This window comes from Vulpes vulpes, chromosome 8 (assembly GCF_048418805.1).
Source record: "Vulpes vulpes isolate BD-2025 chromosome 8, VulVul3, whole genome shotgun sequence".
NCBI lineage: Eukaryota > Metazoa > Chordata > Mammalia > Carnivora > Canidae > Vulpes > Vulpes vulpes.
Window position 1 is genome coordinate 103,821,177 of NC_132787.1, and position 288,358 is coordinate 104,109,534.

Below are 288,358 nucleotides of genomic sequence, written 5' to 3' on the forward strand. Positions count from 1 at the left end.
CAGCAGGTACCATGTGGCAGAGGGTGCAGAAGGTAAGATCTCTCATTCACTCATTAAGTGCTGTGAGGACCCACTACGGAGCTAGGCACTGCCTGGGCCATCAGAATGAGACATGGGCCAATGGGGCTGGAGAGAAAGGAGAGCTAATGACCAAAGTCTCTGGGGCACTGGGAGTCAGTACAGAATACTCTGGGAGGGCACAAGATGTAGAGAAGGGTGCTGGTGCAGGGTTAGCCACCAAGGGGATCAGAGGGCCCTTTGGAATAGGACTTGGCCAGAGGAGGAAGGACATTCCCAACCCAGCAAATAGCACTCAAAAGACCCTGAGATCCTGAGCTTGCATGTAGGAGTGGATGCTTACAGGAGCCTGCAGTTCCTGGGGCTGGTGTTGGGGGGCTGACCCGCCCGATCCAGCACTGGGTACCCTGACAGAGTCTCCTGGGAGCATCCTTCCTGGGGGTTACAGACACTCAGCCACCAGTCAGGAATGGGACACAGCCTCATCCTTGACAGGCTTGGTGACAGCCGGGTTTTTGCCTCCTGTTCTGGAGCCTTGGGCTCATGAAGGAGAGAGCTGAGCCTTTCATTGGCTGTCCTCTTGGTAGACACCCCAGAGGGCAGCAGATCGGGTTACATTCCAATAGTTAACTTCTTTAGAACAGGGCTGGCACTCCATTCAGATCAGAGGACACTCAGATTCAGAAGTGGTTGGAAACACCCTCATTCCTGTGACATCTCTCTGCCATTCCAGGCCTCAAAAGGCAGCCATCAAAGAGACTGACGCCTCCCTGGCCTAGCTCGGTGCCAGACAGAAGACAACATTGAGTTAGGTGATTGCACTTGAACACGAAAGAGGAACAGAGTACAAGCACACACCCCTTGGTCCATGTCCTCTCCCCGGGCCCACTACTGGTCAGCAGCACAGCAGGCCACAGTGAAGGAGAGCTGGAGTGGCGTCAGGACACCCAGGTGTGGGCCATTGCTTACCTGTGTAACTCTGGGCATGTCTCTTCCCCTCCCGGAGTCTTTTTTGTCTGTGAGTAGCCTGGTTAGGTATCTGCCTGTCTGGCTCCTAGACTTACACACGATGGTCAGTCGATAAACCACACACTGGTCAGTGGATAAACAACAGATGTGTATGTACTTTGTGCCTGGACCACAGTGAAGAGATGGTTTCCAAATATCTGTCCCACGCTATTTAGCATGGCCGAGGGCAACAAGCTGACAGCTTTCTTCCCAGAGAGAAGCAGAGCGTGCTTTCCCTGCTGACCCAGAGAGGGGCCCTGACTCCAGGGCCCAGGGAGTATCATCACAAGGGAGTCACAGTCGGGGATCTAGGAAGGTCCCTGCTCCTGGCTCTTCTCTGCTTGCGCAGGTAGCCAAAGAGGCCACATCAGGCCCCTGCGGGGTCAAAGACAGAGAGAAACTCAGAACCCCAGAATGCAGGGCTGGGAAGGACTTTGGACCAAATGCAGCAAACACTGGCTCGGTGCCTCCGGTCTGTACCAGACAATAAGCAGCAGCCTTCTGTGCATTAAATAGTCTATGTGACAAGCCAGGCTGAGACATCAATGTTATCCCCCTGCCTTTTCCAATGTCCACACCTCCAGCTAGACTCTAAACACAAGAACCTGGTCTGTTTTGTTACCACCATCTCTCGAGTGTTGCAGAGATATTCAGGAAAACACTGTTAAATAAAGTGTGGGAATAAATACAGGTATTAGGGACTTTAGCATGCATCGTCTGACTTCCTTGTTTTCATCATTGCCATCGTCACCTCTCTTCTTTCTAGATATGACACAAGAAGTGATGTTTTGGATGGGAGTTTTCAATGAGATGCTGAAGTTCCAATAATTGTTCCCATCTTGAAACCACAGAGCAGCTAGCTGCGAAGTGAGGCAAAGGTCTCCGCAAATCCCAGGATCAGACCATCATCTCTTCCCATCTCATAACTTACACCATCCCCAAAGCCTTGCAGGTGCTCCAAGATTTCGTCCTGGTTGCAGAGTGAGCCAGCAAAGCTTGCTTCTTACCTGTGTAACACATGCAGATGGCCGCTGTCTCTGCCCTCCAGAGAAGGCTGTTTTGTCTATATAAACATCCAACTTGAATAGGGTCAGCCAGAGCACAGAGCATGCTGTCATTAACGTCATTAATGTGCATTAACGGTAATTGTACCACTTCCCTGCTGGAAACACCGTCTTCCCTCTCCTCTCTTCCCACCTCAACCCTGGGAGTTACCAGAGCTAACCAGCACATAGTAAGTGCTTCATAATTATCACCTCTCTTTTTTGCCTAACTGTCAAGGGTAGGCCCTGGCCCATGTCCTTTCCACCCTAGGTATGTCCCCTCCTCTGAATCCCATACAATTTACTCCTTCCTCCTGGCTAGTAACCCAGCCAACTTTAAACTGGGGTATTTCTCCTCTGAGCCAGTTGGTTTCCATAGCTGGTCTGTGAGCTCCTTGAAGACAGGGACTCAGCCTAACGTGCCATAGTCTCTCCATTCTTGTTCCCCAACAACACTGATTTCAGGTCTGGCCTTGCACACAGTAGATGCTCCATAGGTAAGGACCAGGCCTCAGAGCCTTTAAAGATCAAGGCATAATGGATATAGAACTGGCTAGGAAAACAAGTTGGCATTAAGTGTGAATCAGCTCTTAAAAAAAAAAAAAAAAAAAGTCATGAATCAGCTCTTTCTTCTTCTGGTTCTGAATTGGGTTCTGTGACCCTGTCACTCTAATGCCCAATCCCCTTTCCAAGGGGTGGCCTGTGCCTAGCAGGATGCATAGAACATTAGCACTGGCGTTGGATGGCAGTGAGAAAATCTACAGCACACAAACAAAAGCTGAATGAGGTGATGAGGATCCCACCAAGGGAGCAGAATTCTGTCCAATTTGGAGTCAAAATGCATGTAATGGCACCTGGGTGGCTCAGTTCGCTCAGGTCATGATCTCAGGGTCCTGGGATGGAGTCCCAGATCCGGCTCCCTGCTCATCAGGGAGCCTGCTTCTCCTCCCCCTGCCCCTCCCCTGGCTTGTGCTCTCTCACACACACTCTTTCAAATAAATAAATAAAATCTTAAAAAAAACTAAAACTAAAACAAAAACACACGTAAAAGCCAGAAAGCCAGAAGTCAGGCATCACGAGCTGTGACTAGATAGACAAGGAGAGGGCAGCCAAAGCAGAGACCAGTGAGCTTTGTAGCACCTCTTTTGAGGGGAATGGGGGCTGGGGCTCAGCCCAGGTGGATGGCTCAGAGTCTGAGGACACCCACACAGGCCTCCCCAGCTTCCCTCGGCTCACTGGTATCCAGACAAAAAGGGAACAAAGCAGTGGGCAAACAGAGGTTCCTGTTTCCCGCTTCATTAAAACTGTGTGAGTGCCTTTTCACTCCCAGAATCCCTGTCACATTCTCGGCTCAGGCTGTGTCCAGGGCCCAGCCCCTGGCCCTCGGCCAACTTGCAAGATTCCGTTTCAGTTTGGAGGTTGAAATCTGCCATGTGGTGACATTTGAGTCCAATGGCTTAGGAGCACCGTTGTCCAGAATGCACCACGTCTGCATTTTGTACAAGTGCCCCCTCTTCGCAAGGTGCAGCCTCTGTGTTCATCGAGAGAGGCTAAACACACGAGAATCTTCAAGCCAGAAATTGCCTGACTTCTCCCCGGAGAGCGTCTGCCTGGGGAGGGCAGGGTGAGGCTGCAGACACAGGAACTCATTCATTCACCTCATTCAAAGGCTAAAAATTGGTTCTTTATTCACAACAGGGAAAACCGTCTAATGAGCCTTCTTTTTGTTTTTCAAATCAGATAGACAAGCTGATAACAATTTAAAAAATATGTAAAACGAGACTCTCCAGTTATGGGAGCACAGCCTTGAGCCTCTGAGTTCCTGGCTCACTGAGGAAGTGGATTTGAAATGCAACGAGGAAATGAGGAGGTAAACGTTCGTGTCTATTTTAGATTCCCAGTGAGGTCCTATTTCCTTTTGATTTTGCATAAACAAAGGAAGGACAGTTGTTGGTTTGGTTATTTCAGATAACCCATGTCTTTAAAGTAAATGTAGTTTATCTAAATGGAGATCTAATAAATGACTAAACTTTTCCAAAATGTACCTCCTCAGCTAATGAGAACTGGGGCAGATACCATTTTTTTGAGCAACGACTGTATAACAGGCACTTTCTAAGCAATTAGCATACGTTAGAAATACTGTTGACTGGCTATCTCCACTTCCCCAGAAATTCCATTCCCGAAAATCTATTGCAAAGAAATAAAAGCATCTGTGCTGCAAAGGGGTGGTGTGTGCGTGTGTGTATGTGTGTCGCAGCCTTGTTCTTTGTGGCAAAACCAGAAACGGGGTGAATATCGATAAATAGGGGAACAGATGAATAAAGAGTGTTATTTTCAAATCATGAAAGATGAGGCCACTATTAGAGTCACAGCTTTACCAGAAGACCAGACTGGATTTCCAGAAAGTGTTGTTGAGTAAGGAAAGTAAAATGCATAAAATTGTGGGTAATAGGATCTCTTCCTCAGAAAGACCAAAAGCCTTTTATAGGACTACATATATTCACATGTGAATATCGACAGGCTTTTGGTACTGTAGTATCATGGAGTAAAATACCAATGGTATGTTCTAGGGTGCTCTGGGGCCGTGGGATATGCAGTTGGCTGGGCGTTTAGCAAGAAGCTGCGATGTGAAGAGAGCAGTCCAGAGGGGGAAGTAGGCATCAAACCAAAGAAAAGGGGAAGAAAATAATTTCACCTTGAAGAAATCCACCAGGATGTATAATATAATCATGCTTATGTATTTATGTAAAATCATCTATGCCAGTTGAAAGTAATAAAAAAATTAGAAAAATGAAAATCATATTGAATTTTTCTCAACCTTATGAAACATTCTTTTTCTCATTTTAGAGATGAGGAAACGGGTGATCTGATCTTCCAAAGGGCATCTGATCCTATTTCTAAATTCAGTTCCTGAAATGATGATGCAGAGCAATTGTGGAAAAAAAAAAAAAAAGCACAAAGAGTGAATATAGTATACTCCACTAAAGTACAGTGGAGATTGTAAGAATCCCTGAGACCCAGAGATACTGTCGCTAAAAAGTGGGAATACAGCCCTGCAGACACCTCTGTGTGCAGACACCTCCTTAGCATATGTTGACAAACTCACCGAAGGCAGTCACTATAGAGGTTCCGGGGAGTCATGGAAGGAAACTCATTCTGAAAAGTGGGTAATCCTGACAGGAAATGAGGCCAGTCTTAGAACCAAGAAGGGCACAGGCCTGGGACCTGCCTTGGAGGCTTCCTCCAAGTGGTTCCCGAGGCAGGAACTAGCAGCCCCATTCCTGGCAGGCAGCCAGCCCACCTCCAGCAGGTGTGAATGAGTAATAATCACAGTGACCTCTAGCCTCCCAACAGTGACCTCTAGCCTCCCAACAATCTCTTCCCCCTGAACAGCAGTGAAAGAAGTTAGAAATGGCCCTGGGACAGGAGGAAGACTGTGTCCCCACCCCGAGGTCCGAGAGGACTGCTGTCTGAGCAGAGCCACTCCTGCCACAGCCCCCCACCCCCCATGCCTTCTGATAAGCGGCCATCTGCTTATGTGCATGGAGGGGGCTGGTCCACAAGGGCTGGCACAGAGGTGGCACACAGCTGCTGCGGGCAGCCTCTTCTGAAAGTAACACAGGCCGGCGGGTCCTCTCTTTCCGCTGAAGTGAAGCAGTAGGCCAGGCCTGGATACCACATGGCCAACAAGTAGGGTCCTAAAGATGCTCCCGTGGCCACAGAAGGAACCCCAGTACTTCCTCTGGCTGCCTGGGTGGTCACCATTCAAGAAAGATGAGCCCCTGCTTCAGCAACCACAGTGAGGGTCCCCCGGAGGGAGCCTACAGAAGCTGGTCATCCACAGATGGGGACAGCCTCGAGGATAAGCCAAGTTCCTGCTCTCTGGGAGGTGGCAGCAGGGAGATGCCCGTGAGGACAGATTCGCAGGCAAGTTGTTAGAAATATTTGGGGAAGAGAATCTCAGAGATGGTCTTTCTTCTAATCTGGGTGGGTAGGGGCTCCTGCATGAAGATTCGAATATTAAGGAAGGGTGACTTTATTTTGTATACCAGATTGGTGAGGTGGGAAATGTCAACCACATGGAGAGAGAGATGCGCACATACAAACTACAAATCTTATCGTGTCACTCTCCTGCTTAAAACCCACTAATGGCTTGCTTCGGGGTGAAGCCGAAACCCTTTCCATAGGCCCCAGGTCTGGAGCCTTCAGCCACACACCGCAGCCACGCGGACATCCTCAGGTTTCCAGCCCTTGGTACTTGCTTCTGCTTCTGTTTGGTTGGAACACTTCCTGTTCCAATCATCTAGATAATTCTTGTTCACCCTTAGAGATTCAGCTTGAAATGTCACCTCCCCTGGGAAGTCTTCCTTTGGCCATCTCTCCTCCTGGATTAGATGAAGCCCTCCTGCCCAGGGTTTGGGCAATCACATTGTTTCACTGTCCTTGATTGATGCGTTCTTCTCAGAGAGGGATTCTGAGAAAGTTGTTACTGCGTCCCCAGTGTTTTGTATGTAGTTAGCACATTGACACGTGTCGAATGTCTACATGGTGAAGGTACATGATTTACACAAAGGGATCATGTCTGTACTCTTGTTTGCCTCCAACAATGCTGTGAGCATTGAGCACGGCATTCAAGCACCTCATGCTCTAACCCTCATCAGCTCTACCCCACCTGATTACGTTTTCCTTTTCATTGATGGTGCCTAACTCAGAAGATGAGTTAACTTAGAAGATGAGTTTTCCTTTTCATTATGGTGTACTTATTAAATTGCCCAAGTGAAATGCTGTCTTTTTTTCCCTGCTTGATGGAATGCCTCTCTTCCACCCCTTCCTGGCTAACTCCCACTGACCCTCTAAGGTCCCGTTGACATGTATCTCTTTACGAAGCAGTCTCTGTCTCCCCCAGGCAGAGTAAGTGGCCTCACCGCTGTGGTCTCCAGCACCTTGCTCCTATCTCTTCATGGTTCCTACTGTGTACAGCTATGATGTGTTTACAAACCTGGCTCGCTGACTCAGCTTGGATCATTGATGGTACTGGCACGGTGCCTTCTTCCATTCATTGTCTCCAGCATCTAGTATGGCCTCTGTCACATAATTGACGTTCAGCAAGTATTTGTTGAAGGAAGGAATGATTGAATAGATGCATGAGTAAATAAATGTAGGAAGGAAGTTTTACAGTTTCATGCATAGAAAACTACCTGGTAGGCTGAAAAATCCATTGGAACCCATCCCAATTTACTGCTGCAGACCTCCAGACCCTGTCAGTTGCGATCAGAATCAGGGAAATCATCCCAGCATGCCAGAACTAGGTAGCATTCTTTGTAGCTGATGAAACTGAGGTCCTAAATTTGAAGGTTATGCAGCAAATTACATAATAATGAAATTGGTCAAGATATCAAGATTGATACCCATGCATTCCAAGGGCCATTAATCATCAGGACAAGTTGTCACCTCTCTTTCAGGTAACATGTAATGCACTTTTCATTTCTTTCTTTTTTTCTAAACCAATATTTATTTTTTAAAAAGATTTTATTTATTTATTCATGACAGACAGAGAAAGAGAGAGAAAGGCAGAACATAGGCAGAGGGAGAAGCAGGCTCCATGCAGGGAGCCCGATGTGGGACTCGATCCCGGGACTCTGGGATCACACCCTAGGCCGAAGGCAGATGCTCAGTTGCTGAGCCATCCAGGCATCCTGCACTTTTCATTTCTTAATAAGGTAATAGTGATTCCTAATAATTGTATAGCACTTCATAGTTTACAAAGTCCTGCACAAAACAGCAGCAACAACAAACTTCTGAGCTTGGTATTTGTGATTAAGTAACTCGTTTAGCTCTTAAATGATGGATCCAGGGCTAGTATTCAAGTTTTTTGGCTCTAGAGCCAGTGCACTTTCCAGGATACAATATCTGCCTCCAATATCACAATAAATGGTTGTTAAATATTGATTTTAGGCTGACTCATGGGAAATACCAGCCTTCCTAATGGATATCATCATTTCCTACTTCTAAGAATTTTCTGAAGGAGACAGAGACTAGACTTGTCAAACCTTAGCTGATAAGATCTAAGGTAAGCTACAGGAAGAACCAGAAGTGTGTATGTGAAGCATGTCTGTGACTCTGCATGTGGAATACCTGGTGCTTGAGGGCACTCAAAAGTGTGCATGTGAACAAAATAAGCAAATCCTCAATGCATAGTGTCTGCACAGGTACAACCTTTATGCATTTTTAGCAATGAATTAATGTGCCTTATGTTTAAAAAATTCTCCTATAGGTTTCCTCCATTTAGCCAGGATTTCCATAGGTTGATGTTAAAAAAATTTAAATGTTTTCCAAATAACTAAATCTATTTATTTACACTTTCATTCAATAAGGAACAAATGCCTATTGGTGCCAGATGCCTAGTTCCCCCACGATACAACAGTGAACAAAATAGACAAACCCCTAACCCTAACCTCAAGGAATTTGCATTCCTTTGGGATAGAAGGATAACTAAGTTACATGGTATATTAGACGATAACTGGCATGAAAAAAATATGGTAAGGAAAGGAATGCCGGAGTGGGTGGGGAACAGCAGTTAAAATCAAGGTGTTCAGGAAGGTGGCTTTTGCACAAACCCCTGAGAATAAGAGGCATGAACTGTGAAGATATCTTAGGGGAAATCTTCACCTTTGGGATGAACACTCATAATTTAAGAAGTCAATTCCCACCCACCCCCTAAAATAAAAATAAAGTTTTCCCAAATAGCTTAAATACACTTTGCTGCCTTCCAAGGGAGGGTGTGACAGGTGCTGTGATGGTTTTTTGGACATCTCTGTGACTCTTGGCACCCTACTACCTTACAGTGTAGTAATGACCACAGGGGCTGAGACCATGGAAATTTAGGGAACTATTTGCCCTTCCACCCAATGGCCCCAGGTCTGTCTTTCTTTAGCACTGAATCTGCCACCCAGTCAGCTACTGCAGGCTGCTGACGCAGGCAGTGTCTGTGTATCACCATGCTGCACTATTCATCTGCCGTGTCTAATGTGTCCTTGGTTTGTGACGACTGGGTCCAGGAGAGAACAAGCAGAGCAAAAGCCTGGACTTCCCTGCTGAGCGCTCTAGGGCACCTGCTCTGCCTCCTAAGGGGAAACCCGTTGTGCCTCTTGCTGGCTCTCCATTTCCTTCCAGATTGTCTGAATGCCAAATAGCTGAACTCCTGAATTTGGGAAATATTGCTAATGAATGCCTCATTTTCCTTCCTTTCAGGGCTCAGACCCATTTTCTTTCTGATTTCAACAGATTATCTCAATAGAGGCAAGTTGATGCGTAAGCCCCACCACGGTGGCCGAGACAGACTCTGATGAAACAGTGTTTGGGGAGAGGATTCCCAGAACATGATGCAAGAGCTCCAAGATGAGGAAAGGGGACCCAGAAACAGAGGACAGGGACTGCCTTTATTTTTCTAATCAATACACCTCCTGCACACAACCCAGGACTAGCAAGGAGCACTGTGATAGCTATTATGTGTAACTGTCAGGGGGAGGGGATGAAAATTTCTTTCTTTTTAAAGATTGATTGATTTATTTGGGAAAGAGAGAGAAAGAGAATGCCCATGAGGTGGTGGAGGCGGGGAGAGGGAGAGGGGGAGAAACTCAAGCAGATTTTCCACTCTGGAGCCTGTCACAGCCTGAAATCATGACCTGAGTTGAAATCAAGGGTCAAATGCTTAACCCACTGAGTCACTCAGGTGCCCCAGAATGAAACGTACTTCAATGTACTTCAATAGAAGTTCATGAAAAGTGCTGGGGAGTATGTTAATAAATAATAAATTCTTAGTAAGGAATTTGGGGAGGGTCAGCAGAAGAGGTGGTGTTTGAATACAGCTTCCTGAGATGAATAGACTCTTCATAGGTAAATAAAGAGGAAGCTTTTGCAGATGGAGAGAAGATCCCAGACAAAGGCCTGAGGTGAAGGGGAGTGAAATGCATAGTTTATTGACAAAAAATTGAGAGGTTAAGTAGTAGAACTTAACTTTTCAAGCACCTTTGACCTGAAACCTAGGATCCTTCAGGTAATATTGTTGCCTAAGACCCTGCTTTTTTTCCTTTTCTTTCTCTAAGTGTACATTTTTTGCAACATGTGCAAGCAGAAAAATCACCTGTCAACTAATAATGCCATGGCCCTGGACCTGTGGGTATAGAGAGGAGAAGCAAGGAGCAGGGCTGTGAGTTAGCAGGGGCCAGATGGAGGTAGGCCTTATCGAATCACCAGAAAGTTTGGATTTTAACCCACAGGGCAGTGTTCCCCAAAGCAGACTGTTTGGAGTTGCAGTTTTCAGGGCCATTGCTTGGAGTTCCTAAAGAAAAGTTCTTTGGTCAAATATATTATAGAAAAAAAATATATATATATATATTATAGAAATATGCTGGGCTTGGGGTGCCAGGGTGGCTCAGTGGTTGAGCATATGCCTTCTGCTCAGGGTGTGATCCCGGGGTCCTGGGATTGAGTCCTGCCTCAGGGTCCCCCTGTTTCTCCCTCTGCCTATGTCTCTGCCTCTCTCTCTGTATCTCTTATGAATAAATAAAATATTTAAAAAGAAAGAAAGAAATATGCTGGGCTCCATGAGCCTGGACAGATCTCTTCTCTCTGGAATCCTGGGGCACTGGGGCTCTGTAAGGGGGGGAGGGGAGTGAGGCATTCTCCAAATTCAAGTGACACAGCCTGAGTTTCTGTGTCTGGCAGGATGGAAGCTGCTTGGGACACACTGCCGGAGCTCAACAAGGAGGTGCCAAACACATTTTTGAGCTGGAGAATAGCACCAACCACACAGGGGCATTTTGGAATGACCACTGTGTGAGCCCTGCAGGGAGTGGACCAGTGGTCAGGGGCCACCCCAGAGAGCACCCACTAGAGTCAGTGAGTCCTGTCCATAGCAGGGGCAGGGAGGCTGGCTCATGTCTAAGGACCCCCTCTCAGAGGCCCAGCTTGACTGCAGCCTGCTGCTGACTCCTTTTCACGTCTGGCCACAGCCACACAGCGTGCCAGAGCTGAGCAGCCGCCTCAGGTCTTGGGCTCCTGCTCTCCGAGAGGCCACCCGGCAGACAGAGGTCAGGCAAGCTGAAACTGAAGTTTGTCTTGTGCCCTCGAAGGAATGCTGTTTTTGACAGAGAGGGAAGAGAGGGTGGCGGAATGGAGCTGCAGGCCCCCGCTGGGTAGGAGAGGCTTCTAGAGCCCACCTCTGAGTCTGACTCCCCTATGTAACATATGGGGAAACTGAGGCCAGAGATGAAGGGACGGGCCTAAACTCACACAGCTAGCCATGTTATCAAATAACACTCAGTACTTACTAACTCCCAAACAGTTCTGCATTATCATTCTTCATGTTAATTGTTATTTTTTTTCAAGTATTTTGACTGGAGGTCCAGGACCTTTGAGGGCATTATTCTTGCTCAGCTCCCTTAAAATTTTTTTCTTCTGAATTTATATTTTTGCACCGATTTTTAAAGAATCACTTTCGTTTGATGATCTTGCCTCTGACTTTCCTTCGAACAGATAGATTTTAAAATGCAAGTAGGCTAATGACAGGAACGGGTCCTTTGCCAAGATGTGAACAGTGCCAAAAAGATCCCTTACCAGATGGTTTCCTCACCCCATAAATTTTCCCTCATCCTCAATTTGACAGGTGACCTTCAGAGAAAGGACTCACAAAAGAGAGAAGGCAGTGGCCATCAGGAGAGGAAGACCGCCTGGTTCAGAGGATCTAGCAGAGGAAGCCCGAATCCAAGTAGTCCATTGGCTTCCGGGGCCTAGCGGAAGTCTTATTCCTTCCTTTGTGCAGCGTTAGTTCCCCAGCCTGATGTTCAAGGTCCCTTGAGTTCCCACGGGCAACTTCTGTTCTGGCCAGATGTTTATTCTTGGTCTGAGTTAACCAACCTTTCCCCACTTAATCCCCTCAAGCCTCTGCTCATTGAAGCGTCTTGCTGTTCTGGGTCCTTACTATGCTCTTCAAGTTCCTGTCTCTGCCCTGAGCGTGTCCTTAATGTCTCCAGTTCAAATTGTTTCTCTGGAATGCTTAGTACTTGACAGGCTGTCCAAGCTAGATGGCTCCTTAGGGGTTACTGAGTCTAATTTTTTTGTTTGTTTGTTTTAGAGGAGTGGAAATAGGGGCACCGGATAGGAAAATAATTTGCTTGAGATCCTACAATTAACAAGTGTAAAAACCGAGACTCAAGTTATCCTGATTCTTGACCCATGCTCATTCTTTGATATTAAGATAGTTTATACGATCCATTACACTCACTCACCACTTAATAAGGATTATAATAACCAATATTTTCATACCTAATGCATTAACATCTCATCACTAATCCTCAGAAGTAGTCTTCCATCCATCCATCCATCCATCCATCCATCCATTCATTTATTTATTCAACCTTCCAATGTTTATTGAGGGTCCATGTTCAAGCATGGTGCTAGATCCTAAGTATTATTATTTCCATTTTATAGTGGAAGAACTTGACACTCTGAGAAGTTCCATGACTTGTTCTAATTTACTGAATAAATTGGGTCTCAATAGGAAACAGGACTGATTCAGGTGGTTTCCACAAAGGAGCTCTTTCCAGAGGTGTGGACAGGATTGAAGGAAAACATGACATTTTGAGGCACCAGATGTCAGTAGCAGTGAGAAGCCAGGGCCACAAGGGTGAGGGGAAGACCCACCATTCCCAGAGCCCAGTGAAAATGAGATGCAGTGGGTTAGGGGGCTGTAGGTGTCAGGTGCTGAGCTGCTGCTATTAGAGGATGGGCCAGGGTAGAGGAGAGCACACTCTGTCCCCTCTCCCAATCTCTTTCCAGGGACCCCCTTTGTCTAAGCTCAGCCAAAAAAACATATGGCAAGGAATCACCACCCTGGGGGAGGTGATTCACAGAGGTCAGCCCCTGGGACATGCAGCAGGGTAGACAATGAGTTCAGAACAAGCTGAAGTATCCAGCCTAATGCGCCGATGGATAGCAGGGGACCTAGGATGTCAACTCTGCTTCAGACCCCAAATCCTATGCTTTCTTCTAACGTGGGGCTCGCTTGCATTCATGGCCTTATGTTCATTCAGTCAGTCAACTCTTCATTCTAGCAATAAATACACTGAGCACTAACTCCTTGCCAGGGCCTGTGTCTATGTCTCTTTTCCCTCCCCAAGCAATGAGGTCAGTGACCTTGTCTCACTTGTCTCCAAGTTCCTCAGTCACAGTCCTGGGTGCCTGGTAGGCATTGCAGCTGTTTTGATGACAAAGAGCTCACAAGGACCACTGGGACCTGCATTGGAGGAAGCCACCAGAGCATGCCCAGAGAGCCCGCTTTCACTCTTCAGGGCACGGGGCGGAGTGTTGGTACCTAGGTCACCTTCGTGTTGTTTGCAAAGTGTGCATTATATTTAAGGGCTGAGGGCTCAGAGGCTCTGGGAACTCACCCCCCTTTCTGTGACGCAGTGTCTCGCTCTTAGAACATCTGCCCTCCGCTGTGTCCTTCCTGACACTCAGCTCTCTGCTCTGGCTGCAGAGTCTCCAGCCACTTCTGTGAGGGCCATGGAGGAGCAGATGAAAGCAGAGCTTGCCCCTTCCCCTCAGGCTCACACCTTCCTTGCGTTGCGGTGACAGAGTGATGTATGTCAAGGTTTGGATGGCTTTATCTTACAGGTTCTGCTGGGCTACAGCAAACAATGATTGTGTGTAAGCAGCCCGGCCCTGTTCAAACACTGTCAGTGAGAATGTCAACAAGAAATGGAAAGATTTGAAAGCTGTGCTCATTGGCATTCAGCCTCTGGTAGTTGCTGTAATATTTCTTTTTCTTTCTTTTTCCTCACCACACCACCCCACAAGCCCAGAAAAGTGCAAAAGAATCACAAGGACTATCCCATCCCTTGTTTCTGTTTTTTTTTTTTTTTTTTTAACTCATCCATTTGTAACTATGTTAAAGTAAACTTACAGCATTTAGATGCAATAGTTGATCTTTGTCACTTCATTGATGAAGCCTAGTGAAACCTGGAGGTCATCCTTCCTTATATCTCTCTCCTCTCCTCTTCAACGCCCAGGGTGCCAGCAGGGGACCATGAGAGGATTTAAGAGAAAGGACTTTGGGGGATCCGTGGGTGGCTCAGCAGTTTAGTGCCTGCCTTCAGCTCAGGGTGTGATCCTGGGGTCCTGGGATCGAGTCCCACATCGGGCCCCCTGCATGGAGCCTGCTTCTCCCTCTGCCTGTGTCTCTGCCTCTCTCTCTGTGTGCGTGTCTCTCATGAATGAATGAATAAAATCTTAAAGAAAATAAAAAAGAGAAAGGACTTTGGATGTGCCCCAGAAACCATATTTGGATAGCCCCCTCACATACGTGTCCTTTGTTTTAACACTGAAATCCATTCTACAGAGTCGATCTTACAGATGAAATAGTGGAGTTCAGCCAGGTTGAGTGACTCGCCTGAGGTCATGCAGCCCATTAATGGTGGCATTGAAGCCTGAGCCCCAGTCTCATGTGTCCAACTTCTAGTTCCCCCACTGGGTTTTGGTGCTTTAGCTAAGGGAGAAAAAAGGGCCCTCTCTCCAGTGGTGATCACACCGAAGATCTATCCAACAGGATGCTTCTAGACTCACTTGCTTCCAAAATTCCTATAAAAGGTACTTAGGGAAATGGCCACAAAGAATCCTGCAAATATGAAGGGTTGGGGACCAGGTAAGAGTTAAACCTGACCAGGCTGAACTGCAGTGCTCGGGAAGAACTAGGGTGTTTTCTCTACTAGTACTGGCCCCATTGTTTTCATGGCATGGCATCACTCTTACCAAACCGCATATGAAAGTGGCCTAACTATAAGCCTGTCTATTATGAAATGCCCTTCTTTGTTATTTTTTTTTTAAACAGGCTTTTTCCCTTGATCTCAACTAGGCCTGACCACTTTTCCCTGGCCCCCAGTTTTTCCTAGGTTTTATGCATCTTTTTAGACCTCTTCAGGATTATTACTTTCTCATGAAATTCCCTGTTCCCCATCTGGATGAGGCCCCCTGTTCTAATTCTCTCAGCATCTTATAGTTTTCCTTTGTAGCTCTTATCACATCTCTAAATACCTATTTGTATGGTTATTTACGTCATAGTTGTCCCCTCCATCATATCAGAAGCCTAATAAAGGTCCACAGAGATTATTTCTGTGCTGTTTACTGCTGCGTGACCAGGATATAAATATCTTCACTGAACCTCCAAAACATTACATTGAATGAATAAATGAGTCAATGAAAGAAACAACGCCTGGGATCCCGTCAACTTCTGACAAGTCAAAGGAAACCTGCTTCTATGGACCACCTGCTCAACAGGTTGAATGCTGGATGAGCCCTCTCTTACTTGTTCTCACAAAAACCCAAAGAGAAGAACTGAAGCTCAGAGAGGGAAGTGAATCTGCACACAGCTAGGAAAGGATGGAGCTGGGTGGAATAAAGGTTTCAGGTATGCTCCTCTCTGCCTCCCTGCCTGTCCAAAGAGGTGGCCTGGACCAGCCTGCACTTCTGACCCTACAGCTCTGACTCCTGGCAGCCTGCCTCCTCTGTCTTCACTTCACGGAGGCCCAACTGCATTTAGAGGCCACAATAGCAACTGGAATATTACAAGAGCAACCTTAGCAATCAAAGGGCCACTCTAAAGTCCAGGAAGTTAAAAGTGGTTTCTCATTTCACAATGAGCCAGGCTTTTGTGGAAACTAAGTGCTAGCCCTATATTCTAATGACCAACCACTTTACAGTTCTCTTCTTTGTATGCTTTGTAGGTTTTTAATTACTCATGATCATAAACCACCTAATTACAAATGGTGGCCCGTGGATTGCGAAAATGTCTCCCAAACTGGCCTCCTTCCACTTTGCTTCATCAAACTGCTGCTGAATCCCAAGTGCCACCCCCATCATGCCCATAATTGCTGAGGAGTCCCCCAGTGCCCACCATATGCGGTGACACAATCGGAGGACGGTGGCCTCTGCCAGTATCTTCAATTATGTAGGCCCCAGAGGATAGCAGTGGCTTAGTGACATCATCCAGCATGTCAGTAGAGACTCTAGGCCTTCCCTGCCCCGGCGTCAGCTTACCTCCTCTGATGTCCTTCTAACCACGCATGTGCCTACCCTCTAGTCATCACTTATTTTTCCTTTTATTTACTTCATAATTTCTTTTTATTTACATCATAGTTTCCCGCTGTCCTTGTTTTGCTGGGAAGACTGCTCTCTCTCTGTTTCCGAACCCCACGGAATCCTAAGGACCCAAGTCATATGCTACCTCCTTTTCCTGATCCCCTTGCTAGAAGATTAGCTCCAGCCAGGATCCTTAGAGTTCTGTTAGCATATTATCTGTGAATTTCTTCAGGCACTTATCTTTCTGGAGTTACAATTCTTTGGTTTTTTGCTTGTTTGTTTTTTGGTATATACATTGATTCAACCATTTGGTAATTAAACAAACACTTAAGTACCTATTCAATTACCTTTTCTTGATTGTGAACTCTATGTAGGAAGAATCGGTACTCAGTTCCCTTTTGTATCTGCCCAAGAACCAGGACAATGCTTAAGTTGAATTTAGAAGGAAACAGGACATAGGGAACTGGATTGGAAGAAGTGTGACTTCTGAGGTGGTTAGTGATGGGGGGCGGGGCATGGAGGGAAAGGACAAGGAGGGGGAATTGCATTATCAAAGCCCAGAGGCAGGATGACATAGTTTCTTTGGGGCAACAATGTGTCCCTATATGGTTTAAACTTTGTTGGATGAAAGTGCTTGAAGAATAGAATGGTAGGGAAAGACTCTTCACATGGTGGATGGTAAATGATGAAGTCACTAATTTACTCTAGACAAGCAACAGACCCATTTGGGGGAGATGTTAAAAACACTGAAAGAAAAAATAAAGATATGGCTTTTTTCATGTGAGGTAAGCACCTTGTGAAATATTTTGTTAAAAGCTACAGGGGATCCAGAGCTCAGGAAGAGTCAAGACCTTCATTTAAAGAACAGAAGGAGGATAGGAAGAAGCTTGGTGGGGGAAGAAGGGATGGCATTCCACATGGATGGAAACTTGCTTAACCAAAGAGCAAAGAAGAGAAGAGCCAAGTATGTTCAGTTTGAGAAAAGTAAGGAGGAGCAGTGGAAGAAAAAGTCTTGAAATGGAGGTTGTGGACAATTTGTGGAAAGACCCAGATTCCAGGCTGAGGATTTCATGCATAATCAGAAAATCCATGGGATTTTTGAGCAGGGAAATCACATAAAGCATACCTGAGGCCATTTCTAGCTCACTAATGAGGAAAAGAAGATTGCCTTGTATGACGTCAAGGTATCTTGCCAAACTGGCAGGATGAAAATCAAAGCTGAGCTTTCCAGGGAGCATGTGAGCTTTCCATTTCTTGGGATGACTCCTCTCAAACATATATATGTAGATATTTTTGGACTGATTTACCATTTATCTCCAAGTACACTTTTGAGCTGTGACCAGCTTTATTCTCCTCTATCTTCCGTAGTACACTGGTGAATAATATGTCTTGGACGCATCCAGTATCTTTCATCTGGAGATCTTAAGGAGACTTAATGACAACCAAGCTTCATTATTTCTGTTTTGTGTATGAGGAAACTGACTCACAGAGGGTACAGCAATTTTCTCATTCATGCTGAGAGTTATTACCAGAACCATGAATGAAACTTAGGTTGAAACCCTATTTCATAAACCATTAAACCCTGTATCCTTTATAGGAGTGGAGTTTACTATAATAATGACACCTTTGTCTTGAGAATTCATTCCTTTATTCTATGATTAAATCTTGGCTTATGTGGGGCAGAAGCATCTCACTACAATGCCAGCTTGAATTGTTCTGCAATGCAAAGCGTGATGGGAAACGTTGTTGCATGTTTTGGTGATGCTCAGACCATTCAGAGTTTATTGTTTTCATCCTTCCTCCCATTTATTAATTTATTCATTCCATTATCATATAGCTGAGTCCCTATTACATCATCTGAAAAATGGGCAGAGTAATATTACCATTAGCAAAAGGCTGTTTTGAGAAGTAAGATAATTTCTATGCACATTGTCTAGCACATAGTAAGCCCTTATTCATAATAGAGCTTATTTTAATTAAATAAGTAATTCCAAGTGCCACATGGAAAGACAAAAATGGTTCTTTTGTAGCTCTATTGATAGGTAGTGAGGGTAAGATTGCATCTGAAGGGTGGATTAATTCCTGGGGAAGAGGTTGATCCCTCAAATTAAAAACTGGGACAGAGCAGTTGGGTCTCAGGTAGACCAGAGAGGGGTCGTCTGAGTTTGGACTACGCCAGGAAGGTATTGTTGGGTAGCAGACGTTAAACTGACACAAACTACTTAGAAATGGGGGGGGGGGGGGAATGAAGAGACAGAGAAAAGAAACACACACACAACTCAGATGAAATAGGGTGGAGCTTCTAAGTCCTGTACATTTACCTAGTTGCGGTAGTATCAAAACCTTACATTAATAGGCCAGCCTGTTTAAATTCCCCATATTCTCTGTTTTTATTTCCCCATTACTCTTCTGACAAAAAAACACCAAAACCAAAACTGAATGATAAGCAACAGACTGGAATAAAATATTTGCAAACTAGAACACACATTTTAACATCATAAGAAGGAACATCCATAATGCATAAAGGGCTCCTATAAACCAGTAAGAAAGGCAAATCCGATGGACAGAAGATATAAAGAGGTAACTTCAGAAGAAATAGAGACACAAAATGCTTATCTCTAATATAATGAAGGGAATACAAATGAAAACAAGCTACCATTTTGTTTGCCCATTATATTGGCAAAAATTAAAAAGGCATATAACAGGGAACACTGGCAAATGTAAAGGGATATTGGGAGTTTCTTCTGATAGCAAGAATATAAACTGATGTAGCCTTTTTAAAGAAGGGTTTGACAGTATCTATAACTACTTAAGGTAGGCCTACCTTTTCATACAATTTCACGTCTAGGAAGCTATGTTATTTAAGTACATCCACCTGAGTGCAAAAATTTTGAGAATGTCAACTGCCACAACGTTTGAGAGCCTGAAGAAATACTAACATCTAACATTTATGAGGGCCAGCACTCTTCTAAGCACTGGGCAGCAGTCGATATAAGGAAACTGAGACAGGCACAGCTAGGGTGTGGAAACAGCAGGATCTTAGCTCAGCCTGTCTCCAGAGTTTGCTCTTAACTACAACGCTCACTAAGAGGGAGAAAATAAGTCTGGTGTATTCATACCATAAAACATAGTACAGCAATTCAAAAGAATGAGGTAGATCTCCGTTCACAGACATGGAAACCTCTTTAAGATATACTATTAGTTAAGCGGAAAAAAAAACAAGTTGCAAAGACTATGACATAAGGCCAGATGTGTGGGAAAAATATACATCTGTGTATATATGCAAATACATATATATGGGAATAAGATAAAGGCCTCTACTGACAAGAGAACGTGTGTAGCAAGATTTGGGAGTGTAATTTTTTGAGGCGTGTTTTATATATGTGTGGTTTCTTTTAACTTTTACAAGAATGCATTTGTGGATTATTTTGGTAAAAAAGAACTGTTCTGTTGACCAAAAAGAAATTAAAATAAAAAATTTAAAAAAATAAAAGTTTAACTCCTGTCAAGAGATCAAGAGATCAGTCTTCTTTTTTTTTCCATGTAGACAAGGGTGCAGGTCTTGGATAAAAGTCGTCTACAGTGTGGCCATTTCTAGCCTACGTAGAGGGTGCCCACTATCTGTATCTTGCTGAGCACTACCTATTCTTTTCAGATAAGGTTCTCATGACCAGTATTTGGGACCATGACTTCCTGTTGGCCTACCACGCTCCATAAGAATACTTAGCCAGTTATTGAAAAATTATTTTGGCATCCGAGAACCACATGGTGCTCCTTTTGCTTGGCATATTTTATTGTCTTCAGGGAAAAGGATGCATAGTCATGCATTATCTCTTATTTCGCTTCAGTGCATAAGCAGAAGTGTCTGGCTCACCTTGTTTTCTTGGTGTGGTTGTGGGGGTATGAATGAGTCACTCAACATACAGATTTAAAGGACTTACCTTTTGACCAGAAGTCAGTGTTATTATCGGAGAGGAAAAGGCCGTATTGGATTGTTCAGGGCCTCTTCCTGCCTAAGTCCAGGGTGCTTTAACACAAAGCGAAAGATGACGGCTGCCAGAAGGTTTACTGATTAAACTGCTACTTTTTACAAGGCTAGAGCTTTAGAACTCAGCTGCAGATCTCTGGGAGCTTATCTCTGACATGCCAGTGAGAAAGGTTCTTAAGATTCTCATTACTTAATGGATAGATTATAGCTTTTTTTTTTTTTTTTGGAGTGGTCCATCTATCTCGGTCCAGATTTCCAATTTCTGAAATTCTAATGTTCTTAAGCATCTTTACAGAAAAAAAAAAAAAAAAAATCCTCATTCACTTAAAAAAAAAAAAAACTGCCTTCTCTTGTTCTTGGTGCTCATTTTACATAGTTTTTAAGTAGTGTATACAAACTATTTTGTATCTGTTGTTCATCTCACCTTATTTCCAATACATGTTTCACGTACTTGCCAAAATTTCATGCATTTGACGGAAAGCCAGCTTCCCTGCCAGGACTCTTTCTGTTAATGTGACAGAGCTTGCTCGGATCATTCCCCAGTTGTTGGGACAACCGGGCCCCTTCCCAGGTTTTGGTCTTTATGAACATTCTCTATTAGCCCTGCTATAAATATTTTAATGCAAGTTCTCCTATCCATCCCCCCCCCCTTCCCCCTTGGATTATTTCCTTAGACATCTACTTCCTTAAATGGGTTTACTGGGTCAAAGGGGCTCAATGAACAGTTTTAATAGCTCTTGGCAAATATTTTTCGGATTGCGCCCTGCGAGGATCGGGCCAATGGCACGAGCTGCGAGCCGGCAGGAATGCGGAGGGGCTGCCCCGCAACCTGCCCTCCTTCCGCCCCCCAAAGGCAAGGAGGAGCTGGAGAGGGCCTGGGACGGAGGCCTTTTTCTGTCACCCTTTAATGCTCCTCCGCGGATGGGTGCTTAGGCCCGGGGCCGCGAGAAGACCGCTAGGGACCCGCACAAAGGCTCTCGCATCCCGACGCTTCTGCCCCGGGGGCGAAGCCGCGCTTCCGAGTCCTCCAGTCCGGGGGCCGACTCCGGGGCGCGCCCCCCCGGCCCAGGCAGGCCCCTCGCAGGCGCAGAGCCCCGCGGCGGGGGCAGCGGCCGGCGGTCGCTATTATCCCGGCGCGGGTGATGCAAGGCCCGCATAGCTGCGCGCTGAGTCAGCGGGGGCGGGCCGCCCGCTCCACCCCCCCACCGCGCCGACCCCCCGCGGCAGGGGCAGGGGCAGGGGCAGGGCGGGGGGAGGCCGGGCCCCGAGGCCGCGGGGTCGCCCCCCTCCCCCGGCCGGAGCTCAGGGCCGCCGCGCGCCCGGGAGAACTCGAAGGGGGCGGGGGGGAGGAAGCGGGGAGGGAAAGAGGCTCCAAAAGGAGAGACGCGGCGCGGGACCGACAGGAGGAAACGAAAAGGAAAAAAAAAAAAAAAAAAAAAGAAAAACATGGAGGCGAGGGGCGGCGGGGGCGGGGGCGCACGCGCGTGCGCGCGGGGCGGGGCGGGGCGAGCGGGGGCGCGCGCGGGGCGGGGCGGGGCGGGGCGGGCGGGGGCGCGCGCGGGCGGCCGCGGCCCGAGGGGCTTGTGGGTAGCGGCTGCGCGCGGCCGGAGACGCGGTCCGCGCGGGAGTGTGTGAGGCGAGCGGGCTCGTGGAGCGGGGCTGCCGCGGCGGGCATGGGGCCGGGCTGGCGGCGGCCGTAGCGGCCCGAGCCCGGGTTTTCGGCCTCCCGGAGCGCCGGAGGGCGGGGCGGCGCAGCCCGGCGGTGGCCGCGCCGCTTCCCCCGCTCCCGCCCTCGGAGTCCTGAGGGAGCTCGCGGCGGCGGACGAGCGGACCGGGCGGCGCGAATCTGACTGAGGGGCGGGGACGCCGTCTGCTCGCCGCCGCCGCCGCCCCCGCCGGGCGACCCCGGGCCCCCGGGGCCGGCGCTGAGAGCCGCAGCCGGCGCGACAGGCGCGCGGTGGGCCCCGGCGGAGCCCCGCCCGGAGCCGGCGGTGCGGGGGGCGGCGCTAGGCCCCGGGGCGCCCCGGGCCGGAGCGCGGGCGGCGGCGGCATGAGCCGGGCCCCGGCGACCGGGAAAATGCCCGGCGCCCCCGAGGCCGCGCCGGGGGACGGGGCGGGCGCCAGCCGCCAGAGGAAGCTGGAGGCGCTGATCCGGGACCCTCGCTCGCCCATCAACGTGGAGAGCTTGCTGGTAGGTGCCCCCCCGCCCCGCCCCGCCCCGCGTGCCCACCCAGCCGTGGGAGGGAGGTCTCGCCCCTCCCGCCCCGCTTCCGGCAGCCGGGCCCGGGTCGGAGGCCGGACACTTTCCGCGACCGAGTTCCAGCAGTTGGAGCCGCGCTGGATTCCTCCGCTCCCGCCTCCCGGGGCGGGTGTCACCCCCGCCCGCCGCCCGCCGCCCGCCGCCCCGGGAGGAAGCACCGGCCCCGCTCCCCGCCTCTCCTGGGCCTGGGGGGGGGGGGGGGGCGTCGCCCTGCAGCCTCAGGCCAGCGGCATGCGGCGCCGGGCCGTGGTCGGGGCCGGGGAAACCCGCCGCTCGCCCTCTGGGGAGATGACAAAGAGCCGGGGCCAAGGAATCCGTCCGAGCTGTCGAGGAGAAGGAGTCTCTCCTCCTCGCGGCCCGTCCTTCCTCAGGCAGCCCTGAAACACCCATGTCCAGAGTCAGCACGTAAAGCCTGCTCCCTGGCTCTTGGTTTAAGAAAAGGAGCGGGTCTTAGAAATCAGAAACGCACCGCCGAGTCTCCGTGCGTATTTTCCACGCTTGGCCAAGCCCAGACGATCGTACCGCCCAGGTACGGTGGGACCCGGGTGCCGTGGAGCTGCACGGATGTTCGGAAAGAAGGGGGTGTGGATTTTGACCCCGGGGTTGGAGAGGAAGGTGCAGGAGATGCTCTGGGCAAGGGGGTCACTCCGGAGGACTGGAATTTGCGTGGGCGATCCTTGGACCCTTTGGATGTTTTCTCCGCCACAACTCAGATTTTCACTTGAACTCCCCGCTGGGAGAGACCTGGTGACTGTAAAGCCGAGGAAAACTGCCTCCTCCCTTTCTAGTGATTAACTGACGTTTCCTCCCGAAGTCCTTGGTTATCCTTTGGGGTTTCTGGCCTCGCTGGCGGGGTGACTCAGTCCGCGCGGCTTGGCCACGGGGCAGGACCTGGCTGAAGACCGCCTCTCGGTGCAGGAGCGGGACGTGGTGATGGGCTGCGTCCCGTCCGACGTCCTCGCCCTGGCGTCTCCCCGATTTTCGCGTCAGCGTGTGGTTTGTGTGTTTTCATGGCACCCTGACGCCCTGGTCCCTCGTTAGCGCGAAGGGCATGACTTCGCCTAGGCCAAAGCAGAGGCTCCGGGCTTCGCTCCCAGCGTTTCCACTTTGGCGTTTTGCTAGCAAAACTTTGACCAAAGGCCAGAAAGTTCAGTTAAAAATAGTACCGCAAGTATCCATCAGGTTCATATTCAATCCCAGATAGAAGATTTTAAAGACCCATCACTTTCATCTCTTGGGTCTTTCCTCACGTTAATCAGTTATTCCGGTCATTCCGAACTTGAACCGAAGCGATTTATACCTGTATTGCGTTCACGCGTTCTGTCTTGTTAGAGTATTTTCTAGACTGTTAAAGTGAAGGCTGTTGTTAAAAGTGCAACATTACACGTTTTAGTCAACAGTTTGGTCCATTCATTTATTGGGCGCTCAATACAGCCAAGACACTTTACACTGTTATTAAGGTGATGTATTGTTGGTATGAGAGTTGACAGTAGATGCCGCTGACCGGACAGATTTTGCTATTCCTGTTTTTAGTTGATTAAATATTACGGTTCTGAGTCGAAGTAAATCTTACCAGGCCAAAAATTGTCCCTTACTCTTTTCTTTGGAGCAGTGTTGCAGGGCTTCTATTTCAAATAATGAGCTGAAAAAATTTTAAGACTGTATTATAGTACATTAATTTTAAATTATGTGTATTGCACAAAATAGAATGATTGTGTTTTTTTGTGGTGACATTTACATAAAATTTACCACTTTAACCATTTTTAAGCGTACAGTTCAGTGGCATTAATTACCTTCACATTGTTGTGCAGCAACCATCACCACTATCCAGTTCCACAATTTTTTTTTTATCTTTCCAAACAGAAACTCCATGAATTAATCTTTACGAGAATGTTATAAAAACATACTTCCTGGGCAGCCCTGGTGGTGCAGCGGTTTAGTGCCGCCTTCCGCCTAGGGCGTGATCCTGGAGACCCTGGATCGAGTCCCTTGCTGGGCTCCCTGCATGGAGCCTGCTTCTCCCTCTGCCTGTGTCTCTGCCTCTCTCTCTCTCTCTCTCTCTCTCTCTCTCTCTCTGTGTCTCTATGAATAAATAAAGTCTTTAAAAAAAAAATAAAAACATACTTCCTGAAATACTAATGAAATAAGGGATGGGATCACTTTAAAGATTTGAAACCTTACGATTTAGCCTGTACATCACTGATGATTGTTTAACTGCATATGGCACTTCTTTTGGCTTTACTGTAGAAAATAAGTATTTCTTTCTTTAACAGGGAAAACTTAAGTAATATAGTCAAATGAAAACACAGCCATGAGTCTTAATTACTTCTTTCAGGTGCTCAGAAAGTACCACTTAAAATTGTATACTAAGATGACAAAAATATGGAGATGAAATATACCAGGAGTTACTGTATAATTATTCTTAGAAGGTAAAACTCTCTTTGTAGGAAAAAAAATGTTGCATGAGATTACATGCAATGTGCTTAGCTCAGTGCTTGGTACATAAGTAGTCCTCATTACATTTAGCTCACTGGTGTGCAGTTACCATAGTTAATTGCTAATTGCTTTACATTTCCTTTGAAAAGGAGAATGGTTTTATTGGCAACTCTTTCTTGCTATATAATTTTGAATAAGTAGCATTATAATTTGAATTTACTATCAGAAAAGTGCTAGCAATCATCAAACATAGGTAAGCTGGATTCTAAGACTATGTCAGTGTTAAAAGATCAAATTGTCTTTTTTTCTCTGCAGATGCTCCTTGCTTTACATAGGTCCTTAAATTAATCTGAAGCGAGTGTATCCCTTTTGTGGTTACAGATTGTGGGCTGGTTGGTATTATTTAAAAATGGAGGATTCATCCCCCCCCTCCTTTAAGATTTATTTATTTATATGAGAGAGAAAGAAGAAGAGGAAGGATTGGGGTGGGGGGTTGGAGAGGGGCAGAGGGAGAGGCAAGAATCCCAAGTAGATTCCCTGCAGAGCACAGAGCCCAACTAGGGGTACATCTTACAACCCTGAGATCACAACCTGAGCCCAAACAGGGGATGCTTAGCCGATTATGCCACCTGGGTGCCCCTAAAAGAGAGTTTTGGGAGAGGTTTGTTTCTATCATACTTGTTTTGGAGGAGAGGAACTTCAGTGGTACATTTTTGCAGTGTTTGAAACTTTTTGGTAAACATCCATGTTTTGTTGTCAAGACTCAGCTTCTCATACTGCTTTCCCAAATAATATGGTAAAAAGAATTGTGCTTTAATATGCTGGAGAGATGTCTTTTCTCCTTCCTTCCTTCCTTCCTTCCTTCCTTCCTTCCTTCCTTCCTTCCTTCCCTCCTTTTCTTGATTTTATTTTTTTAAGTAATCTCTACACCCAATATGGGGTTCAAACTCACAACTTTGGGGTAGAGTTGTATGCTTTACCAACTGAGCCAGCCAGGTGCCTCTGAAGATCTTTCTAAAGAGCTGTGCTTTTGGGTTTTAATGTGTTTTACTAAAAGAGTAAATGGGATTCAGGCTTGAGTAAACTGTTTTCTTTAGACCGGTGTTGATGGAGAAAGGTGATTAAAATTTTATTTATGAATTTCAGTGACTTAGTACAAAATGCTTTTTTTGATTGATTTCATTATACCAGTAAACTGTATACACATATTTCTTATCACATTGCTTAGATTTCAGCTTAGTACTGGTTATCTGCCTAAAGTAAAATTTTATGTGTATTTTTTCTCCACTGACAAATAAATGTATTATAAAGATATACAAGTGAAATAGAAAAAAAAAAAGAGAAATTGTTTTATACATGTTTTCCTTTTGTGAAATAAAAGTTGAGTATTTATAGTATAAGGGGGATTACTTTAAAATTTGTGTTTTAATGATCATTAAAGAAAATGAATTAGCTAGAAAGGTTTAAAAAAGTAATGCATGGAATTTACTGTTTAGGTAAAGTTGAACCTCTTTGAAAGTACAGGTCCACAGCCCTCACCTACAATTTTGCTATATAAAGAACTCAGAAAACCAAAATTTTTTTTTTTAAGATTTTATTTATTTATTCATGAGAGAGAGAGAGAGGCAGAGACACACAGGTAGAGGGAGAAGTAGGCTCCACACAGGGAACCCGACATGGGACTCAGTCCCGGGTCTCCAGGATCATGCCCTGGGCCGAAGGTGACGCTAAACCGCTGAGCCACCTGGGCTGCCCGAAAACCAAGTTTTTGATGACTGACTTGATCATGATCAACATCTGACCTGATCTGATGTTAGAATATTTATAATCAGTGTGCCCCTCTTGGTGTAATTGGGATAGCTTTCCTTGGTGAAATATCAAAAAATAAAAAAAATTGAAGTGTTTGATTTCAGGGTGCTACAGGAGACTTGCAAGAGGGTTTTCAGAAGGGCAGCCCTGGTGGCGCAGCGGTTTAGCGCCGCCTGCAGCCTGGGGTGTGATCCTGGAGACCCAGGATCAAGTCCCACATCGGGCTCCCTGCATGGAGCCTGCTTCTCCCTCCGCCTGTGTCTCTGCCTCTCTCTTCGCTCTCTCTGAATGAATGAATAAATACATCTTAAAAAAAAGAAAAAAAGAAAAAAAAAGAGGGCTTTCAGGAAAGTACTTTATATGGTGTGTGTGTGTATATATATATATATAGTATAAGTACTTTATTGCCATTCTAAAATCCAGAAAATTCTAAATTCAGAAACTTCTTGCCAATATAAGTCCAGTGAAGACTTACATACATCTTAAACACTGTAGTTATAAAGAAATAGTGAATAAGTATCTTGAAACCTAAGTTGTTTTAGTTGAGTCCTGATCCAGTAGTCCTCTTTTCCCATTTTGAATTTTGAAATATTCTAAGCATTAAGAGAATATAGCATGAAAATATGAATTATGAAGCATAAAAAACAAGCATTCATGAAATCATTGCCCAATTTAATGAATAGAACACTAGCCTGTTGAAGTTACCATATGTTGCTTCTTGATCAGTCTTCATGCATTCTCTCCTGTTGCCCTGAAATTTTTTTGAGGATTTATTTATTTATTTGAGAGAGAATGTGTGCTCGAGTGAGCAGGGGTGGGGGCATAGGAAGAGGGAGAGAGAGAATCTCAAGCAACTCCCCACTGAGTATGGACCTTGATCTCATGATCCTGAGATCATGATCCCAGCTGAAATCAAGAGTCAGCCGACTCAGCCACTGAGGCGCCCTCCTCCAAGATTTTTATTATTCCCTTGTTTTATTTTATAGGTTACCAGATTTGTATGTATCCCTAAACAGTACTGCTTAAGTTTTACTTACTTTTTTAACTTTAAAAAAGGTTAAAATTTTTATACTATGTTTTGTGACTTGTTTTTTTCAATCAAAGTTACATTTCCCAGATGCACCCACATTGTGGTTAATTCATTTTCACTGCTACCATAAACCAAAGCATATTGCTCCAATCTATTTAATGGATATTTAGGTGGTTTTCTTTTCTGCTATTATGGACAGAATTACTGTGAACAGTACTGGAGCCCATGTGAAGTATCTATAGGCCGGTGTATGTGTTTAGGATTGGAATTGTTGGGTTTTAAGATTCACACACACACACACACACACACACACATACGTGTGTGTGTGTGTGTGTGTGTGGAATTGTTGGGTTTTAAGATATAGATATAAAACAAAATAATGGATAGAGTTTAACTCTTCCACCAACATTTTTTAAAAGATTTATTTGAGAGAGAAACAGAGCACACGCGGGAGCAAGGGAGTGAGCAAGTGCCAGGAGAGGGGCAAGGAAGGGGAAGAGAGAATCTCAGACAGACAACCCCCTGAGCACAGGATCCTGGCATAATGACCTGAGTGGAAAACCAAAAGTTGGGCGCTTAACCCACTGAGCCTCCCATGTACCCTTTCTCCCAAAATTTTATTATGGAAAATTTCAAAGTGTTGTAAAGTTGAAAGAATTGATGCTGAACATCTGTATACTGATCACATAATTAATAGTTTGCTGTATTTGCTTTATTGCATCTGTCCCTTCCTTTATCTATCTCTTGCTATATCTTTTGTTTTTGATTCATTTAAAATAAGTTGTAGCTATTGGTATGCTTCTCCTTTAAGTACTTCAGCATGCACTTTGTTGAGTATAGTTCAGTATTTGTTTAGGCTTTTAATTTTTTAATTAATTTTTTTTGTTTAGACTTTTTAAAGATTACATTTACATACAGTGATACGTACAGATCTTAAGTATACATTGATGGGTTTGACCAGTGCACACACTTGCGTAATGCAAATCCTTATCAAGATACAGAACGTTATTACCAACCCAGAAATCTTCCTTATATGTCTTTTCAGCTAATTCTGCATCCCCTTCCCATAGATTGTATCACTCTTCTGGTTTTTTTTTTTTTTTTTTTTGGTACTAAAGATTAATTTAGCCTCTTGAAGCTCATATAAGTGGAATCCTGTATAGTGTGTACTCTTTTGTATCTGATGTATTTAGCTCAGCATAGTTTTTGAGATTCATCCATGATATTATGTGTATCAGCAGCTTGTTCCTTTCTTATGACTGAGTGGTATTCCAATAAATGTGAAACCAAAGTGTGTTAGCCATTTCCTGTTGATGGATACCTGGGCTGTTTTGAGTTTTTGGCTATTATATATTACATGCTTTGATTCTTAATCAAGCTTGCTAAGAACAATCTTGTATTAAGTCTTTGTGAGGATATGTTTTCATTTTTTTTTAAAGTACCTTTTTTTTTTAAAGATTTTATTTATTCATGAGAGACAGAGACAGAGACAGAGAGAGAGAGAGAGAGAGAGAGGCGCAGAGACACAGGCAGAGGGAGAAGCAGGCTCCATTCAGGGAGCCTGCCATGGGACTCGATCCCCAGTCTCCAGGATCACACCCTGGGCTGAAGGCAGTGCTAAACCGCTAAGCCACCCGGGCTGCCCTCTCTCTTACTCTTTCATTTGCTCTCTCCCCCTCCCTCCTTTCCTCCTTCCCTCTCTCTCCTTCTGTGTTTGTCTCTGTGTGTGACAAAAAGGAAATATTGAGATTCGTTTTTGGTTCATCTTTGATAATTTGGAGAAGTGTTTCAATAATTCCAAGAGGGATTTTATGTTTTGTTGCTTCATTGTGATAAGTTGTTTGTTCAGATAACTAAAGTGCTTTATACCTTTTTTGTTATAGTTAATTGATCACTTATTATTCAATATCTGATTTCCCTTATTCTCTGAGAGTTTAGACTTTTTAGTTGTAAAGCAACTGATAGAAATTTTTTTTTTTCTTTTTTTAAAGATTTATTTATTAGAGACAGTATGTGGGGAGGGGCAGAGGGAGAGGAGGGGGAGAGAAGCAAACTCTACTAATACTAAGCACAGAGCCCAACACGGGGCTCGATCTCATGACCTGAGATCATGACCTGAGCCGAAATCAAGAGTTGGATGCTCAGCCAACTGAAAGACCCAGAAGCCCCCCAAATTTTCTTTTTTAAAAAATTAAATTAAATTTATTTGTTCATGAGAAACAGAGAGAGAGAGGGAGAGAAGCAGAGACACAGGCAGAGGGAGAAGCAGGCTCCATGCAGGGAGCCCAATGTGGGACTTGATCCCAGGTCTCCTATCACACCCTGAGCTGAAGGCGGCGCTAAACTGCTGAGCCACCTGGGCTGCACCCCCCCCCCCTTTTTTAAGGGATTATAGACTTGGAATTGATTTCTAACACATTAGAGTTGTTTTATATGCCAGGGAAATGAATAGTAGAACTTCCTCTAGTAGTACTTTAGATGGAAACAGCAGAACAGAGTTGGCATTATCTTAATTACCTGTGATTATGATAAGGAATGCTTAATACACTAAGTGTTGTCTTATATACTTGGTTTTTGAGCTTATTTGATGAACAGAATATAAGCTCTTTTAGGACATGCGTCTTTTTTTGTTTTATTGTTGTGTCCGGTAAATTTTTGATGTATGAACTAACAGATAATTTTTTAAGTAACAGGAGTGATAACCTGTAGAAATATATTCCTGTTTATTTTTATTATTTTTAAAATAATTTTTAAAAAAGATTTTATTTATTTTTTTTATTAATGAGAGATGCAGAGAGAGAGGCAGAGACACAGGCAGAGACACAGGCAGAGAGAGAGAGACTCCATGTAGGGAGCCTGACACGGGACTCCATCCCGGGTCTCCAGGATCATGCCCTGGGCTGAAGGCAGGCGCCAAACCACTGAGCCATCGAGGCGTCACTATATTCCTGTTTAAAGAGCTTTAAAGTATTCTCCAAATAAACATTTTGATATATGTTCTTGTCACTTATTTCTTACCTATTTGTAGGAAAGAACATAAGTAAACATCTGTATATGCAAAGAGGATACCCTTGAGTGAAAGAATTAATTGGAGGTTAGGTAGGAAAAGTGAATAATGATTTGGACATTTTCTGGATTGTGGTGAAATAATTTGTTTTGGAAAGGAATTAAGCTAATTTTATTCTAGTGAAGTAAAGACTTTGTGTAGGCTGTACAGCTTTTATCATTTATTGAGTTTCATCTATTCCCCTCACCCCCTAATTTTTCTTCTGGTTAAATATATCCAATTCCTTTTTATATACCTAGATGATGCCTGTGTTGAAACAGTGCTTCATATGTAAGGACAGATGAAATGCTGGTTGGTTTGTACATAAGGTGAAATTCTTTAAAATGGTATATTGACTGTTACTAATAGTAGGCAGTATTGATTAACAAAATTAAAAGAAAGCCAGAGAGCATGAGAACTTTTGACCAGGGATCAAGAGTGTTATTATAACTCACTATGAATGACTGTTTTGAAAATTTTTCAGATATTAAGCATTCTGATTCCTAGCATTTTTATGTCGCTTTATTTTATCTTTTTTAAAGATTTATTTATTTATTTATGATAGACATAGAGAGAGAGAGGCAGAGACACAGGAGGGAGAAGCAGGCTCCATGCTGGGAGCCCGACGTGGGACTCGATCTCGGGACTCCAGAATCGCGCCCTGGGCCAAAGGCAGGCGCTAAACCCCTGAGTCACCCAGGGATCCCCCCCCTTTTTTTTTTAAGATTTTATTTATTTATTCATAGAGAGAGAGAGAGGCAGAGACACAGGGAGAGGGGGAAGCAGGCTCCATGCAGGGAGCCGGATGTGGGACTCGATCTCGAGTCTCCAGGATCACACCCAAGGCTGCAGGCGGCGCCAAACCGCTGCGCCACCAGGGCTGCCCAGGGATCCCCTTTTTATGTCGCTTTAAAATGTTCGTTGTTTGGGGGTACCTGGGTGTCTCAGTTGTTGTGTGTCTGCCTTTGGCTCAGGTCGTGGTCCTGGGATCCTGCATGGAGCCTGCTTGTCCCTCTGCCTCTGTCTCTGCCTCTCTGCATGTCTCTTTTGAATAAATAAAATCTTAAAAAAATGTTTATTGTTTGTAATAATCTGTTCTTTATCTAATAAATCCCAATACTTGATTTTTCATGTTCCCTTTGTGTTGAATTTAAAACAGCTATAGAAGGAAGAGAATTAGAGTATGATTTTTCTTCTCCATGTAATAATAGTGGCTGTCAGCAAAGTAGAGCAATACACAGTATCTTGCTTGTAGTAGGTTCTTGATAATTGTTGGTTGAATGATAAATACAGGCTTCAGATGTAGTACAGTTGAGAAGATAGTGTTTCAGTCTCTGATTTGCTCTTAGAATGAGCTCTGAAATAAAAGTCTGGCAGAGAGTGGTCAGCAGGTGTTAAACATAGGTATATTGTTTATTGAATTTATTCTTTTTTTTTTTTTTTAAAGATTTTATTTATTTATTCATGAGAGACACAGAGGGAGGCAGAGACACAGGCAGAGGGAGCAGGCTCCCTGTGAGGAGCCCGATGCCGGACTCAGTCCCAGGCCCCAGGATCATGACTTGAGCCAAGGGCAGACAGACGCTCAACCACTGAGCCACCCAGGTGCCCCATTAGTTCTTTTTATTCTTTTCATTTTATTCTATAATTTCCATATCGTAGAGTTCACCTATTTATAAGTATACAATAAACTGGTTTTCAGTAAATTTATGGAGTTGTGCAACCATTATCATGATCCGTTTTTATTAACCCCTCGGAATTTCCTTGAGCATGTTTGCAGTCACTCCTTACTCCCAGGGAAGCCAACTACTGATACAATTTCTCTGTTTGTAAGATTTTCTTTTTCTTTTTGGAAATTCCATAAAAGTGGAATACTACAGTATTCAGCTATTTGTTTCTGGTTTCTTCCACTTACCATAACATTTTTGAGGTTCATCTGTCTTGGAGCATATGTCAGTATTTTGTTATTTTTTATTGCTAATATTCCATTGTATATGATATACCGTATTTTGTTTATGAACTCACCATATGTGTATGGACGTGTGTTATTTCTCTTAATCTAGATTTTAAGGAGTTAGATTGCTGGGTCATATGGTATACCTCTGCTTAACTTTTTTCCCCCCCTTCTATGCTTAGCTTTTAAGAAACTGACAAACTTTTCCAGAATGGCTGTTTTATTTTACATTCCCACCAGCAATGTATGAGGATTCCAGTTTTTCCATATGTTCAGAGAACACTGAACATTGTACGTCTCTGTGGTGATAACCATGATAGTATATTTTACTAATGATAAATGATGCTGAGCACTGCTTCCTGTACTTGTTTTGTTTTTTAAATTTTTACTAAGGTACTATGAGTCTGATCTAGTAAAAGGAGTTTCACTTTGTATACCACAGGTCAGTTCCAATGTTTAAAAATTGAATATAGATACATATAGATCAGAGAGCCCTATATAGGTGAAACTATCCTACTGACTAGTATCTATCTGAAAGACCTAATTAACACTAACATGTTTTTTTTTTTTTTTAACTTTTTTTTTTTTAAAGCCTTGTGTGGTACCTTCCAAGTAATGAATGTACCTTGCTGAGCTGTGTAAGCTATGATAATGGCTGTGAAGTCTCTACTGGTTGAGTTGTTTGTAAGATACGGATCAAATTTGAATACTTCTGACTTAAATTATGGTCTTTGATTGTTTCTTCATTCTGTTTTGTGTTGATCTTTACTCTAAAAATTTTTTTTTAATTTTATTTTTTTAAAAAAGATTTTATTTATTCATGAGAGACAGAAAGAGAGAGAGGCAGAAACACAGGCAGGGGGAGAAGCAGGCTCCATGCAGGGAGCCTGATGCGGGACTTGATCCTGGGATCATGCCCTGCACCAAAGGCAGGTGCTAAACCACTGAGCCACTCAGGGATCCCCCCATTTTTTTTTTATTTTGAATATCTTGAGTAAGCTTATAAACTGATTTTGTCAACTTGACCCAACATTTATCTTTATAAAACTTTTCTGTTTTACATAAAAAATAAAAAAACAGTTCTTATTAATTTTGTAATTTGGTTCCTGTGAGAGTGGGTAATTATTGGTATTTCAAATGGAATGTGTTACACTTGGCTTTTGGCTTATGCTTTGAGTACCCATCTGAATTATATCATACAGATACACATGTTACTTCTTGTTCATAGGTGGCACTGATACTGATTTGAGGGCTTAAATTATGAGCAGAGTTTTAGAACTTAACCAAGACCATGCTCTTTTCAGATGTAAAAGTAGCTGCTATATATATCCATTCTGTATCAAGATATTACCTTACTGTTTTGCTTTGTGTTTTCAGTGTGATTCTTTTAGAAGTCATACTAAAAGTATGCTTATTGAAATTGAAATTGTTGAGATTTAGTTTATATTGTGTTTTTTGAAATTTCTAAAAAATATTTTATTTGTTTATTTGAGAGAGAGAGCACAGAGGGAGAGGGAGAAGCAGGCTCTGCTGAGCAGGAAGCATGATGTGGGGCCTGATCCCAGGACCCTGAGCTCATGACCTGAGTTGAAGGCAGATGCTTAACTGATTGAGCCACTTAGGCACCCCATATTTTTTGAGTTTTTATTAAAGATAACCACAAATGGGACTTTTGAGCAGAAAGGAAAATTTAGGAAATAATTGTTTCAGTACTTGAGATGCTTTAATTTATTAAGGATGAATTTTTAAAATTTCGGTTATAGTGATATTTATTCTTCTAAAAGGAAAGTGCACTAGGGGTGCCTGGGTGGCTCAGTTTGGTTAAGCATCCAACTCTTGATTTTGGCTCAGGTCATGATCTCAGAGTAGTGATTGAGCCCCGTTTGGGGTTCCATGCTGGGTGTGGAGCCTGCTTAAGATTCTTTCTCTCAGTCTCCCTCTGCCCCTCCCCTGCTCCTCTAAAACAAACAAACAAAAAATAATAAAAGGAGCGTGCAACAGCCAAACTGCAGTGAAGTATGAGGCCTGCAAGAGCTAGTGAAATGTGTCTTTGTATAATGAAGCTCTTGCAAAAATATTTCAGGTATTAAATGTGTAAACATTGGTATGATTTTGAAAAATGTTTCACTTTTTTGGGGTAACTTGTAGAGTTATAGTTTGTGGTACTTGGGCTTTTATATATTTACATATATATGGCATATTTTATTGTGTTACATAATGAATAAAGTTCAAGTTGAAGTTGAATGGTTAAAAATGATGTGTTGTGATTGAACAATATGCCTGTGTTGAAAGAATCAAGATTTAAACATTTTTTTCCTGTATGAATCATTAGATTTCTCTAAGGGCTACTGACAGGTTATATAATCAGCATCTGTGGCATTAGTAAAGACTAAAAGGAAGATCTATCAGAATTATTATTTTCTTTCAGAGATGTATCAAAATTATTTTCTTTCAGAGAAGTTAGCTATCAAGTCAGTATTGGGGAAAGAACTAATGCAAAATTTAAACCGTATTGTAAAATTTAACCATATTGTTGCTATTCTAAATTTAGCAGAGTTTGTTTGGAGTTAACAGAATATTTGGAATTGCTTTTAAATATCTAAAAAATGAACTTTGAATTTTTTGTTGCCTTCTCAATGATTATATTTCTCAAAATCACTGAAATTAATGTGCAAATGAAATTATGATGAACTTTTCTTTGAACTTTATATGCATGGCATAATCTTAGTGTTTGACATGAAATGATTTTTTTGTCTTAACATTCTTTCAAAAAGTAATCTTAAGGAAGCTTTAATAAATGAATTGACAAAAATTTTCCTATTGGCTTAAAATAAAAAGGAAATTTATAGATACAGATATATCTGGAAATTAAAAAACTTAATACCATTATAGTATATTTCTTGGCTCCTTATAGGTCGGTTATTTATTTATTTATTTATTTATTTATTTATTTATATTATTTATTGATTTATTTGAGAGAGAAAGCCAGCATGTGAGTGAGGGGGGTGGTGGGGGTGGTGGGTAGAGGGAGAGAAACTCAAGCAGACTCCATGCTGTGCAGGGAACCTGATGTGGGTATCCATCCCAACACCCTGAGATCATGAGCAGAGTCATGATCACGAGTCAAGTCAGTCACGCATTTAACCAACTGAGCACCTGGGCGCCCCATACAGGTCATTTTAAGTTATAGGTTTTCTAATCTGTATCTGCTAAATCCAGTAGTTAAGACAGTGGTTTAAAAATCTTGTTATATATAGGGTGGCCCTGGTGGCTCAGCGGTTTGGCGCTGCCTTCAGCCCAGGGCATGATCCTGGAGACCCAGGATCGAGTCCCATGTCAGGCTCCCTGCATGGAGCCTGCTTCTCCCTTGGCCTGTGTCTCTGTCTCTGTCTCTCTGTCACTCATGAATGAATAAATAAATATTAAAAAAAAATCTTGTTATATATAGCACTCAACTACAGATCTTTAGAAATACTGATGCCTGGCTTTCTCCCCCTGGACTTTTCAAATAATAGGTATCTGGTGTGGGCTGGAGATCAGGAGTTTTAAAAGTTCCAAAGGTGGTTCTCAAGTGCAGGAAAGCGTGGGAACTACTGAGCTGAGAGGTGCAATATTGTAATTTAAGGATTGGTAGAGAGGGCATTGGGTTGAAAATGTATCTGAGGAAAGGAGAATACTTACTGTTTTTTTCTTTCTTTATTTTTTGTGGCTCACCGAGGCTTGGATGAAGCCAGAAAGTCAGAATTATCTGTTGGAAGCCAGAATCACACCCAGGATACTTGGTGGAAATGGTGTGAGATCCTCTGATTTAGATGGTCTGTAGTGGGGGCAGGAATTTGCATTTAAACAAGAATCTCAGGTGATTCTGGTGCAAGTTAGCTGTGCAGATCACCAAGGCTTGAGAAATTTGTATGTGTTGCTTCTTGTACTAACAAAACCAAAACCAAATAGTCAAGATCTCCTTGGCCCACAGAATTATATATGTGGAAAAGGCTGGCGAATGGAGAAGTGCCAGATTTTCTGAAATATCAAGGGTAATCACATTTTCTGTCTTTTTTTAAAGCTCCATAGGAATCAGACGAAGGTTTTTCTTTTTCTTACTTTAGAAGGAAATTTATTTTGCTTTGCTGAGCTTTTCTGAAGGGAGAATCAGACAAGATAGACCAAAAAGAATTGTAAAACAATTTTTATTGTGATAAAATATACAGAATATACAATTACGGTATAGTGATGTCATTATGTCTTAACCCTTTCTTGAGAAGTATAATCTACAGACACTATATTGGTCTGGAAAATACATAATTTTGGTGTTTCACATTTAATAAATCGCGACAGGGAAATAATGACAGCCTGTTTTATCACTGACAGTTGATTTGATTCAGAAAGAAAAATTTCACTAGAAATATATGGTCCTTCAAAGCATAGCACCTAAAGCAGCATGGTGTGTATATATATATATATATATATATATCTGTGAATATGCCTGTGTTTAAAAAATAAAATTACTCAAAAATGATTCTATGGCCTTTTTAAAAACAACCAAAAAATAAAATGTAAAATATATAAAAGCTTTATATTAAACTATTTTGAAATTTTATTTTCAGAGCAGGCTTCATGTTGATTATATTATATAACAGTTATCTTATTAGTATGTTACTATTTAGATTTTCTTAAATGCACATTCCTTGCAATTATGTCTCTTTACATCATTGGAAATTAGAGAAAATCAGACAGTTTATACACAGTGGATAAACTGTGCCTATTTTTCACTTTCTCGTGTATTTGTATAGACTTCCTTTTGTGTGGCCATTTTAATTTTGGTAGTTAAGAGGTATGTAGTATATTAGAATTTTGAAAAAGTTTTCATTTATTGATTCTTGGGATAATAGTTATAGCTATTAGAGGAATAGCAGTTGTGAGTTTTGTTTTGTCTTTTTTTGAGATTTGAGTCGTTAGCAGCTCACTTTTTGTACATTTTATGTTGTGTGTGTGTGTGTGTGTTTAAGATTTTATTTATTCACTCATGAGACCGAGAGAGAGAGAGAGAGAGAGAGAGAGAGAGGCAGGCAAAGGGGGAAGCAGGCTCCTCATGGAGCGGGAGCCTGATGCAGCGGGTGTTTGATCCCAGGATACCTGAGCCCGAAGGCTGGTGCGTAGCGCCTTAGCCACTCAGGCTCCCTATCTTGTGGTTAATAAAATTGGACACATTTGTGGCCAACGCAATATTAATTAATATTTTTGAGATTATAGAGTGACACATAGTATCTTTAAAACCCTAAAAATTGGGATCCCTGGGTGGCGCAGCGGTTTAGCGCCTGCCTTTGGCCCAGGGCGCGATCCTGGAGATCCGGGATCGAATCCCATGTTGGGCTTCCGGTGCATGGAGCCTGCTTCTCCCTCTGCCTGTGTCTCTGCCTCTCTCTCTCTCTCTGTGACTATCATAAATAAATAAAAATAATAAAAAAAATAAAACCCTAAAAATTTGTGACAGTTTATCACTTAAAATGTATCCATTCTTCCAAAGTTGTTGTCAAATAGATAACTAAAATGTGAAACAAATCCCAAACTGGGTAGTCTTTCTTTCACTGACTAATATACTTTTGCAGTTATCTTTGGAAGTTTGTTATATATCTGATTTATTAACACTTCATTGGAAGTGGTTTTTTTTTTTTTCAATTATTTCTTAAAAATTTTTAAAAAAGATTTTCTTTGAGAGAGAAAACACAAGTGGTGGGGGGTGGAGGGGGTTGGGGGTGGGCAGAGGGAGAAGCAGACACCCTGCAGAGCTCAGTCCCAGGGCCCTGAGATTATGACTTGAGCTGAAGGCAGATGCTTAACTGACTGAGCCCAGGTGCCCTGTTTTTTCATTTTAGAAATATTTTACAATCGGGCAGCCCAGGTGGCCCAGCGGTTTAGTGCCACCTTCAGCCTAGGGTGTGATCCTGGAGACCCGGGATCGAGTCCCACATCAGGCTCCCTACATGGAGCCTGCTTCTCCCTCTGCCTGTGTCTCTGCCTCTCTCTCTCTCTCTCTCTTTCTCTCTCTCTCTCTCTGCGTGTCATGAATAAATAAATAAAATCTTTAAAAAGAAAAGAAATATTTTACAATCTAGTCATTTGAATCCCTACTCCATAATACCTCAGCATTGCATAGGATGTTCCAACATCCTAAATATTTAACAAAATGCAATTTAATTTGAGACTTCATGATTTGTTATGTCCATGCTGAAACAGCTCTGAGGCATTATTTCTATTTATAGCTGTGGAATATATGTAATTCAAGATTGTAACATTTAAAATTGAGTATGAATATGTTTTAATGTTGTTATATTCTCACTAAAGAATTTAGTCATAAAAGTAAGATGTTATATTGTAAAAGAATGCAAAAACTCACCTAAAGGATTTTGCTGGTAGTTCTGAGAGTTTCTGGGGAAAAAACATTGTAAAAGGATATAGTTTTGTAAAATTAAAAATTTTGAAGGCATTCCTGAAGACAGACTTGTTTTCCATATTTAGAACATTCCCAGAATAGGAGAACAACGGATGATACAAATAAAACTAAATTTGGAACTAATAAAAGGAAACTAGTAAAAATTGGCTTATGAAATTTCCTTCAGAGTGAAGTCATAAAGTAAAACACTGGATACATTCTTAAGAAGTTAATTACTCAGTTTTTGGGAAGAGTTGGAAAGATAACTTATATGATGGTATCTGTCTACTTCAAGGAGATGTGAAGATTCAATCCAGTGGGAAACTAATGCTATGTATTGTTCTATAAAGAACTTAAGCTTGTTTATAAACAGTTGAAGAACTATTTGTAAAGTAGTCTCAGTTATATATAAATGTCTTCAAAAAGGTGTGTACATACAGAATCAGTCTTCTGGTGTTAGCCCGTTTCCCAAAAATGGTAGCCCATTATTTGGCACATGTTAGGTGCGCTAAAGTACTAAATCATTGAATAAAAAGTTAGTTGGCATATTTATCTTTTAATTCACTGAGGATAATTAAGTTCTTTGGGTGAATACTTGTTTATATTCATTTTTGGGTTTGTTTTGTTATATTCCTGGTGTCCGTTTTTCCCAGGTAAGGTTTATTCTTTTAGAGTTGGTATGATAGTGACCTATGAAAACAGAGTCTGGTGTTCTTATGTGATGTTAAATTTCAGAAATCCTCATATATAAATAGTAGGAAAAGTCATGACAAAAATTTTAAGCCCTTGCATTATTCACTTGCAAAAATGTTAATCATGCTTTATATAAGGTTTCAAGGAGCAGTTGGGTTTTACCAGCAGTTTTTATCTATGGCTTGAATTTAGCAACTTTTGGCCTTGTTGTAGTAACAAAAGTGGGCTGAGGAACAACTCGGATGAATGGTTTGGAAGATATAAACTGCAGATATTATCCTGTATTACCTCTGATACAGATTCTGGTCCTTAGGCATACCAGGATCTGGCTGACAGAGTAGGCTAACATAAGTCTGTTGTCAACTCTTTAACAGCCTCACGGAATAATAATTTGCATTTCTATAGGCAGAAAAAACTGAATTAGTATCCAGGCATAATTAAAATGAATGTGAGGAGAAGCCTGTATGGTGGTAACCACTATTATGGTGATACATTATATACTTTCCCTGTTGTGGCATTTATGAATTAGGAGATGAATTTTATCTACTTTTATTTATATATCAGTGGTTTTTCTTAGAGTAGAGAGACTTCAGCATAGACTTTTCTATCTTGTGGTTGGATTCTTGTACTCAGGTACCTATCCCTCACTCTCCCATTAGGAGTAAAGGGAAGGGGTTTTTGAAAGGCCAATAGCAAGGAAAAGTCTTCTTTTATTATTTTTTAAGTAATCTCTGCACGCATTGTGGGGTTTGATCTCACAGCCCTGAGAGCAAAAGTTATATGCTCCACTGATGGAGCTAGCCAGGAGCACTGGCTGGAAAGTTTTGAGGGATTTATAGCTCACAGATGATGGGCTTTGGGGAAATACACTTATCTTCAGATGTGAAAAGGAAGAGAGTGAGCAGGACCAGGGATAGAATAGAGGCAGTCATCCTTTCACTGTTAACTGAATAAATAAACCACATTATTTATGCTCTCTACCTCTATCTCTAAGGGGAGACATTCTCTGCTTTGTCTACTTAAAAAGCAAACAAAACAAACTTCATTTTGAAAATTACAAAAGTAATACATGCATATTTAAAAAATTAAAAATTAGGGCAGCCTGGGTGGCTCAGCGGTTTAGTGCCGCCTTCCGCCCAGGGCGTGATCCTGGAGACCAGGGATGGAGTCCCACGTCGGGCTCCCTGCATGGAGCCTGCTTCTCCCTCTGCCTGTGTCTCTGCCTCTCTCTGTCTCTCTCTGTGTCTCTCATGAATAAATAAAAATCTTAAAAAAAATTTACAGAAATGAATATAAAATATCAGTTCTCTCTTAGCCCTTTCTCCTTGATCTCAGTCTTTTGAAACAACCACTTTACAACATCAGTGTATCACATTCCTTGTATTCGTAACAATATATACATGTAACAGTGGTGTATCGTTTTCTTTTTTCCTTGCATATAAAAAACACGAATACTTAGGTTTTTTTGGTAACCAAATGCATCTGTATCATATCTATCATGTTGTATTTGCTTTCTTTATTTATTTGGAGGCCATCCATTCAGAACTTCTAATTCATCTAGTTCTTTTAGGGAGTATTCCATTATCTAAATTTGCCATGATTATTTTACTGTTTCAGCGTTGATAGATATTTAGGTTGTTTTCTTCTGTAATAAACATTGCTGGAGTGCACATCACTAAATATTTTTGTGCATATATGTGAATATTTCTGTAGATTTCTAGATGGGATGGTTAAAGCATTTGTTTATTTATTTATTTATTTATTTATTTATTTAGCATGTACACATTTAAAATTCCAAAATAATCCCAATGTAATGAGAATACACATATTCCCATATCTTTGCTAGGTAAATATCAGCCCTTTACATTATTTGCCAACCTCAGAGGTGAAAAACACCCAGTGTCTCCTTTTATTTTTTATGTGCATTTCTGTATTTGATTACTAATAAGATTGAGTGCTTGTTATTAGTCATAGTTTTAATTTTTTTTTAGGATCCACTTCAAATTTATTTTCTTTGTGAGGTCTTCTCTAATTCTTACTTATCCCTTTCCTTAACTCCAGGCAATGACCCTCTTCTCTGCTCTCACAGTACTCTGTCGTAAGTGATTAGAATCATGTGTTATGATTATTTACTTATTATATACTAGACCAGGAGTTCCCTATGGTTGTGACCATGTAGTAGTCATTTTTCTAGGTTTCGTATCATGATTTATTGGAAATTTGAGAACTAAAACCTAGTTTTTATGGTAACGAGGCATAAATGCTTTAAAGATCATTTCTTTTATCCTTTTAGTTCTATTGAGATATAATTGATGTATAGCACTGTGGAAGTTTAAGGTATACCGCAATGGCTGGAATTAAGCATATTGCAAAATAATTGCCACAATAAGTTTAACATTCATCGCCTCATTTTGCTATGTAGTATTCTTTATGTCTGCCCAGTGTCTGACACAGATCTAATAGCATTTAGTGTTTGATTAGGAAGTTTTGTAAAATGGTTAGTCTGTTTCCCAATTGGGAGTCTATATGTAAGGTTTGCTGCTGCCTTTTTTGGAGGAGGGGAAGGGTTGGCTCTAGTGGTAGTTCTAGTACACGCCTTTATTTTACAAATGAAGGATTAAGTCTAAAGGAGGAACATCTAACCTGGTTAATGAGATATTTTTATTTTTTAATAAAAGGTGTTGTGAAACATAACACAGCTTGAAATGGGGTTGTTTATGGTCAGGGATGAATATTGATTTCTAAGATAGATGGTGAGCTTTTCTCAGTTCTTACAGACCAAGCTTAATCAATGAGGCTTTTGCCTAATAGTCTTAGCATGTAGCCTTAAACCAATACAAATTATCCCACTTCATTTGGCTCCTTCCTGAGAGTTATGATTCATATGATACACTAGACATAGACTTTTCTAGCTGTAGGTACTGGCTGACTCCTGAGAGACCTGGTGTCTTGTCTTTTAGAGAACTCTTGAAACCTGTCCTCTTAGCCATCTTTCCATGAAGTGATCCCACCAAACCTTATCACATTATCCTTTCCCGCCCAAGATACAAGTCATTATACACATCTCTTCTCATCTTTGTTCCCTCACTTACTCCCCTCCTTTTCAAACATGTTACCTTTGTTCTAAGGCTAAATATAATTACATCTTTAAATTCTTTACCGAATGTTACTTTTATCTTTGTTAAGTAACACCGCTGATCTTCCTTCTAAGGGAAATCCCTTCCCTCTCTAGTGGAACTTTCCCTTCCTTTATTCTCTACAGATTCCAGTTGTAGGAAAGTATAGGAAAGTGGTTTCCTGCTTTCTTTGCCCTACTGTGCCTGTAAAACCTTCCTGTTAAAAGTCCCCTTGCTGAGTCTCAGTCTCACGAAGTTGGTGTGTACATCTCTGCTTGCTCTTTGAAGACATGGACTTCTTACAGACTTCCTTTCTGTGTGAGGTTGTGCCATCATTCTAGGTGAATTTAGTGTTTATGTGAACAGAGTACCCGGGACCCTGGCTGAATGAGTTACCTCATTCTAGTGGAGATCTTCACCTAACTCATTTACTTATACTCATGAAATTACTCTGGACCTTACCATTACCTGAAATCAGCTTTACCTTTGAGATCATTAATTTAAATATCTTGCTCCTGAGCTCTTAACCTTTTATTGATGCTTTTGAGATCCGCAATTCTTGACTCCTCTCTCCACTTGAGACCTACCTCTTGCTAGAATTCTGTTTCCTTGCCCTGTTAAATTTCTGTCATATGCATTTGCATTTAGGTTTTGTATCAGTTTGTCTTTCTGGCTATACAAAAGATGTTCATTGAGCACTGATGGAGGGGAAAAAAGTTACTACCCAGATTAAAAAAAAAAAAATCAACTACCCAGATTAGTGATACTGTGAATTCATAGCCTCTATTTCTTTTAAGAGTAGTCCGGATGGCAAGCAATTCTCTCATTCTCCTTAGGGTCCGTTTTAAACGTTCTTTTCTGTCTTTGAGCAAAGTATGCTCCACAGATGGTCTTCTCACTTCACGAGAAAATAGAAGCCATCAAAAGGATATCCCTTAAATTTCCTGTTACTTGACTCACTAGTTTATCTCTTCTGTACCATTTGTTCTTACTTTTCCTTCTGTTTCAGTGGATGAGGTGTCCATCATTCTGTCTCAGGCTGATTCTCCAACTGTGCTTTGGAATTCATTCTTTCCTTCTGCTGATTAATTCTATTTGTCTTTCATCTTTCTCTTAATTTGGATTCTTTTTCATTTGGCTAAACTTGTCCAAATGTTTCACCTCAAACAAATGACCAAATGACCCCTAGAAAGAAATCTCAATTCTTTCTACCTTTTTGCCCCTCCTCTCACCAGCAAAACAAACTGTGCTGTCTCATTTTCTGTTCACTCCTCAGTGCACTATAATCTCCCTCCCAACGTCTCCCATCACTAACACTGCTCATTTCAAGATCATTCTGATTTCTTTTCTCCTAAAACTATCATTCTATCAAATATTCAGAAGTACTTGACACTTCTCAAATTGCTGTCTTCTCTTGGCTTCTGTGACCATACTCAGCATCTCTCGCTGTTTGTCTCAGGTTCCTTTGCTTTCTCTTCCGCTACTAAGTGTGAATCTTGGTTATTCATTCTTACTTTTTTATCATTTGTTGCCTTCTTAAGTTTGTATCTGTTTCTAGGACTTTATCATTTGTCGTTGATTTCCATTTTTTTAAAAAGATTTATTTATTCATGAGAGACAGAAAGAGAGAGAGACTGGGGTGGGGGGAAGGGGGGGAGCAGAGACATAGGTAGAGGGAGAAGCAGGCTCCTCACAGGGAGCCTGATGCAAGGCTGGATCTCAGCACCCTGGGATCAAGCCCTGAGCCAAAGGCAGCCGCCCAACCGCTAAGCCACCCAGGCATCCCTCCATTTTTCCATTTGAAAGCTTGCCTCTAAGCCTTAGGCATCTCCACTCAGATAGCACAGATACTTTAAGATCAGCGTATCTACAACAATATTATTTTCCCCCTTCTGCTTTCATATCTCCTTCATTTTCTGTGGTAAGTGATTCCACTACCTATCTGGCTTGGATCGAGCCAGAAATCTGGCTATTTGGATATCGGTCATCCTTGACTTCACTTTCAGTATCACTAGACCCTGTCAGTGTTGCCTCTGACATATAATTTTTTTCTTTCCCATCTGACTGCTACTTTCCCATTTCAAGTGACCATATTTTTCTTAATTATTACAGGATTCTTTTCTTTGATGTTGTTTTCCTAGCCTTTTCTACTCCAACCAAACTACGTATTATAAGATGTAGATCTAACCCTATTATTCCCAAACTTAAAGTACTTAAATGGACTAATTTCCTATTTATTCAGGGAAAATTTCAAAATGCTAATTTTTTTTTTAAAGATTTTATTTCTTTGAGAGAGCGAGAGGGAGAGAGCACAAGCCATGGGGAAGGGCAGAGGGGAGGGAGCCCTATATGGGGCTCCATCCCAGGACCCCGAGATCATCTGAGCCAAAGGCAGATTCTTAACCGAGTCACTCAGGTACCCCAAAATGCTATGTAATTTCTTACAAGATTGTTAATGATGTGATTTCTGATTTTTCCAACTCTATCTTTTGTAACTTCTCTTCTTCCTCCCAAATTCTACCCATGTTTAAGTAACTTCATTTGAAGCTACTTTCTTCCCATTTCCAGGCTTTTTTTTTTTTTTAACATGTAAGTCTCTCTGCCTTGAATGAAAATGCTAATTCCCCAAGTGTTACTACTATGCAGTATGTGGAAATACTTCTTTTTTTTTTTTTTTTTAAAGATTTCATTTATTTATTCATGACAGACACAGAGAGAGGGAGAGACACAGGCAGAGGGAGAAGCAGGCTCCATGCAGGGAGCCTGACGTGGGACTTGATCCCAGGTCTCCCCTGACGTGGGACTTGATCCCGGGTCTCTAGGATCCAGCCCTGGGGCTGAAGGCAGCACTAAACCACTGAGCCACCTGGGCTGCCCTGTGGAAATACTTCTGCCTCATTGTACTTAGTTTGGTTTGAATTCAGACGTTAGATGGAGAAGACAAATATATATTCACGATGATATTTTTTTAGAAACTGGCTTAATTACTTATTTAATTAGAATAGATCGATGTTTATAGAATTCATAAGAGGATTTCCTTAGAAATTTCTGTTTTGAGAAGTGTGTATAAAATATGGCTAATGGAAAATGGTAATATAAATGCTATATAAGAAACTTTAAGCTAGAAGATATTTTAAATTCTTTGAAACTCATAATGATAAGTACTTAACTTAGCATATTGAATACAGTGTTTTTTATGATACATCATTAAGGTTATTGTCAATAGCAATAATAGTAATATTGTTAGCAAGACATAGTCTCATGCTTGCTTTGGCAGCACATATACTACAATTGGAACAATACAGAAATGATTAGCATGGCCCCTGCTCAAGGATGACATGCAAATTCGTAAAGTGCCTCATATTTTTATCACAATATTGTATACCTGAAACTAACATAACACTGTATGTTAATTGTACTGGAATTAAAAAAAGAAAACACATGTAGTAGTTCTTACTGTGTGTCAAGCACTGTTCTGAAGTGCTTTATTAATTTGTTAGGTTTCTTTTTCATTTTCTAGTCACATCTTTAAAAATATTCTCTTTAGAAATACTTAGTTTCGAACATTTAAGAAAATATGATCCCTTCTAAGTAGAATAGTTAGTTGCCCATTTTTTTGCAAACATAATGAAAAATATGTTACCTATTTTAAAGTCATGTTAAAGTAAAAAAGCCAAGTAGCCTGTATCTGTCAGTATAATCTAACAAATTCAGTAAAAATTTTATTCTGTAGTGAAAAGACTTAATATCTTAGCAGTTTTGTGTGTTGTCTCATTTGATGTAATGATCTGTGAACTAATAGGGGCAGATATTCTTTTTAGTTTCCTGAATGAGGACACTGAAATTTGGAGAGGTTAAATAATTTGCTCAATGAAAAGTAGCCAGTAAATGGCAGAACTATAAAAGGATCTGTGCCTTTAGAGTTCTAAAGTAGTATTCTTTTCTCATTTTTTTTAAGTGGGCTCTACACCCAGCATGGAGCCCAACATGAGCTTGAACTTATAGCCTTGAGATCAAGACCTGAGCTGGATCAAGAGTCAGATGCTTGACTGATGGAGCCACCCAGGCACCCCCTTTTCTCATTATTATGCTTCTTTTTTTTTTTTTTAAGATTTTATTCATGAGACACACACACACACACACACACACACACACACACACAGAAGCAGAGACACAGACAGAGGGAGAAACCGGCTCCATGCAGGGAGGCTGACATGGGACTTGATCCCAGGTCTCCAGGATCACACCCTGGACTAAAGGTGGCACTAAACCGCTGAGCCACCCCGACTGCCCTATTATGCTTCTTTTCTAAAGCAAAAACTTGAAGCTCTGTATAAGAAGTTGGTAGCCATTATTTTTGGACAAGCCGGATAGATATTTTAGAAAAGTAATTAATAACAATGTTCTACATTAAAAGGATTTCAGATTTTAGAATATCTTTTAAATCAGTGATTTTTCAACTTATTCTCCCCCAAATTTTCTTAGATTCAGGTTGAGCTTCTCTAAAACTGATCTTTTTTAATTAATTTTTTTAATGTCTCCGAATGGAGAGAATAATTAACTAGATGATCTACTCTTCCTGGAGGTCTACATTATGATGGATTATTCAAGAACAGTTCATTATCTAATGATCACTTTCTATTTGTAAGTCTCTCAAGGGCTTGTGTGGAACATTTGAATATGGATATGTGTGAAATTCTGCAAATCAGTGCATTCTTCAATGAGGAATCTGCAGTCTTAATCCTAGACTTTCATGAGTCTAATTTCCCTTACTGGCATGCCCCCCCCCCCCCCCCCCGCATTATCTCCCAAATTTTTGAAAAGGATTACTGTAAAGAGAGCTGTTATTCTTCTCAGACTGCTTTCAGACTGCAGGATATCTAAGTGGTGCATTTAAATTGTGATATCTTTGGGGTGCCTGGGTGGCTCAGTGAGTTAAGCATCTGCCTTCCATTGGGCCCCACATCGGGTTCCCTGCTCAGCAAGGAGCCTGCTTCTCCCTCTCCCTCTGCCCCGCCCCCAGGTTCTTGCTTATGCTCTTGCTCTCAGACTCAAACCCAGGAAAGAGAAAAAGAACCCCCCAATTGTTGGTATCCCATGATGAGAAAACTATCATTTTTTTTTTACTTTCTACCACATATAACATTTGAGACATAATCTAGGTGCTTGTAAGAAGTTATAGAAGGTAAAGCTTATTGTCAAGGGGAAAATTATATGATGAAGAGCAATAAATACAGTAATATAAAAGAGTGCCTTACTTGCTATTTTTAGAAATTGTTATTTTTGGAAATAGTAGAAAAGTGCTCTGAAGGATGAGGGACTTGATTTACATGTTGGAAGATGCTAATTATGACAGTGACAACACTGATGACGTAAGAATAGCAGCAGACATACTTATTGTCTCTTGTGGTTGTACATAAATTAATTTGCCCCTCCAAAGGCCCTTTGAAGTAGCTACTGTTACTTTCTTGATCTTATTGTTGAAGAAACTGGGATTCTGCCTTTATGTGTCCACATTCTCTAGGTAGGCTGCACTGCATCCTGTACGGCAGGATGGCAGTAGGTGGTGGAGATTAGGGAGGGTAGCCTTCCTTTGCCTTCTTGGTTGTGTGGAACCTGTGTAGGCTTTTGGAATGACCTATTTCATTATATCTCTGAATGAAAAATAAGCTCTTACCCAGGGCACAGATAAAATGTATTTTCAGTAAGGAAAATTAAAAAATCCACGTAACAGATTTTTTATTGATTAAAAAAAGAAAATACCTGTTTTAACCTTTTTGAGTAGAATGTTTTTTAACCTGTGTCATTTTCATCATATTGTTTTAGGACATTTAATTAAAACTGTCTAATGAGAAGAATGTATAATTATTTTGCATTTAACAATTTTTAGTTAAAACAAATCAAAGACCCAGTCATAGCCTTGTATATGCATGTGTGTGTAAAATTTTATAGTACCACCAAAAAAACTCTGTATAGATGATTAAAAAGTATCAATGGTGTGTGTTATAGAGGTATTGTAGAAAAACCAGCATATAATGAAATATTTAACATTGGAATATAAACATGGACTTGTTTCATTGTATATGGAATCTTGAAAAGTATCATGCTCTATTATCAAAACACGTGAACCGTTTTAGTTGGGAAACTCCTCCCCCTATATTTATTTTGAACATTTCTTTTGATAACACTTCTTCCTTCATAAAAGTAATAACTATTTATCAAAGGTAATATAAAGACAATATAACGAGGTGTTTAAGGACTTGGGGATCTGGAGTTATATTTGGGTTTATTTTCTTGTCCTTACTGTGTCATCTGATGAGTTGCTTAACTTTTAACCTATCAGTAAAATGGAGGATAATAATAGTATTTCCTTTATAAAGTTGTTAAGTTTAAATGACTTAATCTAAACCACATAGTGACAGGCATATTGTAAGCCTTCAGCAAATGCCAGGTTTGTTTGTTTATTTTTTATTTTGTTTTGTTTTGTTTTTGTGTTTGTTTATTATTGTGGCAAAAAAAACCCCACATGACATAAGATTTACCATCTTAACTATTTCTGAGTACAGTTTAGTAGTGTTAAGCACATTCATATTGTTTTACAACCAAGATCCAGAACTCTTTTCATGCTGTGAAACTCTAAACTCCATACCCAGTATAGGGCAACTGGCTACTCAGTCAGTGGAATATGGGACTCTGGTCTCAGGGTTGTGAGTTTGAGCCCCACATTGGGCATAGAGATTACTTAAAATCTTAAAAAACAAATAAAAATAAAACTCCATACCCATTAAAGAACATCTCTTCATTCCTCCTCCCCCAGCCAGTGGCAACCACCATTCTACTTTCTGTCTGTATGAATTTGACTACTCTAGGTACCTATGTAAGTAGAATTGTATAGTATTTGTCTTATAGTATTTGTCAAGACTTATTTCACTTAGCATAATGCCCTCAAGGTTCATCCATCCATATTGCTTTATGTTAGAATTTGCTTCTTTTTTCAACAGTGAATAATATTCCATTGTATGTATATGGGAAATTTTGTCCGTTTATTTTGTAGATGGACATGGGTTTCTTCTACCTTTTGGCTATTGTGAATGATGCTGCTGTGAACACAAGTGTAACAGTATTGGGAGACCCTGTGTTCAGGTTCTTTTCACTGTATATTCAGGAGTGGAATTGCTGTATATATAATAATTCTATTTTTAATTTTTTCAGGAACTACCAGACTGTTTTCCAGAGTGGCTGCACCATTTTACTTTCCTATTAGCAGTGCACAAGGATTTCAGTCTCTCCACATCCTTGCCAGTACTTGTTATTTTAAGGTGTCTTTTATTTTTGCTAATTAGTATGAGGGTCTTCTCATTTTTATTTATTTTTCTTCTGCTTACAGGCTTAAATTGTTCTTTCTCAGATTTTTCCTCAGGGAGCTTAAATTGTTAATTTTAGATCTTTTCCTAAATTTGCTTTTTTTTTTTTTTTTTTTTTGGCTATAAATTTCTTTGAATACTGCTTTTGCTGCCACCCACAAATTTTGAGAAGTTGTATTTTTGTTTTTATTTAGTGACACTTAGTTTTTGAAAGGTATTTTTGCTATCAGTAGTATTCTAGGTGATAGTTTTTGTTTTACTTTTGGTACCTTAAATATGTTGCTTCACTATCTTCTGACTTGCATTATTCTCTGTTCATAATTTTATTTTATTGAGTTTCTTTTTTTTTACTGGCTTTAATCAGTTTGATATGCCTGTTGTTTTCTTTGTGATTCTTGTTTTTAGCTTTGGTTGAGCCTCTTGATCTGTATAGTTTAAGTTTTTATCACATGCAGAGAATTTCTAGCCCTTATTTCTTCACATGTTTTTTCTTCTTTTCTATTTCCCTCTGCTGACCTCTAATTATATGTACTTTAGGTTCCTTCACGTTGACCCACAGCTTGCTGAGAGTCTACTTTTTTTTGGTCTTTTCCCCTATGTGTTTCATTATGGATAATTACTTTTTTTTTTTTTTATGATAGTCACAGAGAGAGAGAGAGAGAGGCAGAGACACAGGCAGAGGGAGAAGCAGGCTCCATGCATCGGGAGCCCGATGTGGGATTCGATCCCGGGTCTCCAGGATCGCGCCCTGGGCCAAAGGCAGGCGCCAAACCGCTGCGCCACCCAGGGATCCCTCATTATGGATAATTACTATTGCTGTGTCTTCAAGTTCTGTTGTCTTTTTTTCTGCAATTTCTAGTCTACTGTTAATCCCATCCAACAGTAATTTTCATATCACAGATTTTTATCTCTAGATTTTTGGTTTGTGTCCTTTTTAATGTATCACATCTCTACTTAACATTTTTAGTGTTTTCTAAATCTTATTTATTGTGATAAAATATACATAACATAAAATTTACCAGTCTAACCACTTGAGTGACACTAAGTACATCCACAGTATTGTATAACCATCACCACAATGTTTTTTTTTTTTTTTAAAGATTTATTTATTTATTCATTCAGAGAGCGCGAAGAGAGAGGCAGAGACACAGGCAGAGGGAGAAGCAGGCTCCATGCAGGGAGCCTGATGTGGGACTCGATCCCCGGTCTCCAGGATCACACCCCAGGCTGCAGGCGGCACTAAACCGCTGCGCCACCGGGGCTGCCCCCACAATCTGTTTTTTTAAGAGCAGTTTTTGTTGCTATGTGTGATTGACCACATTAGTAGTTTCTGTGGCTTATGGGTTGTGAACAAGAGGGGCTTCTGTTTTGGGTAAGAGTCCTTATGGGGAGCTTATGTATTCTTTTTTCGTCATTTCTTTTTAGTGACTGGTGCCTGCTGTTCCACATCATGAGGTGGGAACCTTGTATTTGGGTTGATGGCAACAAAGTTGAGGAGCCTGGATCTCTGATGATTGTGGGAGGTTTTGTGTCCATATCTATCTATCTATCTATCTATCTATCTATCTATCAAGATTTTTATTTATCCATGAGAGACCGAGAGAGGCAGAGACACAGGCAGAGGGAGAAGCAGGTTCCATGCGGGGAGCCTGATGTAGGACTTGATCCTGGGCCTCCAGGATCACACTCTGGACTGAAGGCAGTGCTAAACTGCTGAGCCACCTGGGCTGCCCTATTTATTTATTTTTAATGATACAAATAGCCTTTATTGTTTGAGTGGGAAGTGGAAGAGAGGAGAGGACATGACAACTCCAGCTCCTGGGACAGTAACAGTGATTACATCACTGTTCTTCAAAAGGACCCTTAACTGTTTTAAGGCAGACATAAGACATTAAGGGGCATTTCTGTCATTTGCAGCTGAACCCAAATCAAATTGATACTTATAAATTCCATTACTTCTTTAATATTGACAAAGACATAAGATTTTTAGAAATACGTACCAAAGGGTAACTTCTTTTTTAAATAGCTTTAAAAAAAATATCCATCCAGGCACCCCACTATAGAATTTCGTAATGCTACATTTATTATTTATAAATCCAGCATGATTTTCTCTTTGGTAATTGACAAAGTGGATTTAAATTTAACAAAGAAAATAATTTAAAACTGTTAATACATAATTATTATGTATGAATGTATTGTGTTTTATAGACATTTTATTTTCTTCATGTATTTTTCACAACAATCCTGCAATGTATTATTGTCTCTGTTTACTGATGTTATTGAGGTTTAGAGAAGGAAGTTATGGAACTTGGTAGTAGTGATGGAGTTCAGATTATATTTAAAGTCTATCTGACCCCAAATCACACACTTTTTTTCACTAAGTCCTACTTTTTCTATCATCTGTCTTTTATATCTTTATTTCTGAGACAACTCTGGTTGGTAAATTAATCTCCTAGGAGGTACCCTGTACCAGTGACTAAGTCAATTCTTTCAGGTCACTTAATTCTTTTACTTATTAGCGAAGCATGAGAAGTTAAAATAAACTTTTCTGAATCTGCAAGGTTGAAAACTACTGTAAGCCCTAGACTAGTAACTTAATTTTAAGGTTTATATCATAGATGGTGGTTATTCCAAAGGCCTCAACCTAGCCTTTAAGTCTTTCAGCTGTGCTAGTGTCTTTCATCAGTTAAAGGTTTAGTTTTAGGTATGGTTAGCTTTAAATTACTGTACTTATGATCTGAGGAAAACAGCCGGACTCTTCTAGTCTAAGTTTCTTAATTTGTTGAGAAATTTTGATGCAGTTTTGGTTTTTGTTCTCATTATTTTGTTTTAGCTAACTCGTCTTCTGTAATGACATAGTAGCATTCAGAGGACAAACACATCACACCTTGGGAACAAAGAGTGCCAAGAATTACTTGAAATTTATGATCATATAAAACAAATTTACTTCTTAAATTTAATTTTTGTAATCTGTTATGGCAAAATACTTTTAAAGCCTGGGTGTTCCAGAACCTGTTTAACCTGTTATCTCTTAAGTGAGATGACTGCATACCTGAAAAAATAATTCACTGGTGGAAGAGACAGATGCCAGAACTATTGAGAATAAGTCCTTGTTTGTGTAACCTTTTAGTTTGTCGAATCATTCCTTTTTTGGAGTACAGGAAATTAAATACTATGGAAAAATTGCCATTCCCAGTTGGTCTAATGTTCACTGTACTATAGAATTTCTCTTTCTTTCTTTTCCTTCCTTCCTTCCTTCCTTCGTTCCTTTCTTCTTTTTTTCTTCTAATTTATTTACTTTTAGAGCGAGGTGTGTGTGAAGGGCAGAGGGAGAGGGGGAGAGTGAATCTCAAGCAGACTCCTCACTGAGCATGGAGCCCATGTGAGGCACAATCTCAGGACCCTTAGATCATGACCTGAGCCGAAACCAAAAGTTGGACGACACTTAACTGCCTGAGTCTCCCAGGCACCCCACTATAGAATTTCTTAATGCTACATTTATTATTTATGAATCCAGCATGATTTTTCTCTTTAGTGGATTTAAGTTTAACAAAGAAATAATTAAAAACTGTTAATACTGGGGATTCCTGGGTGGCTCAGCGGTTTAGCGCCTGCCTTTGGCCCAGGGTGTGATCCTGGGGTCCCGGGATTGAGTCCCACGTCGGGCTCCCGGCATGGAGCCTGCTTCTCCTTCTGCCTGTGTCTCTGCCTCTCTCTCTCTCTCGCTCTCGCTCTCTATCATGAATAAATAAATAAAATCTTAAAAAAAATTTAAACTGTTAATACTATATATGCAAATGTATAAATTCTGAATTTTCTTCAGCTGTGTAATCTACTACCCGTTTTGCCCCTTCCATTAACCTCTCCTCTGTTAATTAAATATATGTAGGAATTTTTTTTTCCTCCTTTGCTTTCACAGTGCTTATGTACTTTTCCAGTTCCTCAAGTTTGAGTGCTACCAGTTGGGGGGGTAATTGCATTGAGTAGTTCTTTATTTATTTTATTTTTTTGTTAAAGTGTAGTTGACCTACAGTGTTATGATTCAGGTATACAACATAGTGATTCAACAATCCATTCTATACATTATGCAGTGCTCACCAGGATGAGTGTAGTTACTATCTGTCACCAGATAAAGTTATGACAGTATTATTGACTATATTTTCTATGCTGTATTGTTTATCCCTGTGACTTATTTATTTTATAACTGGAAGTTTGCATCTCATAATCCCTTTAAAGAGAGTTGTCATAGAATGTATCTAAAAATGCCTCTGGCCAGTGTGGTAGCCATTATTACATGTGGCTGTTAACTAAACTAATGAAAGTAAAATAAATTTAGTTTCTCAGTTGCACTAGCCTTATTTCAAGTGGTGGGTAGTCACATGTAGCCAGGGGCTACCATATGGGACAGCACATCTGTTGAGTGTCTGAAATTCTGAAATGCAGCTGATCAGATTGTTGACCTGAAGAAAATACCCAGTATGATTTTTATTATTTTAGTTAATGTCATTTAACTTTAAAATTTTTAAAAAAATATTTATTTACTTATTTTAGAGAGAGAGAGAGAATGTACATTAGTGGAGGGAGGGGTTGGGGGGGATCTTCATGCAGACTCTGCTGAGTCTGATGTGTAGCTCCATCTCAAAACCCATGAGATCATAACTTGAAGCTGAAACCAGGAGATGGACATTTAACTGACTGAACCACTCAGCTGCCCCAGTTATGTCATTTAATAATGTAATTATTAGTCTTATTTCTAGCGGAGGTTGTTTAGAAAAGTGAGGTCTTTCATTTCTCTCAATTCTTAACAGTCTACATTTTGATGAAAGTTTTTTCGTTATATTTTCAGGAAATTTTCAGAGGTCATTATATAGTGTTGTTTAGTTAACAGACAAATGGGATTTGCTCCTTGTTTAAATGGCTTGCCAGAAAATATTACGGATAGTTTGGTAGATGTTTATTACATTTCTTATTATAGGAGTAATATGTGGTTACTGTAGAAAATTGGGAAATGGGGCATCCCTGGGTGTCTCAGCGGTTTAGCTCCTGCCTTCAACCCAGGGCGTGGTCCTGGTGCCCCGGGATCGAGTCCCACATCGGGCTCTCTCCATGGAGCCTGCTTCTCCCTCTGTGTCTCTGTCTCCATCTCTCATGAATAAATGAATAAAATCTTAAAAAAAAAAAAAAAAGAAAATTGGGAAATGTAAAGAGTAAAATATAAAAACTTATAACCACCCAAAGATAGTTACTGCTTCTCTTTTTTTTTGCTATTTTTGTAATTTTGCTAATTTAAGTTTAATTTTTCAGATCATTTTCAATTTTGTCTTTAATGTGATAGCATAAGGATTTTCCTATGATATTAACTTTTTTTCTTAAAGTTCTAAACAAATGTACCACAGTATTAAATGAAGTGGTTTCAATCATAATTAGCTTAATGTTGTTGGGCATTGTGTTTTGTCTGGTAGTGTTCTCTGCTTTGTAGCTCTGATTAAAGGGTACGTTCTGTAACTTCTCTAACTGGAATATAATCCTTAAAATTTTTTTAACCTCTATAGAATGTATTTGGTTTAAGTTTATTTCTTCTACTAGAGTAGAAGCCATGTGAGTTTAGGGACTTGAGTACCTTAGATCTTTTTTGCAGTGAGACAGGATATATAAATAAAGTTATTTTAGTTATATTTATATTTCCAATTTATAACACTGTGCTTGGCACATATTTATTTACGTTTGATGAATTATATTTATTTAGGCGTTATTATTTTTTTTAAAATTCTTTTATTTAAGTAATCTCTACACCTAGTGTGGGGCTGAAACTACTGACTCCAAGATCAAGAGTCACTTGCTCTTCTGACTGAGCCAGCCAGGTACCCCTGACAAGTTGAATTTAGATAAGTGGCTTGTCCATTTTCATAGATTTTGCCTGTAGATGAAAATATGCATGAAATTTTAGTAAAAGAATAATTCAGTTTTTTGGACACATTCTTTGCTGTTAGGGACTAGTCTTATTTGTAATTATGGGTTTTTTCCTTATTTTGCAACTCTTTTCATGGAAGAAAGTTTTTGGCTGTGCCATTTAAGGAGATGAATAATTTTTCAAGGAATTCATATTTAAGCATATTTGCCTGGCTTTATCACATGCCACAATATGGTTTAGCTATTTGAAGAACATCTTTAGTGGCAGACACAAAACAGTGAATCATGGGTGCTGGGATACTGGCCAAATTTAATTATGATGTAGTTTCCTAACTTTATAAGTTGGTTTCAACAATGTTATAATAAAAGGAATTATGAAAAGCAAAATTAATGACATATATAGTTAATATTTTGTTATCTAAACTTACTGGATTTGATGACATATAAAATGTTTAGGATATGAGACCTTATTTTATGTATGACTAGAGCATGTGTTATGTTGAACATTATATTGTGTCACCAAATGTAGTCCTTAACCACTCATTTTAAATATGCTTAATGGTACTGTGTTTCAATGAATGATAGTAAATAAGAAGCCAGTATATGCAAAGTCTGAATCAATTCTTTTATAGAACTATGTAGCCAAAACACATAGTCAAAATTAGTATAAAGAGAGCAGCAAATCCAAAGGCATCTGTGGTAATGTTTTTAATTGCTACACTCGACCATGAGAGCATCATTGTTATTCTGAAGTGCAAATTATTGACTGAATAGTTTTTCCAGTCCATTTTTAGTATCATAATTTGTTTTAGTCATTCAACAATATACCCTTTTCATATTTCCATATTAATACATTTAAACCTATTTTATTCTTCTTAATAGCTCGACAATATTCCATTGGATGTATTTTAAATTATCCATGGCCTGTAATCAAGGACTTTTGAATCATTTTAATTATTTACATCAAGATATCAAAGGATATTCTTACAGATAAATATTTATATATTTATGCAGGTAGTAGGAAAAAGTTAGAATTTATTTTTGTTATTTCCTACGTTTTAATTGGTATTGCATATTTTTACAATAAGAACAGGATACAAATTTATGATTATAATGAAAAACTTCCTTTAAAAAGTCGGTTAAGTACTTGAGGGAAAAAATGAGGTTATTTTCTTGCTTTATAACATGCACTAAAATAAACTCCAAACAATTAAAGGGGATTAAGGCAAAATTAAAAACTATAAACAATGTGGTGCTTGGCTGGTTCAGTCAATAGAATATGCAACTCTTCATCTCAGTGTTGTTCAAGCTCCCTGTTGGGTGTAAGCCTACTTTAAAAATAAAAAATAGGGCAGTCCTGGTGGCGCAGCGGTTTAGTGCTGCCTACAGCCAGGGGCGTGATCCTGGAGACCCTGGATCGAGTCCCACGTCAGGCTCTCTGCATGGTGCCTGCTTCTCCCTCTGCCTGTGTCTCTGCCTCTCTCTCTCTCTCTCTGTGTCTCTATGAATAAATAAAATCTTAAAAATAAAATAAAAAAATAAAAATAAGAAGAGTTGTTATATTAAAAAAAGACAAAAAACCATAAACAAAATGAAGCTACACATGTGCCCATTTGATCTAAACATAATCGATACAAAAGCATCCATAAAGAAAAAAATATCATAGTTTTTATTTGCTGAAAGTGAACAAAACTAAAAGAGAAAGTTAAAAGATAAGAAACAGAAAAACCATATGCCCAAAAAAGGTAGAAAATGCATTAATATTCTTAAAGAGCTTATATAAATTTACTATATAACCTTAAATATCAATAGAAAAATGTTTTATTTTTTTATTTTTTTATTTATTTATGATAGTCACAGAGAGAGAGAGAGGCAGAGACACAGGCAGAGGGAGAAGCAGGCTCCATGCACCGGGAGCCAGACGTGGGACTCGATCCCGGGTCTCCAGGATGGCGCCCTGGGCCAAAGGCAGGCGCTAAACCGCTGCGCTACCCAGGGATCCCTAGAAAAATGTTTTAAAGAATTTAGTTCACTAAAGGGTACAGTTGTATCTAATCTGTCTACAGAATTCTTTTTTTTTTAAATTGTAGTTGATGTACTGTGCTACATTAGTTACAGGTGTACAGCATAGTGATTTGACAACTTTACATGGTATACTATGCTCACCATAAGTGTAGCTACCATCTGTGATCATACAAGGCTCTCATTGTACCATTAGCTATATTCCCCATGCTGTACTTTTCATCCATGTGACTTATTCCATAGCTGAAAGAGTCCCATTTTCCTTCACCCCATTCTGTTGGATTCTTAATTTTCACTCATTTTAAGTTTTAGAGTTTTCATTTGATTGATAAAACTTCAGGTTCTCTGCCAAAATTCTCCCATTTAATCTCGAACATGTTAATAGCAATGATTTTGAAGCTTGCATTAAATTTCTGGATTTCCTGTGGGTCTGATTTTTAATAAATTTCTTTTGGTGAGACACCGGGTGGTTCAGTGGGTTAAACTTGTGACTCTTGATTTCAGCTCAGTTTGTGATCTCAGGGTCCTGGGATTGAGCCTCCAGTTGGGCTCCATGTTCTGCGCAGAGTCCACTTGTCCCTCTCCCTCTACCCTTGCTTGTGGGCGTTCTCTCAAAATAAATAAAATCTTTTAGAAAATTTCTCTTGGTTTTATATTTTGGTTTTATCTTGTATGACTGCTAATGTTTCATTGACTACGGGACATTGTATATGAAAAAATGCTTAGGTAATGTTATCTTTTTTTTTTAAAGGTTTTATTTTATTTTTTAAGATTTTATTTATTTATTCATAGACACAGAGAGAGAGAGAGGCAGAGACACAGGCAGAGGGAGAAGCAGGCTCCATGCAGGGAGCCCAATGTGGGACTCGATCCCCGGTCTCCAGGATCACACCCCAGGCTGCAGGCGGCGCCAAACCGCTGCGCCACCGGGGCTGCCCTAGGTAATGTTATCTTTCTTAAGAGAGGATTTATATTTTCTGTTGGAGTTGAGACAGATCACCTTAATCTCTTTAATAATTGAAGAGATTTGAGGCAGATTTTCAGTCTTTTGAGGGTTGGTCTATTTCTGTGTTTTCTTTATTTCTTTTATCCTGTAGTGTAGCACTTTAGTGCACTGAGTTAAAAGCCTGGACTTTTTCTTCTTTGTGAGTACAAAACTCTAATTTCTGTCTTCCCAATCTCCTAAGAGTTCTTACAGGTAAGCTTTCTTCAGTTTTTCAACTTCAGAGCTGCAGCATGGTAGTCAACTTTAGGCTCATATCCTTGTTCCCACTCCCCATCCCATTTTAGTCTCAGTAGTAGGATTGGCTTGCAACAAATTCATCTGTCATTGGTGGAGGTAGTTATCTCCTTGTTATGTTATCTATATATGTTTCTTTTTAAAGTGTTTTAGGTGTCTGATATATAATAATGTCATTCTGAATGTGGAGGAATTGGAGGAATATGTTAGAATGTTTTATTTATTATTGGTAAAATCTAGGATACAGGCTGAGATATGGGACAGAATGGGCTCATTGTTCTGAATAGATTTGGACTCTTCCAGCAGATAGGTCTCTCACAGAGGTGGAGTCTTCTTTGCTGTGTTTATCAAAAGAATGAGAGTAGATGAGAATTAGTGTGTATAATTTGTAGGGATCAAGATTCTAGAAAATTAGTGTAACTCAAAATAATTATAAATTGGAGTCGCAATCACTAGGTGTCTGTTATATGCAGCCTATGATTCTTCCTTCAATAGATCGTATATTTTTATAAATTATGGCCATAGAGCATGGATTTATAGTTAAGTTGTAATGTTGCACATGCCAGGACGGGAAATACTGTTTTGTAGTCTCAAGAATAATTACAAAATGGAATACTTTGGAATATTTGGTGATGATTGTGTTCTCAATATGATGATCTTTATATGATCTGGTTATTTGTCTTCTAAATTTGGAATTTTTCTGAGTTGGTGACTTATTGCCCTCAGAATTCAGTTGGTATTGCATACACTACAATGACGTTGGCAGTATCTTTCATAAAGTTTGAACCATATGATTAAGCAAGCACAGTAAGTACAGGAATCTCTCAAAACTGCTTGATTTTTTTTTTAACTGCTTGACTTTTAATCCCCAATTCCCACTTTTAACCCTTTTCAAAAAATTATAAGTTAAAACTTTATAGTAACAGCCAAACTCATATTTAAGATTTCCTGAGGGTTGCAATAATACCAGGTAACACTATTATAGTCAAGCTACTTCCCGTAAAAGAAACCAAATTCACCAAATTTTGGAATCAGATAACTAGCATTAATTAAGTGAGAAGGAGAAATAAAACATACCAACACTTATTACAGGGAGATTTGCCAGGAAAAGAAGGTATCTTTAGGCCATCTTAGTCGACTTTTATTTTGCATTAGTTCAGCCCATTCATAAAATCAAAGAAAAAGTTTTGACATAGCTTTTCTATTAAATGGTTGGTTTTGTATTTAGGAATGTTAAACTACATTTTTGTGTTTTGTGTTTTGTTTTTGTTTTTGTTTTTGTTTTTGTTTTTTTGTGGTGTAGAGCGGGGCAGATAAACAAAATAGGTTTCCAGATATAGAACCCTAATTTGTAATACTATTTCTTTTTTTGTTGTTGTTTTCTTTTTTTGTTTTTTGTAATACTATTTCTGTTGGAAATGAGAATTTGTTTTATAAATTTGGATTTCATTGACCATCAAAGAACCTGTTTGGTTGTGAGCTAGATGAGGATCACGTGCATAACTCAATTAATGATTATCAAGCCATGCCTGTTAAGACATGTATGTGTATATACACATACATGTACATAGTTTTTTTGTGTTTCCATTTTTGAAGTATTGGGTTAAATTCAGATATGCTTGTCATTTAGGAATTTCTTTAAGAAAATGTCTGTTTGGTGATTGGTATTCAAGAAAGGAAAGCTTTCTGTATTATTTGGTGGCATAGAAGAAAAACATTTATGAAATGAGATGTTAGTGATTTGATCACTTCATGTATAGGAGCCATAATATTATTTTGCAGATTTTTGGATTATGCCTTTTTAAAAAATATAAACCATTTGATAATTTTTATAGTACTGTAAACTAATTGAGATCATTGTGGTTAATTTACTTATAGTCTTGATAGTTTTTCAAGGAAAAATAGTAATAAAATCAGAGACATGTTATGTTCCTTGGTTTACACCACTGGTTTTATTTGAATGTCTTTTTTTTCCTCCTAGAGAAAACTTGCTTTTCTGTGTATTTATCTACAGTTTTCAGTCAAGTCTGATATGGTTAATTCTTGTCTGTCAGCATTTAGAGTGTTTATATTGAATTTTCCACCTGCTCTTGGTAAATACTGTTGCCTTAGCTGGCTCCAGTAGTGCAGTTTGCTTTCTGATGGAAATAGGTTTGCTCACTAAGCTCCTTAGAGCAAGGACATTAGCTCATTCATTTCTGCTATGGACATATTTGTTGAAATGATACCCCAGAGCTATCAAATGAATAGTAGAGGTCTTTTTACCTGCTTCAGTGTTCCTTGATGTGATTGATAAAGTGAACTTATTTTGTAGTTGTGTCTTAAGTTCTTTGTGTTCCAAGGACTTTGTGTACATTTAGTCTAATAAGTATGTGAATTTAGGAACTACCACTTGTCAGGTCCTGGATTAGGCCTTGCAGTGAACAAAACAAAAATTCCCTGCTATCACTTTACTTTTAATGGGGAGCCAGATAATAATAAACAATTGCCTAAGATAGTAATTTATGGCAAGGAGAAAAAAATTGAAACAAGGCGAATGGTATGAATATATATAGAGTGTTGACAGTACAGATACTAAGGTTTCTCTGAAGACTTAAGACCTGGTGGAAGTAGGAGAATTAGCCATGCAGATACATGGTTCGATCATTTTTGGATAGCGCAAATCCAAAGACCTTGAGTCAGGAAAATGGCTTGGTGTGACATTAAAAAAAAACTTATTATTTGGAAACAGTTTCCAACTTAAGAAAAAGTTGTGTTTTTTTTTTTTTTTAAGATTTTAATTACTTATTCATGAGAGACACAGAGAGACAGAGACATAGGTAGAGGGAGAAGCAGACTCCCTGTGAGGAGCCCCATGCAGGACTCAATCCCAGAACCCCAGGATCACGCCCTGAATGGGAGGCAGATGCCCAATCACTGAGCTACCCAGGTGTCCCCAATTTAAGGAAAAGTTTTCAAACCTTTATATACTTTACTGAGAGCCCTCATTCAAGTTTTTTTTTTCTTTTTTAAGATTTTATTTTTTTATTTGTGAGAGACACAGAGAGACAGAGACACACAGGCCAAGGGAGAAGCAGGCTCCCTGCACGGAGCTCGAGGGGACTCTCCCAGGACCCCAGGATCACGTCCTGAGCTGAAGGCAGATGCTCAACCGCTGAGCTACCCAGGCGTCCCTGAGCCACCCACGTGTCCCTCAAGTTTTGTTAATTGCCCAAATAATATTCTTTAGACCAAAAGGATCTAATCCAGGATCATGCATTGCATCCAGCTCTCATGTTTCTTTAATCTCCTTCAATTTGGAACAGTTTCTCAGTCTTTCTTGGTTTTCATACTGTTTGCAGTTTTGAAGGTTATAAGCCAGTCATTCTGTAGAATATCCCTCAGTTTGGGTGTGTAATGTTTCTAATGATTAGACCCAAGAATTGTATTTTTGGCTGCAGTTTCATAGAAGTGACATTGTATTCTTAATGAATCCTATTTTGTGATAATGTTAGCTTAGATTTCTTGATTAAAGAGGATGTCTTCCCCCTTCCTTTGTAATTAATAAGTATTTATAGGGAGGTACTCTGGGACTATGTAAAATCATGTTTCTGTTCCTACTTTCACCCATTAGTTTTAGTATCCATTGATGTTTTTCATCTAAATTAATTTTTACTATGAAGATTGCCAAATAGTGATATTCTGATTTAATATTTTTTCTAGTTGTGGCTCTGTTGCTCAATGGATAGCTCATTGAACTTTTAATATTTCTAATACATTTTTTAGTTGGTGTTTTACTAGAAGAATTACTTCATATACATTTATTTACATCAGGAATTCTTTTTTTTTTTTTTAGGAATTCTTTTTTTATTCAATGGGTTATACTCTATTACTGTCATTATTTATTTTTTTTTAAGATTTTTTTTTAAATTTATTCATGAGAGACAGGGAGAGAGAGAGGCGAGACACAGACAGAGGGAGAAGCAGGCTCCATGCAGGGAGCCCGACATGGGACTTGATCCAGAGACTCCAGGATCAGGCCCTGGGCCAAAGGCAGGCGCTAAACTGCTGAGCCACCGGGGCTGCCCTCATTATTTATTTTAATACGCAGATTGCCCCACATTTGCCACTGGGAGCCCTTTCAGGCTGGCTTGTTATATCCTTTTGATGTTTTCCCATCAATCTTTGTGTACTTCTTTACTTTTTTTCAAAAAACTTTTATTCAAATAAAACAAGTTCACAGGAAGTTACAAAACTAACACAGAATGGTCCTTTATATCCTTACCCAAATTTCCCTTAATGTTTATGTTTTATATAACTATAGTACACTATCAAGATTAGGCTATTGGTATTGATATGATGCATATGTATAATTCTATGTCATTTTATCACTGTACACCTCCCTACTTTTGCCACAAGATGCTACAGGCTCATTTTGTAATTTTCTTTCTGTAGTCCTGGAATCAGCCATTTCTCTGAGGAGCCTTAATTTTTTTTTAGAGGAGAGTAGTATTTCAAAACCATGTTCTCATTGCTGTTGGAGTATCTATGTACTCAGACTCTTTCAGTGGACAGATGAAGAAAGCATAGGGGTGTGTGTGTACACTTACATCTACATCTGTATTTGTATATCTTTATTAAAAATTATGTATTTTCCCTGATAACTCTAATTCCATCCCAGTACCATTTGTTCATTCTAGCTTTCTTTTTTTCTCATATTTGTATCTCTTCTCCAAGTAGTAAAAACTTGTTTCTGTTATATAGATGATAATTTGCTCAGTTCCTCCATATGTTGCCAGCTCCCCACCCCATAAAACTTGGTTGCTGCTCAGATGTTCTTTCTTGTGAAGGCCCTGGCTGCTTCAGAGCTACCTTCCTACCCAGTTCCCACTTCTTGTGTAGGGCCTCTGTTACGGTTTTAAAACCTTAAGAAAGGCAGTGTGGGGGATCCCTGGGTGGCGCAGCGGTTTGGCGCCTGCCTTTGGCCCAGGGCGCGATCCTGGAGACCCGGGATCGAATCCCACATCGGGCTCCCAGTGCATGGAGCCTGCTTCTCCCTCTGCCTGTGTCTCTGCCTCTCTCTCTCTCTGTGTGTGTGACTATCATAAAAAAATATATATATTAAAGAAAGGCAGTGTGGCTGGAGCAGGTAAGGAGGGCATGAGACATACAATTTAAATTATAAGAAGATTGACTATTCAGGAGTAGAATGGAGATGAACTAGAGTAGAGGGTCATTAAAGGCAGGGAAACTAGTTAGTAGGTTAGAAATAAGAATCTGAGCAAACATAGGAAAAGAAGTGGAGAAGGGAACAACTGTGAGACCAGAGTAGTTCACAGTACAGAAGGAATTACAGGGTGTAAGGGTCAAAGGAAACTTGACTTTCCTAGGATGGCGCTACTTGCCAGATACGGAGTAGGTATGAATGAGAGAATGACTAATTAGGTTTTGGACATGTTGATACCAAGATATTGGTTAAATACTCATTTACACAACAGTTTTGGGGAATATATTGTATGCTTGGAATGTAAATAACAAGTTTTTACCCTTAAGGAAGGTAATAAAAAACTCTTACATTTAAAGAGTTTGTGATCTCCAAACTTTTAATCTTGTTTCATCAGTAAAAGATATATCATCAAATAGATGTGTCTTTATAATTTGTATCATTATATTAAAATATTACATACATTCCAAAATACATATAAAAATCTATAACATTTTTTGAGGTATTCATCTTATAATAGTATAAAAATGTTTTACACAAAAATGCTTAATTTGCCTTAACTGTTTCAGTGATTTAAAGATCAGGTAGGAAGTTCAATTATTTTGCTATTGGGTTTTAAGGACTATAATAATTTTTTTAAAAATTTCATGAAGATGTATGGATACAAGTGGATATATCAGTGGCTGTAGTTACTAAATCATACTATTCATTTTCCAATTCTGCCTACCAGTCCTATGACTTTTTTATGTAGTTGTTAAGGTTCAGTTAGTAAATTTCTGTTTTCCCTAGTGAGGCCAGTATTTAAACCTATGTTATAACAAACGTGGTTAAAACCTGCTGAACATCTTTATTTTTAACTGGGTCAGAAAATTAGGTTTGCAAGTTTTTAAAACACAATGTGAAAGTTAAACAATTTTAATAGGCAAAAGCATGTTATTATCTGTAAAATTCACATATGGATGGAAACATGTCTGGATGTCTCCCTAGTCAAAATACTTTCTCCATGGCAAAAATATCTTCCAAAACGAAAATTTTTCTTTTCTTATTGTTAAAATTCCACTTTTACTTAGACAAAATCTATAAATTTTTTCCCCAGAAATACCTGCCAGCATACTATTAATAGGCACCTGTTATCATGAACAAGGCCACATATTTGGGGTTTTCTTAATAGAAGAAAAACAATAATTCATCTATAAGTTCAGTAACTTTTTAAAGTTCATTGTGACAAAATAGCCAGCAAACTTTTGTATGAATGAAACTTTGTATGAAATTTTATATGGTCGTTCTTCATCTCACTACAAAGAATTGAAAAATTCTATACTTTAACAATCTTATTTTTATAAATTTTACAGTGTTGATGACATGTAGTAAACCTCTCATTGTATAATTTGTTACTCATTTCTTCAGCTTTTCAGTTATTTTTTTCTGTGTGCCTTCCGAAGACACTGGCTGTCAAGAGAATGAACTTTAGTTTTTTGCCATACTGTTTTTCATGATTTTAGCCATTAAAAAAAAACCTGAGAAAAACCAGTGTTTCCCAGTGGCCTCTGGCTGTTTAAAATCTATCATCTTTTTTTTTTATGTTAAAGAAACTAACAAAGCAAAAACAATGAAACACAAAAGAGCCTTCCAAACAATTATCATTGAGTTTAATGAAAACTGGTAACATGCTGGATAGCACTCAGGCATGAAACATTATGCAAAGAATTATAGAAATTTGTTTTCATATTCCTGTTGTTTAGGTTTTAAATATTTTTCTAATTGTGGTGGCTTTGGCTTTGTTAGTCACAGAAATGAAATACGAATTCCTGAAAAGCTTTGTGTTCTGGAAAAATCATGTACCATAACTAACAAGGTTTAAGAGAAAAAATGGGGTAGGATCAGACTCAGAACCTACACAACTTGCAACCAGAATACTAACGAAAGCAGTAACAACTCAAATAAAAATATCAACACAGTTAAATCTTGGCATTTGTATTCAGCATCACAGACATTCCAATCTCTGCAGCCTTAAATCTTGAGGCTTGTACTGTTTTCTTCGAGATTTAGACCCATGAAGGCCTTTACTTTCATACCCTTCTTCATCAGCTTTCTTTAAAAAAAAAAAAAGAAGGGAAAAATGTCTTCTCAGCTTTTTCATCTGTACTTGTAACCTCCCCAGATAGCTTAATGTCATGAACAGTGTAGGGATCTTTGAAGCTACTATTTATATTTTAGGAAGGCATTTCAGGAAGATTTTTAGCTTTTTTCTTAGTGTCTTATATTTTGAAGGCTTTCTTTTTAATTTGAGAAAGCTTGCCCATCATGTGAAAATATTAACGAACGGGGCACCTGGGTGGCTTAGTCAGTTAAACAGCCTGTTCTTGATTTCAGCTCAGGTAATGATCTTAGGGTCCTGTAATGAGGGCTCCATACTCAGAGGGGAGTCTGTTTCAGGATTTTCTCTCCTACTGCAGCTCCCCCCACTTGCTTGCACTCTTTCTAAAAAATAAATCTTTAAAAAGTATATTAACAAGCTGGAAAAAATAATGTATTTTACTTAATATTCTAATTCCTTTCTATCCCAGTTGCATGACATAATTGTTATAGAAATTAAGATTATAATAATGTAATAATTATAGTATTATACATTATTAATGATTATGAATGCAATTCATAATAGCTTTGGCATTTTTAATTTTAGGAGGGTGATATTAACTTGCTGTTGTTTGAGCCTTTTATAATTTGATTAACTGCCATTTTCTTTTTGTTTGTACTATTTGCATTTTAGTATTATCTTAAATCTGTGAATATATATATTACATTCATTTTTCAAATAGCTTTAATTGAGATGTAATATAATAAATTATATATATTTAAATTTTACAGTTTGGTAACTTCGGCATATGTCTTACACCTCAAAATGGAATGTTTTCTCTCTTTCTTTCTTTCTTTCTTTCTTTCTTTTTCTCTCTCTCTCTCTCTCTCTTTCTTTCTTTCTAAAAATGGAATGTTTTAAATCTCCTTGATAATTATTCTACTAGAGAATTTAAAAAAAATTTAGTAGGTAATATCTACTCATGATAAGATGCATGCAAACTGTAGTATATGTCACACTTCAGTGAAAGCTAACAAGAGTGGGATGAAAATTTTGAGGCTAACTGGGAAAAATTATATTTTCTTCCTGTACTTCTGTGGATCATCTTATATACTCCTGTTGAGTACAAACACACACCCAACATGGGAGATTTCTGAGGTTTGTTGGATATCTGGTGGATACTTGGAAATATATTACTGGGTCCTAGGGTAGAAGTAGATAGAATTATCGACCATAGAAGTTGATTCTCAGAATAAAGTCCAGATATGTGTGTGTTTCATTACTTTTTCCCTTTGAATAGGATTTCTCGTTAAGATGATTTAGGTTCAGTGTTTTCAGGTAATTTTTTTTAAGCCAGAGTTACAAATGCATATCTAAATTTGAATGACAAGAAATTCTTATTCCTACTTGAGGTGCTGTTATTGCCAGAAATTGAGCACTATTGCAGAGGAATGTTGTGTGAAATGATGGTTGATAATTAGCTTTTAGAAACTCTAGATTTGTCTATATTTGTTTTTACATTATTTTAGCAGTGAGACCTTTTCTCTGCCAAATAATAATGTATGTATTACCAAAAGGTAAAACAGACCAAAAATAGTGTATTAGATTCCCTTAGGAAGACTTGCTCATCTTTTATGTACGGGGGAAAGTAAATGGACAAAAGAGAGATAGGAGAGATACTTAATTTAAAAGGTTTAAAATGTTTTTCTAATATTAAATTTCTAATTATTTTTTCTAATTGTTAATTTTTTTTCTAATTACTAAAAAATCTCACATGTGTAGAAGAAATGTTGCTTCCTAGGTGAGGATGAAATATGCCTTGCTTCTGTAGTTTTTATTGAGAAGAATATTGTAGTTTTTCAGTAAGAGTAGTTGGGACACTGAGTGCAAAGTTACATATATAGTTAGAAGTGTATACTTTAAAATCAAACAACCACCAATATTTTTTTTGCTGAAGTTTTCTTTCACTGTTTTCTAGTAGTAGTTGTATGGGTAGCAGAAAAAGCTGCTTTTGGTTAGAACTGCTGAGTCTCTTATATACCTAAATGGCTGTCAAAAAATGTTTTTCTAGGGCACCTGGGTTGCTCAGTGGGTTAAGCATCTGTCTTTGGCTCAGGTCATGATCAGACTCTGACTCTGCTCAGCGGGGAGTCTGCGTCTTTCTGTTCCTCTGCCTGCCATTCCCCCTGCTTGTGCACACTTGCTGTCTCTTGCGCGTGCTCTCTCTCTCTTAAAAATAAAAACATTTTTCCAGTATCTATGTTCCTTTTTCAGTTTGTTTTTTTATGGGAATTAAATGAGAAAGTGACTTTCCTTGGCACAAAGTAGGTACTCAGTATAGGTTGATTTCCTAATGTGATTTATGGGTATATATATTTTTGCCCTCTGATTTTCATAAGAGCTTGGTACTTGGTTGTGCCTTTAGAATTTCATTGTTTATATTTGATTAGCAATTGATTAGAAAACTGAGGATAGTGTATGTCTCTCAGTATAATGACCTGATACTGGAATATTTCCAGCAATTGCTTTTTTGTGGGATATGAAATGAAAGATTTAAATGTTTATAGTTTTAAAAAATACTAATAACTATAGTGACATATCAAAATCTAATAAGAGGCAAGGATAGTTTTGTATTAGAAATTTCTTTAATTCCATCTCTTTCACCTGACAGTTCAGCTTTCTACTTCTTATCTTCAGTAGCTGAGGTGGTTTTAAGAGTTATAAGAAATTTATTTATTTTTTTTCACCGGGAAGATGTGATAAAGAGTATAACGTTATATGACTCCTCATTACCCCCTCCTGTCCCAGCACTTCTAGCACAAATAAGGATTTAAAAGTGGAGGATAGGTCGCTATAATAGAAAACTGTGGTTGAAATTTTGCAAACTTGAGGGGGAGTTTCTTACTCATTTTTATCTCGTGATATAATCAGCACCTGAGTCAGGATGAGGGGGGTTCTGAGTATAGTTTGTCAGCCCCATACCCCTCATTCATGTTTTTCATGACATTTATACTACTCTTCCTTCAAACAGAGTTTTAAGGAAATCACATTTGCTTTTTAATTACCTAATTTATATTTTAACATCATTAATTAGTGAGAAATGGGATATATCCAATATGTTTTTGTTAGGAACTTTAATTACAGTTTTGTCTCAATGGAGCTCAGTGTCTTTCATGGCAACATAATTAAATGTGATAATAGCCACAAAAATGTAAAATGCTTAGCAATAGATTTAGCAAGAAATGTATGGAATATATACAAATAATACTTCAGTGGAGGAAATAGAGAATTTAATTTGATGGAGAGATCTGCCTTGCTTTTGGGATGAGAAGTCAGTTCTTGCCAAATTAATCTGTTAATCGCTATAAAAATCCCAGTTCCAGTTTTGGGCAGAAACAACGTTTTTTTGAATTCCAGATAGCTTTCAGGGAGAAAAAGAACATATGATATGTAGGAGGCAGAGAACAGTGAAAAGTTGGAATTTAAAATAGGATGTTTTCAGTAGAAATATGGAGAGCTATAGATAATAATTTTTTTGACGTCTGAATTTATTGTGTGTTCTGTAGTACCTTATATCTTGAACTAGTGAACATTTAGATTTTACTATATTTTATTATGTTACAAAATGTACTACAAAAAATGTTAAAATTTAGAGTAAGAAAAAATAAAGTTATGTAACTCCATCATGGTATCACATTTTCTATATTCATTTTGCATTTCCATTCAAAATTTTTCATACGCATAGTCCCTTGAATAGAATTATCATACATTCAATTTTATACTTTGTGCTTTTCTTTTAATGTTAATATCTTGTTTTACTTCTTATGTAGTCTATAATTGGCATTTTTAATGACTGCTTAATATAGCTCTACCAAGCCTTACTAAAATCTTAGTTTTTCTTTTCCAGATTTTTAGGTTGCTTTGAATTTCTCACTATGATAAATAATGTTACTCCTAACACTCCCAGATTTTAATTGGCTGAAATAAAATTTCAAGCTGTATAAAGTTGAAGGAAGATTAAAAGCTACTTGGGAATAAAATGTTTGTCCAATTGATTACTATAGAAATGCATTCATAACAAAAATAGGTATAGTAACTAGTACTTTTCAGACTTAACCTTTATTTGGCTTCATAAACAATACTTGATTAGTTGTCAGACTAGTCCTGTGATTTAGATGTTGTATTATACAGATGTTGAAAATGAAAGAAGTAAAAGAGCTTTCTTTATGCCATTAAATTAGTAATGGAACTGTTTTTGTTTCCATCTGTTAGAAGCAAAGATGTGCTGATAGATTTAGATGTTAAAGTCAAATATAAAACACTTTTAACTCTACAAGTCTTCAATTATGTAATCCCTAAATGCAAAGTATTTATATGCTATTGAAAATAATGGAAATAATAACTAATATTTGTTGAGTGATTGTTTTTTTGGATAGAGTCTGTTTGGAGATGAAGCTGAAATGTTAACTTCATAACTTGTGGAAATGATCTTCTATATTTAGGTTCTTGGTGGGTGGAAATCATATGGGCAAACTTCTATGTATAAAATGAAAGAAATGATTCTGTTGGTTTAATTAATTAAGCAGTTGACAAGGAACAGAGGTTTGGAGGACTGTTCTTTGTCTCTGAGTGAAAATGTGACCAAGTTGTTTTACCTTCTAGTAAACAAAGTACTAGTAAACAAAACTTTGTTTATATTTTAACTTCAAAATTTGAAAAATGTTGAAATGGCACTATTGTTAGAGTAGCTTAACATTCTCTCTAGATATAAATCCACAAAGATCTAATAAATGTTGCTTTGTGTTGTTGGTGGTTATCTCCAACATACTTCTTTACTATTATTATTATTATTATTGCTAACAGTATTAGTATTTTCTTTGTATATTTGTTACCTTGAATGAACAGGGTTTTTTGGGGGCAGGAGGTTTGAGTTTAAAAATCTATATATGATACTTAATTTTGTGAGTTACAGATATACAAAATATTTTTTAAGTCTGATTTGTTTACAGTCAGTATTAGAATAGCGACTCTATTTATCTGCTGGTAGTTTTTCAGCTGAATACCACTGTTAAATTAGGGAAAGGATTCAGTCAGATGATGTATTAACTATTCTGATAATTTTATAATGGGGAGATAAGTTACTGATTTTCTGTATTATGCAGGGAATAGTAAAATATTACATATTCCTTGAGGAGGAAAACCTTGTTTCTAGAAGAAAAAATACAATTGTTGATTTTTAAACCGAAGTATAGTTATACAAATAAAGTTTGATGTGAACTTCATTCGAGTGTTTCTGAACAATGGATTACAGTATGACTAGTACTTTGATTTGTATCTTCTCATTGACTTAATATTTTTAGGAGAAAACATTTAGAATATAGTTAAAATACTGCAAATACTAATATTTACATGAAGCACCATTAAGTCCAATCCCAACCCTGCTACTTTTAACTGCAATTCTGAGAAATTAAGTTCTCCAAGCTTAATTTCTTCAATTAAAAAAAAATGATGTTAATGCTTAACTTCTACAGTCTACTTGGAAAATTCAGTGAGTTACATGAGGTGATGTTATAGAAAGTGTTTGACACAGTGTCTGTATACAGCTCTTTATACAGCAGCTGCTTTATTATTGTCAACACGGGCACTTCCACCATTAGTACTATTATTAACTCTACACTTAATTTTTTGACCAATTATTTTTCTGATCCTTTGATCAAGTCAATTGTGTGATGCTTTGCACATTCTTTTATAATTAAAACATGCTGTAGTTCATGAGTATCCCAGAGATTCCAGTCTCTTAGCACCAGGATGGGGTCAGGTTGATGCCTGGGAGGCACATGCTATAGGCCCAAAACTTAAGGGAGTGACAAAACCCTATCATACTGAAGATAAATGATATTTTATCACAGTACTTAGTAAAATACAAGAAATTATGATGAACAAAGTATAACAGACAAAATATTAGAGTAAGGCAGGACCTGGAAGAGTACTGTGCTAAACCACATTGATACGTGAGGCCAAAAGGGTGCTAGAGGTCAGGAGCCTGTCCAAGTACAGAGACTTTAGAAGGGCTTAGGATCAAGGAGGTTCACGTTAACCTACAACTCAGAGTTCAGGTTCTAAGCAAGTTTTTGATATAATTACCCTGTTTTAAGTGTTCTAAATATGAATGGTACTATGTTACAAACCTATTACTTAATTACTGTACCATCTAAATTGTTTTAAGGTAGTAGGGAGCTTTAAGAACTCATTTTACTACAACTATAGAAAGCTGAGGATTTATATAAGCAAACAGGAAAACTGTTACTATGCTTCATTAAGTTAGCTATTCAGCATTATATGGTGAAGTTGATTTATATGATACAAAATACGTGTATTTTATCTTACACTTATCCAGTACTCTTTTATTTATTTTCCTTTTTATCCTTTAAATAATAGTTTTTGTTAGGTGACATGATACATTTAGTTCATTTAATTTGTCCTACTGATCTGAGACTAATGTACTTACAAAGCTATTTTAATTAATTAATTTATTTATAATTTATTTATTTATTTTATTAATTTATTTTATTTATTTTAATTTGTCCTACTGATCTGAGACTAATGTACTTACAAAGCTGTTTTGTAAAATAAGCATTAAGGATTTTATTCATCCGATATTGGTAAATGATAGCAGATCAGTTAATATGACTTAGATTGTTGTGAAATAGATGGCGTACTACAAAAATAAGATGGAGTATACTTAGGGTTCAGAAGTTTCTCTGTGTGCATTTAGGGTGGCTTAAAAAATTTTATTTTCTAAGTTGGATTTGTTTGGTCATACTATTTTTTTTTTTAAAGTTGAGTAGGCTCCACTCATGCAGAACCTAGTGTGGGGCCCAAACTCATAAGCCTGCGACCAAGACAAGACGTGAGCTGAGATCAAGAGTTGGACCCAGGCACCCCTGATCCTGCTATTTTTAGTTTCATATTTGTATTTGGAAGTTGTGGTAACAGAAAGAGGAAATGTATTAAAAATTCATTTAAGTAACATTTCCTGGTTACTTATCTGTACAGCAGATACACAGAAATATGTTTCCTATTCTTTTGTTGTCTTAACTTTAAAAACTGGATGTTGTTGTATTCTTTTGGAGGAATAACTTTATTAACTTTAAGTTCAGTAATATTTAGGGGCACCTGGATGGCTCAGTCATTTGAGAGTCTGCCTTTGGCTCAGGGCATGGTCCCAGGGTCCCTGCTCAGTGAGGAGCCTGCTTTTCTCTTTCTCTCTCTCCTTCTCTCTCTCTCTCTCTCTCTTTCTCTCTCTCTCTCTCTCTCCCCCTCCCTCCCTCCCTCCCCCCCTCCTTTCCCCATCCTCCTCTACTCCTGTACATGCTCTCTCTTGCTCTATCTCAAATAAATAGAAATTTTAAAAGTTCAGTAATGTTGAAAGTATAAATGTGTCATAAAATTCTAATGTAATGCCACTCATAAACTGTTGACTTGGGCATTTTTTTTAACCTACCTTATAACTATAGTTTCTATACTTACTGATATGGGTATAACTATAGAACCTAGCTTATATATTGTTGTGAGGACTAAAATGTCAACTTTGTGTAAAATGCTATGTACAGTTAATGCCATAAAGGAGTCAAGAAGAGTTCCTGTTATTAATAACAAATACTGTATTGACCTATTACATAATTTATGGCCAAGTTGAATGCTAGGTGTTATTTAAAGTCTTTGAGTGTGAACCCAAAATAACATCTTAAAGAAAGGTTTGCTTCATTTTTTATTAATTAATTAATTAATTAATTATTTTAAAGATTTTATTTATTTATTCATGAGAGACACAGAGAGAGAAGCAGAGGGAGAAGCAAGCTCCATGCAGGGAGCCCGATACAGGACTCCAGGATCACGCCCTGGGCCGAAGGCAGGTGCTAAACCGTTGAGCTACCCAGGCAGGGATCCCCCTGCTTCGTTTTTTAAATACAAGTCCAGAAGTACTAAGAAGATTTTAAATTAAAAAATTATAATTTAAATAGCTCTGATGAAAGTACTGATGGTATGTATCTACATTACTGAATTCTCAGCCTTGAATAGCTATACTTACCAATCCCATTGACTATGGATCACTCTCTCTTGCTCTTGCTATACTCTACCTGGCTTCCAAATAATAGAGGTCTTGATTTTCTTCTTTCTTTACAGATTCCTCCTTAGCCCCCTCTTCTCAATCTCTTAATATTGGTGTGTCCCAGGGCTCAGTCCCTTGGTCCTTTTTATTTGTCTGTATTCACTCCTTTAGAGATCTTACTTTAGTTTTATAGCTTCAAATACTATCCATATGCTGACAGCTCATAATTGTATACAGTTTTCAGCTATACGATATTTTGTGCGGCATTTAACAATTGAAATTCCTAGAATAGGGTCTCCATCATTTTGCTTATCACTTCAGACATTCCAGGTTGCTGAAGTCTTTCCAGATTGTTTTTTTTGGGATGTGGAGAAGAGGAATGCATTTTATTTGGATATTTTAAAACAGATGTTTAGAAGCGGTTTATAGTGAAAATGAAATCATGTCCAGTACTTCATTCTTTCTTGACAATTAAAATTTAAAAGGCTCTGCATTCAGGAAAGTTAGGAAAATAGGTCATTACATATATATTTTCCACCATGATAATTATAATGGGAGAGATTGAGTGTTGACTTGTACCTGTTTATTCAGGAAGACTGTAGTATAATGCAGTGTTCTCTCTGCCTTCTTCCGATGCTAAGTTTTTCATATATACACATATAGACAACCACAATCCAGTACTGGAGCTGATTCATATTTCTTAACCAGTGATATTAGAGATGTGGGTGATTTAGTAACTGGACAAGCTCTGAAATCTTAGCTTAAGACTTGATTAAAAGCTGTATCTGATCTACTTAGTTATGTAGTTTTGTAAAAAACTTGGGCAGTAAGACGTTTTCCAGTGTCTCTCTTAGGGGCTGGGATTTTCATTTCAGCTACTGTATTCCCAGTAATCAGTCTGATTTTGGCCCTTTACTACACTACATTTAGGCCCTTTTAATTCTCAGTCATTGGTTTTTACTGCTTCCTGCCCTGAAATTCTCTATCTAGATCTTTGTGCCTTTGGCTCCTGTTCATTATTTGGCGTTTTTCTCTCTTGTCCTTGAATATTTTGTGGTGGTGGTGTTTTGTTTTAGCACTTTTAAATGTTCTTTTTAGGGGTGCCTGGGTGACTCAGTTGGTTAAGCGTCTGACTTTTGATTTTAGCTCAGGTCATGATCTCAGGGTCACGAGATCAAGGGCTGCATTGAGCTTTTTGCTGGGCATGGAGCAGGCTTAGGAGTCTCTCTCCCTCCCCCTTTGTCCCTCCCCCAGCTCGTGTTTTCTCTCTCACTCTCAAAAAAAAAAAAAAAAACCAAAACAAAACTTTTAAATGTTATCCTAGTTTTTTGTGCATTTGGAAGTGATGAAAGGGACAAATAGTGTTAATTTTCTTCATTGGTTTGGAGTTTTGGTAGTTTTGAGTTCTTTTTAAAATATCTTTATCTCCGCTTAGTATCACTTTCTAAGAAGAGAATCAGAGTTGAAATCACAGATGTGAAGAAAAAAAATCTTACTACCTAAAGTTTATATAAAACTACATTACAGGGAAGGTCATAGACATAGGCTTTCAATTAAGTCCTGACCTAACCTAGCCATTGGATCTAAGTATTTTTCATGTACTTAAAATATTGGTAGCTTAAAAAAAATTTATAATTTGTTTCTTAATTAGTGATACTGAATAGAATACATTTCAGATGTGAAAATTTATAAATATAAAAACCTCAAGTATAAATGTAAATTTATAAGTATATATTACTTCCTATATTTTCTTCAAATATAAATTATTAGCAGATTAAAGTATATAGTATCATTTAAAAATAGTGTGTAAAAGTAAAACTAAATGCACAAATGAGATAGTATTTGATCTTTAAAAAATGAAAAAAAAAATGGCTTAAAAAACCAAAATGGAATTATTAATGAGTTGAATACTTGCTCTAATTGTTGGTACTGCTGAAAAATCTCTCTGACTTTTGAGATTTTCTTCTTGACTATTTAATCTTCACATAATCCCACATTTTGTGATAACTTGCGGGGAGGATGTGGGTTCAGCAAAGATTCAATCCTTTTACTGATATGAAGCTGTAGTTCTTTTTTTCCAAAGAATTTTTTTCTTCATTGTATGTAGATGGAGATGTTCATGTAGTTAACTTTTATCGTATCTGTATGAAGTGTTCATATTCCATTTGTTTGAAAAGTCTCTGAACTAGAAGAAGGTATTTATTCTTGTAATAGATGCTTTTGCCTTGTCAATTGAAATTTTTTTCTTCTTGTGGAGGTTAATGGAGGTACAGAAGAAGGCTTTCCAAATAAATGTACCTTTCTTTGATTTAAAGTCATTAATTATGGATATATCTAACAATATAAGTGAATCAGATTTTATATTTTAATTAAAGTAGCAAAATCATATAAAAAAGATATAGCAATAATTTGATACTTGAAAATAGCCTACTGTGCTAAAATGCTGGAATCCTTGAAAAATAAGTTCAGCTGTTCTGGAGAGGGGAATTTGGATGTGTGTGGGATCTCAAAGTGTGAATTTAAAAATTTCAACTTCACTGGAAGTTGGATATTTACTATTTTTTTAGTGGTTTTTTTTTCTTTCACTTTGAGAGAATCGAGATTGTTTTATGTCTGCATTAAAGATACCAGTAGGAAAAAAAAAAAAAGATACCAGTAGGCTCTACAGACTTTTGTGATAAAAAGCATTTGTAGTTTACTCTTAACACCTTTCCCCTTTCTAATTAATAAAGAATATTTTCATAAAATGTCAAAATTCTTGAAAAATAAAAATATGAAATATAACTGAATGGTAAACATAGTGTGTGCAATTTCTTTATAATTGGAAATTAAAAACCTCAGATTGCCTCTCTGATTTTCCCCCTACTTGGATACTTTTCCTTTTAGGGAAAAGGCCTCTTTATTTGCTGTTTTATTTTTTGCAATCCTCCAGCTCTTCCAGGCTTCCATTGGCGTTAGTCTCGTTGTTGAGACTAGGCAGATGAGTTAAGTTTATTGGACCTTTAAGTTTTAGGTAGTATTTGCTCTGTCATTTCCTAGTAGCATGACCTTGGACAAGTTGAAGTCACTTAATCTCTCTAAGCCTGAGTTTATTTTTAAAATGAAGAATATTTCTTCATGCCCTCTTTCTTCAGAGTTACTTGGGGATGAAACAGTATATGCAGTAGTGTTTAGTGATACTGTTACCTTCACAAGCATGTCCATTGAGTAAAGACTTTGTTTCTTACTGTTTTTCTTTTTTTATCCCCAACAAGTTGTTATATACTTTTTCTTATTTTGATCATAAATTTACTGTATGCTTGTTTTAGAAAGTATGGAAAATAAAACTTAAAAAAATAGAAATCTGAACAATGCATTATCCCATTTTTATGTTTTTTTGGGGAAATTTATTTTTGAGACAAAGTTTTCCCTTTGGGCAAGGAAAGTTAGTGTCATACCTATTTTTGGATTTTTTCTTTTCTTTGTATGTATTAGGAAAAAATTAATGCTTATTAAGTGAATGGAAATTTCCTTAGTTTGGGTATATTTCTTTTTTTTTATGATGTAAATTTTAGGTTGTACAAGCTTTATAATTTGACATGTGTATACATTCCAAAGTGATCATCACCACAAATCTAGTTACTATCCATCACCATAGAGTTGACCCCCTTTACCTATTTTACTTACCCCCCAATCCCCTTCCCTTCTGGTAACCACCAGTCTGCTGTCTACCTGTGAGTTTGTTTTTCTATTTTGTTCATTTCTTCATTTTTTAAAATTCCATATAATAAGTGGAATCCTAGGGTATTTGTCTTTCTCTGGCTTATTTCACTTAGCATAATATCCTAACAGTCTATCCATGTCATTGCATATGACAAAATTTCATTCACTTTTATGACTGAGTAGTATTTCATTGTATATACAATATCCTCTTTATCTATTCACCTATTGATGGACACTTAGGTTGTTTCCAAACCTTGGCTGTTGTAAATAATGCTGCAATTAGCTTACGGGTGCATATATCTTTTCAAATTGGTGTTTTCATATTATTGAGATCATTACTCAGAAGTATCACATTGTAGTTCTATTCTTAGTTTTTTAAGGAATCTCCATATTCTTTTCCATAGTGGCTGCACCAATTTACAGTCCCATTAACAGTGTGACAGGGTTCCTTTTTCTCTACATCCTCTCTGACATTTGATGTTTCTTGTCTTTGATAATAGCTATTCTAATAGGTGTTAGGTGATGTCTCATTGTGGTTTTGATTTGCATTTTCCTAATTATTAGTGATGTTGAGCATCTTTTCATGTACCTGTTGGCCATCTGTATGTCTTCTTTTGAGAAATGTCTCTTCAGATCCTCTGCCCATTTGTAAATAAAGTTTTGGGTTTTTTTGTTTTTGTATGATTTCTTTATATATTTTGGATATTAACTCCTTATTAGATACGTGGTTTGCGAATATCTTCTCCCTTCTGTAGGTTTTCTTTGCTGTATATAAGCTCTTTGGTTTGATGTAATCCCATTTGTTTATTTTTTCTTTCCCTTGCCTTTGAAGTCAGATACATAAAGATGTCACTAAGATCTATGTTAAGCTTACCACCTATGTTTTCTTCTAGGGATTTTATGGTGTCAGGTCTTACATTCAACCCTTTAATCCATTTTGAGGTAATTTTTGTGTATGGTATAAGATAGTTATGTAGTTTAATTTGCCTGTAGCTACCCAGTATTTTCGACACCATTTATTGAAGAGATTGTCCTTTCTCCATTATATGTTCTTCCATCTTTTTCAGCAACTAATTGTCCATATAGTTAGTGTTAGTTTATTTCTGGGCTTTCATTTCTGCTCTGTGTGTCTTTCTGTACCAGTACCATAGTGTTCTGATTACTATAGCTTTGTAGTATAGTTTGAAATCTGGGAGCATGATATCTCCAGCTTTGTTTTTCTTTCTCAAGATTGTTTTGGCTATTTGGTACCTTTTGTGGTTCTATACAAATTTTACTATTATTTGTTATAGTTCTATGAAGTATGCCATTGGAATTTTGATGGGTATTGCTTTGAATCTGCAGATTGCTTGGGTAGTATGGACATTTTAGCAATATTAACTTCTAATCCATAAGTAGGGAATATCTTTCCATTTATTTGTGTCTTCATTTTTTTTTTTTCATGAGTGTCTATAGTTTCCAGTATGCAGGTCATGCAGGTCTTTCACCTTGGTTAAATTTATTCCTAGGTATTTTATTCTTTTTCATTCAGTTGTAAATGGGATTATTTTCTTAATTTCTTTAGACTGTATTTCTTAAAGTCCAAAACTTGGCGAAATTTGATTGGACATTTGAAGAGAGAAAGGAAGATGTCTGACTAGCAAAAAATAATACTGAATGTATATTTTCTTTTTAAGTAATTTCTATACCCAGTGTGGGGACTCAAACCCATATCCCTGAGATGAAGAGTCACATACTCAGCCAGACACCCCATGGGATGCATATTTTAAAATGACATTTTTCCAGGGGTGTGTGAGTGGCTCAGTCAGTTAAGCATTCGATTCTTGATTTTGGCTCAGGTCATGATCTCAGGTTGTGAGATGGAGTGCAGCCTCGGGCTCCGTGCTGGGTGTGAAGCCTGCTTAAGATTCTTTCACCTAATCACCAAATATGTACATACATAAATGACATTTTTCTATTGGCTAAAATAACAAAGGAAAACATAATAGGATCATTCATATATTTTCTGGCAGTAGGGAACAAGTTAGGGCTGTTGGATATGGAGCCACTGGGCAATTTCATATCAAAGTGGGTGGATTGATATTTAGCAAGAACAACATATGATAAAATTTAAAGACTTTTTTGAATATTTGGAAGTTATAACAACTTTCTTTTTCCTTTTTTGTTAAACAGGATGGCTTAAATTCCTTGGTCCTTGATTTGGATTTTCCTGCTTTGAGGAAAAACAAGAATATAGATAATTTTTTAAATAGATGTGAGTAAACTTTATATTTAATCCTATCACTATACTTTTGATAAGATTAATATTAGAGTCTATAAATTATTAACCTTAAGTATTTTTTAGTTTGCTATTTGATTTGTTTAAAGACTAGCATTCTTTATTTTCAAAGCAAAACTGCAGAACTTAGTTGCAGTTTGTAAAGCAGGTAAAGTTCAAGATTTTGTATGAATTATTAAGACTGATTTCAGGGTAGGTTATTTATGGCAGTTCAAAGAGAACTTTTAAAATAATGTTAACACTATTAAGACTCAGGTTTACATTACCTAGGAGACTTAATGAGCTTTATGTTTGTGTAAATCTAGACATGTCAATCTAGCTAATGAAAGATAATGTGATGACCATTATTGTCATATATGCAATAACAATATTTGCCAGTATTGATGTTGCAGTGAAGATGTAAATGAAGTTGAATTCTAAGAATAAATTCTCAAAATAATTTAATATGTAATTTATATCAACACAGTAAACCTTTTAAGTTGGAATTGTCAGAGACTGGGCTATTTTCATAGTTAAACAATTTTGTCTGTAGTTACCATATCTACAATATGTGATTACTATGCAAGGAAGTAGGCAACTAAAAATTTATTATTAAAATTAGCCTTGCAAGTAATTTCACAGCAGCTCTCTGCCATGATTTAGAATGTACTCTAAGACTGCACAGGTCATCACTGTTTACCTGTTATCCTGCCAAGCAACAGAGTCAGAAATGGAGTAGCTTACCTGCTGCTTTTTGGTAGTCAGTATTTTTTGTTTTATATGTGTTAATAAACCATAGAGTTTTGGTTCTTTGATGTAGAGTTATTATGTATGTTAGATTTTTTTTTTTTTTTTTTTTATGATAGTCACAGAGAGAGAGAGAGGCAGAGACATAGGCAGAGGGAGAAGCAGGCTCCATGCACCGGGAGCCCGATATGGGATTCGATCCCGGGTCTCCAAGATCGCGCCCTGGGCCAAAGGCAGGCGCCAAACCGCTGCGCCACCCAGGGATCCCTGTATGTTAGATTTTTAAACAACCTTTGAAAACTGACAGATTTAGCTAAAACTAAACCTAGTTTCTTTAAGAATCTGTTTACAAATATAGTGATTATTTAAAAATATTGCTTTTAAATACGATCTTTTTTTATTGCAGATGAGAAAATTGTGAAAAAAATCAGAGGTCTACAGATGAAGGCAGAAGACTATGATGTTGTAAAAGTTATTGGAAGAGGTGCTTTTGGTGAGGTGCAGCTGGTAAGAAAGTATTGTTTTGTTCTGTTATTTTTTTATTTTTTATATTTTTGAAGACAGGGTTTTGTGAAATATTATCAGAAGCCTCTGTGTAGATCTTATTTTTCTGCTCAGCCATCCCAGAATTAGTTTTGTCTTGGTCAAGTCATTCCATCTTAGAGAAGCTGAGTGTCTTTATTTTAGAAAGGAGGTACTTGCAAGCTATAAACACTGGATCTCTTCCAGCTCTGAAACACTGAGGTTTAAAATATATTAGGCCAACTTGGTTTCACACATGACCTGCTTAGCAGTTAATATTCCACAAGACCTATTGTGTTTTTATTTAATGTGTTAAGATCAATAACATTTCTGCTTAATTAACTGAGACTTATTTAGATATATTAGAAACCTAACAAAGACATTTTAATATGAAATTTATCTTGGCAGGCAAAAGTGGTACCAACTGGAAATATAAACATTTCACTTATATATTAATGAGGAACTCCATCACTTGAATATGAAACTCCGCTGCTTTTGTTTTTACAAATTATTGTATTTGGTTAAATAATGGGTTTAGATTCTGCTTTTTTTTTTTTTTTTAAGATTTTATTTATTTATTCATGAGAGACACAGAGAAAAAGAGGGGCAGAGACACAGGCAGAGGGAGAAGCAGGCTCCAAGCAGGGAGCCCAATGTGAGACTCAATCCTAGGACTTCAGGATCATGCCCCGGGCCGAAGGCAGGCACTAAACCACTGATCCATCCAGGGATCCCAAGATTTCTGCTTTTCACTCATTGGTGTTCTACTCTTTTTGATGGAGCTTGAGAAAAGCAGTGCTCACTGTTGTCAGCATGGCTTCTCTGGGAACAAGTCATGACAGACTAACTTGTTTTTGTCTTCTCTTTCATTTCTTTTTTCTTTGATAGGTTTATTGAACTTGTAGATCAGGGTAGTATAATAGGTGTGATATATATCAATCAGATATTTGAAAAAGTCTGATGTACTTGAAGAGAACATGGAAAAACGTCAGTGAACAAGGATATGGGTAGGCAGCTTTATAACTAATTTAATAGCTGTATTCTAAGGAGGCTGATGAAGGCATAAATGGTACCTTGGACAGAGATCCGCAGGGACAGGTTTTAGTGTTCTGTCTTCTCCTAGTCAGCATCTTTAATGAGGCATTTATTGTATGGAGGCATTGGTGACATGTTGAATAATTTTGCAAATGAGTTAAAACTGAAGTATGAGGATGATTTCAGATAATAAGCCGAAATCCAGAAATCATCAATTGAGAAGGTCATTGGGCCAGATAGAAGAAGTGAAATTTAACCAGAATAAAGACCTGTACTTAGCTGTGTAGAACTCAAGAAATCGATTCCTTAACAGTAATTATTGTATTTATTATAATTAAAGAACAATTTTCCTTGGATGTAAACCAAGCAAGACTCATTGGTGATTTGGCTGCCCAAAACAGTAAAAAAGGTTTGGATTGCTTTGATTAAGATTTTTTTGATTTTGAGATGACTGGGCCATACTGCATTTTTTTTTTTTTAAGATTTTATTTATTTATTCATGAGAGACAGAGAGAGAGAGAGAGTGGCAGGTTCCCCATGGGGAGCTTGATGCAGGACTGTCCTGAAACTCCAGGATCATGACCTGAGTCAAAGGTAGACACTCAACCACTGAGCCACCCAGGTGCCTCTTTACTACATTTTATTCATTCTGGATGCTCTATTTTGAAGGGCAGATTGATAGAAGGTACTTGAGGGATGAAATGCTCAGGGACTTGAAACTGTGCCATCTGAGGTGTGGCAGAAGGAACTGAGAAGTTAATATGCAATAGATTTGAGGAGTGGGCTACTTTTGATTTTGTTTGTTTGTTTTGTTTTGTTTTGCGTCAGTGACACTGGTGAAGCTTTGGCTAGTAGACTACCCATGGGAAGAGAGTCAGATTAGATTTTGTGACTGTTGAGTTGTGGAAAGCCCTGTAAGATAGGGAAAATAAAAAATAGTTGCATCTTACATCTGCCATAGTCTAACTCAAAGATCATGGTGAGTATAGACAAGATTCTCAATCTCCCTGAGTTAACAAACTATAGAATACAGATGATAATATCTATGTAATGGGGTTCTTGTAGGGGATTAAGTGAATTTAATAAATCTAGGTGTAGTGTTCCCTATTTGTTAACTATTGTTACTATTGCCTATTTGATACATAGATTCATACAATAATACATTGTTTTTTCATACTCAGGATGTAGTGTAAAGATACTCAAATTTGGAGTTATGGTTTTTTTTTTTTTTAAGATTTTATTTATTTATTCATGACAGACAGAGAGAGAAGCAGGCTCCATGCAGGGAGCCTGATGTGGGACTTGATCCCGGGTCTCCAGGATCACACCCCATGCCGAAGGCGGTGCTAAACTGCTGAGCCACCGGGGCTGCCCCTGGAGTTCTGTTTTTGGTAGGAAATACGACAGATCTTAGCTTGTCATGTTTTTATGGCAGAGTCATTGTTCTGTGTTAGGTGAATTTGATCATTCAACTTCAGTAAATTCAAGAAAAGAAAAGGCTTTTATTTTTGTTTTTAATTTTCCATCCCAAATTTTGTTTTGTCCACAAAACATGCAGAAACAAAGTCACATGTTTTTAAAAATGAAAAATATTTTAACATTCCAATTAATCTGATGACCTGACCCAAGAACTTGGAACATGTTTGTTTTGGCTTTAGCTCTCGGTTCTGTTACCTTTGGCGGAGACTTTGTAAAAGGATGAGACTGAAAAGCAAAAGTCCAAGTTCTTCTTCCATAGTCTTTTATTAAAGTTGCTTTGTATGTTGTAGATAAATTAGTTTGACAGATATGAGGGCAGTGTTCTACATTTGGCATATCTTTATGATTATGTTTTTCTAGTCATCTGAAGAAAATTTTACAATAGTAGGTGCAAATTTGTCTTTCCTTGTGAAATACTTTTTGGGCCAAGTTAAAAACACATTACCACAGAAGGCCCGGCCCGCCAGTCAGTTTTGAAAAGAAAATTCTTGTTGTAAAAGTAACAACTTTGGTATGTCACAGTAGCCATACCATACTATTTAAGAGTTAAGAGTCTGAGTACTTACGGTTGAATTCTAACTCTGACTAGCTGTCAATGCAGACAAGTTACTTAATCACTCTATGCCTCAGTTTCTTATCTGTTAAATGATAATGATGATAACACTTATACCCCATTGGGTTACTGGGAGAATTAAATGTATTTAAATTTGGAACAGTTCTTAGAATATAATAAGGGCTTAGTAGATGGTAACAGTTATCCATCCATCAGTGAATATTTAATCAGGATCTGTAATGTTTCAGAAGCTGTGCTAGCCTCTAAAGATGCAAGAGCATAGTTTTGATCTCTCTGCAAGAGGTAGCTTTGTGGAGGAGAAAATAATTTTACTTTAAAGTGCAATATTTTCAAATTATGATAAATACGATGATGGAAAGATCTGGATACTATGAGAAGGAAAATGGAGGGATGTGCTTAATTCAGGTGTGCATATCTATCTCTCTGTGAGAAGATGACATTGGAGTTACGATATAGAGGACAAACAAGGTAGCCACATGAAGAGGAGGGGCAGGGCAAGAGTGAAAAACTGAGGAAATAGCATGTGATGTCATGAGTCAGGAAAGTGTCAAATCATTTAGTTTATTCGAACAGATTTCCTCACCTGAAAAAGGCTTTTTCTTACACATTGTAAAGTTTTATAATTCTATGGGCAAAATTTGTTTAGCTTATTGTCTTTTTTCCTCTCTCTACAGAGGTGATGTATATTTATGTTTTTATGTCACGCATGAAAAGTCTGTGATGTAGATGATTTGATGTCCACTATTGTTTTTGGATTCTACTCTTTTTGGATTATTTATCACATCTCACTTTATGGAAAATAATATTCAGTACAGTATATTAAGAGCAGTACTTTGGAAGAATAGTCAAAGTCAACTACTTTTGTTTCCATTCTACAGTATGTAGATTTCCTATCATCAAAACTTTAATTTCCTTATCTTATAATAGCACTAATAATAGAACTTAAGATTTTTGTGAGAATTAAATTAAGCTATGCATGTGTGATACTGGGACCTGGCACATTGTAGGTATTAAGTAAATATTATCTGTTGTCACTTTTGTCAGTTTCTATGCATTTATGAATTTAGATGTTTTAATTTTAAATAAATAATCAGAAGTCTTGCTCTAATTTTTATATGTATTTGTATGTGTTGGTTCACTAGAGCTTCCGTAACAAGATACCACCAACTGTGGCTTAACCAACAGAAATTTATTTTCTCAGTTCTGGAGGCTACAAGCTTGACATCAAGGTGTTGGCGGGTTTGGTTTCTCCTGAGACCTCTCTCTCTGGCTTGTGGAAGGCCACCTTCTGTTGTGTTCTTTCTTTGTGCTTACATGTGCCTGATGTGTCGCTCTGTGTCCCAATAGCCTGTTCTTAGAGGGACACCAGTCAGATTGGATTAGGGCCCACCCTAATAACCTCGTGTTAATTTAATCACCTCTTTAACGTCCCAGTCTCCAGATACAGTCACATTCTGAGGTACTGGAGGTTAGGGTTTTAAAATATAGTGGGGTTGGGTTTGGACACAGCACACGTTCATTCCATAATTGTGTACATATGTTGGGATGAACTTTTTTAGTGAGGTTACTTTTTGAATAGATATGCGTGCTTACTTTGTTTATGGTTATTCACTTACCTTGAACATAAATAATCCTCTTTGAAAAGAAAGTTACAAATTCTAGCTTTACAAATGTCTTCTTAAGGTAGCTATTTAGTCTTCGTATCTATTAATAGAATATATATTGTTCTTTAATATTTCCTTGGTTAATTGTAGCAGTTTTTAAAAAGGTTCTTAAAATTTATTAGAGGGGGCAGGGGCAGAAGGAGAGGAAGAAGCAGATTCCATGCTGAGCAGAAAGCCCAACTCAGGGCTTGATCCCAGAACTCTGGGATCGTGGCCAGTGCTGAAGGCAGACACTTAACCAGCTGAGCCACCCAGGTGCCCCAGCAAATGTTTATTTAATGTCTGGTACCATTATAAGTACTGACAATACACTGTATAGGTAAACTACTCAGACAAAGCACCTGCATTCATGGAGCTTTTATTTTGAGCTGGCCAGTGTTATAGTTTCAAAAAGAAATTGTGGTCTAGGTTCTAAAAATAGAGTTCTAAGTTAACTTTCTTAAGCATGGTGCATATTTGTTAGGAATTACCTAATTATGACTCTTTATTTGGAGGAGATGTATAAAAACAAGATTTCATGGTTTGTAGTGGAATTATTTTTAGCATTTTTGATTTTGAAGTTGTATCTTCTTATATTGGAGTTGGGGACCTTATCTTTAGCTGGTTTTGTGATGTTACCTACTCATTTTTCTTAACTGAAGCATTCATTGGGGCTCTTGGGTGGCTTAGTCAGTTAGGTATCTGACTCGATCTTAGCTCTGGTCTTGATGTCAGGTTCATGAGTTCAGCCCCTGAGTTGAGCTTCATATTGGGCATGGAACCTGCTTAAAAAAAAAAAAAAGTGCTCATATTTTTCCTAGTGGTAGTTTTATGTAAAAGTATGTAAATTAATATTTGAATGCATTCTCGCTCTAAAAGGTCTAAGTTGCTTAGAATTGGGTAGAATAAAATGTGAAAATCTCCTTTTATTTCATTTTCAAACATAAAGGTAACTAGTCTTTTGGTATCCCTTTAGTGCTTTGATTATTGTAAACATTTGGGAACTGTTAACAAATCTAGGGCCAAATTATTTTCAGTGGATATATATATTTTATTGTAATTGTTTTCATTCTAGGAAGTTAAAACATTTCTCTATTGAGTTATAAAAATTGCATCAATGCCAATTATTCTCCATTAAAAATTCTTTTATTTATACAACAGATATGTTCATAGTAGAATAAGAAAGTAAGCGATCATGATACTTTTTAAAATTCCTGCTTGTCCCACTACGGAGAGAGAACTATTTTTATTACTTCGATATATAGCTTTCTGACTTTTGTTTCTTCTAAAGATATGCATAGCATATGGTTATCTTCTGTGTAAGGGATCATATTATATATGTGGTTTTGTAATTTGTGGTTTTTTTGATGTAATGCTAAATAATAATACACACTTTATAGCAATTACAATATTCCAGGCAGGCTTCATTTTTTTTTTAACTTAATTTTTTAAAAAAGATTTTATTTATTTATTCATGAGAGAGAGAGAGAGAGAAGCAGAGACATAGGCAGAGGGAGCCTGATGCGGGACTTAATCCCAGGACCCCGGGATCATGCCCTGAGCCGAAAGCAGATGCTTAACTGCTGAGCCACCCAGGTGTCCCTCCCAGCAGGCTTCTAAGCAGCTTTTGTATAGTAGATGTTTTGTTTAGATAGATGTTGAGATAGAATGAAGAACCTGCCAAAGTTCTAACTTCCAAGTGGTTGAACTGAGATTTGAACCTAAGGTGAGGATTCGGCAGTTGATTTTCTTTGTTGTATGGTCATAGTCATTTTTCTGTGCCAGTAAATACAGACTTTGTATGTAACCTTATTGGCTGTATGGGATTTCACTCTCTTTACTCAGCCTCCTACTAGTATACTAGTATTCAATTCTTCTTTCTTGAAACACTGTTCTTTCCTATGTTACTGGTTCTTCATAGTTTCCTTAGTGGTTCATTCTGACTTCTGACTTCTAAATATCATAGTTCCAAAGGCTAGGCTCTTGTTTATTTGATCTCTGTTCTCTCTTAAGTCACTCTACTATTGCTGTGGCTTTAAATGTAATCTATATGATGTCAAGGTTCAGATTCATAGCTGCTACTCAGAATTTTCTAGTTTGCTCTCTCAACTCATATCCATGATGGCTTATTTGACATCTCCATTAAGATGTGTCGTATCTAAAACATGTGAAATTAGAATGCTTGATTCTCTCTCTAACTTATCCATAAAGATATAACACATCTTAATAAATGGCTCCACTATCAACCCTGTTGTTCGAGCCAAAAAATTAGGAATCCTTATTCTCTTTTGGTCATTTCTTAAATTTAACTTTCCAGTTAAGTCCTGCTCAGAACAGTTCTCCACTCTCTCTCTCTTTTTTTTTTTTTTTGGCGTTCACTGTTGCTGCTGTTATCCAAGATACTCTTTCCTTCCCAATCAGGTATGAGCATCTCCTTTGTATCTTACTTTGTTTTCCATTTCTGCTGACAATATTTTCATCATTGGATTGTTGAGTTTGGAATGGCAAGTGCTATTGAAGAAACCATCAAGACCATGCTTATTAAATCTGTAATTCATGCTATCCAGGCTCAGGTGGACCCACATTACTGTTTGACTGTTTTCCCCTTACTTGATATTCTTGTATTTTCATGTATCCCTCCTATCCTACTCTCATTTTGAGTGTGGGTATATAGTAGAATCAATTAGGGGCTTTTCTAACATGTTTTGTGTTTTTCTTATTTCCCATCTTATATAATAATATATAAAGGTTAGGAAATACGGATCTATCTGCTAATACAAACTGCTGCCAATTTGAACTTTTCAAAATATATTTATTGTATCTCGTTTGCAATTCGTGGCTCCCTTAACTACTGAATGAAGCATGACCTCTTCATCCTGGCCTTCTGGGTCCTTTTTTAAGATGTCACCAATATTATCTTTTTTTTTTTTTTCCAAATTTTATCTTTTATCCTTATTTTTTGTTATGCTGTTCATTCTGAGCAGCCTACTCATTTCAGAGCATGCTCTTTGTTTTATTGTCTGTTTCTTCAATCACGTTTCACTTTCTGTGTTTGTTTTATTTTTATTTTTTAAAAAAATTTTATTCATGAGAGAGACACACACAGAGAGAGAGAGAGGCAGAGACGCAGGCAGTGGGAGAAGCAGGCTCCATGCAGGAAGCCTGACGTGGGACTCGATCCCAGGTCTCCAGGATCAGGCCCTGGGCTGAAGGCAGCGCTAAACTGCTGAGCCACCGGGCCGCCTTCTGTGTTTGTTTTAAAAGAAAACTTTTTCCTGTTACTTTCTTTCCTACCCTTTATCTGTGTGTGATCTTTCATCAGCATCTTTTAATTTATAATTTTATGTAATTTACCATATTATGCTTTGTACTGTAGTTTCTGTGTATATTTCTTTGGATCCTTTTATGTTGTGAATTTTTTGAGAGTAGGAACCATGTCTTTTTTTTTTTTAAATAAAGATATTTACTTATTTATTTGACAGGGACTGACCACAAGCAAGAGGAGTGGTGGGGAGAGGGAGAAGCGGGCTCCCTGTTGAGTAGGGAGCCAGACACAGGGCTTGATCCCAGAGCCTAAGGCAGTTGCTTAACTGACTGGCCACTAGGTGCTCTGGAGCCATGTCTTTCGAATACTTTTGGCATTCCCATCAGGGGCTCGTAGCTACTTATCTGAAAATAGTTTACCAAATCTGTGGAGATTATCTTTAGTCAAGTACATAGTTTAGGAGCCACGAGAAAGGGAGAGCCCTCACCATGTAGTGATTTGTCAGTCCAGCTGTAGACATTGGTAAGTGATATGTGTATGTAGCTAGATCATATCTGTGATTGGATTTTTCGTGTTTTTTTATATCCTGTACAATGAGGAACCTGAAACATAGAAAGTTTTTATTGAAGTGAATTTGATTATGATCCCTCACGATCCCTGGGCTCAGATGCTTCCTGGGATCCAGTGTGCTAAAGAGATACAGGCTCTGTGACAGGACTTAAGGCAGGTATGAGATGAGGGTCTTGGCTCCCCTCTCTGCCACTGCCTTGCTTTTAATTTAATTGGTTTAATCTGAGCTTCTAAAGTAGAATCAACTAGAAGGAAAGAGTATAGGGGAAATGATTTTCTAACACTTGTCATGTCAAGTCAAATTTTTAGTTCCTTTTTTGGAGCAAAACAGGCTTTTCTCTGGTTACAAAGTTATTTCTGAGTTGCAAGAATTATCTTCTTCCCTCCGTGTTATTGTAATTCCTGTATTCCTTCATTCAGTCTTGGCTGCCACAAGCAGGCATGTGTAGTAGTGAAAACCTTAGCAGCACACACTAACTACTGCTGTCCATCAAGCTGGATTTTCTTATAAAGATAATCTATTGTAATTTTTGATATTAAAAACCAAATTGAAAATCTCAAATGGGGAATTTGGGCTAGAAGAATTCCTGAAAGTTTTTTGTCCACAAATGTTCTATGAGATCTAGGTCCATTTTAGGATTTTCCAAGCATGTCTTGTCTCTAGCTATTAGACTTAGGGATGTTTAATCTACTGAAGAGAATTTTTTTTTTTAAGAAGTACATAATTTGCTATAGAAAATACAAATAGGCAAATATAAGAACATGGAAATCACTCAGAATTCTGTTAGTTGAGATAAAACCCTGTTAACTCTTTGGCCCTTTTTTGGTGTTATATATAGAGAGAGATGGGTGGAGTTGGGAGGAGGCATCTAGAGAATAGGAACAGTTTTTTTTTTTTTTTTTTTTTTTTTTTATGTACTCAAACTGGTGATGTAAGTGAAACACATGTAAAGGTTCATGATAGTATGAACTAAGTTCCATTTACCTATAGTGGTATTAGATAACATTTTCATTGAGTATATTCTATGTGCTAAGTATTTATATTCATAGTCTCATTTTATCTTTGCAACAGTTCTATGAGATTCTTACATAGATGAAGTTCTGAAACTTAGGTTAAGTTAGTGGCCCCATAGTTCATAAATAGCTAGGATTTTCGCAGTTTTGTTGACATCTAAATCCATGCTTTTAAGCAGTACTCTGTACAACGTGGTAATGAATAGCTCCTATATCTGGCTGTTTATCCATCCATATTGAATAGAGAAGGAACAAAGGAGAGTGTACAGAGATGCTGAGGGAGATTATAATAGAATCATTCAGAAAGAGACATCCTGAGGAGAAAGATCAGTGGAAACCAGCTTTTCTAAAGTAACAGCGCTTTATTGTAGTACTTTGTAATATTACGCTAATGAATTTTAAAAGTATGAGGTAGATGTTTGGCATGAATACAACTATTGCCTCTTAATGTTTGTTGTATAAATCAAGTCAAAGGCTACAAGCTGGTGGTTCCTAACTCTTGTGTTTTGAGCCAGTTAAGTGTCCTATCCCAGTAGTTTAAATCAAACTCAGGCCTCATTAACTAAAACATCTAGGCAAAAAATTTTATTAAAAATTTTATAGTTCTCACATAGACATAGCTATAATTTTGTTGAATTTGTTGAATTGGATATTCAGCATTTTGCCAACCACAAGGCAGCCCCACAAATGAAAATTTATACTCTGCCTAAAGGAGCTTTTGAAGCTTTTGAAGTTATATACATGTTTTGAAACATGTATATAACTAATTTTAATATTAGATTGTGGTAAGTACTATAGAAGCACAGAGAGGGAAGTACTGTTGCATAAAGAATCAGCAAAAGTAAAGTGAATAAACATGTTTCTTGTGTTCAGAGAATTATACCTATGATGTGTGACATTTTGTGTATTTGAATGGTTTTTTTGTTCTAGGTTTGTTTTTATTTATTTAATTCATATATAAAAGATTAAAAATGGCGCCTGGTAATCTCAGCTGGTTAAGCATCTGACTCTTGATTTCAGCTCAGGTTATGTCTCAGTGTCATGAGATTGAGCCCATGTCAGGTTCTGTGCTAGGTATGGAGCATGCTTAAGGTTCTCTCTGTCCCTCCCTCTCCTTCTGCCCTCCCCTCCTCAACTTGCACTCTTCTCTCAAGAAAAGAATTTTTTTTAAATAAATAAATATTTAACTATTTTCTGTCAGCTGACAAACATCTTTTAGTTTCTGTTCATAGCTTTGCTTTAAAGAATTTTTTAAAACTCTTGTCACAGTCTGAGTCAAGGACTAGTAATATTGTAGTATATAGTAATTGGCTGACCCTTAATGTTTTATGGATTGCTTTTCTAATGAAATTAGGAAACTTTCACAATCTGATTTGTTCCTGGAATAAATGAAGATTTGAAGAGTGACATAAGTATAGAAGAAGGAGTACCTTAGCAGCCTCTTTCTAATAATACATTAAATATGTTTTTACATATATGTAACATTTGACAGCATTGCTGGAATGAGCATTTGCTTTGAGCTAATTTGCTGATTTGATTCAAACAATTAAAAATCTGTCTGTTGTTGAGGGGATTTCTGGTTTTCAGATGAGAATCCTTTATCCCCCTCACCAACCTCCCAGTTCCCTGCCCACCACCCATGTTTTTATATTGCTTTCACATATGTTTGTTTTCAGCATCTATAAATGTTCTATCAAATAAAAGGAATTGTTATTCCAGTTTAGTAATTTAACTAGATAGTTAGATAAATAGAATCTGTGACCCTCATCATAACATTGACCCTTTGCATATAGGCTTTTATTTAATGTAAAATTAAAGCTTACTGATATACTTCAAATTGTAACATACTTTAAAATGAGAAGTGATGTAACTTATTGATATAATAACCAATAAGTGATATATCTTATTGATATATGATTTATATAATATATAGTATCAATCATTAATTGATCAGGCAGTTTTCCTTCTGGACTGTATTTTCTTTATATCCACAGCATATTTTGTTTATTATATCACATACTGAGAGAGAATGTTAAAATTTCCATCTGAAATTATGGATTTGTTTGTTTCTATCTTTAGTTCTGTCACTTTTTGATTCACGAATTTTAAAGCTCATTTATTAGATGCATACATCTTTAGAATTTTTATGCCTTACTAGTGAATTATGCTCCTTTTATCTGAGTTTATCCCCCTTTTTTCTTTGCTTTGAAGTCTATTTTATCTGTTACTAATATTGCTTTGTCAGTTTTCTTATCCTTGCTGTTTGTGTGGTAAATCTTTTTTTTTGTCTTTTGATTTTCAGTCTGTTTGGTCTTCATATATAAAATATATGAGATAAAGTTTTGCTTTTTTGATCAATTCTGATAATTTCTGCCTATGAGTTGGAGTGTTTAGTCTCTTTATATTTACTCATGTTTTATACTTTTAAAATTGTTTTTTAGGCCCTTGAGTCTGGTTTTCTTTTTTTTTTCCATTTTGTCATTTTTCTCCTTATTCTTCAGATTTGATTTGTCTTCAGGTTTACAGACTTCTCTTCTGTCTCCATCCTTTATTTTTAAAATTTTTTAAAGATTTTATTTATTTATTTATTTATTTATTTATTTATTTATTTATGAATGAGAGACACAGAGAGAGAGGCAGAAACATAGGCAGAGGGAGAAGCAGGCTCCTCACAGGGAGCCTGATGCAGGACTTGATCCCCAGACCCGGGATCATGCCCTGAGCCAAAGGCAGACGCTCAACCGCTAAGCCACCTAGGTGTCCCTGTCTCCATTACTTTATTAAGCCTAGTTTCTAATGAATTTTTCATTTTTGTTATTTTTCAGTTATGGAAATCCAGATTCTTTTTTATAGTTTGTATTTCTCTGTTGATATTCTCCTCTGTTCACTCATTGTGACTACTTTTTCCTTATTTTCTTTAACATATTTTCCTTTAGTTCTTTGAACATATTTACAAGAGATATTTGAAGTATTTGTTAGCTATAAGTCCAATGTTTTGGGGTGGTTTTCTATTGACTGCTTTTTTTCTTTGATGATGAGCCACACTTTCCTTTTGTGACTAATAATTTTTAGAATACATACTCGTCCTTGGAGATCTATGATAGAGATTTTTTGTTAGTTTGTTACTTTTTGTTGACGTGTTGATTTTCATTCTAATAATCTGTCCAATTACCTGATGATCATCCTTAACTTGTGCACACTGAATTTTATACTTCGTCCAAAAAGACCAGTTGTTTCCCAGGTCCTTTTAACTGGTAGAACTGATCCTCCAAACTCTGTTCCCCTTTTGATATTTAAGGGATTGGTGTTACTAGGTTTTGTTAGGTATTGCTCAAGTACCATGCTTTTAGCGCATGGTTCTTACTCCTAAGATGTCTCATTTGAATGCCCAGGAAATAGCAAGGTTTCTCCATTCTTGTTTGGCTGGAAATTGATTGTTTTTCTAATGCTGTTTAACCTCCAGTGTCTCTGTTTTGTTACCAACCCCAGAGCAGTTACTCCGTAGTAAACTTTGGGTACTTTCTCTTTGGATAGTTCAGCCCTTGGCCGAAGACTCACATGATACTTTTAGAGACCTTTTACATAGCTACTTATATTTCCTTTTTCTTGCCCAGCATAGTCCAGCTGCCTCATCTGTCTTGAATTCTGATCCCTGCCTCCTTGATTCAGCAGGACCACCTTACTTAGCTTAGATGATCACTTGTATGCTGGTTGGGATAATGCCTTCAAGCAGAGTGTCTGGGCAATAATGAGGTTGACTTGGGGAATTTTTCTTCTCTCAGGGATTATATAGTCTTGTGCTGCCCAATTTACCAAGCCTGAAAACTCTTGCTTCATATATTTTGCCATTTTGATTATTGCTTACAATGTGAGGGCTAGCTGGTGTCCGTTACTGTCTCATAGCCAAAAATGGATGATTTGGAGTACATGTCTTTATTGTTTCATGCTAAGACTTTTTCTGTCTTTTTTGTGAGTGATTCAACAAATAAAATTCTTAACCTGGGATTTGTTAGGAGAAAAAGTCTCTCTTTGGTAAAAAGGTACATACAGCACTTGTGTGATTTTCTAAAATTTTGTTATATAGTGTCTGATCTGTAAAGTATGATAGTTCTTACATATCTTCTCAGGGAGGACATGAGCATTCCTTTGTTTTACCTTATTTTCATCAGCATAAGTACTGATTTTATATGTGAACAGTACTTGATGAGAGATAAGTAGAAATATTAGCAGTTGGATTTTTCTTAAAACTGGAAATTAGGGATCCCTGGGTGGCGCAGCGCTTTGGCACCTGCCTTTGGCCCAGGGCGCGATCCTGGAGACCTGGGATCAAATCCCACGTCGGGCTCCCGGTGCATGGAGCCTGCTTCTCCCTCTGCCTATGTCTCTGCCTCTCTCTCTCTCTCTCTCTCTCTGTATGACTCTCATAAATAAATAATAAAAAATTAAAAAAAAAACAAAAAAAACTGGAAATTAATAGTTTGGCAAGTGATCAAATAAAAAAGTCTTTTTTTTACAGACATTAATTTGTTCATCAAATATTTAGTGAGTGTCTATTTTAATTGCCATTGTTGGCATTGTATTTGACACTGATGATGTAATGGAGAATAAAATAGGCATGGGTTATCCCTACTTTTATTGAGCTTACATTCTAATGTGAGAAATACACAATAAAGCCAAGGAAACAACATTAAAAAAATAACAAGTTATGGTATTTGCTAGGAGAAAAGCAAATGGAGTTCTGAGGTAGAGAACGAGTTCCTACTTTGGATAGAGTGGTCACTCCTTTGAGAAGTTTATATTTTGGCTGAATGACAGAGCTAGTCTCTTTGAGGGAATGGTGAAGTCAGGGACTGTGATTTATTTTCTGTTAACCTTCCCTGTACCTGTAAAGATACTGAGAAAAGGTATATTAGAGGAATTGAAAGAAGGTGGTAAGTATGGTTGAAGTATGAACAAGGAGAAAAAAATGACAGGATTTAAATTGGGAAGGTGGTTGTAGGCTAGATCACTTAGATATCTGTAGATTTTCGTCAGGAGCTCAATTGCCTCTTCTTTCATCTAACCCTCAGCAGGATGACCATTTAATTTGTTGTACAAATAATGGCATACTTCTGAGTAAAAAGGAGCAGTAACTGAATGGGTGACACTGCTGACCAATGTAATCTGACTCTGTTCTGGGGAAAGCATCCTAATTGTGGCTACACATGTGTAGAAATGACCTAGATAAGTGAGTACTAGCATGGGTTCTGGATGCAGACTACTGTACATTTGTTTTTAAAATTTGTATCTATTTGAGGGAGAGGGAGAGAGAGAGAGAGAGAAAGAGAGAGAAGGTGGGTACCGGGAGGGGTGGAGGAAGAGGGAAAGGGAGAATCTTTAGCACTCTGTACTGAACACAGAACCTGACACAGGACTCAATCTCATGATGCTGAGATCACAACCTGAGCTAAAACCAAGAGTCAGACAAAACCAGCTGCACCACCCAGGTGCCCCAGACTACTGTACCTTTACATCTTCATTTCTACTCGCTCTGTGACCCTCAGCAAGTTCATTTCTCTGTGCCTCAAATTTCTTATTTGTAACATGGGGAAATAACACTTCATTAGGATTGTGATGAAGATTAAATAATGCATTTATGAAAACACACTGTGCCTGGTATATAGTAAGCACCCACAAGTAAATTCATTGTTTTAGCAAATATTTATTCAAAGGTGGTTGTGTACCAAGCATTTTACTAGCCACTATGGATTAAGCAGTGAACAAAACACAAAAATCTTTTCCTTCATTGGGCTTGATTTCTAGTGCAAGAGATAATAAAATAAAAGTAAAAAATAAGGTGTAAGATGGTAATAAGTACAGTGAAGCAAAAGCAAGGAAGAAAGAATGGAATAGGGAATGTGTGGGCAGCAGAGTCTATGTAAATCAAGCAATAGCTTGATCATAGTAGGCCTCACTTAGAAGATAACATCTGAGCAGGGATCTGAAGGAAGTGAGGGCTGATTGCAGGCGAGAGAATAACTCGTGCAGAGATGAAACTATTGGGGTTTTAAAACAGGGGTGACAGGAAATGGTTTATGTTTTTGAAGGATCACCACACGTGGGTAGGCGAGAGTCATAGCAGGGAAGCCAGTTTAGATTATTGTAGGTAATGGAAATAAAAGATTTAGACCCCAGGGTTATCCGAGGAGGTAGTTAGAGATGATTGGATTCTGAAACTATTTGAAGGTAGGACTGAAATGATTTGCTGCTGAGTTTGATGAGCTGTGTGAGAGAAAAAGAGGAGCCAAAGATTTTTAGCCAGAGCAACTAACTAAGAATGAAGATGCCATTTACTAAAATGAGGAAGACTTATGTAAAGGAATAAATTCAGAGGTAAAGATTTGGAATTCAGTTTTGCATGTCCTGTTAGATACCCAAATATAAATGCTAGCAGTCACTATTTTTTATTAATTATTTAGTAAACATTAACTATTATAATCATTAGGTATTTATTGCTCTATGGTGGAGTTTGCTGTTTGGTATATCTAGGATTAAAATGATGGTCAGGGCAGCCCCGGGCATGATCCTGGAGACCCGGGATCGAGTCCCACGTCGGGCTCCCTGCATGGAGCCCGCTTCTCTATCTGCTTGTGTCTCTGCCTCTCTCTCTCTCTGAATGAATAAATAAATAAATCTTTAAAAAATAATAAAAATAAAATGATGGTCAAAGAAAGATAAGTTTTTGTCCTTGTAGAAGTTACAATCTAATAAGGAAGATAAGAATTGATCAAATAATCATATTGTTGGTAGTTTTTTTTCCTTAAAATTAAAAAAGATCTTTTAAATAGGATACTTTGAAAGAAATAAAGATGACTTAACAAAATCACAAATGTCCCTTGATATGTGAATTTGCTAGGTTCTTCTGTTCAGATAGTGAGCAATACATGTACATACCTTGAAAGTTTCTCATTTAACTGTATCTGTTCTTAAAATTGGGTAGCTTAATTACCATAAAGGAATGAAGCTTTATGAATTCATGGAACCTAGCATTTAAAGGTATTGTGTATTTCATGAAATATTTAGGCTGTTGGGAATTTTCTCTTATTTTTTTCCCATTAAAAATGTTATGCTTTTACTTTTTGTTAGCTAAACATCATTTTGTTTTATAACTAAAATCTTTTTTTTAATAACTAAAATCTTAATAATAGAATATAGTATGATCCATTGTTTACCTTTCTCTCACAAAATTATTTTCATGTTTTAAAAAAATCTACAGGTTCGTCATAAGGCATCACAGAAGGTGTATGCTATGAAGCTTCTTAGTAAGTTTGAAATGATAAAAAGATCAGATTCTGCTTTTTTCTGGGAAGAGAGAGATATTATGGCTTTTGCCAACAGTCCCTGGGTGGTTCAGGTAAGCACACAGACTTTTACAAATTTATTTCCCCTTTTTCTTTAAATTAAAATTCAATTTGCCACCATATAGTATAACAACACCCAGTGCTCAGTTTATTTTCCTTTATTTTATCATTCATAAAATATGATTTTTTATACTTAAAGTCCTATAACTCACATAGTAACAATGCATTCATTTTTACTAAGCTTGGATTCAATATACTTGTTTAATGTTCCTAAATAGTATGTCATATAGACATGACATGTAATACTTAAATGGTGTATGAAAGCAAGTATTTGCAGCTTTTAAAAAATTCCTTTATGAACAATTTGATTGGTTACCAGTATGCTGCTATTCCCTGCCTACACTCTCTTGTGATTTACATAATAGGAACAATAATAAGCCTGTCTCAAAAAACCCAAAACTTCCTACAATAAAAATTTTGAAAATTATCCCATAGTCATTTATATATTACCTATAAGACAGTATTGTGCTTCCTAATTCAGCCTCTTGACTGTAAAGTAAGGAATTTATGGTTGTATCTTACGTCCCTTTCAATTATACCCCTCATTAACTTTGCTTCTCTGAAGGTGTATTTATACTAATACCTAATTCTGCACATATTTTTGAACAAATATCGTAAGATTAGAGATGTACCAATGCATGTTCAGAATGTTACCTTAAATGATTTGAGGGTTTGATAATCTTGCTTGTGGAAGGCAATTTGCAGGTAAAAAATTTGCCACATAGATGACTATGTAATTTAAAAGCTCATTACTACTTTTTTAATGATGTTGAGCCCCAGTGCTTTCTCTCTACTTAATTTTTTTTATTGTTGCTAGTGAATAAAAGTTCTGATATGTGTAGCTAAAACTAAAGTTTTTGTAGCAAATTATATATCATGATAGTTTAATTAAGGAATGGTGGTAATAAATTATTCCACTTTTAGCTTTAAATTGCTTTCATAGTAAAGAATCATTGCCTTTTCTAGTTTATCGTTTCATACACTGATGTATTTGATCTTTAATTCGGCTAAGTGGACCTTTATAAAGTGTTCATTGAGATAAAGAGTTAATGGATCTTTGGAAGCCTGTCAACAGTGAAACATTGTAAATTGAAAAAATAACATTATAATTCTGGCTTTCATTTGTTTATCTATGGTAAAGGATATTCCATGCCCATCATTGTATTTGTATGTTTGAAATGTATAACTTTGTGGGGAAACTTGTCAAAATGACTGACTTATTTCTATTTATTGATTTAATTTAGTGATTTTTCAATATATTTATAGAGTTTCACTGTATTTATATTAGTATATTTTTAAAGCTTCAATATATTTATAGAACATTTTGGTGCCTCAAAAAAGAAACCCAGAATCAGTTGGCATTTATTCTCTAATCCTCCCTGACTTCAACTCCTGGCAACCACTAATCTGCTTTCTGTGTATGTGAATTTGCCTATTAAGGGTATTTCGTGTAAATGGGATCATACAATATGTGATCTTTGTGATATCTTCTTTCATTTAGCACAATGTTTTCAGTATTCATTCACGGTATAGCATGTATCAGCCCTTCATTTCTTTTCATGGCTGAATAATCGTCTGTTGTATAGATATCCCACATTTTATTTGTTCATCAATTAATAGACACCTAGGTTGTTTCTATTTTTTGGCTATTGTGAATAATGCTGCTATGAATTCTTTCACATGGATTTTGGTACATATGTTCACACATTTGTGTTAGGGATCTGTACCTTGCAGTGAAATTAATGGGTTATAGGATATGCCTGTAATCAATTTTGGTAGATTATTCCTAACAGTTTACCAAATCTCAGTGCTTATTTTTTTATGACTGTTCAATATTTAAACGGATGAAGGCCCTCATACTTTGTTACAGTACTCTTTTTGGAGATGGCTCTTATCTAACATAAATTATGATACAACATAAATCTTTGACCTGTCGTATTTGACACATAAGATACATTCTTAGTGTGATTTGAATTCCATAGATGAATATTGGCGCATTTAAAAAACTTATTTGCGGATAGAGAAGACTTTTTTTTAAAGCCATCTATTATATTCAGTTTGCTGAATTCAGTTATAAACAGTTGCCTGTTTTTCTAATGTCCATACTTTCATGGTGAACACCTCCTTACTTTTCTGTACAGTTTCATATACCCAAGTAGGTGTGTACCCTTGAATACTTCCAGTTTACTTTTAGATTTTTTTTTTTTTTTTTGATAAAGAGTTTATTTATGAGAGAGACACAGAGAGAGACATAGGCAGAGGGAGAAGCAGGCTCCCCACAGGGAGCCTGATGGCGGACTCCATCCCAGAACTGTGGGACCACGCCCTGAGCCAAAGGCAGGAGCTCAACCCATGAGCCACCCACGCATCCCTACTTTTAGCTTTTTTAAAATTTAAGTTTAGGTATCTTCTTTAATCCTCTCAATCTAGTTTCCTTCCTGTTTTCCTTTTTGTCTCATGAGTTTATTTGTTGAAGAAACCTGGCTTTTGCTGATTACATCCTTGTGTAGTTTAACGTGTTCCTCTCTTGTTTGTATTTTTTGAGTTGCTAACTGATAGAGGATCAGAATCAGGTGTGATTTTTGGGAGAGTGTCAGGACAACTTCAAGGGTAGTGTTTTATTCTATTAGGAAGCTAATGTCTGCTTAATTCTCTGTTATTTTACTAGCTATTTGTGCATAAATCCCAGGTCCATTAATTTATTAGGGATTTTAAAAATGGTGATATTCCAATTTAGTCATTCCTTACACCCTAACCCTGAGTCATCCTTTTTTATTATAGTGACTGGAATATTTCTATAAAGAGAATATTCCCCATTTACTATTTGGTTACCCAGTAGTACAATTCACAGAGGGACAGGATAAATACTTTATTTTTTCCGTGTGTTTACTAGTTTTCAAAGTAAGGAATTAATTTCCTTTTATCCTTAAAGGTGAACAGTTTTGGGGGGAGTTACCAGTTGAACTTAACAGATTTAAAACCTATTGGATGTGTTTTAGTCCTTTGAGTATCTTATTGATGCTCAAATTGTGACACCTTTGGCAAATGATATCCTGTTCAGGTTGGTTCCTGAGTCCTTTGGACATAGATGTAGCAGCCTTTGATACTCTCTGATATAATGGGATGGTCCAGACCAATCTTGTACATTTTCTGTCCTTGACATGGTGGATTAATTGTGCTTTAGCTCCATCTTTTATACGCATATGAATATTTCCTTAGAATAGATTCCTAGCATTGGATCTGCTAGGTCATATAGTGTGCACATTTGACATTTTGATAGTGCCAAATTGCTGTGTAGAGAAAAGATTTTTAACAAGTCTATATTACTCTAATTGTTTATCGTTTTTGTTTCACTACATTTTTAGCCGATACTGGATATTGTAGTTATTTAAAATTTTTGTTGGTTGCATCCTCAAGTAAAAAAGATGTTACTGTGCTAGGTTGCATTTTCTTGGTTAATTCTGAGTTTCAGGACATTTCATATGCTTGTTAGTAATTTGTATTCCTTCATTGCTTATCCCATTTTTCTATGTGTTGTTTTGTTTTTTAAAAATTTATTTATTAGAATACTGATAGACCTTGTATATAAAACCTGTGTTACATATGTTGGAAATCTATTCTCTTGGACTGTTATTTGTTCCTTACTGAGTTTTTAAATATAGATCTAATCAATTCTATTTATACTATATTTTGATTCTTGCTGGGGAATACCTTCCCTAGCCCAGTATTATGAAAACATTCTTTTATACTTTCACTTTTTTAGATTTTAATTTTGGGAGGGGCAGGAGTCTGAGTCACTAGGAACTTATATTTTTATATGAAGTAAGATTTGTTTTTCCCAAATAGGCAGTCATTTTTCCCAATGCTGTTTATAGAAAAGCCTGTTTTTTACATGAAGTAAATGAAATGTTCTTTATATCATATATTAACTTACCATATACATTAATTTCTTTTAACTCTCTTCTATTAATTTGATTTGTTATTTCTTCCTACACTAAAATAACATTGTTTAAATTTCTGTAGTTTTTCATATATTTTGGTATTTGGTAGGGGGCCAATCTTTTCACTGATATCTTCCTCCCTCCCCTCCCCCCTTCCCCCCCTTCCCCCCCCCCTTCCTCCCCCCCTCCTCCCCCCCCCCCCCCCCCGCCCCCCCCCCCCGCCCCAGGCAGGAGGAGAGGGAGACGCAGACTCCCTGCTGAGCAGAGAGCCTGACTCAGGGCTTGATCCCAGGACCCTGGGATCATAACCTGAGCCAAAGGCAGACTCTTAACTAGACCCTCTCAATGGCAGAGTTTAATGGATTTTTGAAACATGGATATTTGCTTTACACTTACATTCAGGTCAGAAAAATGCTGTTGGAACTGTGGGACTGTAGTTTGAGCTCAGAAAATACATCCATTGCCAATTTGTATAGAAGTGGAAATCTCACTTCTGATTTTGATAGCATGGAAAGCATAAAAAGTTTGATGTTTGATGTTGTCATTAAAAATTTAAATTTTATGGGGTGCCTTGGCTCAGTCAGTTAAGCGTTGACTCTAGGTTTTGGCTGGGGTCATGATCTCAGGATGGTAGGATTGAGCCCTGCCTCCAGCTCCATGTTCAGTGGGGAGTCTGCTTGGGGTTCTCTCTCCTTCTCCCTCTGCTCTTTCCCCTTTGCGTGCTCTCTTTTGCTTGCGCCTACTCTCTCTCTAAAATAAATAAATAAATTTTTAAAAAGTGTAGGTTTTGCATATAAGTACTATTTACCTTGTCATTTTAGGTTGTATTAATTAAGAAACGTTAATTAAGAAAGTTATCAAGCCTGCTACTAAAACTAATTTAGAAAGCCTTTCAGTGTTCCATAGTAGTAGTTGAGAGTGGCCTTGATCGGACAGATTTCAGTCTCAGCTCTAAGATTGCAATGAAATTTTACCAGTGCCAAGCCACTGAACTGCTGTGTGGTAGAGTGAGGATATTCAGCATCTATTTCTGACAAAAAATTCACAGAACAGATAATGATAGTTGTTAAGTCCACAAGAGCAAATAGCAACCATTAATACTGCTCATTTATTTATTACACAAGAGATTCAAATATATTTTCCACTGAGTACTTATTGATCTGTATTACAGAGAATAAACAGATTTTAAGTATCACACATTTTCACAAGCTTTGTAAATTAATCCAGTGAAGCCTTTTTCTGTTCCACATATATTTTTACCACCATCGTTTGTTAACACACCTTACCAAATTCTAGCTCAGGTTGTACTCAATTAGTGTTTTCTCAACTTCTTTGAAACTGTTTTTGCCTGTAGTTCATATGTGCAGACTGTTTATAGAGGCTAATTTACTCACATCAAGCTTGGCACTTACTTCTCCAATAACGGGTAATGACTGCATGGTATTAGTAACATCTGTTGGCTCATCAAGAGCCGAGGAAAACCACTCAAAATCATTCGCCTTGTTTTTAAATTGACTACTGATATTGCCACCAGTGTCCTCAACTCTTTGAGCAGCTGTTTTTGAAAGACAGTCTTGCGTTGAGTTTTCTCTAGACGAATTTCTTCAGCTGATGCAATCAAACACAACTAAATTCACCATTGGTAAATATCTGTTCTTGCTTGCCTAATAAATAAGCCATCTGGAAACATTCTTTGTCTTACATACATTTAGCAAATTTTAACATTTTTCCATTGTTAATTTTAATTTTTTAATTTTGAAAACATTACAAGAATCCTTGAAATACTTGATGTACTCCTACCCAGTCTTTTCTCCCTTTTTTCCTTCTGAAAGATAGCTGCTGTCCTAAAACTCAGTGTATTGTTTTACTGTACTCAATCCCTCCATTTCTTTCCTGATTAGATCTTCTATCAACCTCTTATTTTCCCACTTGATTTTGGACTAATTCAAGTTTTTATTTATCTGTTGAGTCTATGTAAATTTTTTAGTGTTAAGATTTTTTGTTTTATTTACAAAATAACACCTTTTTTTGCTTTTCTTTTTAATTTTCTTCTTTTAAAAAAATTTCTTAGCTCTGTTTTCGTGGGTTTATATTGTTCTTTTCTAGTTTCTTTATGTGTCTAATTTTTATTGTCTTTATTTTCCAATGCAGGTATCTTTTTAAATATTGGATAGTGAAAGGATAAAGAGAGATACCTATAAATGCATTTGAAGTTATAAATTTCCTTCTTGAGTTCTGCTTTAATTTTATCATGCTTTTTTTAAAAAATGATTTCATTTATGATATACACATAAATACGTAAAACAAGTACAGAAAGATTTATCACAAAGCAAACACCCATGTATTCACTACCCAGGTCAAAAAATAAACATTGCCATAATAAGTCCAGAGGTTCTCTTGTACTCTTTCCCAATCACTGCATTCATGTGTTCCTCCCAGAATAGCCACTCTTCTGCCTTTATTGGTAATCATTTCCTTGCTTTTCTTTAAGTGTACCACCTAAATCAGCACTCAGGGCCTATAGTTTTCCTGCTTATTGAACTTTTTTTTTTTCTTATTGAACTTTATATGTGGTATCACTGAATATCTCTTCTTTTGTATCTAGCTTTTTTGTTCAACATTATGTTGGCATGAGTGATCTACATTGCTACAATTTATTAATTTCATTGCTGTGTTTTATTCCATTATATGTATTTACCATAATTTGTTGGTATATTTCAAAATTTTGTTACAAGTAATGTAAGTGTTCTTGTACTTATTTCTGTTGGGTTTATTCCTAGGGATGGCATTTTGGGGTACTTAAATCAGTCTCAGTAGGTGGTGACAGCTTCTTTTTCAATGTGGTTATAGAAGTTTAGTTTATAAGTTCCCTTTGTCCTTGTCAGCACTTGGTATTATCAGTTTTAAAATTTTTGGTCATTTTTGTGCATACAGATTGGTGTCTCAGAGTAGTTTAAATTCATCTTTCTCTAATGACATTTCATACCTTTTCATCTTTGAATATATATATTTTTTTGTGAAATACCTGCTTAATTCTTCATCTGTTGATTTAAAATAACTGATTTGTAGGGATTCTTTTTATTTGAGTGTAAGTTCTTGGTTTTGTTCTGTTTTCCCTATGAGTTTGTAGAAACCTTTCCTGTTTGCATTGCTTGCTTCAAGGGTGTGGTTTGGGATATGTTGGGGGGAATGTACAAATAACTTATAAATTTGTGGTTCCTATGCATCGGGGGGGGGGGGGGCGGTCAGTAGCAATTTAGCTTGGTGTTTTTTCTCTGGTCCCAATGTCACTGCTTTAGTCTGGGTGCCAGTAGCACTGCCCCTTGCTGCTTATTAACAAGATGATAGGCGATAGGAGAGGAACAGGCCCTGTTGTAGATGCGTTCACCAGGGACTCACTCTTGTACAGTGCTCTGGTGCTTACTCCCTCTGCTTACAGCCATTGAATGTGGTATCATTTAAATTTTTCTCAACTGCTCCTACCTCTTCAGCTTTCTTCTTTGTAAATTACGTGCAGTAGCTTGCTTTGTTTTCAGAAAGCTGTTTTGTTTTGTTTTTTTTTTAACTATGAATTCTTGGGGGATCCCTGGGTGGCGCAGCGGTTTGGCGCCTGCCTTTGGCCCAGGGCGCGATCCTGGAGACCCGGGATCGAGTCCCACATTGGGCTCCCGGTGCATGGAGCCTGCTTCTCCCTCTGCCTATGACTCTGCCTCTCTCTCTCTGTGTGACTATCCTAAATAAATAAAAAATTAAAAAACAAACAAACTATGAATTCTTCTGTCATTCTTTCACCTTTTATGTCCCTCGTTCTGTTTCTCTTTTAAAATATCTCTATTTAAATAGATTCTTGTGTTTTCTAAGAAAGAAAATGATTCATTTATGTATATTTTGTCAGCATGCAGAAGTAACCATATAAAAAGTTTTGTCTCATACCTGTTTTCCATTAGGGATGTCCAAATCTAAAATCAAAGATTTCATAAAATTCAACCAAAATTCTTTTGGTTGTAAAATACCTTGTATTTTTCAATAGTAATAATTGTTTTGGATTTTGTCCCATTTAAACTTTTGATTTTCTTTCTTTCCTAAAAACTTTTTTTTTTCTCTTCTTGTTTTGTTTTACAGCTCTTTTGTGCTTTTCAAGATGATAAGTATCTGTACATGGTAATGGAGTACATGCCTGGTGGAGATCTTGTAAACCTTATGAGTAACTATGACGTGCCTGAAAAATGGGCCAAATTCTATACTGCTGAAGTTGTTCTTGCTCTGGATGCCATACACTCCATGGGCTTAATTCACAGAGATGTAAAGCCTGACAACATGCTCTTGGATAAACATGGACATCTAAAGTTAGCAGATTTTGGCACATGTATGAAGATGGATGAAGTAAGTAATAAGTTAAAAAAAATGCTAGTTTTTAAAAACAAAAATAAAAGAAACTTCAAATCTCGACTTTATAGTTTTAAACAAAGATAAATTTAGTTTTGCTGTGTAGTGACTTAAAATAAAACTTTTTTTTTTACTGATCATTCATCTAGCTATAGAGTGCTTTATTTCTTATATAGTACTAGATTTGGCAAATATAAGGGACATACGGATACAGATAACTTAGATATCTCCCCATAGAATGGTGACAGGTAATTGCTATCAATTAAAACTAGTTCATGTGCAAAATGATCCAGATGAAGAATAGGACACAAAATATGAATTAAAGGTACATGAATATTATGTCCATCACCATTATTTCTGTATTTTTCCTTTAAAAAAATGAGGTAAGAAGTTTATGTTATACTGTCTGCTACCAACCCTATCTGCATCAACCATATCGAGTAAATTTAATGCCATCATCTATTGTGTACTTTACCTGTTGAACAATTCACATTATAATTAATAGATTCAGTAGTTTTAACCTCACAGCCAATTATGATGTTGATTTATTTTTGTTTCAAAATTTATATCTCTCACCTTTTTCTCTGTAAGTATACTGTATATAATTCTGGCAGTAATTCCTGATGGGGAGAATCATTTTATTTTTATTTTTTTATTTTTATTTTATTTTTTGTTTCCCTGTTGGATCTGGAGGGTAACTTACATGTATCAGACTCTCTAAATGTTAATTATGTTGACAGCAAATTAGATATTTTTTGTATGGTTTTTATAACCTTCCAGTGTGCTTATATATCTAATCATATTTCTTAACAAAAATACCTTTTTTTAACTTTGTAAAAAATTTTTTATTTACATTCAATTAATTAACTATAATGTATTAGTGGTTTCAGAGATAGAGGTTAGTGATTCATCAGTCTAATACGATACCTGGTGCTCATCGTATCATGTGCCCTCCTTAACGTCCCATCACCCAGTGACCCCATCCCCCAACCCTCCTCCTCTCCAGTGACCCTCAGTTTGTTTCCTGTGATTGAGTCTCTTATGATTTGTCTCCCTCTCTGATTTTGTCTTGTTTTATATCTTATCAAGATGTTTATTTTTAATTAAGTTGATTTTCTTTTCTCTTTACCTCTTATTCATGTCACCCATGTGACGCTTTTATAAGCTCAGCTCAGATTTTACCTCATTTGGAAAGTTCTTCCTGATAATCCTAATCTGACTCTCCTATAATAATAATAATCACCATAATCTAATAATCACTCTGGTAATGTTTTTAGTTATTTATAATTTGTGCTGTGTTCATAGGCTGTTTTCATGTATCTAGGTTTGTATGCTGTGTTTGCTCAAGTAAAACTTAACATTCCTTTCTTCTTTGGTCTTCTTCATGTGTATGTCACTGTGTCCATGTTCTGCATACATCAGTCAGTGTTTAATAGATAGAGCATTTGTCCCTAAAGCTCCCTCTTGTGGTGTTTATCATACTACAGTGTGAAATGGTTAATAGTAAAAATTATCTTTATTTTTTTTATTTTTTGTAAAAATTATCTTTAATTAAAATACAGTATAAAATAATTTTCTAATAGAATGCTAAACTTTTTTTATGTCTCTTGTGCATAATGAGTGATGTTTATGTGCTGTGGTTCCATGAGTGTATTCTGATTTTAATTAAAAACTTTTGGGAGGATGTAGAGAAGTAAGTCACACTGTATGTTTTTAGGGTAGGTAATGATGGTTAGGGAGAAAAGGGTATAGAGTGTGAGGAACAGGACAGAATATGGTTTTTCTAGAATAATTTTATAAGCATATAAGTAAATACTAAATTTAGCAATTTAAATCTCTTACATTGTCTCTTTATAAGACAAAGTAAAATGTGGCTTATATAATTTTATTTGCTATTTTTTCAAGTACATATAGCTCAGCTAATAATCCTGCTTGGTTCATCACTTATTGTCATTAGTAGTCAACAGAAAGACTTCATCTAGTTATTTTATGATATTTTCCCTCTTTTCATTTCAGTCTCATTTTCTCTTTCCCTAATAGACAGCTACTGTCACGTTTTTACTATAAGCTCTTGCAGGCTATTAATTTAATGTACATGTGTATAAATTAGAAATAGTATAATAATATAGATGTCATTTTTTTTTTTTACTTCTTTTCACTCAACATTGTTTTGTATCTGTTCTGATATGTGTAAATTAGCTCATTCCATCACAGTGTTCCATAGGATCTATCTAGTAGTTTTACTTATTCCTCCTTGTGTTGGATTCCTAGGCCACATCAGCAACCTGCTACCAAGAGTACTGTGTTGAATGTAGTTAAACATTGATGTTGAATATCTTCAGACATGTCCCATGTGTGTTCAGACAAGGGTTTCCTCTAAATATACACTTATACGTGGGACTTCTGACTTAGAAGATGCATAAGTAAAGTATTACTGACCTCCAGAACGGCTGTAAATGTTATAACCTCTTGTTAACAGTTGAGTGCATTAGAGATCGTGTCTCTCCATGTTCTTACTCAACTTTCCTATTATTCATTCTCTAAATCTTACCAATTCCATTGGTGTAAGGTAATAGTTTTTAAAAATTTTATTTTATAATTAATGATGTCAAACTTTTTTCATATAAGTCAGTCCTTTATCTCATAAATTACTTGTTTATCTTTTAACCTTTTTAAAACCAACTTTTTTTTTTAAACCAACTTGTTGATGTGCAGTTATTCCTTATATAATCTCAGTAGTGATTCCACAGATAATGCTCATGTTAGCTTTGCATTTATGTCTGTTTGAACAGCAATTCTTAATTTTGATGTAAATATATATATTTTTTAAATACTGAAGTTTAAATAAATAAATAAATAAATAAATAAATAAATGCTGTAGTTTAAAAAATATTGTTTTACCCAAGACCTCTATTCTGTAATACTAATGATGAGAACAACTATGTTGAAGAACAAAGGTTTTATTTATTTATTTATTTTTTTTTATTATTTTTTTTCAAAGGTTTTTTTTAATTAAAAGCTATAGTACATAGAATTTATAATTTTGTTATGTTAACTGTTAATGTGAATAGTACTATTGCAAGTTTCAAGTTCATCACATTATTGGCCTTGGTTTGATTATTGTTATGGTTTCAAAGCTGTTAGAAATGTTCTAGTCTTGTTCTCATTCATCTGCATATCGTAAAAGGGATCAGCAAACTGGAGTGCAGGGCCAGATCTGACCTGTGGCTTGGTTTTATATAGCTCCTGTACTGAAAATGTCCATTTTTAAAAGATGGTTTAAAAAAAACAGAAGATATGTGCCCACAAATCCTAAAGTACTTACTAAATATCACTAAAATATTTCCTGGCCTTTTATAGAAAAGTTTCCTAATCCTTTATCTACAATATAGACAGAGTTCTCAAATTACTTTTTAGCTCTTCTGGCTGTGAATAAATGCAAAAATAAAATACAACTAAAAATTATTACCTACAAGGACTAAAATAATTTGTTACTATTACATTTAATTAAGAGTACTGGTTTATGACAGTAAGTTCTCTCATTAATAAATTGTGGTTTTATTTTAGTTTCCTAAATGCTGCTATTCTTTTTCTTTCGGAAAAAAATATGTAGTTATGAGTGAGTGTCACAGTGTAGTATATTTACATATAAATGTGTCTCAGTGATAGCCAAGAAGTACTGCTATTTAAAATTGCTTGCTTAATTAGGTAAATAGAGTTTTGTCTTTGCTTGTCATTATGCATTTCATAGCCACCCTTACCACCTTTTTTTTTAAAAAAAGATTTTATTTATTCATGAGAGACCAGAGAGAGAGAGACAGAGACAGAGACAGGCTTCATGCAGGGAGCCTGATGTGGGACTTGATCCTGGGACTCTAGGATCATGTCCTGGGCCGAAGGCAGGTGCTCAACTACTGAGCCACCCAGGTGTCCCCACCTTTAACACCTTTTAGGGCACATTTTATGTTACTATTTTAGGTTACCTTAAAATAATATAAAGTTTTATTCCTTAATATTCTAATGTATACTATTTGATTAAATTGAGGCTGTACTTCTTTTAAAGTGAATTGATAAATTGTTAATGTTCTGACCCTTCTACAGGTGACACCAGGTTGTAAAATGGAGGCATTTCTACTTGTGTTTCTGGAAAAAAAAATACCCTATTTTCTGCAAAATTATACATTGAAAAGAACTGGTTTATGGGAGCAATAGGGAAAGACCATTCAAAAACTACGAGCTTTTTAACCACAGCCCTAATAAAAGTAATAATTGTTACCCCAGGAGATAACTAGAATTACAGGCAGCTTTTTGTGCCTTGGGCACGATACAGTGCAAATGGACAAGGACTTCTAAACCAGTTGGACTGTTTTTTAGATAGAACAAAGAAGAAGCAGGACTTAGCACTAGCTGAGATTTTTATAAGGTGAAGGATATGCCTGTTTGAGAAAGGAGCCCCCTACTGCTAGCCCCTGCATCCTTAATCATTAAAATGAACTGACTCCTGCCTGGGTAGCAGTCAAGCTGAGGCTCCTAATTCTTCTCTGATAATTAAGAATTCCAGTTACAATTTTTTTTACGCTTTCACAGGAAGCATTTAGAATAGTGTCTTTTGGACAACCTCAGGATTTATGATTGACCTGTTTTGTGTTTTCGTTAAATCTCTCCATTTATAATATTTTGCCCATTATAAAACACCAGATATATTTTAGCAAATAAACATTTAATCTTAATCATTTAAAGTACCCATGAGGAAGCTTTTGAAGATGCTTACCTCTTTATGTTGCTCTCCTGTTAAAACCCTTCTGTAGATTTGCCATCTGTTGAGGAAAGTTCAAATTCCTTAGCTTGTCATATGATCCCTCTGTTTCACCCTCATTCTTTATCATTTGACCTTTTGTGCCATATGGTTCACGGGTCTCAAATTACATGTAGTTTTTATGCAATGAAATCAATTTCATGATTCTTGGACTTCAGATATGTTGTTGAATACAGTTGGCAGATTCCTACTCATACCTTAAAACTCAGTGTAGAGTTTGCTTATCTTGGCTCCCTAGGGTGACTGCTTATGTCCTTTAGATATGCCCTCTTTTTGGATCATTTTCTTACTTTTTAACACTGTAAGTTGTTGAAGACTTACTTTCTTTTATTTTATCTGTCCCAGCTTTGGAATCAGCCACTTCTCCAAGAAACATTTTTTTTAAAAGGTTTTTTTTTTTAAGATTTTTATTTATTTCCTTGACACAGAGAGAGCATGAGTGGGCAGGGTGGGAAGGCAGCAGAGGAAGAAACAGACTCCCTCCCAAGGCAGGAGCCTGACGCAGGGCTCTATTTCAGGACTCTGTCCCAGGACCCTGAGATCATGACTTGAGCCAAAGGCAGACAGACACTCAACCAACTGAGCCACCCAGGTGCCCCCAGAGTTCTTTTATTCAAGAATGGTATTTAGAAATCAGTATTTGAACACTAGATATGCTTATTGCTCCTCAAGTACCATTATTTCTAGGCCTTGTCAGCAGACACATGTATCATGAATCTACTATATGTGCTAGTCCATTTGCACACACATGTTAATGTTTAGTTCTGTACTTACCTGTCTGCATATATAGGGTATTAAAAATCTTGAGTTCATACTGATACTTCTAATTCTTGTTCTATACCACAGGGTTCATTCTAGGCTTCTTCCTTTTTTTTGTAATTTCTTTTGTAGTTAGTGAGAAATCTGGATCTCATTATCTACAGTATATTTACTTGTTCAACTGTAGGGGACACACAAAATTATTTCAGAGTTAACATTTTTTTTTCTTAATATAATAACTGTTTGGGGACGTCTGGGTGACTCTGTGGTTGAGCGTCTGTCTGCCTTTGGCTTAGGGTGTGATCCCTGTCCAGGGATAGAGCCCTGAGATCGAGCTGCATCTGGCTCCCTGCGAGGAGCCTGCTTCTCCTTGTATGTCCTGGCCTCTCTCTGTGTCTCTCATGAATAAATAAATAAAAATCTTTGATTAAAAAAAAAATAACTTGGTTTATCCAGCCTCCAAACTAGGCTGTCTGTAATCTTAATTACAATTTCTTTATTTTTTTTATTTTTATTTTTTATTTTTATTTTTTTAAGATTTTATTTATTTATTCATAGAGACAGAGAGAGAGGCAGAGACACAGGTAGAGGGAGAAGCAGGCACCATACAGAGAGCCTGACGTGGGACTCGATCCCAGGTCTCCAGGATCACGCCCTGGGCTGCAGGCGGCGCTAAACCGCTGCACCACCAGGGCTGCCCTCTTTTTTTTTTTTTTTTTTTTTTTAAGATTTTATTTATTCATGAGGGACAAAGAGAGAGAGAGAGACAGGCAGAGACACAGGCAGAGGGAGAAGCAGGCTCCATGCAGGGAGCCCAGCAAGGGACTCTATCTCGGGTCTCCAGGATCAGGCCCTGGGCAGGAGGCGGTGCTAAACTGCTGAGCAACTCCGGCTGCCCAATTACAGTTTCTTTTGAAAACAATTTTTCCTTTCTCTCTAATTCTTTCCCCAGATCACTACTTTAAGATAACATTTTGTACTTCCCTTGCAACTACTTAGTAGTGTAAGAAAGAAACAAAAGATGTTGATTTGTTTGGAATTCCTGTGGAGTTTACCACTTTTTCCTTCTTCCATTGATGAAGCCTTCTGTATTTCAGAGTTGAAAAATTATCCCTGATTTCTTGTAATCTGGACACTTTAAGGCACTTCGTAATACACTTATCTCCGGTCCTCCCAAAGTTATCAGCAATGAAGTTCTTTTGGTAGCAATTTGTAGTTACTGTTTATATAGTAATAAATGAAGTAGTTGCATTTATATGTGTATGTTTTTACATGCAACTGTTTTTCTTTATCTTTGCTTTTTTACCAGACAGGCATGGTGCATTGTGATACAGCAGTTGGAACACCTGATTATATTTCACCTGAGGTTCTCAAATCACAAGGGGGTGATGGTTACTATGGGCGAGAATGTGATTGGTGGTCGGTGGGTGTTTTCCTTTTTGAGATGCTGGTGGGTAAGTAAATATTTTAACTAGTTCTTTTTTCAAAATCTGTCTCTCATAACATTAGTTTTACATCAAGAATTTGAGAATATAAGGAAGTTAATTGTGTCCCATGAAAGAAGTAGGATTTTTTAAAACTTTGAATTAGTTGTATCATATATGACAGATTATTAACTGGAAAATTAAAGCCAAGTTGTACTGGCACAGTGATTTAGTGGAATATAAAAGGAATAAAAGTATAGTGATAGGAAACAATCCTTCAGTAGGCCTTTTTGTATGAAGAAAATGTTAGAGCAAGAAGCAAGTTTACTGGTGCTGTGGGCCTCTAAGTTTTTCTTGATCAATCGTATTTGTTGTAAATATTTAAGTATAAGGCGGTTAATATTTGTTCCAATAATAGAGAACTAAAAGTATTCTTTAGTTTTTGTAATTACATTATATAATTGACTTTTGTCAACTGTATTTCTTCTATTTACTATTTGCATTTACATATGGTTTTCATTCTAGTAAAATAAATCATAGTTATTGACCATTTGATTATTGGTAAAAGTATTCTATAATTATATTTCATTATCAAAAAACTCAGAAGCAAATTTAACAATTTCTTTTACTTTGCGCAAATCAAAATTTGAAAGGTTCAGGTATTTCAAAACTTTTCTTTATGTAATAGATTTTATTCTTAAGATTTCCCTTTCCTAAGTTATGAGGTCACAAAAATATCTTCTAGCTAAGGAAGCCAATGACTGAATCATCTGGCCTGGGAATGAGGACAGATATAGCCAAATCTGTTTTCTGAGGCAAGGGTGATAAGGCTAATAACACTATATGAAACAACTTTAAAGTTGAAAATTATTTTTAGAAATTGGAGAATTTATTTTCTAGAGGAGAACCCTAAAAAAATTAGTAGTGGAAAACCTGTAAAATCTGTATGATTATTATTATTATTTCTTTAAAAAAAACCAGAACTTTCTGGTATATTTAAATAATAATTAGTCATGGAATGTTTTTGTGGCATAAATTGCCTTCTCTTGGTGACCATTTTGTGTATGTAGTATTGATCTTGTTATGCTTAAACTGAAGACATAGTATGACCTACCTTGTTTTGGGCCTTTATTTTTGTAGTGCATCTCTATATGCAGGCTGTGTTCCAGGTAGCTCCATTCTCCCCGCCTCTGGCCCAATCTGATGATACATTAGGTATATCTTTTGTAATCTTCTTAAAGTAGAATATAGTCTATAATTTGCCTAGACTCTCCAGGAATTTAGAAAATAATAATATTTGGAGAAAGTCACATAGCTCCTTTGAAGGAATCATTTAAATTCCTGCTACTGTTTCCAACTCTTGAGTTGAAATTTTTTTTTTTTTTTTTTTAAGATTTTATTTATTTACTCATGAGAAACACAGAGAGAGGTAGAATGTACACAGGCAGAGGGAGAAGCAGGCTCCAAGCAGGGAGCCCGACATGGGACTTGATCCCGGGTCTCCAGGATCACACCCGGGGTCAAAGGCAGGCGCCAAACCACTGAACCACCCGGGCTGCCCTCTTGAGTTGAATTTAATGACTTTGAATGACACTAATTTACAGTATTCTGAGCCTAATCTGGTGCTTGCTCAGGTTGGTTAGCACTGGACTTCATTTAAAAGCTCTACTGCAGTTAAAAATGGCACTAGAAAAATCTTGAGTTCAAAGAAAGCACTCCTTTGCCCTCTTTGAAGACAAACAGAAACTACCTGAACACCCCTTTTGAAATTTTTGGATTGTCTGATTTGAGAAATTCTGGTTTGTACTCAGGTAACTTATAGTTGAGTCATACTGGCAGGGCCTTTGATTCTTTTGGCTTTTAGATGAGTAGTGGCCAAGATGGTGCCTTCAGCTTTTTCTGTCTTTATTTACATTTCACTGCCTCTTTATCTTAGCCATTAGTTTGCAAGAACACTGCATTTGGGAGACCATATATGTCATTTTCAATTCTAGCTATGTGTCATCTTCGGCAAATCACATGTGAAATAATAGGGCTGGTCTAACTCTTAGAGCTTTACTGTCCAGTTTATCATGATAAAAATGGTTTATGTCTGTACAGTCCCGTATGGTGGGCACTGGCCACACTGAGCTCTTGAAATGTGGCTAGTGTGACTAAAGAACTGAAATTTTTATTTTATTTAATTTTAAATTGCCACGTGTAGCTAGTGGCTACTGCATTGTATAACACAGCTCTAGAGAGTAATCTCAAAAAAGAGATTGATCCAGCTCAAGCATTAGAGGACTCTGATCTATCTGATCCTACTTAGTATTAGTAATCTTTTTATTTAATTATCCAGTGAGTTATTTCGTTTCCCATTGTAAAAACAACAACAAATTCTAGAGTTAGCGTTGATTTTATTTTGCTTTTAAGAGTTGATAGTTCATTGGTATGGTTAAAATTTAAATACATTCACATTCTTGGTATGTTCTGATGTGTTTGGACTGAGACTCCTGGCCCATAGATTACTTGTTCTTCCATGCATGTGACAAATTTAAACCTAACATATTTAAATAATAGTTGAAAAGTGTTTAATTTGCATTCTCTGTTACACTCAGTGTCTTCTTTCTTGGAATTTTAGGGGATACTCCATTTTATGCAGATTCACTTGTAGGAACTTATAGCAAAATTATGGATCATAAAAACTCACTGTGTTTCCCTGAAGATGCAGAAATTTCTAAACATGCGAAGAATCTCATTTGCGCCTTCTTAACAGATAGGTAATATACATTGAATTTCTTAGTAGAGAGCCTTTAACTTTTAAATTTGTAGAAATGAAAGCATAGCTTTTATTTACATATGAAATCTCTTTCTCTTTATCCAAATTGCTTTTAATTCTGGATTAGCCATTTCCTACTGGTAGGCCTGGTGTTGGGTTACTCTCGTCATTATGGGTGTGCAACCCCATTGTAATCTAACTCTAAGCCTACCTTTATGGCTACGAAGAAAAAATAGAACTTGGTAAGATAATGCATTTGAGAGAAATAAAACTTGTATTATTCACATTTTATCCTTTGAAGTGATTAAGCCACCTGACTCTTACTGTACAACTTTTGAGAGACGAGTGTTTTGTGCAGATACATACTTGACAGGTTATAATCTCAAAAACTATTTGTATTTGACTTGGGAGTGCCTCCTTCCCAGCCCTTTTTTTTTTTTTTTTTGCATTTGAATATGAGTAATCTGCCTTGGAAATTCTATATTTGTTAAAACAAAATAGGTAAACAACGCTGTGAAATCTGCCTCAAAAAGGGAAGATAGGAAACTCTTTGGAGTTTCTTCCTTGGCCTTTCTATTCAGTTCTTTCAGATTTGTGATAAGAATCAATCTGGCAAAGGACCAACCTTGATAAGGGGGTGTATGCACCACAGTCCAAACTTTATTCAGCAGCATTATGATTTTAGGGAAATAATTTTTCTTTTTGGAGAAGTTTTACTTATCCATAAATAACGGCATCAGGTCAGATAGATAATGAGGGCATTTCTAGCTCGAAAGTGCTATGACTTCTAGCTTGAAAGTGCTATGCTAACAGACCATATTGTTTATCAGCCAGTTGCTGTCAAAAGCAGTACTACATTGACTATTCTCATGCATTTATATCTTGCATACATTCTGTAGGAAAAAGTCTTAAACGTGGAATTCTAGGATACACACTTTTAAATTGAGTTGGTGTTGCAGAATTGACCTGTAGGGTAGGTACAGCAGGATATATTTCTATTGATGACAGTTACTTTCCTTATTCTCCTCAAACTGAATATCATGATTTTTTTTTTCCATTTGAAGCAAGAAAAGTTATTGCTATTTTTTTCTCATTAGAGAGGTTAATCATTTTGTTTATCAACTATAAGATTTGTTAATTATGTGACTAACAAACAGTCCATGCTGATAAACTCAGTAAATTCTGTATAATGTTTGATTTGGGACTAAATGGATTAATAAGGATGACCATAATTGGTGCTGAAAGGCAAAATATAAAACAGGACATAGTACGTGTTAATAAAAGGAGTACCTACCATTCATGAGAGATTTGCCTTAGCAATTTATTGGGGTGGTGGTACAGTCTAAAGAATGATTGTAGGTAGAGAAAAGATATTTGGAAAAGAATTTAATGCCATCATTATGGCTAGTAGTACTTCCCTCTAAAGTTTATAGGTTTTTCTGTTTATATTTAATATGGCTCCAAGGGCATGTAAAAATGCTTTTTATTTCTATAAAATCTTCATTGAAAACTTTCAAAGGGTCAGAGAATGAAATTGTTAATATTTTTCTTGTATTCAGAATGATAATTTTAGTATAAATGTAGGGATAACAATTATCAGAGTAAAGATAGTTTCTAACAATATATAGTTCTTTTTAAGAATAGATCTTAATTAAAACATTTAAGAGAATTTTTTATTAAAGATTTTAAAAAAGATTTTTAAAAATTTATTTGAAAGAGATTTAATAAATATTTTATTAAAGACTTTTAAAAAATTATTTATTTGAGAGAGAAAACATAGGAGCAGCAGTGGGGATAGAGAGGATCTCAAGCAGACTCTGCCCTGAGTACGGAGCCTGATGCTGGGTTCATTCTCATGACCCTGAGATCATGACCTGAGCCAAACCAAGAGACAGATGCTCAGCCAACTGAACCATCCAGGTGCCCCAGAAGAGACTTTTAAGATAACACTTTTATTGGGGAGACTTCAAATAAGTCTTCTGTGTCTGAAATTAACACTGTCTATTTTACATCCTGGAGCTGGTCATGCAGTTTTGGCACACACAAGTGAATATTTTTATTTGAAAGTTTCATGTGTACTTTTGCTTGATATAAACTACAGATGGAAATACATTTCACTTTTCATAGCATTTACTATACTTTATAGTCCTTTTAATCTAGGGAGATCATATATTGTAAAATTGGCATTGCTTGTTTTTGAGAAAGATCTAAGCAGAAACTTTTAATAACGATATCTGAAAATCATTTGTGATTTTGATCTTACCCAAGATATGAATTTATTTTTTTCATTTTTTTCATAATCTTTTTATAATACAGTCTTTAATTGCATTGTTTAGGGAGGTACGACTTGGGAGAAATGGGGTAGAAGAAATCAAACAGCATCCTTTCTTTAAGAATGATCAATGGAATTGGGATAACATAAGAGAGAGTAAGTCAGTAAATTGAAATATTTCCATTCCATCATGTTTCAAATCTCAGAAATTGATTACTCTTTTGAATTATTAATCATGTTTGATACACTTAATGCTAACCAATTTTAAATTGGTTATATTTCATATTTTTCTGTGGCAGTGTTTATGATTAAATGTTCCTCAGTGTATCTTAAACTAATTTGTATTCATTAGCAGTACTTTTTAATACTTCTATAATAATCAGATTTCTTAATTTCTTAATTTTTTCAAGTTTTTTATGGATCTCAATAATTTTCAGAATGGGGGAAATACCCCTTAATTTGAATATGTTTGAGTTAATAAATCAGTAATCAATATTTATGTAGACCATACTTTGGTGAATACTAGGATAAGCACAATAATTCGTTTTCACCTTGTGTGTATTTGACATTAATTCATTTTGAGAGTAGGAAATATTAACTTAAAGAATTTAAAAAGCCAAAGACTAAAGAATGTGTGTGCAAGTTATTGTTGCTTGCCGTTTGTATACCTAGAATGATACCATATTACTCTCCTTGTGTAATTGACTTATCTATACTTAAAACTGCTGTAATGTAGTAATAAAATACTTGAATAAAATTTTAATTTTTTGAAATGAAAGAATGTAAAACATATTACCAAAATTTTTTATAGGAAATCATAATGTTATTAATTACATATTACTACTGTATAATGTTTGGTATTAATACATATTATTAATAATATGTAATTGATATAAAACAAAATCTGGATGGTTAATGTGTATTTTGATTATGAAGAAAATTATCCATTTCTTTTCTTTTAACAGCGGCAGCTCCTGTAGTACCAGAACTCAGCAGTGACATAGACAGCAGCAATTTTGATGACATCGAAGATGATAAAGGAGATGTAGAAACTTTTCCAATTCCTAAAGCTTTTGTGGGAAATCAGCTGCCTTTTATAGGATTTACCTACTATAGAGAAAATCTGTACGTGACTTGTTAGATTTTTATTGTTTACAGTATTTAGCTGTAAAGAGTTATCTTACCGTGTGAGAAGAAAAAGTGTTAATTTGTTTTAAACTTTTGAGTTTTTAAAAAAAGACTGTCAGAAGTTTTCATTTAATTTCATTTTTTTGAAAGATTTTATTTATATTTATTTGTCAGAGAGAGAGGACAAGCTGGGGGAGTGGCAGGCAGAGGGAGAAGCAGACTCTCCACTGAGCAGGGAGCCTGACTTGGGGCTCAATCCCAGGACTCCAAGAACGTGACCTGAACCTAAGGCAGAGAGGCTTAACTGACTGAGCCACCCAGGCGCCGCTAATTACATTATTTCTGAATGTTACACATTTACAAATGTATGCAAGGCATTGTTCTATATTCTTTGTAGGCACAGAGAGTAAGATTAAATGCCTGCATTTGAAGGAGTTTATCAACTAATGAGGGATGTGAAAGAATAATACAGTCATAATGAAGGGTAGAAAGTGATATTTGCCTTAAGAAAGGTCCCAAAATATCTGAGATGATTCAGGAGGAAAATAAAAGGAACATCTCTGGTGAGGGTAAGGAGTCAGGTAAGACCTCAGGGAAGAGGTGGTATTTGTAAGCTAAGAAAGGGTTTTCAGTGCCCAAGACGTGGGGAGGTTAGGTAAGAGCTGTGAGAAGATGAACAAGGGAAGCAAAGTGTGGCATATTGGCACACATATGGAGCAGAGTAGTGTGGTCTAGCAGGGCTCAAACATAAGATGCATATTACTGTATTACATCATGTGGGGGACCTAATGATGATTTCAAGTTTCTTGCCTGTAATCCCTACATGTAGCACAGAGCCTGGCACAAGGCCAATAAATACTGGTTGCAGTGAGTATGAGTTGTAAAAGATTAAAAACTGTATTGGAGTTGGAGTTCAGAGGAAAAATAAAGCAGCGGATGATGATTGTTGTGTGCTATACTGAGGGACTTTTGACTTTGACAGGCAGTGAGGAGTGAGGCATTAAAGACATTTGAGAAACATATATTTGAGAAACTTCTGGTATTTCCATAATGGTAGGGATGATCAACTATTTTGATTTGCCCAGGACTGGGGGGCTTCCTAGGATATGGCAAGGGACTTTGATGCTGAAACTAAGATCTCCAGCAAGCCAGGATAAGTTAACCACCCTGCTAATGATAGTATTCTAAAAACTATTGTAATGTTCACTAAAATTTAGCCTGGAGAAACTAAAGCATTTTTATAGGCAGCGAGGAAGGACCTTACAGTTAAAGAGATAAATTGACAATTAAATAGAAGTGATGGGGATCCCTGGGTGGCGCAGCGGTTTGGCGCCTGCCTTTGGCCCAGGGCGCGATCCTGGAGACCCGGGATCGAATCCCACATCAGGCTCCCGGTGCATGGAGCCTGCTTCTCCCTCCGCCTGTGTCTCTGCCTCTCTCTCTCTCTCTCTCTCTCTCTCTCTGTGACTATCATAAATAAATAAAAATTAAAAAAAAAATAGAAGTGATGTTTTATGGACTAAGGCCTGGGAATCGAGATGTCATCTTTGAAAAGGAGGAATGATATCTTTTTTCTAGAAGATTTCTAGATAAAATAGTTACAGGAACTCAAAATGAGATGAAAAGGGGCAAAGGATAGCCCATTTAGTAACTCCAATCTCAACAATATTAAAGACTAGAACATCCAATGAGTGGGGAGCAAAAAAAAAAAAAAAAGTGCAGCATTTTGTTACTGAGAATGATAAATGTGTAGAGGGGAAAACATTGCTTCATTTAAAATATGTTGAAGTGAAAAAGAGAAATCTTTGTGGTTGGAATATAATTCTGAGAAGAATTTGGGGCTATTAGAAAATGGATTAGGATGACATGCAAAGGATTTATTTCCTGCCTTTTCTTCTAGGTTATTAAGTGAGTCTTCATCTTGTAGAGAAAATGATTCATTACAATCAAGGAAAAATGAAGTATGTATAGATTTTTACTACTATTTTAGTCACATGTTCAACTAATTTTAGTAATACCCATGTGTTTAAAAGTTCATTTGATATTACTTTTTGAATCAATAGATGTCATTCTTTGTTGTAATACAGTTTATAGGACATTGTAATGATTCATTTATTTGACAGTTATTATTGTGTTAAGATACAGTGGCTAGAGAATTATACATGGCTTTAGGCTTAGTTTTAGTAGCAAAGTGATGGAATAGGTTTATAAACAACTATAACATCAGAAACTTTTGTAATCTTAGTACTATAAAATACTGTAGATAATAAGGTATAAGGGTACGGAAACAGTAGAGGAAATAATATTTTGAGTGTTTCAGAATGAATTTAGATAAATGGTGTTTTTATTGAACTGTTACAGTATTTTATGGCCTCTGTAATTTGTAACTGTTCAAAAGTAAATCATATACACACATACACATTAATAAGGATGCTAAACATTTTTCTCCTTAAAATTTATAGAAAGTAAAAAAGTTGGTTAGATAATTCTGGTACGATTTATTTTAGGAATTTTATAAAGAATACAAGCATTTTAAATTTGTTTTTTTTTTTGTTTTGTTTTAAATAGGAAAGTCAAGAGGTATGTTGATGTCACATATGTTGAAAACTGAGAAAAGCACATCACTCTAGCAATTTTTCGATATAGCCATTTTCCACCTAGCATTTGGAATGCTACCTCTGCCCAAGAGAGAAGTTTCCAACCTTTTTTCTACCAAGTATTTCTTTCATTATTGCCCTTATGGATCTATTGTTTAAATATGTATTATGTAATTTTCTTAGTTTTATTTATCAAGGATATATAACTGATTAGCATGTGAAAACTAGTGTGGTCAAATTATACTAAGGCAGTAGCAGCCAAAAGCAATTAAACTTGACTTGTTCATTGGCCTGTATATTCTTATTAGGGAAAAATAATATTTTTCGCTTAAGATACATAAAATATTTAAGAAACCATCGGGAACCTTATCACTAGAAAGAATAATGGAAAGAATGTTGGCCTTGGAATCTAATAGACTTGGATTGATTTTTGGGATAGCCACTTATTAGCTAAGGAATCTTGGCCCAGTTATTCACCTTTTTTGAATTACATTTTCTTTATTGAGTAGGTACAACACTACCATGTTCTTAGGGTCACTGTTAGGATTAGTGAGACAACATTTGTAAAGTGCCTGCCACAATCCCCTAAGGCACAAAAGGAACTCAAAAAGTTAAGTCCTTTATAAAGGTAATAATGCTCCAAAGATGGATTATTTAATACTTTCTGATTTTAGTTTATTTAAAAATCAATATATCTGGCCTAGAAGAAGGTGTAAAGAATGGCAAGGAAATGACTTCTAAACAGTTAGCTATCATTCATCAAAGAGTTCTTGATTCTAACTTTTTATAGTACTGTTCCTGGCACTGTAGAAAGGTATAAAGAAGAGCTCAAATTCTTATTTTTAAGAGCACTAGTATATTTTTGAGCAAGTTCAAAGTACTGCAGATATTTATTTCAGATATAGACCTTTCATCTTATAAGAACACACAGTGACAGTATTTTTATATAAATAATCTGTGGAAGAACACTGGAAGCTATCCTTTATTCATAATGAGTGAGAGACTTGGTGTTGTAGGAGAATTCTACCAAGTTTAGGGCTTCTCACTCATATATTTATGTAGTGTAGACATGTACATGTTTGCATACATGTGTACTGTGATAGAGACCAAAGTTGGAGAATTTTTTTCCCTCTGTCAGTAAAAGTCACATTAAGAAGGTACAAATCTGTATGTACCATTATAGATGAGGTTATAGTCAGCTCAGAAAATAGCTTGTCATTGTTTTCTTTAAGCTTTTTATGTTTTAAATGTGACCAAACTCTATAGTTTCTTGTTTTCTGACAGATTCAGAAAAAATTATATACATTAGAAGAACACCTCAGCACTGAGATACAAGCCAAAGAAGAACTAGAGCAAAAGTGCAAGTATGTTTTATAGATAATTAAATGTTGTATTTTAAAATTTGTCTAAGCATGTTACTAAAAATGAAGAGTTACAAAGTAATTATTTGGTTATTTTAAAATTTATAGTAAGTAAATGTTTTTATTATGAATTAGAGATGATTTTACTTACTATTTCTTTTGAAATTCTTTAGATCTGTTAATACTCGACTTGAAAAAGTAGCAAAGGAATTAGAAGAAGAGGTAAAGTTGCTCTGTATTTTTATTAACATTTTTCACTACAAGTTTTGATGCCTGACTTACCCTACAGAGTTCTCTTAGAACCATAACTAATACATATCTTGATAATATAGTAAGACCTACCTTCTAGCATTGGTGAATAGAACTAAAACTACAGGGTAACTGTGATGCTATACTTCATTTTGTTGTTTTTACAAACTTGAGTTAATTTAGTATGTTCAGATATTTCAAGTAAAAAAAATTTGCATTTGTATTAATTACTTGGCTTAACAACAGAAAGTGACCATTGTTTCTTTTCTTAAATTTCTGTTGATAACATTTTAGATCCCTAGTGTATATCAAGTGAAGATGGTTCATTGGTGATGGAATATTTCAGAAAGCTTTGAGTAGTAAACAATGAGCACTGTGGTCTTGATAATTTAGGAGAGATGTGCTATTTGAAAATAATGGAAAATATTGTGAGTTTTAACGAAGTAGCAGTTAACAGCTTATTTTTAAAAGTGTCCTTATCTGCTTGAAATACTGTTTTCATTTGATTTTTATGCATACTTTCCTTTGGTAATAACTTTAAGCATTATTTCAGATTACTTTAAGGAAAAATGTGGAATCAGCATTAAGACAATTAGAAAGAGAAAAGGCACTTCTTCAGCACAAAAATGCAGAATATCAGCGGAAAGCTGATCACGAAGCAGACAAGAAGCGGAATTTGGAAAATGATGGTTTGTGGTGTAGAATATTAAATACTTGTCAAGAAAAAAATTAAGTGTGTATGTAAGTGTGTGTTGTGTTGAAGCTTGCCACTGAAATGCTTTTTATCATAGTTAACAGTTTAAAGGATCAACTTGAAGATTTGAAAAAAAGAAATCAGAACTCTCAAATATCCACCGAGAAAGTGAATCAGCTCCAGAGACAAGTAGGTCAATCTCGGTTGTAGTAAAGATATCGAATATTCTTTATGATGACTTCTTTTTTTTTTTTAATTTTTATTATTATTTCTTTTATGATGACTTCTTAATACTAGTTTTAGTTGGCAGTGTTATAAAAAAGCTTTCTTTACCTCTAATTTTAAAGGGAAATCATTAGGAAAATAATTTTAGGTGTTTTTTGTTGTTTTTTTTTACTTTAGTTTATAATGGGGTACTCAATGGAAGTATTTTCATTATATATACCTGTGTTTGTTGTTTGATTGATTTTGAATGGAATAACAGCTGGATGAAACCAATGCTTTACTGAGAACAGAATCTGATACTGCGGCCCGGTTAAGAAAAACCCAGGCAGAAAGTTCAAAACAGATTCAGCAGCTGGAATCTAACAATAGAGATCTCCAAGATAAAAATTGCCTGCTAGAGACTGCCAAGTTAAAACTTGAAAAGGAATTTATGAATCTTCAGTCAGTTCTAGAATCTGAAAGGAGGGACCGAACCCACGGATCCGAGATAATTAATGACTTACAAGGTATTAACGTAGAGATTACACTTGGATTCATCTTGATAATTTGTATTTTGGAAATAACCTTGATATTTGGAAAGAACCTTGGATGATGGATAATGTGTTGGAATAGCATATTTCTGAATACACTACTCTGTTATGTGAAGATTGGGTGTTGGAAATGCATTGCTACAACTTTTATGAATAGAAGGTTTACTTTAAAATAGTGTGAAATATTTAAAGTTGTCAAACCACTTCCTAAGCAATGTTTTGGGTTCCACATGACTTCCCTATAATGCACTCTACCGACAATTATAAAACTGCTCATAAATAACAGCTCCAAACTGTGAGGCAACTTCTGAAATTTTTTACTCTTAATTTGATACACACAGGGACAAGCAATTCGTGGGTTTATTGTTTTTAAAATGTTGCAATTTTAGGTAGAATATCTGGCCTAGAAGAAGACTTAAAGAATGGAAAAATCTTATTAGCAAAAGCAGAGGTGGAGAAGAGACAACTGCAGGAGAGACTTACTGATTTGGAAAAGGTAAAACATGTTCAGCTTTATATTTTGTAAGAAAGTGACTATAGAATTTCAGATTGGAAAATTTAAAATAAGGGAAATCAGTATACTTTCAGTGGATGTTTCTCCCTAGGGATCCAAGGAAAACTCAAAATTTGACTTATAACATGTCTTAAAAATGATGTAAAGTTATCATGGCTTCTGGCATTTAGAAATTTTTCTTCAAAAATACTATAAGGACATCCCAGGTGGCTCAGCGGTTTAGCGCTGCCTTCAGTCCAGGGCCTGATCCTGGAGTCCTGGGATCAAGTCCCACGTCGGGCTCCCTTCATGGAGCCCGCTTCTCCTTCTGCCTGTGTCTCTGCATCTCTCTCTCTCTCTCTCTCTCTCTCTCTGTCTGTCTCTCATGAATAAATGAATAAAATCTTAAAAAAAAAAATACTATAAGCCAGGCATTATTTCTAGACTCTGTGCAGCTAATATGGTATTTTTGTTCTCTTATTTATTCATTCGTTTAAGTATTTAATGTGTCATCTGTCAGGATGCACTCTTTGCCTTCAACAATTTCACAGTTGTGGCACCTGGCTGGCTCAGATGGTACAACACCTGACTCTTGATCTCAAGATCATAAGTTCAAGTGGCACTTTGGGTGTGGAGCCTACTTAAAAAATTAATTTAAAAAACCCCACAATCTAATGAGTATCTTCTAAAGTAATAATAAGGTACACAGATAATTCAACGTGGTATGGTAAATAGAATGCTAGAAGAATGGACCAGGTATATTGGATGCACAGGATAAAGCCCCAGGCTGACAGGGCAAGATTGGTTGGCAGGGTAAAGGCACATTCTGATTTGGGGGAGACAGCATGAGCATAGGTACAAAGGATGAAAAATAGAAAAGGCACAGTTGGTTTTATAATGCAAACTGCTCAATATTTCTGAAGTACAGGGCAAGGGTCAACAAATTTTAATCTTTTAAGGAAAAGACAGTAAATATTTCAGGCGTTGAGGGCCATATGGTCTCTGTTGCAGCTCAGCTCTGCTGAAGTCCATAAAGGAATGGGTGTGGCTTTATTCCAGTGAAATTTTACAAAAATAGACATCAGACCAGAATTGGCCTGAAAATTGCAATATGGTCCTAAAGTTAAGTGTAAGGAATTCAGTAACCAGAATGAAGCTATAGAACTAGGCATGAATATATACTCTCTTAAACTTAGTTTTTCTAGGTGGACTAGCCACTGAAGGACTTTAAGTTGGATCCTCTTACTAGAGATGCATTTAAGATAGATCATTGTATACCATGTGGAGGATAAATTTGAAGAAAACAATATAAGAGGTAGGGAGACTAGTCAAAGGCTTTTTCAGTAACTCAGATAATGAAGACTTAACTAGTACAGTGGTTAAAAGGATGGAAGATACGGGTGAATCAGAAATATTTGAAGGAAGTATATTTGGCAGCACTTAGCGATTGATTAGATGAGATATGTATGTGGTACTTAATTAAGGATGAGTTCTAGGTTCCTACTTTATGACAAGGTATATAATGGTACCACTAATTAAGAAAGAATAAAGGAAAACAGCTCTTTTAGAAGAGACCATGACAAAAAAAAAAAAAAGAAGAGACCATGACAAATCTATTTTAGTCCTCAGTTTGAGGCGCCTGTGAGTCAGCCAAATTAGGATGTTTACAAAGCAGTAAACTATGTTTGTTGAAGCTAGAAATATTTGAGAGTCATTGGTACAGGAGTAGCTGAAGCCCTGTGAGTGAAAGCCTATCTGGGAAGAGATTGTTTAGACCATTGGTTTTTCAGGGCAGAGTAGATTACTCTGTTGGTGGATTGAAGAAAATCATTTTTAGGATTAAAGATGTATTGAAAAATCAAAAGAAATATGTACATTTATGATAAAACTATAGAGAACAAAGAATCAGAAAATCTTTTTTGGGGATGTATAGAAAATTGACATCTATAATTAAATATTCCTAACTTAAGTCTCCTACGTGGAATATAAGAGGGTAAATGGTAGAGGATCCTGAAAATTTATCTTTAGATCCAGCAAAGGGAAATAGTAGATATGTTTTTAAAGTGAGGAATAATGATATAGAAAGGGGAGAAGCTTTGTGGCTGACGAGCACAACCTTCAGAGAACACCAGTATTTAAAGAACAACTGAGAGAAAACTGCATAAGTGACAGAAAACAGGAGAACAGGAAGTGGGGAGCCACATGAGTTCAATGTCAGGTATATCAAGGAAATAGTTTCAGGGGCGACAGTCTAAATGAGATAAGGACTGAAAAGTGTGTATTGAATCTGATGTTGAGAATATCATTGCTTCATCTCTTGAGATCAACCGCTCTCAGGGCAGATCTCCAAACTGTAGAGTGGAGGGATGGGACATGGTGCCACAGGAGATGGATTCCATGGAGCACTTTTATAAGAAGTTTGAGTGAAGAGGGGAGGAAACGTATTGAATGTTCTTAGCCTGTAAAAAAAGAACTTTGTAAGTTTTTGAAAATGTGAGCCAGTCTTTTTTTGTTGTTGTTGATAGTTGCTATTTTAAATCTTTAATAGGAAAAGAACAACATGGAAATAGATATGACGTACCAACTAAAAGTTATACAGCAGAGCTTAGAACAAGAAGAAGCTGAGCATAAGGCCACAAAAGCACGGCTGGCAGATAAAAATAAGATTTATGAGTCCATTGAAGAAGCAAAATCAGAAGCCATGAAAGGTATGCTTTTTTCTAAGAGAGTTTTCCCAGAGCATTGTACTAAGAATTGATTCTGTAGTCCCTTCTTTGATTTTGAAAAATATTTTTTTATATCTTAATTGTCAAATACTGGGAACTAGAAAGAAAAAAACATTGGGGAAGCTTTATATACATATCATTTTTTTAACCTTTTATGGCAGTAAGCTTTCTAAGATAGTAAGGTACAAACACAAAATTATACAACCAAATTTAAGGATCAGGGAGAAATTAATATTTCAATTTTCAGTATCAGTAGTAACAGGCATACAGAACATGAGGTTCTATATATATCTTCAGATTTGGGGGATTTCCTCTTTTTATAATATTCAGTTTGACTTTCACCAGTTTGTATAATGAAATTGTTTCCAGTTTATGCAAGATAAATGTTTTAAAAATAGTCGCTGACCTAACTAGAGTATAAGCTCTTTGAATATTTTGAACTCTGGCATGATGAAAATATTAGCTTAAATTCATCCACTACTAAGGAATACAGGATAAGATAACAGAGTTCACTTATCCACAAACCAGCATGTTTCTTGAAATTGTCTTAGGATAATTTGTTTTCCTAATTGACTGCTTATAATTATGTTGGATTTGAAATTCCAAAGGAAATTAATAAAATACTCTTGTAGAAGATTTATAGAACTCTTAAGCAGAAATTTTATTTCTACTGAAGATAACATTTATGAATAACTTAGCCCCCAAAATAGCTTTTCAATTATTGAATGTAATTAAAATTGGAGATCTTTTTGGTTAAAGTCCGTTTAGTCTAAGACAATAATTGAGGATGTTAAGAGATTAAATGAATGCTTTATTTAAAAAAATCTAATTACAAGAGAGGAAGTTAGTGGGCCATGTTCCCTGTCAGTGGCCTAGAAGATAGAATTGAATTTCTTTTGAGGTATAATTTAGGTGCAATAAAATGCAGGCACTTTCCACGTTTTAATACACACGTGTAACCACCACTCAAAACAAGTTGTAGAATCTGTGTTCTACGCCTCAGGTTCTATCACCTCAGTAAGTTTGCTTGTGCCCCTTTCTATTCTCTGCCCACATTAGGGTGATTGTTTTCTAAATGAGTACATCTGTCCATAGGTTATTCTCTGAAATGACAAAATTGAACCAATTCAGCATAATAGTGCCTACCATTTTTTCAAACTCCTTTTTACTACTGACATAAGATGTATGATAACTTTCATATTTTACATGAGTACGTAAAACTTAAATGTTGTAACTGATACTAAAATCCAGATCTAAAAGCCTTTGGTCTTTCCACTGCATGTCAAGGCTTCCTTTTATTAAGAATATGGCTTACTAATGAATTCACTAGTTATGTGACTTTGTAGTTACCCTTTTTTGTGCATTCTTTCCTCTAAAGAGACAATTAGAGTATTAAGCTGTGAAAACCAAGTGCACTGACAGATGAAAAATGCTTAGAAATATTAGCTGATAATAGAGTAGAATATGAAGAATAGTTTCATTTTTTTACACGCTTTTGAAGATAGTACATTAAAAACTGAAAATACATAGGTTTAAATTTTCTGTATATAACTCTATAATAAATGATAATCAGATGTAAAGCAGTAGATATGAAAGGAATCCACTTTACTTTGAACAGATTTTTCTAATTCGTACATCAAAAGGTAATCCTTTAATGGTAATAACTGAGATTTTAATATGAAATCACTTGCTTAGACAAAACTTTGCCTGCTTTTCAAAAGGCTTTTAAGGGGCACCTGAGTGGCTCAGTCAGTTAAGTATCTGCCTTAGGCTCAGGTCATGATCCTGGGGTCTTGGGATTGAACCATGTCGCTCCCTGCTCAGCAGGGAGTCCGCTTCTCCAGCTCCCTCTCCCTCTGCCCCTCCTTTCTACTTGTGTGCACTCCCTCTCTAATAAATAAAATCTTTTTAAATATATAAAAAGGCTTTTAAAAGCTTTTTCTGATCAATAAAACAAGTTATTAGAAATCACTTAGAAAATACAAGAGAGTATAAAGTAAGTAAAGGTTGACCCTTACTAATCAGGATGATATTTTGTATATTTTCTGAAATTTTTATACTGTTTTGCCTTTTTTTTTTTTTAAAGATTTTTATTTATTTATTCATGAGAGAGAGAGAGACAGAGGGAGAAGCAGGCTCCATGCAGGGAGCCCGACGTGGGACTCGATCCTGGGTCTCCAGGATCAGGCCCTGGGCTGAAGGCGTTGCTTAAACCACTGAGCCACCTGGGCTGCCCTGTTTTGCTTTTTTTCTTTTAAAGTAATACTGTGAACATTTTCCTCAGATCATTAAACATTCTTCTTAAATAGTGAGCACTCACCAAATGCTTTTCATATGCCAGGCAGCATTTAAGTGCCACACAAATATTAACTGAGAACCTTCATAACATCCCTGTGAGGGAGGATGGGTATTACTATTACCATTTTAGAGATGAGATTGAGCCTCAGAGAGGTTAATTAACTTGCCCAGGCAAATAGTTGGGACGTGTCAGAGTCAGGGTTTAACCTCAGGAAGTTTGTCCCTTTACCATTTCCCCAAAATATAATTGCCCTCCTCTGCATAGTAATATGGTAATATGGAAAGAGCTATAGACGTCATAAAATCTATGTGGAATGTTTTAGGGTAAAAAGAGTGACACCAGGGCAGCCCCAGTAGCGCAGCGGTTTAGCGCCGCCTGCAGCCCAGGGCGTGATCCTGGAGACCCAGGATCGAGTCCCACATCCAGCTCCCTGCATGGTGCCTGTTTCTCCCTCTGCCTGTGTCTCTGCCTCTCTCTCTAGCTGTGTCTCTATGAATAAATAAATAAAATCTTAAAAAAAAAAAAGAAGAAGAAGAAGAGTGACACCAAGAGGAACAGAGTATCAGGGAAATGAAATAAATCTTTATCAAAAAGATGTCTATTTTAGAACCATCATTGATGGCAGAATTATTTTATTTCCGTTGGAATGAATGTAATATTGCAGTGCGGTAGCTTTTTCCACAATGCAGATGAAATAAATGCCTGATTTCCAAGCATGAAACGGTTGACATTTCAAACACATTAGCAAGGGTGATGAAAATATTAAATTGGAAATTTTAAAAATGTTTTTAAGCTAGCATCATTTACTATAATGTTTATAGCACTATGCCATGTATTTCATATGCTTCTTTTGTTTGTGGATACATGATTGTGTCCATTTTTGTGGCAATAGAAATGGAGAAGAAGCTCTCAGAGGAAAGGACGTTAAAACAGAAGGTGGAGAATCTATTGCTGGAAGCTGAGAAAAGATGCTCTTTATTTGACTGTGACCTCAAGCAGTCACAGCAGAAAATAAATGAACTCCTTAAACAGAAAGATGTGCTAAATGAGGATGTGAGTATTAAGTTTAATAATGAGTAATAATAGACCTGTGTACTGAATTCATAGTCAACGTAGGTTTATCTGTAATGATGGTTTCATAATTAAAAATTTTTTTCTTATAAAATAGCTTTCTGTGATGTTTAATTTTACTGAATTTAGCTGATATGCCCAATGATGAATCACAATTTAAAAATTTTAAAGTTATTTTTTACCTTAAAGACTATATTTTATTTAAAAATGAGGACATCAGAAGTACAAAAAATACTTTACCATGCAATAAATTAACTGCCTAAGGGCAAAAGTCTGTTTTGCATGATCATATTTGCTACAAGCTTCATTGATAAGAGCGATCAAATAATGACTTATATTTTACTAAGTAGACCATTTATTTTTTAGGTTAGAAACTTGACATTAAAAATAGAGCAGGAAACTCAGAAGCGCTGCCTTACACAAAATGACTTGAAGATGCAAACACAGCAAGTTAACACACTAAAAATGTCAGAAAAACAGTTAAAACAAGAGAATAATCATCTCATGGAAATGAAAATGAGCTTGGAAAAGCAGAATGCTGAACTTCGGAAGTAAGTAAATTGAGACAAAGTTTTATTAATATGTACAACTATCCATATGTAAATTACCTTAATTTTTATTTACCTGGGAATTTTCTTTTGATCATGTCATATTCTTGACCACATTTGCTCTATTTTTCTGTATAATTAATGTATGGAGTGCCACTGTCCTCCTTCAAGATTATATTTACTTCCCCAACAATTATTTACTACTTCTACTTCACTACTACTTCTACATAAAATGATACAATGTTGCTGTTGGAGTAGAAGAAACTGACATTTTCACTTCAAGCTCTTCACACTTTGTCCATGTGCTTTTTTGTTTGTTCCTTCAGTTTCTGGGACTTGGAAATGTTTGATTGTTAGCAAACACCATACAAATTTTTAAATCATTTTTTATGTTATACTTTAGTAGTCTGTTTTATTTGCTTAGAAAATAGAAAACATAGTTTAGAATCCTTTGAAGTGTACAATAAATATACTGTTAAAGTTTGTCCCATTCGGTCATTAGTAGTAGAATCACTTTTTCCCAGTCATGATCAAAGGTCATTTTGAATCCCAGTTATTTGGAAAGAGCATAGGCTTTGCATATAGATTGAGGTATGAATTCTAGTCCCATTCCTTACTAGCTGACCAGCATTGGGCAAAATATTTAATCTCTCTGAGCCTTTTATCTTTTTTTTTTTTTTTTTTTTTTTTAAGATTTGTTTGTTTATTTTAGACCAAGAGAACATGAGTTGGGAGGAGCGGATCAGAGGGAGAATATACTCAAGCAGATTCTACACTGAGTACAGAGTCCCAATGCATGGCTCAGTCCCATGAACCCAAGGTCATACCCTGAGCTGAAATCAGGAGTTGGATACTTAACTAACTGAGCTATCCAGGCACCCCCTCTTTGAGCCTTTTATCATAAGACCTACAAAAAGGGGTAGTAAGAGCTTCCTTGTTAGGCATTCTGGAAGGATAACAATGATTTATTTACAGCATCTAGCACATAATAAACAGTAAGGGCCATTACTAGTACAGCTATTACTGTTAATACTACTGTACTACTACAGCTGTTCCTCTCTTATCATCATTGCTAATTGCTTGCTTTTTACATACCTGTGACAGATCAGTAAACTTGATACTACTTAGGAAAGGATGGTCAAGCATTCCTGTATTGACACTATCTATGTTCAGTAGATAGGATGGATGTTCAAAAAGATTGGAAAGGATGTTCAAAAAGATTTTGTTCTTTTTGCTGATCTGTTGCCTGGGGTAAGCCTAGACTCTTAAACTTGATGAGATTTCAACTTTTGAAAATTAGAACTTGAAACTTGAATGATATTTTGATATCTTTATTTTATCTTTTGTTTTGTTTTCGTATATATAAGCTTTATTATTCTCTTATTTTAGACCTAGCTTTTTCCATTTAACAGAAAACATCTTTCAAGAAGGACAAATCCTAGAGATATATTTTATAACTTCATTTATTTGGAGAGCCTCTGATTTGACTTTTCTAGACCCCAATTTCAGAAAGTACCCTAAGTTCTGGGTTAGAATTCATTGGCCTAGTTCTGATCAAGAATACAAGCAAGCTGTGTATCTTTAAAACAACCTGACTGAATAGATATTCTCCATAGTATCTCTAGTATCCGCAGTATCTATTTCTGACCATAGTGGTTATATGAATGTAAGAGCAGATTAAACATCTAGATTCTTTCCTCTCTTGTTCTAATTATACTGTTTATACCAAATTTATAGTACTTAGTATAAATGCCCCTTGTTTTCTTTGCAGGTACATATGGATCTGTTGTTTCTTAATCCCTAAGTTCCTAAACCTTTCTCCTGAAAGAACTCAAATTTGCTGTCTTAACCTAGTACATTATAAGTTCACTGAAAGGCAACCATCTTTTTTTTTTTTTGCAACCATCTTTTTTTATGTTTTGTTCTCTTCAACCCCTGATTAATGTCTTCTACATAGTATATTCTCAAATGTTGCATGAATGAAAGCTTACCTGTAATGTATAAGGCACTCATAGTCACTGTGGGAGATTCAAAGATGAATACATTTCCTACCTTTAAGAATCTTAGTAGCATCTTATCAGAAGTCACTCCTTAGGGAGAGGTAAGATGGGTACATAAGTAATTGGAATACCAGGATAAAGTAATATATACACGCCATGGGAATTTACATATGAAATACTATGTAGGCTTTAATTTCAAAATGGTTAACATATATATCTTTTCTTCTTTCCAAGATTCCAGTAAAACTTTAGTAAAGGAGTTTTTTAAATGCATAAATCCATATCAAGAGTTACAATGGGTTGGAAGAGAAGAAGTTTATTTCGTTAATGAGGTAGTAGCAAGTGGAAACCTCACGAATGACGTAGAGCAAAGGAAGCAACAGCCAGGAATATATATGAAATAGGATATTAGTGGAGAAGAAAATGTTTTAGTATTCAAGTACCTTGAAGGGGTGGAGTAAGATGTGATGCTATAAATGGAATAATATGCTGGTCCTACTCTTCCTACCAGCCCTTACAGAAATGTCTCAGGCTAGGCACTACCACTACTTGGGTTCCTACAAAGCAGTCCTTCAAAAAAGTTAGGTTTACCCTCTGTAGGTTATTAGAACTGCTAGTATGGAGTCCAGTTATTCTTATTTTGCCTTTTAGGGATCTCTCTGCTTAATGCTGGCTTTTTAAGCTCTCATCTTAAAATGAAACTTACCAGTTAGAAAAACTCTTCCAGGGATCCCTGGGTGGCTCAGTGATTTGGCGCCTGCCTTTGGCCCAGGGCGCGATCCTGGAGTTCCGGGATAGAGTCCCGCATCGGGCTCCTGGCATGGAGCCTGCTTCTCCCTCTGCCTATGTCTCTGCCTGCCTCTCTCTCTCTCTCTTTCTCTCTCTCTTTCTCTCTATCATTCATAAACAAACAAACAAACAAACAAATAAATAAATCTTAAAAAAAAAAAAGAAAACCTCTTCCACATGCATAGAGATTGGTATTTCTATCTCTTCATTTGTAAGTGAATAACCAAATATCACTAAGCATTTGGGGATAGCCTGAACAGTACTAAAGAAAAAGAGTATGATAAAGAAAAAGGAAACACACCCCCAGATGAAAAATATGTCAGGGAAGAAGAGAAATTACTAAATAAAAGGCATAATTTTTTTTAATAAATTTTTTATTGGTGTTCAATTTACCAACATATAGAATAACACCCAGTGCTCATCCCGTCAAGTGTCCCCTTCAGTGCCCGTCACCCATTCACCCCCACCCCCTTGGCATAATTTTTTTAAAAAGCCTACTGGTAATAATTAGTATTAATCAAAACTTCTAAGAGATATTATTTCCATTAAACAAGAACCTGGAATAATGCAAAAAGGGCAGCCAGAATAGGAAGAGTTGTCAAAGACTAAAAAATTCAAAGAAATTTCATCAAATGTAGAACAAGAGGAAATTACATGGAAGATGATGAGGGAAATAGATAAGACACAAGAAACTGTCCCAGGAGTTTGACACCAGACGAAGTCTAGAGAAACTGAGGTGGAGGAAGTTATTAAAGAAATAATAGAAAACTGTTTCCCATAGCTTATAGAGAAGTCTTTAGATTGAAGGACTCAGCAGAAAATAAATGAAAAAAGACTCACTTTTAGAAATGTTCTCATGAAATTTCAAAAATAAGAGGATGGGACTTTTCCAGTTCTCATCACCAACTGGGGAGGTTGTGGCTTATGGTTGATGGAGTAGGAAGTGAGGTGTGGTTATGTGGCTAAAGCCAGTGATACAACTATATTACAGGGGTTTGGGGAGAGGTTAGGGATGTTAAAAGCTGATTTCCTACTCTGGCAGCAGAGAATTGATAAAAAATATTTTAAATTTATATCCAGAAATGAGCTGAGACATGGAGGTAACTGTCAAAAGAACAAAACGCAGAAATGGAACAAAGTAAAATCCTCTAGGGGTATAGGATTAGGGTGTTAAGAGGTGTGGATAAGGAGACTGCTACCTTTCATTATAGTTTTTTCTGTGCTGTCTATACTATTTAATTGTAACCATGTGCATATTATGTGGTTATTTTTTTTTTTAAGATTTTATTTATTTATTCCTGAGAGACACACACAGACAGAGAGAGAGAGAGAAGCAGAGACACAGGCAGAGGGAGAAGCAGGATCCATGCAGGGAGCCCGACGCAGGACTTGATCCCGGGTCTCTAGAATCAGGCCCTGGGCTGAAGGCAGCACTAAACTGCTGAGCCACCCGGGCTGCCCTGTGTGGTAGTTTTTGAAAAATACTTTTTTTTAAATACCTGATAAATGTTAGATTTTTAAAGTTGTATATAAATGAATGCTAGCAGTTTTTCAGGATCATGATAGTAAAAATATACTGGGTTTTGCTACAAATGGGCTTAGCTGATAATGATGAGATCATTTTAAAAATTGACCTTATGGGGTGCCTGGGTGGCTCAGTGCTTGAGTATCTGCCTTTGGCTCAGATTGTGACATGGGGATCCTGGGATCAAGTCCCGCATCAGGCTCCCTGTATGGAGCCTGCTTTTCCCTCTGTCTATGTCTGCCTTTCTCTCTGTGTCTCTAATGAGTAAATAAAATCTTTTAAATAAATAAATAAATAAATAAATATTGACCTTTTATATATTATTAATTAGCATTATTCACATTTTTGACTCAAAAATAAGAATCATTTTTAATAATACACACCTAAATAATAAAATACAGATATAACACAGATAAGTGATATTGAGTGATAACTTTTTTTAAAAAAAATGTTTTATCTATTTATTCCTGAGAGACACAGAGAGAGAGAGAGAGAGAGAGAGAGAGGCAGACACAGGCAGGGAGAGAGAGAGAGAGAGAGAGGCAGACACAGGCAGAGGGAGAAGCAGACTCCATGCAGGGAGCCTGATGTGGGACTCGATCCTGAGACTCCAGGTTCACACCCCGGGCCAAAGGCAGGCACTAAACCGCTGAGCCACCTGGGCTGCCCACTTAGTTTTTTTTTTTTTTTTTTAGTTTTATTTTATATTATTTTTTAAGATTGTATTTATTTATTTGAGAGAGAGCACACAAAGGGAGAGGGAGAAACAGATTCTCTTCTGACCAGGGAGCCTGATGTGGAACTCGATCCCAGGACCTGGGGTTCATGACCTGGGCCAAAGGCAGATGCTTAACTGACAGAGCCACCCAGGTGCTCCTAATTTTATTTCTTTATTGAAGATGAATATACTTACAGGAAAAAAAATACACAAATATAGAGCTCAGTGAATTTTTACAAAATGTACAGATCTGTGCAGTTATCATTTACATATGAACATGAAAATAAGCACTCCTTCCACTCTTGTCATTTTTCACTCATCCTAAAATAACTAATTTTGAGATGCTCTTAATTCTCCTACTTGGTTGGTAGAAATGGCTGATCCTATCAAATGTTTGAGAATATATAATTTAGTATCACCGCTTTAATCACTCTGATTTTAAGACCCCTTTATACTCTGAAAAATTATCAAGAGCCCCCCCAATTTTTGTTTATGTGAGTTATATCTAATGATATTTTTTGTGTTAGAAATTAAAACAAAATTTTAAAACACAAGAGCATACAAACACTAATTTCATTCATTAGCTGTTGGAATGATGACATAATTATATAACTTCAAGAAAAGCCCATACACACTAGTGAGAGAATGGGAATTCAAGACAAAACAACACAGTAATGGTTAGTATTATGAAAATAATTTGACCTTTTGGGTTTTTTAAGGGCCTGGGGATGCCCAGTTGTGCCTTAGGCCACATTTCAAGAGTTGCTGGTTTATTATGCGTGTAGCTTATTTGAACCTTTGCTGCAATGTCCCCACAGAGAACGTCAAGATGCAGATGGGCAAATGAAAGAACTTCAGGATCAGCTTGAAGCGGAGCAGTATTTCTCAGTAAGTTCCCGATACATTAATTTGAAAATTACTGTATTTGTAGAATGTAAATAGTTTTTTTGCCGTAGAACTAGGGAAATAATTTTTGTCTTTAGAATAGATTCTTATAGCAAACACTAGACAGAGATTTGGATAAGATGTTTTGTACCACACAATTCATATAAAAAGAAATAACTGGGCAAATGACGATAGCTTAACAGAAATCTATCATCATTGTTAGAAAAATGGTCCTAAGCACATACCCTATGAAGGTGATTCAAAAAAGATTGCTTTTTGAGGTAGAATTTTCATAGAGAAAGAAAATTGTCATTTAAATGTTTGTACTTTTTCAGATCGGTTTTAAGATATGAAGTAGCAATGTCACCTGTGTTTCATTTAAGCCAACAAAATTTTCTTATCTAAATTAGTAATATTTTTCTTTGCCTCTTTATTTATCCTACCAATCTCTGTTTAATGAGAAACTTCAATCTGATATCCAGTTGAAAATCAAGCTTCTAAATTATTAGTGTAACTTTTACTAGTTAATAGGTTGATTACCAGAAAAGTTCATTCAACTATTAATTTGCTCAAGGGCCCAACATTACTCACTATTCAGGAACATATTTGTATGTGTCCAACTTGACTGTTTGTCTGGATAGACTGTGAATGTAGAAATAGAATCAGTGATGATGATGATAGCGGCAATGATAAGTTTCTGTTCCTGTTTTGCTATTTAGACCCTCTATAAAACACAGGTGAGGGAACTTAAAGAAGAATGTGAAGAAAAGACCAAACTTTGTAAAGAATTACAGCAGAAGAAACAGGAATTACAGGAAGAAAGGTAAAGACAAGTTCCTTACCTCTTTTGTTCATTGTCATGTGCTTTTCTAGAATAGTGCCTGCTGTACTCCAAGTAAGAATTTGATGAAGTGCATTAGACAAAAACTTTGACTTTCTAGTGAAAATTGAATATTAAAATGATGTATCACTAAAATGTAGGGATTCCTTGGCTGCTCAACTGGAGATCACCTTGACCAAAGCAGATTCTGAGCAGCTGGCTCGTTCAATTGCTGAAGAGCAGTATTCTGATTTGGAAAAAGAGAAAATTATGAAGGAGCTTGAGATCAAAGAGATGATGGCTAGACACAAACAGGAACTCACTGAAAAAGATGCTACAATTGCATCTGTAAGTAAAATTTTTAGTTCTTTTTTGGTTTTAATTAAATTACTATATCATCAGTCTTCCTTAAAAGCACTAGGGAAGTACTACAGGTAGAAATGAAAAATCTTATATGCTGGCTATAGAATTTTGAATCCACTGGACCATTAGCTTCTCAGAGTTTGGCAGAAAGAGGCTCAAAAAAGAACTGCTTCCGGTGGCTCTACCTGGTGGTAAATTCAGAGTGAAAGACCTAAATAAAGTGAAGGGGAAATACCAAACGCAGGATTAGTATGTCTTTTTTTTTTTTTTTTTTTTTTTTGGTTAAAGTTTAGTTGAAAAGAATCTTGAAATGACCATGAAGGTTACTCTTATGCAGGTTGAAAAAATTGTAATGAAAATTTCAAAAGAGAAGTAAATGCCAAGTAATTGAATTTGTCATTAAATTGCTATAGTGGTTAAAAAGTGTAGTATTAGAATAAGGATATTTAATCCTGTTCAGTGGAGATGAGTAGGGAGGCCAGAACCAGATTCATGCATGTACAGGAATGTGGTATATGATAGTAGTGGTAATAATAGACACACTGGTGGGAAAGGATTCAGGTGTAATAAATGGTTTGGGATGACTCTACTTTTTTTTCTTTTTAATAAAGATTTTATTTATTCATGAGAGACAAGAGAGAGGCGGAGACCTAGGCAGAGGGAGAAGCCGACTCCCTGCAGGGAGCTCAATGCAAGACTCGATCCCAGAACCACACCCTGAGCAAAGGCAGATGCTCAACCACTGAGCCACCCAGGCGTCCCTGATGACTCTGTTCTTACATAGAGAAGAAAAAAGATCCTTACCTTTTCCAACTAACAAAAATACATTTTAGCTATCTTAAAGACCCAAATATGAAAAAGAAAAATTTTAATTAGAATGAAATCCAAAACTTACGACAACAGAAGACAACAAACAAATTATAAGGAGAAGATATTTGTAATGTATTCATTAAACAAGGGACTAGTATCAGGAACACATGTGGCACTCCTTCAAGCTCACTAAGAAAAAGTTAAACAATCCAGAAAACTGGCCAAAAGAGAAAACCCTAGAAACATAAGCAGATGCTTAACGTAACTACTCTTTAAGAAGGGCTAGATAAAGTAACTTTGAAATACCATTTCATACTCATTACAATGGCAAAATTCAGTATCTGGCTAATTTAAAGTGTTCGAAGGATATATGGGAAATGACATTCTCATTCTCATACAACTATGAGGAGTGTAGATGCAGTATGGCATAGTACAGTAAGTAGTATGGCAATTTTTAATACTTATTATTTTAAGTATTTTAAATATCCCAAATATGACAGTTTAAATATTCACATAATCCAAAGAAAGTCTATGTTATGTTAAGATAAATATGCTGGAGAAATTAAGGCATAATTTTCATAGCAGCGTTTATGTTTATAATAGCAAAAATTCAAATGTCTTATATACAGATGAATGAGTGGATCATTGGTAGAGGTAGAAGATGGAACTACTGTATCAGTTAAAATGAATTAGATCTTTATATGTCAACAGTTTTTTTAAATTTATTTTTATTTTTTTTTTAAGATTTTATTTATTTATTCATGAGGGACACAGAGAGAGAGAGAGAGGCAGAGACACAGGCAGAGGGAGAAGCAGGCTCCATGCAAGGAGCCCGATGTGGGACTCGATTCCAGGACTCCAGGATCACGCCCTGGGCCAAAGGCAGGCGCTAAACCGCTGAGCCACCCAGGGATCCCCTGTCAACAGGTTAATTTTAATACAATGTCCAGTGAAAGCAAATACAGAAAGATACAGTGTGATACTTATGGACAATTTAAAATCACATAAAACCACACTACATACTCTTTTATGTTTTTGCAACAAAAGTATATAATCACATATGGGAAGGATGAACACATAATTCTCAATTTATTTTGGGTGAGAAGGAAAGAGTAGGAGTAGGATTTGGAGAGAATAAACAAGGATGTCAGCTTCTTTAGTAAAATTTTGTTTTAAAATGTTCTGAAAGAAATACTACCATTTTAAAATTTGTTTATTCTGCATGATAAAATGCAGAGCTTTGTTAAAATGTTTGTTTGTTTTTAGTTTATTAAATATTTTTCTCATTAAAAATGCTGCTAAGGGGCACCTGGGTGGCTCAGTGGTTGAGTGTCTGCCTTTGGCTTAGGTCGTGATCCTCAGGCTTCTGGGATTGAGTCCTGCATTGGGCTCCCTGCAGGGAGCCTGCCTCTCCCTTTGCCTATGTCTCTGCCTCTCTCTTCTTCTGTGTGTCTCATGAGTAAATAAATAAAATCTTAAAAAAAAAAAAAAATGTTGCTAAGGGTTTTTGAGAGAAGGGGCAGGTTTTGGCTTCTGGTGCACACGAAATCCAAAATGGTTAGCGAAATTCTCCTCGGGTGAAGTTCCATAAGGTTCCACAAAGCAACAAAGTATAGAAATAGATGTGCTTAGAAAAATAAGAGTTTTAGCAGCATTCTGGTCTCTTTTCCTTTTGAAAGATTGCTTTATAACATAGACCTTGTAAATTGGGATATGATTTTTTTCCACTTAAACTTTTTAGCTTGAAGAAACGAATAGGACACTAACTAGTGATGTTGCCAATCTTGCAAATGAGAAAGAAGAATTAAATAACAAATTGAAAGATGCACAAGAACGTATGTATTAACAAAGAATAAGGTTTATTTTAAATATGCTTAATGTTTTGTCATTTGCTATAGTTATTAATATAATCTTGACATTTCCCTGTGTTTCAGAGCTGTCACGGCTGAAGGATGAGGAGATCAGTGCAGCTGCTATTAAAGCACAGTTTGAGAAGCAGCTGCTCACAGAGAGAACACTGAAAACTCAAGTAGGTGTGATAAACTCTAAAGAGGATTTTGAAATTTTTTTTCATTTCCCTCTTTACATTCTACTTCCAGCATTGCAGACTGTAGCAGACATTGAGTATATTGGTATTTGTGAACTATCCTTGATTTTTGCCTAGTTGAGAGCAGCTAGATTTGGTTAACATTGTCTAGTTCAATGTTTACTCCAGGTTTCCTTAATTTTTCCATATGAAATCACGTTTCCTCTTAGTTTTTTATTGTCATCTGGTAAATTTTTCTGCTTTTAAGAAATACGGAGAGTGAACATTTGCTGACAGCCTGAAAAAGGGTTAGCCTGAAAAAGGGTTAGTCTGTAAAGGCACCTTTGATTATTGACCATCCTTCTGCCAACTCTATGGTAGTGTATACAGCATGAATCTTTGTGGGTCCAGATGCTCAGTTCTCTGGTTGGACATACTGTTTTTTACTTATCTGATGCCAATGCAAATTCTCTTCCTCCAGGATAAAAGTGGATCTGCTTCAGAAAAGTCTCTCTTGGAACTAAAAACTCAAAAGTAATAGAAAGTGACATCAGATCCAACCTGTAAACATTTTAAATTACATTTCTCAGAAAACATGAGTGAAAGCTAATTAAGGTTGGAGAAGGATAAGGAGTAAGGAAGGAGTGTATAATTTAATACAGACAGTGTTTCTCTGTTGCTCTGTGTGTGTAGGGAAGGACATTATTAGTGGTCATATAACTTGCTCTTGATGAACTACCAAGAACCGTCGATATGCTTTATTTTACGTGACTACATGCTTATTTTTATGTTTTTAAGGCTGTGAATAAGTTGGCTGAGATCATGAATCGAAAAGAACCTGTCAAGCGTGGTAGTGACACTGATGTGCGGAGAAAAGAGAAAGAAAATCGGAAGCTACATATGGAGCTTAAATCTGAACGTGAAAAACTGACCCAGCAGATGATCAAGTACCAGAAAGAACTGAATGAAATGCAGGCTGTAAGAATACTTTTTGGACTCTAGATTGAAGATTTCCTTTTAAGAAGTAGAAGTATTTTTATGTTTGCATATATTTTATTGGTTTTAGAACATTTCTGTTACTTCATAATTGTTATTGAATTAAACAAAAATTATGAGGTATATGGCATCCAAATAATTTAATGTAATTTAATCTCTTGTAGCAAATAGCTGAAGAGAGCCAGATTCGAATTGAACTGCAGATGACACTGGACAGTAAAGATAGTGACATTGAGCAGCTGCGGTCACAGCTCCAGGCTTTGCATATTGGTCTGGATAGTTCCAGTATAGGCAGTGGACCAGGGGACGCTGAGGCAGATGATGGGTTTCCAGGTACAGATTTATTTTCAGGTCTTATGTTATTTTTATTAAAAGCCTTTGTCTTAAATATAAAGCAGTTGATTATGTTACGCCCTGAGATTGACTGCTCCTGAGAAAAATATTTGTCATTTCTTTAAGAAAAAACATACTCCTCGGAGTGGGGATTCAAACGATTGTTTAAACTTACGTTATTTATTGATTTTTGACAAAAACTCTTGTGAAAAATTGCTAAAGAAAATTCCACATATTTAGTTACCTAAATTAGCTCTTTATATGCTATAGGTAGCTCTTTTTTCAAATTTTTATTTTATTTTCTCTTAACTTCTTTTGCATTCTTACTTCCTTTTATGTTGGGTGTTTAGTTCATATCACTCAATCACGCACTATGGAATCCATGTCATTCACCTACCAGCGTTCCTCTACTTCTCTCAATATTGCCACTAAGCCTTCCAGTTCTCATATGCTTCTTGACTCTGATTCTGACTCAGAAGAAGAATCTTTGCCTTACTTACCTATTTCATCGGAACCTAATGGTACAGGTGATATCCTGAAAATCTTTCACCTTTGGGGTTTTCCCCATTACCTTTAATTTCAGTCTCTTTGCAAATTTTTTGTAACATTAACTAATATTCACTAACTCTAACAAATTGTTCTGACCTCAGTTAAAAGGAAAATGCTGCATGAACAAAAATTTTTTTAAAGGTATTAGTACCTGGCATTGCTGTTACATTTGATAGACTTATTTTGTCAACACTGTCATTTAAGAGCATATGGTTTTACTGCCTGTATAATCCATATTTAGCCAATAAGAAATTCTTTCTGAAGTTTCATATATTAAGAGTGACAGTACAAAAAAAAGCATGTAGACTGTTTGAGAGCATGTGTGGGATGTATATAGGTTTTCACTAAGTGCTTAGCTAGTCAGCATTGAGTTCAAGACAGTTTGTCGCAGTCTTTGCCCTGAAAGGACTTAGAGTTTAAATGAGGAATCTAGATGGAAAACAAAATTACTGTTTAACTTACAAGTCCATGTAAGTACGGATCACATCTAATGGAAATGCTACAGGAAATTAGTATATGACCAGTTGAATGTAAGGTAATTTAGTCTCTTACTAATTGAATACAAAGTGAAATAGCTATAGTTATTTATTTACATTGTTGTCACCTTTCTCGGGTATATAGCAGCATATAATAACCAATCACATTGAAGTTTTAGATTTTAGCAATAAAATTGAGTCTATTCATTTTGTTGGAGATCATCTAATTCAGTCCCTTAAGTTGGTGTAGGACCATGTCCAGCCAGTTACTTCATATAGGCTGTTTTTAATGACAGCATTTCTGTTCATAGTCTAGAAGGTCGTTGATGAGAGAGGATAGATTCTAGAGTCAGAGTTGCATCCCTGCATGACCTTCCTGTGGCGTTGTGAGGATTAAAGAAAATTGATGTAAAGCATCTAGCACAGTTCATAAGTGATTATTAGAATAACCTCCAGAAATACTTGTTGCACCTAATTATTTCATTGAATGATATTGATTGAATGCCATTGGAACAAATTCTGAGGATTCAGGCAGTTTCCTTTGTTGAACTAGAATTTTCTGATTTTGCTATTTTGGAATTTAGAAATATTTTTATTACATTGCTACTCATTAACCAAATTTGATCTGTAATTTACACAATTTTATTTCATTTTATTTTAGCCATTTAAAAATTCATTTTCTCTGAACACATAAATCACTCACTTAAGATGTTTTCTTTTCAAAGATACATATGCACTATATCTATAATTAGGCCTCTGCCAAAAGGAAAAAGAGTTCTAATACAGGTGTACTAGTGAGAATAGAGAACTACTTCTCTTTCTTGTACCTTTTTCCTGAACTTTGCAGATGCATGAATTTAATCAGCAGGGGGCATTTGACTTTATAAACTATAGATTATGTATTTTCAATGTGCTATAACCTGGATTTTGTTTGGCATTCCATAACTTGCTTATACTGATCCTGCATTATTATAGCCTAGATAATGTATAATGATAAATTCTGAAGGGTATATCTGATTTGTTCTGTGATTTTTATATTAAAATTTTATTGAATTCCTCATTTTCTTTGAAGAATTGTTAAATTTATCCTCATATCTTCTGCTTATTTATAGAATCAAGACTAGAAGGATGGCTTTCATTGCCTTTACGAAACAACACTAAGAAATTTGGATGGACTAAAAAGGTAATTGGTACTTTTGAATATGGTTCTTTTACTTTGCTTTTGGATTAGCTATAGCCATTTTATATTTGTAGTTATAAGATATATATAACTAGAACTTTTAGACACATAAAGCTTTGCACTTCCTGATTTGGAATGATGTGATTTTTTTTAATGTATCTTTGAGAAAAAGAACAAAAATCAAAAAAACTATCATCATTAATGTGTTGTTAATAATAAAACAGGTTTTAGTGTTAGGAAAAACAAAAGCCTATTGGCCTTGGTGTTTTGCCCTTTCATTGGGAAAACAACTGTAGGTATGACAGACCTACTAATTTCTTTTCCTCTGTTACTAGAGTTATCGATATTATGATGTTCATTTTTGGTAAATGTCTTTGCCTGTTTTCAAGATGCTGTAGCAAAATAGACTGGGTGGTGTATGAAAAATAGAAATTTATTTCTCACAGCTTTGGGAACTGGAAGTCAAGAGCAGGATGCCAAATGGTTCTGGGGAAGGACCTCTTATCAGGTTTAGACTTCTTGCTGTGTTCTCACATGAGGAAAGGGACTAGGGATCTCTCTTGAGCTCTTTTTATAAGGATACTAATCCCATTCAGAAGGTCTGTCCTTGCAATGGCTTATTCATTTGCCTTCCAAAGGCCCCTCCCACTAATACCATCTCATTAGGTGTTAGGGTTTAACATAAAAAATTTGGGAGGAACACAGACATTCAAGCCATAGCACTAAGGTTACCTGTGTTATTGGATTTTGAAGCAGTCAGTCCAAAAAATATTTGAATTCATCCCCTTCCCAATTTGCTTATTTAAAATGTATGCAAACTGAATTTATTATTTTAAGGAAGACTTTTCTCAGGTTATGTTGAGAACTTCTTAGTTATTTAACTTAGGTATTTTATATGATTTTTATTGCTATAGAATTTATTTTCAAAGAAAATATTTTCAAAGAATTTATTTTCAAAGAAAATAAAGATATATATTAATTTTAGTCATTAATTCCTTCCCTCCCTCTCTTTAACAGTATGTGATTGTAAGCAGTAAGAAGATTCTTTTCTATGACAGCGAACAAGATAAAGAACAATCTAATCCTTACATGGTTTTAGATATAGAGTAAGTGTTTTTATTAGAATATTTGGAAACTTTCTCTTTTAAAGTATAGGAGAGTGTTGTGACCTTTTTTTGTCAAATTAGTGCTATTTATTAGTCATGTAGTATCTAGATAGGTAGATATGCACTTACAGTATAAGTCCTACTATACTGTTGTTACATTTTCTTATCTTTGCTTCATAGAGATGAAAGTCTGGGATACAAAGTTAGTTAAAACATCTTAATATTTCATGGGTCTTTAGTATGTTCTCTGAAACTAATTAGAAAATTTCTGATTTCCTGGAAATACTCAAAATCTCAAGGAGTAATTGGATTAATAGAACCAAGTTATCTTTGACCCTTCTAACATGGGTCAGAGTAGTCAGTTTTGACTTCTAACAGAAGTATAGGATAACTCATGTAATTTGATCCTTTGGTAATATTTTATTCCTTTATTAAAAATCTTTTATAGCAAATTATTTCATGTCCGACCAGTTACACAGACAGATGTATATAGAGCAGATGCTAAAGATATTCCAAGGATATTTCAGGTAAATAACTTTATTTTGTTTTTAGTTGATTGAATTTATTTTGGTTTTTTCACCTTTAGACTAAGGTTCTCATTATGACAAGACATATCAAATTTCTTTATTCTTGGGCCTTCTTTAGATTACCTTTCAGTTTTAGTCCTGTTTAAAGGTCATTTGTTTTTCTATATCTTTCATACTACTTCCTCTTTTTGGATACAACTTCATTCTTCTCTCCATTTTACTTTTGAAATCTAGGGTGTTTATATCATGTTTCTGGCCTTTGCTGCCCTTTAATTCAAGGTGTGTTATGATATTTATTTTATTTTATTATTTTTTTAAGGTATTTTTAAGTCATCTCTCCACCCAACATGGAGCTTGAACTTACAACCCCAAGATCAAGAGTCACAGGCTTACCAACTGAGCCAGCCAGGCACCCCTATTGGGACATTTTTAAAGCATGAACTTTCTCTTCTGTTTCTGATTTTACACTCAGCTCTCTAGAAAGTTAAAACAGTTGCTTATGAAGTTAAATTCTGTACCCAGTAGCCCTTCTACTTCCAGTTTAAAGGGAAGCCAAATTCTTCCCTGTTCTACTTCCATTTTAAAATTAGTCAAACCAACAATTAGTTATTGAGTTCCTTCCAAATAAAAGCCATTTTGCTTGGAGTACTGTGGGAGAGTTGGCCACAGATTTTCTAATGCTTATGATGTTTATTTGGAGTGTATTATACGTCCTTTTCTCTTCCTCACTTCTCCAAATATATATCTTTCCATTAAAGCTGTGTTTGCAGTTATTACCCACCTGTCTGTTTTTGAGACTTGTAAAGCATTAATTTGTATAATTGCCACATCTTTTTGGGAGATTGTTTTGAATACACCCTTTGAGAAAAATGTTCTAATACCCATCAATTAAAAATTTACCTTTGACCTATTCTGATAAAATTGCTAAAATATAGTAAGGTATCACAGAAAAAATAAGGAAATAAGGAGGCACATTTGAACAAGATAGGTTTTTTTCTGAAATGTGAGCCAAGTGACTAAACTATCCAATGACTTTTCTCATAAAAGTTCTAAGAGCCTACTAATATTTAAACATCAAATGCATTTTCTTCTCATTGAATGATCTGGCTAATTCTATTTTATTTACACTGTAAAAATTGTTACTACATAAAAAATGATTTATTAACAATCACTCATTATTCTTTTTGCTATCTGTAGATTCTGTACGCCAATGAAGGAGAAAGTAAGAAGGAACAAGAATTTCCAGTGGAGCCAGTAGGAGAAAAATCAAATTATATTTGCCATAAAGGACATGAATTTATTCCTACCCTGTATCATTTCCCAACCAACTGTGAGGCTTGTATGAAGCCATTGTGGCATATGTTTAAACCTCCTCCTGCTTTAGAATGCCGGCGCTGCCATATTAAATGTCATAAAGATCACATGGACAAAAAGGAGGAGATTATAGCACCTTGCAAGGGTAAATAGTAATTAACTTGCTCCATCAGTATTATTTATATTCAGATCAATTTAAACATGTTAATTTTTTCTAATATTTCTTTATAGTTTATTGTGATATTTCGACGGCAAAGAATCTATTGTTGTTAGCAAATTCTACAGAAGAGCAGCAGAAGTGGGTTAGTCGGTTGGTGAAAAAGATTCCTAAAAAGCCTCCAGCTCCAGACCCTTTTGCACGGTCATCACCTAGAACTTCAATGAAGATACAACAAAACCAGTCTATTAGACGGCCAAGTCGACAGCTTGCCCCAAACAAACCAAGGTAATAAATCAAAATGTGATTAAAAATTAGTGTCTTTTAAAATATTTTGCTATTTATGTTCAATTACAAATTTTCCTAATTGTAGTGTTCCTTTGTTTGGTATGTTAATGAACCATGGAATACCAAATGTTTGAAACTGTGTGTGTCTCTCATTGATTCAGTTGAATATAGTACAAATTTGTTTGCTAAATCATACACATATATTAAATTCAACCAAAATATATAAAGGGTTCATTTTTGTCACACTTATGTATATAATAAAAATATTTTAAGATTTTATAAGCACACCGACTAATGGTTTAGTTAGATGATGTATATAAAAACTTAAAAGTGTCAGATGCACACATTGGTTTTAATACTGCAAACCTCTTAAACCTCTTTTATGTTAGATGACTTGGGAAGTAGGACCAAAACCTTCTAAAATCTTAATTCACATCTATAAATTTAGAGTAACTTGTTTCTGATTTAAAGAGCAGTAAAGATCAATCTTAAAAATGCAGATATTAACTAATGGGTAAAGTGGGCATTCCTTGTATTTGAGGTGGTTGGGGCTAGGGAGTAATAAATCCTGAGATAATGATGAATGCATGTTTTCATATGGCTGCATTATAGTAATTTCATTCTTGATTCAGAATAACCATTTCTTGGCTTACTAGCTACTATAGCATTTGTAAATACTACTATTCATTGAAATGACCCTGAAGATTGAGTTTAGTTAAAGGATAAAGTGTGTAAGATCAGGTGTCTAATTTCAGGTATCCTTTTTGTTCCCTAACACAGGACCTTCAGTATATGAATAATGATGTGCATTGGCTGTATTATCAGAAATCTTTTCATTCTAACCACAAACATCTTATATGAAACTTTTCTTGAAACTATTATCTCAAGGAAGTAATTTAGAATGACAAAGGTAGAATTGGTGTGTCAGCAGTGAAAATGTTGAATTTTTCTGTGAGGTATGAGAAAACTAAATACTATAAAATTAGTGATTTTATGAGAGTAATTAAGCTGAAGAAACTCAAAGAATTCAAAGACACTGAAGGTTATTCTGTGTGCCATGCGCAAAACACCTAAAAGTTTAAATTTCTGTTATTAGTATTGTGGAACTATTAATGCACAGATGCCCTGCTATTGTAATAGCTCACACTGTCTAGTGCTTTATAGCTTCCAGAGTGCTTCCATAATCTGTTCTCTCATTCAACTTTCTGCATATTCTGTCATTTGATCTTGAAAATATTCCTGTAGAGTAGAATAGAAGATATTACTATCTTTCTTTTTGATTGAGACTGTACAAGGGCAAATAATTTCAGATTCAGGATTGTAAGAACTCCAGTCCTTTAATACATTTACTTTTTGGTAAAGTTTGGATAAGTTAATAATTTCACTGCTTGTGATAACACATAGAATTCGTTCATGAAGCGGATTTCACACTAAGTGAGGCATGTTTTCACTTACCTAACAGTTTTCATGTTCACTGACTTATACTTTGTTATCCCCTTCTTCCCCAGTTTAGCATTTTGGTCTATTGGAGGCACATTTACTTTTTATTTTTGTTGCTTTTTGTCTTGTTTTAGTTCTGGCCCTGCCCTTCGAATCATTCTTCATTGATTTTTTAATACATTTTGCATAGCAACAGTAAGTAATAGGGATTTTTTTTTGTCTTACAACTATGCATGTAGATAAAACTCATATCAAAACTGACTATAAAATGTTTAGGGTATTTATGTGAACATCTTTTGTCTAACATACTCTGAAATTTTAAGCATAAAGATGGGCACATTTAAGATGCAATTTTGCATTTCATTATTGTGTCTGCAGCATTATTTCCATTGTCTTTAACATCTGTGACTTCATTGCTTCATTAATTCCTTAAGTTTTGTCTGTCTGTCTTACATGAATCACTGTATGGTTTGCATTTCGAGTGTCACATTTTAAGAGTAGCATATACAAATTGGAGAATATACAGAAAAGAATAACGGAGTAGTGGGTCATTTGAAAGTGTAGCAAGTGAGGGAACTAAGGATATTTATTCTTCTGAAGAAATTGTTTGGAAGAACAGGAGCTTGTAGGATGGGAGATTGTAAACAGTAGTAAAGATTTAGAGGACTTTTCTGTAGGTGATGTACTAGAATAAGAACAAGCAGAGAGGCACATTTATAACTCAGCAAAGGAAAAGTATCAGGCAGTCACAGATTTCCAAAATTGGAAGACTTGGCTTGCTCTAGAATAGTGAGTGCCTTGTCACTGCCAGTGTTAGTACCTGATTCAGGTGACTGCTTGGTGACTCTAGGGAAGTACCCTCCCCAATTTGTCATGTGTATGTAGTCTAACAGAGAACCGCATGGCTCTGGAGTGTAGTCAAGCATTGGACTTGATGGCCTTTAACATTCCTATAGACAAATGGGTAGAGCTGTGAAAGGATCATCCAGGAACACCTAGGAACTGCATTTCTGGTCGATATCAGCAGTAATTTATTATCTAGCTCTTTGTATTAATCTGGCTTTAGTTGAACTAACTTACATGGTGTCTTTCTTAAGACAAATGTCTGGCTTTGTTAGATATCATCAAAATCATCAAATATATGTATATTTATAGTATACACTAAAACATAATACCTATAAGTAATCATCTGATTTTTTTTTTAACTTTTCCTCAGTGTTTGTCTTTGTTAATGACCACAGCATTACATTTTTTTTTTTCTTTTGGCTTTTGTGACATTCCTGGTTCTGATTCTCATCTTAATTCTTTGCAGTGCTTCCCCTTTTCTGTAGGAGAGTGTTTTAAAGTGATAGCTATTAGGCAAGTGTTAGCTACTATTATAGAAGACAACATTTTTGAGGGCAGGTTATATGCCAGACACTCTTCTCTGAGCTTTGAGTGTACTAAATTATTTATCCTCAGAGCCACCCTGTGATTTAGCTCTTAATGTCTCCATATAACAGACATGGAGACTAAGGCACAGAAGCACTGTGTATCTGAGGTCGCACACCAAATAAGCAGCAAAGCCATGAGTTCAGATTGAGTTCCAGATCCTGCATCCTCAGCTGTAATACTGCACTGCCTCACGGTGATACAAATAGAAATGAATTGACAGTTTATAAAACATAATGTGTAGAAATGCTGTTCCAGAGGAATGTTTTCTTAGTAATTTTGAATTAAAAAAACAATGCTAGAAATGTAGAGAATTTGTGAATAAAATGTTGATTTGTGATAAAGGTAATTTGGAGAGATCCTTAGTTTGTTCCGAAGTAGGACACAGAATGCTGGTCTCTGCTAAGCACATTTCTCTTTAATTATTTTTCTTTTAAAGGTCTCCTTTAAAATGTAATATTTAATCTACACAGGAAAGTATAAAGCAAAAATGTAACAAACACTCATTTACCCAGTTTTAAGATATAAAGCATTGCCAACACAGTTAAAACTTGAGGGTTGGGGGAGCTCTTATGCTATCATTATTTATTTATTGTAGGGGAGGGGCAGAGGGAGGGAGAGAGAGGATTTTAAGCAGGCCTCACACCCAGTGCAGAGCCCAATGTGGGGCTTGATCTCATGACCTGAGCTGAAACCAAGAGTCAGATGCTCAACAAACTGAGCCACCCAGGCATGCCACATTAGCATTATTTTAATTTTGTTCTTTTCCATTTATAGATATTAGAAAATTAACAGACTAATTATTTGGGTAAAAATGAAAAAGATATGTACAACTTGAAGTGTTAAAAATAAATCTATGAAATGAAGTAGAAGAAAATAGGTGAATATGTATCTGATCTTGGATTGGAGAACTTCCTAAGAGTAAAAGCAAAGAAAGAAAGTGATTGAGTAACCAAAAATTAAAGACTTGTAAATTTTAAAAACAGCATGTATTTGCAATGTGTATGAGAAAGATGGGTATCTTCGTATATAGAGTACTTGTATAAATCATTAAGAAAAAAAAGATTGCCTCTGCCCGGTTTAAAAATCAGTGAGGAACATGCAGGCATTACTGTTAAGTATGAAAAAATGATCAACTTGATTATTAAGCAAAGAAGTTTAAATTAAATTAAAAATAAAATGTAAAACCATTTTCAGCTGCCAAACTGGTAAGGATTAAGAAACTTGGTATTGGCAATACGTAAAGAACTGGGCATTGTCCTGTCCTTGCAGAACTCAAAGTTCTAATGCTCCTTCCCACAGCATCTTCGGCAGGAAGTCGCCCAGGCCTGCAGTGTGTACCCACTGATCAACTAAATGGGGCAGATAGAAAATCAAACAGATAGTTACAGTACTTTTTTAAATGTTATTTATAATAGAAGCACGAAGGGAACAAAGGAAAGCATGGAGAATTCTGCCTGAGGCCATCAAGAAACTCCAAAAAGGGAGGTTCCGTCATTTTCTAGGCAAAGAAATAAGGGAACAGACAACGGTAGGCAAAATGTTATGTGCATTGGTACTGAGTTGTCAGAATTACTTCCATGTTATGTTCTGAAACATTGTACTGGCTGGAGTAGGGAGAGAGGGTAGTGACAGGAATTGGCAGAAGAGGACATGGCAGAGAAAGCAATGAGCCAGACGGAAAAGGACCCAGTGCACTACGCAGTACTTTTTACTTTGTTCTCCAGATAGAAGTCTTTCAGCAAGGGTTTGGTGTGTGTTGACTTAGTGAGCTCCTTCTCTAAGGTATCGGTACGACAGTGAAAATGGCAGGAAGAAACCAAGTTAGAGAAAACTTTCTTAGGTTGAAATGACAAAAGTTAGACGGCTGACTGGAAAGGGCTGGGCGGGGGGGGGGTTTAAGGGAAGTCTTGCCAGACATTGTACTAATAGCCTAATGACCAAACTTTTAAAATTTGAAGACTGTGACACAGATGCACACTTTACACACACTTCAAAGGTTTTAGAAGGGTATGAAATGCAGATTTTTCAGAGTTGGGCTTTAAACACCCAGGATGGCTCACTGATCTCAATCTCCCAAGCAGTACCTTAGCTACAAGTTACTGCCTATATGTAAGCCTGGAAAAATGTGATAGGTGTGTAAGTGAATAATTATATCTGTACATTCAACACATTTTGAAATAGAGTAATTTGAGTTGGTTTATTTACTTTTAAGTTAGGGAGCTATCCATCAACATACTCTGTCAGTGATTAGATTATCAGAGTCAAACAGATGCATCGGAATTCACTCCAGATTTTTAATTTAGAAATGCGGATACTTGCACCCCGCTTTCCCTTCAGTCCAGTTATATCAGAATTTCTTGGGATGATGCCTGCAAATATGCATTATAAATAGCATTGAGTGTATACCATATACATTCAGATTTAAGGACCAACTTTAAAGTTGAAGTCACAAATGAGATTTTGGGGACCAGAGGCGTTCCTTGGCATAAGTTGATTCGTGAACCTCACAGTTAAAATAATGAAAAAGTTACACCTGTTTTTTAAAATAAAGATGATAGCAACGTTAGATGATTGGATTGGATTAGAAAGAAAAGACCACATATACCCCTGCTCTAAGTCCAGTTTATTCAGCCAAGATAAATTGCTAATGATGCTTATATACCTGTGGTTTTTCTCTTAATTGTGGTTTTTCACACAGAGCGTCACTGTTGGTGACCCACTAAGCAAATAGTTTCTTGCTAGAATTGAGAATTCCACATTCTTAGTGTTTCTCTCTAAACTGTGAACTGACAGTCTGGGTCCTTTTGTGAAGGGAGTGCTGACAAATGCTGAATTTTCATAGTTCTCAAATCAAACTGGGCATCAGGATGGTTACATCTTCATCTGGGCCCAGTGGGGAGAAGATCATATCTTATCCCCAAATATTACCTGTCTTCAGGTCTCTAGTGTTCTAGAAATCAGACCTGGCTAACATTATATGCACTTATATATGAAAAGAAAGAAGATCTCCCTGTGTGCTACCATCTTAATTTTGACTGTGTTATTATTGATGGAGAGTTAAAATCTCACAGCACAAAGTGTGATTTCTAGACAATTATCATATTAAGCTGCCATTTCTATAGAGTGCTAGAATGTGAATTTGCAAACCTCCTATTGCAGATTGCTTGATTTGGCATTTAAAGACTGGGATTGGTCATTTGATGATGTTGATGGTGGTGATGATGATGACGATGTTTTTGATTTCTGAAGAAATAAATGGGGTAAATCAAAAAATGAAAAATGAGTTATTCCAAGTAGTGCATGTGATTTGCACTTGGGTTTTCATTGTTTTTGACTAGTTTTTAAATTTTGTTAAGTTGTTTTTAATAGTATGTATTTGGAAAATAGTTTTCAAAAAAGTTTCTAACTGAAATTTCCATGTTAAGTTAAAAAAGTGAAGTGCTATGTTCAGAATCTTTATTGGCTATATATTTTGAATACAGTTGGAATTACAATGTTTTATCTTAGGAATGAAACATGTAGAAATAACAAAAGAAGCAATTCTGGTACTTATTGTTCATTCCAAAGAAGCCATATTCAGAGAAGTAAAATTTACAATGTTTTCAAGTTCCTACAACTGTATTAGTTTGTGAACATAGCATGGGATTCCTTCCTCCCTCCCTCCCACTCTCCTTCCCTCCTCCTTTCTTCTCTCTAACGTGCAAGAATTGAAGCCATAAACACTTTGTAAGTCTAATAAGTGCTGTGAAATACTGTTTCTGATTTGGCTTTTCTTTGTGATGCTGTGAGATGTTTTCTCTTGCTAAAGAATGCTATTGATGTGCTGTGAAAGTTCTTGTGTTTGAGGAACATGTAAATAGTTTGGTTAACAGTGGCTAAAGGAGATTTGAGTAAAAACTGAACCTCATGGTTAAACCTTTTTACACAGAATGGATTTAAAAGAAGTAATGTCTGTCTTAACCTAAGTAAGCATATTGCAAAAATAGACTTAAATCATGTGTTATTATTGGTGTTTATAACCAAGATTTACAGAGTATTTTTACATATATTTACTAAAACAATGTGTTTGTTCCCATTTTGTAGATTTAAAAAATGTGGCTAAGGGTCAAATAGTCAAGTAGAACCTGGTCCATAAGCCCACTGTTCTTTCAGCTACAGAAGGCAGCTAGTGGTTAATCTCCAAGTCAAACTTATATTCACTTGAGTTACTTGGTGATGTATTATCTAACCCTAATAGCCAGTTAACCATATTAAAACTTGTGTGTCATGTTTGTAGAAAATATAGGAAAATATAAGAATATAATTGCATGTACCTAAAAATAAGAAAAATAATATAATAAATGTTTTATGCATGATTTAGGTATTAAAAGCATAGAGGTTGGAAGACTACATCATGAAATGATATAAATGGAATGCCTTTTAAAAGAATTTTAACAATCTCTTAAATTATTTCACTATATCAACTAACTTTGTTTTTTCTTTTTTTTTCCAGCTAGCTGCCTTCTATGAATGCAGTCATTATTCAAGGTGATCATATTCTTCCAGTTAAAACAAGACTGAAGTATGATGGGCCAGAATTTCTTAAAAAAGCTATATTATCTGGAGGGACTGATACACACACACACACACACACACACACACACACACACACACATAATTTCCCTTATTCCTGCAATATAAATTATAAATCTTGGATATTTTCTGGGCTCCTTTGGAGTATCATGTTGAACCAACAATGATTGGTTAATAGAGTAAGAATATCATATGCAACTCTTGCAAACTTGTTCCATAAAGCTCTCTTGGCAGTCACTCACACTACATTGCACAAAAGGATTGAGAAGAGTTAAAGCTCAAAGAAATCATCTTTTCAGCTTCAACAGAGAGATTTCACCAGCACATTTACCAGAAGATTCTGGGAATGGATTCCACTACAGTGATAGAGACTGCATCTTTAAGAAGTGACCATTATACTGTGTGTGTGCATATATATGTGTGTGTGTCTCTCTATGCGCGTGCGTGCACACACACACACACATATATATAATAGTACTGTAATACTGCAAGAGGGTTCAACAAATGTCCCATTTTATTTTTTTATACACATTAATCAGATATCATAACTTACTGCAGTTGCAACTATGCACTTGTATAAAGCCATAATGTTGGAGTTTATATCACTCATTTTGTGTATACCCCATGGAGGCTGCATGTTCATGTTTAAGCAATTACTGTAACAGGAGTTTTGATGTTAATTGTATCAATTTCCTAATGCTTCATGATAGGCAACTTTACCCATTTTGAATGCCTTAATTTAATTTTTTTTAAAGTCTCACCCTTTTCTGTATTTTGAAAAAAGAAGTGTTTTCCAGCTCTTAGGATGCAAATTCGCTTTGCAAAAGAAAAACAGTGCACTATTTTTACATGTAATAGTTATCAATGTCAACCTATTTTGATTGTATAACAATTTTTTTTAAAAGTACTGGTGATAGAAACAATAATGGATACTATTGGAACTAATATATCTTTTATGTATATCTATTATTCATCCCACTCTTCTTACAGACCTCAGTATTAGTGTGTGACTGAAATGTTTGCTTTGCTTTGAATTTGCTGGCTACCCTAGATGTATTTTTATTTCTGGTAGAGACATTGTGACTATTTTTACATTTTCACACTCAAGATTCTAAGATTATCTCAAATATAAAGAAAATTAAGACATACTGTAGATATATTTTAAATATTTAAATGTGATTCCTCAAACACACAACTGTATATGGCAATATTTCAGGATTGGGCTAAAACTGGTGACTGGGAAGAACTAGCCTCAGAGGCTCTTAACCTGATTTTTATTTTTTAAATGATGTTAAAGTCATAGGTTATGCAGGACCATTTCTGCTAGATTTCTCATTGTCCCAGAAAAATGTGTTTTGTACTGCTACCATATGGATTAATGATAAGCATCAAGTTAAAAAAATTATGTAGTCTTTTATCAGTCTCTTTATAATACATATACACAGGGTTTAGTGTGATATTGAAATACATCATCTAATAGTTCAATGAAGGAAGCAGACATTTTTCATTGATTACTTTTAGAGTCAGTGTAGAAATGTTTAAAGAGTTAGACCCCCAAAATATAGATACTATTGTGAAAATTGAAGAGTGGCCTTTGGCCTACTGATGTACTAAAACTGAATCTTGTTATTCTCATTATCCCGCCTGCACTCTTCCATGATGTCTGTGCTAAACCAGAAACTCATGTCATTTCCCTCACAGGGATGTTCTGCAGTTCTGGTTTGGGGGCACAACTTTTTTTTTTTTTTTAAGTAAGATATAAAAATGAAAAATATATAAAATTTATATAGAATAAATATTTCCATTCATTAGACTTGTTAAAAGGAGACTGAATTAATATTTTATATAAAGATTTTGTTACACTATGGGAGGTTCTATCATATTCTGAATTGGAGAGTATATATATATATATATATATTTTTAATAAACTTTATTAAGGTGAAATAATTTGAAGTTTACACGAGTAATTGAAATATTTGAGTAAAAATGGCAAAAGTTAATTTTTGAATGCTGTATATATTAGAGAATATGGAGAATCATGGTGTGATGCAACTATACAAGGAAAGTTAATGTGAAGTTTTTTTTGGGAAAAAAAAGGTATTCTAAGGGGTGAAAAAAATCTCTCCCATGGAGATTCTTCACATTATATGGTTTAACATAAGGGTTCAATAGGGTTGTTTCTCCAGCTAATGGAAATGCGCTTAATAAAAATTCTGACCTTGGGTAAGAATTTGCTTTTTACCCTGTTGCTGGTTTCATGTACATACATGAATGCATACACCCATACAAATGTTCTCTTCTCAACACTCATTAAATACAATATTGACTTGGTTTAACAACCTGATTTTGTGCCAGCTTCTTTTTCTTGAGGCTCCAAAGGTTCCCAGATAAATAAAGACCAAAAGTTGCTTATTTCTTCACACCTGATTTCTCCTAGAGCCATAAATACCTCCTATTGAGAACTAAGAAGTAGTGAATACTGGGATTTTCTTAGTTGGATTTTTCACTTTTGTTTAGTGGGGGATAGCAAGACAGAAGTAGAAGGAAAACTGGTGCCGGTATTATTGTTAAAAATAAATGTATAGTGAATGTTTGAAAAGTATTAAAGAAAATATGCTATCTAGAAGCAAGATTTAAAAAAAAAATCTATCTGAAAATTTTAACTAAAGGATACCAAGAAATCTAGAGTAAGGTTAGTGTTTTTAAAACTAACTAGGCTAGAGTCACAAATCTGGCTCTGAAGGATGTCTTTTTTTTTTTTTTTTTTTATCAGTTTAGCTGTAGATCCTCAAACAAACAAACAAACAAAAAAAACCTCTAGGTTGCCAAACCACAATTTAAGAAGTTTTGCTGCTGTTGTTAATCTATTCTTACAGGATTCTCGTGGTAAAATAGAGAAACTTAGACACTATATTACCTTTTTCAAACATGCTTTAACAACATGTTTAATATTCTATGAGAGCAAGTCACTTCTGAGTTTCTCAGTCTGTGTCGACACTGCTACTGACTCACGTCTCCTCCCCTGGAAGAAGGCTGCAGTTTTCCTCTGGCGTGAAGATAACCATAGTTGATTCATAAAGCACTTTGAAAATAGGCACTGTATGACAGTGCTGGATATTATGCTTGGGGGCCTGTCCTCGATTCCCTTCCCCATAATGAGTTTTGTTTGAAATTGTAATAAGTTATGAACTGCATGGTTTAGATAATCATAAATATTTGATCAACTGTCCCCTTTGAACAAAAATCGTACCCCCCTGATTTTTAAAAAAATTTTGTTGCATCTTTGTAGTAATGTAATTGTATTTTATGCCTGCTTTTTATATTAAAAAAATTAAATAAAAGAAATTAAGACATAAGCATTTTCATACTCTTCCTGTGGAATAGTCCTGGAACACTACAACCTCCTAAAATTTATCCCTCAAAATTTTGCCTTCCCTACATGATGGTGTAGCAGAACAAGTCAACCAAGGTTACAGACTTTTGGATGCGCTACCCTGTCATTTAGTCCATGGAGAAATACAAAATAGAATTTCAACAAGGCGTCCGTTGCTGACTTGACTTAGGTATTTTAAGGGACATGCAAATCCAACAACCTCATTTGAGTGTCCGGGATAAGGAAAAGGCACAGAGTGCTGAGAGGTGGTTTTCAAGAAAGCATTTCTCTGGTAATCAGTGAGTTCTTATTTAGGATATTTTTTTGGCTATCATATCTGAGACAGGTTTTTCACTCTGAGCTTCAGTGTTTTCATCTTTTGTAAAACTGAGACTTCCGTTACAAGATTGTTGTAGGATTAAATATGATAATATGTGTAGGATATTTGGAATAGTTCAAATGTTTCCTTTCGTCCCAAAAAGGAAAAATGGGCAACTCTTCACCTAAGATAGTATGTTCTTTAAGCAATGATAAAGTTCTAATTAAAATATACTTAAATATTTGTTGGACTCAAAAATCACATTATTTTTATTTATACTAATGGTTAGATTACGATTGCATATGAAAAAAGATTCACTTGGATTTTCTTTAAATGACAACTATCAGGGGGCCTGGTTGGCTCAGTTAGTAGAGCATTTGACTCCATCTTGGGAACAGGAGTTGGAGGGTGGCTCGGTTGGTTGAGCCAAGAGTCATTTGAGCCTCTGACTCTTGATTTTGGCTCTGGTCATGATCTCAGGATCATGAGGTCAAGCCCCAAGTTGGATTTCATACTCAGCAGGGAAACTGCTGGAGATTTCTCTCCCTTCCCCTGTCCCTGTACCCCTTCACCTGCTTGCAAACTCCCTCTCAAAATAAATAAATCCTTGAAAAAATAAAAAGACAACTATGACTGTAGAAACTACAGAATGAATGATTATTGGTATATACCATGTTTCTCTTCCTGCTGGTCCCAAGCAATAGTTCTAAAATGTTTGACCACAGTTTATATCCTTAAAAAAGCATTTTACGTAACAAAAAACTAATCCCATTAAAACTGAGGTTTTTTTTTTTTTTTAAGATTTTATTTATTTATTCATGAAAGACACAGAGGAGAGAGAGGCAGAGACATAGGCAGAGGAAGAAGCAGGCTCTATGCAGGGAGCCTGATGTGGTGGTACTTGATCCCGGGACCCCGGGATCACGCCCTGGGCTGAAGGCAGGCACTAAACCGCTGAGCCACCCAGGGATCCCAAAACTGACAGTTTTAAGACTCAGCAGAGTTCAGAATATGAGAGTTTATTTTACATAGGAAACTAAAACATTTTCTAATAAACATCGTTTATATATTCCATATAACAATAATGCCATTCAATCAAAGGAAAAGAGTTTAAATTTTAGGCTTTATAAAATTTTGTAGTAAAAAGCTGTGTCCAATAATCTTAACATCGTGTTTAGAATATGATATAATGAGCGTGAAATCCTTAAGAACTTGGCAGAACCCAGCAATACCCTTTCCTGCTTATGTTGTCAATGGACAGGTGTGTTTCTGTTTTGTTTTTTTTTAAAGGTGTGACCCTTTTAAAAATGGCAGCACTCTGCTTGAATCAGAAAGTTCATCGGGACTGCCTCTTAAGTCGAGACTGCAGCTCGTGGCCCGCTGCTTAAAGGCACTGTATGACGTTAAAAGGACTAACTTTGGTGTATGACCTCTGGCCAGCGTTTGCTTGCCTCCTACCTTACTAGAGCCCAAGGAGGTACTATCTTGTGTTCTGATGCGGGGGGGCCAGCCTGTTAAGCTCTATTACAATTAAACAGTCCCAGGGAGCAAACATTAATAATTTACTACAATTCCACTTCCGACTTCGAGAAAAATCTCACTCCATTCATGATCACTTGTGCCATGGAAAGGATTGTAAAAGCCCAAAACCAGAGACAGTTAATCCCGAGGGCCCAGCCAGCAGGGGTCTGAGCCCAGCCGCCACCTCCTGAGGCAGAGGGAGGGGAGGGGAGGGGAGCATTTCTAAACAGGTGTCCACGTGGCTTGTGTCTGAAATACCTTTGGCTTCAAAGTCTCTGAAACAATTGACTAAATTTATAGAAGACCTTGACTTAGCAGTGAGCTTATTTTCCCCTTTGGTTCAGTCATTAGGAGTCCACTTTGTGCGGAGGAGCCGCGCATCCATCACTCAGCCTTTCCCACCGTCGTCCTGTAGCGAAGTACCGTGGCGGTTACCCACAGATTCAAAGCAAGCATGATCACAAATCGCAGAAGAACTGAAATCAATCAAAAAGGAAACGTCTGTATGAACACGTACTGTTTTCATGTCCTAAAACAGAATTGCTTCCTTCCCTGCTCTCCGTGGAAACCCGGTTAGCCACACCCCAGCCTGCCCAACTCGGAACTCTCTTGAACAACTCTGGTTCTAAGTGTTTCTGGGCGGAAAACACTTTACCGTAAGTGACTCGACGAACACTCTCCTGAGGAGTAAGATTTATGAGCTTTAACGTATCCTTGTGGTCGTAAAACATTTGTAAGATTCCAGCTAAACCGTCCTCCAAAGATTATCCCCAGATCGCTTTCAGGAACAGCGAAGTATAACTAGAACATTCTAAGTCTTTCAAACTTCTAACATGTAGGTTTGTTTTGTTGGTTAATTGCAGCTGGACTCTTCCTCCCATAGGGAGAGTCCTTCAGGTCCCCTGGAGGAGACAGACCTGTCTTCCCCTTTCCCCACCTGACCCAAGTTTGTGCTGTGGCCAGAATACTTCCGATGCTTCTCTCAGAGCTGACGGAAGGTACCTAAGCCCAAGACGCGGCCTTGCAAAGGGACAAGCCTATGCACCTCACTGCTCTGTAGGCAATATTTCTCAAATACGGCTTATTTAAAGGGTCTACGTGCCAGGGACCTACATCTAGTCTTCACAGAATAGGTGACACCATTTGTTTTGATCATTTTCCAAGTGATACCCAACCTGGGAGTAGACAACAGCCTAAGGAATAACTAAATCCGTTTTTGCATCCATCCAAGTATTTTCCTCCTCCCCCTTTAAAAAAAAATCAACAAGGACGTGGGGGTCAGATGACTGTCCGCTCAGCGGACCCCATCCTCACACTCCTCCCAGAGCTCCCGTTCGCTCTGTGGCTGAGCCAGGTGTACCCCACTCGGGACCTTCACGGGGGCTGCTCCCTCTCCCCGTCTCTCACCAACCAGCCCATCTCACTCTTCAAACCCGCTGCCCCAGGTCCCTCTGGCTAGGTCAGATCCCCCCTGCCCCACCCCGAGGTGCTTGTCCTGTCCTGCTCTTCCAAAACACATTTCCCGGCAGCCTTCCGTAGCTAGCTGTGTGGTGGCGTCCCTGCCCCCTGCACCCGCTGCGGCGGCGGCACCCTCTATCCCGGGCGCTGCAAGAAGCAGGTGCTTAGTTCTGCGCGTGGGGGCGGACGCCCCGGGATCGAGCTCGCGGGCCTCCCTGTACAGCGGAGCAAGCTGATGTGTGGGACCGTGAGGCCATTTACACATGAAGGAGGCACACGGGGGACAGAATTCCAGAAAGTGGGAAGGAACGTACTGTGCTTACCTGTTAGATCACTGGTGGTCATTAAGGTGGTGATTATTCTTGCTGTAAAAGAAAACAGCAGCATCAACTTGCTGCTCAAGGCATTTTGGTATTTAGCTAACGTCTCTCCATTTTTAAATACAGGAATAATACACGCTGACTGGTTTAAAACGGCTCTGGGGGAGAGAACACTGAGTCAGTACTAGATTTTATAAAACTGCTCAACTCTGGCCATACGTCCTAGCCCAGTGGTTCTGAAGCTGCTCCTAAGAGCAGGAGCAGTGTCTCGAACGTAATTGGGGGCTGCGCAGGGAAACCAGGGAGAAACTGAGCCCCACTCCCATCCTGTGGGCCAAGTCCTCCACCCCAAAAAAGCAGATTTTGAAAATCCCATTTACCTATGGGGCTTCTGGTAACGTTTCATTTAAAGAAAGGCTCCCATAAGCGAAAACCAATGTTTTTAAACGACTAAACGCCACCCCCTTCTTTTATAGGGGTGTTCTAGGTAAAGGAAACCCAGGCCCAGCAAAGGGCATGGCATGATCTTCCTCAGGGTCTAACTACAACTGTTCCATTCAATTCATTTTTCGGGGACAGCACTTGACCTTGGGAACACCAGGAAGCTGTAGTCACGGTGAAGGTGGACATACGAGGGAGACGTGAGCTGGGAGTTCCAGAACGCAGCCTGCACCCCAAGGCTTGCCTTGCCTAACCCTCCACCTCACACGTCCCGCATTTAGGAAATTAGGTTTAAAACCAGTTCATTTCTTTCCATCAGGCTCTAACCCCCAGTTTGTCATCTACTCAATGTGTGTAAGTACTTGTTAAGCACAGAGCGCCGAGCAAAACCAACGGAAATGTATGTGGGCTCTGAAGATTTCCTACAAGAAAATCTAATATGCAGCATTTCAAGATAATACCTGAAGATAAAATTAGAGAGCTAATAAGTAATATATCTAATTAGCAATTCCAGAAACCATATCTCTACTTCAACATTTCCTAACACTTCAACACTTTAAAACTAAAAATAAAACCCAAGAAGCCTTCATTTTAAATAACTTGGGACACAAAGACCCCCTTCCATTAACCCCTGAGACAGAAATTGGTCCTTTAGGACACAGAAGAAATATAAAGTAGAATGCAAATATCTAAAAGTAGTCAACCTAATTAATGTGATAGCTCTGAATTTTAAAAAATTATTCTACCAAAAAAAAAATTTATTCTACCAAAAATAGCATATATGTATTTTGGGTAGTTCCTGCAAGAATCCACACAAATCATGGAATTCTGAACTTGACCTCAAGAAATATGGCTCCAGAACCCCCTCACACACACACATACACACACACACACACACACACACACACAAATTATATTCTTTCTCAAAAGTCAGTGCATGACAGTCATTTCTGGAATCTGTTACATCATAAACATTCACATTTTTATTTTTTTATTTTTTTTTAAGATTCACATTTTTAAAACAAGTTAGTGGATTCAACATAACCTTCTGATGTTTTTCTTTTTTTTTAAAGATTTATTTATTTATTTGTTTGTTTGTTTGTTTATTTATTTATTTATGAGAGACAGAGAGAGAGGCAGAGACACAGGAGGAGGGAGAAGCAGGCTCCATGCCAGGAGCCCAACGCGGGACTCGATCCCGGGACTCCAGGATTGCGCCCTGGGTCAAAGGCAGACGCCAAACCGCTGAGCCACCCAGGGATCCCCACCTCCTGATGTTTTTCAAATAAGAGAGGACTGCTGATACTAGGCCAGATCTTTGGAGAAAGGTGTCCTTTTTACTTTTTTTTCTTTAGCACCCGGACTACGGATCTTGCAGAGGATAGAAAATAATCTGCGTGAGGTGAGAATTGTGAACATGCATATGCTTGCAGGTTCTACCTGAATAGCTTCCTGCAGAGGATTCAAGCTTGCGGGGCTACCTACGACAGGTGGACGGGAAGGTAACGGTCTCCCCAGGGACCGCCCGACGCCCACAAATGCGCCCGTCGGCTGGCATCTTGCTCTTACCCGCACAGGTGTATGACGCGAGGCTCCAGGTCAGGGCGCTCACGGCTCCCGAGTCCTGGGTCCTCCACAGGCACTGGAGCTGAGCGAACTTGCTGGCCGTGCTGATGAAAGTACTCAGATTCTGTTTGCAGGAGAAAAAGCAGAATAAGAAAAGGGGGTACAAGGTTTATTTGAGGAAATAATGATAGCTGAAAACTTCCCTGATCTGGGGAAAGAAACAGATATCCAAGTCCAGGAAGCACAGAGAATGCCATCAAAATCAACAAAACAGGTCAACACCAAGACATACTGTAGTAAAATTTGCAAATCCTAGTGATAAAGAAGAAAATCCTAAAAACAGCAAGAAAAAAATCCTAAAACCAGCAAGACAAAAGAAGGCCCTAACTTACAAGGGAAGACCATAAAGCCAGCTGCAGATCTCTCCACAGAAACCTGGTAAGCCAGAAAAGAGTAGCAAAAAACGAGCAAGTAAGTCAGGAGGCCCTCGCTGAAAAAAGCCAAAGCCCCGGAGACTGAGCGTGCCTCCGAAGCCACAGTCGGGCAAGCGGTGACCAAGCACAAAGCCCCAGTTGCCGCGACACACTTGTTCACAGCCCGCCACTTCCCTGCTCGGAGGGCAAGTGATGGGCCACAGCGGCCCATCAGTGACCACGTCCTCCAGTGCAAAGCAGCGTGGCCACGGTAAAGGCGGGGGACCGAGGGGGCCACCTGGACCCAGGAGGACAGTGAAGAAGGGAAGGGCAGGGAGCGAGCGCTCGCATCCAAGGACAGGGTACCCTGAGGGCTGGGCACAGACAGCTCCGAGGACGGAGGCCAGGTGGGGAGACTGCACCCAGGAGCCAGCGTGGGCACAGGCCAGTGGGGGCTGGGGCGGAGGGGGGGATCGGCGGGCAGAGGGTCAGGTGGCAGGAAAGCCTAGTGGGGCCCTGTTCACTGGTGTCAGGGACATGGCCAGCGCTGCACAGATACCCTCACAGGGCCTGCTGGGTACCCCACCGACCCGTCTTCCAGGAGAAGATGCCATCTCCAGAATCATGAGGTAGTTCTCTTTGGGAGCATAACCAAGGCCTGGACAGATTTAGCAAATAAAAATACAGGACACCCAGGTAAATCTGAATTTCAAACCAACAACGAATAATTTTTAGCATGAGTATGTCCTGCGCTGTATTTGGGACATATTCATGCAAAATTCTTCCTTGTTAATAGGGCAGCCCTCCCTGTTTGCTCTCCATAGGTCACGAGAGAGAACATGGAGCCAAGCTCGCTTTCTGGCAAGGGTCACAGACAAGACGCTGGGGGTGGGGGTCGGGGTGGGGGTGAAGCTCATAAACAGGGGCGTGACAGGCAGTGACTGGGAACCACCAAGACTTCTCCTTTTCCCCTTGGGTGGAGAAGTACACTCCAGTCACTCTGGAAAGAAGCCCTGGCCTCAGATGCTTCCTGACCCACCCTCTGAATTCTATTCTCAAACAATGGGATTTTTTTTTTGCCCTTAACCAAGGAAGGAAAAGAGTACTGAGCTAACCCTTTTCCAAGGAGGGCAAAAAATAGCGGGGGGGTGGGGGAAAGGTTAGAAAAATAAGGAGTAAGTGGCCAATACGCAATTGTCAGCCTGATAAGAGGCTCTTTAACTCATGTCCACTTCTTCATCCTACTACTGTTGGCAACCCCCCCAGCCTGGCTCTCTATGCCTCCCCAAAAAAGGAAGTCAACAGTGTTGCCGGACAGCTAAGTGAGAATAAGGTCTTTATACATTTGGATGGGTCTGTGCTCTCATTCCGTGATGCTTTCGTACAGCTGCAACACCAGCAGGTTAAAGAGTGCGGGGCGGCGCCTGGAGGGACAGACCCCTGCCCACTCTCTCCTCAGGTGTGACTCACTCACCATGGCCAGGTCTATGATCCACTTCTGCAGGGAAAGGACGAACCACGAGGCCACACATCTACCCGGCGCTAAGGGAGACAAGAGGCTCCGCAGGCAGCCCCGACCCCCCCCCCCCACCCCAGCCCGAGCCTTCCCACCAGGACCACGGAGCTTACCCACCACACAAGCCGACCTGGGAATGGGGCTACTAGAGCCTGTCTGATTTGGAAGAGACAAAAATGGCTCAAAAGAACAAGCAGATTATGGAAGAGAACCGCCAAGAGCCCTGTCTGTGGACTGTTGCTGGGGTTCCACCCACCTCATCCCCGACCACGTAGACATGGCCAATGTCATGGCAAAAGTCAAGCATTTACATGAGAAGCTCAACATTATAGGGGAGGCACGTCCTGCAAAACTGGTGCCACGTGAAACTCTCTTCACTGATTTCCCCCTTTCCTGCTAACTCCAGCGTAAATCCGGTTGGTGTCAGCAATGCTAGGACATGGGAGACGGGAGAGATGACAGGGGATTTTTGTCAAGCTCAATGAGGCTATGAGCACAGAGAGTCCAGCTAGCCAAGCGCACACACAAGATAATGGCCAGGAGCCTCAGCTGTGGCCTTGGCAAGTCACCTGCCTTCTTTTGGCCTTGGTTTGCTTATCTGCAAAATGGCCTTAACATTCCTTGTCCCATCTACCTCGGCAATGCCCGGTGGCACACCACAGGGACCCAACAGGTTGCTGTGATTATAATTCATGACATTATTTGAATGAAGGGAGCCACAGCGCCCTGTGTGAAAAGTCGGTAGAACTCGTTCCTAGCAACCTGGTCTACACCAGAACAGCAGCTGGAACGTAGGCAGATGAAATCTTGTTTTTAAAGCACTCTCTAATTCAATTTCTTAAACTAATTTGACCCAATTTTATACTGTTCGTTCCAAACAGATGCTTTACATAACATTTCACAAAACTTGACCAGGAGCAACAGGTGTAGCCAACTCCCGAGTGCCTCAAGATGACCTTTTTATGGGGTTGCCTGATTTACCAAAAAAAAACCAACAACAACAAAAGAAAACAAACAAACAGAAAACAGGACACCCAGTTAAATTTGAATTTCAGATTAATAAAAATATCTTTCAGTACAAGTATGTCCCGTGGAGTATTTGGGACACACTTTGGCTAAGAAAAATTTCACTGTTAAAAATTCACTGTACCCTCCTCCCTCCTCCACCCTGAAGATGTATGATAATCAGCTCAGGCCATTTCACAGATGCGGCAGGATTAAGTGGCTGCCACTCAAAAGGCTTTCGTGGCTTTTTCAGGAATGTGAATTCAACAAGATAACCGAATTTTTAGAGAGGGCTGAAACGAAAGCCAGGCCCTTGTTCACAGAAGATGCTGCGTGAGTGGGCACACGTCTGTGTCACGGCCGGATCCCCACCAGGACCCTTCTGACGTCTTGGGCATAGTTTTCACTTTGAACAAAGCCTTCGAGAACCCACGCTCGCACACAGACAGGCAGTAGCAAGCAGCCTACCGGGTGCCTTAGGGGCACCGTGCTAGTGACAGTCCCATTACTGGGACTTCAAGTACTCTGGGGATGTTTTTAGGGAAGAAGAAATGTCTCCCTTCCCCTAAAGGATAAATCTGGACGAGGTCACCCTAGCAGGGTGCCTCCACCGCTCAGCACGCCAGCAGGGAGGTGCTAGGTCTACAAGCCACTTGGCTGGCTGGAGCCCCGCTGGCACCCTGGTCTTGGAAGGGAGGCCACAGGGAGGGACTGCCCTAGAGCACCTCTAGGTTGCAGAGGTATCTTCCCTCCCATGGAGTCCTGCATTTGGGATCTTTTTTAGGTTAACCCAAAGAACATCTATCTGATAAGCAGCACACATTGCGAGCAAGTACCACCCCGGTCCCATCTGATCCCTGGATGCTGAAGGATACAGGGCGAGGTAGGGCGCTGCCCCTTTCACGTTCCCGTTGAAGTGGAAGACACAGAGCAGAAGGAGGACGTCTGAAAGAGAAAGGCTGGGGTGAGGCAGGACAGGGTGCGAGGGCTGCTGCCAGCCCGGCCCAGGGGGGACAGGGGACACGGGCGTCCAGGGGCTCCGTTACCTTGTGCGATGAGAATGGGGTACTCCAGGTAGGTGAGCAGCGGGTACTCATAGTAACACAGGTACCGGAGAAACACCAGGAAGCTGGGGAGAGAGAGGGCAAGCCTGAGCCCCACTGACCCGGCAGCCGGCATGGGGGGGACAGGGCCCGGAGCACCCAGGAGCACTCCAGAGCACAGGATGGCTTGCAAAATCCTGGAAGCAGCGGGCAGAGCCTGCAGATGCCAAGAGGGGAGATTTCAAACACGAAGGGTGGACTGGTGATTTCACAGGCCCAGTCCTGGCGGGAGCCGGGCATACTACGCAGTGTCAAGTCCCCCTTGCAGAGGGCAGGCTGCAGACCAGGCTGGAAGAGACGGGGCTTCCGGCCCCCCCGCTGGCCTGTCTCCAAAGCTAGGGGGCCCGGGCAGCCCCTCAGAAGGCCGCACATCAGAAGCCACAAAGGCCAAGACAGACATCCGGGGGCGGGCGCTCATGAGGGGCCGGGTGGGGTGGGGTGCAGCCCGGAGCTGAGGAGTTCTGAAGCCAACCAACCACCTGGGTGATCCCTGCGGCCTTCCAGAGTGCGGCCCAGTCAGGGAAGAGCAGCCATCAGTTCCTGAAGAAAATTCTAGCTCTGAGAGCCTGGGGACGTGGGGGAAAGGACCCCAGGACCCCACCAGTCAGGTCCCCAAGAACCTAACTCCCCCAGGTCCTCTTGGAGTCACCTGTGCCATCACCCGGGTTGTCTCCCCAGGTAAACCAGAGCTGCCCTCCCTCATCATTTCCTCAGCCAGGAAGAGGGCTGGGGAGCCTGTGCCCCCCATCCTGTTTCCAACCTAGCAGACACTTCTTGGCTGAGCTGGCGGTGAGGTGGGAGGCTGGCGTCTCCCGGGGGGTGTGGGTCTCCCTAGGCCTGGGCCTCCCTAGTTGTCCTCTTCCCAGGGACCCCAAAGCCCTGCTGCCGTCCAGCTCTCTGGCTTTGCGGCTGGTCACCTCTGGGCTTCAGGGGCCAAGCAGGTGCTCCTCCTGGCCCCTGCCCCGCTGCATGGCTTCCGGTCCTGCCAGGCCTCCAGAACAGCACCCCTCTGTTCACCTCTGCAGGGCAGCTCAGGGGGCCAGGGAAGGGGGGGCAGCTGCAGCCCACCCACCTCTGCAGAGCGGAACACAGCAAGCCTTGGAGCAGACCCTGCTGAATGAATGACCAGCAGGGATACGAGCAGGCTCTGCAGTCTGGGCCGCCAGCACCCACGTCATGGAGGGCACACCTCCCAAATGCAGCCAGTGACCTTCAGGAGAGGCGTGAGACCCTGGGACGTCGGAACCGAGACCACTGCCCGGGATCATCCACACTGCCCTCCACATCTTACAGACCACCTCGGGAAACTGAGGCCCCAGAAGCCAAAGTCATAGGACAACTCAGGGAAAAGACAAAGACCAGAGGCTAAATTTCCTGATTCCAGTGGGGTGCTCCCCCCCCCCCACCCCCGGTCCACCCAGCCTGGGGCATTCCCAGGGAGGCCCAGCTGCCAGGCTGCAATGCTCTCCCAGTGGGACCCAAACGTTCAAGGTCAACCGTCTATCACTTCTGTGGCCTGAGGGTTGTAAGTGTCCTTTTATTTTTAATGTTGCTTTTAATTAAAAACTATATGTTTTTATATGTTTTATGTTTTATATATATGCCAACTATATGTTGGTAAATTGAATTTAAATAAAAAAGATATTAAAAAAATAAAGAAAAAAATTTAAAAAATAATTTAGATACAGGCTTCCGGTTATGGAATGAATATGTCATGGGAATAAAAGGCACAACAGAGGGGGGAAAAACAGTTGAATGCTTGAATGCTCATTACAGTCACGCCCAGTGATGTCTGACCCCCAGCCCCACAAATCTGTTAAAATTCCTGGTCCGCTCCATGGAGTGACTTGAGGTTCTCTCCTCCGCACATAACCTAGAGGTCTGAACAAAAACCACACACGTACCCACAGAGGCAGCAACTCAGGAGTCGGAAGCAGAACCGGGATTTGGAGTGAAGGCTTTTCTAAGGGAATCTTACCCAGAGGCCGGGGCACCCAACAGCCTAGAAGGCAGCCTGCTGGGCCTGGGGGGGAAGCAGGTCCCCCACCCGGGCTGCCCTGTCTGAAAGCCCAGCCGTGGAAGGTTCCAGGGCAGGAGGATGCCCGGAGGAGGGGTGGCGGAGGAGCTGAGTGAGGCACGGGTGCTCTGAGTGGGGGAAGAGCCCCGTCTCAAGAGGAAGTGGAGGAAGCCTCTGCAGGTGCCACTAGGCTGGGAGGTGCCCAGCACAGCCTCTGCCAGCCCGCGCCCCACTGCCTCCCTACCGGGAACCTCCCCGGGACACCCAGACACCTGTGCCAGCAACGGTGAAACAGCAGCCTCCTGGCACGAAGCGCTTCCCACAGTCGGCCTGGGGTCCTATCTGGGCTCCCTCCCGCACCAGATGCTGTGGGACCCCAGCCAGTGCTTCCTGCCCCCGCCACCTGCCCCTCACCTGCCCCACCTGCCCCACCTGCCTGGCCTCCTCCTCAGAGCGGCCGCAGTCGGCCCCTTGCTAAATGTGGAGCCTCCCGTCCAGTGCGGGGTAAGAACTGACACTCCGGGGCACGGCCACTGGGCTCCCAATCCCTGCGCTGGGGATCTAACCTCTCCCTGCCCCGGCTTCCCACCTGGGGAGCAGGGGTAACCGCATCCCTAGCTCACGTGGGTGCCTTAAAAGTGTCACCTAGTCCGGCCCACAGGCTTCTCCCGGAGCCCCCTGCCTGGAGAGCCCTCTCCCTCCTGCGGCCACCTCTTCTCCCTGAAGAGGGCAGGTGACTCCCTCCCCACCACCCCCTCCAGGGCAGACCACGGGCTCCCCAGTCACCTGAATTAGGAAACTGCTCCAAACAGGCGATTATTTATTCTCTTCAGAGACCTGAGGGGCTCTGAAGGCGGATGTACTTGCCCCATGGCCTGGTCTGGGGTCCCCTGTCCCCTCCACGGGTGCATGAAACAAGGAAGGAATCGGGTGGGTGTTTTTGCAAATTGAAGAAACTCTGAGTTCTTTTTTTTCTTTTTTATGAAAAGGAGAGAGCAAGAGCTGGAGGTGGGGCACAAGGAAGGAGAGAATCTTAGGCAGGTTCCACGTCCAGTATGGAGCTCAACCTGGGGCTCGATCCCACGACCCTGAGATCATGACCTGTGCCGAAATCAAGAGTAGGACGCTCAACCAACTGAGCCACCTCGGCGCCCCTAAATTGTAAAAACTTTGAAACACAGACATAAACTGGAAAAAAAAAACCAGCATAATGAGCCCAGGTACCCAGCACCAGCTTCAACAAATAATACTTTGCTACGTTCACCTACGTCACTTCCCTTCCTTCTCTTTGCTGAAGGGTGCAAGGTGCACGCTTCAGGAGGCACTTCTAAAACAAAGGCATTTTCTTGCTGCTTCACACCAACCCACATTAAAGGTCATTTTCCGGTATCATTAAGGTATGGCTTATGTCCCTATGGGCCCAATTCTTAAAAAAATTGGTTTTTAGAATTAATTTGCTGAGATCAGGATCCAAGGAGGGTGCATGTCCTCTGAGGGGTTGTTATGGCTTCTACTTCCCAGGAGATGAAGGGTCCTTCTTCCCCCTCCCCCCTTCCTCCACGGGGACCCCTCAGGATTCTTTCTGGGGGGCTTCTGGAGGCCGCCCTGCCCCGAGTAGGCAGGCAGGCAGGGCTCACTGGGGACAGTCACTGGGAGGCACTGCCCCCAGCACCCGCTCCTAGCTGGCTCTCACCAGAGGAGGCTGGGGAAGGAAAGGGAGAGGAGGGCAGGGTGTGCCAACCCTTTCCCCCACCCACAATATGGGAGATGAGCCTAGAAAGCAGCCAAACCCAGTGAGCGTGGAGAAGGTGGGAGGGCAGGCATGGCAAGGGAGAGAGGCAGGGCCAGGTGACCCCGAGGGCCCTGCTGCTGCGGGGGAACTTGGATGTGATGCTTCACCTTCTAGGCCCCAGGTTCCTACTGTCTACGGATGAACACAGTCTTCCTCCCGGGGTGTCCTGAGGATTGAGTAAGGCAGTGCTCAGCGTCTGCACACAGACCCAGCTCTGGACATGGAACCACTAAGATACAGTGTGGCCGGAGGTGGACAGGAAACCCAGGGACCCAGCCCAGGGAGCCGAGATCACTTCCAGCTGGGGGCGGGGGGATGGCGGCGGAGGCCGGGCCTGGACCAGCCTGGGCGCCCGGCCCCCGCCTCCACGAAGCCCCCCGCGCCGCCCCCTGCGCCCCGACCCCCCCTCGCCGGCCCCTCCTGCCCCAAGGGCGGCTTCTGCCGACGGGCAGGGGCAGGCGCAGGAACGCGGGCAGGCTCCCGGCCCTCCGGCGGGCATCGGGCGCTCTTGGGCTCCCCCCGCACCCCGCACCCCGCCGGCCCCGCCTCCCGAGCCTCAGGCCCCGTCCGGGCCGTCGGCGCCCCCTGGACCCCCTCAGCGCCCCGAGCCCGCGCGGTGGAGGCCTCGCCGATCCCGCTGTCCAGCCCGGGGCCCCGTGTCGGGGGTCGCCCCAAGTCCGCCGGGGGTCCCACTCCCGCCAGCGGCCCAGCTCCAGACCGGCGCGCCCGGGTTAGGACCCCGCCTCTCCCAGCCCCGAGGTCTCTTTCTCCCTCCCCGGCCCCGGCTTCTTTCCAGCCCCGGAGCCCCGGGGTCACGCGGCCGGCGGCCCTGTCCAGGGCGCGCAGTCGCGGGGTGAGAGCGGCGGCGGCTCGCCGGGGGCGCGGGGGCGCGGGGGCGCGGGGGCGCAGGGGCGCAGGGGCGCGCCGGGCTCCCGGGTCCCCGCTGCCCGCTCGCCCGCCCCTTCCAGGCTTCCCAACCGGGTTCTGCAGCTCCGCTCTTCGCGTTCGCATCTCCAAACCTGGTCAGGGCGCCCACCCCGGATTTCTCACGGACGAGCCGCCCTGGCTCCTCTCTGGCTGGCCGCGGCCCACGCAAGTCCTCCTCCCCCCTCCCTCCTCCCTCCCTCCTCCCCCTCCTCCCCCCTCCCTCCTCCTCCTACCCCCCTCCTCCCCCCTCCTTCCTCTCCCTCCCTCCTCCCTCCCCCCTCCCTCCTCCTCCTCCCCCCTCCCGCCTCCCCCCTCCAGAGAGCCCTCCGTCCTCGGGGTCCCCCTCCCCCCACGGGTAACTTTTAAAAGCCAGAGGACCTTAGAATTTCTAGCCCAACCCCTCATTTTGCGCGCGAGGAAGCCGAGACCCGAGAGAAGGGGTGGCGGCGGGGCGCTCCGGGACCATATGGGTCACGGCGCCCCCGGGTGCAAACGGCCCCGCCCGGGGCCGCCGGGTTGGGCTGTGGGTGCCGGGCGGGGTGGCGGTACCGCCGGGCGTCGGTCTCCGCACCTGTAGAATGGGCGTGCGCCGTCGGCGCGGGGAGCAGCGACTCGCCAGGGGAGGTGAGCGCCCCGGACAGTGCGTCCCGCGGCCGCAGAGCGCAGGGGGAGGGCAGCCGCCCGGCCTTACCCCGCCAGCTCCAGAAGTAGGCTCGGGAGGCTGATGCCCCGCGAGCTGCGCGCCGCCAGCACCGCGGAGATCTGCGGCAGCTTGAGCGCCGCGCACACGCCCAGGGTGCTCCAGTTGCAGAACAGCAGCAGCGGCTCCCGCATGGCGCCCGCGGGGCTGGGGGCTCCGGGACTCGGCGGGGGCGCCGCGGCGGCGGGAAGGAAGCGGCTCTGCGCCGGGCCGCCGGGGGCGCCGAGGCCTTCCGCCTTCCCCGGGCGCCCCCGCCCACGGCCCGAGCCGCGGCCCGCCCCGTAGGGGACCGCGCCCCGCCGGGATCTCCGCCCCCGCCCCGCCCCGCCCCGCCCCGCCGGCGCCCCGATCCCTCCCCGGCTCCTCCCGAGTCCGCGGGGTCCCGGGTGCGCTCCGCCGCCCGCAGCCCCGCTCCCCGCCCTCCGCCCCGCGCGGGTCCGCGCCCCGCCCCCCTCCACGCCGCGGTCCTCCGAGGGCTGGGTCCGCCCCTCCCGGGCCCCGCCCCTCCCGGGCCCCGCCCCTCCCGGGCCCCGCCCCTCCCGGGCCCCGCCCCTCCCGGGCCCCGCCCCTCCCGGGCCCCGCCCCCTGCCCCGGGGCTGCGGCTCCGCCGGGCGGTGCTCGCGGGGTGCGGAGCTGCCGGGAGACCCCAGACAGTTCCGCCCTCCCGGCGGTTGCGTGGGTCCGGGCTGAACCCCTTCGCGGGGGTGTGCACCGCTCTGTGGGGATTTTTCACTTCCCAAGCGCTTTTCTTTCTTTGTTCTTCTCACTGAGCGTTGCAGAGATGGAAGCTTGCAACGACCTTAGCGACCCAACTTGGCAGACGTGCGTCCTCCTCGCTTTACCTGGGGACACGGGCTTTGCCCGTCCGTGGGGGCCAGACCCCCGGGTGGTCTCATTCCCTGCCGTCTCCTGCCGCTCGGTGGGGGGGGGGTGCGCCTCCCGGGCCGGGCTTAGCCCCGAAGCCCCCACAAGTCTGGCGCTGGAGCACTGCAGAGGGAACGCTTTTCTTAAGGAGGTGGGTTCTGTGATACAAAGAAGGTAAGACGGACGCGAGCACAAAATGAAGGGATGGAGTGTATTCTCCAAGCTCTCGGGATCGCAGGGGCAGTCCAGGTTCTGAAGCAGGAAAAAAAAAAAAAATCACCAAAACTCAGTGCTAGAATCCACGGTGGCTGGTCTTGTACTGTGAACCTCGGCCAGGCTCCCAGGCTTTCCTTCTGCCGGCCCCACGCTCCTCCGTGCGCCTCCAGCCCTCACCTGGCCATCAAAACCCTTCCCCTGGAAAAACAAAACAAAACAAAACAAAACAAAACAAAACAAACAAACAAACAAAAACCAAACCCCAGAAGTATTGAGTCCTTCCAAAACTAAAGGGAAACAGGATGTTCAGAAGGAGACTTTTAAGAGGAAAATAGTGTGTGTGTGTTTCATCCTTATCTTCTAGAGATCCTGAAATACTTCCAGATGAAATAATAATATGTCTGGAATTTGCTTCAAATAATGGGTGCTTGGGTGGAAGGAAGGGTGGGGATGTAGACGAGATTAGATGTGAGTTGATGGTTTTGGGCCTTGGTTATGGGCATATGGGAGATTACCGTTCTACAATAAAAGTTTAAAAACCAAAGAGAAGACAGGCAGGAAGTGCTGTTACCCTCATTTTTAAGGGGAGGAGTCTGTGCTGCAGAAGGTGGGGCAGCCTCCTCCCACCCATAACCAGCACCAGCTGGAGCCCAACTCTGTTCCCCCAGGACACTCCCCCCGAGGCTGCTGGAAGCAGGGCCACAGGGGTGGCTCCGTGGCTCCAGCTCCCCCGGAGGCAAGGTTGGCTCTCACGCGTTGGCATTGCCAGCCAGGTGTCCTTGCGATGCCCTGACCGAGCCCTGCCCAGACTGTTACCAAGGGCTCAGGCGTCCCTGGGAACCAGCCATTTGCCCACGGAGCCTTACATCCTTTTAATAAATAGAGCATGGTGTTCAGAAACAAAGACCTGGGAGGACATGTGCCTAGTACTTTTGAGGTGTCGGTTGCACCTGCCCCCTTAGGACACAGAGCTGGGGTGTGTGTGTGCGTGTGTGCGTGTGTGTGTGTGTGTGTGTGTGTGTGTGTGGTATTAGTCTGCTTGGGCTGCTTTAACAAAATACCACACGCTGGGTGGCATAAACAACACAAATTTATTTTCCCATAGTTCTGGAAGCTGGAGATGGAAGGTGCTGGCAACGTTGGTTCCTGGTGAGACCCCTCTCCCCGGCTGTCTTCTTCCTCTGTCCTCTCTTGGCCTTTTCTTTGTGTGTGCACATCCCTGGCCCTGGTGTCTTTCTTCTTATAAGGGCACCAGTTCTATCGGGCTAGGCCTCCACCCTTATGACCCCAATTACCTCTTCAAAAGTCCTGTCTCCAAATACAGTCACACTGAGGATTAGTGCTTCCACATGTGAATTTAGGGGTGGGGGACATAATTTAGTCCATAATATTCTAATTCTAATATTCTTCTAATATTCATAATATTCTAATTCTAATATTCTTAATTCTCTGTATATATCCAAATACATGATATATATGATATATGTCACACATACGCATGCTTCCTTCTAACAGAACCCCCGGATTTGGAGGCACACCAACTTGAGAAGCACTGGCTCCAGGACCTACAGAGGTTGACTGCACTCCCTGTGGGACACCTTCATAAATACTGATTCTCTTGGCCAAACTTCTGCTACGCGCATAATGGACCGCAGTCAGGTTAAAATGCCATTCCCTGACATCGATTTAAAATGTGGCTGATCTGTTCTTTGCCACATCTGCTGCGAGAACAAAGACCATTCTCAGCAATCAGGCTTTGGACGGTCAAGGAAATGTCGACCCTGCTCTGCAGGGACGCGCTGCTAGCGTGAAGGGCCCCACAGGAACCCTGCCAAGGGACTTCAATCACATCAGCATAGAACTCAGTCTCCTTGAAAGGAGAAGAAGAGGCTCCGAGTTGACAACTGGTGGGAACCAGAAGAGAACTGGCTACTGTCTGCACCAACTGTAGTCAACTGTAGTCGTGTGCAGAAGGTGATCGAGGGTGTTACTCTGGGCTTCCGGTACAAGATGAGGTGACCGAGGAAGTGTATGCTCACTTCCCCATTAACGTTGTTATCTAGGAGAAGGGTTCTCTTCTCGAAATCCGAAATTTCTCGGGTGAAAAAATACATCTGCAGGGCTCGGATGAGGCCAGGTGTTGCTTGTTCTGAATCTCAAGCCCAGAAAGAGGAGTTAATTCTTGAAGGAAATGACCTTGAACTTGTATCAAATTCAACTGCTTTGATTCAGCAAGCTGCAACTGCTAAAAACACGGCTATCAGAAAATCCGCGGGTGCTATCTATGTTTCTGAAAAAGGAACGGTTCAGCAGGCTGACGGGTAGGTAAGATCTAAGCTGTCCAGCTACAGAAGCAGCAGGATGCCGGATGATTTTTTTTTTTAGACTTATTTGTGATAGTTTAAAGATGCAATAATAGCTGTATTGACTCGGGGGATTTTTCTTTTTTTTTTTTTTTTTTTTTTTCGGGGGATTTTTCTTAAAAAAAAAAACAAACGCAGCTAATCATCAAAATGGCAAGTGCAGGATGGTCTTCTTCACTGTTAGCTGCACTGAGGACCCTGTTGCATCGTCTTACAAAAACCAGGTGGCGTCAACAGCAGACCACCCTCACTACCACCACAGACTTTGGAACAAAAAGCTCAATATAACTTTCCTTTGGGTCACAGAATTGCATGCTTGTGAGGTTGCTCACTATGGAAAATTCAAAATGAGTCTGGGCGAGCCTCCTAGCCAGGGTCCCAGGAGACGACAGAATGTTCTGGAACTTTGAGGGGCTCTGGAAGTTCTCTGCCAAGAAGAGTGTGACGGTGAAGGTCCAGGGACAGACCACACAATCCTCCTCTTTAGTTAGCTTAGTTATGATCACCCGGTGTTGAGCAGCTTAAGGACGAGGAAGCAGGTAGTAGGAAGAGTCTCTGAGGAGCAGAAGGCTCCTGAAGAATCGCCCTGGGAGGGGAGCTGCTGTGCCGTGTCCACCACCGCAGAAAGCTGCCACCACAGCTGCCCGCTGCTCTTGAAGCCGGAGCCTGCCGCAAGCCATCAAGGCCCAGCTGTCCCAGAAGGACCCGCGTTCCTGTCTCTCTGTCCTTCTGGAAGGGTCCTGCCTTCTGAAGGGTGGCGCCTTCTGCCTTCTGAGCCTCCTGGGGGTGCTCCTCCTTGGTAGGAACTAGGTCACATGAGAAGCCCAACTGCCAGGGCATCTGCTATAGCCAGCCTCATTGTTGGTCCGCTGTCACAGCCAGTGACTTCACATGACTGAGTCCTCAGAGCACGACACAATGACTGCAGGGCAAAGTCTGAGTGACAGAGTCCTCAGAGCACGACACAATGACTGCAGGGCAAAGCCACCAGGGTCTGGGGTGCTTTGGACTGAAGCAGCTCCTAGCTGGTTTCCCACCTCTTATCCCTTAGTGCTCTGAGGACTCTGTCACTCAGACTGGGCTCCCAGTGCTCGAGGGGCCCGGGAAGGAGATGGGGGAGCTGGAGAGGCCCCGGGCCCCAGGCATGGGGAAGAGAGTATCTGATTGCAGGGCCAGGGGCTGGCTCTGAGGACCAAGGCTGCAGGAAGTCTGGCAGAGACAGCCACCCCGGCTGTGTCAGTGACAATCTCAGGGCAAAGAGCACCCGCCGACCTCCATGCCCTGTCCGCCTGCCTCTTCCAAAATGCCGTGCTGCTCTGAACACAAGGACTCCGCTGGACTTGGCCCTGGACCTGCAGTTTTGAGTCCTGGGTCCTGTCCTTGAGCGGCTGAGGATGGAGAGGGAAGAGGGCACGAGTGTGCCGGGCATCAGGCAGGGAGCAGGACGCCCTGAGAGAGAAGGGGGCGGGGAGGCGGCCCCCGGGAGCACCCAGGGGGAGCACTTCTGCTTTCCCTGGATTTGAGATGGAGTCTCAGGTATGTCAAGGCGTCATTTCAGTTTCTATCTGAAAAAGGATCTGAAAAGGGATCTACCCGGTTGACTGAGTGTCCCCCACCTCCCCCATGGTTTCGGTAAACTCTGCTAGTTCTCAGATAACACGATTTGGGCGCAGGCTGTTCTTGCTTTCACACGAGCTGTAGGAATCACGCTGGCCTCGGCCCTGGTCAGATTGCTCATCGGCAGACAGTCACCGCTCGTAGGAGGTAAAATAAGGAAGTAAAGAGCTTTCTTACAAACATCAAAGGCTTATCAACAGCACACTGACAATGGTAGAAGCATCTAGAAGTGGAGTGCCTGCTGCGTGGCAGGTGTTTCGCTTTCATTGTGGTGTCCCACTTATCTGCTGAAGCAGGAAGGCCTTTCCCATTCTGTGGTGGTCCACGTTGGAAGTTGCTGGCCCCGCCGAGGGGCTATGGCTCCCTCTTCTCCCTCCCATCGGATCGCCCTCCCTTCCTCCGGGGTCCCCAGGAACAGCTAGAGGAGAGAGTGGCTCCAGCGCGGGGCCCAGCCTGCCCCCACTCTCCTGGCAGTGCTCCCTGCCTGAGGGACCCCTGTAAGACAGAGCTGTCCTTCTGTGGTGTGGGACAAACAATCTCCAGGCCAAGGACAGAAGCCGCCTGGTCTGGGAGTGAGCCAGCTGAGGCAGGGTTGTGGGAAGAGGATTTCTAAGCCTCTCCCATGCTGCTTTGCATGCAGCCTCTGATGTGGCTAATGTGGGTGTGGGGCTCAGGGGCCTTGCAAACCTCTGCTGTCTTCCCAGCGTGAGATGAGCAAGCCCTTCACTTGCCTAGGCCTCAATTTCTTCATTTTAAAATGAGGGGAGTCATACCCACCTCATAAATGTACTGAGAGGTACACAGTAGGCGTCTAATATATGGTAGTTCCTGACTGAGTGCAAATGAGCAGAGTGTTTTGGGGGTTTGTGGCCACCGGCCTTGCTCCTGAAATTGTGAGGAGCCAGTTGCCCAAGGAGGAGTCAAGGATAGGCTCTGCGGGGAGGTGGGGAGTCCCAGCCCCCCTGTGCCAGCCGGGACACCCCCTAGGATGTTGGCCCATCCGACTGGCTGGCCGAGCTTTGGGGCTCCCCTGTATCCTCAGGAGGGTGGGGAGTTGCCGGGATGGGGGTTCTGCGGTGCACACCCTCTGGGATATCTCTCCGGCCCCTAACACGTGTCCCCATCCGGAGGAACTCTGCTTCTTCTCCGTCTACACAGTCACCTGGGTGACAGCCTGTCACAGGAGCCTGACCCCACCGGAGCTGGCCACGTAACATCTCCCTGGGGAATGTGGGGTCGAGCGCTGACCCGTTCCGTCAGCACCCTGGCTCTTCGGTAGGAGAGCCGTCAACTCCGGAGGGCCACGGGTTATGGCCAGTCCCCTGGTCACCATTTTTGTCGGTTTGCTGGTTTGTATTTTTAAGGCTCCCAAACCTACAGAAAGGTTGCAAGACTTCACTGAACAGGCATATGCTCTTCACCGGAGTTTATCAGTTGTTGACATTTTTATCCACATTTGCTTGGTTTCTATTTGTATAGAGCACACATTTTGTGGTTGCCAAACCATTTGCAGGTGACTTTCAGACCTCGTGACACTTCACCCCACATACACCTCTTAGGAACGGGGACATTGCCCTGCGTAACCTTGATAGAATGATCGTGCTGTGCGAATCTAACATCGGTACGATGCTCGGCCTACTATTTAGTGCCTATCCTCTGATATTTAGTCTGCAAAGTGTCCTCTAGAGCTGCTTTTGCTTTGTCGTGAGAGATGGTCCCGACGACGCTCTGCGCTGCCTTTAACGTATGTCGCATCCTCAGCCGTCCCGTGTCCCTTATGACATTGACGGTTGAAGAGTCAAGGCCGGCCGTTTGGCAGAATGGACCTCAGCTGGGGTGTGCCCGGTGTGTCTTCACGATGTGGCTCGGGTTATGGGGAGCGGGGGGAGAGGTGCTCTGTGCGTGGGTGCTCCTCCCTAGCTGGTCCCCTCAGGAGGCACCTGCTGTCCGCTGTCCTCTGGTTGGGGAGGTTAAATTTAATAATGTGGTTAATGGGAATCTCCCAGACTTCACCGTTTATCCCTTCCTAAGAATCTTTCACATAATTCTTTCAACGTCTTTTACTGATTCTTACCTAAATTAGATAAAATGGTGATTTTCTGTTTTCATCATTTATTCTATATTCTTCGGTAGAGAGGAGCTTTTCTTCCTGTACTTAAAAAACTTAAAACTTATTGATATGAACTCATGGCTTCATTATTATTTTTGTTATTATTATTCTTTGATGGGATTTTTGGGGGCTTTGCTCAGAAGCTGTACGGGCTGGGTTGCCGTAGGTGAAGTCAGGTAAGGACATCACTCTGATGCTCACCTTGTCCCAAATTTGGCCTGTGGGAGCCCCTTCGGACGGGCTCTTACATCCATCCCTTTGAGGCTCCCCATCCCGTTTTGAACACTTCCTCACTTTCTGCCACAGGAGGAGGCTCCAGGCTCACTTTGTATGTTCCCTGGACAGTGGGTTGTTGTTGTTGTTTTAATGGGAGCAGAGACGCTGGCTCTGCCACAGGGAGGAGAAAGAGGCAGAGGTGCTCAGAGAAGCAGTTAAAAAGGCGAAGAAGGAATCCCTGAGCCTCAGTGTGGCTCATTAGCCCCTGATTCTAGTTCTCCCTGGCCTCGGGCAGGGAGATGTCTCAGCTCCTCGTTTTTTTCTTTCTTTCTTTTTTTTTTTTTTAAGATTTTATTTATTTATTCATGATAGACATAGAGAGAGAGAGAGAGAGAGAGGCAGAGACACAGGCAAAGGGAGAAGCAGGCTCCATGTAGGGAGCCCAACGTGGGACTCGATCTCGGGACTCCAGGATCACGCCCTGGGCTGAAGGCGGCGCTAAACCGCTGAGCCACCCAGGGATCCCCCAGCTCCTCGTTTCTAACGGCCCTCTTGCCTTTGCTGTGCCGACACGCAGGCTTGGTACCCACTTCTCCTCCTGGCCCAGCCAGCCTCCTTTGTTCTGCTCCAAGCGAGACACTGAGGCAGACCGGCCGGCTGGTATGAGGAGGGGGCCCTGTGATGATGCCCTGCACAGGTGGGCTGCAGAGTGCAGGAGGAGGTCCTTGAGGGGATCTCCGCTCTCCGGGATCCCCCTGCCTTGGGGCCCTCCCTGGCACTGCCTGCCCCATCCAGCAGAAATGCCTGGCCCTCCCCATCTCCCCGAATTTTGACTTTTCCTCGAGGAGCAGCTGGGTGGCTCCTTCTGCAGGAGGACTCCCCCCTCCACCTGCCTTCTCCACTCCCTCAGTGGGGACCTGCCTTCTCCACTCCCTCAGATGAGCCTTCTGTCTGAGGCTGAGGGTTCCTGAGTCCACAGCCCCATAAGCCAGAGCAGAACTGGTGCTTGCCTCTAGCGGGGCTTGTCCAAGCCTAGACAGGACCGAGTCTGGGACATCACCCTTGGAGTATGTCTGGTGTTGTTTTAAGCAACGTACAGAAAACAATTGCCCAAAGCCACCCACGCAAATGGTCAGATCCTCTGCATCACAGTTGGGATTATCACTCAGCCAATATTTGCTTTCTTTTTTTTAAAAAGATTTTTATTTACTTATTCATGAGAGAGAAAGAGAAAGAGAGAGAGAGGCAGAGACACAGGCAGAGGGAGAAGCAGGCTCCATGCAGGGAGCCTGACATGGGACTTGATCCCGGGTCTCCAGGATCAGGCCCTGGGCTAAACTGCTGAGCCACCTGGGCTGCCCCAATATTTGCTTTCTGAGCCTCGTGCTGTGGACAAAGTGTGCTTTCTTGCCTTAGTGAGGCTGGGGTTGGCCGTGTGACTTGTTTGGCCAATAAGACGTTAGCGGATGTGTGCCTATGGAAGCCTTGCGTGGTTCGGTCTGGCTCCCGGTCCCTGGCGCTATGCCCCGAGAACGTGCCCCAGGAAGCTGTGGGTCCCGGATAACGAGAGACGTGTGCACTCGATCTGAAGCTTGGAGCCAAGTCCACGCAGATCCGTGAGCAGGAAATGAAGTGCTGTGTCACACCAGCATGACCGCGGCCAGCGAATGCGCTGCGTACACCCGCACGACTCAGCACTCTCACTCATGCTTGCACGCTCACGGCCGAGCCCTGAGCCGGGGACTTCCTGGGAATCGGACTCTCCTCCCCCGTTTTACAGCTGTGAACACTGAGGCCCGGGGAGGAGACTTGGGTACGGTGAGTCAGGCGCGAGAGTCTGGCTCTTCACTAGCTGTGGGATCCCGGCCGGATTGAATGAAGTCTTTGACTTAGTTTCCACATCTCTCAAATGGTGACCATTCAGTAATGTGCCAAGCACAGAGTTCGCGCTCAGTAGGCACATGGTCTGTAGGCGGCTCTGCTGCCAGGGAGTGGCCGATCCTGCGCCTGTCCCTGGGCCTCCTACCCTCCCTCGGGCACAGGTGGAGAAGTTCTGGATGATTCCCTCTGGTCTGCCTGGGCTCCGCCGGCCGCATCCGCATTTAACCTCGATTTTTCCTACCTCCTGGGAGTTCCCAGTCTATCTCTTGCTTCCATCCTGTCTCTCACATGGAAATAAGACCCCCTCTGGACCCCCTCTCCTGCTGCGGCTGAGCCCAGGCCGGACCCTCCACGAGGGGCCTCCCCAGAGCACAGAGGGCATGGGGTGGGTCTGGGGCACAGGTTCCCAGGGATGCCCTTGCAGGGCCTCAGCTCGGGCTCCTCCGGTGGGCTCCTCCGACTTGGCTCTGGCCTAACCATGACCACCCAGACCATCACTCAGTAATGAAAGAGATGGACAGACTGATGGGGGGGTGTTTACCTCCCAGCAGCCCCTGTGTGAGGACCCACACTTCCCTGCATGATTCACCAGGATGCAACCCTCCCTCCCAAGAGAGGGGCGTCCTCGGCAAACACACCCTCATACCATGGTCCAGGCGCTGCTCTGAACAGTTACACACAGTAGCTCATCTCACCTGCACGACAACCTTCTAGAATCAGTACTTTTATTATTTCTGTATGTGGTAGGCAGAAAAATGGCCCACCAAAGACGTCCGTGTCCTAGTCCCTGGGCCCTGCGGATATGTTACCTTACACGCAAAAGGGATTTTGCAGACATGATTAAATTAAGAACGGTGAGATGGAGAGATTATCCTGGCTGTCTGGAAAGATGGAAGGAGGGAGGCCGAGAGAGGTTTGGAGATTGGCGATGCTCCCATTCTGCTTGGAGAGGAGGGAGTCACGGGCCGAGGGATGAGGGCAGTCTCTCCTCTAGAAGCTGGAAAAGGCGAGGACTCAGGTGCCTTTAGTGGCCAGAAGGAAACGCAGCCCTGTGCACACCTTGATTTCAGTCCGGTGAGACCCACTTTGGATTTCTGACCTCCAGCGCTGTGAGATAATACGTATGTGCTGTTTCCAGCCCCTCGGCGTGTGGCCTACTTGTTACAGCAGCACAGAAGGTTCGAACAACCCGTGCAACGTCACACAGCTGCTCAGAGTCAGGAGCGGGATTTGAACCCAGGCGGTCAGCTCATGACTGCAAGCCCAGGGCTGCCCCTCCTGGGCCTCGAGAGGGGGTCCCCACCGCTGCTGGGTCCAGGGCCACGGACCTGGAGTCCTTCTGAGCTCATGTGTGAAAATGGGCCAGTGGAGCCTCGGGAAGGCTGTGCGGGGCCGGGAGAGAAGGAGAGGCTGGCGGACGCGTGTGGGCTGTTGACTGGGGCCCTGGGGCTGGCCTCCCTCCCCACGCCACCCCTACACCCACCTGGGGCAGGCCAGCCGGCCCTCCTCCTCCTCCTCTTCCTCCTACACGGGCTGCAGCTCGGCTTCCAGCTTCTTCTTCCGGACTCCGTCCACAAAGAAAAAGTCCATGCCGATGAGGGTTTGCCCCAGGGGCGTGCCCACCCTGCTGCCCACAACCTGGTTCGTGGAGTTGGGGACGGTGTCGGAGAAGAAAGGCACGTACTCCGGCAGCTTCACGGGCTCCTTCTTATTGCCCTGGGGAGAGGGGACAGTCCGTGTCACCAGCTGCATGGAATCCAGGGCAGGCCTGCAGGCGGCCAGGACCATCCCGGGGGTGGAGGGGCAGGCAAGGGTGCAGGAAGCAGGTGGCCTCTGCAGGCAACTTCCAGCAGCTGCCACCCCAATTTGGCCCCAGGAGCCCAGAGGGTTACGAGACCCTTCAGCTGAGACCCACTGCACCTTCCTCACCCTGGGCTCCCTACTTCAGATGCTCCCCCAAACCCTCCCCTTTGAGCCTTGGCCTCCAGTGACCCTGGAGGGACCCTGTCTGATTCCAATCTCCATCCCCACCACCTAAGACCCTGCCTCGCCTATGGTGGGAGTGCCTGAGGGTTGGTTTGTTTGGGGGTGACTTCTTCACCTGAAGACTGACACACACACAGAAACGTCCCCAAATCATAACCGTCCGGCTCCACAGGCCTCCACAACAGGTCTGAGCAGCGCTGCCCAGATCAAGAAATCCCACCCGCCACAATCTCTAAATCCCAGTTTTGAACTTCATCTTAATAAGACCTTGGCTCCTGTCTCTCGGGAACGTGTTTTCAAGGTCCGTGCATGGTTTTGGCTGTGACCACAGCCCATTTGCTGTCCTCGCTCCACAGTCCATCATCGTGGGGCTTGTGTGAACGGTCCATGTTATCTACCCACCTCGTGGATGGCATTTGGGTTTGTTCCCAGTCTGGGGGGTCTGAACATTTGCGCTCGTGTTTCTGGTGACTTCTGGGAGTGGAAGGTGAACGAGTGAGTGAATGTATGATGTGAGAATAATCTGATGAGGCCTTGGGTTGGGGGTTAACTCTGTGCTACCCTGGCTCAAATAGAGGTTATGGGACCAGCCAGGTAACAGGATCCTCGCTTTCACGTGGGAAAGTCCGGGCCCGGGTGGCCCCACACCTCTGGGCGCGATGCAGGTGTCAGTGGTCAGGTTGCTAATCCCCAGGCCTCTGCAGGGAGACTCTAGGCTGGAAGCCCAGTCCAGGAGCTCAGGGTGGGACTTCAGGTCTCGGGACCCACACCTTCTCTCCCAGGGCAGACAGCGAGCCCGCAGGCTGGGCACGGAGACGTTAAGCCTTCCCTCAACTTGGCAGGGTGCGGCCACCGTCTTGGTTGACTTGCTACGCTCGCTGCTCATTTTCCAGGTTGGTTCTCTGACCTTTCTTAACAGCCAGACTCATTCTCCCATTTGGTCATTCACCCAACAGAGTGCAAAATATTTATCGGGTGCTGGGGGGTAGGGCATGGCTGATGGGTGGGGTCCCCAGCCGCCACCCGGAGAAACTGGTGGGTGAAACCCGACCTGCGATAGCCAGGGAGTTGGGCAGGATCTGCCAGCGGGTGAGGAACAGGGGGACCTGATCCAGCTCCCCCAGGAAGGAGAGATTTCTCAGCAGGAGGCCTCTGAGCGATGAATGAGCCTGACAAGGCGGAAGCGCATTTCAGGCAGGGGCACAGCATGCACAGAGGCGTAGCTGAAAGGGGCGTGGAGGTCAGGGTGGGGGTGGGGGTGCAGGTCAGATCCTGGGAAGCCTCGTGAGCCACCCTGGGAAACACAGGTGGAAGGATTTTAAGCAGGATTTTAACTCAGGGTCAGTTTTGTGGTTTAGGAAACTGCCTCCGGTAGCGACGCGGAGGACAGATTGGAGGTGGCGCCATGAGAAGCAGGGAATTGGCTTGCGAGGTGGGGTCACCCAAGCTCATCTCCGGGGGGGCACAGCACACAGTGCTCACTCTCCTCGCTGGCATCCTCATACGGGGCAGGACATTTCCGAAGCAGACGTCTATCTTTCCCAGTCGGTTCATCCCCATAAACCCGAGAAACGCTGCGGAAAACTGAATGCTCTACGCATTTTCTTTCCCCCAGACCCTGAGTTTCTCGAGACAGGAAAGTCTATTTTTTTTTTTTTTTTTTTTTGGCCTCTGTACATTCCAGCTTCTAGCACACAGCAGGGCCTCCATCAGCGTTAGATGCAGTGACGCGTCACTGGCCTTACCAGGGGATCATAGTCTTTCAGGAAACTCCAGTGCTGAGCCCTGGAAAGGAAAACACGTGGGCAGCGTTACAGCTTCCCGTGACATTTTTTTCGCAAATGACTTTCTGTATCAAGGGAATGAGTCGATGCCACGGATGCATTTATTACATCACGGAGGAGCTAAAAAAAATCGAGTGCAAGAGACACCCCCAACCAGCCACGTATTTATGGCGTGGCCTCTCAACCAGGCAAGTATCTCAATACCTGATGCTTCCCGGAGCGGGAGGCCTGGCGCCAGAGGAGGCAGCGGCGGCGGGGAAGGTGGGGGTGAGCTCCCCGCGTGCCTCTGCCCACGTGGGAGCCCTCAAGGATTTCGTGAAGAAAAGCCAGGGATCGCTCCCTCAATTTTTTTTTTTTTTTTTGTGGCCTTCCAGTGTGGGCAGCAGAAGAAGGTAGGGATGGGGCAGGAGGCCAGGATGGTGACGATGGGAAGAAGGGCCTTACCTGGGCTGCTAATTTAATTTTTAGTTTAATCTGTTTTTAAGAAGTTGAAGAGTTCTGTAAGACTTATCGTAAAAACAGGTTTTCTCTGCCCCCGATCCTCGAACCCCACAGCCTCCGGTCAGGCTTCCAGCCCTCTGGCTGTTTCTTTGGGCCTGTCACCACCCCATTCCGGAATAATAAGTCTAGGCTACTATTTCTTGAGTTTTTGAAATTATAAACATATCTGTGGACTTTCTCTTGTGGGAGAATTTCTTTTTTAAGATTTTGTTTATTAATTCATGGGAGACACAGAGAGAGGGGCGGAGACACAGGCAGAGGGAGAAGCAGGCTCCCCCGCGGGGGTGTGGGCCTCGATCCCAGGACCCCGGGATCACACCCTGAGCCGAAGGCAGACGCTCAACCACAGAACCACCCAGGGGTCCCTCTCCTGGGAAAATTGATTATGCGTTAGCTCTCCTGCCCCTCTTCCCTTCCCTCATTTCTTCCACAAATGACTATATTCTAGATTTTGGCTGAACCAACATGTATCGTTTATATCCTTAGGATTCTGTAAACACCGTTCACTAAGCGACTATCCTGGATCGTAGGATCCCAGATCCTGACTTGGACAACATGGAATTTTTTTCTAGAGTTATAATCACTTTTTTTCCTTAGCTTTCTGTGTACAGATCACTGAAACTCTCTAGCAAAATCATAAAGCCCCTCCCGGTACGGTCTTCCACGCAGTCAAACCAACAGGTAATCCACGTCTCTTTCCCGCTTCTTCTCTAGAGGCCGCTGTCCCGGATCCGGGGTTGCCCTGCTCCCACCAGGGTTGCTGCCCTGGACCTGCCCTGCCCTCCTGACCCCCACTCAGGGGTTCCCTCTTTTGGGGTCTCAGGCCTTCCTTTGTTGTTTACTCTCCTGCTGTGGAGCACATCCTCCGGGGTCTGTGGATGCCTGCATTTCTTTGGTTCTAGAAAATTCTCAGACACTTTCTCCTCCAATATTTCATCTTTCCCAGCCTTCCCTTGGGAAGCTCTGTTGGAAGGTATGTTGGACCTTCTTGTCCCGTTCTCTAGGGTTCCAATTCCTTTTCCGTCTGCTTCCTCTCCTTGTCTTTTTGGATAATTGTGATGAAGCTGAGTTTATGGTTTCTCACTTCAGTTGTATTTTTTTTTAAGGATTTTTTTTCCTTTCCTTTTAAAGATCTTATTTATTTATCCACAAGAGACACACAGAGAGAGGTAGAGACAGAGGCAGAGAGAGAAGCAGGATCTCTTTCGGGAGCCCGATGCAGGACTCGATCCCAGGACCCTGGGATCATGCCGTGAGCTGGAGGCAGATGCTCATCCCTGGGGCCACCCAGGTGCCCTCAACATTACAGATTCTTCTCTAGAGGTTCTCTTGGATTCTTTTTCAAGTTGCCTCTTGGTTCCCCCTGTCTTCAGCCCATCACCCTCCTGAGACGTTGGGGCCCTCCCCAGCCACCCCTTCCTGGGGACCCTGTTCCCTCTCTGCCTGCCCACTCAACCTCCTCCAAGCCTCCCAGGTGTCCTGATCCCCTCACCCGCCACCACTCCCCGTCTTGTCACAGGGAGCCACGTTTCAATAGCGTTGGTCTTGAACTCACCGAAGGCAGGGACCTTGACCTCAGAGCCACACTAGGACTCAGTGAGAGCCAGTGACGTGGGAGAGGGGACACCGGGTCCCCGGCTTTGTGCTGCTCGTTGCCTGCTCTGCTCGCTGGGGGGCCCTGAGCCAGGCCACTGTGTTCTCGGGCCCTCAGTTTCCCCATCTAGAGAAACCCCGGGGGGAACGGGTGTGTGGAGCACCTCTCAGGGCTGTAGGAGGTAAGACACAGACCTGGTTTCAAGGGCTCAGAGCAAAGAGGAAGGTCAGATGATCTCCCGAATACCTTTTCAAATATTGACGATGTACCAGAAAGATGATACTTTGGATGAGATTCATCATTAAAATGGATTTCACTAGTTCCTCGTTACATTTTTTAAGGCCGCCATTAGAATACGGAATATTTCGTGTGTGGCTCATATGGTGTTTCTGTTGGGTTTCCCTAAACTCTCTCCTCTTGGGGTCTGTGACCCCTTTCTTGTCCGGGGCTCATCTCAGTCCCCTGGAGGGAGTACGTGTGCCCACTGGGTCTAGGACCTTATCTCTGGGGACACGAGGCCCCTTCCAGGGACAGCCCGGGGGTCCCAGCACCAGGTTCTCGGGCCCCTCCTCACTGGGGGTACACACAGGTCGTGAGGGTCACCCCTGTAGGGGGGATGGTCCAGTGGTTCCCGCATATTCAGAGTCATGGCCAGCACCAGCCTTTCGTCTCCCCCTAGAGCGACCCCACGTCCCTTAGCGGTCACTCGCTGCCCTTGTCCCTCCCGTGACGCCGGCCGCCTCCCGGCCACCCCCCGGCTGCCTCCCAGCCCTCTGTCCCCTGGTCCCACGTCCAGCTCTTGACTGCTGATGCTCAGCGGCCTCCTGGGCGGCCTCCCGCCCGCCCCACAGACTCCTCCCGCGGTCCTCGTGGCGACTCGGACCCGGACCCCACTCCCACCTCTGCTCAGGTCTCCGGCTCCTGGTCTCCCCAGGCCCCTTACTTTGTCGACAGCCCTTCCTTGTAAGTGTCCCCTGCACCCCAACCCCTGCCTACACCCCACACACACCCCACACGCACCACACACACCCTCACCCCACCACACACAGCAGGTACACACCTCCTCCACACCAACACCTCACACACCACACACCCTACACACATCCCACACACACCAACACTCCACACACCTCACATACACACACACCCCACGTACACACACCCTCCACACCAATGCCACACGCACACCACATACGCACCCCTCCACACCACACACCATACACATACGCCCCCCACACATAACCCCATACCCCACACACATTCACCCCCACACCCCACACCCTCTCCAAACACACCCCCCCACAGCACATGTACACACCCCCACACACACCACACACAACCTTCACACCAACACTCCGTAAACACCACACACATACCCCACACACTGTGCACACTGTACACACCCACCCTCACTCCATACACCCCCACCCCTCCACACTTCTCACATACACACGTCCTCCACACGAACACCACACCCACCCCACATAGACACCTTCCAGTCTCACAGCCCACATACCACATATGTACACACATATACCCTATACCCCCACCCCCTTACACACCACACACCCACACACCACATGTGTACACACACCACTTCCCCCACACACATCCTGTGCACGTATCATACACACCACACACACATACACACACCCGCCACACCCCCATGCCTCACATATCCCCCCACACCACACACATGCACACACCCCAATCCACCAACACACCACAGACACACCACACACCCTCTCACTCTAATCCATCAGCAGTTCTCATAACGCTACCATGAAGCCATTCCTCGAGTTTTCCCACAGTTCTCAGGCTAGATCACATCATGCTCTTCCTCGCAACCCTTGATGGTGTCTCATTACATTTAAAAAAATATGACCTTTTACAGTATATGACATGTTCCTCCTACTTCTGATCTTTTTTTTAAAGTTTTCTTTTTTTTTTTAATATTTTATTGATTTATTCATGAGAGACACAGAGAGAGGCAGAGACACAGGCTGAGGGAGAAGCAGGGTCCCTGCGGGGAGCCCGATGTGAGACTCGATCCCAGGACCCCGGGGTCACGCCCTGAGCCAAAGGCAGGCCCTCAACCACTGAGCCACCCAGGTGTCCCCTATGTCTGATCTTGAGGCTCCTGTCCCCTCGCCGACTGCCTCAGCCACATGGACTGTCTTTGTTTTGTTCTGTTTTTAAAAACACCAGACTCTCCGTGGCCCCTTCTCACATTTCCCGTCAGCCTCTGGGCCATGTCCTCAGAGAGGCCTCTGTGAGCACCTTGTAGAAAGAAGGCGCCCACCCTCCCCTCGCTCCATGACACTTGCCACACTATTTCTTGTCTCTTGGCTTGCTTTGTGGCAGCCCTGTCCTGAGCTAGGGGCTCCCAGGAGCCAGGTGTTGGCCTGTGTTGTCCCTTGTCGCAGCCTGACAGGAATGTCTGGATTGAACAGATGCCTGAAGGGATGTCTCTCCCTTGGGTCAGAGGGCGAGGGCTCCCCCCGCCACTGCTGCCCCCCAGTCTATCCCTGGGGCTCCAGCTGGAGGGATTATTCAAAGGCAGATGGGACCCCAGAGTGAGCGCTGGGCCACCTGGCCCCTGCCACCTCTCCCTCCCACCCTCGGGCTCCGGTCTGGCCGGGCCATGTTCTCCCCAACTCGTGGCCTGAGCACTTTGACGCCAACACGTTTGCCTGCTTACTCCTTCTCATGGATCTCTCTTTTTCCAGAAGCTTCCTAGACCCCGAGGGTCAGGCAGGTCACTCACCAGCGCTGCTGGCCCCTCCTCTCGGCCTCCAAGAGCTCCCTCCACAGCTGGTCCCGCTGCACACCGTTCGTTCCCAGGGCCGAGCGCTCCGCTTCTGGGGCCTGGGGGGCTTGGCGACCCCTGCCCACCGCGGGGCCACCTCGGGCAGTGCAGGAATCTACGGCTGGCGGCCTGGTTGAGGGCAGCCGGTACCCAGCGGATGTGGTTTTCTGGAACCCAGGGGTGGGGGGGCTCCCCATGGGTACAGGTGTGATGGGGAGACAGAGAGAGACAGAGAAAGACAGAGAAGTGGAGAGATCGAGAGAGATCTCTCTCTCAGCCCGATCTCCTGGACTGAGCCTGGGCGGGGGTCCTCCCCGCCGCCCCCCAGGCCCCAGGCTCGGAGTGGCTGAAGTCGGCGGGGAGAGCGCTGGAGCCGAGCTGTGTTTTGAGCTTCTGCCTGTGTTGACGGTTGTCCAGGGGACGGGCCAGCTCCCAAGTGTGTGTGACATCTGAACCCGGGGGGTGGAGAGACTTTCTGCGTCTGTACCAGGCCCAGCTCAGCTGCCCCTCAGCTCTGTCCCCAGGGCCCCTGGCCCCCTGGCCGGAGACCTCAAAAACAGCATGGGGGAGGGGAAGGGGGCCAAAGCCCTGATTTCTGGGGCAGTGAGGAAAGACCCTGGCTCCTAGACAGGATGGGGGGGTGTTGGGGCCCCGGCCTCCCAATTGCCGCATGGCCTTGAGCTGCTCTGCCCCCCTTGGGGCGTGTGAAAGGACCATAATAACCCGCTCGGCTCCCCTGGGGACATGGGCTCCCACCAGAAGGTGGATGGAGGTGCTTCGTGAGCTACAGAGAAGATGCCAGTGCGATGCTCTGCTTCTCTGTTGGAGGAGGCTGCGGGCACGTGGCAGCAAGGGGAAACTGGTGACACTGTCCCTTCATACCTGGTCTAGCTGCAAAAACCTGGAGGGTTTGCAAAGCACCACCTCCATCTTGCTAAACCCTCCGGATCCCCCAGGACAGGTATTTTGGACTCTGTTCCACAGAGGAAGGAACCAAGGCCCTCGCCAGCAGGATTAGGTGACTGTCCAAGGCCACATGGTTACTAGCCGAGGCTTGGCCTTGAATTTAGATTTTCTGAAGGAATCAAGGGGAACTGGAGGGTGGGGATTCGTGTTCTGAGCCTCTGAATCTGCTCTCAGCCAGTGTGGCCCGAGTGGTTCTGTGGCCCTGGGCCTCTCCTGCTGTGGCTCAGCTGAGCTCCTCGCACACGCCTCCCTCACCTGCTGCCAGGTCTCCCAGCTTCGGGCTGTCCCCTGTCCCTGTCCATGTGGGCAGATTTCCGGATCTTTCCCTGAAACTCTTCTGTGGGCCGATCCAGCTGGGCATGGTGCTCCCTTCTCTGTATAGCTGGAAAACGGGTTCCCCGTCAACTAAGCACCCACAAAGCCCTGCTCGAGGAGGTATGTCTGGCCCCCCAGGGTGTGGGGACGGGTCAGCCAATGCACCTGAGCTCGCACTGGATCTGCTTTCCAGAAGGAGGGGCCAAGGAGTGAAGAGGGCAAGAGGATTTGCCAGGTGGAAAAACTGGGGCAGGGAGGAAAAGCGTGGATGCGGGAGGGAGCACCAGTATTGGGGGGATGTAGAGGGGAGGAGGCGAGGTCTGAGGCTGGAGGGTGGGCCCCCAGGACCACAGGGCTGGTCGGAGCTGTGCCTGGAGTTAGCGCACAAGGGAGAGAGAGACGCTGCTGAGGCAAAGAAGCATCGGGAAAGAAGCAGGGGAGTGACCACGGCCACGGCCCAGGTGAGCGGTGGGGAGGCCCGCACTGGCTTTGGGCCAAGGGCTGGAACAGAGATGGGGTGACAGCGGCCAGCATTTGCCTGAGGAGGCGGCGCCGAGTGATGTGACCTTCTGGGACAGTTTATCCCAAAGCAGAGGCTGGGGGGCTGGTGGGGGCTGTCTGTCCTCTCTCCTCTCTTCTTCCCCCAGAGCTGGGACATGCAGCCTGGCCTTCAGTGACCTTGAAGTTCTCCCAGTAAAGATAAACTGGGTGAACCCCTTGGACCCTGGAACAGGCTTCTTTGGTGGCTATTTTCTTTTCCGTGGATGTGCCCCGGTGCAGCCAGGACAGGCCCCCACTAGTTGCCGAAGAGTGGCAGCTCTGATCTGACCTCCACAAACCTCTGGAAGGGGTCGCATGAGTGTGTTTACAGAGGGCAGTCCCTGCGGCAAGGGACACCTCTCATAAGACGACCACAGGCTGTGGCGTGGAGCAGCTCGGTTGCTCAGATACCTTAGCCCAGGTCTCCTGGCCCCAAGCCCCAGAGACAAGGGACAAGGCCAAAAGGCCAGCAGGGGCATCCAGGATGACCAAGTGCTTGATGTATGTAGAGGCTGAATACTTCTGTGGGGGCTAGTCTTTAATTCAGAAGCCATTTACTGACAGATGGTAGCAGGATCGATAGAAATGTGACAAAGCAAATACAACAAAATATTATTGTAGTGTAATTGTAGAATCAAGGTCATGGGTATATGGGTATTCAAGGTACCCTACTTTCAGTGTTTCTCTATGTTTGGAATTTTTCAAAATAAAATGTTGGGGGCAAAAAGACCTCTGCTGCCAGTCCAGCTGGAACACATTCCGTTTCCTCAGTCACTGACCTGGAGAAGTGTCCAGATCCACTCTGGGTGGTCTCCCTAAGCCCCAGCCTAGGGGACCCCTCCCCTCTTCCTCAAAGAGAATCAGGACTCTGGGTGTCTGTGGTGCTTTGTGACTTGCTGGGTGTCCTTGAGCAAGTCATTGCCCCTTCCACACCCCACACCTTGTGATGTAACTTTACATACAACTCTCCAGGATAGGACAAAAATCCTTGCATTTGGGGGCTACTGGAGCTGTATTTTAGTGGATTTCTCCCATCCCCAAGAAGGATTTTTTTTTAATAAAGATTTTATTTATTTATTCATGAAAGACACAGAGAGAGAGGCAGAGACATAGGCAGAGGGAGAAGCAGGCTCCCCCCCACTGCGGGGGTGCAGGACTCGATCCCAGGACCCTGGGATCATGACCTGAGCTGAAGGCAGATGCTCAACCACCGAGCCACCCAGGTGTTCCCCCCAAGACGGACTTTACCGTAGGTTCTGGTAAATTCTACAGCCTGGGTTCTGGTGTGCAATGACAGGCGGGGTCCCCCTGGGCCAGGTGGTCACAACCTGGGAGGATTGGCCCAGCCAAGTGAGGCTCTGCCCCGCAGGACAGGTGTGGGGGGCTGGCCGGAGAAGCCCCGCCCCTCCCCGTAGGCCCCGCCCCTTCCCCTGCAGGGGCTGCGGTGGGCTTGCCTGCCTGGTTTAGGCCTTCCTCCTGTCTCCGAGATCCACCCCCTCCCAGATGAAAATTTGGGCTTAACACCAACCTCTGTTGGTGCAGATGAGGTGTCCCCCTGCAGACACCCTCAAGGCTTCATAAAAGGTGGTGAAAGCCAAAGGATTCCGGGCCACCGTCCACACCTTCCCAGCTGCTCCTACCAAGTCCCCAGAAAGTTCTGAGATTATGAGGACAGCAACATTCAAGGTAATGTGTGGATCAGCCCACACCCCCTTGTCATCCCAATCATTTCACTTTTGAACAGTCGCTTTTGATCTTACCGTTTGCTCCTTCTTTGCTGTCAACTCACCCACCATTTTGTCTTCAGCTTAAAAAAATTTAACACAGGAAACATCTTTTCATGTTTTTCTTCATGATCTTTATACTTCTCACTTTAATCAGCTTCTTAGAATTGGGGTGTCGCAATTCACTTAGCCATTTTTTCCAGTTCTTGGACATTTACTTGGTTTCCGGATTTAGCATTAGTTAGCTCTGATGGATATCTTTGTGCTTCTTTCTGTTGCATTGTTTCACCAGGATGGATTCCCGGAAGGGGATGACTGAGCCAAAGGATATGGACATTTTATTTTATTTTTAAAAGATTTCATTTATTTACTCATGAGAGACAGAGAGGCAGAGACACAAGCAGAGGGAGAAGCAGGCTCCCTGTGGGTACCCCGATGCAGGACTCGATCCCAGGACCCTGGGATCATGACCTGAGCCAAAGGCAGACGCTCAAGCACTGAGCCACCCAGGCGTCCCAGATATGGACAATTTAATGACACGCAGTCTACAGAGCAGTGTTGCCCTCCAGCCAGGCATGTGTGCGTCAGCTGAGCTGGTCCTGCCAGAACTGGAAGCTGTGCGTCAGGGTCTCTGAGGCCAGCCCCACGTTGGGGGGGATTTTTAAAAAGAGATTTATTTATTTATTTGAGAGACCCAGGAAAAGAGAGAGAGAGAGAGAAAGAGCGAGAGAGCACACATGAGCAGAGGAGAGTGGCAGAGGGAGAAAATCTCAAGCAGCCTCCCTGCTGAGCCTGGAGCCCGACACGGGGATCGATCTCATGACCCCAGCTCGTGACCTGAGCTGAAAGCAAGAGTCAGATGCTCAACCAACTGAGCCCCCCCCAGGTGCCCTGACTGGCCGGGGCAGGTCTCCGTGCCCAGGACTTTCCCTGGGGTCATGTACACACCTCTGAGAAGCACGTCCCCAGATTCCAGAGTCCCAGAGCGCTCAGCGTGAACCGTAGTGTAGCACAGCTTAGGCACAGGGAGCCGCTCTTATCAGGGAATGGAGGCCACCCTCTCGACATCTAGGTCCCCAGACCCCGGGGGAAGGGCTCCCGGCCCTTCTGAGAGTAGTGGTCTCAGGCGCACTAGTAACTGCTTTGCACTTGCATGATTTCACTGGCTAGCACTTAACTACTCCCCATTTTTCCCACGAGCATCCTTGATAATTTACAGCAATTAGGGACTCTACGTTTTCAATACCAATCTAGGCTCTGGGAGATAATTTAAATATTCCCTGATAGATAAGTACATTAAAAATAATAATTGTATGCACTTCAGGTTTGAGAGTGTGCTTGCACGTCTCAGTGAAGTACGACAGCCTTACGAGGGATGGTCGATCATATCTGGATTCGGTGCAGAGCCTGGGTGCTCAGAAAGCCACGCTCCCCGCTGGTTCCATGGGCAGGAGATGGGGTGCCAGGACCGGAACCCCTGCTGACTGCCATTTCTGGTCTTTGCCTAAATTGTTATTTGCAGGGGAAAAGCATCCCACATAAGCAGGTTTACCTTGGCTATCCAAAATATAAACTCAGTGGTTTATATTCTGAAGACCCTGGATCCCTGGGAGTTGGGGGCATTCTAAGCACTGGAAGAAAATATTCTGGGGCATCGTCTTTATTTTCTCTATTCTGGAACTTCCCAGTGATGGGCAGCTGAATGCTTTTCAGGAGAAAGGAGTTGAATGGGGATGACTGCAATGCGCCTCTGGGGCAGCAGGGGACAGCCTGTAGCTTTGCATCCTCCATCAGCTCTAAATTCTGAGATTCCCTCCCATTCTGCGTCCCAGGGCACTGAGAGAAGCCCGGCGTCCTGAAGGCACTCTGGAAATGAGTGTGATGTCCAGAAAAGGTGTCCAGGAAGGAATCCAGCAGTGGGCCTGGGGAAAACCGGTGCTTGACAGAGTTAGCAGCGGCTCTGGGCGGGAGTGAGACCCCAAATGGTTTGCAACAGGTAGAGCCAGGCACCACCGGCCACCTGGAGGACTGGAGGCCACCTGCTGCCACACAGTGTGCAGGAGTGAGAGGTGAGAGGGGGACATGGGGGTGAGGGCAGGGAAATGGGGGGCAGCTATTTACCAGTTGGTATGAAGGGATCTGGATATTTAACAACTGAACCAGTGCTTATAGGCTGGTTATTAGCCTGGGTGAGGTCTGGGGGGGCCTGAAGCAGTGGAGTCAAGATCCCTTCAGCCCAAGTGGCTTCTCTGGTTCATAGGATTGGTGGTTATGAGAACATGAGCTTTTCGCAGATCAAGGAGATGTATTACACTATAACAGCAGATCACGCTGCCTTGCCTTTGGCTCTCTGAGCCCCCATGACTCGCCCATGCAGGTCTGTGCCCCCGGGAGCTGGTCTGTCAGACCTCACTCCTGCTCTAGGTCCCCCAAGCTCCCCAGCTGCTGGTGTGGTGGTGGTCTCCCAGGCGAGAGTCTGGGGGCCGGGCTGGAGCTGGGGGTAGCTGGGCAGGTGGGGGAGAGCACCTGGCCAGGTACAGAGAGTGGGATCTGTGTCAGGCGGTCACATCCGTCCCAGCTCCAGCCCCAACCCCTGGTTGACCATGGGCAAGCCACTTCATCTGTCTGGCACCCTGACTGGGTCCTGCTGGTGAGGACAGGGTGGGAAGGGGGAAGTGAGTGGCCCTGCCAACTCGAGAGTGCACGTCCTCGCTGAGCATGTTCGTGCTCAGTTAGGTTCTTCCAGGGAGAATCGGGTCTAGAATGTGGAAGTGCTGAGGAGGGAGGGACTGGGCATTGAAGTGCAGCAAAGTCCAGTGACCACCAGCAGCTTGACTCCAAAGAGCAAGTTCGTTTGAATCTGCAGACTGAGTAAAGCACATCGCCCTCCCCATGTGCCTCATCCTGTTCCTGGAAGGCCTGCATAGGACAAGAAGTCCGAGCTGGAATTATGCCCGCCTGACTGGTGCCCTGGTCTTTTCTTGCCTTTGGTCCTAAGCTGGGACCCGAATGTACACCATCGGCCCTCACGGATCTCCAGCTTGCCAGCCACACTTCCGGGGACTTGTCACCCTCTGTGATCATGTGGGCCACCTCCTTAGATCGATCTCTGTCTATCTGCCTAACTCTACATGTCTGTATCTGTACATGCTTTTTCTTTAGAGAAACTGAATAATATAGATAGTCTTATTTTCTCTCTTTTACAGATAAGGAAACTAAGTCCAGAGAGTTTAGATGGGGGAGTGGGAACTTCGAGTCAGATGAGCACAGACTCAACCATCTGAAGCCAGCACCTGTCTTGTCAGGTCATGTCATGCCCCGGCACAGCTGGACCAGTAGGGAGCACATAGGCCTAGGCTCGGGGGGTCAGGAAGCTTGCTTCTTCTTCGCAGGAACGGAAGGACAAGTAGTTAATCAGATAGTATCTATCCTAAAGATACAGTCGCCAGGTGTACCTGATGAAACCTCTAACATAAAGAATAAAGACAGGCACCCCAGTGTTTAGAGCAGCCATGTCCACAAGAGCCAAAATATGGAAACAGCCTAGATGTCCATCAACAAATGAATGGATAAAGACAGGGTATGTATACACAATGGAATATTACTCAGCCATCAAAAGGAATGAAACCTTGCCATTCGAAACGACATCGATGGAACTAGGGCATATTATGCTAAGTGAAATACGTCAGAAAAAGATGTATGTCTTTTCAAAGTACCATATGATCTCACTCATATGTGAAATTTAAGAAATAAAACAGATGAGCATAGAGGAAGGGAAGGAAAATAAAATAAGATGAAAACCGAGAGGGAGGCAAACCATAAGAGACACTGAACTCTGGGAAACAGGGTATCTGGAGGGGTGGGTGAGAGATGGGGTCACTGGGTGATGGACATTAAGGAGGGCACATGATATAGTGAGCACTGGGCGTTTTTAAAAAAGATTTTATTTATTTGTTCATGAGACAGAGAGAGAGACAGAGACACAGCAGAGGGAGAAGCAGGCTCCCTGCGGGGAGCCCGATGTGGGACTCGATCCCAGGACCCCGGGATCACACCGTGAGCCAAAGGCAGATAGACACTCAACCACTGAGCCACCCAGGCATCCCGAGCACTGGGTATTATATGCAACTGATGAACCACTAAATTCTGCCCCTGAAACTAATAATACTAAATTAATTGTAAACTAAATTGAGTTTAAATAAAGAATTAAAAAAGAAGAAGGAAGACAATTTTCCCATTGCAAGCCTCTTGAGATGGCATCACCATCTGAGGACCCGAATGAAGAAGCAACAGAAGCTTTTCTAATGTGACCTCGTGGGCCTGCAGTCCGCGGCGCCCGCTTTCTCAGGGGACCCCTGCTCCAAGTTTTGCCCCTAAAAACCTTCACTTGCAATCCATCTGGGAGTTCAGGACATTAGAGCGTTGGGGCCGTATGGACACGTAGCCCATCATTCCTCCCTGCAAAAGCTCGGTGTCGGTGTCGGTGTCGGTGTCGGTGTCGCTGGGCTCGCTGCCGTCGGGTGAACGGACTCTCACTGGGCTCAGTTACGGGCCTTGCTGTTGCCCCCTGTGCTCAGCCACTGGCCGGGTTCCTGGTCTGCTCTGCGGCCTCCCGGTGAAACGCCAGAACCCTACGAGCTGGGAGCACGAGGAGCAGATGTCCAAGGGCCACAGTGAGTGGTCACCTCCCAGGACTCGGGCTGGGGAAGAGGACAGGACTCACAGGTGTCCCCATTCTGTGTTTTCCAAGCAGGAAGGCAGTCGGAGCACAGATGTCTGGATGTCAGGTCTAGTGGGGGGTGGAGGGCGCTGGGACATGTGCAGCCTGCTTGACAGGTGAAGGGACACGGCCCCTCTGGGCCTCGGTGTTGATGTCAAACTGGGTGCTTCCATGCTGTTGTCTCGATTGTGTTCACCCCACCGTGTGGCTGCCGAGGCCGAGGCCCAGAGGGCCTGCCTGCTGTGGAAACTGGAAGGCTGGGCAGCCGGGACCAGTGGCACATCAGATCCTCCCAGGGCCCGAGTTTTTCCTGCCACTCTTGACTCCCTGTGCAAGGGAGATCTTCTCTTCTAAACAAGGGGGCTCGGAAGCTTTGTTGAAGAAGAACATCAGACGGTGGTTTCGGAGAGGAAGTAATATTTGGTCGGGGAGGGGCTGGGATGCACGAGCCAGCTGGAGGGCTGCGAAACCAGAGGGCAGGAGACTATTTTACTTACCAATGGAACGTTCTCAATTTCCTGCCTATTATTTTGCCAGCAGTAGCCTTGCTTGGACTCCCGTAAAGGCCAACACCTGCCTCAGACACGTTGGTTCTACAAACTGGCGCGGAATCTGCACATCCGGAGGGGTCCTCGGAGACCACAGACCCAACCGGGACCTGGGGACACCCCTTAAAGTGTCACAGCTGTGTAGTGGAAAAAAGGCGTTTACTCCGGGTTCCCGACACTAGTGGCATGTTTGAAATTGGGGGCCCTCTCTGTTAGAAGGCCTGGTGCCCCCTGGGAACGGGAACGTGTTTGCACTTGCATCCTGTAAGTCTCCTGGGCACACGTGCACTAGACCGGATGCCGCTTGCATTTTGCATTAAGGCTGAAATTCACTTACAGGTTTTCTGCGCAGAAAGGTGGCGAAATATGTGGTTAAGAGCAAGCACTTAGGGGACAGACCTGGGTCGGAGTGCTAGCTCCTGCCCTCGCTGGCACTCAAATGCCGAGAATAGCTTTGCTTACGTGTAGCATGGGAACACAACTCCTTTGTGGGGTGTTGTGGGGTGGGCCTGGTCTAAATCCCCCTTGGCTGCTTTATCGTTTCCTCCCAAAGCCTCATTCCCCTACCTGGGAAGGAGGTGGTAATAATAGCATAGTCACCCCAGAGGGTTAGAGCAACAGGAAATGTCACAAATTTTGTGTAAAGTTCTTAGCAGACTGCCTGGGGGCCAGAAAGACTAGAGCTGGTGGCCAGTACGGCTATGATTAGGCTGCGGGCCCCCAGGTAGGCTTATCCGCCACGGACGTTCCCGTGGACCCGGCGCTGGGTTTATGGGGTTTGCTGCGGCAAGGGAGGGCGCCCACCCGGGAACTCAAGGCTGTCTTGGAAAAGAGCCTTGTGCTGGGCGATTCTAGGAAGAGTGTTAGTCATTTTTGCAGCTGCGACGCAGCCTTGCCTGGGTTTCTTTGTTTTCTTTGTTCTGGTGGCTTCATCTGTGTCCCATTGGAAAACTTGTTTATCTCAGTTTGCCTGCCAGCCGGGCTAATTTTCACTTGCTCACTGATTATGCAGATCTCAGCTATCAAAGGCTTGGGTTTCATTTAAGCCAACACATGATCGCTCTTCCCAGGCGATCAACGCAAGACTTTCCCGCAGCCTCGTGACTGCCCCGGTGTCCCACCTGCACTCGGCCTTGTGTCTCTACCCTGGAACCCTCTCCTCTGTGCTGGGCTCGCTCTTGTCATTCACTCTCAGCTCAGAAATCACCCCTGTCCTGCCCTCCTCGTGACGAGCTCCCGCCCAGCTGTCTGGCAGTCTCTGTCTCCACTCTGTGACCTCTCATTTGTCCCTCTCAAGCTATTCTGCTCACTGTCGTTTCCCTCACTGGAGGCAGGACACCACGGATGCATCTCCAGCTACAAGGGCGCCTGGCGTGTGCTAGGTGCTTAGTAAACAGTTGTGCAAGGAAGCGAGGAGGCAGGAGTATCCCCGTCCACGATCCTTTCCTGTTTGGCCCGTAGGATTCTAAGGGGCTGGAAGGGGAGCTGGAGGTCATGGGGTCCAGCATCCCCCTGGGGACCGGTCTCCTTCTGCGGCATCCTCACCTTGCCTCCGTTGGGCCACTTCCGTTGCAGAGAGCTCCATACCTTATGACATGCCCTGTGCATTTCTCAGAAGTGCCTTTCTTAGCGACTGAGCTTCACCCACTGGTCTCAATTCTGCCCCCTACAACGGCCGAGAGCAGGACTCACGATGGCCCTCTGAGTGACTGGATGGCTCTCAGGCTTCTCTAAGACGAGCCCCAGTCTCTGGACTTCCCTTCCGTGATTTCTAGATGCCCCACTTTCCTCTCTTTATGTCAAAGACCTGAAAATTTTCACGGGCATCCATCAGTACCCTTGATATTATTTGTGATGTTTTCTGCAGGCGCACAGTTTTGGGGTCCAGCGGGGATCTGTGGGTTTCATTAGCTTCCCAAAGAACCCTCGACCTCAGAGTGGTCCAGAAGCTTCCAGAAGCCCTGCTGTATCTACCTTGTCTCTCCATAGTGCACCGAGCGCCTTTCTCCTTGATAATGGCCACCCACTCTAGGCAGAACTTTCTGTTCAAATGACTCCCTTTTGCCAGTTCCCCGAGTCCTAACGACACTGTTTCTCCAGTGTGTTTGATTTTTTTCTGTGACTGAGAGAAGAGGGCCCCCAAAGGGTAGGGGTTTTTTTCATCTATTTTGAGACTGTGTTGTTAGATGTGTCATGCTCAAGACTGTTAGACCTTTCTGGTGTGCTTTTCATCATTAGATTGGTAAGTTTGCTGTCTTATGAAACACTTGGTCTTTTTTCCTCCTGTTAGAACTATACTCATTTTCTTTTGATAAATATTTGTCTGCAATTTCTTTCTCCATCCATTTTTTAAGTGTGAGTACTCATGTTTTAGGTGTGTCTCTTATAAACAGCATAAGGCTGTCCTAAAGAAAAAAAAAAATCCAGTCTGGCAGATTCTTTAACAACCAAATTTAGTTCATTTTCATTGTAATTATTGATAGTTTGATTTTTTCCACAATCCTATTTCCTCCTTTCTGTTTACCCTGCTTTTCAAAAGTTCCATTACTTCTATTATTTTGAAATAAACTCTATTTCTCTTCTTTAGCTCTTTGAAAATTGCCTGGTTTTTTTAGTGGTTTGTCCTCAACGTATGTATTTAGCTCCATTTAAAAAGATCTGCAAATTTTCTATCCTCCACCCAAAACAAACATTTGGTAATAAAGTACACAAATTTTAGAATGTTCTCACTATAATCATTTACTGAATTTTACATGTTATTTTTGAGGTGTGTATGAGTTTCACTTTATTTTTATTACCCTTTGAATTAATCATAACTATTATTTAGTCAGTACTTGTTCTGCTTTCTGTATATTTACCTTCTTTGCTCATTTCAGTCCTTCTTCTGGGTTCAATTTGCTTCTTTTTGAAATAGCTCCTTTGATGTTTCCTTTACTGGAGATCTGTCGGTAAATTCATTAGTTTTTATTTGTCTGTGAAAATCTTAATTCTTTCCATCACTCGTAAATGATGGTTACACTAAGTATACAGTCCCATTTTGACAGTGAAATGTTTTCTTAGCCCCCTCTTTTAAAAAAGATTTTATTTATTTATTGGAGAAAAATTGAGAACCAGAGAGATCACAGAGGGAGAGGGAAGGGCAGACTCCACACTGAGCAGGGACCCCATGTGGGGCTCCATCCCGGGACCCCGGGATCATGACCTGAGCTGAAGGCAGATGCTTAACCACCAGAGCCACGCAGGCGCCCCTCTTAGCACTTTGAGAATAACATCCCACTGTATTCTGGTTTCTGCTGGCGGTCCACGAACACCCAGTGCCCTGAAGGGATCTGGCCCTTCCTTCTTTTGCTTTCCAGACCTTCTCTTTGTCTTTGGTCTTTTGTCCTGTCATCCGGATGTGAGATCCTGCTTGAGGCTGCGTGTCCGTGGCTCCTGGTCCTTTCATTAGCCCTTTGCCTATTGGCTCTCCTTCATTTCCTCTGTGTTTTTTCTTCCAGAATCTCTCAGATGTAGGGATGTTGGCCCTTGTCGTCTTATTCTTTGTGTCTCAACTTTTCTTTCATATTGTCCATAACTCTGCCTCCCTTATGGTCACTCTGAGGCCCTAGTTCCCATCTGCCATTGTTCAGCTTGACATGCTGGGCTGTTTCTTTTGTTTTTGTTTTTGTTTTGTGTTTAACAAAGAACTGTGGAACGATGTGGACAATTTTCTTGCTAAAGTAAAGATGATTTGGGGGCATCTGGGTGGCTCAGTGGTTGAGTGCTTGCCTTCAGCTCAGGTCGTGATCTCGGGGTCCTGGGATCGAATTCTGCATCGAGCTCCCTGTGGGGGGAGCCTGTTTCTCCTTCTGCCTGTGTCTCTGCCTCTCTCTCTCTCTCTGTGACTATCATAAATAAATAAAGAAAAAAAATATTTTAAAAAAATTTAAAAACTAAAATAAAATAAAGATAATTTGGCCTCATGGCTTCCCCAGGGCTGCTTTTATGGACCTTATCAAAGTGCCATGAAACCAGTCCTAGAGACTGTCCACCGGCTCCCAGCCATTGGCTATTCTTCTCCCTGGTTATTTAAACATGACTGCAAACTGGAATTTTGCTCAAAATTTTGCTCACTCTTGCTCCTCTGTTTCTAAAATTCACCTTTTCCCCATTCTTGAAAACTGGCTGGCATTTTCTCATTCCTCCACCATAATGGCCTCTATCTTCCTTGCCTGGTTGCTTCCAAGCTCTTGCGTTTGATCTGGGAGGAGGCCTTACAGGCTTTTACTCTCCTGGAGGCCACAGCTGCCTAGTTTCAAAAACATGAAATTAGTTAACACGACCAGAAACATTTTTGCCCTTTCTCTCTTATCTGGAAATTGCACTTCCTGTGATGTGAGAAGTCTGGTAATAGAATGTGTGGATCAGAGTTGGAGTTACATCAGTAGCTCAGTCAGGGCATCTGGTGAAGGATGGAGTTAATTTAAAAAATAAGCCTCCATGAGGAATGAATAGGATTCGGGGGGAGACCTCCAGACCAGGAAAGGGAAAGAGAGGTTCGGCAGATACTTAACTCCTTCCTTTCCAAGCCGCATGCCAGACAACCAATCCCACAGCCACTGGGAGCATCAGACGCCGTGGCACGGCCTGAGCAGGCCTGGGAGAGCTGCCTCCAGCTGGTTTTATAACCTGGGGGATTGAATTATTCATCTGACATTTGACTATGCGTTTATCAATCTTTAAAAAAAATTATTTTATTTTGCTTTTATTGCTTTCTGTATACACAGTCCCTGCCCCTTCTGGTTGAGTTTTCTCATCTGTGAAGCAGATGAGGGGTTGTAACCCCGAGTCACAAATCAAAACCACAATGAGATCCCACCTCACACCAGAGAAAATTAACAAGACGGAAAACAAGTGTTGGAGAGGATGTGGAGGAAGGGGAACCCTCTTGCACTGCTGGTGGGAAGCAAGCTGGTGCAGCCACTCTGGAAAACTGTGTGGAGGTTCCTCAGAGTTAAAAATAGACCTGCCCTACAACCCGGCAATTGCACTGCTGGAGATTTACCCCAAAGATACAGATGCAGTGAAATGCCGGGACACCTGCACCCCAGTGTTCATGGCAGCAATGTCCACAATAGCCAAACTGTGGAAGGAGCCTCTGTGTCCTTTGATGGATGAACGGGTAAAGAAGATGTGGTCTATACACAATGGAATATTACTCGGCCATTAAAAAGGACAGATCCCCCCCCCCCCCATTTGCTTCGATGTGGATGGAACTGGAAGGTATGATGCTGAGTGAAGTAAGTCAATTGGAGAAGGACAAACATTATATGGTTTCACTCATACGTGGAACAAAAGAAATAGTGAAAGGGACTAGAAGGGAAAGGAAGGGAACTGAGTGGGAAAAACTAGAGGGGGAGACAAACCATGTGAGACTCCTAACTCTGGGAAACGAACAAAGGGTTGTGGAAGGGGAGGTGGGTGAGGGGATGGGGTGACTGGGGGACGGGCACTGAGGGGGGCACTTGATGGGATGAGTCCTCGGTGTTATACTGTATGTTGGCAACTTGAATTTAAGTTTAAAAAAAAATCCAAACTAAAACCAGGCAGGAGGGGGCCCGGCCAGCGAGAGGCTGACTTGTGTCCTCACGCCGGGGCTCTTGGTGGAGACGGGCTGGCACAGTTAGCTCAGTGTTGGGCTCACATGAATTTTTCCTTTTCCACCAGAAAGGTGATTTTACAAGGTCGGAGAGAGGTGAAAACACGAAGCAGCCACAGGTTCGAAGCGGAGCGAGCTGGGGGTGCGAATCAGCGGTGCTGTTGCAGACCCTTCCTGGACGCTCCTTCTGGGCATATTCCTTAGCCTTCCGGGGAGCCCAGAAGATGGTGGCAAATGCACAACCGGCAATCCCATCACGCAAAAATATTTCTTTTAATATTTTAGTTGGGCATGCAGACGGCTGTTAGGGGCTCTGCTGCTGATTTCCAAAAAGAAGGTGGAGTTCCCGACAATCTGCAGCACATTTTTGACAGGGACTTTCCTGTCATTGTGCACAGATGAGGGTTGCTTTTGGCTCAGGATGCGTGGTGGTGACGTGGAACAATGTTGTGCATCAGAGGGTCCCCGTAGAGCAGTGTGGTCCTCCCGGGAGCTCATCTCCCAGGGTCTTTCTGACAGCACCTTCACCGTGAGGGCTCCCAAGGGGTGCTTCAGAGCCTGGGCCAGGTCTGAGGCCAGGACGTGCCCTGGCCCCTATATCTTCATCACCGTGTGTGGCATTTGCCAATCCTGCACACAGGACCCGGCGAGCCTCCTTGATGCCAACGTGAGCAGGGGCGCTAGCCCAGGGCGCATGGCCTCCTGCTCCCTCGCTTGCACCTCACACCCCTTCATGGCTTGGCGTCTGCCCCACCTTTGTTTGCTCTGGTCACAACAAACCCCTCGTCACTCCCAGGACACGTCCTGTGTGCCTGTAGAGTTGTCTCCATAGAACAAGCACTATCCTTCAGGACTCATCCTGTCACCGTCACTGAGGAGTCCTTGGTCCCCCCACCCCATCGGTGTCTGATCCCCTCATCTCTGGACCCCTGCCCACTGCAGCCTGAGAATTCCTCAGTCTCATTGTCCCTCTGTATTACAGGCATCTGCTTGTCTTTCTCCCCTCCTGAATTCGAGCTACTTGGGCATAGGGAGCTGTGATCCAGAGTTCCTGGGTGTCCTGGTCCCATGGCAGGAGCCTGGCATATAGCAGGGGCCCAACAGAAGATCACCCAACCAGGACGGGCTATGTCAGCGGGAGGAGTTCCCATATCTGCTCATAAACGGAAGCTGGAGGTGGCTACCCCAGGAGCAGTTTCTGGAATGTTCTGAGCCAGGGCACCATCGTTGGAATAAGCCTGACCTTTTATGACACATCTGTGAGGAGAGGCCCTCTGTGTTGTGTTGGGGGCCCGTCCTCCCACACAGGGTGGGTTGCCCAGGAAGCTCATCCTGAGACAGAGAATAGAGTTTGGGACATTTAGTGAGGGCATTGCTCCAGGACCAACGTCTGTGGGAGGAGGGAAGGCAGCCCAGCTGGGAGGGGGGAAAAGTAGGGTGGCGATGCTGGAGCAGTGGGCTCAGCTCATCCAAGGGGCGCTCTGCAGTCAGAGTCGTCCCAAGTCAGAGCAAGGGGCCAGGCCTTTACACCTCCCGTGTTGACTGTCACAGGAGGCAGACTGTCCCCAGGGAGGGGGCATGTCGTGGGTTCATTTGTGTTCTTCTAAAAAGATATGTTGAAGTCTTAACATCCTGTACCTGTGAATAGGAAAGAATCTGTTGCAAACAAATAGCATTTAGATCTCATCTCTCAGAACTGGCAAGTCCTCTCAAGAGCAGTGGATTTTCTGTTGATTTGGAAGGACAAGTCGTGGGGTTAGAGCTGTTTCTTGTCTGAGCACACATGCTTCACCCAAACCCACGAGAGCATGTCCACGCGATTCGCAGTTCTTTTAAATGCTGTAGATTAAATCAGGGCATCAGAGATTGCTGATGCCGGAAGGGACCGTGCAGGTGCTCACCGAACCACCGAGTGGCCCGAGCTGGGACATTACGGTGGGCACTGGTACCTGCTGGTCGAGGGACGGTGTCTGAGGTGTCCCTACTGCGGCCCCACGAGCTGGCCATGCCTGGGGATGGGCTGAGAGCCTCCCCTCTGCCCCAGGGGCTCACCCCTCTTCTCCCAAAGGCCTGGCCTCCCCTCGTCACCTAGCCCTCCCCCTCAGGGAGTGGTGCTATGTGCCCCCAACCCCCCTTGCCAGGAATGTTGGCTGTTGGTGACTGGCAGCCGAGCGTCCTCCTGGGAATCATAGGACGGAGCTGTCCGGCCCAGGCTCGTGTCCCCCAGGGGGCCACCCGCTTCACTGATCGCCGTGGCCATTACCTGGAGGTCTGGCCACCTGCCTCCACTCAGAATGACTTGCGGGCCACCCCGGGCTCCCTCTGATTCTGGCCCTGCCATGCTCCCTCCACACTAGCACAGCACAGGCTCTGGCCTGGGAGGAGGACAGAAGCTCTCAGCTCCGTGCCCCCCTCTGGGTGCCTGGACCCGGGGGAGCAGGACTGGGAGGGGGCTGTGACTCACTGTGACCCATGCCCCAAGATTTCCTCCTTGCAAAGGGCCTTAGGGAGAAGGTTCTCTGGCCTTCCTTTCTGCCCCTTGTAGACTCTCCTCCCGGGGCTCAGAGACCCAAGGTGTAATTAGCCAAGGGCACCAGTTACATTGATCCTTCATCCCAGATGGGCTTCTACTCTGCGGAGGCTATGGGCTTCCACAGAACCCCCAGAGAGGAGGAGAACCCAGTCTCCCCTGTCTCCTGGCTCGACGAGGCTCTTCTGGGGGGTGCAGTCTCTTGACGGGCTCACGGTCAGCCCGCAGACCTCTCTTCCTCCATCCTGAATGTAGACGGTGGAGGAGGGTGGGGACGAGGGAACCCCTGGTCTGCCCTTGAGTGGGTAAAGGCTGAGGCGGCAGGTCTGGTCCTGCCCCTGGGCGGCCCAGTGGGTCTGTGGCAGAAGCCGGTGCCTGCTGCCCTTTGTGGTCTGGGAAGCCCAGCTGTCCCGTACGGGGGAACCGAGCATGGCCCTGGGGGTGCTGAGTCAGCTCCTGCCGGGGAGGCATCACCCCTGGACATCTGCATTTATCAGGCCCCTGTGGCCCAGGCGGGGGTGGGCACTGCTCTTCTCTGAGAATCCAGCTAGGAATCAGGGTGAGAGGTCCCTGCCTCTGTTTCTGGTCCCCCCACCCCCCACCAGGCAGCGCCATGAGCCACCTGGCTTGGAGACCTTGGCCTTGGGAGGGGACGGGTCACCGAAGGCCCCTGCCCACACACCCACCTCCATCCCTTCTTCTTGCATCCACCTGCTGGAACGTTCATACTGGCAGCTGAGGTTTCTCTATCCCACGCCTTCCTCTTTCCTGAAGTGAGACCTTCCCTGGCCTCTGCCGCGGGGCCGAGACGGCCACTAAGGAGCAGGATCTAAGGAGAGAAAGAAATGGGAGCACTTCTCCCTTCCCGGGCCTGGGTACCGAGCCCACACCCCTAGACTGGACGCTCCCCACGGTCAGGGTCCTGATTGTCTTGTCACTGCTCCCGACATCGGGGTCTGGCCTGTGGACAGTGTGCAGCAGGAAGGTGTGTTGGGTGAACTAGCAGCCACCCTCAGGTGTGAGGGGCTACCTGCGGGACCCAGAGTTTCTGCACCCCGATGTTTTCAGGTCAGCTTCAAATGAGAACAGAAATTGAAACGTGCCCCGAGGGACGTCCAGATGGCCCAGGAAGGTATCTCTGGACCCCCGGGAGCCGTGAGGAACACTGTTTGAGAAACACTGTCTATACTTCCCTGTGACGCCCCCAACGACATTAATTTCACACAACACTGTTATTTGGGCTTTGTCCTAAACCAGAAGATTAGGTCGTAAGACTTGGCGATCTCAAATGGAGATCAAATCTGGGGATCAATCCAGAGATGCTCGTATGTCAGGAAGTGTCTTCCTCGTAGCTCAGAGCCAACGAGAGGCCGAGAGGCCGTCGTTGGGAGGATCCTGGGTGTGTCTGGTGTTAATGTGGCAAAGAAGAGGCGTGAGGGTGGATGGTTGACCTGCGCTGGTCATCGTGCCCACCTGTGTTTCTAGAACAGCACGGCAGGGCAGTCGGTCCCACCCCACAAGGGAGCTCTGTGGCCGAGGGACGCTGACCAACGGCGTCTTTCTCTAGGGCAGCGCCAAACAGTAACAACAGAGCAGCGTGGACATTCTCTAGCAGAAAGAAATCCTAACAAGACCCACGGGCTCCGGGCTATCACAGAAGTGTGACATTTGGGACCCTTGGGTGGCTCAGGGGTTGAGCGTCTGCCTTCGGCTCAGGGCTTGATCCTGAGGCCCCGAGATCGAATCTCGCATCAGGTTCCCTGCAGGGAGCCTGCTTCTCCCTCTGCCTGTGTCTCTGCCTCTCTCTGTGTCTCATGAATACATAAATAAAACCTTTAAAAAGCACATTAAAAGCGTGTTTTAAAGAACACATTAAAAAAATGTAACATTTGTCCCCTGGAAGGGAGAAGTGCCTGCTTTTCCTTCAGCTTTACTGAGAAATAATTGACATAACTTTAGGTAAGCTGAAGGTGTGCAGCGTGAGGATTTGATACGCGCGTGTATTTGAAATGTTGACCGCGATGAGGTTCCTTAACGCATCCTTCTCCGGACATAATGCACGGTGTTGCCCTGGTGAGAACGCAGAAGCTCTCCTCTCAGAGCAAGTGTACAGTCAGCGTTACCAACTGCGGTCACCACGCCGGACATTCGGTCCCCAGACTTCAGTCATCTTAAAACAAAACCCTTGGACCAACATCTCCCCCTTTCCCCTCGTCCCCAACACACCATTCTGCTCCATTTCTGTGCATTAGATGGTTTTCTGGTTTTGTTTTTTGTTTTTGTTTTTTTTTTTTTAGATTCCACATATGAGTGAGAATCCAAAAAAAATCTTTCCTGGCTTATTCTACTCAGCACGAGGGACGGACCCTCGAGGTCTAGCCATGTGGAAGCAGGTGGCAGGACTTCCTTTTTCCCCGATGTGTAATACTCCGCTGGTGTATAGTCCTCCGTCAGGGGCGCTCGGGCTGCTTCCAGTCTTGGCCACTGTGACTAATGCTGCACGAAGTCCACGACTTTGAGCAGCGCCGGGCCTTCCTAGAGCCAGGAGGATGTCTCCCGGGCTTCACCCAAGACCTTTCTGGATCCTCGCTCGGAGCCTTGCTGCAGAGAGGAAGTTGCCACCGAGCAGGTCGGGGAAGGGACGTGGGGGACAAGATGTGAGGCTGCCCCATGGGGCGTGGGGCCAATGGGAGCCGCCAGTGCTGGCTGAGCCCCAGCTAGGAGGTCAGGGACATCTCGGAGGAAGGAACAAGGACAGTTTAAGACCTGAACCTCAGGCCCTCACTGTGACCTGCAGCAGAACCCACCCAACAATCGTCGCCCTCTGATGGCTCCGAGTGGACTCTCCAACCGATTGCATAGACAGAGCGGGGAAGGCGCCGGATAAAGCCGGAGATCCACCATCCGCTGAGCATCTACTGACACCACGTGCTCTACCTACATGACCTCACTTCATTTTTCCAACATCCAGTGCGAGGTAAACGTTATTATGTTCCCACTTGACAGGTGGGCAAACCGCAGCTCCGAGGGATCGAGGGGTTGGTCTGGGATCAGGCGGCAGCCCCTGAGCCAGCAGGATCTGAATCTCGTGCCTCCTGTAGCAGACACGTGCTCGTGTGGGGCAGCGCCCAAGAGACCTGCTGTCAGATGTGAGCATCCCAAGCGGGGCTGAGCGCTTTTCATTAATTATTTAATTGATTCACACATTTCCTTCATTTTACACATATCTATAGAGCACCTGCTATTGGCTATACGGGCAGGCCAGATAAAGGCCCACAGATGAGTATCGTGAGCCCCTCTGAGGGCTTCTCTGACATCCCCAGGCGGTTAGGGCAGCGGGAGGACCAGAACTGGGGGCACCCAGCTCCCACGGATGAACCTGCCTGCTTTTCCCATGGGATACAGACTCGCGGGTTCACTCCCTGTGTGTGCGTGGTCCTGGCCATGCACATTCGATGGAATATGACGGCATAATTATAGGGATAGATAACACCCCAAGCTTCCCTAACCACCCTGCTCTAATCATACACAGCCCCAGAACACATTGTAACAATGTGTCACCCATCTCCCAAGGTAGAATGCGCTAACTCTTAATTATAAGCCAGGACTAGAGATGAGTAAATAAATATGCATGCCAGTCTGAATGCTATAATTAGAACTACCATTGGCTAAAGAAAAGTAGAGACATTTTAATTCCAGGCCTCGGCTTGAATGTGGAGTTGCTGCTAGGGAACAGTCCATGTGCATTAACACATTAAGTTCTGAGCAAGTGGTAGTGTCATAAGAAGATAGGGTTTTTGGTTTTTGTTTTTGTTTTGTAAGCGGGGCTGGGGTGCACTCTATATGCCACTTGATGTTTCAATTCTGTGTTTATTGCCCAAAGCTGATGATGATTAGTATTTTTCAGACATTTCTGACAGTCACTTTGAATGATAATTTTGTTTTTAAAGATTTTATTTAATTATTCATGAGAGACACACAGAGAGAGAGAGGCAGAGACACAGTCAGAGGGAGAAGCAGGCTCCATGCAGGGAGCCCGATGTGGGACTAGATCGAGGGACTCCGGGATCACACTCTGAACCGAAGGCAGACACTCAACTGCTGAGCCACCCAGGTGTCCTGATACTTTTGCATAAAATGTCTAACTCGATTTGTATAATGTGTTGGCCCCATTTCTTGGCAATAAGGGGTCAAGTGATGATGGGATGGACCTACACAATCTATTCATACATTTAGTATTTTTTCTCAAGCACCCACCTTATGCCAGGCCCTGTTCGAGGCAGTGAAAGACACACTTCTTGGAGGTTATTTTTTAATGAATGAAGGCAGACGGATAAATAATAAACAGGTATGTAGCTGAGAACCCAATACACACAAAATGTCAGGTGGTGATAAGTGCTATAAAGAAATATGTCAGGATGAAGGGATAGAGAATGAACCACCCCTTAGATGGGGTCCCTGGGGAAGATTCTGATGAAGGACGTCAGGGCACAGACCCGATGGGCATGTTTTGAAAAAAAGCACCCAAGCAGAGGAAAGAGGAGGTGCAAAGGCCCCAAGGCAGGAATCTGTCTGAAGTGTCCAAAGGTCAGCAAGAAGGCCAAGTGTCAGGACATAAGATCAGAGAGGAAGACAGGGCCCCGTCGGATAGCCTTAAGGGCCACAGTAAGGACGGGGATATTACCCTGAGGAAGATGGGAGCCATTGCAGGGTTTTGAGCAGAGGAGTGACATGATTCAACATCAGTTTTATAAAGAATTATTCGGAGGGCACCTGGGTGGCATAGTCGGTTAAGCATCCAACTCTTGGTTTTGGCTCAAGTCGTGATCTCTGGGATCGAGGCTGTGTTGGGCTCCATGCTCTGTGTGGAATCTGCCTGAGACTCTCTCCTTCTCCCTCTGCCCCGCCTCTCATGCTCTCTCTCGCTCTAATAAATCAACAAATCTTTACAAAAAGAAAATTAAAAGAAAATGAAAGAATGATTCTGGTTTTGTGTGCAGGACAGATTTTAAGGGAGAGAGCATGTAAAGAAAGCCCCCCCAGGGGTGGCCACTGCCCCTCTTGCAGTAAGTGCCTCTCTTTGGGGTGGTGTAGCATGGTGGCTCATGAGCAGAATGCTGGGTCCCCATTACAGGTACGTGGTCCTCGACAAGTCGTTGAAAATTTTGTGCCTCATTGTACTCACCTGTAAAATGGGGATAATTACCTTACCGTCCTCGGTGGTTCTCCAAGTGCGGCTCTCAGGCCAGCAGTATCAGTGTCCCCTGAGAACTTCCTGAAGATGCAAATTCTCAAGCCCCACCCCCGACCTGCTGATCCAGAAACCCTGGGGGTGAGGCTGCCAGATAAATGAGCAAGGCATCCGGGGAAATTTGCATTTCAGACAGATGATGAATACTACCCATCCAGTATCTGGAACATTAAAAATATATTGGTCGCTGGTCTGTAGTTCAAGTGTAACCGGGTATCCTGTATGTTCATTTGCTACGTCTGGCAGCCACGTCGGGCCGGGACCCTGTGTCATAAGAGGTCCTCCAGGGGATCCTGAGGGCCGTGGCTGAGAACACTCACGTTCTCATGGTGGTTCTGGAGGCTCACAAGCTTAGCACAGGGTCTGGCAAGGGGCCGGCACTTGGTAGCTGTCACTATGATCAACTGAGCCGTTGCCAGGGGACTTCAGAGCCACAAGATGAAGTGACTTGGCTGAGGACACATGGCAGGTGCGGTGTCTTCTCCGTGTGGGCTCAGGTGCTGGAATGCTTGGCGATGTCCAAAGTGCTCTCATCCGGTTGCCCGAGATCATTCCCCTCCCTCCCTCTGTGGGGTTGATGATGGGGATGAGAAGGACACGCGCACCCCCAGCCTTGGCCCGGGGATTTGGAACTGTGTGGGTTCTCCTGACTCAGTGATGGGGAGCTCTCTAACTCAATAACCAGGGTTTGCCATCTACGTGCTGGATGCCTTGCTAACTACGTGCCTGCAGACACTAGGTTTCTGTTTCTGGATTGTTCTGAGCAGCTTTGCCCAGCTCTTGGAGTGAGGAGACGGTGTGTTGGGACCCGAGAGAATTACCCTTGTAAACGTTAACTTGGTGGGTCAGAAAGTGAGGCTGAGGTTTATACATGAAGATAGCGAGGAAAACGCACTTTCTTGGTCTCTGGGGAAAGCAGACACGCGTGTCCTAGTGATGTTCTGGGAGAAGATTGTGGTCAACGTGTCCAACTGCAATATGCAATTGATACGTTCGAATTAGGTGAGTTTTAAAAGAGATATTTCCTACAAATCAAAACCACAATGAGATACCACCTCACCCCAGTGAGAATGGGAAAAATTAACAAGGCAGGAAACAACAAATGTTGGAGAGGATGCGGAGAAAAGGGAACCCTCTTACACTGTTGGTGGGAATGTGAACTGGTGCAGCCACTCTGGAAAACTGTGTGGAGGTTCCTCAAAGAGTTAAAAATAGACCTGCCCTACGACCCAGCAATTGCACTGTTGGGGATTTACCCCAAAGATTCAGATGCAATGAAACGTCGGGACACCTGCACCCCGATGTTTCTATCAGCAATGGCCACAATAGCCAAACTGTGGAAGGAGCCTCGGTGTCCATCGAAAGATGATGGATAAAGAAGATGTGGTTTATGTATACAATGGAATATTACTCAGCCATTAGAAACGACAAATACCCACCATTTGCTTCAACGTGGATGGAACTGGAGGGTATTATGCTGAGTGAAATAAGTCAATCGGAGAAGGACAGTGTATGTTCTCATTCATTTGGGGAATATAAATAATAGTGAAAGGGAATATAAAGGAAGGGAAAAGAAATGTTGGGAAATATCAGGAAGGGAGACAGAACATAAAGACTCCTAACTCGGGGAAACGAACTAGGGGTGGTGGAAGGGGAGGAGGGCGGGTGTTGGAGGGGAATGGGTGACGGGCACTGAGGGGGACACTTGACGGGATGAGCACTGGGTGTTTTTCTGTATGTTGGTAAATTGAACACCAATAAAAATTAATTTTAAAAAAAAAGGAAAAAAAGACAAAAAAAAAATAAAAGAGATATTTCCATTACAAAGGGTAATCATCTGTTAGTTTAATTGAATTTTCTTTTCTCCCAGCCCCATAGCTGGTAAGGGTGCCATTAGGTCCAGGAAGGGCCACTGTTGGTTCGTGGACTTGCAACCACCTGGAAATCTGGTACAATAGCAGCCTGCTCGGGGGCTGACATGGGGATTAAGGAAGATCAAGTGTGTGAAAGCTCCCAGCCCAGAGCCTGGCACTTAGTAGGTATTCAACAAGTGTTAGGTCTTCACAATCATTCATCTGAACAGCCTTCGTTTGACAACTGCTTTTCTCTGCAGTGGCCAGCACCTATGGTAGGTGCTCATCTGTGTGTGCCGAGTGTGTGCGTGTGCACACGTGGGCGTGCCTCTCACCCAGAAGCATTGCTTGTGGTAATACGACGCTGTGTGTTAGAATGAATGGGAAATGAAATCCCCCCCTTTTTTTTCTTAAGCCTAGGAAGCTAAGGGCTCAGGCCAATGCTTCTCAAGTGGTCACGTCTATAGGAATCACCTGCAGATGTTGTTAAACATCAGATTCTGACTCGGCTGGTCCCAGGTGGGCCTTGAGATCCTGCGCTTCTAACAAGACCCCGGGTGACGCTGAGGTCTGGGACTGGAGCCATACTTCGGGATGGGGAGACGTCCGGCTACCAGCATAGCCCAGAGCATGACTGGTGCGTGCTGTTGCCACGTGGTGGTTACTCAGGTTTAGGGGTGAGCTCTGGAAGGGCAGGGGCTGTCCGAAGAGTTGTGTGCTCCGAGGGTGGTCGACACGGAGGGATGAACAGCCTCGGAGTCTGGCACTCAGTACACAGTTAACGATTGTTCACTGCTTCCAATGACTCACGCAGGAGGAGCCAGTGTACCATAAACCCTGTAATAAAAATTTAGTTTTATCCAACAGAAAGATCATGGGGTAACTCTGATTTTTAATACATCTGTTCTAGTATAGGATTCCCTTTAAGTAGTCTGCTCTTTTTTTTTTTTTTTAGATTATTTATTTATTCATGAGAGACACACAGAGAGAGACAGGGACACAGGCAGAGGGAGAAGCAGGCTCCCTCTGGGGAGCCCGATGCAGGACTCGATCCCAGGACCCTTGGGATCACGCTCTGGGCCCAAGGGAGGCGCTTAACCACTGAGCCACCCAGGTGCCCCAGTACTCTGCTCTTCTAAACACGTTCCAGGGACACATGGGGGGCTTAGTGCTTGAGCATCTGCCTTTGGCTCAGGGAGTGATCCCAGGGTCCTGGGATAGAGTCCCGCAGCCTGCTTCTCCCTCTGCCTGTGTCTCTGCCTCTCTCTCTGTATCATTAACAAATAAATAAGTAAAATCTTTAGAACACACACACACACACACACACACACACACACACACTCCAAGCAGGATTTAACTGATTTTTCAGATTTTAGAAATCGATTTCATGCACAGTGTGAGGCCCCTCCAAGGGCCCAGGGTGGTCTGGTGTTGCTCTCCAGGTGTGGCCTTGGCAGCTGTGCCAGCATGGGAGCTGGTGACATGTCGGGGTACCCTGTTCCACTTCCCCCCTCCAGGTTCCACCGCACGTTCTCCCTCACTGCCTGGTCTCCCTCTGGTGCCCTTGTCCGCTTGGGCCCTTCGCCTGTCCTGATCCTTTCTCCGGGAGACTCAGATGTGGGGGGATAGTGCTCGTCCGCCTGCAGTCCGAAGCCACTCACACTCCCTGTCTCCCCATCCTCCTCTCCCTGGGCTCCGCTCCCCCCAGGAGAGCTCTTCCCAGCCATGCAAGCTGAAAGGGCAGCGACAGCCACTTGTGCCAATCGAGCTGGAATCCACATGCTGTAAGGCTCACCCATTTCAAGTGTACAGGTCAGTGGTTTTGAGTAAATTCACGAAGCCGGGCATCCATCACCACCGCTGAATTTCAAAACACTTTTTTCACCCTGTACCTTTTAGCACTCATTCTCCGTCACCCCCCCCCCCCAAATCTCCAGCAATCACTAATCTTCCTGTCTCTGTGCATTGGTCTAGTCTGAACATTTCACGTAAGTGGAATCCTAGACTATGTGGCTTGTTGTCTCTGCCTTCTTTCTCTTAGCAGAACGTTCTCAAGATCCATCCATGCGGTAGCACAAGTCAGCACTTCATTCCTTTTTATGGGTGAAAATTTCCCTTATATGGATATACATCCATGTTCACAGCACCGTTCTTCACGATATAACAGGGAAGCAATCCCCGTGTCTGTCCATTGACAGAGGAATGAACAAGATGTGGCCTATGCATACAAAGGGACGTTATTCAGCCTTGAAGTGGAAGGAAGTTCCACCATATACAGCAACGTGGATGGATCTGAGGATATTGCGCTAAGTGAAATAAACCAGTTACAAAAAGACAGATACTGGGTGATTCCACTTACAGGAGGTACTTCAAGTAGTCGGAATAAAATCATAGACAGAAAATGGGATGATAGGGTGCCAGCGGCTGCCACAGGGCGTTGGGATTTGTTTAATGGGGACTGGGCTTCAGCTTCATGAGACGAAAGGAGCCCAGAGAAGGATGATGATGGTTGCACATCATGAACATATTTAATAGCATTGGGCTGTACACTCCAAAATGGTTAGGATGGCAAATTTTGTGTTATGTGTGTTTTGTCACACTAAAAATTTTTTTAAAAACTAAGTTGAGGGGGGCACTTGGCGGGATGAGCACTGGGAGTTATGCCAAATGTTGGCAAATTGAACTCCAATAAAAAAAAAATTAAAAAAAGAGAAAAAAAAAAACTAAGTTGAGGGAAAGACAGCAGAGTTTCCATCAGTCAAGCAGGGAAAGGCATATTCATGTTGAACTTGCTAGAATTTGCAGTACTACTTATTTTATGTTATTTTGGCCAAATTACAGACAATGGATGTTTCAGGGGAGGTAGATAGGGAAGCATGGTGAAATCTTGTTTTCTGGGTAGTTCCTGTTGTGAAAATAAAAATGTGTCTGCAGAGCTTATCTATTTAGCAATCTTTTCCTAAGGGAGAGGCTCACACTCTAGTTATAAGAGGGGAAATGTGCTGTAAAATTCATTACTATTAAACCTTTGAAATTTTATCTTGCTCCCCTCAAAGCCGGCATTTTATTGGCTCTGCGCTGCCCAGTGCCTTTATACCGGGGATCTGTGCCGCACAAAACAGAGCAGCTGTCTCTTTCTTGTGTATCCAGCTCCAAAGAATGCAGTGGTAAATTGGATTCATTTCTTTGGTAATTGTTGAAGCGATGCCTGGGAATGTTGAATTCATTATGGTGCTGCTTTACCCTTCTACAGATCTGAAAAACCATTACTGAAAAAAACACAAGCTTGTAATTTCCTTAATTACTCATCTGAGAGGTTCTTCTGTGCCGGGACAATTTTAAAAACTACTGCTCGGGTAATGGTGAGAGATGTGTCAGCTGCATTTACTAAGGTAAATTATAATGATGCAGACATGAGTGGGAGAGGAGACAAAGTGGAAGTAAAATGAATATGGTGGAACCATCCGTCGAATAGCTAACATATGCTCCATTTGGGGGCTCCATTGTGTACTAAAATATATTTTTAAGATTGTAGAATTCATAAGTTTGTATAGGGCAGTGGAAACAAAAAAAAAGAAACCAGAGAGGAACCTTTGGGGTTTGTCAACAGCAAAATGCCTTTCCATTCATTGTACATCTCAAAGAGTTGCACAGGTAAAGACAATGCAGTTTGATATTTGCACCTTTTTCATAAACACTGACCACTCATTCTTAAACAGAGTTCTGGATTTTAAGCAGGCTAACTGAACTAACTGAAATTGTGTTAACATTTTTAAAAAAATATTTTATGTATTTATTTCAGAGAGAGAGAAAGAGAGAGAGAGCAAGCCTGAGCAGGGGGAGGGGCAGAGCAGGGAGCCTGGATGATGGCAGGGCTCTATCCTAGGACCCCGAGATTGTGACCTGAGCTTAAGGCAGATGCTTAACCGACTGTGCCGCACAGGTGCCTCTGATGTTAATTAACATTTTTTGCAATTTCATTAGTAAGAAAAGGGTCATGTGGAAATGAAGTTGCAGTGGATAAGTGTAGACAATGCTCTTTGTCTAGGCAGGCAAGGACAGATCTCAGATATCTTGGGGGAATTTTTAGGGATTAAGAGGGGATCCGACATAGACATTAATCACTTAGCAAAAATGATCCAAAGCCCAGGGGGCATTGGTCAGTGCTGTAGACTGAATGTTTGCATTGCCTCTCACCCCTGGATTCATATATTGAAACCCTAAGCCTCGGTGTGGTGGAATCAGAAGGTGGGATCTTTGGGAGGTGATTAGGTCATAAGGGGAGTGGGGAGCCTTTATTAATGGGATTAATGCCCTTGCAACGGAGGCCCCAGAGAGTTCCCTTGCTCCTTCTACCATCCTCCCAGAAGGAAAAGATTGTCTATGAACCAGAAAGTGGGCCTTGATCTTAGACTTCCCAGCATCCAGAACTGAGAAATACCTTTCTGTTGTTAGAAGTCCCCTAGGCTCAGTATTTGAGCAATGACACCCGAAATGCCCTAAGACAATCAGTACAAAAGGGTCAACATAAGGTAGGAGAAACCCAAGGAAAGCAAATCCAAGTTACAACTCAGAGAATTGCAGAGTAGCTTAAATAAAATAAAAGTTGCAAACTCCATAGAATGAGAAAGTCCAGGATTAGACAATGTTTTTAGCTTTCCCTCAAAGACATCTCGCCATCACTTTGGTCTAGTTCAAAGGTTTTCTCGTGTAAGGGTCCTATCTGTCAAATCTAGAAGATGTGCTCCAATCTCTCTCTTAGTCTGAAAGCCAGGTTAATTTTGGTCACTTCCCAGGTTGATTTGGATTTTATATTTCTGTAGCTCTCTGCTTCCAGCTTCCAAGGAAACAGGTCTGCTGTCAATTCCTCTTTTGCACTCCAGTGTGTGAGTTTTACAAGCAGAGGCCATAAATCATTCACGAAGGACATTCCTTGCTCCTTGAGGGGGAAGACGTTTTTGAATTAGAGATGGATTTCTGCTTGGCTTGGTGTCCTCTCCTGGGTGCTTTTCTGGGTAACAGATCGATCATTTCAATTTCTAGCATTTTCAAGTAATTACCCAGGCCACTGATTTTCAAATTCTTGCTCGCTATGATTCTGAATCATAGCTTTAGTTTTGCAAGAACTTCCAACCTTATGTCCTCGCAGCAGCCAACACAAGTTACAAGTCACATATATCTTGAAAGTGGCTTCAATTCAGTCCTCGTTTCCCTCGTGGTGATTAGAGGTTCCTTCCCACAGTCCCCAAATGCAGGGATCGGTGGCAGTGAGGACTGAATAATCTTGCCAGAGCCCTCAGGTTGAAATTAGCCTCTGACTCCACTGCCCAGACCCTCTGTTTCTTCCCCTCCACTGCCAGATAAACTTATATTCTTCCCTGAGGGTTTCAGTTCAACAATAATTAGGGAGCACCTGTCATGTGACAGGTTGGGTCCCAGGTGTTTAGGTGGTGACCGGAAACTTCTATTTTGTTATATATATAATAAAAATCACACAAGAAGATATACTTCAGTATTACTTGGTGTTTGAAAAATAGACAGAAGTTCCCTTTAGAGCCCAGAGACGTGTGCTGGGGGCTCGGTGGGAGCTGCAGGAGTGGGGAAGAGGCCCGGCAGGTGATTCTGAGGAGACAGGTCAGATGGCCTGGGGGGCCCAGTGGGATTGCACAGGATGGAAGGATAGGGACATAGAGGAAGTAGAAATGATAGAATTTTTATAGCCTTTTGCTAAGAGATTCCATAATTTACCTTCAGCGAACATGCTGGCTAGCGGGTGTTTTTCTGGGGGGGATTGTACGGGTGTGGAGGAAACCGTGGATGGATATATGCTAAATTCTCAACTTGGGTCTGCGGGTGTATTAGTCTCGGTTCTCAGGTCTGTTTTAGGCTGGGTTTTCTAGAGCAACGGAACTCACAGATGCAGTTGTGGGGGGAAGGGGAAAGCCAAAAGTGAAAAAAAAAAAAAGGAGGGAAGAAGGAAGGAAGGAAGAAAAAAAAAAAGACCAACAAAACAACAGTATGAGTGGTTGGTATGACTGACATGTTAAGCATTTCTGTAAAAGTTACATGTGTGTATATAAAAGAGAAAGTTAAGAAAAAGAAAAATAATGAGCAGTGACAAATGTATGATGATGTGTGCAGCACTGTAGCACCATACAGACTAATTTCTCTGGTATAAAAACCCCCTCTGCTCCACCAATTCATTGCTCCCTCCCTCTCTCCTGGCCCCTGGTAACATCTGATCTTCTTGCTATCTCCATAGTTGGCCTTTTCCAGAATGTTACACAGTTGGAATCATACAGCGTGTAACCAGATTGTCTTCTTCCACTTAGGGTTTTCAGGTTTCTTCATGATAGCTCATTTCTTTTTAGTGGTGATAAATAGTCCACTGTCTAGATGTACCACATTTTATCCATTCACCTACTGAAAGATATCTTAGTTGCTTCTATCTTTCGGCGATTATGAATAAAGCTGCCATAAACATTAGTGTGTAGAGTTTTGTATGAATGTAAGTTTTTAATCATTTGGGTAAATACTAAGGAGTAAAATTGCTGGACTGTAAAAAAAAGAAAAAAGAAGAAAAATAGATTTAAAAGGATGTTGGGATCATTCATCTTATCTGACATTGCTTAGACACTCGGGCGGTGGCCTGATAGACTGGAGCTGGGGAACTGGGTGTGTGGGATGCGTCCTGGGCCTCTGCTGGGAGGAGTTCAGGAGTGCGGTGGTCGTCTGTCCGCATCTGCTCACCCAGGCCTGGCTTGCTTTCACAGATTCCATTCCTACTGCATGTTTGTGCCCTACCCCCATTCACTTGTTCACCGCCAGACCCCCAGAGTGATGGTATTTGGAGGTGAGGCCTTCCGGAGATGGTTAGGTTTTGGTGAGATGGTGAGGGTGAGGCCTCACAACGGGATTGATTAGTGCCTTGATAAGACGAAGAGACCAGAGTGTGCTCCCTCTCAGTCATGTGAGGATGTAGCGAGAAGGCAGTTGCCTACAAGCCAGGAAGAGATCTCGCCAGAGCCTGACCACACTGGCATCCTGATCTTGGACTTCTAGCCTCTGTAACCGGCAAATACCTGGTGGTTGTTTACGCCACCCAGTCTGTGGTATTTTGTTACAGCAGAGCAAGCTGACTAAGACAGTTCCCATTACAGTGGAGCTGTAGCATGCAAATAACTTCCGGGACAAGTAGCACAGGGACTTAAATTCACACTAACGTGTAAATGACTGCTACTAGATCTGTGAACTGATCTAGTAGTGGGTGGAGGTGTGGAGGGAACCCTGAGTCGGAAAGGCTTAGAAGAAAGTCTGTCACTCTGGATTGAAGGGTTAAAAGGAGAAGTTATAGAGAAGTTCTGCTGGTCGGGCTGGCTCTGCTAATGAAAATAAAGTACAGATCTGGGTTCAAGTCCCAGCTGTCACTTATTGGCTGTATTGCCTTAGGCAGGTGACAACCTCTCTGGAAGTAAAGGCACCTACATCACGTGGCTGTCTCAGAGGGAAATGGGATTACACGTATGCACAGCGCAGTGTTTGACAGTGTTAGGTAGGTGGGTTTTTTTTTTAAATTGTTTTTTCTTAAGATTTTATTTATTTGTTCATGAGAGACACAGAGAGAGGCAGAGACATAGGCAGGGGGAGAAGCAGGCTCCCTGCAGGGAGCCCGATGCGGGATTCGATCCCAGGACCCCGGGACCACACCCTGAGCCAAAGGCAGACGTTCAACCGCTGAGCCACCCAGGCGCCCCTAGGCAGGTGTTTTTTCCTGTTTTTCCCAAATGGGATGCTCAGAGTTGGCCTCAGGCACCCTTTCCCCCTTATAAATGTGCCCACAGTCCGAGCAGGTGTTCACTGTCACAACTTACCGTTTGTTGGTCTCGCTGTCCTCAGCCTACAAGAACCTGGCAGGGCTGCTCCTGCCTCAGTCACCCCAAACTGCTGTGAGAGATGAGTAGAGCTGAGCACTGGAGTGTGTGTGTGTGTGTATGTGTGTGAGTGTGTGCCAATGAAAGACAGAGTCCTAGTCCAGGCCTTGTCCCTGAGGAGCCTGGAGATCCTGTGGGATCAGCCCACCTCGTCCCAGTGATCTGGGCCCCAGCAGTATCCCTGGGCTGGTCGGTGCTCTGGTCAGCGAGGCTCCCAGCTGTCCAGGCCAGGCCCCGGGCCCTCCCTTACGATCTGTTCCCCTGGCCGGAGTGACTGTCCATCTGCCACCACTGCCCCCCTGATCCTTCCCAGCCCAGCCTTCTCGGCCCCAGGCCATCATGCTCCCTCCTTTGAGAATCCCCCTCTCCTCTCCCCTCTGCACAGGAGATGCTCTTTGCATTACAAAGTCCTGTACCAGGTGAGGCAGGGAAGCCGTGCTGCTTCCTCAGTGGGTGGTCTTCCAGGGACCCAAGAAAGGTGGCCTTTTGTCTTTGTAATAAAGGACTGGCCATTTGGTGTCAAAACTGCCCCAAATCCTGTACCTGTGGTTGGAGATGATGATGGCAGCTGACGTGACCCAAACCTGTGGTTTCATCTGGTTTTGAAGAAGAAGTGCAGAGGGGCCCTGACGCTGCCATTCCCTCTGCACCGGCTCGCAGGCTGCCGGGCTATGCTTGCACACATCAGTTTATTTGCTGTTTTCAGTATTTATTGCCTAATGAAATGACAAATTGCATCGGATGCAGCTGTCTCGTCAATGAGGAAGCAAAGTAATTAAGTGTTAAAATTATATTGCTTCAGTCCCCAAGCTGTGCTTGCTTCGTTGAATGGCTAAATTGAATGGCTATAAAAGATCCCAGTGCAGGCTTGGTAAATGGCCTGTCACATCCTGTAGGAAGGGAACTCCATGGTCAACAAGACCTTCTGGACTTCTCGTGTCAAAATGACAAATGGATCATGCTTTCCTCCTGAATAATGATCATTTGTTACCCGCTGGTGGCAGAGGAACAGGCCAGGGCTGCTCATTTACCTAATCTGCTGAGGATGACTCTGTTGGGGGAGCTGTAAGTTCCCAGGCCTGGCCTGCCCACTCCGGCCCCGCAGCCTCTCTCCATTTCTGATCCTGAGACCAAGGGCCCATTCCCAGAACATGAGATTTTGTTTTGTTTTGTTTTTGTTTTTGATTTGGGAAAAAAAATGTATAACATGATATTGATCAATTTAACCATTTATAAGTGGTGACCTTAGGGGCATTCAAAACATTCCCGTTGCTGTGTGACCATCGTCCATCAACTATGCCCCAAACTTTCTTATCATCTCAAACTCTGTCCCCATCACACCACGGCTCTCCCTTCCTCCTCCCCAGCCCCTGGGAACCTCTATTCTGTCTCCCACCTCTGAATGTGTCGGCTCCAAGCACGTCAGTGAAGGAGAATCTTGCAGTATTTGTCTTTGTCTCTGGCTTATTTCACTGGCCAAGGTCCATCCACGCTGCAGCATCCATCAAAATTCCAGTCCTTTTGACAGCTGTGTGGTATTCCACTAGGCGGGTTTGGGAAAGGATCCGTCTCAGGACCCCTGGCTGGCTCCCTCTCAGGCCTGGGCCCTGCCTGCCCCAGTGCAGCCATCTATCGCTGTGGGCCGTGAGGCCAGGCCTCTCTGCTACCTTCCCCCCGGGGGCACAGTGGACTGCCCCTCCCTCCCTCCTCTTTGGCTCTGGGTCCACGAGCCACGGATGCACTGAGGGGATTGTGGGGGAAATACGGAAGATGCCAGGAGGGAGTTATTTCTTGGATTTTGTGAAATGCTAAGATGCTAACAAACCCTGAGCAGGAAATCTGTTTGCGTTTAGACAACCAGCCCTGCAGAGCGACCCTCTGTGGCTGTTGCCATGGGGATAGTGGAGAGGTGATGGTCAGTCCATCTCGGGGTCTGCAGGGCAGGGGACTGTTGGCTTTCCTGGTTAGTCGGTGCTGGGTTAGTTAGGAGATATAGGGTCGCTCCACGGGGCACACCTTCGCTCTGCGTATCTCTCCACCCTGAACACCTGGGGAGCCTCACCTTGCATGAGAATGTGAGCTGAGTCCTGGCACCCCTGTGGCTATTATGTGACCATGAAGTCACTGCACATTCATCTCAGAAGGAGCTAACACTCCTTCTTGCTACAGGTGGGGAAACTGAGGCCCCGGAAAGCAACAGCAGGTGCCAAGGCCCCTCAGCTGGGACCCGATCATGGTTCCCTTGGCTCTTCTGATGTCCCCTCCACATGGCACGGCAGGTGCACCTTCCAAACTGACAAGCGGGCAGTGGGCCTGGGGGAGCCCGTGCAGTCAGCCGAGGGTCAGGGTGATCAGTGGGGGGAGGGTTGGTCCCAGATGCGACCAGACTGGCGCTCGTTTCCACCTGACACTGAGCATCGTCCCTATTTGGGTCAGGAAGACCCTTTTTACTCCTGAAATATTTAACTGTCCGAAGATGGTGTTGGCTGATGTCATGTTCTCAGAGAATCCCTCATGTGTTATTGTTTTTAAAGGAGAAAAATAACTAAGTCCAATAAAACGTTGTTGGACCTCATTACTAGACGCTGAGGAGGTCACATTAGACATGAGAACACAGAACGAAAGGGGGCCAATGGACTCCCCTCCTGAGCGGAGCAGTCAGGGAACGGCCAGGCCAGTCGGGGTTGGGATGGGGCTCACCGCTTGTGCACCTGCACACTCACGAGGCTTAGCCACACAAAGGTTTATTCGTTCACACTAAACTTCCCAGGTAGTTGGTGTAGACTGTAGTCTCTGTGCCCCCCAAATGCATATGTTGAAACTCGATCCCCAATACGATGGTGTTAGGGGGTGGGCCTTTACCAGGTGCCGAAGTCATGAGGCGGAGCCCCCATGATGGAATCGGTGCCCTTGTAAGAGAGACCCAGCGAGCTCCGTTGCCCCTTCTGCCAGGGGAGGACATGGGGAAGACAGTGGCTCTGAACCAGAGCCGGACACCAAATCTGTGGGCACCTTGGACTCCGACTTCCCAGTCTTCAGAACCGTGAAAGACAAATTTCTGTTGTTTGTAAGCCACTTAGTCTGTGGTTGTCTGTTCTAGCATCTCAAACAGGCTAGGCATTGGGTGACCCAGAGCCGGTGTGGTGGCTGCATGAAGTCAGCAGGGACCCGGCTTCCTCTGTCTTCCATTTAGCTGTGCATCACTTCTGATCTCAGGCAACCTCATAGCCTAAAATAGCTGCTGCAGCTCCAGCCATTACATTCCCAGTTAAAGCAGCAGAAAGGAGAGAGAGAGGAAGAAGAGCTCTCTCAATTGTTTGGGAAGCACTCTGGTCTTCTGTGCCCCCTAGACGGTGAAGGGGCATCTAGGGGTGGGAAGGAGGGGCACCCCCACAGGCATTTCTGGGCGAGGTGGCTCCCACAGGCCACAGGCAGGGTTGCTGGGTGTCAGGACTACGCCCTGAGCAGCCTCGCTCAGGGTGGGGTGTGGTGCGCCGGGGCCACGAAGGGTGGCTGGCAGGGGGACCCATGGCCTGGTTTTTGCCTTTGGGCAGCTGAGCCCCGATGTGAGCTCCAGGTCCCCATACCTGCCCCGGCCTCCCTGCTCCCGTTCTCTGTCTTCCAATTTGGCCCCTGCCTTGCCTGTCCCTTTCTGTTCCTCTGCAGCTCCTCGCTGGCCTCCCCCGATGCCATCTGTCACCACCCCCCAGGTGTCACCCCTCTCAGGTCCTCCCAGCTCCCCGCTCCGCCGCCCCATCCTGCTCACTCCAGCGCAGGCCCCGGGGAAAGGGAGCCCGAGAGGGACCCTGGGTGGATCAGGTGAGTAGTCCAAGGCCCCGGGGTTGTGGGGGTGACCTGACAGGTCATCACCCCCTCTTTCCTTAGATGTGATGCTCCGAGATCTTTCCATGGCTCTCTGTTGCCACCTTCCCAACTACCCTTCCGGGGGCACGGTCACGCATTATCTGAACCACCTGCAGTTTTACACTGGGCCCCGGGGACAGTGGCCAGGGAAACAGCTGGCTCTTTATTCGAGGACACAGCTGCCAGCCCCGCTCAACGGCCGAGGGCTGCTTCTTGGAATAAAACCAGCAGTGGCACACATGTCCCCGGGCGGGAAGGGCACTCGGGGGTCGTGATTACACGAGCGTGCGCGGCGCACTGGGTTCTGTATTCGCCCTTCCTGAGCCGGGTTGGGGGCCGCGGGCCGGCCCGAGGCCAGCTGGAGGCTTGCGCTCTGCAGCCGAAAATAGCGGGAGCTTGGGCCTGAGTTTTCCTTTTCCAGATACGGGCCCGGCTAATTCCCGACACATCAACTTTCAGGGATTTCAAATCCTCAAGTGCTTCTTCCTGAAGGACATAAAAGCTTGAAAACATCTCCTCACAGGGCCCATCATCCGACCGGAGTTCTTCTGGGTCTCCTTAACTCTCCCCCTTCCCCTCTTTTTTTTTTTTTTTTTTTAAAGTAAAATGACATTTATTTTGCTTACAGTGAGACCCTGGAGCTCCCCGGATCTGTCCAGTGTGGGGTGCTGGAACAGCGCTGGTGCCGCGTGCTTGGAGAAGCTGCGCCTCTCGTGGGGATGGTTTGGGTTGGTTCCTGTTGACCTGGAGGGTCGGCCTCTGAGATACCCTCAAGTGGAAAGAGCCGGTGGCAAACACGATAACACGGTATTACTCGGTTTTTAAAGAACAACCTGCAGACTCAGAACCTACAAATGCGTGTGAGCTTGCAAGGACGCAGGGCAGGAAGCGCAAGTGCAGTGGAATCACGTCCTCACTCCATCGGCGGGAGCCAGGGGGAGGCGGTGGGAGTTAGGGAGACGTTATTCCCTGTTCTTTCTATGTTGTTTAATATGCTGCAGTAATGAAATACCAGTTTTATGTTAACTAATTAAATGGATTGCTTTAAAATTTCAAAGGAAGGGTCCTTGCAACCCTGCAATTTCAGTGGTCAGCGTGATCTCCCGCGGATCCGACCCGGTGAACCATGAATCCCTCTAGAGTGGGGGCTGCTGGCTGCTATTGTATGTTTTATGTCTCGGCCCTGGAGTCAACTATTTCTCCAAGGAATGTGGGTCTCTTTCCATGGAGAATGAAATTTAAAAGCCAAAATGCAGGTGCCGGGTGTGCTCATTGCTTTGAGGGTGTTGCTGATCACAGACTCCTTCAGTGGGTAGGACTAGGGAATGTCTGTCAGTCTATTATCTATCATCTTTCTATTTATCAGTCATCTGTCCATCCAACTATTTATCTATCAGTCATCTACGTATCTATCCATCTCTCATCTCCACCTATCATCTATCAATCATCCATCTATCCATCCAACTGTCTACCTATCATCTATATCATCTATCATTTATCCATCCAACTATTTATCTATCCAACTATTTATCTGTCATCTGTCAATCATCTATGTATCTACCCAACTATCCATCTATCAAATCTATATATCATCTATCAATCATCTGTCTATCCATCCAACTATCTACCTATCATCTATATCATTTATCTATCTATCTATCATCTATCTATCTATCATCATCATCATCTCTAGCTATCTATCATCTATCTTCAAACCTTAAGTTCATACAGATACTTTCTGATCCAATTCAACCCCTTAGGGCTGGCTCAAGATTTCCCTCTTTCCAAATCTGTAAACTGACTTCAATGACCGTGAGAAACCTGCCTCCCATTATCCTTGTATGTTTACTTACTAGACCAACATCTTGCCATGTGACCGATCTCTCCTCACTGGCGCTACCTCCTCCCATATGTAGATGCTTCTCTCTTGGACCCTGTGTTGGGCCAGGTTTCCTCACCCTGCTGGACACCCTGCCTAGGCTGTCCCCCACATGGATGTCCTTGTCACCTTGCTTGGGCTCCAGCCCATTGAGCTGGGCTGCCTCTTGCCCCTTCTTCCATGTGGATGGCCCCTGTCCTCAGTTGGGTTCTGATACCTCCTGCCACCCCCATTATGTGGGCATCCTCTATTCTGCTCTATATTGGGTTACCTCTTTGCCTGAATGCCTTCTTCACCTTCTCGGGCTCTGACACCCAAGCGGCCTGCTCCCCCCAAACTTCAATATACCTCTTTTTCTCTGTGATTGGACTCTGACATCTTACCCTGGCCAGCAGCTCCTTCTGGCACTTAGAGGGACACCTGCCTTGCAGCGCCACCTATGGCTTTTTGGACTGAAGTGTTCAGGACAGGGAGAGGGGAGGAACAGGAGCTGTAGACACTTCTTTACCTAAAGTGTTCTCAGCTATTCCCTATTTCCATCCTATCCCTCTTGAGTGGGGGCATCCGTCCAGACATCTGTGATGGCTCCTGCCATGGTTCCTGGTGTTGCCAAACCCATCCACCTGTAGCTGCTTAGCACTGCTTTCATCATTCCGAATAACTCGAGGAATCTACATAGTAGTCATTGTCGAAAGGGAGAAAACAGAATGAAGACAATAACCACTGACAAAATGGAGACAACACTATCATTATTTACTGATGGATGGAGACACACAAAATCCTCAAGAGAATCAGCTAAAAAAACTACCATGCTAGGTACGGGAATTCATTAGGATGTCCATATAAAGAAAAACCCCACAAATTCCTAGGTTTCTTATAAACCAACAGAAACCATTAGAAGGTAAAACTGGAAAAAACTCCTCTGGCAATTGCCCTCATGGTCAGACTTCCATAAAGGCTGGTTGTCCAGAATGTCGGAGGTGGAGCCAGGGTAAGGACCTGCTTTGTAGGACCAGGGCACCCCAATGCATGACACTCAATTTCATGACTTATTTTCTTTTTCCATCTGGGAAGCAAAACAGAGTGCTGTGTGCTGTCATTAAGTGACAGATTGGTGTGCCCCTTTCTAAAAGATAAATTATACATTTTCAGAGCTAGAACATGTGCTATTCACAACAACCCTCTGAGAAATCACTCTGCCCAGGATGTCTGAGTGTTTTTTAATGTTATTATTAAAGTAGAGAGAGAGAATGACCCATGGAACCTACCTCAAATGAGAACATTCTGCTTAGGGAGCTGCATCCAGATGGTGCTCCAGGACAGGCTCTGGGGGTGTGAAGGCAACTCATGAAGAGGCCAGACATTTAATAAGGAAAAGTGGCCCTAGTGCAGGGGTTTGAAGCCATGTGGGCACTGTCTGAATGTTGCTTGGTGTCACCTTGGGTGGAAGGACAGGCACTGGCAATGACACCAGTCTGAGATGAACAGCTGTGCAGAGAGTCTCAGAGATGATCGACTAGGTGTTATGTCGACTCATGCTTTCACTTGTCTCTGCCTTGCTTATTAATGAGGAGCAAAGCAGGCGAGACCCCGAGGGCCATCACTGCTTTGGGAAATATTCTGTGGGGTGTGTTGGCTATATTGTCTCAGTGTCCCTCTTGGGGTTTGAGGAGACACCTGGATGGCCCAGGCACCATCGTGTGGTGGCTTGGGTGACCAGTTGGACAGTGATATTCTCAGATAGGAGTCTAGGAGAAGCACCTGTTGAGGGCAGATGGTGAGTAGGGTCATGGTCAGTTGGGGCACTTGAGGGGTATTCAGGTAGAGACCCGCTCTGGCTGCCAAAGTATCAGTTCCAATTATAGATCCAGGGCCTGGGGAAATGGCTGCAGGGAGGGCTCATGGACCTGGGAGGGGAGTGGCCTCTGTGAGCTGGACTCCCAAGTAGGACCCTGTGTGTTATTCAGCTCTCACAGGCCCCCACTCTAACAGGGGGCTGTGCTGGGGCTTTTGGGTTCATTGTCAACTCAGGCTCCATGTCCACTCATCCTCAAAATTTGTGGCTACTCTCTTCCCGGTATACAGTCATCTGAGTGAATGACTGCATGTCCTTCTGGGGAAGGATTCAGGGGACAGTCAAGGTAAATACTTGTTGTGATGTCATAGGGTCCTTCCCTTAGGGAACTGGCCACTTATTTAGTCAGTAGGTTTTGGATCTGAAAATTGGTTCAGGTCTGGGAACAGAGCAAGGGATCATGACTTTTAAAATTAGAGTGGCCACCCTCAGCCCCTGACTCATTCTTGTGTTTTATTAGATATAAAGTTCAACAGGGCCCTGTTAGCTGCCTGTCAATCTTATCCCCGTGGGCACCAAGTTCTGTCAACCACCTCCATGCCCCCATGTTGGCATACCAAGCTCTGTTAACCAACCCCACGACCCCCGTGTTGGAACATCAAGCTCTGTTAACCATCCTCATGACCCCATGTTGGGACACCAAGCTCTGTTAGCCATCCCCACGACCCCATGTTGGGACTTCTTTAGAGCCCTGTCTTTCTAGAACCAGAAAAATTTTGATTCTGCTTTCTCTCTCCATTTCAGTTACATGCCTGCAGCCAGAATTTGCTCTTTCTCCTGTTGATGTCACAGCTGATGCAAGCTGGTGGCTCCAGGCCAGCCCCCTGGTTAATATGTGTCCTTCTGTCTTCTGAAACAGGCAGCCCAGATGTCCCTTGTCCTGCTTCTGTCCCCATGAGGTGGTGAGGCTGGTGTCCTTGGAAGGCTTTCCGAAAAGCACGTCCCTCCCCAGCAGTACATTCAGCACTCTTGGAGGAAATGTCCTCCCCTCTTGGGGTCTTGGTGATCACAGTCTCCCCAGCGGAGTGTTGCAGCAGGGGCCAGGGCTTCAGATAGAAGACATGATATCATATCATTTATCCATGTTTCTCAGCACCTAGGCTACAGATGCACACTGAATATGGAAGGACCTCAAATGCGTGATGCTAAGTGAAAGAAGCTAGTCTTCCAAGGGGGCGTGCTGCATAATATTGTTTATATGACATTCTGGAAAAGGCAAAACCATGAGGGGGATATCAGAAAGTCATTGTGAGGGGTTGGGGATGGTGGAGTGCTTGACCACAAAAGAGTCACTGAGGGAGTTCTTTCAGGTAATGGAGCTGTTGTCCCCTATGTGGGTTGTGGTGGTAGTTAAATGACTCTGTGCTTTCAAACCTCATACTATTATATTAAAAAAAAAAACCCAAGCAAACCAACAAAACTCACACAACTATCTACTACACTAAAAGATGTGAATTTTGCAGCATTTAAATTAAAAATAAAATTTTAAATGTAAAAGAATACATCACATATACATAAAAGACTCTATACTGAAAAAAAAGAAAATTCACATTTTCAAGTGCACAATGAACATTTACAAAAAGTTTTTAGAACAAAAAGAATGCTCTATTAAAATTTAAAAAGGAAAAAGAATACAAGCAGCATTTTTTATCACAATGCAATAAAAAGAGATATAGTTAATATAGCTAGTTTTACAAATTTTCTACCTCTGTTTCTTTTCCTTTTTTCTTTTTTTTGGGGGGGGGGAGGTGGGAAGAGGGAGACAGAGAGAAAGAATCTTAAGCAGATTCCATGACCTTGAGATCATGACCTGAGCCAAAAATCGAGAGTTGGACACTTAACTGACTGAGCCATCCAGATGCTCCCAGACTTTCTACCTCTTAAAAATCTCTTTGTATCAGAGAGAAAAAACTGAAATTGCAGACTCTTTGGAATGTAAAGATACTAATAATGAAAACACTTGTATCAGATGTATGAGATGTAGCTAAAGCAATTCAGAACTTTAATACATTAATAATAAACAAGTGTGAGTGATTCAAAAATTAAACTTCTAACATAAACGAATAGCAAAATAAAAACAAAATAATCCTAAATGAAACAGAAGGAAGGAGTTAATAAAGTCAGTAACAAAATGAACCAGAAAACATAACAATGGTAGTTAAATCCAAAAAGTTGATTTTTTAAGGTTAAAGAATGAAATAAAAAGGATAAACCATTAGCTAATCTAATCTCTAAAAAGAAGGAAAACACAAATGTACAAAATAAGATATGAGAATGGAGCAATCAAATAAAACAAAATAATTCTGCTCAAAATTATTGGATGGAGGGGCACCTGGGTGGCTCAGTTAAGAGTTCAACTCTTTATCTTCGCTCAGGTCATGAGATCAGGGTAATGCATAGATCAAGCCCCACATTGGGCTTATGGTGGATGTGGAGACTGCTGGACCTTCTCTCCCTATCCCTCTGCCCCTTCCTACTCCCTGCTCACATGTGTTCTCTTTCTCTCTTTCTCTCTCTCTCTCTCAAAAAATAAATAATTATTGGATGGAACCATATGAAATTGTTGATGGCAACTCATGGTCCAACCTACTATTTGTTCAAACTCTCTGCAAATACAGTTGAGCATCTGGATGGGATTATCAATATCCTATGAAATTATGAATGCCTGAGAATGACCTCAGAGGAGCTAGAAAATCTAAAATAGATAAATTATTGAGGACTGAAAAGAAACAATTGTCAAAGAGCTACCTCCAAAACAAATAATACAAGGTCCAGATGATTCATAGGACAGTGATACAAAAAAATTTCAAAAACAGAAAATCCAAATACTGCTTAAACTGTTCCAATGTATGAGAAAATAAAACTCTACATGGAGAGTGGTTGACAAGAGTCTCCACCTAAGAATATTAGGACTCTTGTCATCTAGGGTAGTGCTCTGCTCCCACCTCACCCCCATGCTTTGCTATTGTGAAGAAACCCAGTTGTTTGTCCTGTCCGATATCCCACAGAATGGATTTTGCTGCTTACATCCTCATGGTGTCATTTGACATGTTCCTCTGTCCACTGTTTTTCTCATAAATTGGTAGTTAGATCTAAAAACTTAATCTGACTTCGATTTAATTTGGAGGAAAGTCTGCTCCATAGGGGTGCTATGTATTTCCATCAGGAGACATGTGGTATCTGGTTGTCTGTTTTTGTGATGTTAGCAGTCTTTGATGATGCTTGTTGAGATCTATTAATTCCTTGTAGGTTGCTAGGTGGTAATATTCTAATTTTACCATTTCTTCTTAAGTTGGCATCCTTCAATAGAAAGAAAATTCTTTTCATCAACTATTTGGCTATCCCAAGATATGGTTCATGTGGGAATGGTAGGAAAAATGCTTCATTCTTTATTTTAATTTGCCAGTTTTCCAGAGTTGGTTTCCTAGTATTATCCCAAGATGACCAATGAGGAATTTTGTGTTTTGTTTTCTCAATAATTATGAGATTACTATTTTAGACATATTTGATGTGTTTTCACCTTTTGAAATGATTAATCTTATGCTCAAATTATCCAATATTGAGCTCTTTACTCCTAAATTCATCCACCATGACTCTAGTAATCTTTGATAACTTCGTTGCCTTCTGGTGTGACAGATGTTCTAGGCTCTCCTTCACGTTGCCCGCCCCAGACCTGGAGTTATTTCTCCAAGGAGGCATGGCTTCCTTTTACTGACCACAACTTGGAGCTAGGGGGAGCATCTTATTTCTGGATTAGTCATTGTTTCCAGTTTTGTTCAGTGGCCAGCACCAGCAGATTACAGACCTACACAGTTTTTGCTAAGCTTGTTGATTTTACACTATACTTCCTTCTCCCACTCCAAAAATCCCAGTTTCACTGACTTGAACATAATTGCTTATTTTTTTATCCCATGAATACACACACAGTAGTTCCAGAATAATGCTACAAAAACTATGACCAACAATATGAATAGCAAAAATCAGTTTAAGCTCTTTTTTTGGAGGAGGGGTGTTTCTTTTGTTCAGGAGGCTGTCTCCCACTCAATAGGTAAAATCAAGATGCTATGCTTTAAAGTAATTTGAAATAGTGTTCTTTATGGGGAAGGTTACACCTCAGAGACTTAGAGTAATCTGTTTCATTTTGCTCTTATTTTAAAGTATTGCTTTTTAAAGTTTAATGTTTTAAAATACATAAAATATTTACATACATAAATACATAAAATAAAATACATAAAATATTTATCAAATCTATAAAACAGGTATATTCAAGGAAGTCAACATCTAAACCTGCTCTCTTTATCCTATTCCTTCTCTCTTCCTATAGATAACAATTTTTAAAATGTTAAAAATTGCTTGTTTTTTGCTTGCTTGCTTTTCTTCCAAATGAATTTCATAATCAACTTGTTGAGCTCCAGCAAACAAACGAAAACTCTGATGATATTTTTATTGGATTGTATTTCCCGTCCATAACTTAATTATTGGATCCCATTTCCATCTATTAACATCTCTATGGTATTGAGTTTGCTTATCAAAGAACAGGATGTCATTCTATTTGTTCACATTCTTTTGTTTTCTCAAGAGGGATTTCTTTTTTTCTCATGTAGGTTTTGGGTGTTCTGGAAGACACAGATGCTGCTCAGATATCTTTTCAGTTAGGAACAGGTGGTCAGCTGACAGCCTCCAGCAGGTACTTTTGTCAGGATACGATTTTGTACCCAATTCCAAAATATGTGTGGGTTTCCTCCCACCACACAGCAATTCTCAGACACCAGCTGAGTGTCCTACAATCCACACAATTCTAACACTCCTTACCTGGAGATAGTGTCAGACTCCACAGGGTAAGGACTGCACCACCCTCCCCTCCCTTCAGATGCTGGTAGCAAGTTCAGGTTGTCATCTGGGCTTCTGACCAACTTGCCATAGGTGGGAGGTTCATTCAGAAGGTCATTCTCCTGGGTTAGATTAATTTGCTAGATTAATTAACAGAACTCAGAGAAACATTTTACTTATTGGATTACAGGTTTATTATAAAAGGATATATGGGCACCTGGGTGGTACAGTTGGTTAAATGTCCAACTCTTGGTTTCAGCTCAGGTCGTGATCTCAGGGTCGTGAGATTGAGCCCCATGTCAGGCTCTGCACTCAATGTGGGGTCTGCTTAATATTCTCTCTCTTCCTCACCTCTGCCCCACCCCCCACACTCTCTAATAAGTAAAGAAATCTTTAAAAAAATAAATAAAAAGAGGGCAGCCCAGGTGGCTCAGTTGCTTAGCACCGCTTTCAGCCCAGGGCCTGATCCTGGAGACTCATGGGATCGAGTCCCACGTCGGGCTCCCTGCGTGGAGCCTACTTCTCCCTCTGCCTGTGTCTCTGCCTCTGTGTGTGTGTGTGTGTCTCCCATGAATAAATAAATAAAATCTTTGAAAAAAATAAAAAAGATATAGCTTAGGAACATACAGATGGATGAGATGCATAGTGCCAGGATTTGGGGCAAGGGTACAGAGCTTCCATGCCTTCTCTAGGGTGCCTCTCTTCCTAAATCTCCACGTGTTCTGCAACCCAGACATTCTGAACCCCGTCCTTTTGGGCATTTATAGAGGCTTCATTTTTTTTTTTTTATCAGATCAACTGGCTTTTTTTTTATTATTATTTTTTTTATTTATGATAGTCACACACAGAGAGAGAGAGAGAAGCAGAGTCACAGGCAGAGGGAGAAGCAGGCTCCATGCACCGGGAGCCAGACGTGGGATTCGATCCCGGGACTCCAGGATCGCGCCCTGGGCCAAAGGCAGGCGCCAAACCGCTGCGCCACCCAGGGATCCCCAAGGCTTCATTTTTTAATTATGATTGGTCAAATCATTGGTCATTAACTCCTCTGATTATTGCGTTTGCAATATTCCCCCCACCTCCCAGCAGATTAGGCAGTGGGCCTGACACCTCCGACCTTCTGTTCACATGGATTGGAACCAGCCTGGCAACCAGCCCTGTCCTTTGGTGGGGCTCAAAGTCACCTCATTAACATTACAAAAAACACTTTATTGCTCTCAACACTTAGGAAATTCCAAGGGTTTCAGAAACTCTGCCAGAAATGGGAAGGAGACCAAATACACATTTCTTATTATAAATCACAAAATATCACAGAGTCCACCTCAGCTTTTGTGCCAGTTATATTATTCTCAGGGGAGCCCTGGTCGACTGAGCAAGGCCACCTGAAGAGCCTGGCCACCTCAGTCCGACACAGGACGACTCTAACTCTGGGTGGCAGAGACTGTCTGTCACACAGGAGGGGTCTGAGAGCTGTCCCCTTCCCACCCAGCCTCTTCCTTGCTCAACTTTCTGCACTCCCGACTCCATCTTGGCATCCACTTCCCAGAGAACACAAATGTGACAGACACTTACTGTTAACTTTACACTTGAGTATTCATAGTTTCTTTCCTTTTTTTGCTATATGAATGGAGCATGCTTTAAAATGGTTTCTGTTTTTACATATGAAAGCTATTGATATTTCCATGTTCATTTTGTAACTTGCTACTTAACTCAATTATATTTATGTAGCAGTTTTTCCATTGGTGTTTTGGGGTTTTCCACAGATAAAAGTCACATGATTTGTAGATAGTGAAAATTCTACCTCTTCCTTTCTAATTCTTAAGCCTCTTTTTGTTTTCTCTTGACTAATTGCATTGGCTAATACTTCAATACAGCGCTGAACAGTAATGGTAACAAAAGCCATCCTTGTTCTTGACTTTAGTGAAAATCTTCAAGCGTTTTCCATTTAATGCAATTCTGGATTATAAATATATGTACATATATTATGAAATCATATTAAGAAGATACCTTTTAATTCCTATTTTATTATTTGACATGAATGAGTTTTGGACCTTTATCAAATGCCTTGTCTATGATTTGTTTCTTAGCACTATTAATATTATGGATTGTGTAAATGAATTTTCTGATATTGAATCAACTTTCCATTTCAGGGATGAACTGGACTTGATCATGGTGGATCATTTTTTTAATGAGCTGTTGGATTCTGGCTGTTAATTTCCTAGTTAAGGTTTTTGCATTGATGGTCATCAGCAGGATGGGTCTGTGCTTTTCTTCATCATGTGTATGGCTCAATATTTGAACCTGTGAAAGTCCATGAAGTCACATGGGCCTGAGGCATGGCAATGGCAGTGTGAATCATCTCCACTGGTGCCAGTCTGGTAAGCTGTCATTTTTGTAGAGTATTTTCCATTTTATCCATGTCTTCAAATTTACTTACGTAGAATTCTACATAGTAGTCTCACAATTTTTTTGGAAGTATCTGTTCTAATGGCTATTTCCCACTTGTCGTTTCTAACTTTGTATATTCGTATTTTCTTTCCCATTAGGTTAGCTGATGATTTGCTTTTTTTGTTGAGGGTTTTCACCTACTGAACCAGATTTGTTATTATTACTTCTACTGTTCTTTTTTCTAATTCTTTTAATTGTTTTATCTTTATTAGGTTTTTTTCTTCTGTTTCTTTTAGTTTACTCTCTTATCCGGACTAACACTATACTAATACATGACATTAATATGATATATTTTCCTTTGATAATTGGCTTTTGTGATTCTGATATGTTTTCAGTCCATTTTATTTTCAAGAAGTTGTATAAATTCATTTTGTAGTTTCTGTTTGCCCCAAGAATTCTTTAATAGTATGAACCTTAATTCCAGAGAGTAGAGACTTTCTTGTTTATTTTATTATTAACATCACTGCTCTTATTGTATTATGATGAGAAGGTATTGTTTGTATAATTTCAATTCTTCAAATTTACTAAGATTCCCTCTATGACCTGAGCACATGGTTAATCTTTATGAATGCTCTATGTATCACACTATTAGTTAACATTGTTAAATAGCTGAAGCCAATTAGATGAGAAGGAGAAGTGAGGTAAACAAAGTAGAAAGGAAGAGGTAAGATAATTGTTATTGTCACATTTTTTAAATAATTGTTTAGCGGAAAAGCCCAAAAGAACCAACAATGGAAAAAACAACAACAACAAAAAAAAAAACAAAAAACAAAAAAAGAACCAACAATGAAAAAATCTATATAAATATTAGGTAATTCAGAAAAGCGGTTGTGTAAAAAAAGTATATATATAAATCAATACCCTGCAAATTTAGGTATATATTATATACTAAATATTATATTCTATTTTATGAATAGAATATAACTTTTATACCTATTATATATATATTTTTGAAGCATAGTGCAGGACCAGTTATACAGTCTGTAAACATTTGTGTATAAAACCATGTATCTACCCAGAGATGTTTATCCAAGCAAAGAATGGTGCTGAAGAGACACCCAAGAAGGGGTGTCCCTGAAGAGAAGTGGGAGACCCCAAAAACGTCTTTAGACTTAATGCTAAACTTTAGGACTGGCGGCCCTTCCCTTTGCTCCCTGGAAATATCAGAGTAGCCAGGGAACCAGCACATCTAGAAAGAAAAGAGGCCCAAGAAAACATCCACGAAATGAATGAAAGGAGAATGGAGAGAGGGGTGCATGTGGTTGGAACGCAGAACAATGGGCCTCTCAGGAAGAGAGCAGAGTCTGGGCTTCTCAACCAGAGAAGGCGATGGGGAGACAAGAAGGAAGGTGGGCGAGTCCCGAGTTCCTTCTGCCGGAGAGAAGAGGCCATTTGGGAGACGGGTGACAGCAGTCCGTAAAAGCAGATTTCATCTCTCAAGTTATCTCTGAACATACAGTGTGCGTGCTCCAGTTTTATCGGGAGGAAGTGTGGCGAGCAAGCCGTGCAGTTATGACGGCAAAATTAATGGCAAGAAATATCCTTTGGGGACCATTCTAAGGGCAGAGCTTTTGCTGGGGGAGCTACTTTTGAAAAGGGAAAAATTCCTGCGTTTGCTCTTAAAGCTTTAAAAGCTTTTTCACGTTCTTGCATTAAACAGTGTTGTTAATGGAATGAGAGCTTTTCCCTGCAGTGATGGTCTATTATTGCCTCAGAAACCGGCATCTTTAGAAACGCCGTGCCTTCCCTTTGCCAGCCTTGATTCCATCATTGATGGAGTCACTTGAATTTCTAAGTGCTATTGCCAGGCTTCTTCTTAAATGTAGAGGATGCACAGCCACTAGGAATTATCCTGACAAACTGACGTCTCTGAAGAGAAAGCTAAGCCATAAACCTTTCTGCTAACACTGTGATTGGGCCCAGCAATTTCTCAAGCCTGCCATTTGCTGGTGCTCCCCTGGAAGGCTGCTGGGCTTCAAGCCAGAAGTCTTGAGTTAAGCCCTAGATTCACTGTTAACCTGCTTTGCGATCTTGAGCGTCACCCAAACTTGTCACCTCAGTTTTCTCATCCGCTGGAGAAGGAGAATAAGTATTCCCACCTCACAGGATTGCCGGGAAGATGAAAAACACGATCACATGTGTGATCACATGGTGCCCGGCATGTGATGAGGGTCTGCTGAATTGAAACCTCTACTTCTTTCTAGTTTGGGGCAATGGTCCCCACACAAAGTCCCTTGGAATCATCTGGGAAGCTAAAACCAAACAGAACGAAACCCAAACACAAAATCCTGACCAAGGCAGACCTGGTGCCCGCCCCAGACCACTTTTGGTGGTTCTGGGTTGTGTCTATGCCTCAGCATTTGGGAGCCCGCTGGCCCAGAGTATGTGAAGTTACAAAACTGTGACCACCAGGCCTGTCGCTAGGAGTGTACAGCCCATGATGCTGAGATTCAGCAGACAGCAGACTGTGTTGTGCCGCCACAGCCCTGCGGGACATCTTCCTTAGACTTGATTGTGACACAATAATTTTCCTCAAAATTAAAAATAATCTCAAAAACTGAAATGTAAGTATTACCAGGAGGCAAATTTCCAACAGAAATGTTTTATATTAAATAGCAACCTGATTGGAACTCACACTTCGTTCTCGTGGTACTTTGCCAACTCTGTGAGAAGTTCTCAGGAAAAGGCGCTGGGGGGACAGTGGGTGGCATCCCCTGGGGAAAGCTGCCTGGTGACTCCACACACAGGTGACCTCAGCCAATGTCCTGCAGTCTGGAGGGCGACCTGCACTAGCCAACAGCCCTCCCAGGAGCCAGTCATTCCAAGCATCACTTGAGGGGCCGTTCCCAGACCTGCCCCTAGTGCTTGCAGGGCCCGGCGGGGGCACCGGTGGAGGCCTGCGGTCCGCCCACCTGCTAGGGGTTGGTTGTTAGATAAAGCACATCCCCTCTCCTACCCTGACAGGAATGCCTGGTAGGCAAGGATGGATTTTAGAATTCTTGGTTGGGTGAGTCAGGGTCTCATGTGGAAAAGTGGCCTCATGATGACCTCCAGCCCAGGACTGACCTGAACACCAAGATGTGGCCGATCCTTCCCTCCCTGTGCTTGGGAGTGAGGAGCCTCAGCTGCCCCCAGGCTCTCAAACAACCACCGCTTGGCTCTTCCTGGGCCCCAGAGGTGTGCCCACCCAGCAGGTGTCCCCTTTGGGAGGGTGTGCCTGGGAGCAGACTTGGGGTCATTTGAATGGGAATTCTGAAAGCCTGGGCACCTGGACCACAGTCTGGATTGAGAGGGCCATGAGCTCCAGGTGGGTACCTCTCCTCGGCCTTGGCCCACGGGGAGGGGAGTAGCTGGGGAAAATCAGAGCAGCACCCCGAAAGTGCGGGGCCCAGGGCAGCGCCCATGGCGAAGCTGACTTTGCCAGAGTAGTAGATGCAATGAGAGGTCATCCAGTGCAAAGAGGAGTCACCAAGTGTCCCAGCACACAGTTGATGGCAGTCGGGGTGGGCATTAAGGACTTGTTCCTGGAAGCGAAGAGGCAGGATGAGTTGAATCATCCGAGCAAGGAGGGGAGCAGCGGTGGGGAGGGTGCTTTTGACGGAGGGGCGTCTTATGCCAAGGAACGGAGGTAGGAGAAAAGATACAAAGTCCAGAGAAGTGACAGGTGAGTCTTGTAGACAAGCCTGTGGATGGGGTGGGGACGTAGGGGAGGGTGGGAGCATCGCCGCCTTGATGCTTCACCACACTGAAGAGTGTTTTTCAGGAAATTAAAAACAACATTTTAGAAACAGAAGGAAGGGCGAGAGAGAGCATTCTAGGGGAGTGTATTTTCACAGCAGAAAGCGCTCTGGTAAAATGGCCAGTAGTCCCTGGATTTGCTTATTCTGTGAAACAGCGTCTTATGTTGCAGCACGGATGCTAAAACCGTCTGATGCTTTAGAGGCATCACATTTAACTTTATTTGTTAGTTTTTTTTTTTAAAGCTACAGAATAACAAAGAAACTCCCTTCCTGTAAGCATTTTGTTTTTAAGAGCTGCATTTATTAGATGTCATAGCACTGAGAGTTTTTCACGGGCTTTGCAAGCCGCGATATTGTTCCAAATAAACAAATCCAAGTCTTGCCCTAGGATATTAAGGACAAATAGCACAGAAATCTTTCTTGTTCTCATTTTCATTTATATTATCTGACAGGCTTTTAAGACTGCTTATTGGTGGTATGAATCTGAACAGTGGAGGCCCCCAGAGGGGAGGAAAATGTGAGTTTTGAATATGACTTTTCTACTAAACCAAATGAAATGGAATTTAAATCCATTGTAATAAACTCCACAGGGCACGCCTGTTGTCTTGGTAGAACAGAGCTCCTCTGTAATGACTGTGCTGTTGGCATTCAAAGTCCTTGCTTATGGTGACTAAAAATGAAATGGTATGAGGGGAAAAAAGAAAGAGGTGCTTGGAACCCAGGAGGGGAAAGTGGGCGGCTGGCTCGGTGTTCAAAATCCATCTCTCCCTCCTCTTGGCTAGTTTTTGTCTAGATGTCCACTCGGCCACCGTGGGACTAGAGGAAGGTCGGTCCAGTCACTGAGGTCTCATTCGCCTTTTCTGCGATTGGTTTCGATGGTTTCTCCCCTAGTTGAGAAACAACTCTCTCAGCTAAGAACCTCTTCTAGCCCTTGTGAGAATTGGATGTGATGCCCAGATAGCCGCGGCATCTTGCAACCCTGAGGATAGCTGGCCTAAAGACGGGTCAACCTGCTGAGCATGTCAAAGGGGGTCGGTAGAAAGAACTGGGGTCTTTGAAGATGTTACGGAGTCACTGGGTTAACTAACCGTGGAGCCATCTTGTCTTGGAAGGTTTTATTAGGTAAGAAAAGAACATTCTTCTTCCTATTACTGGCAGCATCCTCACCAATAGGGAGGGAAATACACTTTTTTTAAAAAATAATAAATTTATTTTTTATTGGTGTTCAATTTGCCAACATACAGAACAACACCCAGCGCTCATCTTTCTAATCCCTCCACATCCTTCTTCTGGTTGGATCTTTAGGTGTGTAGTAAGGTCGTAAGTGACCTTGAAAGTGCAGGTGGGGTCTTCTGGAGACTATTGGAGATCTTGACTTAGAAAGGATGATGGGAAATCCATCATTAAAGACAACACAGAGAGGCAAGAGAGGTCAGCTTAGATATCTTATCGTCTTATCAGTATGGTGTAGATTCATACCAGGAGCTACCGTGGTGATATAGAAGGATCGCTGGACTGTTGAGTCCAAAGACTTAGTTCTAGAGTCTGCTTTCCATTACCTGTGTGAGTGCGCTCATGAAGGGCATTTGCCTTCTCTGGACCGCACCCTTCTCATTTGTAGGAAGAAAAGTGTGAATAACACTATCTTTGGGACCCCACCCAGCTCTCACAGTTGGTGATTCTAGAACTCTGCACCCCACTTGTGTTAAGTATGACAGCGTTGCCTAGCTCCTCTCTCAGGCATGGGAGAAGGTCTCTCTCCTCCTTGTATTTCTGGGCTTGTGGAGGTATGTAGCACAGAATAGTTGGACTTGGATTAAGTCCTAATGAGATTCTTCCCTTGGAATTTTAATTGTGTTTTTTTGGAGAACTGAGGTGATGCCTACCTGGGAAACTCAGCAGGGCTGAGAACTATTGTAGGACTATGTTGTTTTTCAAGAATGTTAGTCCACAGGGGCACCTGGGGAGCTCAGTCGGTTGGGCATCTGATTCCTGATTTTGGCTCAGGTCATGATCTCAGGGTTGTGAGTTTGAACCCCACATGCTGAGTGTGGAGCCTGCTTGAGATTCTCTCTCTCCCTCTGCCCCTCCCTCCCTGCTTATATGTATCCACACGCTCTCTCTCACGCTTTTTCTCCCAAAAAATAATATTAGCACATAAATAACGGCTGGTGTGTATAAAGTGGTGCGCAAACTGTCAGGCATTATCCCTCCAGGTGCTGTTTATCTGCATGAATATTATGCCCAGTACCATTGCACAGTGATTTTCTACTTGCTGTGTATTTTGAAGAAAGTTGTTTCAAGAGGCAGCAAAACTCTCGAGAGCAGGCCAGAGTCTCGTTAATCTCTGTTAGTACCTAATACCAGTAACTTAAGAATTAAATATGTGTGAGTGAGAATGATAAAAATGAGGGGAACTGACAGGACTCACAGTCAGTTCATGGTTCTGCGAATGGTGGCCCCTAATGATGTCCCCCCTCATCTCTCACCACTGCCTGCCCCGCTCTCTGCCTGCCAGCCATACCGAGCTTTCTTCCTTAGAGCAAAATGGTTACTCTCGCTCCTGCCTCTGGACATTTGCACAAGCCTTTCCTTTTTCCCAGACCACTCTTCTCCCTGCCACAGCCTGGTTAACTATTTCATCCTTCAGGGCTCAGACTGAACACCCACCTATTCAATATTTACTATCTTGGTCAGTTTGTGCTGTTACAGCAACGCACTGTAGACAGGGTGGCTTAAACAACAAACATCTGTTTTGTACAGTTCTGGAGGATGGGAAGTTTCAGATCAAGATGTCAGATTTGGGGTCGGGTTAGAACCTGCTTCCTGGTTCACAGATGGCAATCTTACTGTGCCCTCACATGGTGAAAAGAGAGAGTGAGGGAGCTGTCTAGGGTCCCTTTTATGAAAACACTAATCCAGGGCACCTGGGTGGCTTGGTTGGTTAAGCATTTGGACTCTTGGTTTTGGCTCAGGTCATGATCTAAAGGTCCTGAGATCAAGCCCTACATCAGGCTCCACACTCAGCATGGAGTCTGTTTAATCCTCTCCTTCTGCTCCTTACCTCCCCACCCCCACCTCCCCGTGCTCTCTCTCTCATAAATAAATATTAAAACAAAACAAAGCACTAATTCCATTCATGAAGGTGGGCCCTCTGTACTTAACTCTATCACATTGGGGGTGTGGTGAGGATTTCAATACATGAATTTTGAGGGGACACACAGTCTGTCACATCTAGAGGCCAGGGCTGGACCCGGAAGCCCTCCTGGACACCCTCACCTCGGGGCAGAGCAATAACGTGCTTGCATGGTTATTGGATTAATGTCTGAGTCTGTCAGGCTCGACTGTCCCTGCAGGCGCTGACCCCACCTGGGGTTCTATGCTGGGCTGCTGACACACAGCTCAATGCCTGCCTGCCACATACTGGACACTCAATAAACTTTTTTTTTTCTTTTAAATGAATGAAGAAACTGTTGAAGAGATTTTGTCATCTAGTCAGCTACCAAGATGCAAGTGGGCTTGTATTATGTAGACCTCTTTCGACAGGGATTTTGAGGGTAAAGGGAGCCCACCCCATGCTGCAGATGTATGTCTGAACACTTGAATGTTCTTTTGTGGTCCTAGGCAGAGATCCCAATCTAAAATATCAGGGATTTATATATTTCAAATTCAAATGTCTTCGATCTTTACTCAGTATTTTGACCTTAAAAAAAAAAAAAAAGTGCCTGCACAAATGCCAGGCTTTTGTTTGTTGGAGAGATGGTGGGTGTTCAAGCCTCAGGAATGAGCCTGTGTATTCTCTGCGTGGGGAGGAGCATGTCAGTTGGCTTTGTTCTCAGTGGGAGATTGTTCTGGAACCCGAGGAGGAGACAGACAGGTATTCCACAAGATTAGTCACAGGAGAACTGTTTCTATCATGTGATTTCTTCCTATAATTGTTCCTAGGAATCTTCTCTGTTTGGAAAGGATGAGTGAAATGAGACGTTTGCTTTATTTGATTGAATGAAAGCAGTTAGAACTTCCTGTAAATTTAGACTTGGGGTGGGGGGAGAATTAGGATGTATTCTCTTTTTTTTTTAAAGATTTTATTTATTTATTCATGAGAGACACAGACACCGAGCAGAGACATAGGGAGAGGGAGAAGCAGGCTCCCTGCAAGGAGCCTGATTTGGAGCTTGATCCCCAGGACCCCGGGATCACACCCTGATCCAAAGGCAGACACTCAACCAACTGAACGACCCCGGTGCCCTGGGATGTATTTTTGATTAAATTGTAATAATCGGCAGACTTCCTGGCCAAAATCTTGCACTGACAGCCACCACATCTTTCCTTGCTCACCAAGGCTGCACATTTCTTTATGTGGTTCTTTCTTCCTTTCAAAAGATAAGATCATTCCAACCTTATGACAACCCCGGGAAGGATGAAGACCTATTTTGTAGACAAGGAATCAGAGGTAGAAGAACATTACACGATTTGTTTAAAATGTCACATCTACTAAGTACAGCAGGGCCTAGACTCTAAGACTAACTTCTTTGTACTGCCTGCTAGTGCCATTTTCATCTGACACCAGGGTGAGGTAGGTGAGGCACAGCAGTGGGAGGGACGAGGGATGGACCAAACCCAGCAGGGTAGCTCAGTCTACAGACGTGTGGCTCGGTACAGACCACAGGAGACGAGCACTGGGGAGAACAGCTGCTGGGAGGGCACCTGAGGGTGGTTGGACTCTGCCCTCGTGGGACAAGGACACCATCTACACAGCTCAGAGAAGGAGGCCGGGTTAATATGGGCACGAATGTGTTTGAAACTCATCCAGCAAGAGTTAGAGCCCTGCCCTAAATGTGCTTCTATGTTTCTACTAATTCAATTTTAACAAATATCATCTAAAAGCTTCGCATCCTGTCTGGGTGGGTTTTTGGATGTATAATTCATATTCCTCCATTCATTTGGCAAGCTGATGCTCTGTATGTTCACGATGACTTGGCAAAACCTATATGACTGAGCCCTGTGGTTAATCTATGTAAACCCACATGTTGTAAATATTGCATTGTTGGAATGAAGTCGGCTTGTTCATTTCTTAAGTGTTTTCTTAAAGTGGTATTGGATTCTGCTGGCTAATATTTTATTTAGCATGTTTGCTTCGATACTCACAAGTGATACTGGTTTGTAGCTTTCCTACATTCCTCCCATCCTTATCAGGCGCAGTATCAATGTTATGTTTGCTTCCTAAAAGGAATTAGGAAGTTCGTCTTCATTTCTAATGCTCTGAGGGAAAAAAAAATCCCTGTATATGTTCACTCTCAGAAAAATTTAAAGGCAGAGAATTGGCCAGTCTTCAAAATAACGTTAAGAGAGGAAAATCCCACCAAATCCAACAACACAATTTCTCACGGTCTTGCCCTACATTTACTGGACCTCAGGTCTTACAACAAGTAAAACCAAGGTAAGAAAAACTGAAGCAAGAGAGAAGACGAGTGCTGGTGAGGGGTCCTGAGGTTGGTCAAGGCCACTATTGGAAAGACAAAACACATCTCAATATGAAAACACAGGGTGTAATAGGGTAGATCAGAAGTGGACTATAGGAAGGGACTCAAAATGATGTGTAGTTTGAAGGATCTGTGTGAAAACACTGGCTTCTGGGTGGAGAAAGGAAACAGGAAGGAGGGAGGAGGGAAGGGGAGAGGAAAGGGGCAAGGAAGGCATCTTTAAAAAACTGAGTGATGGAGGGGGGAAGAAACCAGAGGAGAAAGTTGAAGGTCCTGTAAAACAAAAGAGGACCAAACATGGAAGGATGTGCAAGCACTCCCCTCACTGCCAAACCAAACAAACAAGATCCACTCAAGTATCTGGACCTTCCTGTCCTGACAGGACAAAGTGCCATTCAGCTAGGAATCCAGTAAATCACCACAACACGACTCTGAGAAAGATCAGCGGATCCGTACAGACTTGGCAATGCCTCAGACCAGAAGACAATTCTTAATATGCAGCCACCGAGACAGACTTGACTCAGAAAAATCATAAAACAACAGTTCAAATAGAATGAAATCTGTTCAAATATGCATTTGAGGATAAAACCACTTTGAATCAGAAGTTCAAAAACTAAGAGAGATTTTAAAAGAAAAATACCAAGAAGAAATAAAGAAAAGGGTGATGGAGTTCAGAAAAAAAAAAATAAGAGAGTTAAAAATATTTCAGAAATGCAGAAAAAGTTATAAGATTCTCAAGGGAGAGTATCCTCAAATGCTAGTTTATTAAGAGGCATGGAAGAAAGGCAGAAAAACACCCCCAAAAAAGACTGATATAAAGGTGGATGCAAATAGGATCAGAGAATAAGTTGTGGGAAGGACAAACAGGGAATTACATCTGTGTTTCTGGGGGCCCCGAGGAAAGAAGTAAAATAAGACAGAGCTAATATTTAAAATTAGAATCCAAGAAAATTCGCTGCAAAAACTCCCACTTTTTCTACAAAAACCCCCATTCTAGTTCTATGCGCAAATAGAAGGGGTTCACTGGGTACCCGAAAAACCTAACTCAGAACAATCAACGCCAAGACATATGCAGTGAAACTTTTAGATTCAAAGATAAACAAAATATATCAAGGCTTCCAGCCGAAAGGCACAAAAGCAAACAGATGAGACTGGGATTAGACTTTTCAAGAATAAGGTGCAAAGCCAAGCCAACAGTGAAGCAAGCGTTTTAAAAATAAGAGAAAAAAGGTAAACTAAGGGTTTTCTTTGTAGCCTGGCTGTTCATCAATATCAAGGCTATGAGAAAAACTGTTTTCAACGTACAAGAGCTTTAGGATGCGGGGATGGAGCTCCGTGGCTGAACCCAGGTGAGGGAGGATGGGGCGGAAGAGTGTGGCTTTGGAAGTGGGGTGCGTCTAAGCCCGGCCCAGGGGTTACTTCCTCTCCCTTGAAGAGAAGCTCCATACTCTCACCTTAGGGCAGAAGGAGTCTGGGAGTCACAGAGCAACCCTGGAGCTGAGGGGAGCGATGGCAGGGGAGGGACAGCTGGGAGCAGTGAGGCCGCCCCGCCCTCTGCCCCTGACCTTGGTCCTCAGTCGCCTCCTCCAGGATGTGCCTGAGGATGTGCAATCTCAATAGGCACCCCCAGTGGTTTGGTAAAGGCGATGCCGCTTGGCGAAGTGCTAGCTGGCTCCACCCCCCACCCCCACCCCCCAGAGACTCCTGTGCCCATCCGAGCCTGGAAAGGGCAGCTTTTCATCTGCACATTCCTTTTAAATATTAATAATAGTGAAGAGACATATATTTTCTGTACCTTATGGGAATTATCTTATTAAATGTAGTGTATTTTGCTTAATTGTCTCACTTTATGACATTCTCACAACCACCCTGTGAGGTTCTCTTATTCCCGTTCACAGATCAGGACACTGAGCTTTGAAAGGGTGAAGCTGTTTGCACAAGGTGATAAGGTTCTCTTCATGTAGTGGCAGACCAGGAGTCTGAATCAGGTCTGCCTTTCTCAGAGCCTCTGCTCCTAACTACCACCCTGGACCGCCTGCCACGATGACTGTCCTCAAAGAGCAGGACAGGAAGCCGTTATCAGTAACTACACCTTCGAGTAAATGAGTTCATCAATATTAGCAATTCACATCTTTGTAGCACCTTGCTATGTGCAAGGCACTTTGCTGTATACTGTGCTGCTTGGTGCCCATAACAGCCCTATAAAGTAGGGCACTGAAAGGACCAGGGCATGGGGACACACACACACACAGGATTTTTAAATAAGTAGAAAAAACTTTAAAAAAGACAACAAAGATCTAAATGTGAGATAAGAATCCATCAAAGTCCTAGAGGAGAACACAGGCAACACCCTTTTTGAACTTGGCCACAGCAACTTCTTGCAAGATACATCCACGAAGGCAAAAGAAACAAAAGCAAAAATGAACTATTGGGACTTCATCAAGATAAAAAGCTTCTGCACAGCAAAAGAAACAGTCAACAAAACTAAAAGACAACCTACAGAATGGGAGAAGGTATTTGCAAATGACATATCAGATAAAGGGCTAGTTTCCAAGATCTATAAAGAACTTATTAAACTCAACAGCAAAGAAACAAACAACCCAATCATGAAAAGGGCAAAAGACATGAACAGAAATCTCACAGTGGAAGACATAGACATGGCCAACAAGCACATGAGAAAATGCTCTGCATCACTTGCCATCAGGGAAATACAAATCAAAACCATAATGAGATCCCACCTCACACCAGTGAGAATGGGGAAAATTAGCAAGACAGGAAATGACAAATGTTGGAGAGGATGTGGATAAAGGGGAACCGTCCTGCACTGTGGATAAAGGGGAACCGTCCTGCACTGTTGGTGGGAATGTGAACTGGTGCAGCCACTCTGGAAACTGTGTGGAGGTTCCTCAAAGAGTTAAAAATAGACCTGCCCTACGACCCAGCAATTGCACTGTTGGGGATTTATCCCAAAGATACAGAGGCAGTGAAACGCCGGGACACCTGCACCCCGATGTTTCTAGCAGCAATGTCCACAATAGCCAGACTGTGGAAGGAGCCTCGGTGTCCATCGAAAGATGATGGATGGAGAAGCTGTGGTCTATGTATACAATGGAATATTCCTCAGCCATTAGAAACGACAAATACCCACCATTTGCTTCGATGTGGATGGAACTGGAGGGTATTATACTGAGTGAAGTAAGTCAATCAGAGAAGGACAAACATTATATGGTCTCATTCATTTGGGAAATATAAATGATAGTGAAAGGGAATAGAGAAGAAGGGAGAAGAAATGGGTAGGAAATATCAGAAAGGGAGACAGAACATGAGAGACTCCTAACTCTGGGAAACAAACAACGGGTAGTGGAAGGGGAAGTGGGCGGGGGGGTTGGGGTGACTGGGTGATGGGCACTGAGAGGGGCACTTGATGGGATGAGCACTGGGTGATATGCTATATGTTGAAAATTGAACTCCAATAAAAAAATAATTTAACAAAAGAAAAAACTGAATGCAGCTTTACCCCAAAATTAAATTAAATTAAATTAAATTAAATTAAATTAAATTAAATAGCAACCTAGTTGAACAATAAGTGTGCATTGGGACCAGACGTCCTGTCTGCATAGGACCAGGACAGTTCTGGAAGACACGGACAAACTGTATTCGTCCTGTACTGTCTGAGCTCTGCTTCTGTCCTTTCGACGTGGGATTGTCTTCTTCACCTCATCTGTCAAGACACGCGTTATCCTTCAAGGCTGAACTCAAACACCCTCATCGTTCTTTCAGCAAGAAGGGAATTGCCCCTGTAAATTCCTGAGCACATTGTTTTGAAAGCGAAAATGCATTCACTTTTATTATTTTTGTTTTACTTTTTCAGTTGAAGTCCACAGCGTGTATAAAACCTTAAAATAGAACTTTTAAAAGTTGTTAGACAGGTTGCGACAACTACCAAATCTGCCCGTGACGTCACGGCCTCTTAGATAAATACTTATTTCGATAGGCTTCACCACGCACATATTTTACAAATCCTATTTTTTGAAAGTTGAAGTCTTTATTTTGAGATGATCATACATTCACAAGTTAGCCTATGAAGTAACACAGGGAGAGCTTGTGTTTCCTTTACCCATTTTCGTCCGAGGGCCCAGCAGCACAGCCAGGGGGGTGACAACCATCGATGCCTCCGACTCAGATACCTCGGTTTCACTTGTCCTCGTCGCGTGTGTGTCTATTTAGTTGTGTGCGACCTTACCACGGGGAAGCTCACGCCGCCAAGGCCACGGTCAGGACGGTGCAGTTCCACACTACGTAGGACCATCCCTCCTGCCGCCCCTCCTGCACCCCCTCCCCGGCCCCTGGCAACAGCGAATCTCGCTTCCGTTCTATCCTTTTGCCACTTCAGAATGTGACGCACCGGACCCAACGGGGTGTGACCCTCTGAGACTGGCTTTCTCACGCGAGCACTTTCCAGAGCTGCAGTCGTGCTGGGATACGGCGTCGAGCACGCGGTCGGGTTCCTTACGTCTGCCCTATGCCTCCGTTTCTTCACCTGCAAAACGGGGACAATCCCATCTATGTCACAAGGCCGCGGCCTGCAGCTCGGACTGTCGTCATCTGTCACGACGGAGCTGCTGCTGCCATCGGTCTTGTTGCCTTGACTCCTCCGGCACATCGGGCGGTGAGCCCCTTGCGCCTTCGGCCACACCGAAGTCCTGGCCCGGTCCTCGGTCCTCGCGGCCTTGCTGGGCGGGGGAGGGGCTGCAGCTGCAGGACGCCGACCGCAAGGACACTTTGCTGAGAGGGGACGGCCACTTAGAGGAAGGCACTGGAAGATGGCGCTGCACGGGGCTGGCCTTGCGCTGGGGACCTGGGGACACGCGGTCAGAAAGACAGATCCTGCGACAGCGTCAGAGAGGGGGATGCAGGAACACCCCAGGGAGAGGGATGCTGGGAACAGCCCCAGGGAGAGGGGGATGCTGGGAACAGCGTCAGAGAGGGGGATGCTGGGAACACCCACAGGGAGAGGGGGATGCTGGGAACAGCGTCAGAGAGGGGGATGCTGGGAACACCCACAGGGAGAGGGATGCTGGGAACAGCATCAGAGAGGGGGATGCTGGGAACACCCACAGGGAGAGGGATGCTGGGAACAGCATCAGAGAGGGGGATGCTGGGAACAGCCCCAGGGAGAGGGATGCTGGGAACACCCCAGAGAGGGGGATGCTGGGAACAGCGTCAGAGAGAGGGATGCTGGGAACAGCCCAGAGAGAGGGATGCTGGGAATAGCCTAGAGAGAGCTGCTCCCCTCAGGGAACCACGGCCTGTCACTCCCTGTCCACCGAGGCCTGATTCAGAATTTTCTGTGTGAAAAGGGACGATCCCGAGATGTTACAGAGTTGGACGCTACAGACAACAACTATTATTAATTATTGGAGAAATTTAGGTCTGATGGATTTTTAATCTTATTTAAAGTTCACACCGTCTGTGGAGAGCGGGTAAAAATGCTTTGTTGTTCCATCTGAATCCCCGACGGCCGCCGTCCAACCTCCAGCGCACGTCGGCTCTGCAGTTAACTGAGCAGATACTACAGGATCCATCTGCACAGCGACGCGCTCCAGCAGGTCCAGCCCGCTCGCCGGGGGAGCTCACCCGGCACTTGGAATGCGTCCCCCACAGCACACCTCTAACCGAGCAGAAGCATCTGATCCCCCAGCTGGAGTGATGTAAGTGGAACTAAATATTTTTAAATGATGTCTTGATAGTTGTTGAAATTCCTGAGCCTCTGCTGTGACTTGACAGCTTGGTAATTGCTAATTCGCTTTTATGCTAATTGAACTGGATCCTTCCTGACAGTTTTCATGTTAAGCTCTGTGACTTGCCATGGAGTCGGGGGGCTGCTCCCACGGCCCCCCGCCCCGGGCGCCCCGGACAGGTGGCCGAGGGCCGGCATCTCACCCAGGCCAGACGCGCCGTAGGTACACACTCCGGGAGCAAAACCCTGTGACGGGGGGTGTGATTGTCCAAGAGGGGGCTAGCGATCCTTCGCCCCACAGACACCCCTCAGCCGCCGTCACGGGCGGCCAGCTCAGTGGGGAGAGCAGAGGCTTAGGGTACAACATATTTGCGTTCAACTAATTTCTCTGCCATTTACCAGCTGAGTGACTTTGGGAAAACGGCTTCACCTCCCTGGGCGTGTTTGCTCATCTACAAAATGCAATTAATGTATCTGCCTCAGGGTGCTGGCGTATTTGAAGAATTAATATGCTTACGTTTTTAATTATTTTTTTAAAGATTTTATTTATTTATTCATGAGAGAGAGAGAGAGAGAGAGAGGCAGAGACACAGGCAGAGGGAGAAGCAGGCTCCATGCAGGGAGCCCGACGCGGGACTCGATCCCGGGTCTCCAGGATCACGCCCTGGGCCGAAGGCAGATGCTCAACGGCTGAGCCACCCAGGCGCCCCAAGAATTAATATGTTTAAAGACCTGTGGCTGCGAACTTACGGCACATGGTATTCAAGAGACCCCAGCTCCATGTTTCTCCTCTTACGCGATCGGGACGCTGTTTTCCGCTGTTTTGTTCCATCCCTTCCTGTGCTAAGCACGGAGATGAGCAAGCAGGGCCTCCACCTGCAAAGGTCCACGGGGCCGTGGGGGCAGGGGTGACACGGTGGCACTTGCTGCCGGTGAGGCTGAGGTCCGACTTCTCGGGGGGGCCCTTGGCACCCGGGTGGTAGCGAGGAGGCCGTCAGGAAGCCTTCGTCGTGCGCGTCTCTACCCTCACCTTCTGTTGCTCTCTTTCCGGAAACAAATCCTCTCCTTCATCTCCACACTCAGTTCTGGGGCAGGAAACAGACCCACGGGGGAGCATCTTCCTTGTTTCCGAATGTGCTTCTTCTCACAATAGGAACTTGGAATAAAATCGTGTCGCGTGGAGAAGTGTAGCAGATGACCGCACACGAGCATAAAAGCTCCCTTCGTATCCTGCTGTTCATCATTTGGGTTTACGGGTGCCATTTGCCAGAGGTGGCGGAAAATTAATTTTGGTCAATTTGGGGTCTCTTCCTCCACCCTGGGGAGTATCCAGGTACCAGCGGACTTAGTACTCGGTGTTCTGTGTCCGCGTGGATGCTGCTCTGTCTCCGTCGGCCCGCATGGAGGGCCCTGGAGGTCGGCTTGCCCAGGAAGCCTCCCCACAGCAGGGACCTGCCACTCTTCGGGGCCGTCTATGACCGGGTCACCCTCGACCGCAGGGCCAGTTGCTCCCTCGTTGGGTCCTCCTGCCTCAGGCCTCCTTGGCAGAGGGATCCCATACATCTCCCTGGGGTTTGGCTTAGACCCTGGCCTCTTTGATCGCACTTGGTTGCAACTCTGGACGTCTCCTCACTTGGAACAGAACCAGACTCTACACCTGTCTGTAAAGCCAGCCTTGACAATCACTTTGGGGCAAAATGTAGGAAATAAGGCAGTCTCTTCAGACCCCTTCTTTCCACCACTGGTCCCCCCAGCAATAGGTTCATTCCAAACAGAAGAAAATGGGCTTGCTGTCTCCTCGTCTTGCTCCAGGCAGGCTTTCTCTGTAGCAGGTGCGTGCACTGTGTCTCCGGAGTGTGGGTTCGGGGCGGGAAGAAGGGGAGACCCAAGAACCTCCTGCAACTCTCCCTCCAGTCTACAGCAGTAAACACACCAGCTTCACATTTCTCCTTCTCCAACCACTCGTTTCTCCTCATTTTCTAATTTTAAGAGGTTTTTTAAAATGCCTGGGATGATTCTTTTTTTAAGATGGAAATATAAATCTTCTTGACACAACGTGGAATTTTAACCACAGAAAAGAGCACAGCATCTTTCCAGAACATATTTTGAGAAGGTGGCTTTGCCTCTTCAATCAGCATTTTCCTGGGGAGCTCCCCCCAGTCCTTCCTCCATTCCCACTTCTCAGCCAGGGCCCTCCTCCCCCAGGAAGCTTTCTCTGGTTGCCCAGGAAGCGGGGAGGGGGTCTCGTGTGTGCGACCTTGCAGCACCCCCTGTCTGCACCGCTGTCTTGGTCTCTGTTTGGACTCCCCAACAGAACATGACAGACTAGGGGGCTTATGCAATAGAGAGTTCTGGAGGCCACAAGTCTGGTGGATTCCGTTTCCGGTGAGATGGCTGCCTTCTCCCTGTGTCTCCATGTGGCCTTTCTTTGGTACAAGCACATTCTTACACAGCCACCAATCCTCCCGGATCAGGACCCGATTATTCTTTATCCTTAATTACCTTCTAAAAGCCTTGTCTCCAAACACAGTCACATTGGGGTCAGGGCTTCAGTCTCTGGGTCTGGAGGGACACAACTCACTCTACAGCGATTGCCCTCAAGTCCTCTCTGCTTTGGGGATTAACTCCTGAGCCGCACACATGCCTTCCCATTAGCGCAGCTGCGCTCGGGGCCCAGCAGGCAAGCGTTTGCTTCCACTATCCAACCTCACCCCATGCCAACCTCTCTGGGGTGGCTCACCCACCAGCCCAGGTACCTCCTCCCCTTTCCGGTAGGAATTCCTCAGCCTGGCTGCAGGCAATAAAGCCCATGCTCCTTCCAGACTGCTGGCCCCAGGCTTGTCCTCCCTCACCCTCTTCCCACCAGGTGGACTTCAGAGTTTCAGGGTCTGGGGGCGGGAGGTTCTTACAGTTTAGCATCTTGATTAGTAGAGTGAGCTCCAGGGCCCAGCAGGCCTTCTTCCATGGCCTAGCTCAGCCACGAACCAGCCGGCTGGCCACACAGCTGCACCTGCCCCGCCACACTGGGTTAGCTCTTTAGATGGAGGACAATAGCCCCACCTCACAGGGTTTGTGGGGGCCAGACTAGGTAAGTACTCTGGACTAGGACTAGCTTACCATTCTCCCGTGTGTTTGGGAATCATCCTTGAGCTGCTGCTGCACTCACCGTCTGCAGCCGCCCTGAGGGAAAGCAGACCTGCCTGCTTGGGTGGCAGTGTTTTGCACTTGGCACCTCCTGGCAGGCTCCCCGAGAATGCCTATTTCCTGCAGGACTTTCATTTTAAGCTTCGGTGAGCAAGGAGCTAACACCATTGTCTCCTGACCCCCTCCTGCACCCTCACTGTTTATACATCACTCGTACACATTCTGGTAAGCGCTGGAGTTTATCCATCGAGAGAGGGATGGAATCAAGGCTGGGGAACCTCAGGGCTGCTGTTAATGTCACACCTCGTTTCACAGCCTCTGGGTCGCCCTGCGTCTCCTAGTCAAGCAGACAAGACACGGATAACTGAGCCCGGCCCGCTGCTAGCCCTGCTCCCGTGCTGTTGATAGAGGCCATAGAAGAAGGCCGGGTTTTCTGGTTCCCTTCTGATTGGAAGCAGAAACAATATTGGGGTTTCTATCCTGGAGACTTTCCCTGCAGCGCTATGTTAGAGACACCTGTTTTTACATTTTAAAAATAAGTTTATTTTGGAATAATTTGGAGGTTCACAAAAAAGTTGCAAAGATAGAGTACCAAGAGTTTCTCCCAATATCCCCCATTAATATCTTACATTGCTGTGATCCATTTGTCAAAACTAAGAAACTGAGGGGCCCCCGGGCGGCTCAGTTGGGCAAGAGTCTGGCTTCAGCTCGGGTCATGATCTCAGGGCCCTGGGATAGAGCCCCACATCGGGCTCCCAGCTCAGGGGGGGGGGGGGGGCCTGCCTCTCCCTCTCCCTCGCCCTCTCCCTCTGCCCTTACCCCTGCTTGTTCTCTCTCTCTCTCCTTCTCTCTCAAATAAATAAAATCTTTAAGAAATCGACATGGGTGCCTTGCTGTTAACTAAAGCCCAGCCTTTATGTGGATTGCACCAGTTTTTCTATTAATGTCCTCTTTCTGTTCCAGGATCCAATCCAGGACACCACATTGCAGCCAGTTGTCACATCTCCCTGGTCTCTGCTCTGCGACAATTTCTCAGTCTGTCTTTTGCCCCAGTTCCCATTCCCCTGCTTCCTTTTTTGTTGTTGTTGTTTTGGTAAAATATGCATGACATAACAGGTATCATTTTAACTATGTGTAAGTGTATGATTCAGTGACATTCAGTCCATTCACAGTGTTGTGCCGCTCTCACCACCATCCCTTTCTAGAACGTTCTCACCATCTTGAATAGAAACTCTGTACCCGTTAAATATTCTTTCTTCTCCCTCCACCCAGCTCCTGGAAACCTCTCTCTGTTTCCCATCTCCAGGATCTCCAGAGCAGAATGATACGAGTTCTCTTTTCGTATCTAGCCTACTACACTCAGCATCGTGTTCTCAAGGTTTATCTGTGGTGTCGTATGCATTAGAATTTCCCTCGTTCTTATAGCTGAATACTATCCCTTTTTATGTACATAGTACACTTTGTCTATCCACTCTTCTGTTGGCCGACACTTCGATTATTTCCACCCTCGGGTGACTGTGAATAATGCCGGTGTAGACATTGGCGTACAAGTGTCTGATTGCCTGCTTTCCGTTCTTTAGTGCAGGGACCTGGAAGTGGAATTGCTGGATCATGTGTCCAACTTTCGAGGAGCTGCCATACTGTTTTCCACACGTTTCTCTGCCACGATCTTCATCATGAGGAACTGGCTACGTATTCTGTGGAACAGCCCGAGTCTGGTTTTGTCTGATGTTTTTGTCATGATTAAACTGGTGTTTTGTCTTCTTGGAAAGCATATGGCAAAGGTGAAAGGCCTTTCTCACCATATGGCATCTGAGGGCGCCTGCGCTCCACCTGACACTGCTGGTGATGTTAACCTTCCTCAGGTTAAGGCGATGCCTGCCCCCCTTCCCCACTGTCTCTAGTCTATTCTTCGGAAGTGAGTCACTAAGTCTACCCACCCTCAGAGGAGAAGGGTGAACTCTACCTCCTGGACGGGGAGTATGCACACATATTCTTGGAATTCTTCTGTATGAAGGACTCATCTCTTTTCCCATTTCTGTACTTATCCGGGTGTTTATTTATATCAGTATGGACCCGTGACTCTACTGGATACTCTGAGTTGCAGTCTAGGACTACATTATTTATTTTGTGGCTCAAATTGTTCTAGCTTTTGGCTCTTTCAAGTGACCTCTGGCCTCCTGTGTTCCTTCAACATGCCCCATCCTTTTGTTTTTTGAGCACTGCTTTACCTTCTGGTAACTACAGAAGAGTTTCAGGCTTATCTTGTGTTTTTCCCTGCTCCATCCCTAGAATCAGGCATTTCTCCTGGGAGCCCTGGTTCCTTTTATTGGAGAATCCTACTTAGAAACCGGCCTCTTGGCTCTGGGTATAAGATGCCGGATTTTTGAAGGAGAGCTAGTTGACACTTATTGACTGCCTTTGTCACCAGCAGATGTACCCCGTGGCCCCAGCAAACAGCTGTCAGCCATGATGAGCACAGACCCAAACCATTATTTTCTAAAGCAATAGGTGTTTGGTGCAAGACTTGTCTCATCTTGGGGGATAGATACCTGACAGCCTCACTTCTCAAAGCTGCCCATTGCAGGGCAGGGCACAGGATGAGGGAGGGCATAGGTGCCAGAGCTCGTGTTGTGAAGGGTTAAGCTGAGTTATTTCAACACATCTAGGTATAGGCAGGTTGCAAACACGCCCACAGTTACTCCAATCTGAGATGTGGGCAGCAGGAAGGTTGATCTCCTTGGAACATGTTGGGTTTAGGGCCAGGATGGCTGTTATTCCAGGACAGGGTGGAGTACAGGCTTGAGTACGGAAAGGTAGACAGGCTGGAAGGAGAGATGACCTAACTCAAATTCCAACCAACGAGCCTTCAGTAAATATCCTTGGAGGGCTATGGGCCAGAGAAATGGAAGCTGGGATCGTCTCCAAAGATCCAGTCTATTGGTTGTCATGTCCAAGTGGGGCCTGGCAGGTGGGCAGGAGGTAGACCCAGTGTGTGAGCTCGGATGGGAAGGTGTGGGAGCTGGTGCTGGGAGGCCAGAGTGCAGGATAAGAACCGGTGCTCAGCAGCGCCTGGGATGGAGCCCCTGTGCTGTCTCCTCTCTGCTTTCTGCCGGGTGTGGGCTGAGGCAGGCGACGCCGGGGAGATGATGGAGCCCAGCCCATGGGCAGGGCCCTGAGGAAGCTGAGGTGCCAGCTCGCCAGGCTGGCTCCAGTTTCCTGTCTGAGGAGCTGCCTCTTCTTCGGCAAGAGAATCCGGAGCCTACACTATCCCCAGCGCATCACAACATAAAACTTACAGAGGTGCCCACATACGTCAGTGGCAGAAGACGTAGGTTCTGTGACAGGACTTGGTGAATTTGGGTAGTGTAATTTGGTTTGCTATATATTTAATCCGCACAACAATGAGAGCTGTGTAGAGGTTCATTATGCATAGATTTGGTTGGCTTATGCCCTAGAAATTGTCTAGTGCAATTTTTAAAGTTTCTCATTACAGCCAAGCTCCCTAGAATCATTGCCTTTGTTTTCACAAATCTGGTAGCAACTTTGGTACTGAAGGATTCTTCCTTGGCCTGAGAAACAGCTTCTGATATTGAAAAGGGATGAGATCTTCCTGACATTGCTCGTGCCTGGGCTATGGCATAACTTCTGGAAGGGTCTGTGAATTATTTCTCAACAGGATTGGCTGGAGCTCGTGTAGACTGCACTGTGGAACTGAGATAAGAAAACAATGAATTTGTCATAATTATAAATATTCCCTACTTGGTTTTTCAAATGCAGAAGTAAAAGAAAGTCTTATGTCCTAATATATTTACAGATATGTTGTTAAAATCTGACTGTACTGTTAGTATTCGTTCTCCCGTTAGGTCATTCAACAAGTATCTATTTTCAGAAAACCATGCATGTGTTCTGCAGAGTAACTGTGTTTGGTGCAACACAGTGCAGCACACTGTGCAACACTGCAGCACAGTGTTTGGTGCTGGAGAACGAAATGGGTTGGCTCCTGCCTTTACAGGCTGATGGCCCCCAGGGGTAAATGTGAATGGAGGTCTGAGAACAGAGAGAAGGTGAAAGAAGGTGGAACATGAAGCCAGGGAGCCCCAGAATTCTATCTCTGAGCCCCTTGGCTGACTTACATCCAGACATTAACCGGATGATTGGGTGATGATTCAAAATGGTGAACTGAGCATACGTATTTACCTCTCCTACCTCTAAAAGAGCCACTGAAATGATATTAAAGAAGTATATAATTAATCATAAAAAGGAGCGTAGGGTGAGGGAGGGCTCTCAGAAGGCCAGATAGCTTCATGGGTTTCAAGAAAATGGATAACAGACAGGAAGAACACTGGTGATGGAGTCAAGTGAAGGCTGCTATGGGAATGGGCCCGGAAGGGGGTGCCATGGAAGGGCAGCTGTTCCTGCCCTCAGAGCTGAAGTCATCTGAGATGTCAGGTTCTTGACCACAGGACGCCGTGTGACCAAGGGGTGGAAGTGTTCATTGTAAGGGATTCGAGAGAACAAAGTAGGCAATGTGTATTATTTAAATAATTAATTAATCTGACAAACATTTAAGAACCTGAGAAACTTTCCCCCCTGCAACATTTGACAGGGGACCGGGACATCTGAGTTCCCTCTCAGACACACACATTTTGAGCAACAGCCTTTATTCCTTCATCAGGGAAGTGGTGCCATCAGGTTCCTACAATTTTTGTCCACATCGTGCAACTATTGCATTTTGATATATATGTCTTCCAGGCTGAAATGCAATGCAATCAGCCAGTAAAGGCTGAGGATTAAGGAAAGGGTTTCTAAAAACCTTAATTTCTCCTGCCCCCAAAGAAATTCTGTTAATGTAATTGAGCACTTTTACAGAGTGAAAGAACATGGTGATTTCAATAGATGCATTAAGAGCATCTAATAAAATTTAACATCCACTTATGACCTTTTTTAAAAGGAAAGAAAGCTGAGCACCAAAGATTCAGAAGAAAGCATCTTTAACCCAATAAAGGAGATCTAAAAAAAAAATCCTACAGATACCATCTTACTTAATGGTGAAGCATTAACGTAGTTCCTGGTAAAACTCAGAAAAAAAAAAGCCAGTGATACCCACCCCCACAGCATAATTTTATGTGGTACGAGAAGTTCCAGCCAGAGGAGTAAGAACAGGAAATAGAAGTTTTAAAGATTGGAAAAGAAGAAACCAAACTGCATTTTTTTTTTTTTTTGCAGATGATATGACTAGTATGTAGAAAAGCAAAGAGATCAGACGATTAGAATTAATGAGAGTTCAACAAGATACTAGATTAATTTTTAATTAGAAATTGCATTTCCATATGCCACACATAAGTTGTAAAATGTCATTTAAAATAAAATACCATTTATAATCGCTGCAAAACCAACCGAATAAAAATAAATCCAGCTACCTAGAAATAAATCCAACAAAGATATACACAATTTTTGTGGCAACTATGGCAAAATTTACTGAGTGATGTTAAGGAAAGCATACAGCTACGTCATGTGTCTTGACAGAAAGTCTCCTATCATAAAGTTGTAAATTCTTCCAAAACTGATCCATACATCTCATGTAATTCTAAGAACCCTAGTAGAATTTTTCCTTAAACTCAAAAAGATTATCCTAAAATCTGTGTGGAAAATAATAGACTGAGGGCAGTTAAGAATTCTTTGAAAGAAATCCATATTGGAGTGGGGCAGGGTGGGGGGGCTTTGCCCTCTGGGACCCTGAATGTGTCACACAACAATGGTAACTAGGGCAGTTTTGTGTTGACCCGAAGATGGACAAGCAGAGCATGGACAACAGAAATGGAGAGGCTCCTGAGAGAACATGATGTTGGCAGAACTGGTCCTGCAGTTCAGTTGGAGGAAGGATGGACTATCTGATGAGTGAAGTTGGGGTAGTTGGTCATCAGACATTGACTTCAACCCCCCTACAAAAATCGTTCTCAAGTGGATTAAAGACTGAAGTGTTAAAGTCAAAACTTAGAGAAGATATAGAAGAATATCTTTACAGTCTCAGGGCATGAAGGGACTACTTAAACAAATCCTAAAGGAGAAGATTGATACATTTGTAGGATTCAATGAATATTGTTCTTCCAAAGGCTATAAAGAAATTAAGAAGATGAACCACAAACTAGTAGATGGTATTTGCAACATATAATTGATGGAAGAGCTACAACATCTAAATATTTCTAATAAGGCACAACTATCTAATACCAAAAAAATAGAAAAGTATTTCCCAGAAGAGAAACCACAAATAGCTAATTAAGAATGAAAAGAAGTTGGGGCGACTGGGTGGCTCAGTCGGTTAAGGGTCTGCCTTCAGCTCAGGTCATGATCTCAGGGTCCTGGGACGGAGCAAGCCCTGCACTGGACTCCCTGCTCAGTAAGGAGTCTGCTTCTCCCTCCCCGCTGGTCCTTCCTCCACTCGTGCTCACCACTCTCTCGCTCTCTCTCTCAAATAAATAAAATCTTTTTAAAAAGAATGCAAAAAAGCGTAACCATATTAGCAAATAAAGAAATGTACACCCCAACCATTATAGGCTATCACTTAATATCTGCCACCACCACCCTGCCCCCGCTATGCAGAATGACAAAAAATTAAAGTCTGATAAGATAAACTGTTAGCAAAGGTGTGGAACAACTTTTTTCTATTGCTGGTTAAGGGCTAAAAGTGGTACAATCACAGAACATTCCAAAAGGAAGAGGTTGGGGGACCATGGCTCGAAGTTGGAGAGAGATGGGGGACGTGACACTTTTTGATCACTCTTGACTCCTTTTATTAACCATGTGTGAATACATATTTCCTCTCTGTCCCTTTCTCCTTCTCTCACATCCAAACATTTTGTGGATGTTAACAAAAACAAAATGTAGCTGTTCTCTTTCCAAGTTCAGCCTCTTGATATGCACAGGTGTGTGGATGGAACCTCAGAGGGACCACACAAGAACACACCAGGTGATGAAGCAGAAGACTATTTAGAGGGAGGTTGGTCCCCAAGGAGGTGTCAGGATGTGTCCTACTGATAACTATGTTAGAAAGCCTGGGCCGGGAACATTTCCCACTTCTGCTCTGTGGTGTGCATGTGTCACCCCATCTGAAGGGCTCATCTGTGTGTGAGCTGGCTTCTCCCGCCCCTCAGAGTCTGCTCTGGAACCTTCTCTGAGGCCAGCTCCTTGGTCAGGGTTGGTACAGAGGCAATTGTCTGTTAACAAGACCTTGGGGAAAGGCTCTCTCCGGTCCATCCTAGTTGTTTGCTTTGTTCCTTTTCACAGCAGATCACATTTGCACAGCCCATGGTATTTACAAAGTACATTTCTAGTTCTCTGCCTTGGGGTCCCCAAGGGTCCCTGGGAGGGTGGGTATGAGGCCAAGGTGGTTGGGGGATGTAGGGGAAGGGAAGGGCCAGCTCCGAAGAGCCTGGGATGTCCTTTCAGGGACTCCAGCATCCCAGAGGAATGGAGACTGGGCAAACCCGAGGCAGGAAGACCAGCTTACCAGCCGTGCCCAGGACCTGTGACCTGCCACCTGTGACCTGCCACCTGCGACCTGCAAGAGGTGATGAGGCCAGCTGAGTGAGAGCTTTCGGAGGCCCAGAAGGAATCAATGTTTCCTTGGATCTGTGACAGTTGACTTCTCCTCCTGGACCCCCACCCTTGATTGCCTCGAGAATGAGGCCTCTTACAGCAGTGGTTCTGGTCAGGTATAAACGTGGGTCCAAGCCTGGCCACGCACATCCATCATCCCTGAGAACGGTGGCCCAGGTGTGGCATGGCCTGCAGGACATGCCACGTACGAGCCCTCGACCAGGCCTGAAGCTGAAGTTCAGCCCCTGCCCCCACTGGGGTCTTCATTGACCGCTGAGATGGGCTTCCTGCTCCATCAACTGGAGATTTTCCGAAGTTAAATTCAAAGTTGCTAGTGGTTTTGAGTCACCTTTTCTTCTTTTTTTTTCAATAGCGACTCTTGAGTGAAAATTAGGCTGTTGTGTGGGTGGCTGTGAAGGGTGCCTCATTTCCACATCGGAGAGCTACCCACACAGCAGATTTTGGTAGCACTTGAAGTGGGACCTGATTTTGCCTCTCAGCTGCTATATTAAAATAAAAAGCCCTTAAGCTGATTATAAAGATACCAATTTAAATGTATGGATACCATTTCCGTGAGGGAAGGGCTGTCTTCATTGATTCTCTGAGACCTCATGTCCCCTGCGGGGGTGTGTGTCACACCTGCCTTCTAGCACTCTCAGCAGGGAACAGCCCGGGGCCGGGACAGACCGGGTGGCCGTGAAAAGGGCACTGGACAGAGAATCAGGTAGCTGAGCCTTGGGCCCAGCTCTCCGGCTAACTCGCATCCCATTCTCTGTCCATGCGGCAACATCCACACCTGCTTACCCAACTGACCACGTCACCCCGAGGACTGGATGAGCCATGGGTTGGCATAACTCCCTGCTCCCCCACTAAGCTGTCCTTGGTTTATCACTGTTGCTCACTCCCGAGGTGTTTGGGGACTGGGGGACAACCAGCTGCTCCTGCTTTTGTCTCATGCCAAATTGTCTTTGGGTTCCTTTGGAAGAATCCCGGGCCTTTACCGCTTTCATTCAGCCTGTTGAATAGCCTCTCAACTAGTCTTGTCTCCACTTGGACACCAGGGGAAAAGAGAGGATTGATGGAGGTGGTCGGAGAAGTCGAGGGAAGCCACAGTCCTCGCAGGAGGAAATCCAGCCATCCCCAGCGGGGGTCCGTGGTGGAGGAAGCTGTACGACCTGCCCCCACCTCTGCTCTCTGCCAGGGACCTGAAGGCCACAGTGGGATGGGGCGAGCAGCGGACCAGAGAATGAGTTAAAACAGGCAGGATCTGGCCCTTTCGGTGGACCTTTCTCATCACCAGAGGGGCTGAAAGGTCAGGAGATCAGGTCATTTGGAAGCTGCTGCCTTAATGAGGAAAGGACACAGTTTGTGGGAGATGATGGAGAAAAGCAAAACCATTCCATGGTGATTCCTTTCTTGATATGCTGCTCATCAGAGTGCAGGGGTGCGCCCCCGCCATGGCAGGTGCTCACTCATGCTCTGACCTCCCAGCAGCCCCCCTGACCCAGAAATTAGTGGTGCTATTCTCACAACGGGGAGCACTGAGGTCCAGAGAGGTCAGAACCTCGGCCAGAGCTGCACAGCAGGCCAGGAACCAGCAGAGAATGGAATACAGACCTGTCAGACTCCAAAGCCCAGCCTGCCAGGATTGATGCTCCCTGAGCATCTTTTATGCACCTTTTGCTTTTCCTGGGTTCTCTCTCTTCCAACTGGGAGGCCACCATTATTGCATTATTTTACCGGGAAAGTCCCCTCCAGAGCACCGTGCTGGAATTTTGAGGCTGGAATTAGTCTAACAACAAATCCAGTTTTCTCCCCAGACTGGCCAGCCGCTCCATCCAGAGTCCTGCAAGATTGCTTAGCAGTGCCCAGCTGGGCAGTGTGGCCGTATGCCCGCAGACCATGATTTCTTTGGCCTTTGGGCTCAGCTAAAAGGCAGTCCTCTGACAGCTCTTCCCTGCTTTCGGAAGCTGCTCTCACCTCGAGCCCTTGCTCTTTGGTCTGAAACCACAGGCGCCTTGAGAGTAGACAAAGAAGCCAGGCCCATTCCGATGACCCTGGCCCTGCCTCCCCCCGAGGGACCTGTTTCCACAGGACCTTCCTGCCGGCCCTCTGAAGATGGATTGGGGGCAGCATGGCTACAAAGGAGAAACATTCAGTCCCGAGGATGCCATTTTGAAGTCTGTTAAAAATAAATGCCGAGGCTCTTTGCTTTGGTAAGTGTCCTTATTGAAAGCTGGTCCCGTTGCTTTGGGCCATGGTGTTGCAGAGCCACTGCCCCATCCAGGGAGGGGGTCACAGTCCCCAAACAGGGTGGATGGAGTGCAGTCATGGAGGCTGCTGGTAGGGCCTTTCATTACAAGCCTTCCGGCGTAACATTTTGCTTTTAAAAATAGAAAGCATGCCAATGCATCCTATGTGCTTCAAGGCACCGAATTCCCAGAATCAGTCTTTGGTTGTGCTTTGGTGGCGTTCTGGAGATTCCTGGGGTCCTTCTGGGCCCTCAGAGGCTCTACCCTTTGATTCCTGACCTCACTCCTGTCCCCCATCCCCCTGCCTTTAATTCTGAACAAAGCTTCTAGGAGGCAACACAACTGTCCCATAGGTGAAGTCAGAAGGCCTGCGTCTGTGTCCCAGCTCAACATTCACTGACTGTGCGGCCTTGGGCAAGTCTACTACCTTTTTGCAGGCTCGTCCTCTCTTCCTCTATAGAGAGGAAGGATGGCTTTGCAGGGTCGTGGTGAGGCACAAAGCCTCAGGAAGTCTGAAGGGCTTGGAGCCCATTTAAGCCTGTTCATTCATACAGACGATTTCCTTTGCATTTGCTTCTGAAGCTTTATCTTCCTCTTTCTATTCTGAGTCTTTGTTATCTGTTGGGTACATTTTCGGGTGCTGATTATTTTTCCTGTATCTCTCAGATGGAAAGAAACCCCCTCTACCTTCTGTCTTGGTGCTAATTTCCTTTTCATCTGTGCTCCTGTTGCTGCTTTATTTCTCACTCATCTTCCTGAGCGGTGACTCCTCCTGGAAGCTTTTACTTCCATTATTGCTCTGCAACCAGCATTTATCATTAGCCCCAGTCTAACAGGCACATCTGAGATGTTTTCTCATTTTGGTACAACCATGTTTTTCTCCCTCCTACTTCCTTTCATCCAGAATATATTGAAATGATCCAAAGAAGGAAATGAAACTGACTGCAAAGGAGAAGAGCTGGAGGTTGCTTTCTTGCCAAAGGTCTTAGTAATTTCCATATCCCCTCTTCCATGCTGGCATTTGGCTTAGAGTGGGTGGTGGTGGTGGTAGGAGGGATACGAGGGTAAAAGCCCAAACACTGTAACCTGAACCCAGCAAATGTAGAGGCCCGTGGGGAAAAGTCCTCTTCCGTGGTGTCAGAGAAACAAGGGCTTTGAAACCAGAGACCTCATACTGAACCCTCACTCGTTCGGTGCTGGCTTCTTTTTCCTTTTTAAAGGTCATTAAATTTCCTTCCAGATTTGAAGACATATGTTTAGGTATTTAATGCACCCAGAATTTATGTATGAGATGTGAGTTAGGCGCAATCTTAATTTTATATCTAAATGGATAGCCCATTGTAACAATGCCATATGCTGATTAGTCTGTCTTTTTCCTACTGATTTGAAATATCAACTTCATCGCATACTTAGTAGGTAATATATAGGTCTGTTTCTGGATTCACTATTTTGTTCCATGGATTTTTCTATCCCCATGCCGGTGTCACATATTTTAATTTTGCTGTTGGAAAGCTTAAGGTTCTGAGCCAGAATATCCATGGATACTCGTAATTCACTTTTTTTTTTTTACAAGAATAAAAGGATAGTTGCAGAATCAGTTGTTCCTACAAGCCATCTGGTATTCCCCAACACTTGTAAAAATAATGTAAAACAATAATTTAGACTTCTATTTGATTATTTTAGAAATTATTTTGAGCATCTTAGCTAATAAGACTTCACTAAATCTCCGAACTGAAGAGGAGTAGAATCCTAAATGATTAATTTATGAGATGTTTGTTCCATAGAGATTAATTTATTCCGAGGTCTGAGAAAACAAATCAAACTCAGGCAAATTTTCTCTTGTTTCTCAGTTCCGGCACTGGTAGATGGTTTATACACACCCCATGTTGTCCTGCACTGCATCTTCCACTCCTGGACTGGAAGTCTCCTTCTGGATGGGTGACTAGGGCCTTACAGCCACAGTCAAGGTCAGGTTGTCACAACTTCCCGGGGGGATAGAATGGGCCAATCCCAGGTCATCAGCTGTCACCTGCACAGTTAGTAACTTTCATTGGTGTCTGGGAGGCTTCTACCATCTGAGTTATTCTAGAGTGCATCTATTGTGAATTTTTAAGTAACAAATGTCATGACTTTTTTAAAAAGTCTCCCATTTTGAAGAGTAAATAGAGTTTTCAGTGCTATTTGAGGAGAGGAGGGAGCATTTATTGAGCATGTATTGGTTTGTTCCTGGATTCTGAGATGCTTTACTTACAGTATTTGGTGCCATCCTGGAGATCCACAGAAGTAGCTGAGTCATCCTGGGAGGAAACCAAGACTAAGGGCTTCCATAACTTTCCCAGTCAACACAATCGGCAAGGTGCTTTCTACCCCACCAACCATTCTCTGGTCATCAGTTGCGGCTTCCGAGTCTACTGGTACCAGTCCATAGGCTATGATTAGCCTGTAACTTCTCAGTAGGATCAGCTACTGCCAAGGCCAAGGCCTGTTATTATATCTGATATTTTTTCTATATTCATTGTAAAGTAGTGAAATTGCCTTCTAGTTTAGGGCACAACCATACATCCAATGTCCCAGTTTGATTGCTCCTGTTTCCACCTGCTGGAGACAGACCCCCACCTCCCACCCCACCTGGCCTCAGGTAAACCAGGGCAATAACTAACGGCCCCTCTGTGAGTCATTTCAGTCTCAAGCATGCCGGAATCGGAATGGGGCTGTGCTCCAAGAAGGTTCAGACTAGGGACCTTCCAGGATGGGCACAAAGAGAGGTCCCCTCAGCACTTCTGTAGAAGAAGAGGTGCTGGCAGTGAGGGGCTGGGAAGGGACAGAGTTTCCACTGCTGGGGAGTCGTGGGGGGGGCAGGAGGAAGAAAACAGGTAGAAATCAGAAACCAGGGCTCCTGCCCCAGCCAGCTGGGACATCAGTCATCTAAGCCAACGTGGGTGACATTGAATAAACCCAGATGGGCTCCAGCGGGATATCCAGTATCTGCCAAGGGACAGTTGAGACATTTAGACCTGCTCACCTGTCTGCTGATTATGCAAGTCCATGTCACACCCAAAGAGACATTTAAAAAGGAACTGTTCTCCTGACAGTTGATCAATTAGGGCTCAGCTATAAATACGCAATCAAAGGGTGGCTGCGATTGCATTGTCCCATCAGAGCTTCATGACATAATTTCATTCCTATTTCATTACCCCCAAAAAAGCGTCTAGATGCTGACTGCAGCAGCCCTCCCTGACAACAAATCGGACTTGCTGATTAAAAACCACCAGTTTGATAGAGAGCAGACGGGTGGTTGCCTGGGGCCCATGAAGAAGACAGGAGGAATGACAGCAGGGCTGGGAGACTCCTGGGTGATGGATGGTGGTCACCTTGATGGTGACAGTCCCAGGAGCACAGGAACATGCCTGACATCAGGGCATGTGCTGGGAACACATGCAGCTTCTGGGCAGCCAGTGACCCCTCCTGGGGTTGAAGACAGCCCTACCCATTGTCCGGGGGCCCAGGCCTGTTCCCTCCTGCCCCACAATAAGTGATCTTTGGACATCTTGTGACCCCCAAAATAAGCCTCAAGAGTTCAAGGGTCTTGAAAACGTTAGATGTTTGAAACATACAGGAAAGCCAAGGTCAGGGAGGGGGAGAGCCCTTTTATCACCGAACAGCAACCACAGTTTGGCAAACATCATCTGATGGGACCCTCCGAGCAGCCCGCGAGCCCAGTGGGGGCGTCCCTTCTGTTTTACAGAAGTCACAGAGCTTGAGTGGCACCTGGTGGTCTGAGTCCGTCTGTCTCACAACAGATTCCTGGTTTTCTCAGCATCCTGCGCTGTGATCTCTGGTGCCAGTCTTCTGTTCCAGGGACTCAGAGGGCCACAGTGGGCCCTCACTCCTGGCACCGGAGTCGGTTCTTCATTTCTGCTCCCTCCTGTCAAGGCTTTAGCATATTGTGATCAGGGGGGTAAATATAATTCTGCATTCTGCTGTTTTCATTGCATGTTGCAAATATTTCCCCACATTGCTCATACTTATCATTTTGAAAACCTCCATAAAACCCCATCGAGTGGAGGCATCCAAACAATGGACTTTATCCCGTTGTGAGACAAGGTGGTTCTTCCAATATTTCGATACTAAAAATTACTTGGCGACCTGTTTGTCTTGCAGAAGACGGTGTCAGGTAGTGGATGAGAATACAGCCTGCAGTCAGGCTGCCGGGGCTCGAATCCCAGAACTGCCACAAAATAGCTGTGTGACTTTAGGTAGATTGCTTAACCTCTCCATGCCTCATTTTCTTGATTTGGAAAACAGAGCTAATAACAGCACCTTTCTTGGTCACTCCGGGTCCCTAGAACAGGGAGGTTTAGCTCTGCTAACTCAGAGTCCTGGGCCTATTGCTTTCTCATCTCAAGCAGCAACCCCCTTGATGACTCAGAATGTTCCTCTGAAATGGGAAAGTGCATCTGTTTTCAACGGCTGCTGTGACAAATTGCCACAAACTTAGTGGCTTAAAACTACACAGACTTACTATGTAGGCTTCTGTGGATTAGGAGTCCCACACAGGTCTCCCTGGGCTCCAATGAAAGCTTATTCCCTTCCTGGAGGCTCCAAGAGAGAAGCTGATTCCTTGCCCTTTGCTCTTCTAGAGGCTTCCTGCGTGGTGCACTGCCCCTTCCTTCATCTTCAGAGGCACCCCAGCTAGACGGGTCCTTGTGTTGCCCTCTAGTCTCTTCTGACTCTTGCTTTCATTTTAAAGGACATTGGACTCACCTGGATTATCCATGATAATCTCCCTGTTTTAAAGTCAGTTGATTTTAAACCTTCATTCCATTCACAACCTCATTGAGGTTGAACCCGGCATGTTCACAGGGCCTGGGGATTAGGACACAGGTATCTCTGGGGGACTACTACATGCTGCTTGTTGCACCTGCTGGGGCCAGAAGCCTGTGAACTACATGTCCCAGTCTCCCTTGCAGCCAGGGTCCAGCTAGAGTTGGCCAACGGGAGGCCCTGGCACCAGATTGGAAGGTTGGAAGGTAGGCAATGGAGTAAGTCCTTGAGCTCCTGGTGGTGACTCTGGGGCAGCAGCTGTGGTTCTAGGAGCTTCGGGGTGAGCTCGGGCTGTTACCTCCAATGCAGGGTGCTGACGGCTTATACCTGTAGCACCCCCTGCCCCTTCTGCACCTCCAGCCTGGAAATGTCGCGGCTCCCTGATCTCCAGGTCACCCCCCACCACGTAGTCCCCTCAGACAACTTTGTCACACGCTCCTCTGGCAAGGCTGGGAACCACACAGCCTCCTCCCTCATCAGTAAAGCAGGGTAGCCATGAAGACGACAGGTGGTGGCCTGTAAGTGCCTGGTGTCCTACCTCAGTCTTCGTACCTGCTTGACACATCGTAGTTACCTAGGATTTTAGATGTGGGGTTTGTTGGCTTTTGCTACACTAAGGCTTTACATTTTCAGCAAGGCGGTCAAATGCTCTTTTCCATTGAAGTTGCTTCTATTGATTCCACTTTGAAGAGGCTAGCCTCTCTCTGGAGTTGAGATAAATATTCAAATATATTTTTAGCAAGTTTCCCCCTAATTTCACATATTTGAAATTTTTTGAACTTCTTGAAGCACCTGGAGTCTATTTTGGGGGCATGATGTGAGCTGGAGGTCTAAAGTAATGTCTGTGTCCCCATGCAATTAGCTTACCTTCATTTAATAAATAGCCCTTTATTTCCTCAATGTTTGCTGTTGCTTATTTTAGTGCATGTTAGGTTTTCAGACGTCACGGGGTCTTGCAGGGGCTCTGCTCTATGTGGGGCTGTGCCAGGACACCCTGCAGGTCTGAGGCATCATTCCGCAGCCTCAGGCACGAATGACAACCTGTTTGCGTAACTCATTTTCAGGCCACTTGCTCTCTGCAGAGCTGGGACCTATAGATCTATTTCTTTTGTCTCTGGGATGTTAGATTATTGGAAAAGTCAAAGGCAGCTATGACTCACCGCCTTTCACCTGCCTGTTCTGCTTGGGTGATTGTCGAATTCTATCTTTTTTCCCTTTGGTTTAAAATTTTTATGAGACACCGTCTTGGTCACTGTCCCTGACTGTAAATTTCATGCGCCTCTTGAACCTCTCTGTGCTCGGCCTCGATTCTTGTTTTTCTAATATCATTCTCCTTGTAGAAAATCGATTTTATTTTCTAATGTTGATCATTATGCTTTCTAAAATGGCTTTAAATGCTTTGTTGTGGTTTCTTATGGGTTTCTTTAAAATAACAACAATTGTTTCAGTTTATTCTTCTTTACTGCCTGTGGTGTGCTCTTCTACTGCTTTTAGAACTGATGCTAGTGGCTCTCCACACACTCACCCTTGTGTCCGAGGGACATGTCAGGAGATCTTACTGTTCTGTGTGTAGGTGGGGAACTTAACTTGCAGCCATCACTTCTTTCTGCCCCGCTGTCCTTGGTGTGTGGCTTGGGGGCTGTGCTTGTACCTCAGGCCACATGTCCCTCACCAGGCAGGAAGGGCAGGGAGCCAGGAGCTCTCCTTGTCCACAAGAGATGGGACACGGCGATTTTGTTCACATTGTTCAGCACTGTGCTTGTTTCTTAGGGCTGCCACAACAGAGTACCACAATCTGAGCAGCTTAAAATAGCAGAAGTCTCTCCTCTCATCAGTTCTAGAGGCTGGAAGTTTGAAATCGAGCTGTTCACAGGGCCACGCTCCCTCTGAAGGCTCTGTGGGGGAATGCTTGCTGGCCTCTTCCAGCTTCTGATGTTGTCGGCAATCCTTGGCTTCTGGATGCATCACTCCGATCTCTGCCTCTGTTGTCATATGAGCTTCTCCCTATTTTGATCTCTGTCTCTTTTCTTCTTACGAGGACAGCAGTCATATTGGATTAGGGCCACCCTGCTCTGGAATGACCTTATCTTAACTAAATACGTCTGCCAAGATACCATTTCCAAATCAGGTCATGTTCACAGATACTTGGGGTTAGGACTTCAGCATATATTTGGGGGGCATGATTAAAGCCATTCAAGTACAATGTCACAGGACCACCCCAAGCTATAAGGGGGCCTAGAAGACTGGAAATCAACTATATAGCTAAACACACTGCCATCTCTTCCTAACGGGGTTTAGTAAGCAAAATGAGGGGAAGGTGGTGCAGCTTGTAACTAGCAGTGTCTGCCACAGTGGTCTAAGCAGAAGCTAGTCTCCCCCAGGTAGGCCAAGAGCTCAGGCTTGCAACCTCCTGTTTATCTAAAAATCAGATTTCTCTGGTCCTCTGCAACTTCTGATTCTAGACGTGAACCCAGAAGATCGCTGTACAGCCAAGAGGTCAAGGCCCAGGTACACCATTCATTCTATAAGAGAACTGCGCTGGCTCTCACCCAAGCCACATTCTTTTTCTTTTTCTATTTTCTTTTTATTTAGGACTTTATTTATTCATGAGAGACACACAGGGAAAGGTAGAGACACAGGCAGAGGGAGAAGCAGGCTCTTTCAGGGAGCCCAATGTGGGACTTGATCCCAGGACTCCAGGATCATGCCCTGGGCTGAAGGCAGATGCTCAACCCCTGAGCCACCCAGGCATCCCTCTTTTTCTTGTTCTTTTTTTAAAAAGATGTATTCATTTATTTTAGAAAGAGAGAGAGCAAGCAGGGGGAGGGGCTGAGGCAGAGGGAGATAGAGAGAGTCAAGCAGATTCCCCACTGAGGGCAGAGCCCAACACAGGCTTGATCCCAGGAACCCGAGATCATGACCCAAGCCAAAATCAAGTCAGCTGCCCAACCACCCAAGCCACCCAGGCACCCAAAGACTACCTTATTTTTCATATATATTTTTTTCAACAGGCTTGGTTTCTTGATTTCTGATAATGCAACCTACACCGGCAGCTAACAAATCCCAGACATTAGTGATAACTGGCAATAGCAAAAATAGCTTGTTGTTTCTTATGGATGACAATGAATGAAGAATAAAAATGGGGGATATGTACTTGAAGTTGTTTTTCTTTTTTTTTTTAATTTAATTTTTGTTAATTTAAATTCAATTTGCCAACCTAGAGTATAACACCCAGCGCTCATCCCATCAAGTGCACTCCTTAGTGCCCATCACTCAGTTACCCCATCCCCTCACCCACCTCCCCTTCTGGAACCTTTCGTTTGAAGATGTTTTTCTAAGTGGCCCAGGAAAAGCAAGGCAATCTAGACCACTGAGGCCAGGGTGCGGCCTGCACTCTGGAGAACCCCGGGAGGCACCCTCACCCTAGCTGTGGCTACGCTGCGATCATTACTGGCTGCAGGCTCGGGGCACTGGCGGGGCAACAGGAAACAGTACAGACCTCTGGTTGGGTCTGTACAAATGCCCACCAACACTTTAAAGTCAAATGTTTCACTTCCTGAAAGGATAAGCTAATATCTTGAAACCTTAATTATGTCAATAGCTCATTTTCTCAGTTGCTTAGAGGTAGAACCAGGTTTGGGGAACGTGGGTGGCTCAGTTGGGTAAGCCCCTGACTCTTGATTTCTGCTCAGGTCATGATCTCAGGGTGGTGAGATCGAGCCCCTTGTCTAGCTCCACGCTGAGTATGGATCCTGCTTAAGATTTTCTGTCTCCCTCTGCCCCTCTCCCCCACTGCCATGCTCTCTCTCTCTCTCTAAAAAAAAAAAAAAAAAAGAGGTAGAACCAGGTTCAAACACAAGCTCTGCCATATTGTATGTTGGAGTGTGCATGGCAAGCAACAACTCTAAACCTCCAGGGCTTCTCTTCTGCTGGGAGGGGACATAATTGCCCCTCCTGTACGATTCAGGTATTAAGTTCCCATCAGCCACCAAATGCCTCTGCTCAGATTCTCCAGCAGCTCCCACGTCGTCTCTCTCTTGCCTGTGATATCAGTACCCACCCAGAGCTCAAGGCAAATGTCAAGGTCAAATTCTTCATTTCTCTCTCCCTCTTCTCATCTACCCATTCCATTAGCAAGCCCTGTTGAGAGGCTGTTCAATGTCTAAAAGATGACTTTTTCCATCTCTATTACCATGAGCCTACTGTTAATTAATTCAGGGCCACCTTAATTAAGGTAACTAATTAATTAAAGACTACCTCATCTCTCCCCAGGTCACTGCAAGACCCTCTTCACTAGTCTCCCCAATCTGTCCTCCACACAATTCTGAAGTGATTTTCACACAGTCATCAGACCATGTGCATCCCTTCCTCCATCCTGTGAGTTCTAGCCCCTTCCATCCTCTCCATCCTGCCCCATCCCTCTCCTCCTCCCTTACTCTGCTCCCAGCGTGGGTCTCCCCTCTCTTCTCCAACCACCATGCACATCTGCTCTAGCTTAGGGCAGCCTGCGCTTGCTTCCGGATGAGCTCAGTAGGGGAGGGATGATGCTGAGGATGGGGATGCTCTCAGGTCTGACAAGTCTGGTTCTGGTGCTCCCCGCTCACATATAGTCATGAAATTAATGAGCAAATTAGCTAGGAACTGATTATTCCAAAAATAAATTATAGATTTCAGCTTCTTTCTTTTGGCTTCAAGCCTTTGAAGTGCCTGCCGCAACTCTTCCTGATGAAATGAAAGGAGACATTTGCAATGTTAATTTTTGTGTCACTTTTATGTAAAACTACAAAAGAAAGAATAAGAAATATCAACAAGATCAAAGGAAATAGGAAAATTACAAAGAGGGGGAACAGCACTCTTATTATTTTGTTTATAGACTATTTGGAAAGACATGAATAATACATAAGAAATTGTACTGAGTAGTTTAGGGAAAGAGAGAGTTTAGGTACTTCATTACTGCAAATGCAGAATGTAAGTGGGATGGGAGTCCAGAGGGAAAGATACTTAATCAGTACAAGGGGAAGCTGCTAATCTGCTGTGAACATGGAAACCATGAAACCAGGCTGGTTGGAATTATGTAGAAAATAAGAATTAATTCTGAGGGTGCCTCCTCTGGGTGACGTTTATGGGCATTGTGATATCCCAGTTCTCCAGCATCTTCTTTGCTTATTTTTGGCCTCGTGATGGTATTCCTGCAAGTCAAGATCACTGGAATCTCTTTTAGATTCTGAGAACCCCAGGATTTTGGCACCTCCCTCAATATTACCTGTCCTTCATAGATCTCCCCTTCCTCTTCCTCTCTACATAGGGAAAGCAACGACCTCCTCACGAAAAATGAAATAGAGAAGTCCAAGATTAATATAAAGAGAACTGTAGCATGCCACAGAATGTACATAAGGGAAGGAAGATCCTTGTGGATGGAGGACCAGCTGGACCTTGAGGTTGTCTCCAGAGAGGGTCTCTAAGTTCCATGTCATGTGTATAGCCTCATGGCAATGGTTTCTGAGAAGGATGGTGGGTCTTCATCTTCTGGGAAAGCACATCAGATCTTGTAGCACAATTCAATAAATAATGGTAGATCAAGACCCCAGTGGAGGAGAGGATTCACCCTCTCTCTCTCTCTCTACTCATTTACTTCCCACCCATTCACCCCTCCACCCATCCATCCATTCACCATCCATCCATCCATCCATCCATCCGCCCACTCATTCCTCCTTCCTTCCTGCCTGCCTTCTTTCTTCTTTTCTCTCCTTCCCTCCTTCTATCTATCCATCCATCTATCCCTCATCTGCCTACTTCCAGAAAAGAGGAGAAATCTTGAAAATATACAAATAATACTTCAAGGTAGGTATGTAAAATTAGTAAGAAGAAAGATACAGGAAAGGTAAAATAAGTATGGGAAAATAAGGTGAAGCCAGGAGTGAGATTGTCACGCAAAATACATGCCTCTACGTCCTAAGCACCTGCTGGGGATAAGCCACTTTCTGGCTCTGAGCTTTCTAGCAGCCAATGGGAATAGGAAACATGATAGCATGATTGTTCCCTTGACTCTCAGTGTCTGTAAGGTAAAAATAAACCCGTTGCCAAGGAAAAGCATGGCTCTGACTGATGCGAAGACCAGGGAGAATTTTCCTGGGGCTTCGTACAAGAGGAGGGTTGAGGTTTAACCAGAAACAGACTCCTGGGCTGGTGACTGATGCCAAGCCCCTGTTAATGGGAGATTGTGGCGTTAAGTAAATTAAAGAAGGAGGCCATTCGACTGAGGTCAGTATGAAAGGGCTGATGCTCAGGATGGGGACAGCTCTGATTTGATGAGTCATCAGGACTGGCTGTGGGGCTCTGGAGAATGAGGTTGAGGTGTGGGAGGTGACAAAGCTGTCTAGCACCCAGAGGCCATCCTGTCAGCGAGCTGGCCTTCTTTGTCTCTTCACCAGCAGGACTATAGCAGAGGCTTTCACGCCTTGGTAGCCTGGGAAGCAAACTCCTATCTAAGCCTGTAATGCCTCAAGGTTAAGATATGGGAACTTAAGGACAACTGACCACAAGCCGCCAATGAGGCTTCCAAATAAGACAACCACTTAGGCTGTAGCCAATCAAATGATTTCCTTGTTTTGCTTCTCCCTCTTCTCTGCAACCCTCTTTCCCCTAGTTCCTTTTGCTGGAGCACGCTCTTTGACACAGTCAAGTTGAGGTTGATTTTTACTGAAATAAACTCTTATAATTTTTAATATGCCTCAGTTTACCTTTAAAAATGGTTTACTGGAAACCATTTTACTCTTAAGGGGGTGCTCTACATGGGCTGGGGGCAGTGGTAACCACTAAGATGGCACATCGCCCAGGGGGGTTGGGTCCCCCTGTCTGAGATGGGGGGAACAAGGGTAGAAAACATGGTCATTCATGGAATAGAATAGATTAGAATAAAATATCAAATGTTCAAACAACACATCAAAATATAAGAAAGAAAGAAAATGCAAGTCTAAAATCCCACCACCAAGAGTCATGTCATCTGTACTGGATTTGGGGGTGCCAGGAGACTTGAGAGCCTCAACCCCATGCACGACCCACTGTGCCAGACAGAATGTCCCCTGGGTGAATTTTCTAGAGAGCAAGTTTGCTGGGACGCAGCTTGAGGCCTTGATGTGTTCACCGAAGCTTTTCTTCTGAAACACTCTCTCACACACCTCACTCTTCCTCTACTTTAGAACAACAGAAACTTGCTCATGGTTAATTGACATGTGAGGTGTAACAATACATGATCTACAGGCTGAAGTTCATTATTCAAGTTCAGACTCCAATATTATAATGTTGGGGACTTTTTTTTTTTTTAAGCAAATTATAATATGTAAAAAGGAGGGCAGCCAAGTACGTCCAGGCCAGAGATTCTTATTAATTACACCGATATTTGAAGTGAAAAATTTTCGACTGTAGATCAGATTAGTTGGGAGAAATAAACCTTTCTCTAAAAATACAACCATGAAAATAATGAGTGAGGCCTGGTTTAAAACCCTGGACATTAGATACAAAACAAACCCAAGAAGGATCTGAAAAGTGGACGGAAGGCAGACCCATTAGGGGTTGAGACTCAAGGAGTTCAGCAGTGAGTTTCTGGGTTTCCTCATTGTCTCATGTACCCAGATTGGAACAGAAGAGGCCAGAAACACCAAAATATACAATCAAAGTCCCAACAAAAGTCTGCTCTCTCAAGTCAAAAGACAAGGAAAGGGGCAGCCCTAGTAGGACAGAGATTGTTAGGCAAGAGTCATCCTACTGTGGCCAGACACCACAGATGACACGGTGGCCCCAGTCCTACCATGCATCAGGGGCCAGCGGAGGTGCCAGACTCCCTGCTTGATGCTGTAATGGGGCACCTTCCATTCTACTTGGAGGAGGACACAGTGACCACAGTGGGATGGGAGCGAGTGGCAGTAGTGTTGGAAGGGAAGGTGAATGGGGAGCAGAGGCAGGGAGGGGGAGCTCATCTGGATGGCTGGGGGCTGGCTCCTCCTCCCTCTCAGCTGGTCCTGACCCTGGGGTGAGGCAGGAGGGGTGGCCCCATCCTCCACAGGTCCTCACATGTTAACTCCTGAACTTACCCACAGGGCTAATGGTGCTGTCAGCCGAGGTCAGTGGGGGGATGTGGCTGCAGTCTGGGGAAGTAACCATTCTTTTGGAACTCAGATATCCTTAAGGCTTCCATCCTACCGGGTTTCCCTCTATTTAACCTTCAAATAAAACTGTCTGAGCCCTCCTCCCAATGTTCATTCTCGGGGTCATTGCTCCAGTCATTCCTGCCCCCATGGAATCCCAGTCTTCACTCACCCCCTTGTCTTCTGGGGCCACCGGCCTCTCTCTGCCTTTCACCACTCAGGAGATGAAAGTCACCCTTTCCGCTTGCCTCTCTCAGAGCGCTGCAGTCACACGGTGGCTGTGCACAACAGGGGTCACTCAAGATTCGGGGGAAGAGAGGTATATGGAGCTTCAAATGCAATGTCAGATATCTCAGTTTCTACAAATTGATGAGTCCTCACCTCGAGAAGGGAACTTCTCTTTTTTTTTTTTTAATATTTTTTTTAATTTTTATTTATGATAGTCACAGAGAGAGAGAGAGAGGCAGAGACACAGGCAGAGGGAGAAGCAGGCTCCATGCACCGGGAGCCCAATGTGGGACTCGATCCCGGGTCTCCAGGATCGCGCCCTGGGCCAAAGGCAGGCGCCAAACCGCTGCGCCACCCAGGGATCCCCGAGAAGGGAACTTCTCACTGGCTTGGGTCCCCTACTAGACCCTGACTTCCTCCACATTTCCGGGTCTCTCTTTTGCCCAAATTTCTCATCCAGATCCCCAGCCTCTTCTCTGATCACTAAGAAGCTGATAGTGAACAATCCCCAAATTCCTCTTACTTCGTTTATTACATGGAACAGTTTAGCCCATTCCCTGCCTCACTCCCCACCACATCTGGTCGGATCTGGGATGTCCTGCCTCTCACAATCCAAACGCCCTTCAACATTTTCTCCAACAGAACCCGATTCGCCTCTGAGGGGAGCAGTGCCTCTCCCCAAGAGCGCAGAAGTGTGGCAGTCGCCATTCATTTTTTATTATTATTATTTGCATTATTTATTTTTATATTTATCTATTTATTTAAGTAGGCTCCATGCCCAAGTTGGGCTTGAACTCTCAAGCCTAAGATTGAGAGTCACATACTCCATGGACTGAGCCAGCCAGGCACCCCTCTCATCCACATTTTTGTCTTTCTGTTATCGTCATAAAATAGGGTGCACTGCTAGGTTGACTGGTAAAATAGAGAGAGAAGCAGCCTCTAGGACTTTCTGGGGTGCGGGGGGAAGGGGAACTAGACTCGTGGATCTTGGGAACCAAAAGAGAGAGAAGGCACCCAGGCCTTGTGAGGTAGAGAGAGACGGAGGAAGAGAGGTTGAATCAGACAACTAGGGCCCTGATCTTCAAGGATCTTCATCTGCCCCAGATAGAGAGAGTGAGAAGCTTAAATCAGCTGCCCCTCCCTGGGGGCCGGATCTTCAGCAAGAGAGCTATGAGGACAGAAGAAGCTCCCCTTCTTGAGGGAGAGAGGGTAAGAGCTGAGCTGGAAAAAGCTCCACTTTACCTCTGGGCTGGATGTTCTAGAAACGACCCCGAGAGGAAGCTCTTGGTGTGGGCCAGCTCTGTCCCTCTGACTGCAGCCCAGAGCGTTCCTGTGCCCTCACTGACCCCACGCTGCCACCACAGCATCCGCTGTGCCCGAGGGGACCGGCCTGAGAAGGTGAAAGTACGGGGGAGATTTGGTGGGGGGACGTGTGTTCCAGGGGGAGGAAGCTGGGATGCTGAGCCCACTCGGTTCCCCAATTTTATATCTGATCAACCCCTCCTTCAACACGGCAGCGGGAGAGAGGCAGGTGTGTATGGAGACAACACAGAAGCTGGGAGACGGTTCTGAAGGGTGTCCGTCAACAAGAAGGCTTTCTGGGGTTTTGTTTTATTTTTCTTGTTTGCTTTCAAAAAAACAAAACAAATCACCAGATGCGTTGGGCAGATGACGCCTTCCTGGCAATTAGCAAAATACCAAGCAGCTGTGGATGCCCAGCAGATTCCTTGTTTGTGCAGGCGTTCTGGAAGGATGCGGCTCCCTGAACTATGGGAAGCATCAGAATGTATCTCTCCCCTCAGCTGGGGCTACCCAGGAACACCTGGCTCAGCCTCTGCTCCAGACAACCTGTCTCGTCCTAAAGCCACCCGAGTTTCTTCACGTGGACACTTGTGACAGGGACAAATGGTCTCCAAATGTCAGGGAAAATTTTTTAAGTATGCCCTGCCAATACATGGATGGCTCCATATTTTAAAAATATATATTTCAGTACTACTTTAGTAATATATCATATATAAAAATATAAAGTAAAAATGGATGAGAAAAAGTATAAATGTACTGGGTTGAAAAATATCCCCCTAGCCCTCCCCGCCCCCCAAAAAGAGAATAAAAATATCCCCCTAGATTCACATCCTTCCTAGAACCTCAGAATATGACCTTACTTAGAAATGGAGTCTTTGGTGGCTCAGCGGTTTAGCGCCGCCTTCAGCCCAGGGCGTGATCCTAGAGACCTGGGAGACCTGGGATCGAGTCCCATGTCAGGCTCCCTGCATGCGTCCCTCTGCCTGCGTCTCTGACTCACTCTCTCTGTCTCTCACGAGTAAATAAATATAATCTTAAAAAGAAAAAAAAAAGAAATGGAGTCTTTGTAGATGTAATTAGTTAAGGTAAGAAATCATATTGGAGGAAGATGGGACCTTAATCCAATATGACTGGTGCCCTCATTAGAGGAGGAGAAGCAACACACACGAAGAGTGCCGTGTTGGGACTAGTCCTGGAGAGCCTCACATAGACCTTGAAGCTTCCATCTTCATGCTGTTGCCAAAGGGAGCCATGGAGGGCTTGGGGGCCGGTGGCAGGGACTGTAAGTCTTGGCTCAACTTAGGCAGGCAGAGAGGTCATGGTCCCATGGCCAGATGATGCGGAAATCCCTCTGCAGTGAGCCCTGGGCTTCCATCCTACATCTTAGCAACCTGTGACCAACACCACGACAGGACAATCATGAGGATGAGTTCTTGTCCAGCCTTTGAGGGTTTCCAGGGCTCCCCAGCAGTGGTGCCTAGACACGAGCACTCCCATCAGCAGCTTTCTTTCTGGGGTTGGCCTGCCAAGAAGAGCAGAACCTGCCGATCCTCGACCCTTACAGATGGATGCGTCTCTGGAAACAGTCACTGGATGCCTGGTGGCTCGCTCTTTCTTGGTAACTGTGTGTTTGCTGTTTCTGTCCCGTCAGCCATCAAAATAGCGTGGCCTTGGGGACGTGGATTCATGTCAACAGGCCGTGCTGACAACCACACCGGCGCCTGCCTCGCTCTGCCTTTCAAAGTAGACTTCTCTGGTTCAGGAGCTAAAGGTGCATAATTTTTTGGCCCAAGAGCCCAGCTCAGAAAGGCAGCTGAGGGGACAGGCCCCCAGCCCAAGCCCCGCGTCCTCCTCAGGAGACCCCGCGGCGGGGAACAGAGGCCTCCAGCTGGAATCCTCTCCTGGGAGAGAGGGGCTCTTGTTTCTCTGGTTCCTGGACTCCTGGCGCGGGGAGGGTCTTTCAGAGAACCTTCAGTCTGGCTCCTTGTCTCGAAAGTGAAAACATCTAAGCCACCAGCTGGTGTCAAACGTCAGCCAAGCGGGAAGCCGGGTGGAGGAGCCTGGGGAGGTGAGAACACGGCGCTGGGCTCAGTGGCGGGAAGGAAGGGGAGCCGGCATTCAGAACACCTGCCCCTGGCTGAGCAAAATAAAGCTCCCCAGTTGCAAAGTACGGGGAGCAGGAGCCCGAGCCCAGGGCTGGGTTATACTGGCCTATTTTAGGAGGAAGCCACACTGTAGAGAGATCATGGGATTTGAAGTCAGGCCCAATCTTGGAGATATTTGTACCCCTAAGCCATACACTCCTGTCAGGCACCAGTAACAGAAGCATCCTTCCACCACCCTCGACAAGTGCGATTATTTTCTGAATGCCTCCAGCTGTCAGAGCGGATGCGGGGAGCCACGGCTTGGGATGGGCCACCACGGGAAGCCCTGGGCCCCCTGTGATGGATGCGACCTCCCAGGTGGGACAGGAGCTGGCAGGTGGGCTCCAGGCCAGAAGCTGAGGGCGGGCTGTGGGGTAGACCACAGGTCAGGGGATGAAGCACAAGCAGGGGTTCTCAATCTTGGCTGCACACTGGAATCATCTGGAAGGCTTGACAAACTCTTACTGCCCAGGTCCCACCTCAGGGCTTATGACTTAATTGGCGTGTCCTTTGTAGCAGCATTTTTACATGTTTCCCAGGGGGTCCTAACACATAGCCACGGTGAGGCCAGTGGTGCAGAGAGCCGGGCACCTGGGGGTAAGAAGGTGGGGAGGTTGGCAGCACCTGTCAGGCACCCACATGTGAGAACACTCGGATGTGCCAGGGATAAAATGGGACCAGCCTCTGCCAAAGAAGACTGGCAGGAGCTCCATGTCCCAGGATTCGGTCTAAAGTCAAAGGGGGACTTGCTCTTCCCCTCTGGGCTCCCCAAGCTTCCTGGGCCGCCTGGTCAGAGCCCCGACCTCTCTGCACCGTAGTCATCTGGTTACCTGTCCCTCACCCAGGCTGCCGGGGATTCCGGAAGGCAGAGGCGCCGCCATCTATTTATTATTGAACCTAAGGATCCCCAGTAACAAGCATCACGCCAGGCCCCGGCAGGTGTGTGGTGAACGGAGCAGACACAGTCACGGATGACTTGCCTGATGCTAATCTGATGCTTCTCGATTCCCCCAGACAGAGGCTGAGTTGGTCCTTGCGCCTGGGCCGAAACTGAGCCTTTATCAGGAATCAAGTGATTTCACTGTGTGAAGAGAAGGAGCCTGGGGCCCCAAAGGACCTAATACTCTGATTATTTGCCTAAATGAAGACTTTCTATAATTAAAAAAAAAAAAAAAGATTTCTAGTTGTCACGAATCATTTGAAGTTTAAGGAGGACATTAAGCCACTATTACATTTTCCTGAGGAGCTCCTTAATCTGGCTTATTTTTTAGTTTTTTGGCTCGGACTCATGAGCCACTAATTGCTGTGCTGGGGCTAGGGTGACGTTAGCAACCTTCCATCTGGGAGGGGAGGTGGTGGGAGAAAAAGGAACTTGGAGCAGCTTTTCTGAGTATGAGTTTCGTCTGTCAGCTTTGACCTTTCTGTTCCAACTCAATGCCTATTCAACAAAAACCTTGACATTTAAACAGGCAGCACATCCAGCCCACATCTTTATCTTACAGGCCGACCACTTTTCAGATCCTTCTTTCTTCAGAGCCACAGCCAAAAAAGTAGTTTGGCATTTCTGCTATTCTGTTCCCTGGCTTTTTGAAAAACACAGGGAGACAGGAGGTTGAGAGATAAAAGTGTCTATTATCTGATGTCCGTTCCCTAAATGAGCTTGCATTTGCTGGTGGGTGTCTGTGTGTCTGCACACAGCTTTATTTTGCTTTGAAAAGGATGGGACCACAGGTGTCAGGAAGCAAGATGAGACAGGTGGAAATCCACTTCAGTACGCCTATTTTTAGCTCAGATTCTATTTAAGTGGAAGTGATAACTTTAAGGTAACTGGCAAGAGAAAATGAGTCTGTTTGCGCAGTAATTGTTTTGCCCAAAAAAGGAATGAACATCCTTAAGGTATTCCAAAGGCTCCTTGAGAGAAAGGGAAAAATCAAAACAGGTTACTTAAAGAAGAACCTTTGTAGGAGGCCCTTGAAAGACATCAGTGGAGCCAGAAAAGAAAAAAAAAAAAAAAAAAGAAAAAAGAAAAGCGGTGATGAATAATGAAATCCTGGACTGACTCAGAACCAGGTATAGCACTTGCCACCGTGTCCTCCTCTCTCCTATGGTGGCTCCTGGGACTCTAAGTGCCCCAGGAGGGACAGGTCACTACTTGCAAACCCTGAAACCCAGTGTCCACTCTGGCCACCATCTCCAACCTTCCAGATCCTTCTCTCCCTCACACCTCCTAAGCCCACACTTTAGCCTCTTAGACACCTCTAAATGAGGCAGCATGTGAAAAGCACTCGGAGCCTGCCAGCTGGGCAGCAGGGACTTAGTGCAGGTGATCATTATCCTCACTATCCTTCCTGCCCCAGAACTTTCCCGCCTCCCCGATTTCTGAGAAAGTCTCCCAGGGCCTTCCAGCTCCCAGCTTTTCTCCTGGGCAAAGTCACTTCCATTTTGCTTTCAATTCAATTTAATACACAACAACAACAACAACAACAAAACTCCACAATTTATTTCCTGTTCTTGCAACTGTATTTCTTCTTCGAAAGAATTTCACACAAGTCAATGCAGCCTTGGCAGCCATGTTATATTTCAAGAAAAGATTTTTAAAAAGAAATATTACTTGAAAATTATGGAAAATTGGCAGGTAAAGGAGCTAAGCTCTGCTTCACATTCAAAATAGATTTCCTATTTGGCTGGAACAGGCATGGGGGGAGGGCAGGCAGAAGGATTTGAAGGGCAGAGAGAAATGCCTAGAAACACACCTGTTTCCCCTCTTT

General features: G+C 42.5%; 3 protein-coding genes, 1 long non-coding RNA gene, 1 other non-coding gene and 1 pseudogene across 6 annotated transcripts; 4 read left to right on the forward strand and 2 right to left on the reverse strand.

Moving 5' to 3' along the window:
* The first annotated feature begins 22,196 nt into the window (after positions 1-22,196).
* On the forward strand, positions 22,197-157,745 carry ROCK2 (Rho associated coiled-coil containing protein kinase 2). The gene is made up of 34 exons (XM_072767714.1): positions 22,197-22,384; positions 80,771-80,852; positions 82,009-82,109; positions 98,960-99,097; positions 107,168-107,428; positions 114,316-114,460; positions 117,051-117,189; positions 119,525-119,616; positions 120,426-120,585; positions 122,489-122,549; positions 123,157-123,168; positions 124,470-124,549; positions 124,720-124,768; positions 125,349-125,484; positions 125,587-125,678; positions 125,974-126,220; positions 126,634-126,740; positions 129,286-129,445; positions 132,655-132,815; positions 133,200-133,384; positions 139,232-139,301; positions 140,018-140,121; positions 140,280-140,466; positions 143,033-143,126; positions 143,226-143,320; positions 144,116-144,295; positions 144,478-144,646; positions 146,784-146,854; positions 147,869-147,957; positions 148,406-148,484; positions 149,682-149,943; positions 150,030-150,243; positions 156,277-156,377; positions 157,610-157,745. Exons 1-33 carry the CDS (start codon positions 22,244-22,246, stop codon positions 156,362-156,364), a joined length of 4,251 nt encoding a protein of 1,416 aa, XP_072623815.1. The 5' UTR covers positions 22,197-22,243; the 3' UTR covers positions 156,365-156,377; positions 157,610-157,745.
* On the forward strand, positions 46,233-46,335 carry LOC112927804 (U6 spliceosomal RNA). Its single transcript, XR_003236639.1, has one exon. It is a non-coding gene; the product is annotated as a U6 spliceosomal RNA (small nuclear RNA).
* Positions 157,746-162,164: 4,419 nt separating the features above from the next.
* SLC66A3 (solute carrier family 66 member 3) lies at positions 162,165-176,426 on the reverse strand. The gene is made up of 7 exons (XM_026009099.2): positions 176,152-176,426; positions 170,668-170,750; positions 170,497-170,566; positions 168,575-168,632; positions 166,691-166,811; positions 164,684-164,725; positions 162,165-163,378 (listed from the first exon to the last, which is right to left on the reverse strand). The coding sequence occupies exons 1-7, from the start codon at positions 176,292-176,294 to the stop codon at positions 163,287-163,289; spliced, it is 609 nt and encodes a 202-aa protein (XP_025864884.1). The 5' UTR covers positions 176,295-176,426; the 3' UTR covers positions 162,165-163,286.
* Positions 176,427-178,930: 2,504 nt separating this feature from the next.
* On the forward strand, positions 178,931-179,685 carry LOC112927766 (large ribosomal subunit protein uL6-like; annotated as a pseudogene).
* A 6,450-nt stretch (positions 179,686-186,135) lies between these two features.
* Positions 186,136-194,490, reverse strand: CIMIP5 (ciliary microtubule inner protein 5). The gene is made up of 4 exons (XM_026009101.2): positions 194,060-194,490; positions 189,159-189,198; positions 186,911-187,143; positions 186,136-186,534 (listed from the first exon to the last, which is right to left on the reverse strand). Exons 1-3 carry the CDS (start codon positions 194,296-194,298, stop codon positions 186,952-186,954), a joined length of 471 nt encoding a protein of 156 aa, XP_025864886.1. The 5' UTR covers positions 194,299-194,490; the 3' UTR covers positions 186,136-186,534; positions 186,911-186,951.
* A 4,974-nt stretch (positions 194,491-199,464) lies between these two features.
* On the forward strand, positions 199,465-265,738 carry LOC112927713 (uncharacterized). Of its 2 annotated transcripts, XR_012003234.1 has the most exons (7): positions 199,465-199,715; positions 213,380-214,059; positions 230,610-230,788; positions 238,320-238,402; positions 240,693-240,920; positions 255,674-255,924; positions 260,678-265,738. It is a non-coding gene; the product is annotated as an uncharacterized lncRNA (long non-coding RNA). The 2 variants fall into 2 exon arrangements; XR_003236600.2 differs by lacking the exon at positions 213,380-214,059 and having other exon boundaries at positions 199,472-199,715.
* Positions 265,739-288,358: the final 22,620 nt, after the last annotated feature.

Bases quoted from the DNA above. Each gene is read 5' to 3' on its own strand.
- ROCK2 (XM_072767714.1), top strand. From the start codon at position 22,244: ATGAGCCGGGCCCCGGCGACCGGGAAAATGCCCGGCGCCCCCGAGGCC. The intron at 120,586-122,488 runs GTACGTGACTTG...CTTTTCTTCTAG, and splicing joins ACCTACTATAGAGAAAATCT to GTTATTAAGTGAGTCTTCAT. The intron at 126,741-129,285 runs GTAAAACATGTT...AATCTTTAATAG, and splicing joins GACTTACTGATTTGGAAAAG to GAAAAGAACAACATGGAAAT.
- SLC66A3 (XM_026009099.2), bottom strand. From the start codon at position 176,294: ATGCGGGAGCCGCTGCTGCTGTTCTGCAACTGGAGCACCCTGGGCGTG. The intron at 170,567-170,667 runs GTAACGGAGCCC...TTTCTCTTTCAG, and splicing joins CCCCATTCTCATCGCACAAG to ACGTCCTCCTTCTGCTCTGT. The intron at 168,633-170,496 runs GTATCCTTCAGC...AGCGCCGGGTAG, and splicing joins GCAGCGCCCTACCTCGCCCT to ATGTGTGGCCTCGTGGTTCG.
- CIMIP5 (XM_026009101.2), bottom strand. From the start codon at position 194,298: ATGGGGAGCCCCCCCACCCCTGGGTTCCAGAAAACCACATCCGCTGGG. The intron at 189,199-194,059 runs GTGAGTGACCTG...TTTCCTTTCCAG, and splicing joins AGGAGGGGCCAGCAGCGCTG to GGCTCAGCACTGGAGTTTCC. The intron at 187,144-189,158 runs GTAAGGCCAGTG...CCCTCTCCCCAG, and splicing joins TGAAAGACTATGATCCCCTG to GGCAATAAGAAGGAGCCCGT.